Source organism: Oncorhynchus nerka, linkage group LG28, assembly GCF_034236695.1.
Source record: "Oncorhynchus nerka isolate Pitt River linkage group LG28, Oner_Uvic_2.0, whole genome shotgun sequence".
NCBI lineage: Eukaryota > Metazoa > Chordata > Actinopteri > Salmoniformes > Salmonidae > Oncorhynchus > Oncorhynchus nerka.
Genome location: NC_088423.1, coordinates 75,409,286 through 75,624,481, shown reverse-complemented (window position 1 = coordinate 75,624,481; position 215,196 = coordinate 75,409,286). Strand labels below are relative to the sequence as shown.

At 44.6% G+C, this 215,196-nt stretch overlaps 6 protein-coding genes and 1 long non-coding RNA gene across 9 annotated transcripts; 4 read left to right on the top strand and 3 right to left on the bottom strand.

The window, feature by feature from the left end:
* Positions 1 to 97,099: 97,099 nt before the first annotated feature.
* On the top strand, positions 97,100 to 144,298 carry LOC115113684 (chromodomain Y-like protein 2). The gene is made up of 7 exons (XM_029641613.2): positions 97,100 to 97,368; positions 107,963 to 108,632; positions 123,327 to 123,544; positions 134,714 to 134,886; positions 135,342 to 135,552; positions 135,706 to 135,849; positions 140,854 to 144,298. The coding sequence occupies exons 1-7, from the start codon at positions 97,345 to 97,347 to the stop codon at positions 141,010 to 141,012; spliced, it is 1,599 nt and encodes a 532-aa protein (XP_029497473.1). The 5' UTR covers positions 97,100 to 97,344; the 3' UTR covers positions 141,013 to 144,298.
* Positions 144,299 to 145,230: 932 nt separating this feature from the next.
* Positions 145,231 to 149,922, bottom strand: LOC115113683 (COX assembly mitochondrial protein 2 homolog). 2 transcript variants are annotated; one of them, XM_029641611.2, is made up of 4 exons: positions 149,583 to 149,922; positions 148,829 to 148,940; positions 145,796 to 145,867; positions 145,231 to 145,706 (listed from the first exon to the last, which is right to left on the bottom strand). In XM_029641611.2, exons 2-4 carry the CDS (start codon positions 148,907 to 148,909, stop codon positions 145,623 to 145,625), a joined length of 237 nt encoding a protein of 78 aa, XP_029497471.1. In that variant the 5' UTR covers positions 148,910 to 148,940; positions 149,583 to 149,922; the 3' UTR covers positions 145,231 to 145,622. The 2 variants fall into 2 exon arrangements, with proteins under 2 accessions (XP_029497471.1, XP_029497472.1); XM_029641612.2 differs by lacking the exon at positions 149,583 to 149,922 and adding an exon at positions 149,221 to 149,377.
* A 472-nt stretch (positions 149,923 to 150,394) lies between these two features.
* LOC115113682 (centromere protein N-like) lies at positions 150,395 to 153,805 on the top strand. The gene is made up of 10 exons (XM_029641610.2): positions 150,395 to 150,682; positions 150,869 to 150,914; positions 151,018 to 151,077; positions 151,241 to 151,314; positions 151,454 to 151,627; positions 151,744 to 151,845; positions 151,959 to 152,013; positions 152,153 to 152,262; positions 152,356 to 152,479; positions 153,506 to 153,805. The coding sequence occupies exons 1-10, from the start codon at positions 150,512 to 150,514 to the stop codon at positions 153,592 to 153,594; spliced, it is 1,005 nt and encodes a 334-aa protein (XP_029497470.1). The 5' UTR covers positions 150,395 to 150,511; the 3' UTR covers positions 153,595 to 153,805.
* Positions 153,806 to 154,097: 292 nt separating this feature from the next.
* On the top strand, positions 154,098 to 166,782 carry atmin (ATM interactor). Its single transcript, XM_029641609.2, has 4 exons — positions 154,098 to 154,424; positions 159,864 to 159,989; positions 160,363 to 160,562; positions 162,110 to 166,782. The coding sequence occupies exons 1-4, from the start codon at positions 154,194 to 154,196 to the stop codon at positions 163,899 to 163,901; spliced, it is 2,349 nt and encodes a 782-aa protein (XP_029497469.2). The 5' UTR covers positions 154,098 to 154,193; the 3' UTR covers positions 163,902 to 166,782.
* Positions 166,783 to 166,866: 84 nt separating this feature from the next.
* LOC115113679 (uncharacterized) lies at positions 166,867 to 170,719 on the bottom strand. Of its 2 annotated transcripts, XR_003861129.2 has the most exons (3): positions 169,672 to 170,719; positions 169,072 to 169,302; positions 166,867 to 168,802 (listed from the first exon to the last, which is right to left on the bottom strand). It is a non-coding gene; the product is annotated as an uncharacterized LOC115113679 (long non-coding RNA). The 2 variants fall into 2 exon arrangements; XR_003861128.2 differs by having other exon boundaries at positions 169,072 to 170,719.
* A 520-nt stretch (positions 170,720 to 171,239) lies between these two features.
* LOC115112759 (protein phosphatase 1 regulatory subunit 3E-like) lies at positions 171,240 to 176,867 on the top strand. Its single transcript, XM_065013124.1, has one exon. The coding sequence runs from the start codon at positions 171,336 to 171,338 to the stop codon at positions 172,257 to 172,259; it is 924 nt and encodes a 307-aa protein (XP_064869196.1). The 5' UTR covers positions 171,240 to 171,335; the 3' UTR covers positions 172,260 to 176,867.
* Positions 176,868 to 209,280: 32,413 nt separating this feature from the next.
* Positions 209,281 to 214,181, bottom strand: LOC115112758 (CBY1-interacting BAR domain-containing protein 2-like). Its single transcript, XM_065012585.1, is given in 10 exon segments — positions 209,281 to 209,927; positions 210,104 to 210,235; positions 211,105 to 211,218; positions 211,470 to 211,574; positions 211,777 to 211,782; positions 212,064 to 212,100; positions 212,102 to 212,163; positions 212,521 to 212,589; positions 213,369 to 213,603; positions 214,080 to 214,181. Coding segments are annotated over 10 exon segments (918 nt in total). The 5' UTR covers positions 214,100 to 214,181; the 3' UTR covers positions 209,281 to 209,789.
* Between the last annotated feature and the right edge of the window lie 1,015 nt (positions 214,182 to 215,196).

Genomic DNA, 215,196 nt, shown 5'->3' with positions numbered 1-215,196 from the left:
GAGGACAACAAACAGATCCAGAGAGGAGGACAACAAACAGATCCAGAGAGGAGGACAACAGATCCAGAGAGAGAGGACAACAAACAGATCCAGAGAGGGAGGGACAACAAACAGATCCAGAGAGAGGGACAACAAACAGATCCAGAGAGAGGACAACAAACAGATCCAGAGAGGACAACACAACAAACAGATCCAGAGAGGGAGAAGGGACAACAAACAGATCCAGAGAGAGGATCCAGAGGACAACAAACAGATCCAGAGAGAGAGAGGAGACAACAAACAGATCCAGAGAGAGAGGGACAACAAACAGATCCAGAGAGGGAGGGACAACAAACAGATCCAGAGAGGAGGACAACAAACAGATCCAGAGAGGAGGGACAACAAACAGATCCAGAGAGAGAGAGGACAACAAACAGATCCAGAGAGAGAGGACAACAAACAGATCCAGAGAGGGAGGACAACAAAGATCAGATCCAGATCCAGAGGAGGGACAACAAACAGATCCAGAGAGAGGAGACAACAAACAGATCCAGAGAGAGGACAGGACAACAAAAACAGATCCAGAGAGAGAAACAGAGGACAACAAACAGATCCAGAGAGAGAGGGACAACAAACAGATCCAGAGAGAGACAACAAACAGATCCAGAGAGGAGAGGGACAACAAACAGATCCAGAGAGAGGGGACAACAAACAGATCCAGAGAGAGGACAACAAACAGATCCAGAGAGAGAGAGGACAACAAACAGATCCAGAGAGAGAGAGACAACAAACAGATCCAGAGAGGGGACAACAAACAGATCCAGAGAGAGGACAACAAACAGATCCAGAGAGGAACAAACAGATCCAGAGAGAGGACAACAAACAGATCCAGAGAGAGAGAGGACAACAAACAGATCCAGAGAGGGAGAGGGACAACAAACAGATCCAGAGAGGGAGGGACAACAAACAGATCCAGAGAGAGAGGGACAACAAACAGATCCAGAGAGGAGGGACAACAAACAGATCCAGAGAGGACAACAAACAGATCCAGAGAGGGAGGGACAACAAACAGATCCAGAGAGGAGGACAACAAACAGATCCAGAGAGAGGAGGGACAACAAACAGATCCAGAGAGAGGGACAACAAACAGATCCAGAGAGAGAGGACAACAAACAGATCCAGAGAGGGGACAACAAACAGATCCAGAGAGAGGACAACAAACAGATCCAGAGAGAGACAACAAACAGATCCAGAGAGAGAGGACAACAAACAGATCCAGAGAGAGGGACAACAAACAGATCCAGAGAGAGACAACAAACAGATCCAGAGAGGGAGGGACAACAAACAGATCCAGAGAGAGAGGACAACAAACAGATCCAGAGAGGGACAACAAACAAACAGATCCAGAGAGAGAGAGGACAACAAACAGATCCAGAGAGGGAGGACAACAAACAGATCCAGAGAGGGGACAACAAACAGATCCAGAGAGAGAGGGACAACAAACAGATCCAGAGAGAGGGACAACAAACAGATCCAGAGAGAGAGGACAACAAACAGATCCAGAGAGAGAGGGACAACAAACAGATCCAGAGAGAGAGGGACAACAAACAGATCCAGAGAGAGAGGGACAACAAACAGATCCAGAGAGAGAGACAACAAACAGATCCAGAGAGAGAGGGACAACAAACAGATCCAGAGAGAGAGGACAACAAACAGATCCAGAGAGGAGGACAACAAACAGATCCAGAGAGAGAGGGACAACAAACAGATCCAGAGAGAGAGACAACAAACAGATCCAGAGAGAGACAACAAACAGATCCAGAGAGGAGAGGGACAACAAACAGATCCAGAGAGAGGGACAACAAACAGATCCAGAGAGGAGATCCAGAGAGACAACAAACAGATCCAGAGAGAGAGGACACACAAACAGATCCAGAGAGAGGGACAACAAACAGATCCAGAGAGGAGGGACAACAAACAGATCCAGAGAGGGACAACAAACAGATCCAGAGAGAGAGGGACAACAAACAGATCCAGAGAGAGAGGACAACAAACAGATCCAGAGAGAGAGGGACAACAAACAGATCCAGAGAGAGAGGACAACAAACAGATCCAGAGAGAGAGGACAAAAACAGATCCAGAGAGAGGGACAACAAACAGATCCAGAGAGGGACAACAAACAGATCCAGAGAGAGAGGACAACAAACAGATCCAGAGAGAGAGACAACAAACAGATCCAGAGAGGGAGGACAACAAACAGATCCAGAGAGAGGGACAACAAACAGATCCAGAGAGACAACAAACAGATCCAGAGAGAGACAACAAACAGATCCAGAGAGAGAGGACAACAAACAGATCCAGAGAGGAGACAACAAACAGATCCAGAGAGAGGACAACAAACAGATCCAGAGAGAGGGACAACAAACAGATCCAGAGAGGGACAACAAACAGATCCAGAGAGAGGGACAACAAACAGATCCAGAGAGAGGGACAACAAACAGATCCAGAGAGAGGGACAACAAACAGATCCAGAGAGAGAGGGACAACAAACAGATCCAGAGAGAGAGAGGGACAACAAACAGATCCAGAGAGAGGGACAACAAACAGATCCAGAGAGGACAACAAACAGATCCAGAGAGAGGGACAACAAACAGATCCAGAGAGGACAACAAACAGATCCAGAGAGAGAGGGACAACAAACAGATCCAGAGAGAGGGACAACAAACAGATCCAGAGAGAGAGAGAGGGACAACAAACAGATCCAGAGAGAGAGGGACAACAAACAGATCCAGAGAGAGAGGGACAACAAACAGATCCAGAGAGAGGGACAACAAACAGATCCAGAGAGGACAACAAACAGATCCAGAGAGGAGAGGACAACAAACAGATCCAGAGAGAGGACAACAAACAGATCCAGAGAGAGGGACAACAAACAGATCCAGAGAGAGAGGACAACAAACAGATCCAGAGAGAGAGGACAACAAACAGATCCAGATCAACAAACAGAGAGAGAGAGAGAGGACAACAAACAGATCCAGAGAGGACAACAAACAGAGGACAACAAAAACAGATCCAGAGAGGAGAGGACAACAAACAGATCCAGAGAGAGAGGACAACAAACAGATCCAGAGAGAGGGACAACAAACAGATCCAGAGAGAGAGGGACAACAAACAGATCCAGAGAGGAGGGACAACAAACAGATCCAGAGAGAGAGGACAACAAACAGATCCAGAGAGAGAGGGACAACAAACAGATCCAGAGAGGACAACAAACAGATCCAGAGAGAGAGGACAACAAACAGATCCAGAGAGGACAACAAACAGATCCAGAGAGAGGACAACAAACAGATCCAGAGAGGGAGGGACAACAAACAGATCCAGAGAGAGAGGGACAACAAACAGATCCAGAGAGAGGGACAACAAACAGATCCAGAGAGAGAGGGACAACAAACAGATCCAGAGGAGGGACAACAAACAGATCCAGAGAGAGAGACAACAAACAGATCCAGAGAGAGAGACAACAAACAGATCCAGAGAGGAGGGACAACAAACAGATCCAGAGAGGAGGGACAACAAACAGATCCAGAGAGACAACAAACAGATCCAGAGAGAGGGACAACAAACAGATCCAGAGAGAGGGACAACAAACAGATCCAGAGAGAGGACAACAAACAGATCCAGAGAGAGAGGGACAACAAACAGATCCAGAGAGAGAGGGACAACAAACAGATCCAGAGAGAAACAAACAGATCCAGAGAGAGGGGACAACAAACAGATCCAGAGAGAGGGACAACAAACAGATCCAGAGAGAGAGGGACAACAAACAGATCCAGAGAGGAGAGGGACAACAAACAGATCCAGAGAGAGAGGGACAACAAACAGATCCAGAGAGAGGGACAACAAACAGATCAGAGAGAGGGACAACAAACAGATCCAGAGAGAGGACAACAAACAGATCCAGAGAGAGAGGGACAACAAACAGATCCAGAGAGAGGGACAACAAACAGATCCAGAGAGAGGGACAACAAACAGATCCAGAGAGAGGACAACAAACAGATCCAGAGAGGACAACAAACAGATCCAGAGAGAGGGACAACAAACAGATCCAGAGAGAGGGACAACAAACAGATCCAGAGAGGGACAACAAACAGATCCAGAGAGAGAGAGGACAACAAACAGATCCAGAGAGGAGGGACAACAAACAGATCCAGAGAGGGGACAACAAACAGATCCAGAGAGAGGGACAACAAACAGATCCAGAGAGAGGAGGACAACAAACAGATCCAGAGAGGAGGGACAACAAACAGATCCAGAGAGAGAGGACAACAAACAGATCCAGAGAGAGGAGGACAACAAACAGATCCAGAGAGAGAGGACAACAAACAGATCCAGAGAGGACAACAAACAGATCCAGACAACAAACAGATCCAGAAGAGGGACAACAAACAGATCCAGAGAGAGAGGGACAACAAACAGATCCAGAGAGGAGGGACAACAAACAGATCCAGAGAGAGGGACAACAAACAGATCCAGAGAGAGGACAACAAACAGATCCAGAGAGACAACAAACAGATCCAGGGGGACAACAAACAGATCCAGAGAGAGGGACAACAAACAATCAGAGAGAGAGGGACAACAAACAGATCCAGAGAGGGACAACAAACAGATCCAGAGAGAGAGGGACAACAAACAGATCCAGAGAGACAACAAACAGGACAACAAACAGATCCAGAGAGAGGACAACAAACAACAAAAACAGATCCAGAGAGAGAGAGGACAACAAACAGATCCAGAGAGAGAGACAACAAACAGATCCAGAGAGAGGACAACAAACAGATCCAGAGAGAGGACAACAAACAGATCCAGAGAGAGGACAACAAACAGATCCAGAGAGAGGGACAACAAACAGATCCAGAGAGGAGGGACAACAAACAGATCCAGAGAGAGAGGGGACAACAAACAGATCCAGAGAGAGAGGACAACAAACAGATCCAGAGAGAGGGACAACAAACAGATCCAGAGAGGAGGGACAACAAACAGATCCAGAGAGAGAGGGACAACAAACAGATCCAGAGAGAGGGACAACAAACAGATCCAGAGATCCAGAGAGGGACAACAAACAGATCCAGAGAGGAGGACAACAAACAGATCCAGAGAGAGGGACAACAAACAGATCCAGAGACAACAAACAGATCCAGGGACAACAAACAGATCCAGAGAGAGGACAACAAACAGATCCAGAGAGAGAGGGACAACAAACAGATCCAGAGAGAGAGAGGACAACAAACAGATCCAGAGAGACAACAAACAGATCCAGAGGACAACAAACAGATCCAGAGAGGAGAGGACAACAAACAGATCCAGAGAGAGAGGGACAACAAACAGATCCAGAGAGAGGACAACAAACAGATCCAGAGAGAAACAGATCCAGAGGAGACAACAAACAGATCCAGAGAGAGAGGGACAACAAACAGATCCAGAGAGGAGGACAACAAACAGATCCAGAGAGAGAGGACAACAAACAGATCCAGAGAGAGGACAACAAACAGATCCAGAGAGGAGAGGGGACAACAAACAGATCCAGAGAGAGGGGGACAACAAACAGATCCAGAGACAACAAACAGATCCAGGGACAACAAACAGATCCAGAGAGAGGACAACAAACAGATCCAGAGAGGAGGGACAACAAACAGATCCAGAGAGGGACAACAAACAGATCCAGAGAGGAGGGACAACAAACAGATCCAGAGAGGAGGACAACAAACAGATCCAGAGAGAGAGGAGACAAACAAACAGATCCAGAGAGAGGGACAACAAACAGATCCAGAGAGGAGGGACAACAAACAGATCCAGAGAGGAGGACAACAAACAGATCCAGAGAGAGAGGACAACAAACAGATCCAGAGAGAGAGAGGACAACAAACAGATCCAGAGAGGAGGGACAACAAACAGATCCAGAGAGAGGACAACAAACAGATCCAGAGAGAGAGGACAACAAACAGATCCAGAGAGAGAGGACAACAAACAGATCCAGAGAGAGAGGGACAACAAACAGATCCAGAGAGAGGACAACAAACAGATCCAGAGAGAGGGACAACAAACAGATCCAGAGAGAGGGACAACAAACAGATCCAGAGAGGGGGACAACAAACAGATCCAGAGAGAGAGGACAACAAACAGATCCAGAGAGAGGGACAACAAACAGATCCAGAGAGAGGGGACAACAAACAGATCCAGAGAGGGGGACAACAAACAGATCCAGAGAGAGGGACAACAAACAGATCAGAGAGAGAGAGACAGACAACAAACAGATCCAGAGAGAGAGGGACAACAAACAGATCCAGAGAGATCCAGAGAGGGACAACAAACAGATCCAGAGAGAGAGAGGGACAACAAACAGATCCAGAGAGAGAGGGACAACAAACAGATCCAGAGAGAGAGGGACAACAAACAGATCCAGAGAGAGAGACAACAAACAGATCCAGAGAGAGAGAGAGAGGACAACAAACAGATCCAGAGAGAGGGACAACAAACAGATCCAGAGAGAGGGACAACAAACAGATCCAGAGAGGAGGGACAACAAACAGATCCAGAGAGGGACAACAAACAGATCAGAGAGAGGACAACAAACAGATCCAGAGAGGACAACAAACAGATCCAGAGAGAGAGGACAACAAACAGATCCAGAGAGGAGGGACAACAAACAGATCCAGAGAGAGGGACAACAAACAGATCCAGAGAGAGAGGAGAGGAGGGACAACAAACAGATCCAGAGAGGGGACAACAAACAGATCCAGAGAGAGGGACAACAAACAGATCCAGAGAGGACAACAAAAACAGATCCAGAGAGAGGGACAACAAACAGATCCAGAGAGAGGACAACAAACAGATCCAGAGAGAGGGAACAAACAAACAACAAACAGATCCAGAGAGAGAGGACAACAAACAGATCCAGAGAGAGGGACAACAAACAGATCAGAAGGACAACAAACAGATCCAGAGAGAGGACAACAAACAGATCCAGAGAGAGAGGGACAACAAACAGATCCAGAGAGAGAGGGACAACAAACAGATCCAGAGAGAGGACAACAAACAGATCCAGAGAGAGGACAACAAACAGATCCAGAGAGAGAGGACAACAAACAGATCCAGAGAGAGGGACAACAAACAGATCAGAGAGAGAGAGGACAACAAACAGATCCAGAGAGGAGGGACAACAAACAGATCCAGAGAGAGAGGGACAAAAACAGATCCAGAAGAGGGACAACAAACAGATCCAGAGAGGAGGGACAACAAACAGATCCAGAGAGAGGACAACAAACAGATCCAGAGAGAGGACAACAAACAGATCCAGAGAGAGGGACAACAAACAGATCCAGAGAGGGACAACAAACAGATCCAGAGAGAGAGGGACAACAAACAGATCCAGAGAGAGAGGGACAACAAACAGATCCAGAGAGGACAACAAACAAACAGATCCAGAGAGAGGGACAACAAACAGATCCAGAGAGAGAGGGACAACAAACAGATCCAGAGAGAGGGACAACAAACAGATCCAGAGAGAGGACAACAAACAGATCCAGAGAGAGAGGGACAACAAACAGATCCAGAGAGAGGACAACAAACAGATCCAGAGAGGAGGGACAACAAACAGATCCAGAGAGAGAGGGACAACAAACAGATCCAGAGAGAGAGGACAACAAACAGATCCAGAGAGGAGGGACAACAAACAGATCCAGAGAGAGAGGGACAACAAACAGATCCAGAGAGGGAGGACAACAAACAGATCCAGAGAGAGGGACAACAAACAGATCCAGAGAGAGGGACAACAAACAGATCCAGAGAGAGAGGGACAACAAACAGATCCAGAGAGAGGACAACAAACAGATCCAGAGAGAGACAACAAACAGATCCAGAGAGGACAACAAACAGATCCAGAGAGAGAGGACAACAAACAGATCCAGAGAGAGAGAGGACAACAAACAGATCCAGAGAGGAGGGACAACAAACAGATCCAGAGAGAGAGAACACAATCAAACAGATCCAGAGAGGAGGACAACAAACAGATCCAGAGAGAGAGAGGACAACAAACAGATCCAGAGAGAGAGGGACAACAAACAGATCCAGAGAGAGGGACAACAAACAGATCCAGAGAGGAGGGACAACAAACAGATCCAGAGAGAGGGACAACAAACAGATCCAGAGAGGAGGGACAACAAACAGATCCAGAGAGAGGGACAACAAACAGATCCAGAGAGAGGGACAACAAACAGATCCAGAGAGAGAGGACAACAAACAGATCCAGAGAGAAACAGATCCAGAGACACAACAAACAGATCCAGAGAGGAGGGACAACAAACAGATCCAGAGAGAGAGGACAACAAACAGATCCAGAGAGAGGGACAACAAACAGATCCAGAGAGAGAGGGACAACAAACAGATCCAGAGAGAGAGAGAGGACAACAAACAGATCCAGAGAGAGAGGGACAACAAACAGATCCAGAGAGAGAGGGGACAACAAACAGATCCAGAGAGAGAGGGACAACAAACAGATCCAGAGAGAGAGGACAACAAACAGATCCAGAGAGAGGGGGACAACAAACAGATCCAGAGAGGAGGGACAACAAACAGATCCAGAGAGGAGGGACAACAAACAGATCCAGAGAGAGGACAACAAACAGATCCAGAGAGAGAGGGACAACAAACAGATCCAGAGAGAGAGGACAACAAACAGATCCAGAGAGAGAGGGACAACAAACAGATCCAGAGAGAGAGGACAACAAACAGATCCAGAGAGAGAGGACAACAAACAGATCCAGAGAGAGAGACAACAAACAGATCCAGAGAGGAGGACAACAAACAGATCCAGAGAGAGAGGGACAACAAACAGATCCAGAGAGGGAGGACAACAAACAGATCCAGAGAGAGAGGACAACAAACAGATCCAGAGAGGAGGGACAACAAACAGATCCAGAGAGGGAGGGACAACAAACAGATCCAGAGAGGAGGGACAACAAACAGATCCAGAGAGAGAGGGACAACAAACAGATCCAGAGAGGAGGGACAACAAACAGATCCAGAGAGGAGGACAACAAACAGATCCAGAGAGAGGACAACAAACAGATCCAGAGAGGACAACAAACAGATCCAGAGAGAGGACAACAAACAGATCCAGAGAGAGAGGGACAACAAACAGATCCAGAGAGAGAGGGACAACAAACAGATCCAGAGAGAGGAGACAACAAACAGATCCAGAGAGAGAGGGACAACAAACAGATCCAGAGAGGGACAACAAACAGATCCAGAGAGGGACAACAAACAGATCCAGAGAGAGGGACAACAAACAGATCCAGAGAGGGGGACAACAAACAGATCCAGAGAGAAACAGATCCAGAGAGGGACAACAAACAGATCCAGAGAGAGGACAACAAACAGATCCAGAGAGAGAGGACAACAAACAGATCCAGAGAGAGGGACAACAAACAGATCCAGAGAGAGAGGACAACAAAAACAGATCCAGAGAGAGAGGGACAACAAACAGATCCAGAGAGAGAGACAACAAACAGATCCAGAGAGAGGACAACAAACAGATCCAGAGAAACAGATCCAGAGAAGGGACAACAAACAGATCCAGAGAGAGAGGGACAACAAACAGATCCAGAGAGAGACAACAAACAGATCCAGAGAGAGGGACAACAAACAGATCCAGAGAGACAACAAACAGATCCAGAGAGAGAGACAACAAACAGATCCAGAGAGAGACAACAAAAACAGATCCAGAGAGAGAGGGACAACAAACAGATCCAGAGAGGAGGGACAACAAACAGATCCAGAGAGAGAGGACAACAAACAGATCCAGAGAGGAGGGACAACAAACAGATCCAGAGAGAGGGGACAACAAACAGATCCAGAGAGAGAGGACAACAAACAGATCCAGAGAGAGGACAACAAACAGATCCAGAGAGGGAGAGGACAACAAACAGATCCAGAGAGGAGAGGACAACAAACAGATCCAGAGAGAGAGGACAACAAACAGATCCAGAGAGAGAGGGACAACAAACAGATCCAGAGAGAGAGGACAACAAACAGATCCAGAGAGAGGACAACAAACAGATCCAGAGAGAGAGGACAACAAACAGATCCAGAGAGAGGACAACAAACAGATCCAGAGAGAGAGAGAGGGACAACAAACAGATCCAGAGAGAGAGGGACAACAAACAGATCCAGAGAGAGACAACAAACAGATCCAGAGAGGGAGGGACAACAAACAGATCCAGAGAGAGAGGACAACAAACAGATCCAGAGAGAGAGGGACAACAAACAGATCCAGAGAGAGAGGACAACAAACAGATCCAGAGAGGGAGGGACAACAAACAGATCCAGAGAAGGACAACAAACAGATACAGAGAGAGGGACAACAAACAGATCCAGAGAGAGAGGGACAACAAACAGATCCAGAGACAGAGGGACAACAAACAGATCCAGAGAGAGAGACAACAAACAGATCCAGAGAGGGACAACAAACAGATCCAGAGAGAGAGACAACAAACAGATCCAGAGAGAGAGAGAGGGACAACAAACAGATCCAGAGAGAGAGGACAACAAACAGATCCAGAGAGAGACAACAAACAGATCCAGAGAGAGGGACAACAAACAGATCCAGAGAGAGGGAGGGACAACAAACAGATCCAGAGAGGGACAACAAACAGATCCAGAGAGAGAGAGACAACAAACAGATCCAGAGAGAGAGGGACAACAAACAGATCCAGAGAGGGACAACAAACAGATCCAGAGAGAGAGGACAACAAACAGATCCAGAGAGAGGGACAACAAACAGATCCAGAGAGACAACAAACAGATCCAGAGAGGGGACAACAAACAGATCCAGAGAGAGGGACAAACAAACAGATCAGAGAGGAGGGACAACAAACAGATCCAGAGAGAGAGGGACAACAAACAGATCCAGAGAGAGGACAACAAACAGATCCAGAGAGGGAGGGACAACAAACAGATCCAGAGAGAGAGGACAACAAACAGATCCAGAGAGAGAGGACAACAAACAAACATCCAGAGAGAGAGGGACAACAAACAGATCCAGAGAGAGGGACAACAAACAGATCCAGAGAGAGGGACAACAAACAGATCCAGAGGGACAACAAACAGATCCAGAGGACAACAAACAGATCCAGAGAGAGAGGACAACAAACAGATCCAGAGAGAGAGGACAACAAACAGATCCAGAGAGAGAGGACAACAAACAGATCCAGAGAGAGAGGACAACAAACAGATCCAGAGAGAGAGGGACAACAAACAGATCCAGAGAGAGAGGACAACAAACAGATCCAGAGAGAGAGATCCAGAGAGACAACAAACAGATCCAGAGAGAGGGACAACAAACAGATCCAGAGAGAGAGAGGACAACAAACAGATCCAGAGAGAGAGGACAACAAACAGATCCAGAGAGAAGGACAACAAACAGATCCAGAGAGAGAGGGACAACAAACAGATCCAGAGAGAGAGGACAACAAACAGATCCAGAGAGAGAGGACAACAAACAGATCCAGAGAGAGGGACAACAAACAGATCCAGAGAGAGAGGACAACAAACAGATCCAGAGAGAGGGGACAACAAACAGATCCAGAGAGAGGACAACAAACAGATCCAGAGAAGAGACAACAAACAGATCCAGAGAGGAGGGACAACAAACAGATCCAGAGAGGAGAGGGACAACAAACAGATCCAGAGAGAGAGAGACAACAAACAGATCCAGAGAGAGAGGGACAACAAACAGATCCAGAGAGACAACAAACAGATCCAGAGAGAGGACAACAAACAGATCCAGAGAGAGGGACAACAAACAGATCCAGAGAGGGGGACAACAAACAGATCCAGAGAGGAGGGACAACAAACAGATCCAGAGAGGAGGACAACAAACAGATCCAGAGAGAGACAACAAACAGATCCAGAGAGAGAGGGACAACAAACAGATCCAGAGAGAGAGACAACAAACAGATCCAGAGAGAGGACAACAAACAGATCCAGAGAGAGAGGGACAACAAACAGATCCAGAGAGAGGGACAACAAACAGATCCAGAGAGGAGGGACAACAAACAGATCCAGAGAGGAGGGACAACAAACAGATCCAGAGAGAGAGGACAACAAACAGATCCAGAGAGAGAGACAACAAACAGATCCAGAGAGAGAGAGGACAACAAACAGATCCAGAGAGAGAGGACAACAAACAGATCCAGAGAGAGGGGACAACAAACAGATCCAGAGAGAGGGACAACAAACAGATCCAGAGAGAGGACAACAAACAGATCCAGAGAGAGGACAACAAACAGATCCAGAGAGAGGGACAACAAACAGATCCAGAGAGGAGAGGACAACAAACAGATCCAGAGAGAGGGGACAACAAACAGATCCAGAGAGAGAGGGACAACAAACAGATCCAGAGAGAGGGGACAACAAACAGATCCAGAGAGAGAGACAACAAACAGATCCAGAGAGAGAGGGACAACAAACAGATCCAGAGAGAGAGAGGACAACAAACAGATCCAGAGAGAGAGGACAACAAACAGATCCAGAGAGAGAGAGACAACAAACAGATCCAGAGAGAGAGGAGGGACAACAAACAGATCCAGAGAGAGAGGGACAACAAACAGATCCAGAGAGAGGGACAACAAACAGATCCAGAGAGGAGGGACAACAAACAGATCCAGAGAGAGGACAACAAACAGATCCAGAGAGAGGGGACAACAAACAGATCCAGAGAGAGAGAGACAACAAACAGATCCAGAGAGAGGGACAACAAACAGATCCAGAGAGAGGGACAACAAACAGATCCAGAGAGAGAGGACAACAAACAGATCCAGAGAGAGAGGGACAACAAACAGATCCAGAGAGAGAGACAACAAACAGATCCAGAGAGGGACAACAAACAGATCCAGGAGGACAACAAACAGATCCAGAGAGAGGGGACAACAAACAGATCCAGAGAGAGAGGGACAACAAACAGATCCAGAGAGAGAGGGACAACAAACAGATCCAGAGAGAGAGGACAACAAACAGATCCAGAGAGAGAACAACAGACAGATCAAAGGACAACAAACAGATCCAGAGAGAGGGACAACAAACAGATCCAGAGAGAGAGGGACAACAAACAGATCCAGAGAGAGAGGACAACAAACAGATCCAGAGAGAGAGGGACAACAAACAGATCCAGAGAGAGAGAGGACAACAAACAGATCCAGAGAGAGGGACAACAAACAGATCCAGAGAGAGAGGGACAACAAACAGATCCAGAGAGAGAGGACAACAAACAGATCCAGAGAGAGGGACAACAAACAGATCCAGAGGGACAACAAACAGATCCAGAGAGAGGGACAAAACAGATCCAGAGAGAGAGACAACAAACAGATCCAGAGAGGAGGACAACAAACAGATCCAGAGAGAGAGGGACAACAAACAGATCCAGAGAGAGGACAACAAACAGATCCAGAGAGAGGACAACAAACAGATCCAGAGAGAGAGGGACAACAAACAGATCCAGAGAGAGAGGACAACAAACAGATCCAGAGAGAGAGGGACAACAAACAGATCCAGAGAGAGAGGACAACAAACAGATCCAGAGAGGGAGGGACAACAAACAGATCCAGAGAGAGAGGGACAACAAACAGATCCAGAGAGAGAGGGACAACAAACAGATCCAGAGAGAGGGGACAACAAACAGATCCAGAGAGAGGAGGACAACAAACAGATCCAGAGAGAGAGGACAACAAACAGATCCAGAGAGAGGGACAACAAACAGATCCAGAGAGAGGACAACAAACAGATCCAGAGAGAGGACAACAAACAGATCCAGAGAGAGAGAGACAACAAACAGATCCAGAGAGAGGGACAACAAACAGATCCAGAGAGAGAGAACAAAACAGATCCAGAGAGAGGACAACAAACAGATCCAGAGAGAGACAACAAACAGATCCAGAGAGAGAGGGACAACAAACAGATCCAGAGAGAGGGACAACAAACAGATCCAGAGAGAGAGGGACAACAAACAGATCCAGAGAGGAGAGACAACAAACAGATCCAGAGAGAGAGAGGACAACAAACAGATCCAGAGAGAGAGGACAACAAACAGATCCAGAGAGAGAGGGACAACAAACAGATCCAGAGAGAGAGAGACAACAAACAGATCCAGAGAGAGGGACAACAAACAGATCCAGAGAGAGGGACAACAAACAGATCCAGAGAGAGGGACAACAAACAGATCCAGAGAGAGGGACAACAAACAGATCCAGAGAGAGAGGGACAACAAACAGATCCAGAGAGAGAGAGACAACAAACAGATCCAGAGAGAGAGGGACAACAAACAGATCCAGAGAGAGAGGGACAACAAACAGATCCAGGGGGAGGGACAACAAACAGATCCAGAGAGAGAGGGACAACAAACAGATCCAGAGAGAGAGGGACAACAAACAGATCCAGAGAGAGAGGGACAACAAACAGATCCAGAGTAGAGGAGACAACAAACAGATCCAGAGAGAGAGGGACAACAAACAGATCCAGAGAGAGGGACAACAAACAGATCCAGAGAGAGGGACAACAAACAGATCCAGAGAGAGAGGACAACAAACAGATCCAGAGAGGAGGGACAACAAACAGATCCAGAGAGAGGACAACAAACAGATCCAGAGAGAGGGGACAACAAACAGATCCAGAGAGAGAGGACAACAAACAGATCCAGAGAGAGGGGACAACAAACAGATCCAGAGAGAGAGGGACAACAAACAGATCCAGAGAGGAGGGACAACAAACAGATCCAGAGAGAGGGACAACAAACAGATCCAGAGAGAGAGGGACAACAAACAGATCCAGAGAGAGGGACAACAAACAGATCCAGAGAGAGAGGGACAACAAACAGATCCAGAGAGAGGGACAACAAACAGATCCAGAGAGGAGACAACAAACAGATCCAGAGAGGAGGGACAACAAACAGATCCAGAGAGAGAGGGACAACAAACAGATCCAGAGAGAGGGACAACAAACAGATCCAGAGAGAGGGACAACAAACAGATCCAGAGAGAGGGGACAACAAACAGATCCAGAGAGAGGAGGGACAACAAACAGATCCAGAGAGAGAGAGACAACAAACAGATCCAGAGAGAGAGAGGGACAACAAACAGATCCAGAGAGAGAGGGACAACAAACAGATCCAGAGAGAGAGGGACAACAAACAGATCCAGAGAGAGAGGGACAACAAACAGATCCAGAGAGGGAGACAACAAACAAATCCAGAGAGAGGGACAACAAACAAATCCAGAGAGAGGGACAACAAACAGATCCAGAGAGGGACAGAGGGACAACAAACAGATCCAGAGAGAGAGAGACAACAAACAGATCCAGAGAGGGAGGGACAACAAACAGATCCAGAGACAACAAACAGATCCAGAGGGACAACAAACAGATCCAGAGAGGAGGGACAACAAACAGATCCAGAGAGAGAGGACAACAAACAGATCCAGAGAGAGAGGACAACAAACAGATCCAGAGAGAGAGGGACAACAAACAGATCCAGAGAGAGAGGGACAACAAACAGATCCAGAGAGAGAGGGACAACAAACAGATCCAGAGAGAGAGGGACAACAAACAGATCCAGAGAGAGAGAGGGACAACAAACAGATCCAGAGAGAGAGGGACAACAAACAGATCCAGAGAGGGGACAACAAACAGATCCAGAGAGAGAGACAACAAACAGATCCAGAGAGAGAGGACAACAAACAGATCCAGAGAGAGAGGGACAACAAACAGATCCAGAGAGAGAGGGACAACAAACAGATCCAGAGAGAGAGGGACAACAAACAGATCCAGAGAGAGGAGGGACAACAAACAGATCCAGAGAGAGGGACAACAAACAGATCCAGAGAGAGAGGGACAACAAACAGATCCAGAGAGAGAGGGACAACAAACAGATCCAGAGAGAGAGGGACAACAAACAGATCCAGAGAGAGAGGGACAACAAACAGATCCAGAGAGAGAGGGACAACAAACAGATCCAGAGAGAGAGGACAACAAACAGATCCAGAGAGAGGACAACAAACAGATCCAGAGACAACAAACAGATCCAGAGGACAACAAACAGATCCAGAGAGAGGGACAACAAACAGATCCAGAGAGAGGGACAACAAACAGATCCAGAGAGAGGGGACAACAAACAGATCCAGAGAGAGGGACAACAAACAGATCCAGAGAGAGAGGACAACAAACAGATCCAGAGATCCAGAGAGGACAACAAACAGATCCAGAGAGAGAGGACAACAAACAGATCCAGAGAGGGACAACAAACAGATCCAGAGAGAGAGGGACAACAAACAGATCCAGAGAGAGAGACAACAAACAGATCCAGAGAGAGAGGGACAACAAACAGATCCAGAGAGAGAGGGACAACAAACAGATCCAGAGAGAGAGAGAGAGACAACAAACAGATCCAGAGAGAAGAGACAACAAACAGATCCAGAGAGAGGGACAACAAACAGATCCAGAGAGAGGGACAACAAACAGATCCAGAGAGGGACAACAAACAGATCCAGAGAGGAGGGACAACAAACAGATCCAGAGAGGGAGGGACAACAAACAGATCCAGAGAGAGAGGGACAACAAACAGATCCAGAGAGAGAGAGAGAGACAACAAACAGATCCAGAGAGAGACAACAAACAGATCCAGAGAAGGACAACAAACAGATACAGAGAGAGGGACAACAAACAGATCCAGAGAGAGAGGGACAACAAACAGATCCAGAGACAGAGGGACAACAAACAGATCCAGAGAGAGAGACAACAAACAGATCCAGAGAGGGACAACAAACAGATCCAGAGAGAGAGAGAGACAACAAACAGATCCAGAGAGAGGGACAACAAACAGATCCAGAGAGAGGGACAACAAACAGATCCAGAGAGAGAGGACAACAAACAGATCCAGAGAGAGAGGACAACAAACAGATCCAGAGAGGGACAACAAACAGATCCAGAGAGAGAGGACAACAAACAGATCCAGAGAGAGAGGGACAACAAACAGATCCAGAGAGAGAGGACAACAAACAGATCCAGAGAGAGAGGACAACAAACAGATCCAGAGAGAGAGGGACAACAAACAGATCCAGAGAGAGAGGGACAACAAACAGATCCAGAGAGAGGACAACAAACAGATCCAGAGAGAGAGGACAACAAACAGATCCAGAGAGAGGGGACAACAAACAGATCCAGAGAGAGAGGGACAACAAACAGATCCAGAGAGAGAGGACAACAAACAGATCCAGAGAGAGGGACAACAAACAGATCCAGAGAGAGAGGACAACAAACAGATCCAGAGAGAGATCCAGAGACAACAAACAGATCCAGAGAGAGGGACAACAAACAGATCCAGAGAGAGAGGACAACAAACAGATCCAGAGAGGAGGGACAACAAACAGATCCAGAGAGAGGACAACAAACAGATCCAGAGAGAGAGACAACAAACAGATCCAGAGAGAGAGGGACAACAAACAGATCCAGAGAGAGGGACAACAAACAGATCCAGAGAGAGACAACAAACAGATCCAGAGAGGAGGGACAACAAACAGATCCAGAGAGGGACAACAAACAGATCCAGAGAGGAGGGACAACAAACAGATCCAGAGAGAGGGACAACAAACAGATCCAGAGAGGGACAACAAACAGATCCAGAGAGAGAGAGGGACAACAAACAGATCCAGAGAGAGACAACAAACAGATCCAGAGAGAGAGAGGGACAACAAACAGATCCAGAGAGAGAGGGACAACAAACAGATCCAGAGAGAGGACAACAAACAGATCCAGAGAGAGGGACAACAAACAGATCCAGAGAGAGAGGGACAACAAACAGATCCAGAGAGAGAGGGACAACAAACAGATCCAGAGAGAGAGGGACAACAAACAGATCCAGAGAGAGAGGGACAACAAACAGATCCAGAGAGATCCAGAGGGACAACAAACAGATCCAGAGAGAGAGGACAACAAACAGATCCAGAGAGAGAAACAGATCCAGAGACAACAAACAGATCCAGAGAGAGAGGGACAACAAACAGATCCAGAGAGAGAGGACAACAAACAGATCCAGAGAGGAGAGGGACAACAAACAGATCCAGAGAGAGGGGACAACAAACAGATCCAGAGAGAGGGGGAACAAACAGATCCAGAGAGGAGGGACAACAAACAGATCCAGAGAGAGGGACAACAAACAGATCCAGAGAGAGAGGGACAACAAACAGATCCAGAGAGAGAGGGACAGAGAGAGAGGACAACAAACAGATCCAGAGAGAGAGGGACAACAAACAGATCCAGAGAGAGGGACAACAAACAGATCCAGAGAGAGGGACAACAAACAGATCCAGAGAGAGGGACAACAAACAGATCCAGAGAGAGAGACACAACAAACAGATCCAGAGAGAGGACAACAAACAGATCCAGAGAGAGGGACAACAAACAGATCCAGAGAGAGAGGACAACAAACAGATCCAGAGAGAGACAACAAACAGATCCAGAGAGAGGGACAACAAACAGATCCAGAGAGAGGGACAACAAACAGATCCAGAGAGGAGGGACAACAAACAGATCCAGAGAGAGAGGGACAACAAACAGATCCAGAGAGAGGGACAACAAAAACAGATCCAGAGAGGGACAACAAACAGATCCAGAGAGAGAGGGACAACAAACAGATCCAGAGAGAGAGGGACAACAAACAGATCCAGAGAGAGAGGACAACAAACAGATCCAGAGAGAGGGACAACAAACAGATCCAGAGAGAGAGGGACAACAAACAGATCCAGAGAGAGAGGGACAACAAACAGATCCAGAGAGGAGGACAACAAACAGATCCAGAGAGAACAACAAACAGATCCAGAGAGGAGAGGATCCACAACAAAAACAGATCCAGAGAGAGGGGACAACAAACAGATCCAGAGAGAGAGGGACAACAAACAGATCCAGAGAGAGAGGGACAACAAACAGATCCAGAGAGAGAGACAACAACAAACAGATCCAGAGAGAGGGACAACAAACAGATCCAGAGAGAGGACAACAAACAGATCCAGAGAGAGAGGGACAACAAACAGATCCAGAGAGAGGGACAACAAACAGATCCAGAGAGAGAGGACAACAAACAGATCCAGAGAGAGAGGACAACAAACAGATCCAGAGAGAGAGACAACAAACAGATCCAGAGAGACAACAAACAGATCCAGAGAGACAACAAACAGATCCAGAGAGAGAGGACAACAAACAGATCCAGAGAGAGGGACAACAAACAGATCCAGAGAGAGAGGACAACAAACAGATCCAGAGAGAGGGACAACAAACAGATCCAGAGAGGAGACAACAAACAGATCCAGAGAGGAGAGACAACAAACAGATCCAGAGAGGACAACAAACAGATCCAGAGAGAGAGGGACAACAAACAGATCCAGAGAGAGGACAACAAACAGATCCAGAGAGGAGGGACAACAAACAGATCCAGAGAGAGAGACAACAAACAGATCCAGAGAGAGGACAACAAACAGATCCAGAGAGAGAGGACAACAAACAGATCCAGAGAGAGAGGGACAACAAACAGATCCAGAGAGGAGGGACAACAAACAGATCCAGAGAGAGACAACAAACAGATCCAGAGAGAGAGGGGACAACAAACAGATCCAGAGAGAGAGGACAACAAACAGATCCAGAGAGAGAGGGACAACAAACAGATCCAGAGAGAGGACAACAAACAGATCCAGAGAGAGGACAACAAACAGATCCAGAGAGAGAGGACAACAAACAGATCCAGAGAGAGAGGACAACAAACAGATCCAGAGAGAGACAACAAACAGATCCAGAGAGGGACAACAAACAGATCCAGAGAGAGGGACAACAAACAGATCCAGAGAGAGGACAACAAACAGATCCAGAGAGAGAGGACAACAAACAGATCCAGAGAGAGAGGACAACAAACAGATCCAGAGAGAGACAACAAACAGATCCAGAGAGAGAGGACAACAAACAGATCCAGAGAGAGGACAACAAACAGATCCAGAGAGAGGGACAACAAACAGATCCAGAGAGAGACAACAAACAGATCCAGAGAGAGAGGGACAACAAACAGATCCAGAGAGAGAGGGGACAACAAACAGATCCAGAGAGGAGGGACAACAAACAGATCCAGAGAGAGGGACAACAAACAGATCCAGAGAGAGAGAGAGGACAACAAACAGATCCAGAGAGAGACAACAAACAGATCCAGAGAGGGAGGGACAACAAACAGATCCAGAGAAGGACAACAAACAGATACAGAGAGAGGGACAACAAACAGATCCAGAGAGAGAGGGACAACAAACAGATCCAGAGAGGAGAGGACAACAAACAGATCCAGAGAGAGGGACAACAAACAGATCCAGAGAGAGGGACAACAAACAGATCCAGAGAGAGGGACAACAAACAGATCCAGAGAGAGGACAACAAACAGATCCAGAGAGAGAGGACAACAAACAGATCCAGAGAGGAGGGACAACAAACAGATCCAGAGAGAGGACAACAAACAGATCCAGAGAGAGAGGACAACAAACAGATCCAGAGAGAGAGGGACAACAAACAGATCCAGAGAGAGAACAAACAGATCAGAGGACAACAAACAGATCCAGAGAGAGAGGGACAACAAACAGATCCAGAGAGAGGACAACAAACAGATCCAGAGAGAGAGGACAACAAACAGATCCAGAGAGAGAGGACAACAAACAGATCCAGAGAGAGAGGGACAAAACAAATCAGATCCAGAGAGAGAGGGACAACAAACAGATCCAGAGAGAGGGACAACAAACAGATCCAGAGAGGGACAACAAACAGATCCAGAGAGAGAGGACAACAAACAGATCCAGAGAGGAGAGGACAACAAACAGATCCAGAGAGGGACAACAAACAGATCCAGAGAGAGGAGGGACAACAAACAGATCCAGAGAGGACAACAAACAGATCAGAGAAGAAACAAACAGATCCAGAGAGAGGGACAACAAACAGATCCAGAGAGAGAGGGACAACAAACAGATCCAGAGAGAGAGGAGGACAACAAACAGATCCAGAGAGGGACAACAAACAGATCCAGAGAGAGGGACAACAAACAGATCCAGAGAGAGAGGGACAACAAACAGATCCAGAGAGGAGGGACAACAAACAGATCCAGAGAGAGAGGGACAACAAACAGATCCAGAGAGAGAGGACAACAAACAGATCCAGAGAGAGACAACAAACAGAACAGATCCAGAAACAGATCCAGAGAGGATCCAGAGAGGACAACAAACAGATCCAGAGAGAGGGGACAACAAACAGATCCAGAGAGAGAGGGACAACAAACAGATCCAGAGAAGGACAACAAACAGATACAGAGAGAGGGACAACAAACAGATCCAGAGAGAGAGGGACAACAAACAGATCCAGAGACAGAGGGACAACAAACAGATCCAGAGAGAGAGACAACAAACAGATCCAGAGAGAGAGGGACAACAAACAGATCCAGAGAGAGAGGGACAACAAACAGATCCAGAGAGAGACAACAAAAACAGATCCAGAGAGAGGACAACAAACAAATCAGATCCAGAGAGGGACAACAAACAGATCCAGAGAGAGGGACAACAAACAGATCCAGAGAGAGAGGGGACAACAAACAGATCCAGAGAGAGAGGGACAACAAACAGATCCAGAGAGAGAGGGACAACAAACAGATCCAGAGAGAGAGGACAACAAACAGATCCAGAGAGAGAGGACAACAAACAGATCCAGAGAGAGAGGACAACAAACAGATCCAGAGAGAGAGGGACAACAAACAGATCCAGAGAGAGAGGACAACAAACAGATCCAGAGAGAGAGGGACAACAAACAGATCCAGAGAGAGAGAGAGGACAACAAACAGATCCAGAGAGAGGACAACAAACAGATCCAGAGAGAGAGGACAACAAACAGATCCAGAGAGAGAGGACAACAAACAGATCCAGAGAGAGAGGACAACAAACAGATCCAGAGAGAGGGACAACAAACAGATCCAGAGAGATCCAGAGGGACAACAAACAGATCCAGAGAGAGGAGGGACAACAAACAGATCCAGAGAGAGAGGGACAACAAACAGATCCAGAGAGAGAGACAACAAACAGATCCAGAGAGAACAACAAACAGATCCAGAGAGAGGGACAACAAACAGATCCAGAGAGAGGACAACAAACAGATCCAGAGAGAGGGACAACAAACAGATCCAGAGAGAGAGACAACAAACAGATCCAGAGAGAGAGGACAACAAACAGATCCAGAGAGAGAGGGACAACAAACAGATCCAGAGAGAGAGAGGGACAACAAACAGATCCAGAGAGAGAGACAACAAACAGATCCAGAGAGAGAGGGACAACAAACAGATCCAGAGAGAGAGGGACAACAAACAGATCCAGAGAGAGAGGACAACAAACAGATCCAGAGAGAGAGGACAACAAACAGATCCAGAGAGAGAGGACAACAAACAGATCCAGAGAGAGAGGACAACAAACAGATCCAGAGAGAGAGGGACAACAAACAGATCAGATCCAGAGAGGAGGGACAACAAACAGATCCAGAGAGAGGGACAACAAACAGATCCAGAGAGAGGGACAACAAACAGATCCAGAGAGGAGGGACAACAAACAGATCCAGAGAGAGGGACAACAAACAGATCCAGAGAGAGGGACAACAAACAGATCCAGAGAGAGAGGACAACAAACAGATCCAGAGAGGAGAGGGACAACAAACAGATCCAGAGAGAGACAACAAACAGATCAGAGAGAGGGACAACAAACAGATCCAGAGAGAGAGGGACAACAAACAGATCCAGAGAGAGAGGGACAACAAACAGATCCAGAGAGAGGAGACAACAAAACAGATCCAGAGAGAGAGGGACAACAAACAGATCCAGAGAGAGAGGGACAACAAACAGATCCAGAGAGAACAACAAACAGATCCAGAGAGAGGACAACAAACAGATCAGAACAACAAACAGATCCAGAGAGGAGACAACAAACAGATCCAGAGAGAGAGAGGACAACAAACAGATCCAGAGAGAGAGGACAACAAACAGATCCAGAGAGAGAGAGGACAACAAACAGATCCAGAGAGAGAGGGACAACAAACAGATCCAGAGAGAGAGACAACAAACAGATCCAGAGAGAGAGGGACAACAAACAGATCCAGAGAGAGGGAGGGACAACAAACAGATCCAGAGAGGGACAACAAACAGATCCAGAGAGAGAGGGACAACAAACAGATCCAGAGAGAGGGACAACAAACAGATCCAGAGAGAGAGGGACAACAAACAGATCCAGAGAGAGACAACAAACAGATCCAGAGAGAGGGACAACAAACAGATCCAGAGAGAGGAGACAACAAACAGATCCAGAGAGAGAGGGACAACAAACAGATCCAGAGAGGGACAACAAACAGATCCAGAGAGAGAGGGACAACAAACAGATCCAGAGAGAGGGACAACAAACAGATCCAGAGAGAGAGGGACAACAAACAGATCCAGAGAGAGACAACAAACAGATCCAGAGAGAGAGAGGGACAACAAACAGATCAAGAGAGGGACAACAAACAGATCCAGAGAGAGAGAACAAACAGATCCAGAGAGAGAGGGACAACAAACAGATCCAGAGAGAGAGGGACAACAAACAGATCCAGAGAGAGGGACAACAAACAGATCCAGAGAGAGAGGGACAACAAACAGATCCAGAGAGAGGGACAACAAACAGATCCAGAGAGGAGGACAACAACAATCAAACAGATCAAACAGAGAGAGAGGGACAACAAACAGATCCAGAGAGAGAGGGACAACAAACAGATCCAGAGAGAGAGGACAACAAACAGATCCAGAGAGAGGACAACAAACAGATCCAGAGAGAGAGGGACAACAAACAGATCCAGAGAGAGAGAGGGACAACAAACAGATCCAGAGAGAGAGGACAACAAACAGATCCAGAGAGAGAGAGGACAACAAACAGATCCAGAGAGAGAGGGACAACAAACAGATCCAGAGAGACAACAAACAGATCCAGAGAGAGGGACAACAAACAGATCCAGAGAGGAGACAACAAACAGATCCAGAGAGAGAGGGACAACAAACAGATCCAGAGAGAGGGACAACAAACAGATCCAGAGAGAGAGGACAACAAACAGATCCAGAGAGAGAGGACAACAAACAGATCCAGAGAGAGGGGGACAACAAACAGATCCAGAGAGGAGGGACAACAAACAGATCCAGAGAGAGAGGGACAACAAACAGATCCAGAGAGAGAGGACAACAAACAGATCCAGAGAGAGAGGGACACAACAAACAGATCCAGAGAGAGAGGAGGGACAACAAACAGATCCAGAGAGAGACAACAAACAGATCCAGAGAGAGAGGACAACAAACAGATCCAGAGAGAGAGGGACAACAAACAGATCCAGAGAGAGAGGGACAACAAACAGATCCAGAGAGAGAGGGGACAACAAACAGATCCAGAGAGAGGGACAACAAACAGATCCAGAGAGAGGGACAACAAACAGATCCAGAGAGAGAGGGACAACAAACAGATCCAGAGAGAGAGGGACAACAAACAGATCCAGAGAGAGAGGGACAACAAACAGATCCAGAGAGAGAGGGACAACAAACAGATCCAGAGAGAGGACAACAAACAGATCCAGAGAGAGAGGACAACAAACAGATCCAGAGAGAGGACAACAAACAGATCCAGAGAGAGAGAGGACAACAAACAGATCCAGAGAGAGAGGGACAACAAACAGATCCAGAGAGAGAGGGACAACAAACAGATCCAGAGAGAGAGGACAACAAACAGATCCAGAGAGAGAGGGACAACAAACAGATCCAGAGAGAGGGACAACAAACAGATCCAGAGAGAGAGGACAACAAACAGATCCAGAGAGAGAGGGACAACAAACAGATCCAGAGAGAGGGGAACAAACAGATCCAGAGAGAGAGGACAACAAACAGATCCAGAGAGAGAGGGACAACAAACAGATCCAGAGAGAGGGACAACAAACAGATCCAGAGAGAGACAACAAACAGATCCAGAGAGAGAGACAACAAACAGATCCAGAGAGAGAGGACAACAAACAGATCCAGAGAGAGGAGGACAACAAACAGATCCAGAGAGAGGACAACAAACAGATCCAGAGAGGGACAACAAACAGATCCAGAGAGAGAGGACAACAAACAGATCCAGAGAGAGGGACAACAAACAGATCCAGAGAGAGGGACAACAAACAGATCCAGAGAGAGGGACAACAAACAGATCCAGAGAGAGAGGGACAACAAACAGATCCAGAGAGGACAACAAACAGATCCAGAGAGAGAGGGACAACAAACAGATCCAGAGACAGAGGGACAACAAACAGATCCAGAGAGAGAGACAACAAACAGATCCAGAGAGAGAGGGACAACAAACAGATCCAGAGAGAGAGACAACAAACAGATCCAGAGAGGACAACAAACAGATCCAGAGAGAGAGGGACAACAAACAGATCCAGAGAGAGAGGACAACAAACAGATCCAGAGAGAGGGACAACAAACAGATCCAGAGACAACAAACAGATCCAGAGAGAGGACAACAAACAGATCCAGAGAGAGAGGACAACAAACAGATCCAGAGAGAGAGGGACAACAAACAGATCCAGAGAGAGAGGGACAACAAACAGATCCAGAGAGAGGGACAACAAACAGATCAGAGAGAGAGACAACAAACAGATCCAGAGAGAGGACAACAAACAGATCCAGAGAGAGAGAGGGACAACAAACAGATCCAGAGAGAGAGAGGGACAACAAACAGATCCAGAGAGAGGGACAACAAACAGATCCAGAGAGAGAGGACAACAAACAGATCCAGAGAGAGGACAACAAACAGATCCAGAGAGAGGACAACAAACAGATCCAGAGAGACAACAAACAGATCCAGAGAGAGAGGGACAACAAACAGATCCAGAGAGAGGAGACAACAAACAGATCCAGAGAGAGACAACAAACAGATCCAGAGAGAGAGGACAACAAACAGATCCAGAGAGAGAGGGACAACAAACAGATCCAGAGAGAGGGACAACAAACAGATCCAGAGAGAGAGACAACAAACAGATCCATAGAGAGAGGGACAACAAACAGATCCAGAGAGAGAGGGACAACAAACAGATCCAGAGAGAGACAACAAACAGATCCAGAGAAGGACAACAAACAGAAACAGAGAGAGGGACAACAAACAGATCCAGAGAGAGGGACAACAAACAGATCCAGAGAGGGAGGGACAACAAACAGATCCAGAGAGAGAGGGACAACAAACAGATCCAGAGAGAGGGACAACAAACAGATCCAGAGAGAGAGGGACAACAAACAGATCCAGAGAGGACAACAAACAGATCCAGAGAGAGGACAACAAACAGATCCAGAGAGAGGACAACAAACAGATCCAGAGAGAGGGACAACAAACAGATCCAGAGAGAGGGACAACAAACAGATCCAGAGAGAGAGGGACAACAAACAGATCCAGAGAGAGAGGGACAACAAACAGATCCAGAGAGAGGACAACAAACAGATCCAGAGAGAGAGACAACAAACAGATCCAGAGAGAGAGGACAACAAACAGATCCAGAGAGAGGACAACAAACAGATCCAGACAGACAGATCAGAGACAACAAACAGATCCAGAGAGAGGACAACAAACAGATCCAGAGAGAGAGGACAACAAACAGATCCAGAGAGAGAGGGACAACAAACAGATCCAGAGAGAGAGGGACAACAAACAGATCCAGAGAGAGAGGGACAACAAACAGATCCAGAGAGAGAGGGACAACAAACAGATCCAGAGAGAGAGGACAACAAACAGATCCAGAGAGAGAGGACAACAAACAGATCCAGAGAGAGAGGACAACAAACAGATCCAGAGAGAGGACAACAAAAACAGATCCAGAGAGAGAGGACAACAAACAGATCCAGAGAGAGAGACAACAAACAGATCCAGACAACAAACAGATCCAGAGAGGGACAACAAACAGATCCAGAGAGAGAGGACAACAACAAACAGATCCAGAGAGAGGGACAACAAACAGATCCAGAGAGAGAGGGACAACAAACAGATCCAGAGAGAGAGGGACAACAAACAGATCCAGAGAGAGGGGACAACAAACAGATCCAGAGAGAGGGGACAACAAACAGATCCAGAGAGAGGGACAACAAACAGATCCAGAGAGAGAGGGACAACAAACAGATCCAGAGAGAGGACAACAAACAGATCCAGAGAGAGAGGGACAACAAACAGATCCAGAGAGAGAGGACAACAAACAGATCCAGAGAGAGGGACAACAAACAGATCCAGAGAGAGAGAGAGGACAACAAACAGATCCAGAGAGAGAGGGGACAACAAACAGATCCAGAGAGAGAGGGACAACAAACAGATCCAGAGAGAGAGGGGGACAACAAACAGATCCAGAGAGAGAGAGGGAACAAACAGATCCAGAGAGAGGGACAACAAACAGATCCAGAGAGGGGGACAACAAACAGATCCAGAGAGAGAGGGACAACAAACAGATCCAGAGAGAGAGGACAACAAACAGATCCAGAGAGAGAGGGACAACAAACAGATCCAGAGAGAGAGGACAACAAACAGATCCAGAGAGAGGACAACAAACAGATCCAGAGAGAGAGGGACAACAAACAGATCCAGAGAGAGGAAACAGACAACAAACAGATCCAGAGAGAGAGGGGGACAACAAACAGATCCAGAGAGAGAGGACAACAAACAGATCCAGAGAGAGAGACAACAAACAGACAACAAACAGATCCAGAGAGAGAGGACAACAAACAGATCCAGAGAGAGAGGACAACAAACAGATCCAGAGAGAGGAGGGACAACAAACAGATCCAGAGAGAGAGGGACAACAAACAGATCCAGAGAGAGGAGAGGACAACAAACAGATCCAGAGAGAGAGGGACAACAAACAGATCCAGAGAGAGAGGACAACAAACAGATCCAGAGAGAGAGGGGACAACAAACAGATCCAGAGAGAGAGGACAACAAACAGATCCAGAGAGAGGGGACAACAAACAGATCCAGAGAGAGAGGGACAACAAACAGATCCAGAGAGAGAGGACAACAAACAGATCCAGAGAGAGAGGACAACAAACAGATCCAGAGAGAGAGGGACAACAAACAGATCCAGAGAGGGAGAGAGGACAACAAACAGATCCAGAGAGAGAGGGACAACAAACAGATCCAGAGAGAGAGACAACAAACAGATCCAGAGAGAGAGACAACAAACAGATCCAGAGAGGGAGGGACAACAAACAGATCCAGAGAAGGACAACAAACAGATCCAGAGAGAGAGACAACAAACAGATCCAGAGAGAGGGACAACAAACAGATCCAGAGAGAGAGACAACAAACAGATCCAGAGAGAGAGGACAACAAACAGATCCAGAGAGAGGGACAACAAACAGATCCAGAGAGAGAGGACAACAAACAGATCCAGAGAGAGAGAGGACAACAAACAGATCCAGAGAGGGGGGACAACAAACAGATCCAGAGAGAGGGACAACAAACAGATCCAGAGAGAGGGGGACAACAAACAGATCCAGAGAGAGAGGGACAACAAACAGATCCAGAGAGAGAGGGACAACAAACAGATCCAGAGAGAGAGGGACAACAAACAGATCCAGAGAGAGAGGACAACAAACAGATCCAGAGAGAGAGGACAACAAACAGATCCAGAGAGAGAGGGACAACAAACAGATCCAGAGAGAGGGACAACAAACAGATCCAGAGAGAGAGGGACAACAAACAGATCCAGAGAGAGAGGGACAACAAACAGATCCAGAGAGAGAGGGACAACAAACAGATCCAGAGAGAGAGACAACAAACAGATCCAGAGAGAGAGGGACAACAAACAGATCCAGAGAGAGAGGGACAACAAACAGATCCAGAGAGAGGGACAACAAACAGATCCAGAGAGAGAGGGACAACAAACAGATCCAGAGAGGGAGACAACAAACAAATCCAGAGAGAGGGACAACAAACAAATCCAGAGAGAGGGACAACAAACAGATCCAGAGAGAGAGGGACAACAAACAGATCCAGAGAGGGAGGGACAACAAACAGATCCAGAGAAGGACAACAAACAGATACAGAGAGAGGGACAACAAACAGATCCAGAGAGAGAGGGACAACAAACAGATCCAGAGACAGAGGGACAACAAACAGATCCAGAGAGAGACAACAAACAGATCCAGAGAGAGAGGACAACAAACAGATCCAGAGAGAGAGAGAGGGACAACAAACAGATCCAGAGAGAGAGGGACAACAAACAGATCCAGAGAGAGGGACAACAAACAGATCCAGAGAGGGAGGGACAACAAACAGATCCAGAGAGAGAGACAACAAACAGATCCAGAGAGAGAGGGACAACAAACAGATCCAGAGAGAGAGGGACAACAAACAGATCCAGAGAGAGAGGGACAACAAACAGATCCAGAGAGAGAGGGACAACAAACAGATCCAGAGAGAGAGGGACAACAAACAGATCCAGAGAGAGACAACAAAAACAGATCCAGAGAGAGACAACAAACAGATCCAGAGAGAGAGGGACAACAAACAGATCCAGAGAGAGGGACAACAAACAGATCCAGAGAGAGAGAGGACAACAAACAGATCCAGAGAGGAGGGACAACAAACAGATCCAGAGAGAGAGGGACAACAAACAGATCCAGAGAGAGAGGGACAACAAACAGATCCAGAGAGAGAGGGACAACAAACAGATCCAGAGAGGAGAAGGGACAACAAACAGATCCAGAGAGAGGACAACAAACAGATCCAGATCAACAGAGATCCAGAGACAACAAACAGATCCAGAGAGAGAGAGGACAACAAACAGATCCAGAGAGAGAGGGACAACAAACAGATCCAGAGAGGGACAACAAACAGATCCAGAGAGAGAGACAACAAACAGATCCAGAGAGAGGGACAACAAACAGATCCAGAGAGAGGACAACAAACAGATCCAGAGAGAGAGGGACAACAAACAGATCCAGAGAGAGAGGGACAACAAACAGATCCAGAGAGAGGACAACAAACAGATCCAGAGAGAGAGAGAGGACAACAAACAGATCCAGAGAGAGAGGACAACAAACAGATCCAGAGAGAGAGGGACAACAAACAGATCCAGAGAGAGAGGGACAACAAACAGATCCAGAGAGAGAGACAACAAACAGATCCAGAGAGAGAGGGAACAAACAGATCCAGAGAGAGGACAACAAACAGATCCAGAGAGAGAGGAGACAACAAACAGATCCAGAGAGAGAGGACAACAAACAGATCCAGAGAGAGGGACAACAAACAGATCCAGAGAGAGAGGGACAACAAACAGATCCAGAGAGAGAGAGGACAACAAACAGATCCAGAGAGAGAGAGGGACAACAAACAGATCCAGAGAGAGGACAACAAACAGATCCAGAGAGAGGGACAACAAACAGATCCAGAGAGAGAGGGACAACAAACAGATCCAGAGAGAGAGACAACAAACAGATCCAGAGAGAGAGGACAACAAACAGATCCAGAGAGAGACAACAAACAGATCCAGAGAGAGACAACAAAAACAGATCCAGAGAGAGAGGGACAACAAACAGATCCAGAGAGAGAGGGACAACAAACAGATCCAGAGAGAGGGACAACAAACAGATCCAGAGAGAGAGGACAACAAACAGATCCAGAGAGAGGACAACAAACAGATCCAGAGAGAGAGGGACAACAAACAGATCCAGAGAGAGGACAACAAACAGATCCAGAGAGAGGGACAACAAACAGATCCAGAGAGAGGGACAACAAACAGATCCAGAGAGAGGGACAACAAACAGATCCAGAGAGAGAGGACAACAAACAGATCCAGAGAGAGGGGACAACAAACAGATCCAGAGAGAGAGGGACAACAAACAGATCCAGAGAGAGAGGGGACAACAAACAGATCCAGAGAGAGAGGACAACAAACAGATCCAGAGAGAGGGACAACAAACAGATCCAGAGAGAGAGGGACAACAAACAGATCCAGAGAGAGGACAACAAACAGATCCAGAGAGAGGGGACAACAAACAGATCCAGAGAGAGAGACAACAAACAGATCCAGAGAGAGAGGGACAACAAACAGATCCAGAGAGAGAGGACAACAAACAGATCCAGAGAGAGACAACAAACAGATCCAGAGAGAGAGGACAACAAACAGATCCAGAGAGAGAGGACAACAAACAGATCCAGAGAGAGAGACAACAAACAGATCCAGAGAGAGAGGACAACAAACAGATCCAGAGAGAGAGGGACAACAAACAGATCCAGAGAGAGGACAACAAACAGATCCAGAGAGAGAGAGACAACAAACAGATCCAGAGAGAGAGGGGACAACAAACAGATCCAGAGAGAGGGACAACAAACAGATCCAGAGAGAGAGAGGACAACAAACAGATCCAGAGAGAGAGAGGGACAACAAACAGATCCAGAGAGAGACAACAAACAGATCCAGAGAGACAACAAACAGATCCAGAGAGACAACAAACAGATCCAGAGAGAGGGACAACAAACAGATCCAGAGAGAGAGACAACAAACAGATCCAGAGAGAGGGACAACAAACAGATCCAGAGAGGAGGGACAACAAACAGATCCAGAGAGAGGGACAACAAACAGATCCAGAGAGAGAGGGGACAACAAACAGATCCAGAGAGAGGGACAAACAGATCAGATCCAAACAGATCCAGAGAGAGGGACAACAAACAGATCCAGAGAGAGAGAGACAACAAACAGATCCAGAGAGAGGGACAACAAACAGATCCAGAGAGAGAGGACAACAAAAACAGATCCAGAGAGAGACAACAAACAGATCCAGAGAGAGAGGGACAACAAACAGATCCAGAGAGAGAGAGGACAACAAACAGATCCAGAGAGAGAGGACAACAAACAGATCCAGAGAGAGAGGGACAACAAACAGATCCAGAGAGAGAGACAACAAACAGATCCAGAGAGAGAGGGACAACAAACAGATCCAGAGAGAGAGGGACAACAAACAGATCCAGAGAGAGGGGACAACAAACAGATCCAGAGAGAGGACAACAAACAGATCCAGAGAGAGGGACAACAAACAGATCCAGAGAGAGAGGGACAACAAACAGATCCAGAGAGAGGGACACAACAAACAGATCCAGAGAGAGGGACAACAAACAGATCCAGAGAGAGAGGACAACAAACAGATCCAGAGAGAGAGGGACAACAAACAGATCCAGAGAGAGGGACAACAAACAGATCCAGAGAGAGCAACAAACAGATCCAGAGAGAGGGACAACAAACAGATCCAGAGAGAGGGACAACAAACAGATCCAGAGAGGGAGGACAACAAACAGATCCAGAGAGAGAGGGACAACAAACAGATCCAGAGAGGACAACAAACAGATCCAGAGAGAGAGGGGACAACAAACAGATCCAGAGAGAGGGACAACAAACAGATCCAGAGAGAGAGGGACAACAAACAGATCCAGAGAGAGACAACAAACAAACAGATCCAGAGAGAGGGACAACAAACAGATCCAGAGAGAGAGACAACAAACAGATCCAGAGAGAGAGGGACAACAAACAGATCCAGAGAGAGAGGGACAACAAACAGATCCAGAGAGAGAGGACAACAAACAGATCCAGAGAGAGGGACAACAAACAGATCCAGAGAGAGAGGACAACAAACAGATCCAGAGAGAGGACACAACAAACAGATCCAGAGAGAGAGGGACAACAAACAGATCCAGAGAGGAGGGACAACAAACAGATCCAGAGAGGGAGGGACAACAAACAGATCCAGAGAGAGGGACAACAAACAGATCCAGAGAGAGAGGGACAACAAACAGATCCAGAGAGAGGGACAACAAACAGATCCAGAGAGAGAGGACAACAAACAGATCCAGAGAGGGAGACAACAAACAGATCCAGAGAGAGGACAACAAACAGATCCAGAGAGAGAGGGACAACAAACAGATCCAGAGAGAGAGGACAACAAACAGATCCAGAGAGAGATCCAGACAACAAACAGATCCAGAGAGAGAGGGACAACAAACAGATCCAGAGAGAGGGGGACAACAAACAGATCCAGAGAGAGGAGGGACAACAAACAGATCCAGAGAGAGAGGGACAACAAACAGATCCAGAGAGAGGGACAACAAACAGATCCAGAGAGAGAGGACAACAAACAGATCCAGAGAGAGAGGGACAACAAACAGATCCAGAGAGAGAGGACAACAAACAGATCCAGAGAGAGGGACAACAAACAGATCCAGAGAGAGGACAACAAACAGATCCAGAGAGAGGGGGACAACAAACAGATCCAGAGAGAGAGGGACAACAAACAGATCCAGAGAGAGAGGGACAACAAACAGATCCAGAGAGAGGGACAACAAACAGATCCAGAGAGAGAGGGACAACAAACAGATCCAGAGAGAGAGACAACAAACAGATCCAGAGAGAGAGGGACAACAAACAGATCCAGAGAGGAGGGACAACAAACAGATCCAGAGAGAGAGGGACAACAAACAGATCCAGAGAGAGAGGGACAACAAACAGATCCAGAGAGAGGACAACAAACAGATCCAGAGAGAGGACAACAAAAACAGATCCAGAGAGAGAGGGACAACAAACAGATCCAGAGAGAGAGGGACAACAAACAGATCCAGAGAGGGAGGGACAACAAACAGATCCAGAGAGAGAGGGACAACAAACAGATCCAGAGAGAGGGACAACAAACAGATCCAGAGAGAGGACAACAAACAGATCCAGAGAGAGAGGATCCAGACAACAAACAGATCCAGAGAGAGAGGACAACAAACAGATCCAGAGAGAGGACAACAAACAGATCCAGAGAGGGACAACAAACAGATCCAGAGAGGGAGGGACAACAAACAGATCCAGAGAGAGAGGACAACAAACAGATCCAGAGAGAGAGACAACAAACAGATCCAGAGAGAGAGGGACAACAAACAGATCCAGAGAGAGGGACAACAAACAGATCCAGAGAGAGGGACAACAAACAGATCCAGAGAGAGAGAGGGACAACAAACAGATCCAGAGAGAGAGACAACAAACAGATCCAGAGAGAGAGGGACAACAAACAGATCCAGAGAGAGAGGGACAACAAACAGATCCAGAGAGAGAGAGGGACAACAAACAGATCCAGAGAGAGAGGACAACAAACAGATCCAGAGAGAGAGGGACAACAAACAGATCCAGAGAGAGAGACAACAAACAGATCCAGAGAGAGAGGACAACAAACAGATCCAGAGAGAGAGGACAACAAACAGATCCAGAGAGAGAGGGACAACAAACAGATCCAGAGAGAGAGGACAACAAACAGATCCAGAGAGAGAGGGACAACAAACAGATCCAGAGAGAGACAACAAACAGATCCAGAGAGAGACAACAAACAGATCCAGAGAGAGAGGGACAACAAACAGATCCAGAGAGAGAGAGGACAACAAACAGATCCAGAGAGAGGGACAACAAACAGATCCAGAGAGAGGGACAACAAACAGATCCAGAGAGAGAGACAACAAACAGATCCAGAGAGAGGGACAACAAACAGATCCAGAGAGAGAGGGACAACAAACAGATCCAGAGAGAGGGACAACAAACAGATCCAGAGAGAGGGGACAACAAACAGATCCAGAGAGAGAGGGGACAACAAACAGATCCAGAGAGAGAGAGACAACAAACAGATCCAGAGAGAGAGGGACAACAAACAGATCCAGAGAGAGAGGGACAACAAACAGATCCAGAGAGAGGACAACAAACAGATCCAGAGAGACAACAAACAGATCCAGAGAGAGAGGGACAACAAACAGATCCAGAGAGAGAGGGGACAACAAACAGATCCAGAGAGAGAGACAACAAACAGATCCAGAGAGAGAGGGACAACAAACAGATCCAGAGAGAGAGGACAACAAACAGATCCAGAGAGAGGACAACAAACAGATCCAGAGAGAGGAGACAACAAACAGATCCAGAGAGAGAGGACAACAAACAGATCCAGAGAGAGAGATCCAGAGACAACAAACAGATCCAGAGAGAGAGGGACAACAAACAGATCCAGAGAGAGAGGGACAACAAACAGATCCAGAGAGGAGGGACAACAAACAGATCCAGAGAGAGAGGGACAACAAACAGATCCAGAGAGAGAGGGACAACAAACAGATCCAGAGAGAGAGGACAACAAACAGATCCAGAGAGAGAGGGAGATCAACAAACAGATCCAGATCAGAGAGAGGGACAACAAACAGATCCAGAGAGAGAGGACAACAAACAGATCCAGAGAGAGGGACAACAAACAGATCCAGAGAGAGAAAACAAACAGATCCAGAGAGAGAGAGAGAGGGACAACAAACAGATCCAGAGAGAGAGAGGACAACAAACAGATCCAGAGAGAGGGACAACAAACAGATCCAGAGAGGGAGGGACAACAAACAGATCCAGAGAGAGAGGGACAACAAACAGATCCAGAGAGAGAGGACAACAAACAGATCCAGAGAGAGAGGGACAACAAACAGATCCAGAGAGAGGGACAACAAACAGATCCAGAGAGAGGACAACAAACAGATCCAGAGAGAGAGGACAACAAACAGATCCAGAGAGAGAGGGACAACAAACAGATCCAGAGAGAGAGGACAACAAACAGATCCAGAGAGAGAGGACAACAAACAGATCCAGAGAGGAGACAACAAACAGATCCAGAGAGAGGACAACAAACAGATCCAGAGAGAGGGACAACAAACAGATCCAGAGAGAGAGGACAACAAACAGATCCAGAGAGAGAGGGACAACAAACAGATCCAGAGAGAGGGACAACAAACAGATCCAGAGAGAGAGGACAACAAACAGATCCAGAGAGAGGGACAACAAACAGATCCAGAGAAGGGGACAACAAACAGATCCAGAGAGAGAGACAACAAACAGATCCAGAGAGGGGGACAACAAACAGATCCAGAGAGAGGGAGGGACAGTAAACAGATCCAGAGAGAGAGAGGGACAACAAACAGATCCAGAGAGAGAGAGGGACAACAAACAGATCCAGAGAGAGAGAGACAACAAACAAATCCAGATCCAGAGAGGAGAGGAGGGACAACAAACAGATCCAGAGAGGGACAACAAACAGATCCAGAGAGAGAGGGACAACAAACAGATCCAGAGAGAGAGGGACAACAAACAGATCCAGAGAGAGAGGACAACAAACAGATCCAGAGAGAGAGAGACAACAAACAGATCCAGAGAGGGACAACAAACAGATCCAGAGAGAGGAGGGACAAAAACAGATCCAGAGAGAGGAGACAACAAACAGATCCAGAGAGAGAGGGACAACAAACAGATCCAGAGAGAGAGGGACAACAAACAGATCCAGAGAGAGGGACAACAAACAGATCCAGAGAGAGAGGACAACAAACAGATCCAGAGAGAGGGGGGACAACAAACAGATCCAGAGAGAGACAACAAACAGATCCAGAGAGAGAGGGACAACAAACAGATCCAGAGAGAGAGGGACAACAAACAGATCCAGAGAGAGAGGACAACAAACAGATCCAGAGAGGGAGGGACAACAAACAGATCCAGAGAGAGGAGACAACAAACAGATCCAGAGAGAGAGACAACAAACAGATCCAGAGAGAGAGAGACAACAAACAGATCCAGAGAGAGAGGACAACAAACAGATCCAGAGAGAGAGGGACAACAAACAGATCCAGAGAGAGAGGACAACAAACAGATCCAGAGAGAGAGGACAACAAACAGATCCAGAGAGAGAGAGGACAACAAACAGATCCAGAGAGAGAGGACAACAAACAGATCCAGAGAGAGAGGGACAACAAACAGATCCAGAGAGAGGGACAACAAACAGATCCAGAGAGAGAGGGACAACAAACAGATCCAGAGAGAGAGGGACAACAAACAGATCCAGAGAGAGAGGGACAACAAACAGATCCAGAGAGAGAGAGGGACAACAAACAGATCCAGAGAGAGAGGACACAACAAACAGATCCAGAGAGAGAGGACAACAAACAGATCCAGAGAGAGAGGACAACAAACAGATCCAGAGAGAGAGGGACAACAAACAGATCCAGAGAGAGGGGACAACAAACAGATCCAGAGAGAGGGACAACAAACAGATCCAGAGAGAGGGGGACAACAAACAGATCCAGAGAGAGAGAGAGGACAACAAACAGATCCAGAGAGAGGAGGGACAACAAACAGATCCAGAGAGAGAGGGACAACAAACAGATCCAGAGAGAGAGAGGACAACAAACAGATCCAGAGAGGGGGACAACAAACAGATCCAGAGAGAGGGACAACAAACAGATCCAGAGAGAGAGGGACAACAAACAAACAGATCCAGAGAGAGAGGACAACAAACAGATCCAGAGAGAGGGACAACAAACAGATCCAGAGAGAGACAACAAACAGATCCAGACAACAAACAGATCCAGAGAGAGAGGGGACAACAAACAGATCCAGAGAGAGAGAGGGACAACAAACAGATCCAGAGAGAGGGACAACAAACAGATCCAGAGAGAGGGACAACAAACAGATCCAGAGAGAGAGGGACAACAAACAGATCCAGAGAGAGGGACAACAAACAGATCCAGAGAGGGAGGGACAACAAACAGATCCAGAGAGGAGGACAACAAACAGATCCAGAGAGAGGGACAACAAACAGATCCAGAGAGGAGGGACAACAAACAGATCCAGAGAGGAGGGACAACAAACAGATCCAGAGAGAGAGAGGGACAACAAACAGATCCAGAGAGAGAGGGGACAACAAACAGATCCAGAGAGAGGGACAACAAACAGATCCAGAGAGGAGGGACAACAAACAGATCCAGAGAGAGAGGGACAACAAACAGATCCAGAGAGAGACAACAAACAGATCCAGAGAGAGACAACAAACAGATCCAGAGAGGGAGGGACAACAAACAGATCCAGAGAGGGGACAACAAACAGATCCAGAGAGAGAGGGACAACAAACAGATCCAGAGAGAGGGACAACAAACAGATCCAGAGAGGAGAGGGGACAACAAACAGATCCAGAGAGAGAGGGACAACAAACAGATCCAGAGAGGGAGAGGACAACAAACAGATCCAGAGAGAGAGGGACAACAAACAGATCCAGAGAGAGAGACAACAAACAGATCCAGAGAGAGAGAGGACAACAAACAGATCCAGAGAGGGAGGGACAACAAACAGATCCAGAGAGAGAGGGACAACAAACAGATCCAGAGAGAGGGACAACAAACAGATCCAGAGAGAGAGGACAACAAACAGATCCAGAGAGAGAGGGACAACAAACAGATCCAGAGAGAGAGGGACAACAAACAGATCCAGAGAGAGAGAGGGACAACAAACAGATCCAGAGAGAGAGAGGGACAACAAACAGATCCAGAGAGAGAGGGACAACAAACAGATCCAGAGAGGGAGGGACAACAAACAGATCCAGAGAGAGAGAGACAACAAACAGATCCAGAGAGGGAGGGACAACAAACAGATCCAGAGAGAGAGGGACAACAAACAGATCCAGAGAGAGAGACAACAAACAGATCCAGAGAGAGAGGGACAACAAACAGATCCAGAGAGGGAGGGACAACAAACAGATCCAGAGAGAGAGAGGGACAACAAACAGATCCAGAGAGAGAGAGGGACAACAAACAGATCAAGAGAGGGACAACAAACAGATCCAGAGAGAGAAAACAAACAGATCCAGAGAGAGAGAGAGAGAGGGACAACAAACAGATCCAGAGAGAGGGAGGGACAACAAACAGATCCAGAGAGGGACAACAAACAGATCCAGAGAGAGAGGGACAACAAACAGATCCAGAGAGAGGGACAACAAACAGATCCAGAGAGAGAGGGACAACAAACAGATCCAGAGAGGGACAACAAACAGATCCAGAGAGAGAGGGACAACAAACAGATCCAGAGAGAGAGGGACAACAAACAGATCCAGAGAGGGGGGGACAACAAACAGATCCAGAGAGGGACAACAAACAGATCCAGAGAGAGGACAACAAACAGATCCAGAGAGGAGGGACAACAAACAGATCCAGAGAGAGGGACAACAAACAGATCCAGAGAGAGAAGACAACAAACAGATCCAGAGAGAGAGAGAGAGGGACAACAAACAGATCCAGAGAGGGAGGGACAACAAACAGATCCAGAGAGAGAGGGACAACAAACAGATCCAGAGAGAGACAACAAACAGATCCAGAGAGGGAGGGACAACAAACAGATCCAGAGAGAGAGAGGGACAACAAACAGATCCAGAGAGGGAGGGACAACAAACAGATCCAGAGAGAGAGAGGGACAACAAACAGATCCAGAGAGGGAGGGACAACAAACAGATCCAGAGAGAGAGGGACAACAAACAGATCCAGAGAGAGAGGGACAACAAACAGATCCAGAGAGAGACAACAAACAGATCCAGAGAGGACAACAAACAGAACCAGAGAGGGAGGGACAACAAACAGATCCAGAGAGAGGGAGGACAACAAACAGATCCAGAGAGGGACAACAAACAGATCCAGAGAGAGAGGGACAACAAACAGATCCAGAGAGAGAGACAACAAACAGATCCAGAGAGGAGAGGGACAACAAACAGATCCAGAGAGGGAGGGGACAACAAACAGATCCAGAGAGGGACAACAAACAGATCCAGAGAGAGACAACAAACAGATCCAGAGAGAGAGACAACAAACAGATCCAGAGAGAGAGGACAACAAACAGATCCAGAGAGAGGGACAACAAACAGATCCAGACAACAAAAACAGATCCAGAGAGAGAGGACAACAAACAGATCCAGAGAGAGGACAACAAACAGATCCAGAGAGAGGGACAACAAACAGATCCAGAGAGAGAGACAACAAACAGATCCAGAGAGGGAGGGACAACAAACAGATCCAGAGAGGAGACAACAAACAGATCCAGAGAGGGAGGGACAACAAACAGATCCAGAGAGAGGGAACAACAAACAGATCCAGAGAGAGGGACAACAAACAGATCCAGAGAGAGGGACAACAAACAGATCCAGAGAGAGGGACAACAAACAGATCCAGAGAGAGACAACAAACAGATCCAGAGAGAGAGAGACAACAAACAGATCCAGAGAGAGGGACAACAAACAGATCCAGAGAGAGACAACAAACAGATCCAGAGAGAGAGAGACAACAAACAGATCCAGAGAGAGAGGGACAACAAACAGATCCAGAGAGAGAGGGACAACAAACAGATCCAGAGAGGGGACAACAAACAGATCCAGAGAGAGAGGGACAACAAACAGATCCAGAGAGAGAGGGACAACAAACAGATCCAGAGAGAGAGACAACAAACAGATCCAGAGAGAGGGACAACAAACAGATCCAGAGAGAGGGAGGGACAGCAAACAGATCCAGAGAGAGAGAGGGACAACAAACAGATCCAGAGAGGGAGAGGGACAACAAACAGATCCAGAGAGGGAGAGGGACAACAAACAGATCCAGAGAGAGAGGACAACAAACAGATCCAGAGAGAGAGGGGACAACAAACAGATCCAGAGAGAGAGGACAACAAACAGATCCAGAGAGGAGGGACAACAAACAGATCCAGAGAGAGAGGGACAACAAACAGATCCAGAGAGAGAGGACAACAAACAGATCCAGAGAGAGAGGACAACAAACAGATCCAGAGAGAGAGGGACAACAAACAGATCCAGAGAGAGGGACAACAAACAGATCCAGAGAGAGGAGGACAACAAACAGATCCAGAGAGGGAGGGACAACAAACAGATCCAGAGAGAGACAACAAACAGATCCAGAGAGAGGGACAACAAACAGATCCAGAGAGAGAGGGACAACAAACAGATCCAGAGAGAGAGAGGGACAACAAACAGATCCAGAGAGGAGACAACAAACAGATCCAGAGAGACAACAAACAGATCCAGAGAGAGAGGGACAACAAACAGATCCAGAGAGGGAGGGACAACAAACAGATCCAGAGAGAGAGAGGGACAACAAACAGATCCAGAGAGAGAGGGACAACAAACAGATCCAGAGAGAGAGGGACAACAAACAGATCCAGAGAGAGAGACAACAAACAGATCCAGAGAGAGAGGGACAACAAACAGATCCAGAGAGAGGACAACAAACAGATCCAGAGAGAGGACAACAAACAGATCCAGAGAGAGAGACAACAAACAGATCCAGAGAGAGACAACAAACAGATCCAGAGAGAGGGACAACAAACAGATCCAGAGAGAGAGGGACAACAAACAGATCCAGAGAGAGAGGACAACAAACAGATCCAGAGAGAGGACAACAAACAGATCCAGAGAGGAGAGGGACAACAAACAGATCCAGAGAGAGAGGGACAACAAACAGATCCAGAGAGAGAGGGACAACAAACAGATCCAGAGAGAGAGGGACAACAAACAGATCCAGAGAGAGGGGACAACAAACAGATCCAGAGAGAGGAGGGACAACAAACAGATCCAGAGAGGAGGGACAACAAACAGATCCAGAGAGAGGGGACAACAAACAGATCCAGAGAGAGAGGGGGACAACAAACAGATCCAGAGAGAGAGGACAACAAACAGATCCAGAGAGAGAGGGACAACAAACAGATCCAGAGAGGGAGGGACAACAAACAGATCCAGAGAGGGAGGGACAACAAACAGATCCAGAGAGGAGGACAACAAACAGATCCAGAGGGAGGGGACAACAAACAGATCCAGAGAGAGAGGACAACAAACAGATCCAGAGAGGGAGGGACAACAAACAGATCCAGAGAGAGAGGGACAACAAACAGATCCAGAGAGAGAGGACAACAAACAGATCCAGAGAGAGAGACAACAAACAGATCCAGAGAGAGGACAACAAACAGATCCAGAGAGAGGAGGGACAACAAACAGATCCAGAGAGAGGGACAACAAACAGATCCAGAGAGGGACAACAAACAGATCCAGAGAGGGAGGGACAACAAACAGATCCAGAGAGAGGAGGACAACAAACAGATCCAGAGAGAGGAGGACAACAAACAGATCCAGATCCAGAGAGAGGGACAACAAACAGATCCAGAGAGAGGGAACAACAAACAGATCCAGAGAGAGGAGGGACAACAAACAGATCCAGAGAGAGAGGGACAACAAACAGATCCAGAGAGAGAGACAACAAACAGATCCAGAGAGGAGGGACAACAAACAGATCCAGAGAGAGAGGGACAACAAACAGATCCAGAGAGAGGGACAACAAACAGATCCAGAGAGAGAGGGACAACAAACAGATCCAGAGAGAGGGACAACAAACAGATCCAGAGAGGAGAGGACAACAAACAGATCCAGAGAGGGAGGGACAACAAACAGATCCAGAGAGAGGGACAACAAACAGATCCAGAGAGAGAGGGACAACAAACAGATCCAGAGAGGAGGACAACAAACAGATCCAGAGAGAGAGAGGGACAACAAACAGATCCAGAGAGGAGGGACAACAAACAGATCCAGAGAGAGAGGGGACAACAAACAGATCCAGAGAGAGAGGGACAACAAACAGATCCAGAGAGAGGAGGGACAACAAACAGATCCAGAGAGAGGGACAACAAACAGATCCAGAGAGGACAACAAACAGATCCAGAGAGAGAGGGACAACAAACAGATCCAGAAACAGATCCAGAGAGGGACAACAAACAGATCCAGAGAGAGAGGACAACAAACAGATCCAGAGAGAGAGGGACAACAAACAGATCCAGAGGGAGGGACAACAAACAGATCCAGAGAGGGAGGGACAACAAACAGATCCAGAGAGAGGAGACAACAAACAGATCCAGAGAGAGAGGGACAACAAACAGATCCAGAGAGAGGGGACAACAAACAGATCCAGAGAGAGGGGACAACAAACAGATCCAGAGAGGAGGACAACAAACAGATCCAGAGAGAGAGGGACAACAAACAGATCCAGAGAGAGAGGGACAACAAACAGATCCAGAGAGGAGGAGGGACAACAAACAGATCCAGAGAGAGGAGGGACAACAAACAGATCCAGAGAGAGGGGACAACAAACAGATCCAGAGAGAGAGGACAACAAACAGATCCAGAGAGAGAGGGACAACAAACAGATCCAGAGAGAGAGGACAACAAACAGATCCAGAGAGGAGGGACAACAAACAGATCCAGAGAGAGGACAACAAACAGATCCAGAGAGAGAGGGACAACAAACAGATCCAGAGAGGGAGGGACAACAAACAGATCCAGAGAGAGGACAACAAACAGATCCAGAGAGGGAGGGACAACAAACAGATCCAGAGAGAGACAACAAACAGATCCAGAGAGAGGACAACAAACAGATCCAGAGAGAGAGGACAACAAACAGATCCAGAGAGAGAGGGACAACAAACAGATCCAGAGAGAGAGGACAACAAACAGATCCAGAGAGAGAAACAGAGAGGACAACAAACAGATCCAGAGAGGAGGGACAACAAACAGATCCAGAGAGAGGGGACAACAAACAGATCCAGAGAGGGAGGGACAACAAACAGATCCAGAGAGACAACAAACAGATCCAGAGAGAGAGGACAACAAACAGATCCAGAGAGAGAGGGACAACAAACAGATCCAGAGAGGAGGGACAACAAACAGATCCAGAGAGAGAGAGACAACAAACAGATCCAGAGAGAGAGGGACAACAAACAGATCCAGAGAGAGGAGGGACAACAAACAGATCCAGAGAGAGAGGGACAACAAACAGATCCAGAGAGGAGACAACAAACAGATCCAGAGAGAGGGACAACAAACAGATCCAGAGAGAGACAACAAACAGATCCAGAGAGGAGGGACAACAAACAGATCCAGAGAGGAGGGACAACAAACAGATCCAGAGAGAGGGACAACAAACAGATCCAGAGAGAGAGAGGGGACAACAAACAGATCCAGAGAGAGACAGATCCAGAGACAACAAACAGATCCAGAGAGAGAGGGACAACAAACAGATCCAGAGAGGAGAGGGACAACAAACAGATCCAGAGAGAGGAGGGACAACAAACAGATCCAGAGAGGAGGGACAACAAACAGATCCAGAGAGAGAGGGACAACAAACAGATCCAGAGAGAGAGGGACAACAAACAGATCCAGAGAGAGGAGGGACAACAAACAGATCCAGACAGAGAGGGACAACAAACAGATCCAGAGAGAGAGGGACAACAAACAGATCCAGAGAGAGAGGACAACAAACAGATCCAGAGAGGAGGACAACAAACAGATCCAGAGAGAGAGGGACAACAAACAGATCCAGAGAGAGAGGACAACAAACAGATCCAGAGAGAGGGACAACAAACAGATCCAGAGAGAGGGACAACAAACAGATCCAGAGAGAGAGGGACAACAAACAGATCCAGAGAGAGAGGACAACAAACAGATCCAGAGAGGGAGGACAACAAACAGATCCAGAGAGAGGGACAACAAACAGATCCAGAGAGGGACAACAAACAGATCCAGAGAGGGAGGGACAACAAACAGATCCAGAGAGAGGGACAACAAACAGATCCAGAGAGAGAGACAACAAACAGATCCAGAGAGAGAGGGACAACAAACAGATCCAGAGAGACAACAAACAGATCCAGAGAGGGAGGGACAACAAACAGATCCAGAGAGAGGGACAACAAACAGATCCAGAGAGGGACAACAAACAGATCCAGAGAGAGAGAGGACAACAAACAGATCCAGAGAGGAGGGACAACAAACAGATCCAGAGAGGGAGGGACAACAAACAGATCCAGAGAGAGAGAGAGGGACAACAAACAGATCCAGAGAGGAGGGACAACAAACAGATCCAGAGAGAGAGGGACAACAAACAGATCCAGAGAGAGAGGGACAACAAACAGATCCAGAGAGGAGACAACAAACAGATCCAGAGAGGAGGGACAACAAACAGATCCAGAGAGAGAGGGACAACAAACAGATCCAGAGAGAGATCCAGAGAGACAACAACAAACAGATCCAGAGAGAGAGAGGGACAACAAACAGATCCAGAGAGAGAGGACAACAAACAGATCCAGAGAGAGAGGGACAACAAACAGATCCAGACAGGGAGGGACAACAAACAGATCCAGAGAGGGACAAACAAACAGATCCAGAGAGGAGGGACAACAAACAGATCCAGAGAGGGACAACAAACAGATCCAGAGAGAGAGGGACAACAAACAGATCCAGAGAGGGAGGGACAACAAACAGATCCAGAGAGAGAGGACAACAAACAGATCCAGAGAGGAGGGACAACAAACAGATCCAGAGAGAGGGAGGGACAACAAACAGATCCAGAGAGAGAGGGACAACAAACAGATCCAGAGAGGGGGACAACAAACAGATCCAGAGAGGAGAGGGACAACAAACAGATCCAGAGAGAGGGGACAACAAACAGATCCAGAGAGAGAGAGGGACAACAAACAGATCCAGAGAGGGAGAGGACAACAAACAGATCCAGATCAGAGAGGGACAACAAACAGATCCAGAGGGAGGGACAACAAACAGATCCAGAGAGAGACAACAAACAGATCCAGAGAGAGAGGGACAACAAACAGATCCAGAGAGAGAGGGACAACAAACAGATCCAGAGAGAGGGAGAGGGACAACAAACAGATCCAGATCAGGGAGAGGACAACAAACAGATCCAGAGAGGGAGGGACAACAAACAGATCCAGAGAGAGAGAGGGGACAACAAACAGATCCAGAGAGAGAGGACAACAAACAGATCCAGAGAGGGAGGGACAACAAACAGATCCAGAGAGAAACAGAGAGAGGACAACAAACAGATCCAGAGAGAGAGGGACAACAAACAGATCCAGAGAGGGAGGGACAACAAACAGATCCAGAGAGAGACAACAAACAGATCCAGAGAGGGAGGGACAACAAACAGATCCAGAGAGGGAGGGACAACAAACAGCAACAAACAGATCCAGAGAGGGAGGGACAACAAACAGATCCAGAGAGAGACAACAAACAGATCCAGAGAGGAGGGACAACAAACAGATCCAGAGAGGGAGGGACAACAAACAGATCCAGAGAGAGAGGGACAACAAACAGATCCAGAGAGAGGAGGGACAACAAACAGATCCAGAGAGGGAGAGGACAACAAACAGATCCAGAGAGAGAGACAACAAACAGATCCAGAGAGGAGACAACAAACAGATCCAGAGAGGGAGGGACAACAAACAGATCCAGAGAGAGAGGGACAACAAACAGATCCAGAGAGGAGGGACAACAAACAGATCCAGAGAGGGGACAACAAACAGAGAGGACAACAAACAGATCCAGAGAGGGAGGGACAACAAACAGATCCAGAGAGAGGACAACAAACAGATCCAGAGAGGGAGGGACAACAAACAGATCCAGACAGGGAGGGACAACAAACAGATCCAGAGAGAGAGGGACAACAAACAGATCCAGAGAGAGAGGAGACAACAAACAGATCCAGAGAGAGGACAACAAACAGATCCAGAGAGGGAGGGACAACAAACAGATCCAGAGAGGGAGGGACAACAAACAGATCCAGAGAGAGAGGGACAACAAACAGATCCAGAGAGAGAGGGACAACAAACAGATCCAGAGAGAGAGACAACAAACAAACAGATCCAGAGAGGAGGGACAACAAACAGATCCAGAGAGATCCAGGACAACAAAAACAGATCCAGAGAGGGAGGACAACAAACAGATCCAGACAGGGAGGGACAACAAACAGATCCAGAGAGGGAGGGACAACAAACAGATCCAGAGAGGGAGGGACAACAAACAGATCCAGAGAGGGAGGGACAACAAACAGATCCAGAGAAGGACAACAAACAGATACAGAGAGAGGGACAACAAACAGATCCAGAGAGAGAGGGACAACAAACAGATCCAGAGAGAGAGGGACAACAAACAGATCCAGAGAGAGAGGGACAACAAACAGATCCAGAGAGAGAGGGGACAACAAACAGATCCAGAGAGAGACAACAAACAGATCCAGAGAGAGAGGGACAACAAACAGATCCAGAGAGGGAGGACAACAAACAGATCCAGAGAGGGACAACAAACAGATCCAGACAGGGAGGGACAACAAACAGATCCAGAGAGGGAGACAACAAACAGATCCAGAGAGAGAGGGACAACAAACAGATCCAGAGAGGGAGGGACAACAAACAGATCCAGAGAGGAGGGACAACAAACAGATCCAGAGAGGGAGGGACAACAAACAGATCCAGACAGGAGGGACAACAAACAGATCCAGAGAGAGAGAGGGACAACAAACAGATCCAGAGAGGGAGGGACAACAAACAGATCCAGAGAGAGAGGGACAACAAACAGATCCAGAGAGAGAGACAACAAACAGATCCAGAGAGGAGGGACAACAAACAGATCCAGAGAGGAGGGACAACAAACAGATCCAGAGAGAGAGGGACAACAAACAGATCCAGAGAGGAGGACAACAAACAGATCCAGAGGGAGGGACAACAAATCAGATCAAACAGATCCAGAGGGAGGGACAACAAACAGATCCAGAGAGGGAGGGACAACAAACAGATCCAGAGAGAGGGACAACAAACAGATCCAGAGAGGAGGGACAACAAACAGATCCAGAGAGGGAGGGACAACAAACAGATCCAGAGAGAGAGGGACAACAAACAGATCCAGAGAGGGAGGGACAACAAACAGATCCAGAGAGGGAGGGACAACAAACAGATCCAGAGAGAGGGACAACAAACAGATCCAGAGAGGAGGGACAACAAACAGATCCAGAGAGGGAGGGACAACAAACAGATCCAGAGAGAGAGAGACAACAAACAGATCCAGACAGGGAGGGACAACAAACAGATCCAGAGAGAGAGGACAACAAACAGATCCAGAGAGGAGGGACAACAAACAGATCCAGAGAGAGAGGGACAACAAACAGATCCAGAGAGAGAGGACAACAAACAGATCCAGAGAGAGAGGGACAACAAACAGATCCAGAGAGAGACAACAAACAGATCCAGAGAGGGAGGGGACAACAAACAGATCCAGAGAGGGAGGGACAACAAACAGATCCAGAGAGGGAGGACAACAAACAGATCCAGAGAGGAGGGACAACAAACAGATCCAGACAGGAGGAACAACAAACAGATCCAGAGAGAGAGGAACAACAAACAGATCCAGAGAGAGAGGACAACAAACAGATCCAGAGAGAGAGGACAACAAACAGATCCAGAGAGGGAGGGACAACAAACAGATCCAGAGAGAGAGACAACAAACAGATCCAGAGAGAGAGGGACAACAAACAGATCCAGAGAGAGGGAGGGACAACAAACAGATCCAGAGAGAGGGACAACAAACAGATCCAGAGAGAGAGGGACAACAAACAGATCCAGAGAGAGAGGGACAACAAACAGATCCAGAGAGAGACAACAAACAGATCCAGAGAGAGAGGGACAACAAACAGATCAAGAGAGGGACAACAAACAGATCCAGAGAGAGGGACAACAAACAGATCCAGACAGGGAGGGACAACAAACAGATCCAGACAGGGAGGGACAACAAACAGATCCAGACAGAGGAGGGACAACAAACAGATCCAGAGAGAGAGGGACAGGAGAGAGAGGGACAACAAACAGATCCAGAGAGAGAGGGACAACAAACAGATCCAGAGAGGGAGGGACAACAAACAGATCCAGAGAGGGAGGGACAACAAACAGATCCAGAGAGGGACAACAAACAGATCCAGAGAGGGACAACAAACAGATCCAGAGAGGGAGGGACAACAAACAGATCCAGAGAGAGGGACAACAAACAGATCCAGAGAGGGAGGAGGGACAACAAACAGATCCAGAGAGGGAAGGACAACAAACAGATCCAGAGAGGGGAGGGACAACAAACAGATCCAGAGAGAGGGACAACAAACAGATCCAGAGAGGAGGGACAACAAACAGATCCAGAGAGGAGGGACAACAAACAGATCCAGAGAGGGAGGGACAACAAACAGATCCAGAGAGAGAGGACAACAAACAGATCCAGAGAGGGAGGGACAACAAACAGATCCAGAGAGGGAGGGACAACAAACAGATCCAGAGAGAGAGGGACAACAAACAGATCCAGAGAGAGAGGGACAACAAACAGATCCAGAGAGAGGGGACAACAAACAGATCCAGAGAGGGAGGACAACAAACAGATCCAGAGACAACAAACAGAGAGGACAACAAACAGATCCAGAGAGAGGAGGGACAACAAACAGATCCAGAGAGAGAGAGACAACAAACAGATCAAGGGAGGGACAACAAACAGATCAAGAGAGGGACAACAAACAGATCCAGAGAGAGAGAGACAACAAACAGATCCAGAGAGGGACAACAAACAGATCAAGAGAGGGACAACAAACAGATCCAGAGAGAGAGAGACAACAAACAGATCCAGAGAGAGAGACAACAAACAGATCCAGAGAGGGAGGGACAACAAACAGATCCCGAGAGAGAGGGACAACAAACAGATCAAGAGAGGGACAACAAACAGATCCAGAGAGGGAGAGGGACAACAAACAGATCCAGAGAGGGAGGGACAACAAACAGATCAAGAGAGGGACAACAAACAGATCCAGACAGGGAGGGACAACAAACAGATCCAGAGAGAGAGGGACAACAAACAGATCCAGAGAGGGAGGGACAACAAACAGATCCAGAGAGGGAGAGACAACAAACAGATCCAGAGAGAGACAACAAACAGATCCAGAGAGGGACAACAAACAGATCCAGAGAGGGAGGGACAACAAACAGATCCAGAGAGAGAGAGACAACAAACAGATCCAGACAGGGAGGAACAACAAACAGATCCAGAGAGGGAGGACAACAAACAGATCCAGAGAGAGAGGGACAACAAACAGATCCAGACAGAGAGGGACAACAAACAGATCCAGAGAGAGACAACAAACAGATCCAGAGAGGGAGGGACAACAAAGATCAGATCCAGATCAGGGAGGGACAACAAACAGATCCAGAGAGGGGGACAACAAACAGATCCAGAGAGGAGGGACAACAAACAGATCCAGAGAGGGAGGGACAACAAACAGATCCAGAGAGAGAGGGACAACAAACAGATCCAGAGAGAGAGGGACAACAAACAGATCCAGACAGGGAGGGACAACAAACAGATCCAGACAGGGAGGGACAACAAACAGATCCAGACAGGGAGGGACAACAAACAGATCCAGACAGGGAGGGACAACAAACAGATCCAGAGAGGGAGGGACAACAAACATATCCAGAGAGAGACAACAAACAGATCCAGAGAGGGAGGGACAACAAACAGATCCAGACAGGAGGGACAACAAACAGATCCAGAGAGGGACAACAAACAGATCCAGAGAGGGATAAGAAACAGATCCAGAGAGAGACAACAAACAGATCCAGAGAGGAGGGACAACAAACAGATCCAGAGAGGGAGGGACAACAAACAGATCCAGAGAGAGAGGGACAACAAACAGATCCAGAGAGAGAGGGACAACAAACAGATCCAGAGAGGGACAACAAACAGATCCAGAGAGGGAGGGACAACAAACAGATCCAGAGAGGAGGGACAACAAACAGATCCAGAGAGGGACAACAAACAGATCCAGACAGGGAGGGACAACAAACAGATCCAGACAGGGAGGGACAACAAACAGATCCAGAGAGAGAGGACAACAAACAGATCCAGACAGGGAGGGGACAACAAACAGATCCAGAGAGGGACAACAAACAGATCCAGAGAGGGGACAACAAACAGATCCAGAGAGAGAGGGACAACAAACAGATCCAGAGAGGAGGGACAACAAACAGATCCAGACAGGGAGGGACAACAAACAGATCCAGAGAGAGACAACAAACAGATCCAGACAGGGAGGGACAACAAACAGATCCAGAGAGAGAGGGACAACAAACAGATCCAGAGAGAGAGACAACAAACAGATCCAGACAGGGAGGGACAACAAACAGATCCAGACAGGGAGGGATAACAAACAGATCCAGAGAGGGACAACAAACAGATCCAGACAGGGAGGGACAACAAACAGATCCAGACAGGGAGGGACAACAAACAGATCCAGACAGGAGGGACAACAAACAGATCCAGACAGGGAGGGACAACAAACAGATCCAGAGAGAGAGGGACAACAAACAGATCCAGAGAGGGAGGGACAACAAACAGATCCAGAGAGGGAGGGACAACAAACAGATCCAGAGAGGGACAACAAACAGATCCAGAGAGAGGACAACAAACAGATCCAGAGAGGGAGGGACAACAAACAGATCCAGAGAGAGACAACAAACAGATCCAGACAGGGAGGAACAACAAACAGATCCAGAGAGGGAAGGACAACAAACAGATCCAGACAGGGAGGGACAACAAACAGATCCAGACAGGGAGGGACAACAAACAGATCCAGAGAGGAGGGACAACAAACAGATCCAGACAGGGAGGGACAACAAACAGATCCAGACAGGGAGGGACAACAAACAGATCCAGAGAGGGGGACAACAAACAGATCCAGACAGGAGGGACAACAAACAGATCCAGACAGGGAGGGACAACAAACAGATCCAGAGAGAGAGGACAACAAACAGATCCAGAGAGAGAGGGACAACAAACAGATCCAGACAGGGAGGGACAACAAACAGATCCAGACAGGGAGGGACAACAAACAGATCCAGACAGGGAGGGACAACAAACAGATCCAGACAGGGAGGGACAACAAACAGATCCAGGAGGGGAGAGGGACAACAAACAGATCCAGAGAGAGACAACAAACAGATCCAGAGAGGGAGGGACAACAAACAGATCCAGACAGGGAGGGACAACAAACAGATCCAGAGAGGGACAACAAACAGATCCAGAGAGGGATAAACAAACAGATCCAGAGAGAGAGGGACAACAAACAGATCCAGACAGGTAGGGACAACAAACAGATCCAGAGAGGGAGGGACAACAAACAGATCCAGAGAGAGAGGGACAACAAACAGATCCAGAGAGAGAGGACAACAAACAGATCCAGAGAGGGACAACAAACAGATCCAGAGAGGGAACAACAAACAGATCCAGAGAGGGACAACAAACAGATCCAGACAGGGAGGGACAACAAACAGATCCAGACAGAGAGGGACAACAAACAGATCCAGACAGGGAGGGACAACAAACAGATCCAGAGAGGGGACAACAAACAGATCCAGAGAGGGACAACAAACAGATCCAGAGAGAGACAACAAACAGATCCAGACAGGGAGGGACAACAAACAGATCCAGAGAGGGAGGGACAACAAACAGATCCAGAGAGGGAGGGACAACAAACAGATCCAGAGAGGGACAACAAACAGATCCAGAGAGGGACAACAAACAGATCCAGAGAGGGAGGGACAACAAACAGATCCAGAGAGAGACAACAAACAGATCCAGACAGGGAGGGACAACAAACAGATCAAGAGAGAGAGGGACAACAAACAGATCCAGAGAGAGACAACAAACAGATCCAGACAGGGAGGGACAACAAACAGATCCAGACAGGGAGGGATAACAAACAGATCCAGAGAGGGACAACAAACAGATCCAGACAGGGAGGGACAACAAACAGATCCAGACAGGGAGGGACAACAAACAGATCCAGACATGGAGGGACAACAAACAGATCCAGACAGGGAGGGACAACAAACAGATCCAGAGAGAGAGGGACAACAAACAGATCCAGAGAGGGAGGGACAACAAACAGATCCAGAGAGGAGGGACAACAAACAGATCCAGAGAGGGACAACAAACAGATCCAGAGAGGGACAACAAACAGATCCAGAGAGGGAGGGACAACAAACAGATCCAGAGAGAGACAACAAACAGATCCAGACAGGGAGGAACAACAAACAGATCCAGAGAGGAAGGACAACAAACAGATCCAGACAGGGAGGGACAACAAACAGATCCAGACAGGGAGGGACAACAAACAGATCCAGAGAGAGACAACAATCAGATCCAGACAGGGAGGGACAACAATCAGATCCAGACAGGGAGGGACAACAAACAGATCCAGAGAGAGAGGGACAACAATCAGATCCAGACAGGGAGGGACAACAAACAGATCCAGACAGGGAGGGACAACAAACAGATCCAGAGAGAGAGGGACAACAAACAGATCCAGAGAGAGAGGACAACAAACAGATCCAGACAGGGAGGGACAACAAACAGATCCAGACAGGGAGAGGACAACAAACAGATCCAGACAGGGAGGGACAACAAACAGATCCAGAGAGGGAGGGACAACAAACAGATCCAGGGAGGAGGGACAACAAACAGATCCAGAGAGAGACAACAAACAGATCCAGAGAGGGAGGGACAACAAACAGATCCAGACAGGGAGGGACAACAAACAGATCCAGAGAGAGACAACAAACAGATCCAGAGAGGGAGAAACAAACAGATCCAGAGAGAGACAACAAACACATCCAGACAGGTAGGGACAACAAACAGATCCAGACAGGGAGGGACAACAAAGAGATCCAGAGAGAGAGACAACAAACAGATCCAGAGAGAGAGGAACAACAAACAGATCCAGAGAGGGACAACAAACAGATCCAGAGAGGAACAACAAACAGATCCAGAGAGGGACAACAAACAGATCCAGAGAGGGACAACAAACAGATCCAGACAGGGAGGGACAACAAACAGATCCAGACAGGGAGGGACAACAAACAGATCCAGACAGAGAGGGACAACAAACAGATCCAGACAGGGAGAGGACAACAAACAGATCCAGAGAGGGACAACAAACAGATCCAGAGAGGGACAAGAAACAGATCCAGAAGAGACAACAAACACATCCAGACAGGGAGGGACAACAAACAGATCCAGACAGGGAGGGACAACAAAGAGATCCAGAGAGAGAGGGACAACAAACAGATCCAGAGAGAGAGGAACAACAAACAGATCCAGAGAGGGACAACAAACAGATCCAGAGAGGAACAACAAACAGATCCAGAGAGGGACAACAAACAGATCCAGACAGGGAGGGACAACAAACAGATCCAGGAGGGACAACAAACAGATACAGAGAGGGAAGGACAACAAACAGATCCAGACAGGGAGGGACAACAAACAGATCCAGAGAGGGAGGGACAACAAACAGATCCAGACAGGGAAGGACAACACACAGATCCAGACAGGGATGGACAACAAAGAGATCCAGAGAGGGAGGGACAACAAACAGATCCAGACAGGGAGGGACAACAAACAGATCCAGAGAGAGAGGAACAACAAACAGATCCAGAGAGAGAGGAACAACAAACAGATCCAGAGAGGGAGGGACAACAAACAGATCCAGACAGGGTGGGACAACAAACAGATCCAGAGAGAGAGGAACAACAAACAGATCCAGAGAGAGAGGAACAACAAACAGATCCAGACAGGGAGGGACAACAAACAGATCCAGACAGGGAGGGACAACAAACAGATCCAGAGAGAGAGGGACAACAAACAGATCCAGAGAGGGAGGGACAACAAACAGATCCAGACAGGGAGGGACAACAAACAGATCCAGAGAGAGAGGAACAACAAACAGATCCAAAGAGAGAGGAACAACAAACAGATCCAGAGAGGGAGGGACAACAAACAGATCCAGAGAGGGACAACAAACAGATCCAGAGAGGGACAACAAACAGATCCAGAGAGGGACAACAAACAGATCCAGACAGGGAGGGACAACAAACAGATCCAGACAGGGAGGGACAACAAACAGATCCAGAGAGGGACAACAAACAGATCCAGACAGGGAGGGACAACAAACAGATCCAGACAGGGAGGGACAACAAACAGATCCAGAGAGGGACAACAAACAGATCCAGAGAGAGACAACACAGATCCAGACAGGGAGGGACAACAAACAGATCCAGACAGGGAGGGACAACAAACAGATCCAGACAGGGAGGGACAAGAAACAGATCCAGAGAGGGACAACAAACAGATCCAGAGAGAGACAACAAACAGATCCAGAGAGGGAGGGACAACAAACAGATCCAGAGAGAGAGGAACAACAAACAGATCCAGAGAGGGACAACAAACAGATCCAGAAAGAGACAACAAACAGATCCAGAGAGAGACAACAAACAGATCCAGAGAGGGACAACAAACAGATCCAGAGAGAGACAACAAACAGATCCAGAGAGAGACAACACACAGATCCAGACAGGGAGGGACAACAAACAGATCCAGACAGGGAGGGACAACAAACAGATCCAGACAGGGAGGGACAACAAACAGATCCAGAGAGAGAGGGACAACAAACAGATCCAGAGAGGGAGGGACAACAAACAGATCCAGAGAGAGAGGGACAACAAACAGATCCAGAGAGGGAGGGACAACAAAGAGATCCAGACAGGGAGGGACAACAAACAGATCCAGAGAGAGAGGAACAACAAACAGATCCAGAGAGAGAGGAACAACAAACAGATCCAGACAGGGAGGGACAACAAACAGATCCAGACAGGGAGGGACAACAAACAGATCCAGAGAGAGGGACAACAAACAGATCCAGAGAGAGAGAACAACAAACAGATCCAGAGAGGGACAACAAACAGATCCAGAGAGGAACAACAAACAGATCCAGAGAGGGACAACAAACAGATCCAGAGAGGGACAACAAACAGATCCAGACAGGGAGGGACAACAAACAGATCCAGACAGGGAGGGACAACAAACAGATCCAGACAGAGAGGGACAACAAACAGATCCAGACAGGGAGGGACAACAAACAGATCCAGAGAGGGACAACAAACAGATCCAGAGAGGGACAAGAAACAGATCCAGAGAGAGACAACAAACAGATCCAGACAGGGAGGGACAACAAACAGATCCAGACAGGGAGGGACAACAAACAGATCCAGAGAGAGAGGGACAACAAACAGATCCAGAGAGAGAGGGACAACAAACAGATCCAGAGAGGGACAACAAACAGATCCAGAGAGGAACAACAAACAGATCCAGAGAGGGACAACAAACAGATCCAGACAGGGAGGGACAACAAACAGATCCAGAGAGGGACAACAAACAGATCCAGAGAGGGAAGGACAACAAACAGATCCAGACAGGGAGGGACAACAAACAGATCCAGAGAGGGAGGGACAACAAACAGATCCAGACAGGAAGGACAACAAACAGATCCAGACAGGGATGGACAACAAACAGATCCAGAGAGGGAGGGACAACAAACAGATCCAGACAGGGAGGGACAACAAACAGATCCAGAGAGAGAGGAACAACAAACAGATCCAGAGAGAGAGGAACAACAAACAGATCCAGAGAGGGAGGGACAACAAACAGATCCAGACAGGGTGGGACAACAAACAGATCCAGAGAGAGGAACAACAAACAGATCCAGAGAGAGAGGGACAACAAACAGATCCAGACATGGAGGGACAACAAACAGATCCAGACAGGGAGGGACAACAAACAGATCCAGAGAGAGAGGGACAACAAACAGATCCAGAGAGGGAGGGACAACAAACAGATCCAGACAGGGAGGGACAACAAACAGATCCAGAGAGAGAGAACAACAAACAGATCCAGAGAGAGAGGAACAACAAACAGATCCAGAGAGGGAGGGACAACAAACAGATCCAGAGAGGGACAACAAACAGATCCAGAGAGGGACAACAAACAGATCCAGAGAGGGACAACAAACAGATCCAGACAGGGAGGGACAACAAACAGATCCAGACAGGGAGGGACAACAAACAGATCCAGAGAGAGAGGGACAACAAACAGATCCAGAGAGGGAGGGACAACAAAGAGATCCAGACAGGGAGGGACAACAAACAGATCCAGAGAGAGAGGAACAACAAACAGATCCAGAGAGAGAGGAACAACAAACAGATCCAGACAGGGAGGGACAACAAACAGATCCAGACAGGGAGGGACAACAAAGAGATCCAGAGAGAGAGGGACAACAAACAGATCCAGAGAGAGAGGAACAACAAACAGATCCAGAGAGGGACAACAAACAGATCCAGAGAGGAACAACAAACAGATCCAGAGAGGGACAACAAACAGATCCAGAGAGGGACAACAAACAGATCCAGACAGGGAGGGACAACAAACAGATCCAGACAGGGAGGGACAACAAACAGATCCAGACAGAGAGGGACAACAAACAGATCCAGACAGGGAGGGACAACAAACAGATCCAGAGAGGGACAACAAACAGATCCAGAGAGGGACAAGAAACAGATCCAGAGAGAGACAACAAACACATCCAGACAGGGAGGGACAACAAACAGATCCAGACAGGGAGGGACAACAAAGAGATCCAGAGAGAGAGGGACAACAAACAGATCCAGAGAGAGAGAACAACAAACAGATCCAGAGAGGGACAACAAACAGATCCAGAGAGGAACAACAAACAGATCCAGAGAGGGACAACAAACAGATCCAGACAGGGAGGGACAACAAACAGATCCAGAGAGGGACAACAAACAGATACAGAGAGGGAAGGACAACAAACAGATCCAGACAGGGAGGGACAACAAACAGATCCAGAGAGGGAGGGACAACAAACAGATCCAGACAGGGAAGGACAACACACAGATCCAGACAGGGATGGACAACAAATAGATCCAGAGAGGGAGGGACAACAAACAGATCCAGACAGGGAGGGACAACAAACAGATCCAGAGAGAGAGGAACAACAAACAGATCCAGAGAGAGAGGAACAACAAACAGATCCAGAGAGGGAGGGACAACAAACAGATCCAGACAGGGTGGGACAACAAACAGATCCAGAGAGAGAGGAACAACAAACAGATCCAGAGAGAGAGGAACAACAAACAGATCCAGACATGGAGGGACAACAAACAGATCCAGACAGGGAGGGACAACAAACAGATCCAGAGAGAGAGGGACAACAAACAGATCCAGAGAGGGAGGGACAACAAACAGATCCAGACAGGGAGGGACAACAAACAGATCCAGAGAGAGAGGAACAACAAACAGATCCAAAGAGAGAGGAACAACAAACAGATCCAGAGAGGGAGGGACAACAAACAGATCCAGAGAGGGACAACAAACAGATCCAGAGAGGGACAACAAACAGATCCAGAGAGGGACAACAAACAGATCCAGACAGGGAGGGACAACAAACAGATCCAGACAGGGAGGGACAACAAACAGATCCAGAGAGGGACAACAAACAGATCCAGACAGGGAGGGACAACAAACAGATCCAGACAGGGAGGGACAACAAACAGATCCAGAGAGGGAGGGACAACAAACAGATCCAGACAGGGAGGGACAACAAACAGATCCAGAGAGAGAGGAACAACAAACAGATCCAGAGAGAGAGGAACAACAAACAGATCCAGACAGGGAGGGACAACAAACAGATCCAGACAGGGAGGGACAACAAACAGATCCAGACAGGGAGGGACAAGTCTGGATCTGTTTGTTGTTCCTCCCTGTCTGGATCTGTTTGTTGTTCCTCCCTGACTCTGAATCTTAGGAGTTGATTCCGTTAATCTTGACACTCAGAAATGGGAGTCGACACAGGGAGTCGATGGGCAAGGAGTAGAGGAATCAATTATTTTGGAGTCGACTCTCCACCATCACCATCATCGTCAGAGATAGGCAAGCGACATCAGTGAAGTCCTGTATGGCAGTACTTTGAGAAGATAAATGAGAAGGAAATGCAAACATTGTGAGGTGGAATTGAGGTACAACGTTGGTAGTGAATGTGCAATGCTTAACCATCTGAAAGGGACGCTCTGTGAGACCCAAACCGTTGCTGGCAGCAGCACAGCTGCATTGTGAATTCACATGGAATTTTAGGAATTATTTTTATCGTTTTAATAGAAAACTGATTCAAATCAATTCTGTCTAAACATTGAGAAAAATGTTCGATTTCCCACATCCCTACCACACACACACACACACACACACACACACACACACACACACACACACACACACACACACACACACACACACACACACACACACACACACCTGAGCACCGTGGCCTGGTGTGCTGTCCAAGTGTCCAAAGCTCCAGAGTGCAGCTGTGTAAACAGAGGTCTGACTCCCTCTCCTCTACTCGCCATGCCCTGGGCCTGTACTGAACTATACTGTACCTGTGGGCTACGGCTATGCCAGAAACACAGCCAGACCTGCCAAAACCTGTCAGTCTGCAGCCCACCCTCTCCTGTACCTCTCACTATACTGGTCAAGTAATCCAGATGAGTGTGTGTGTGTGTGTGTGTGTGTGTGTGTGTGTGTGTGTGTGTGTGTGTGTGTGTGTGTGTGTGTGTGTGTGTGTGTGTGTGTGTGTGTGTGTGTGTGTGTGTGTGTGTGTGTGTGTTTGTGGTTCATGCTGTACTTCCTGATGCCCTGGGTACTCTCCCCTGAGACCAGTGGTCGTTTCCTGAGGAAGTCCAGCTGACAAACACCTGACCCTAAGCAACAGTCAAACACAGGGGTCCAGGTGGGCTACATCAAAGACTCTGCTGTCTAAACAACTGTACACTCTACATGTTCTCTACATGTCCTCTCAGCAGAGAGATGCTTTATTGAATGTGAATGTGAATACACTTAAGTGTATGTTTGGATTGTGTATTACAGTTTTTTTTGGTTGCTTAAGCACGATTTTCAAAACAGGGCCCATGTTTTCAAAACACTACACACAATTAGCACAACCACACACCCAATTAGCAAAACACTACATATCCTTTGCAAAATTAAACACTCTTGTAAAAACGATACACTTCTTTTTAAAAACCACACTTTGTTACCACATGAAACACACACGTTTCACATTACTATACTCTGTTTGCACGAGTTACACTCTGCTGTGATAAACCTAAAACACTTTTAGCACTTCTACTTCCCTATGATTAGAGTAGGCTACGATCAACCAAGTGCAAATATAATGTAAATTCACCAAACACTACACAAGACCAATGTTGAAGACTGAAGAAACTCATTTATTTCTCAACACGCCCAAAATGTTGACATGGAGATTCATAATACTGTAACCAAACGTCACTTTACGTATTGTAAGTTCAATTATTTTATTTTTTTAAATAACTAGACATTGTCTCTTCGCCTAGCTGGATCTGGCCAGAGAATTTCATCAACATCACAGGCAATGTTGTCATTACCAAGACACCTTGGAAAGAAACGTCTTGAATGACGAATCCATCCTTGCATTGCTGCTACCTCCATCTGGTCACAGGCCTCCTCCATGGCTTGGATGAGGGGTACCTCAGCCTGGAGACGGAGATCATATACCTTCCACCGCCATGCTGAGAAAAACTCTTCTATAGGGTTGAGGAATGGAGAGTATGGTGGAAGATATAGGATGGTGAAATGTGGATGTTGCTGAAACCAGTTCTGAACCAGAGCAGAGCGGTGGAAAGACACATTGTCCCAGACAACAATGTATTGCATATGATCGATTTGATTTGCTGCTGTTATGTTGTGCAATTGGTCCAAGAATGTAAGTATGAGTGCTGTGTTGTAAGGGCCCATATGGGCATGGCGGTGGAGGACCCCATTCTGTGTAATGGCTGCACAGAGTGTTATATTACCCCCACGTTGCCCTGGGACATTGACTATAGCCCTGTGGCCAATGATGTTTCTTCCCCTCCTTCGTGTTCTCGTCAGGTTGAACCCAGCCTCATCTACGTAAATGATCTCATGCTGGATCTCCTCAGGCAAAATAGTGTAGTTCAGTGTAGATCTAGTATACATATTACAGTACAGTAAAAGATTATGAGACAGTTTGCAAGATCACACTGCTAAAGTGAATACATACCTCTGCATAATCATGCCGCAGTCGTTTCACCCTTTCGGAATTGCAATCGAAAGGCACTCGATAAATTTGCTTCATTTGAATATGTTTTTTTTTTAGGATGCGTGGCAGTGTTGATGTTGAGACCTGATGGATATCGTTGAAAATGGCGTGGTTATTGACAATGTTAGCTTGGAGCTGCTTGAGTGTTATAGCATTGTTGGCCAAAACCATGTTTACTATCTCCCTCTGTTGCTGTTCTGTGAACATAGGAGGCCTTCCCCCTTGTTGTTTCTGACCCTCAATCCTATGTAGAAAAAAAAACTTCACAGGAAAAGGTAACAGAAGTGCTGATAGTGCATAGAATACAGTACTGTAAGCAGTTACTGAAACCGTGCAGATGTTTTTGATATGATGATATTTTTACAATACCTATTTTCCAGTCGAAATGTTCTCATCACACTTGCCACTGTATATCGGCTTAGATTTGGCTGTACTCGCAGTCCAGCCTCCCTCAGCGTCAGGCCGTGGTTGACAACGTGGTCAACCAGTGTTGCGCGGATCTCATTTGTCAGATTCGGTCCTCTTTGAGCACCTTCTTGTCTTCTTGTCTTTCCTCCCCTTCCTCGTTCTCCTCGTCCTCCTCCTCGTCCTCCTTGTTCTCCTCCTCGTTCTCCTCGTCCTCCTCGTTCTCCTCGTCCTCCTCGTTCTCCTCGTTCTCCTCGTCCTCCTCGTCCTCCTAGTTCTCCTCGTCCTCCTCGTTCTCCTCGTCGTCCTCGTCCTCGTCCTCCTCCTCGTCTTACTCTTTCTCTGACTCTTTCCATTGTGCTTGAAGACCGATGAACTCACCTGCTGCTTTTTATAGTGCTCATACACCTGATTGGTGTGTCTACATTTACAATCGCTTTGGTGCATTTCTTAGATCAAAAGTGCAATTCTTGAAACTACTTGTACAAATTCCAAATCATCTAGTCACTTGTGCACATCAATAAAGCAATTTCTTATTCCTTTTGAGCAAATTGCAATTGATAATGTACAAGTGTCAGCTTTCTTCCACATTATCAATTGCTCATGTCATGTTGATCAAAATGTAGTAGATGGTTCTCTGTTGAATAGTCTTACCCCTCAAAACATCTAGGCATTAGTTCCTTGCATAAGCCATTACATGCAAAATTGTTGAACTATTTGTCATAAACTGTCAAGCATAGTTTTACACATTTCTATTAGACCTTTTGTACAAAAACGTGAACTGATGAATCGTGCAGGTGAAATTGACCCTCACTCATGAAGGAATGTAAAGTGTTAGTTCAACCAACAATCAACCAGTTGTCTAAATTTCTCAAAAGTGCATCTCATAAAGAATCAATTGGCAAGCATACATAGACAGACCAAAAACACAGAGTTGCAATTTTCCAATAATGGATGGACCAGGAAATTAACAGGGTCAACAGCCAAGAGGAGGAGGAAGAAGAGGAGCAAGGATGCATGGTGGAAGGCAAAACAGAGGAAGAGGCAGAAGAGGACATAGGCTCCACCCGGGACAGCCAGAAGAGGACTGGCCACCCCTCACAGCCTGGTTCCTCTCTAGGTTTATAATCTCCACCTGGCACAGCCAGAAGAGGACTGGCCACCCCACATAGCCTGGTTCCTCTCTAGGTTTATAATCTCCACCTGGCACAGCCAGAAGAGGACTGGCCACCCCTCATAGCCTGGTTCCTCTCTAGGTTTATACAGTAATCTCCACCTGGCACAGCCAGAAGAGGTCTGGCCACCCCACATAGCCTGGTTCCTCTCTAGGTTTATAATCTCCACCTGGCACAGCCAGAAGAGGACTGGCCACCCCTCATAGCCTGGTTCCTCTCTAGGTTTCTTCCTAGGTTTTGGCCTTTCTAGGGAGTTTTTCCTAGCCACCGTACTTCTACACCTGCATTGCTTGCTGTTTGGGGTTTTAGGCTGGGTTTCTGTACAGCACTTTGAGATATCAGCTGATGTACGAAGGGCTATATAAATACATTTGATTTGATTTGATTTAGGCACATATCTGATGACATAAGGGCCACTATTGTAGACCATGTTGTCAATCATGGCCTTACAATGGCTGAGGCGGGTCGAAGGGTGCAGTCGAATATTGGGAGATCAACCGTGTCTTCAATAGTTCAAAGGTTTTGAAGAGAGAACAGGTATGTCCACCAATGTACAGTGTACTGTTACTGTATATAAGCAGTATACTGTATACTTCCTACAATGCTTCATATTACAGTAGTCCACTTATATTTCACATCATACAGAAATATACTCTATACAGATACATACTGCACCTTACATGCACCCACCTGTATGTTTTACAGTAAAATGTATGTTCGCATAGTTTTTGTGAAAGTGTGCGATGCATCACTGTATTTTTCCCCACATAGGACTGCAAGATTACCTCAAACCGGTGGCAGAGGACGCCGTTTCACACCTCAACAGGAGGAGGCTATTTGCACCATGGTCCGAGCAAACAATGCCATGAGACATACAAAGGACCATTATAGAAGACAACGATGTCTTTGAAAACATCCATACGGTTAGCATCTCAACCATCAACAGGGTGCTGCATAGAAACCAGATGAGTATGAAACAGCTGTACCGTGTACCATTCCAAAGGAATGAGGACAGAGTTAAGGAGCTACGGTACCAGTATGTACAGGTAAAACATATATCTATGTAACTACTTTACAGCAACATTTTATAGAGATACATAGTACAGTAAGCATAAACTGCACACATTTCCATTGCTGTGGAACGAACATACAATATATGTACATGTTATGTCACTCTTCCTTACCAAAACAAATTCAACTGTGTGTTCTGGGATATAGCGTATAATGGAGTTGGAATCAAGTTTACCCTCCCACATGCAGGAGGCGGGGTCGGAATATCATCGGTCACAGAGCTACTGTGGATTTGCCAGGCCAACTGGGAGGAAATATCACCATGTGTGCTGCTATTTCGGAGCATGGTGTCCTAACCCATATCCCCCTTATAGGGCTATACAACACCCAGCATCTACTCAACTTTTTAGAGACTCTCTACAGGGCTCTCATCCCTGATCCCTGATGATGAGAGGGGTCTGTTTAGAGAGGATATGCGGTCATTTGTGATAATGTGAGTTTCCATCGATCAAACATAAGGCAATGGTTTGTGACCCACCCGAGGATGCTCATAAAATTCCTCCCACCTTATTCACCATTCCTTAAGCAAATTGAGGAGTTATTTTCAGCATGGAGATGGAAGGTGTACGATCGTCAGCCACACACACAGATGACCCTGCTGGCTGCAATGGATGCAGCATGTGAGGACATCACAGTAGACGCCTGCAGAGGATGGATAATGCATTCCAAAAGATTCTTTCCACGTTGCATTGGAAGGGAAAATATCCGGTGTGATGTGGATGAGAATATGTGGGTCGGCAGACAGGAACGTCTGGATGTGTAGAGACAGCACAACAGTGCTGCGGGCAAAGTTGTGCCTTAGGGGTGGTTTCCGGTGTTTCTTTCTAATTTAGTTTTTTTCCTTTGTGCCTCTTGGGTTGTCCAGTCTCTTTCAATCAATAACCCACATACAGTAATAAGTAAATAGCACTGTTAAAATTGATATATGCCATAGAAGTGCAGCCTTGTGCATTTTCAATACAGTAGCTGTCATCCAAACTGTAGCCTAAGTTTACATCAGGTAATACTGTCAAAGTACACAGTTACATTGACAACATGCCTAAACATTTTGACGACCTTGTTCGTGAACAATGACTCAATGACTCATCATTCTGATGACACTGACATGATCATTGGCATGAATATTTACTTTTGAGAGATGTACTAAGGATTTTTAGTGACTGACTAGCTTTAGAAACATATCTATTGTATATTGCAGTTTGAACAAATTGTTCTGAGAAATGCACTTATTATTTTGCATATGTTAGGGATGATGTGAAAAATGCACCAAAGCGACTGAGAAAAACTGTAAGCAAACGAGTGTTTGCACACCTGATGACTGTGTTGAACCAATAGGTTGGAGGGTGTGGTAATCTGACAGTCAGTGCTTTGGTATTACAAGGATGTGACTTCATGATAGATGTTTGTGTGTAATATATGTTAAGTGTGTTTAGTGTTTTGCAAATCACTGTGTGTAGAGTTTTGCAACAAGTGTGAGGTTGACAATGTGCTTATAGTCGTGCAAATATGGGCTGATGTTTTGCTTCTTGAGTGTAAGGTTTTGCTAATAGTGTACTACTTTTAATTTTAGTGTATAAGCAATCCAAAACAACTGTAATGATATTTGTTTTAATGTTTACTGAAATGTAAACACATTCTCCAAATGTTATTATGCACCATTATGCATTCTGTTTTACAGCTAACAAAGGATGAATGCACTTTTGACCTGCCAATATAGATGATTGTACAGTAGTATCAGGTGTGAAGGTAAGACCCAGATGCAGACAACATCGAATTAACAATGGTTTAATAATCCAACAGGGACAGGTGAAGGCAGGCAGGGGTCATTAAACTGGAGGTGGGGCAACGGTACTGGACGGCAGGCAGGCTCGGGGTCAAGGCAGGCAGGGGTCATTAAACTAGAGGTGGGGCAACGGTACTGGACGGCAGGCAGGCTCGGGGTCAAGGCAGGCAGGGGTCATTAAACTAGAGGTGGGGCAACGGTACTGGACGGCAGGCAGGCTCAGGGTCAAGGCAGGCAGGGGTCATTAAACTAGAGGTGGGGCAACGGTACTGGACGGCAGGCAGCCTCGGGGTCAAGGCAGGCAGGGGTCATTAAACTAGTGGTGGGGCAACGGTACTGGACGGCAGGCAGGCTCAGGGTCAAGGCAGGCAGGGGTCATTAAACTAGAGGTGGGGCAACGGTACTGGACGGCAGGCAGCCTCGGGGTCAAGGCAGGCAGGGGTCATTAAACTAGTGGTGGGGCAACGGTACTGGACGGCAGGCAGGCTCAGGGTCAAGGCAGGCAGGGGTCATTAAACTAGAGGTGGGGCAACGGTACTGGATGGCAGTCAGGCTCGGGGTCAGGGTAGGCAGAGGTCAATAATACAGAGGTGGGGCAACGGTACTGGACGGCAGTCAGGCTCGGGGTCAGGGTAGGCAGAGGTCAATAATACAGAGGTGGGGCAACGGTACTGGACGGCAGGCAGGCTCAGGGTCAGGGTAGGCAGAGGTCAAGGGGTGGGGCAACGGTACTGGATGGCAGTCAGGCTCGGGGTCAGGGTAGGCAGAGGTCAATAATACAGAGGTGGGGCAACGGTACTGGATGGCAGTCAGGCTCGGGGTCAGGGTAGGCAGAGGTCAATAATACAGAGGTGGGGCAACGGTACTGGATGGCAGTCAGGCTCGGGGTCAGGGTAGGCAGAGGTCAATAATACAGGGGTGGGGCAACTGTACTGGACGGCAGGCAGGCTCAGGGTCAGGGTAGGCAGAGGTCAATAATACAGGGGTGGGGCAATGGTACTGGACGGCAGTCAGGCTCGGGGTCAGGGTAGGCAGAGGTCAATAATACAGAGGTGGGACAACGGTACTGGATGGCAGGCAGGCTCGGGGTCAGGGTAGGCAGAGGTCAATAATACAGGGGTGGGACAACGGTACTGGACGGCAGTCAGGCTCAGGGTAGGAGGTCAATAATACAGAGGTGGGACAACGGTACTGGAGGTCAGGCTCGGGGTCAGGGTAGGCAGAGGTCAATAATACAGGGGTGGGACAACGGTACTGGACGGCAGTCAGGCTCAGGGTCAGGGTAGGCAGAGGTCAATAATACAGAGGTGGGGCAACGGTACTGGACGGCAGTCAGGCTCGGGGTCAAGGTAGGCAGAGGTCAATAATACAGGGGTGGGACAATGGTACTGGACGGCAGTCAGGCTCAGGGTCAGGGTAGGCAGAGGTCAATAATACAGAGGTGGGGCAACGGTACTGGACGGCAGTCAGGCTCGGGGTCAGGGTAGGCAGAGGTCAATAATACAGGGGTGGGACAACGGTACTGGACGGCAGGCAGGCTCAGGGTCAGGGTAGGCAGAGGTCAATAATACAGGGGTGGGACAACGGTACTGGACGGCAGTCAGGCAGGGTCAGGGTCAATAATACAGAGGTCAACGGTACCGGGCGGCAGGCAGGCTCAGGGTCAGGGTAGGCAGAGGTCAATAATACAGAGGTGGGGCAAAGGTACAGGTTGGCAGGCAGGCTCAGGGTCAGGGGCAGGCAGAGTGGTCAGGCAAGGGCAGAGGGCAGACGTGGGTCAAAACCTGGAGGGCGAGAAAAAGAGAGACTGGGAAAAGCAAGAGCTGAGACACAAAGATGCTGGTTGACTTGACAAACAAGACGAACTGGCAACAGACAAACAGAGAACACAGGTATAAATACACAGGGGATAATGGGGAAGATGGATGACACCTGAAGGAGGGTGGAGACAATCACAAAGACAGGTGAAACAGATCAGGGTGTGACACGGTACCACTTTCACAGCAAAATAGCATACACATTTTAAACAGTTTTTGTAGTAGTTTGTTTTGTTGATTTAATTCACTTCTTGGCAACTTTCCCCCACCATGAATTCGTCATCAAATAAATCTGAGTTCGTATGTAGTTTTTCAAAGACCTTGTGGTAATAAAGTAAAAAGCTCTTGCCAAGCAAATTTGAAAGTTAGCCATTTCATGAGACTGAAACATATATGATTAACTCATATTTGTTTTAGAAAAACTCAAGTCATATCCAAATAAAAACAGGCACAGTGAAATGATTTTGTTTGTCAAGGAAGGAAGTTTCTCTACCAAAGCCAACAGTACCGCTCCCTAGGCTAAAGACTAATATTTGTAAATGTGTGGGGAACATTCTAGAATAACGACATTACTGTATAGTACACATAGAAAGTAATCTGACTTGCAAAAGGTCAAAGCTCCCCCTCCCCCTCCTCCCTCCCTCTCTCCCTCCCCCCTCCTCCCTCCCTCCCCCTCCTCCATCCCTCTCCCCCTCCCCCTTCCCTCGCTCCCCCTCCTCCCTCCCTCCCTCCCCCTCCCCTCCCCCTCCCCCCCCCCTCCCCCTCCCCCTCCCCCCCCCTCCTCCCTCCTCCCCTCCCCCTCCCCTCCCTCTCTCCCTCCCCCTCCTCAGGTAGATAATGTCACAGACTCAAACTGTAACCAATCACTTCATAGGCAGATATTGCCATAGTATCATTCTGTGACCAAGTACATTTTGAAGGTAGATAATGGCACGGCCGTACTCCTATAACAAAGCAAATTGAGTAAAATACATTGTACAGGACAATTGTTCTAGTCAAGACTTTGCCTGAGAACTGTGGCACAATATATTTCACTGCTGGGTAAACACAGACCTGTGTTACAAACATGCTGTTAAAACATCTCAACTCTCAACATGCTCTTGTACAAGCAATCGAAGCAAAAGGGAGTCTTCACAGGCCAACAGAATAGAAACTCCTATTCAACATCTTCCTCCCCTCATTCATCCATTGAAATGAATGTTACAGCGGCCAATTTCATGTATGTCAAAGTATTCCTGAATCCCTCCACTTCCCTGGAGTGAGGAGAGACTTCCAGGCCTTCATAACTCATATTCTCTAGCCAACAGGCAACATTTCAACACCATCATTCACATTTGCTATTACAGGGATAGCGTGAGCTGTTCTCTATGTCTCCCTGTTGGGTGAAATATGAGCAAATATCTATTCGTCATGCTGGTTATGGATGCGTGTGTGCTCAAATGTACGCTAAGAACCGGTCATTTATAACCACACTGCTACACACAAATCATGCGTATATAAAACACGTATGACTAATATTATTATTGACAACAACCTCCCTTTCAAATAAGACCTGTAAGAGGTGTAGCAGACAGAGACAATGATTATTTCACTAATAAATAGTCCTCTTCTTCTCTAGACTCAACCTTTGACCCTTGAACTGGTTCTCTGTTTCTTTGAAACATTTCCCAATCTGATGCAGAGATTGTGGCTAAGGGATCTGGGCATGTGTTGATTCCAGAGGAAACTGATTCAGTGTTGCCTTATCAATGACCCTCTCTCTTTCTCTAAGTCCTAACTGGCTGTGATTGAAGGGATCAGAGGTCAGCTGTTAAGCTGCTCATGACACATCCCACATCCCTCATGACACATCCCTTAATTATTCGTGTGCGTGTATGCCCACAGGCATTGGCCAGAGTAGTGTGCAGTCGTAAAACTTACTTTCCTTAATAAAAATAAACCTTACCTCAAAGAGATATATTGTGGTCGTCTTGGTTTTACTATTATGGAATTGATTCCCATTCATAATCTATTTATTTCTAATAGCTGTTATGACATTTTATGGTAAGCCTGTCAGTGACAATACTAACATAAAGTGAATGGGGTCAGTAGTTCAACAGAGGTCAAGCAAGGTCAAGAGAATCTTACTCTGTTGTATAGAGTGCAAGGCCTATATTTACTTGTTGGACATCCTGAAAAGGGAAAACAGCTAGTTCCAGGTTTTTACTGACAATGTGAGTTGACCGGAAATAACTCTGGGCCTTAGTCATATGACCAGGACCAACTCCTGTCCCTACACACAGTACACTAACCCAGGCCTGAGTGCCATGGCTGCTGTTAGCCTGCCTGTCTTCGTGTCTCCGTGTTAGTCATTCTATTTGAGCCACATTAACACTGCATGATGAGGTGTTAATGTTTGCCTGATCTCAGAGGGGGAGATATTAGGGCCTTCAGCTATGGCTGACATCTGGTTCCCATTAACTCTCCAGTCACACAGGCTGCCCCTCTCATCCACTGGATGATCCCCTCATTTACCTACTTGACTTAACCCACCTTGGCTTCTGTATGGAGGACAGGCCATTGACCATTGTTGTCCATCCCACTTGGTTTAGAGTCATGTTGCACCAGTGAGGACACTCCTAACGTAACCCTGTTGTACACTTAAGACTGAGAGGGAATGGTCCTGGATAGAGGGCCACAGTCTGAGACTTCTGTGAGTAGTTGACAAGAGTGAGGCCTGTAATCTTCAACGGTGAAATGACAAACAGCCATGCTCACTTTGTGGACTCAACATGTGACTATAAGCAAGATGAATTGACAGTCATGCCTAAGCATCAAATTGTATCCTGACTTTAACTGACACAACAGTGTTTTTCCACCATGCACATCTGCTTACTGTTAATGCCCACAGTGCCCACATTATGCTCATTGGCTACTCTGTGGCGGTTCCCTTAGATAAGCAAGACATGCCAAAGTCATGACGGGACGACCCTAGGCTGTCCCTCTTCTCCCATGTTCATCAGTACGGTCATTGAACCAAACAGGATTTCTCACCACTGGCATAGAAATCTGGCGCCTGGCGATCAGGGCTTACGCCTTGTGAAATGTGATATTATATCATGCTCTGGATGTATCTCTGACTCTGACCATTAGGTATTAACACCAGACTGAAATGTTGTCCTCAGTACAGTTTAAAGAAAAGGTGTGGTCCTCAGAGCATCATGATAACACACAGATGGGAAGTCCTACCAGCTCATGTACGTAGAGGGGAGCACATGAGATTTCAGCGTTACCACTGTAATGAGGAGTTGTGAACCCAGCAAGAGATCTCTTCAAGACAGAGCAAGCAGCCAGACTGTGTGTGTGTGTGTGTGTGTGTGTGTGTGTGTGTGTGTGTGTGTGTGTGTGTGTGTGTGTGTGTGTGTGTGTGTGTGTGTGTGTGTGTGTGTGTGTGTGTGTGTGTGGCCCCTGCCCCTTCCAGTGGGAAGGAGGGAGAGAGAGAGAGAGAGAGAGAGAGAGAGAGAGAGAGAGAGAGAGAGAGAGAGAGGAGGCGCCAAGCCAAACTCCAGGAGCTGGGCTGAGGTGCGGGTCCTACCCTTCTCTCTCTACTCTCTCTCATCTTCTTTGTTTTTAAACCACTCTGTTCCTCTTCTCCATTATTCCTGGTCCATTCCACCCCTCTCTCCTCTTCCCTTTTATCTTCTACCCAGCTAACTATCTTCTCTTCACTTATGTAACACTCATATCTTCTACTCTTCCCTCTTCCCACTCATACCTGCTCTTTTCTTTCCTCCTTTCATCTGAACATGAACGTACACATCCTTTCTGCACAATGTGTTTGGGTTTAGGTTTTCCTCATGGAGCTTTTTCTGTCTGTTTCAGAAGAACACTTCATTTCTGAGTATCCCTTCTGTTCGGTCTCCTCCTATCCCCTTCTCTGCCCTCTGCTAATGCCCCTCTCCCCCTGTTGTTGCTCCTCTCTGTGTCTCTCAGTGGAAAAGACGTCTGTCCATTGAGAGGAGAGCTGGGTTCTCTAGAACAGCCTTTGATTGAAGTTGATTTCCAAGGATAACTTATCTGATTATGAACTCCCAGAAGAGGAGTGAGTGCAAAATATGATGAGTGTGTATTAAGGGTGTAATGGTACAGGCATTCATATCGAACCGTTCATACGGAGACCTCAGTTCAGTCCGCACTGTGAACCTGAATGAATCCATCAAATAAATATAGAACAATTAAAAACAAGCTGCTTTCGATGCTTTTTTGTATGTCTGTTGAGTAAAACATTTCAGGCATTTCCATTAAAACAACGAGAGCACACACACGTTGTAATCAGAATTCAAATCTTTAATACGTGCATTTCAAACTGTCCTTTTGTGAAGCGCAGCCAGGAACTAGAACTGTACACAGCGATTGGTGGGGTGGACAAACCAGGAGGATTCTCCATCATTGTTTAACATTTTGGCTTCCCAGTAGGTGAACGGCGATGGACAGAGAGGGTATATTGCCACTGTTTAACGAGAATAGCCTACGCAGCAGCCAACACCTCAAACATTTTGAAACATTTACGCAGACATCACCCCAGTATTCCCCAGACATCATCCCAGTATTCCCCAGACATCATCCCAGTATTCCCCAGACATCATCCCAGTATTCCCCAGACATCATCCCAGTATTCCCCAGACATCATCCCAGTATTCCCCAGACATCATCCCAGTATTCCCCAGACATCATCCCAGTATTCCCCAGACATCACCCAGACATCATCCCAGTATTCCCCAGACATCATCCCAGTATTCCCCAGACATCACCCCAGTATTCCCCAGACATCACCCCAGTATTCCCCAGACATCATCCCAGTATTCCCCAGACATCATCCCAGTATTCCCCAGACATCACCCCAGTATTCCCCAGACATCACCCCAGTATTCCTGCCACCGGAACAAGATGGTAAAGCATAAAAACAACATGACCTCTTCTCCCTTCTGCAGTCAAGCAGTCCTTTGCAGCCGATTGTGACTGGGCCAAAGAAATTACAAGAGTGATAGGTATGCTTATAGCCGCGGATATGCGCCCATTCTCAGTGGTTGAGAAGAATAGTGGGTGACAGCACCTTGTGAAAGTGCTCGGGCCACGTTACGAACGCCACCCTCGAACACCCATTACAGCTAACACGTAGTACCCGCTCTAAGCAAGCTAAAGCCGAAGATGTCAATGAATTGGCCAACGCACCCTGAGTTGCGCTTACTGCAGATGGATGGACCAGCAGGGCTACAGAGAGCTACTTATCAGTGACAGTCCATCACATTACCCTGGAGGGGGAAACTAGAGGTACAGTGTTACAGACACGCCCCCTTTATGAGAATCACACAAGTGTGCATATTCTCTTTGTAAGAAAGCAGGATAGGTCTATACAGGTCTGAGCCATGTTCCATACTTATGGCACACGCATATTGCACTTTATCTTAGTGTTGTTAATGAGTGTTCAATGTGTTTTCATTGAAGAAAATACAAAGTGTTGTTATTCCTGGTTGGACTCTCATCAGGGATTATATGACTCATGGTCTTATGGAATCAGGAATACCAACACCTTCTATTTTCTTCAATAATCCAAAACTAACTACAGTAAATGTTGGCATTTCATTTTCCCACTGTACTGAAACCGAACCATGACCCCAAAACCGCAATAAGTACCGAACTGTGGGTTTGGTGAACCGTTACACCGCTAATGATTATTAGTCTCGTTAGTTCACATTTAAAATGTGATAATGCGTTATGTCCACCTCAAACTCTCAACCTTTAAAACTATTTGTCTTGTATTCACTATGAAATAAAGATCATTATATAAGGTTACATGAGCCGGATATGTTAAGGCCAAACCCTCTTCCATGAAGCCATATTGGACAAGTGGATCATGTTCTTATATAATATGACTTTAAAAATGACGTCTCTCCAGTGCCAGGGTCTTGACACTCTTGGATCTCAGGGAGGAAATGGAACTTTACAAAAAAAACACTGAATGGCTGCAGAGGAACAGGTCCACAGTCAGATTCTCCACAACACAATGAGCTGAAACCCAACCTATCACACCACAGGATGGAGAGGAGGAGTGATGGAGAGATGGAGAAGATGAAGAGAAGGAGCTATTGAGAGTTCCACTATATGTATGGGAAACATGAGTACATCGTGGTACGTTTTTATTTGGCCTCAACATTTTGTTCTCTACGTGATATATTTTGAGGGAGACAACATTAACCCATGGGAGCTTTATATTCCATCCCATGACACTGAAGTTACCCCAGCTGAATTAAAGTTCATGGTGCTGTCGAGAGAAATTGAGACATACGGTTTGTAATCAGTCTACAAAGGCCCTGTCCCCTTCAGAGGTGACCTCTAGCCCCTCCCCTCCTCCTCCTGTTCTCTCCAACATCCTCTCCTCCTTAGGCTTCACAACCTCCACCCTTTATCCACCACGTCCTCTCTGTCTCTCACTCACACACACCTGCCATCCCATGTAGTTTTTCACCCCACTGCTCTGATTACTGGTAACACTGTCTAGCCTATTTCCACTTACAGCACCTTGTCTTCTCTCTCTTTATGATATTATTACATATCTTTATCACCACCATCAATACTCCTCCACCACCCAGTGTGTGTGTGTGTGTGTGTGTGTGTGTGTGTGTGTGTGTGTGTGTGTGTGTGTGTGTGTGTGTGTGTGTGTGTGTGTGTGTGTGTGTGTGTGTGTGTGTGTGTGTGTGTGTGTGTGCTACGCCGTATGATAATGCTATTTGGACAAAGCCCTAAAGCATTACTTAGAATTGTGTAAATACAGCATTTTTTACAATCCAGCTTGTAGTTTATGTATTCTCTATCCCACATCGTCACCACTTCAGTTATATGGAGAAGATAATCAGTATTGATCACTGGGCTTGGATGTAATTTTCTTGCATGTTAATACTGGTTGGCTGCTCGGTGTTGTCCTCTGAGGAACGCAGAGGTTCGATAATTTGACTAACCAAGCATGTGGAGGTTTTGTTACAGGCCTGATAAACAAATTAATCAAAAAGAGATTAAATAGACATCATCGAGAAATCCAACTCCATTTCTCTAACTATTAACTTACACAGACAAGACAGGGACAGGAATAATGACAGGGAATCACAAGAAGAAGAGATGAGAGAAGAAACCACAAAGAAAGAAAATGTGTTCCATAATTTCCATACCGCTCCTCTCATACAGTGTGTGTGTAAATCACATGTTTCACACACATGTAAAAGCGAACACTTTATAAACACACATCTCTCCTCTTGTCATTTAATAACTTCACCTCAAATCCATCTGCCATTTCCTTCCTCATAGTCCAAGGTTAGTCTTTCCAAGTCCAGCCCCAGAGTTTTCAACCTAATACAAAACCCATATTGAATGCAGATCATGTTTTTGGAGTGTGGGACATCTTCATGTGTCAGCCAAAGGGGAGTGGGTCAATGTGGGATGGAGGAGGGGTACGAGGGGATGGGCCGATGAGGGATGGAGGAGGGGTAAGAGGGGATGGGCCAATGTGGGATGGAGGAGGGGTACGAGGGGATGAGGGGTGTCCTGAAAAAAATCTAATTAAATCTTAAATAAATCAAACCAGCACACCACCTAGCAAATCACTCAGAGTAACAGAGATGTTCACAGGCAATATTGTATGCTGGGTCTATGAACATTGTTTCAAAATGGTTTACAAAGATGTTCAATATCAATTTATATGGTGAATCTATATTGTCAAAGTAAACCTTTTATTATTGATATTTTAATGGATATCTATTTCAAACACTTCTAAAACATGTGATCGAAATGGGAAAAAAATGTTTTCACTATAATGTTGTTGATGGTTATCTGCCAGGAGCGTGGAGGCACCAGTATGTTGCCTGCTGAGGCATCAAACCACAGGAGATGAGGCTGTTGTTCATGACAGAGGGACAAAGTACAATAAATGAGCCCCTATTCTGGACTACCTTAACAGACAGAGATCGATTGAGGTGAGGAGATAAATAGAGCTGGTTTATAAATACACAGAGGCCTACCATGAAATAGAATAGTCACATGTAAATACACACAGGCCTACCATGAAATAGAATAGTCACATGTAAATACGCAGAGGTCATCATACATCATACTGTTGGCTGTGTTGCACACACAGAGGCACATTCAGTGGAAACTCTAACACAACTGTGCATGTGTCAGTCTAAAGTCTGTGTACAAAAGGCATAATTCAAGTACATAGTTCCATAGTCTTATCAAACCAATGTCTCTCAGTAGCAGACACTGCGCCCATCCTTATCATTCAGAACATTATGAGGAAAACCACAGAGCAGGCCCAGGCTTCCAGCTCAGTAAATAACAGTTAGGCCAATGGAAGGGAATTATGGACGAAGGGACGACAGAGGCAGGTAAGTAACAGTCACTTAGGCCAATGTAAAGGAATTAGGGGTGAGGAGAAGACACAGGATCACTAATGGGGATGAATGGTAGACATCAGCCAGAGAGCGCGAGAAAGGGGGGGGGGAGAGAGAGAGAGAGGGCTGGATCTGCCAGTAAACTGCAGAAGAAGTGGGTAGGGGTGGAACTGCCAGTAAACTGCAGAAGAAGTGGGTAGGGGTGGAACTGCCAGTAAACTGCAGAAGAAGTGGGTATGGGGTGGAACTGCCGGTAAACTGCAGAAGAAGGGGTAGGGGTGGATCTGCCAGTAAACTGCAGAAGAAGTGGGTAGGGGGGATCTGCCAGTAAACTGCAGAAGAAGTGGCTAGGGGTGGATCTGCCAGTAAACAGCAGAAGAAGTGGGTAGGGGGGATCTGCCAGTAAACTGCAGAAGAAGTGGGTAGGGGGGATCTGCCAGTAAACTGCAGAAGAAGTGGCTAGGGGTGGAACTGCCAGTAAACAGCAGAAGAAGTGGGTAGGGGGGATCTGCCAGTAAACTGCAGAAGAAGTGGCTAGGGGTGGATCTGCCAGTAAACTGCAGAAGAAGTGGGTAGGGGTGGAACTGACAGTAAACTGCAGAAGAAGTGGGTAGGGGTGGATCTGTCAGTAAACTGCAGAAGAAGTGGGTAGGGGTGGAACTGTCAGTAAACTGCAGAAGAAGTGGGTAGGGGTGGAACTGACAGTAAACTGCAGAAGAAGTGGGTAGGGGTGGATCTGCCGGTAAACTACAGAAAACGTGGGTAGGGGTGGAACAGCCAGTAAACTGCAGAAGAAGTGGGTAGGGGTGGATCTGCCGGTAAACTACAGAAAACGTGGGTAGGGGTGGAACAGCCAGTAAACTGCAGAAGAAGTGGGTAGGGGTGGAACTGCCAGTAAATACCACAGAAGAAGTGGGTAGGGGTGGATCTGTCAGTAAACTGCAGAAGAAGTGGGTAGGGGTGGAACTGACAGTAAACTGCAGAAGAAGTGGGTAGGGGTGGAACTGCCAGTAAATACCACAGAAGAAGTGGGTAGGGGTGGATCTGTCAGTAAACTGCAGAAGAAGTGGGTAGGGGTGGAACTGACAGTAAACTGCAGAAGAAATGGGTAGGGGTGGATCTGCCGGTAAACTACAGAAAACGTGGGTAGGGGTGGAACAGCCAGTAAACTGCAGAAGAAGTGGGTAGGGGTGGAACTGCCAGTAAATACCACAGAAGAAGTGGGTAGGGGTGGATCTGCCAGTAAACTGCAGAAGAAGTGGGTAGGGGTGGAACTGCCAGTAAACTGCAGAAGAAGTGGGTAGGGGTGGAACTGCCAGTAAATACCACAGAAGAAGTGGGTAGGAGTGGAACTGCCAGTAAATACCACAGAAGAAGTGGGTAGGGGTGGAACTGCCAGTAAACTACAGAATAAGTGGGTAGGGGTGGATCTGCCAGTAAATACCACAGAAGAAATAATGAAGCAGGAAATGCTTCCTTGGATTATTTCCCTGTTAGATAATGTTACATTTGTTCTATCTTTCATCTAATTCTGTAGATCTTGTTCTCTCATAAATGCAGTGTGGGCGGGCATGCGTTGTGTGTCTGTGTGTCTCTGTGTCTCTGTGTGTCTCTGTGTGTGTGTGTGTGTGTCTGTGTGTGTGTGTGTGTGTGTGTGTGTGTGTGTGTGTGTGTGTGTGTGTGTGTGTGTGTGTGTGTGTGTGTGTGTGTGTGTGTGTGTGTGTGTGTGTGTGTGTGTGTGTGTGCAGATCCCCAAAAGTCCCCACAAGGATTGTAAAACAATGAAAATTCTCCCTCGTGGGGACATTTCCCACGTCACAAGTTTAGGGGTTGGGTTAGGTTTAGGGGTTAAGGTAAGGGTAAGGGTTAGGAGTGAGGGAAAATAGGATTTTGTATGGAAATCAATGTTAGGTCCCCTAACATTGATAGAAAAACAAGTTTGTGTGAGCGCTTGCACGTGCATACAAGTTTCTTTGTGTCTGTGTACTCAGTAGCTTGCCTTGATTAAAACCGGGTGAGATTAGCATGTGCGAGGCATAAACACGGGTTCACAATTATGCTGTTTGAATGTCAGAGGAGCAGTGCACTGGTGGCAATTACTATTGACATCTTGCTAATTGTAGCTGAATAATTAATATTTAGTGTTGTGGAGAGGAGGGGCCGGGAAAGGTGAGGTGGCTACCAGCAGCCCTGAACCCTGGTGCAACAGCAGTGACGCCAGTCGCTAATTGGAAATAGAATCATAATATTGTTTTATTTTATTATTTTACTGTTCCCCATCTCAGTTCAGGTCGTAGTTCATGGTTAAGGAGGTGAGACATTATCCAAATTTAAATCAGGAGGCTGTTGCTGCTGAATACAGATGACCAACAAATACAGAATGTGCTCAAATTATTTAAATATTCCCGTGCTCTAAAGTGCTGGTAAACAAATTCACCAGTCACATTCCTTAGATGGAAACAGTGTGTGTACAGTATGCTAGCACGGATATAGATAGAGTGAATAATTTGGCTCCATAAATTCTTTGTGAAGGATTTGTCTGCCCTCTGCAGGGTGAGAAGAGAAACAGTCATCTCATTCACCAAACTCCTATGATGATGGGACCACCAAACACCTCACTACGTTATGAATTAGAAAATCATTTGTTATATTCTAATATCTAGATGTCATTGCATTACAAGTTTAGCTACAAGTTTAATTACAAACTGAAAAGGGAGTTTCATGTTCATAACAGATTAGAGTGGTTTGTGAGAGGAGTGGAAAAACACATCACTCTTTAGGTCTAATTTATCCTATCTACAAGCTAATTCACCCAACTGCAAATAAGATGTCATGTGATTTCCAATTAGGACATGACACCGGCAATCATCCAATCAGATGTGGAGGAGGGGATGCATCTGTCTCAAATCAAATGCACCAAATGAAACAGGTTTAGACCTTACCGTGAAATGCTGACAAACAAGCCCTTAACCAACAATGCAGTTCAAGAAACAGAGTTAAGAATATATTTAATAAATAAACTAAAGTGAAAAAATAATAGTCTAAAAGTAACACAAGAAAATGACGAAACAATAACGAGGCTGTATACAGGGGATACCGGTACCAAGTCAATGTGCGGGGGTACAGGTTAGTCTAAAGACCATTAGATGAGAAGCATGTGATGATGCTATCTGTTCTGATTAATAATGATGTCACCTGATTCAGCTGGACTAATGTTCCTGCTGCTGGGTAGAATGTTGAGTGTCCATCATAGAAATGCTGGTCTGTTAGAGAAATGATTGAAAGCGTATCGTAGTGGGATGAAGTTGTACTTCTTCACTGATCTAAGGTCAGATTTACATTTCTACCTCCTATAGTTATGGTTACGATTGGGGGATGGTTAACTGATACTAAATCTGTGCATGAAGACAGGGAAACATCTACCAACAGTTTAATGTGGTGGTCTGTAGGAGAGGTTGCAGTGTAGCAACGTTTTTTCTATAATACAACAACGCCATCTAGTGAGTGACCAACTGAACAGTGCCGTGATGTACCATTTCAGTCAACTTGTCCTTAAGTAAAGGAGGGTCCTTGATGTCCTCCTCTCATTCACCTCAAGTCTCAAGTCCTGTTGTGGGATGGGTATGTTTGCATTGTCATGCTGAAACAGGAAAGGGACTTCCCCAAACTGTTGCCACAAAGTTGGAAGAACAGAATCATCTAGAATGTCATTGTACGCTGTAGCGTTAAGATTTCCCTTCACTGGAACTAAGGGGCAGCAAATCAGCCCCAGACCATTATTCCTCCTCCATCAAACTTTACAGTTGGCACTATGCATTGGTGCAGGTAGCGTATCCGCCAAACCCAGATTCGGCAGTCAGACTGGCAGATGGTGACCATGATTTATCAGCCCAGAGAACGCATTTCCACTGTTCCAGTGTACAATATCGGCAAGCTTTATGCCACTTTACACCAGCTTTACACCGCATGTTTGACACCAGACACCAAGTGTTTGAGGTGATGTGTTGATGGGGGTTCATTTTCTCAGCCTCAGCACTGGAGATGAATAAGATATGGACCCGGCTGGCAGGACCTCCGCACTACAGAATATATGAAAAGCATTAATGCCCTTCAATTAATTACCCGCCCAGCCAACTTTTACTGACCTGCAGCTTTCGGCAGACGTCCGGAGACGTTTACATACAAAATGTATTTTGGCAGAAACGTGCGGCCTGGATCAGCAGGTGATTCAAGTTTGATTGGGAATATACGGTTCGGTTCTGATTGAAATAGATGCTCAATCCATTTGTTGCCTTCTATTATTTGAGTGCTGGCTGATTTAGTACCTGAACAAAAACCCTGCAGGCCTATGGACACCTCTCAGACCATCAGATTACACGACCGGGATTACCGTTTTATAAGCTTCTTGGGCAAAACCTTTTTATATGAAAAGTACAGACCATTTAACAGTGGATTCACTATTAAAATATGCATTATTATCATAATGATATAATCTTAATTCATTCATTGGGTTATGTGCATCACAACACCGGGGTCTTGTAAGATCTCTCCTACAATGACATGCTTGTGAAAAGTTAGGTGAGTACTGGTACAGTGTGGTGTCGTGTCTTTAGCTATGCCGGATTAAGTGGTATGACATGCTATTCTATAAAATAATTTCTCCGTAATTAATATCACCTGATTGAGCTAATCATGTAAATGTAATTAACTAGAGTCGGGCACCACAAAATAATATTTATAGAGCTGTTATCTTCCGAATAAACTCTTAAAGGCCTAGTAATATTTTACATCAATAGCAGTCAATATTAAACCTCATCTTAATTCAGTCTCATCTGACATTTGCAAATTCTTGGTTATCTGCACGAACCCTGGCTAACAATTTGAATCAGCAATACAAAATTGGGTTTAATCATTTATTTACTAACTAATCACACAGAATTACACATACACATAATTAAATCATAACTTGAATAAAAATTACATCATAAAGGAAAACGTCCCTAGCGGGCGGAACAGATATGACAGCTTGTTACACAAAGGAAAAGGGCTGGGTTTGAGTGAAAGAGCGGGAAGACTGAGGGACACAGGGAGAAGCTGTGCTATTGTAAATACAGTATCTGATGCATTCTAAATTACCGCCCATTTGGAAAAGGAAAATGCAATACATATTTACTCTGAGCTGTGCTTCGGTAGGTTGGTGGTAGATGGAAGGCCGTGTTGCCAAACCGAGTCCTTTGAAGAATGTCTCTGGTTGTCAATTGGATACGTTGTAGTAATGTCGTTGGGTGATAGACGGGATACTCTGTCTGTTCCTTCCTAACCCTCGTTGCATCTGCTGTTGCTAACTCAACGGCTAGGAGGTATCACTTCTGTAGTGAATAAGAGTTCAAAGTTCATACCATTCGCAACCAAGCTCCCGCTGATGTTGGCTTCGTTCTGTAGTTATTATATGAAACATTCTGACATCGGACCGTCGTCCTCACATCATCGGAACAGGAAGTTATATTGTCGTCAAGGGCATATATAGGAAGGTAGAGGAGGGCGTGTTTGAATTTTTTTATAGCCCATGTCCCTTCACAGGGGCGGGCCACTGATTGAGCAGAGCCATATCTTATGAAGACCCAAATCTCACATTTTAGAAGCTAAAATCACATTTCATCCCATCACGAATCATTTCATATTCAAACATTTAAATTGAACAACAATTCCATGTGAATCCGATAACTCTGATGTGTAGACTTTCCACTGTAGAGTTTATGTCATTTAATCATTGATGAGAATGTCTCAGATGACAACCGAACTGACATCATATTCATTAAGTACCACCGCATATGTTCAATTCTTCGGATTACCAGAATATAGTTAATTTCCCCCCACCTTCTGATGTTCCAATGTTAACCAAGGGTTTTGCAAATGTAAACTCAGTAGGGTAGAGAGAGGAAAAAGGGGGGAAGAGGTATTTATGACTGTCATAAACCTAACCCCCAGGCCATCGTCATGACTGGCATATCTGTTTTATTTACTGGTCAATGGAGTCTGTATAGTCCTTTTATTTGAAGAGCTAGATGAGGACTCAGAGTGAATTCATGCATTATGAACTGGCCATTAATTGCCTTCGAGATGAACTAGAGATGAAGACAAACAGCCGTAAAAGCCTGAATGTTTCATGACTTCTAAGGTTTCCTCCCCTCCTCTCCTCCTCTTCTGTGTCCTCTCGTCCTCCCTACTTCCCTATCCTCTCTCTCTTCTCTCAAACTATCCTCTTCCCTAGTGTTGTCAGGCTTCTCTAGCCTTCATCCAACCTATCTATGCTCTAGGATCCTCTCATCTCGTCTAGGTGTCCTCCCCTCTCCTCTCCATCTGTATGTCCATATCTATCCTCTCATCTCATCTATTGCCACAAGCCCTCTTTAAATACCTCCAATATAAGGAGGTCTTAACCCCCCCGAAGAAAACACCCAGTGAAATTTCCCAGGGCATAGAAAAGTGATGTGTGATATTTTGCAGGACATGAACAGCAAAATTAGATTAGGAGTTTAATCAGCCATGCAAATGTTTACAGAATTAAATGCATATCAGGCACATATTTGAGCTGAAGGACATTGTCTGCCTAAAGTCACATTCTATTCAGCAAGTAGCATCCTTGGGGTAAGATGAATGTTCACTATTATCAGTATTGCTTAAATATTTTAGATTGTCTAAAGAAAGAATGGGTGGGGGAGGGGGACTTTGATTGCAGCATGTCTAAAAATGATATGGCCTGCATTTGACCAAGACTGCAGGACAAGCCCTGTCTTACAATTGCCTCTGCTAACATTAGCCCTAACTATAGGCCTTCTCATGAGTCATTCCAAATCCCTTAGCTGAGGTGATTTGGTCAACTGTGAAACGCATATCTAGAAACAATTGTTCTTTGATTGCGATTGGAAACCTTGAACACTCAACTTAATTTTTATCCAAAAATAAATGCACAAATACAAAATATACACTTATTTTTGACAGTTTTTTCCTTCGTTTTTATTTGTAACAGCTTTGAGACAACGTATGTTTTACAATGTAAAACACCTCGGTGGGAATCTGTGTTAAAACAGCGCACAATAAGCACATCTTTTGTAATTATACAATTATTTGGGGGTGATATGAAAGTTGAGTTTCTGGGGTTTCGAAAACAATATTATATGCAGTGATCAGGGCCGGCCCTAGCCTTTTGTGGGCCCTGAGCAACATTTTGTTGGGGGGGCCCCCCACCTCCCAGTCAAAGGTTTAGTGGCCAGAACTTAATGGTGGAGAATAATTTTTCCTGCAATTCTACATATTTTGCCATTGGGCGTAGATTTTCTTTTGCAGTTTTAAAGCAAGGTTGCTGCAATTCTACACATTTTGTCATGACTTATTCCATGTTAATATGATGTGAGTGAGCCCTCTATGTGGGCCCTTGGAAGTCAGGAACCCTGGGCAAGTGCTCTGCGTGTCCGGATGGTAATTTGACCATGATAACTACAAGTTTAGATAGCTGGCTAGACTAACTTACCAATCAAAAATATATATACAGTGGGGAGAACAAGTATTTGATACACTGACGATTTTGCAGGTTTTCCTACTTACAAAGCATGTAGAGGTCTGTAATTTTTATCATAGGTACACTTCAACTGTGAGAGATGGAATCTAAAACAAAAATCCAGAAAATCACATTGTATGATTTTTAAGTAATTAATTAGCATTTTATTGCATGACATACGTATTTGATCACCTACCAACCAGTAAGAATTCCGGCTCTCACAGACCTGTTAGTTTTTCATTAAGAACCCCTCCTGTTCTCCACTCATTACCTGTATTAACTGCACCTGTTTGAACTTGTTACCTGTATAAAAGACACCTGTCCACACACTCAATCAAACAGACTCCAACCTCTCCACAATGGCCAAGACCAGAGAGCTGTGTAAGGACATCAGGGGTAAAATTGTAGACCTGCTCAAGGCTGGGATGGGTTACAGTTTTTGTTTTAGATTCCGTCTCTCACAGTTGAAGTGTACCTATGATAAAAAATTACAGACCTCTACATGCTTTGTAAGTAGGAAAACCTGCAAAATCGGCAGTGTATCAAATACTTGTTCTCCCCACTGTATATGTAACATGTTTACATAACATAACAAGAGAAAACGTTCTGATGCACAACCACGTTTAAATAGCACCTTGTGTATTCTAGTATTCTAACTCTCAACAGTAAGTTAAGACAAACATGTTTGTTTTTTAAATTGGGTTTGGGGGCCTGTTAGCGACCATGGGACCCTAAGCAGTCGCTTAGTGGCTAGATAGAGGATTTAAAAGCCTGTTTTATCATGGGCAGTGCCATTGGGGACTTTCACAATTGTGAAGTAGTAAACTGGGTGGGACTTCCAATGGGTTAAGGAAGGCTCAAATAATTAAATCTGGGTCATGAGGAGGGATCAGCCAATGAACTATGCTCGTGAGCAAACATTCAATAACTGCAGGTGGCATTAAATCACCAACCTTGGCTTTATACCTGTTCAGAAACACACTCCTGGTGGCAGTATGCCTCCTTTCAGTTTGTTTACCAATCATAGAAGTAGTAGATGGCCTTATTGACGCTGCCTGTGCACTCACTGATGCCATAATGGGACATATACTAAGAAGAGTCCTTTATCATTCTCATGTAAGAGTCTAATATTCCATATTGACTATGGATGACGTCACGCGATGAAACATCAGTCGCCATTCATTTCAATGGAGGGAAAGAGATGAGACGCTGAGTGGGTAGGGGAGCGTTAGGCTATGCGAGTAAGGTTAAGAGAGAGTGAACAGGGTGGGACTGAAGTTGGGGAAAGCTGAGCTTTATGCAAATGCTCAGCTATATCGCGGCACAATTGACTAATCGAAGCTCACCATAGCTTCCAGACCCTACTGGATTGGCTGTTGATACCTAGCACTTCGTACAATGCTGTCGGCTTGCTAGCACCCACATGATGGGTGAAACTAGCGGGACCAGGCAAAGTATTGCTGTGTAGTTAATCATGGCTGTAGGGTCGGCCCTGGCGATGATTATTTACAGTTGGACTGAGGGTCGGGACAGCTGTACACATTGACCCCACTGTGGTCAATTGTACAAATGAGAACATGTGGTTGTATGGCTTTGGGTTCTCCAGAGATACCTTAACTACAGCAGAGCAACCATACAGATGTCATGATGCCAGTCCGCTTACAAGTCAAGGTGCAGACACAAGCAATAAAATACATCAATAGAGATGAATTATTGATTTCATATTTATTCAGTTAAAGGGAGAATATAAGTTATATTTTGTATTCAGCAAACCACTGTGTTTGTTCAAGGGCAGACATGTCAAGTCTCTATCTGTGTCTCATTGTGGCCAAACCACTGTGTTTGTTAAAGGGCAGACATGTCAAGTTTCTATCTGTGTCTCATTGCCAAACCATTGAACAGCTAGCTGCCGATGACAGTATGTAGGCCGATGTCAGAAAACTCTAAATACAAAAACAATATTTTCTAAGTTTGTACTCTCACGTAGTCATTCAATTGGTTTTGGCGCCAAGCATTTGTTTGTTGCTCCGCTAGGTTAATTTGTCTTATCATGCCTTTTGTTAATTTAAATGTAATCACTAACAAGTGCACATGTTTTGGGGTAATGAGATCGCGAGAGATTGTGTTTAGAACTTAGGTTTAGAACTCTTTCCAGCTGAAGAGGTGACATTTTGGGAATGTATTTCTGTCTTGCTTGCGGGTTAGTGAATCAAACAGAGCTGCGTTCAGAATTGTTCCAAAGCGCCAATTATCACATGGTTTGCGTGATGCTAGGCCTTGTCTCTAACGCTAGGGGATGGTGTATTGTGTCACAGGCAGATGGAAAGATAGGGCTCTACCTGTGCAGAGCACATGCCCCTTTGCCCTTTGCCCTTCCAGTCTCCAAAGTGTCCTTTTGTGTGGCTTTTGGGTGATGGTATAATTAGTATAATAAATAATAAATACAAATTGGGGTCATTTTTGTTCGGAACCGACTGCCTGCATGTCATCATCAAGTTTGCCAGACCCCACCCCGTCCATTGGTTCCACCTGTTGATCTGCCCTGGAGCCTACAGAGCTCTGTGCGCCCATTTGCGCCTTTTTCCCAGTCTGGAAAACATGCGCCTGGTATTCAAACGAATATGGCTTGAGAGATGCGGTTACCAATCGAGTGTGTGTAGCTATCTAGCTAACTAGTTTAAATATCAACAATACTGCCACAGCAGCATTACACTTCATTAACACTTTATAACACTTGATTTAGCCTACACCATCATCAATATTCAGTCTGGTTGGCTGATACACAGCAGCATTACACTTCATTAACACTTTATAACACTTGATTTAGCCTACACCATCATCAGTATTCAGTCTGGTTGGCTGATACACAGCAGCATTACACTTCATTAACACTTTATAACACTTGATTTAGCCTACACCATCATCAATATTCAGTCTGGTTGGCTGATACACAGCAGCATTACACTTCATTAACACTTTATAACACTTGATTTAGCCTACACCATCATCAGTATTCAGTCTGGTTGGCTGATACACAGCAGCATTACACTTCATTAACACTTTATAACACTTGATTTAGCCTACACCATCATCAATATTCAGTCTGGTTGGCTGATACACAGCAGCATTACACTTCATTAACACTTTATAACACTTGATTTAGCCTACACCATCATCAGTATTCAGTCTGGTTGGCTGATACACAGCAGCATTACACTTCATTAACACTTTATAACACTTGATTTAGCCTACACCATCATCAGTATTCAGTCTGGTTGGCTGATACACAGCAGCATTACACTTCATTAACACTTTATAACACTTGATTTAGCCTACACCATCATCAGTATTCAGTCTAGTTGGCTGATACACAGCAGCATTACACTTCATTAACACTTTATAACACTTGATTTAGCCTACACCATCATCAATATTCAGTTTGGTTGGCTGATACACAGCAGCATTACACTTCATTAACACTTTATAACACTTGATTTAGCCTACACCATCATCAGTATTCAGTCTGGTTGGCTGATACACAGCAGCATTACACTTCATTAACACTTTATAACACTTGATTTAGCCTACACCATCATCAGTATTCAGTCTGGTTGGCTGATACACAGCAGAGAGAGGCAGAAAGACATAGAGAGGTAGGCCTCAAACACAATCAGTCAAATAAACTGAGCTAGCTAACTAGCAGATTTACATCAATTATCATCATCCATAATCAGCTGATAGCCCACCCTCTTTTCCTGATGTCTTTAGGTGCCACTCTAACTAGCTGGCAATGATGAAGAGTGAGTGTGTTGTTGCAGAAATAAATAGGCCTATGCAACAACAACCAAAATGTATTATGTTATGAATTTCCAGATATGATTTATGAAAGTATTTCACTTGTATTTTGAGCACATGCACCCTGAAAGGTCTACACGGCCCTGTACCCCGCTATATGTCATGTTTTAAGCATGATTTAAACACTGTAGTTGAGAAGTGTGTATTCGTGGTAATTGTGTAACTAACTTCATTACCAATAAATGCAATGTGCATTAATGCCAATATTGATGACCATTTAATTGATGAGTGCAAAATGGTATCTTCCAAGTTAAGGCCTGTATAGCCTTAACTCGGCCAGTCAGGGGACAGGTTGCTACATTGTTGCTGTCAGGCGTTATTAAAGTATGGGTATAAATCTTGGCTCAGACTTCATTTACTTATTATTTGATGATTAGCATATTTTATGTTTCTGTCGTTTCATTGTCCTGTTTATTGTTTTGTAAAAGTCTTTGTTCATGTTAACATAAGTTTGCTGCTGCTTATGTTCCTGCCTGACGACTTACATACAATTATTCCGTTGTTCTGTCATTCGCTATATACAGTGCCTTCAGAAAGTATTCAGACCCCTTGACTTTTTCCACATTTTGTTAGGTTATAGCCTTATTCTAAAATGTATTAAAAAGTTTTTTTCCACATCAATTTACACACAATACCCCCATTCAGAGACTTGTCCCGAAGCCACTCCTGCATTGTCTTGGCTGTGTACTTAGCGTCGTTGTTCAGTTGGAAGGTGAACCTTTGTCCCAGTCTGAGGTCCTGAGCGCTCTGGTGCAGGTTTTCATAAAGGGTCTCTCTGTACTTTGCTCTGTTCATCTTTCCCCCGATTCTGACTAGTCTCCCAGTCCCTGCTACTGAAACACATCCCCACATCATGATGCTGCTACCACCATGCTTCACCGTAGGGATGGTGCCAGGTTTCCTCCAGATGTGGCATTCAGGCATTCAATCTTGGTTTTATCAGACCAGAGAATCTTGTTTTTTATGGTCTGAGAGTCTTTTGGTGCCTTTTGACAAACTCCAAGTGGCTGTCATGGGCCTTTTACTGAGGAGTGGCTTCTGTCTGGCCACTCTACCATAAAGACCTAATTGGTGGAGTGCTGCAGAGATGGTTGTCCTTCTGGAAGGTTCTCACATCTCCACAGAGGAACTCTAGAGCTCTATCAGAGTGACCATCAGGGTTTTTTTCACATCCCTGACCAAAGCGCTTCTCCTCCAACAATTACTTCGACCTCATGGCTTGGTTTTGCTCTGACATTCACTATCAACTTTGGGACCTTATATAGACAGGTGTGTGCCTTTCCAAATCATATCCAATCAATTGAATTTACCACAGGTGGACTCCAATCAAGTTGTAGAAACCTCTCATGGATGATCAATGGAAACAGGATGCACCTGAGCTCAATTTCAAGTCATAGCAAAGAGTCTGAATACTTTTGTAAATAAATGTCAAAAAATCTGTTTTTGCTTTGTCGTTATGGGGTATTGTGTGTAACTTGATGAGAAAAATAAATAATTGAAACCATTTTAGAATCAGGCTGTAACATAACAAAATGTTTAAAAAGTCAAGGGGTCTGAATACTTTCTGAATGCACTGTACGTTAGTCTGAGTCTACCGTCATTAAAGTCGTTTGTGGTGACGAGGGGAGTTGTATAAAACAAAGTAATCAGTGATTAGATCGTCTCTAACCAATCAGCATATCAAAGCCAATGCCGCTTTACTCATGTGTGTTCTGGCTCTGGCCCAACCCACCGATTTCTGGACAAATCAGACTGTCCCAAATGTGTTCGCATTCAGTGAGGGTCAGGGAGGTACTCAGATCCAGACTCAATGTGGAGAAGAAACTAACGTCTGTAGGTGTGGCGTAGAGTTTTGTGGGAGAAAGGAGTCTGGGTAGCCAGGCAATATTTCCCATCCCCACTGTTATAAAAGTTCTCATACTGGATAGTGCAGCGTGACCACGCTTTGAAAAAAAATCTAGTGGTTTCAACTTAATAAATCAAATCAATTTTGATTTGTCACACACGCCGAATAGAATGCTTACTTACAAGCCCTTAACCAACAATGCACTTTTAAGAAAAAATACCTACAAAAATAAGAAATAAAAGGAACAAATAATTAAAGAGCAGCAGTAAAATAACAATAGCAAGGCTCTATACAGGGGGTACTGGAACAGAGTCAATGTGCGGGGGCACCGGTTAGTCGAGGTAATCAATTAACTGATTCCACAGCCTTTTCTTTCTTTACTCAACTCTTTAGTCAAAGTGTCACCTGAACGTGACATTTTTAGTTGGTCCAAACTTAGCTCCAACATAGAGAAAAACTTAGGCCAAAATTCTGTCCATTTAAAATGATGTGTTTGCTCAATTTGTCTCATATGTTAATTCAACTAGAAATTATTCTTTTTGCACCTTACCTAAAAAAGGCTGTGGAACTACTTACACACACAGTGCTTTTAACATACATGTTTAAAACGTACATATTTGACATGCATTGACATACGTACATGATTACATTGTGCATGTTCCTTTATACAGTAATTAGTATTCAACATCTCTTCACTTGGGATTTGAACTCGCATAGTAAAATGAATATAGTCAAATATGTACATATGTACACTCCTGTATTATGTCCAGGCATGTGTTCTCAGGACCTATCCAGTGTACAAGTAGGTACACATTTCCTACCAAACATCTATACAAACTTCAAATAGACTCTGGAGTTGCTCTGAACTGATATCATTTTTTTCCTAATTGTCCATTTTCTTCTGATCCAGCTAGATGCTCTTGTGGTCTCTTTCTGTTCCTGCACATTATCCTCCCCTGGCTAAAGATCACAACATCAGCTCCAGTGTGCAGTCCTGAGTGTGTTGTGCTCTGGGCTGTGACAAAGATTGTATTTCTGCACCAAGGGGACCAAAGGGGTTGTATTTCTGTGTTGCACAATAGGATCAATACGCTAGCCATCTAACTTTTATAAACTTTGAATAGAGACTCCACAAAGGCTGATTTTTTGGGGGGCCAGCGTTGGGTTCATCAGGGTCCATGAAACTGGATTTTAATTCCCAGATTAATGTTGAATAAAAGGTTGGATAATAATATTTGAATATGGGACATTTAGAGAATCTAGATAATCAGAAATATAAAGTGGTTAAAGCTGGCTAATTCATTGATGCTGTTTTGTGACATAGCCCCAATACTGTTCAGAGACGGTGTGTACACAGCACACACTCCTGCACTCAATGAGGAAGTTGGCATTTCCTGGTAGTGTTTACATAACTCCAACTAGATGTTGCCCTTAGGAACTGATGTAGGATCTAGGTCAGCTTACACTCTTTGAATCGTAACCTTTGAGGAAAGGGGAAAATACAAACACTGGCCTAAGATCAGTGTTAGGTGCTAGTTTATCCAACTGTGTTTACATGGTGCTGTAGGGCTGCTGTCAAACACACAGAGCATATTTGGTGATGCTAACAAAAATGTATGTGAACAATCAGGTTTGAAACTATGTTGTATATTTGCCATATGACTGTGTTAGCATGTTAGCTAAAGTCTGGGCATTTGCTAATGCAAATCTGCAGGTCTCAAACAAGGGTGATCATTATGCGAGCGTTGCTCACCCAATCCAGTTTCCTTTTTCTCCTAATGCATTGAAATGGGACAGCTCTATGTTTGTATTTTGCCCCTGCTTTAGAAAGAAACCTAATTCTGCTCTTCTGCAATGAGAACATCCCTACCCCAGACATTGGCAATGATGAATAAAAGTAATTCCCCAGCATAGGCTGTTCCAGAACGACTCAGCATCAGGATGTTGTTTAACCCCGATTCTGGAACACTACTCATGGCAGCCATTTTTCATTTGTCCTTTAATAATTTGTCTCACTCTCACTTTCTGTCTATCTCTTGCTATTTCTCCCTATCTGTCATTGTCTCTATTGCTTACTCTCTCTGTCTCTCTTTCTCTTCCCTCACTATCTCTCTTGTTTCTCTACCCTCACTAACTCACACTCTTCCCCTCTCTCTCTAGAAGGCTTTATTTATTCATATGCAGTGCTCCCTGCTCCTCTCTCCTGGCTACCTGCCACATCACTATGCTTTAACCCTGTTAGAGCTGAAACACATTACCCCGTGTCAGGGCCGTCCCTAGACATTAGCAACTGCTTAGGGCCCTGTGGCCGCTAGGCAAGCCCCCAACCCCAAAATATACATCCTTTTTGAGGAACTCAGTCTGGGTCTCAACTTACCGTTGAGAATGAGAATAGTAGAAAACACAAGGTGCAATTTCTAAATGTGGGTGTGCATCAGAAGTTTTTCTCTTATTATGTCAGTCACTGACAGTCACTCAATTAGTCTACCCAGCTGTCTAAACTTGTAGTAATCAGGGTCAGGGGCCCTGACCTCCAGTGGGCCCCCTTTGATTTTGTTAGTCACTCTCACTCAGATATGGCATACGTCTTGGAAAAATCTAAAATTAGCTATAAAACTGCTAAATCTTCTCTCCGCCCCATGGAAAAATGAGTAGAATTGCAGCAAACTTGATTTGAACTTGTTTTTAATGCTTAAGCATGGTAGCAATTGAAAGAGAACAGTTTGGAGATTATGGGAATATTATTAGACCAGTTGAGGACACAACAGTTCACCTGACACAAGACTGACTCCAAACATTACACTGTTGATTACACTGTGCATTTTACATTTACTGTACACATTTGTCACATTTGTATGATAACGAAATGTGAAAATACTCTGAATACATTCAGTAACATGATAAGAATATGAAAAATGAAAAATGTGGGGTAGGTGCAACATAAGACAACAAAAGTGATAAGGGTTTGAGTAAGAGGAAACTGGTGTCTCCAAGCAGCCACACATCTCCCCAAAGTGTTAACAGTTCCTAAGTCATTTCAATGCACTTTATGATTCAAAGAAGAGTCTCCAACTATAAGGTTCTTTTTTGAGCTCTCCTAGCTGTGCCGTTGAGGAACTAGAGCAAGCACACTTGTAGTTGTTTTGTTTGGAACACAGCCCTGCATCCCCGCCAACACACAATTACTGTTGTTTACGCAATCCAAAAACGGTCCATTATAAATCACAATCTGGGTCAGGTGGGCATCATTTGAAAGCGTCTTCTATTGTCAACATGACTAGCTAAGTTATAAAATATGATCTTGCAATGTTAGGTTTTCACAAGGAACTTTAGAGAAAGATTGTAATGTTGGTGTGTATAGAAAGGAGTTATGCGTGCTTTGCTTGTGTTTTCTTCACAATAGGCTCATTCTGTTCGGAACACCCAGGGTATGACGCTACGTCATCTTGTAATTGTACATCAAACGTAGTGATTATAAACGTTTGACATGAGTCTTATGACTGTATATGACAGAATGTGGAGTGCACATTTGGCTTGCTTGTATGACATTAAAGTGGTATTTACTTTAATCGTCAATGTCTGATCTTTCAAAATACGGTACTCTTAATTTACAGCATTTCCCTCACTCAGATAATTACCGGGAGGGATGGGGGAAACTTCTTGTCACAAATGTGTGCATGTTCAGAACAGCTGTCAGTCAAAACCCATACAGCGCTGTGAACCACAGAGTCTGAGCTCTGACTTAATTTATAGCATATTACTGTGCAGACCAATGCGTTTCAATTTAGGCGCTTATCAGTGCCCAAATCTGCCATGTTCAACCTGTCTATGGGTGTGAGTGTAAAGGGTTAAACTGCATCATTATCTCTACGCCCCATGGAGAAAAAAAAAATTGAAGGAAACAAATTGTAAAATGTTTGTTTTCTCTCTGCCGTCAAGAGGGGGTCCAATAAAATATGTTGTACTCGAGGTGATGGGCCCCCAAAAGGCTAGGGCCAGCCCTGTCCCCTGCATCAGAACTGAGGTATCAGGGATGGTATGGTGCATACCCCCTGCCTCTCTGCCTTGGTTGAAGAGTCTGGAACAGGATGTAATAAAAGTAGAGGGGACATTACATTCTCCTCGTCCGTGTGATTGGAGATCAATTTTGGGATTCTGCCCAATCATCTTCTGGCCTATAGGGTTGATAGGATATCATACACTGTTCATTGTTGATGCACACACAATCTCAATAAGCCTTCCAAACCCTCTCAAGGTTCTATGCTGTGTACCTTTCTCAAACACCTCAGGTACTGTGTCACAGGATAACAGGTGTGCCATTACACAGTTGAGTCTCTGAGTGACTTCAGATTATTCTGAGATATGTACAGTTGAAGTCGGAAGTTTACATACACCTTAGCCAAATACATTTAAACTCAGTTTTTCACAATTCCTGACATTTAACCCTAGTAAAAATTCCCTGTCTTAGGTCAGTTAGGATCAACACTTTATTTTACGAACGTGAAATGTCAGAATGTGTCACATTTCATCACATTCCCAGTGGATCAGAAGTTTACATACACTCAAATAGTACTTGGTAGCATTGCTTTTAAAATGTTTAACTTGGGTCAAACATTTCGGGTAGCCTTCCACAAGTTTCCCACAATAAATTGAGTGAATTTGGGCCCATTCCTCCTGACAGAGCTGGTGTAACTGAGTCAGGTTTGTAGGCCTCCTTGCTCACACATGCTTTTTCACTTCTGCCCACAAGTTTTCTATAGGATGATGTCAATAGTTTGTGATGGCCACTCCAATACCTTGACTTCGTTGTCCTTAAGTCCTTTTCCACAACTTTAGAAGTATGCTTGGGGTCATTGTCCATTTGGAAGACCCATTTGCGACCAAGCTTTAACTTCCTGACTGATGTCTTGAGATGTTGCTTCAATATTCATATATTCACATCCTTTTCCTGCCTCATGATGCCATCTATTCTGTGAAGTGCACCAACCCCTCCTGCAGCAAAGCACCTACACAACATGATGCTGCCACCCCCAATGACATCATTTTCTGGAATTTTCCAAGCTGTTTAAAGGCACAGTCAATTTAGTGTATGTATACTTCTGACCCACTGGAATTGTGATACAGTGAATTGTTGGAAAAATCACTTGTGTCATGCACAAAGTAGATGTCTTAACCGACTTGGCAAAACTATAGTTTGTTAACAATACATTTGTGGAGTTGTTGAAAAATGAGTTTTAATGACTCCAACCTAAGTGTATGTAAACATCTGAATTCAACTGTATCATGTGCCATATGTTCACTGCTCTGGGCAAGTGTTCTGCACACATCAGTTGTTTATGAAAGGCATCCACAAGAATATATGATAGTTCTGATAAATGTGTTGCGTAGAGTTGACACCATCTTTCTGATGCAATGGAACAACAGTGGACTTAAGAAACTGCCTGACATTGTTGATAAAAGACACAAATCAAACAATTACCTGAGTGAAGTCTGTTGGGAGGACAGATAGTTTGAGGAAGACAATGTCTTAAACATCGCCAAATAATGAGTAATCACTCCCAACTGATACAAGGTCAAATATGTCTGTGAGGACTCTGTGGCTCAAACACAAAATACTATTGGTTTATAATGGCTTCAAGGGCTGGAAAAGACAGGCTGAACCTTGATGTGTAAACTACAGGGGGATTCATTGAGATAGATAGAGCCTTTTTTAGCTGATTTGTTGATAGTATGAACACTTCAGAGGCAAAAGGCATAGTTAAAACCTCTGTCTAAGAAGCAAGCCACATAAGCACCCTGACTTGAAAGGCTCGATGGCAAAACATACAAGTACATCCTTTCTAGAATAGATGAAGTCCAAAATGGGGTTTTAAAATCTAAATAGACTATGGAAAATGCCCATTGCTGTGGGATTCACACGGGTTGTTTTTTGTATTAGACAAACACTGGCATATATGACATTTAGAAGTGATCACAAACCACACACACACCCACTACTTTCCTGCTGGCTTCGTCTGGTGACATATAGAAGGTAGGACACTGAGGCTTACATTCACTGCTGTATATCCAAAGTAGAGTAGAGTCCTTGCAGTTCTGTCCCTTCCTCTTTTTTGCTCTCTGTGACAAATGATTTGGGAGTAAGGTATGAGGTGAAAGTGCAAACAGAGAGCTGACATCATGTGTTCAAAAGGGCACACCTCCCGTTGTGCCTGATAATTGTGTTGTCATTCTAACAGTGAAGGGCATAAACCCTTTGTCATGGTCTGTAAATAGCCATGGCTAAACATGGGCGTTTGCCAAAGCAGCAGGAACATGTTACTTCAGGTCAACAGGTACGATGGGTTATTATGCAGACATACGGCATTGTAGCACTTACCAGGAGCACTTATACGTTATAACCCCACTATATCTTAGTAGTACTGTACATGAGAGGTCTACAGCAGTTTTGTAGACGGGAGACGTTTGTGTCCATCATACCAATAACGTATAGTGGTTTCACAACTAGAAATACAGAGAATTCAACTTTTCAAGGGACATAATTTCTTATTCTTCTCTCACCCTCTCTCAGTTTTGGCCTTGCATTACACATAACACTCTGCCTAGTCATGCCAAATACAATGAAATGCAGAGCCTCTGGAAGCATATGATAGACTTGGTGTTGGTGCACCTCCGGCTAAACAGTCCAAACAGTTTCCAGCAAATGGAAAAGGGATCTCATACAGCAAACTGGAATCTACTCAGACTACACCTCCTCCTCTGTCATTTCCTCATTCCCTTACTGCCAGAGATGTCCCTGATTTTAAAGGCAAAACGTGTCTGAGGTCAATGTTTTAATGTACCAGTAACATCCCTACAAATCATTCTCACAAATGTTCAGCACTTGTTTCATACTCCAAGAGAGGGTTTGTTATACCGTTAGAAATGGTGTCAACCTCTGACAACATTGAGGAATCTCCAGGGTTTATATTGCCTGTCATTAAATGGCCAGGGAAAACCCATGATTCAGAACGAGGCTGTATGAACTGCAGTAGGAGAGAGAGACGCAGACAGGGGACAGTAAGTGGGGTCACAGGAAGATCCACAAGCCCTAATTTCACGTCAACCGTGCTGCTGTGTTGGCTTAGAGGCCATTTGTTGGGGGTGGAGTTGAAGGGTGTGGTTTGTGGTTAGTCACACACACACACACACATACACACACTGCCTTACTTAGAGAGAAACCAAGTATCTCTAAATATCTGGTGAGTAGGGGCTAAATGTGTGTTGAGCGTTTAGTAAGAGTTTAATGTGAAAGCAAACCACAGCCAAGTAAATGGGTATCACAGGACACCAAGTATGTAAGGAGTATCTAAAGGGCCCTCGGATTACAATCAATATAGAGCAATAATATCAAAATGATCTATCTATTTCCGTCATCCACTTTCCACTAAACTGTAAACTGTCAATAATTGTCCGATGTGACATACACAACTGTTGAAAGTACCATACTGTTGCTTATCATTGTCTTCAGTCGTCTTTGCATTGCATTGTGGCTATTGCCCATTTATCAAGTCAAGGCTGGGCAAGCCTGGATGTGGAATGCACTAGGTTCTGCAGGATTATGTTTAAAGTCCACACTATGTCAGTATTGAAAAAGCAGTGATAATCGTATTCTTAATTAAATGAATAACCAGTTGAGTTTAGGCACCAACTAAAACAGGAAGGTATTCAGAGGAGCAGGCCGATGTTATTCTGCATTTCATTTACACCTGGTGAGTAAATGTAACCCATTCCCTATTGGAAAAGTAGGCCTGTCTCATTTAGGGTAAATACATGTTAACAACTATGTTATTACATGGAGAACATTCATTACAGTGAGTGTCAGGGTCATCGTGTCATTTTAACATTGAATGTGAAAAATTGCAGTAAAATGGAAGAGGGCAATATGTCTACTATAATGAGCAATGACAGTTCTCTAAGCAAATGTACTACATCGCATTACTCACAATAATATATGTGCTAGGTGAAATTGATTATAAAACCAATTAGTTCTTCAAATGATCGTCTCAATTCAACTGGACAGACAGGAAAGGAAAGCAAATTGGACTCATCATTTGGTGTCCCTCAACAGTAGACGTCTATTCATCAGCCATTTGGTTCATGGAGATTGGGCTACCTCTACAGCGCAGACAGCGCTGGGGGCTGGAGCGCATTTCGCACATGATTACGTTCATACGTTGACTAATTTCAGTCATCCACTCGGCACTGAATAAACAGCACCGCCCCAATCTCCCCTTGGTTGTTTGTTTTAAGTGAAGAGCGATCCATCGCAGAGCGCCGGGCTCGATTGACACTGTCTGATGATCTGCTACTGCGGCTGGCTCAGAATAACAAGGCTGCTCGCTAATACCCGTCTATCGGGGCTTTCGCCAAAACACCGAGCGAATAGGATCCAAAAAAGCCAACAAGGCAAGCAAGAACGCCGCGCCGCCGAAGTCCGCACCACAGGATGGCTTCGGGAGACCTTTACGAGGTACTGTGAAACCATGTCTAAAAGAAATACTCAGTAATATTGACGAATACTGGAATTAGGAAGTAAGGGGAGGTCCTCGTTAATGGAGAAAAAACGAAGTCCTAAACCATTTGACAGGCGAAACTAACCAACCCTCTCGAGAAGATGAGGCTCGTCTTTTTTTCGACGTGCCTCGGCGACTTTTGTATGGGGTGAATTGTATAGAGTTGTGAGTGTTCGAGTTCGCGATAAGATCATAAAATATAAACTCCCTATCGGTCGCGCTAGTTGAAAGTCACGATAAAGTGACAGGAGCACTAAACGGACACGTTAAATTGCTCCAGGCGGGTGATGGTTAGGAAGGTGCGCATGCCAGAGGATAGGCAATGTACTATTAGCCTAGCAAACATTTAGTGGAGTTGACAACAATGTAGTGGAGAAGCTTCGATGGAGTTATTGTGGTTTAGATGATGCATTTGTCGTGCCAAAATGTGCGCCTCAACAATTCCGGGGCGCAAAGTTTGCCAAATGTTGAGTGATGGATGGATGGATGGATGGAATAGCCTAGAAGGTCTCGATGATTACGCGCACATCCCACTGGGCACACACGTCAGTTCAACGTCTAGTTTTGATTTAGGCCTACATTTGGTTGAGTTTTCAACTAAAGTGAAATCAATGACATGGTGCCTTTTTTTGTTGGATTTAGGTTAAAAGTTGTGCTAAAAAAAGATGCCCTCGAGTTGATGACTTTTTGCAAATCCAATCCGTTTTCCACGTTGATTCAACGTCATCACATTGCTTTTTGGGGAGTTGAAATGATGTGGAAACATCGTTGATTCAACCAGTTTTGGCCCAATGGGATGGCATGACTTTGATGGGGGTGGATTGGATTTATTGCTGCCAACAACTTGGTCAGTCTTCCATGCTAGTCTTGTGCTTATTGTAGGCCTATTGTTGACAATGTTGCTGACTCCAACTCTTCTTTATTGGAGTGATGTCATGCGACCATGTTTCACTTTCTTTTCACGGTGGCCTATACCAGTTGCACTACAAGGTCATAAACTAGTTGGATTGCCTGGTCATCACCAGATAGGTAAATAAATTGCCTTGTACTTGACCTATTGTGTGGCATGTCACCATCAACTGTTGCCCAGGTTGACATTAGTGCTTGTTCTCAGCTGTGAGCTATTTCCTGCTGTTTGTTGTCATAACTAAAATGTGTGCTTTCCTCTGATTTATTGGCTAGGAATTCTCTGGTACATTGTTTCACTATTGCTTTGAGAAATGGTCAGTTAAATGTCTTCTGAAATGATCCCCATCTGACTGTGTTTGTTAGGCTGTAGTGATTGATTAGAATTCTTATTCATTACATTTGAGTCATTTAGCAGACGCTCTTATCCAGAGGGACTTACAGGAGTGAGTGAATACATTTTCATACTGACCCCCCTTGGGAATTGAACCCACAACCCTGGTGTAGCAACCGCCATGCTCTACCACCTGAGCCATTAGTAATAACATGTTATTTTTAGTCATTAGGCATAACATTGTCATAAGGCCTACATTTCCTGTGTTTGCTGACATAGTTGAAAATGTGCATATCCACTTTCCACCAAATACTCCTCTTCAGGCGTTTGAATCCATATTCAGTCATTTTAATCGTTGCACCGTGAAAGGTTGACCTTAAAAAATATATTTAGTCATGACAAATGCATTTAATTGATGGGAGGTCTGTTGCTCTATATAACCTAACAAGCCCAGGTCACATTTCATATGGCAAATGAATTGGCTACAACATAAATGCACTTTCTGACGGTCAAAACGATCACTTATTGAAATTGACAGTTAGCACATGTTCTTTCTGGACATGCCTTCTTTGCACATAGATCTGTGTATTCCAGTAAGCGAGGTGAACTGAGGTGAGGTGAACTGGTTCAATCACATGTGGTAATACAAGTATGAGAGGAAGACTTCACTATCAATAGTGTCCCTCTGTATGACTCATGAATTGTATTCAGGAAATGTAGGCCTGTACGTGTGTTACACGTGAAGGTGTGTTTAGGCTACCTAACAAACTGTAGGACTATGATACACTTAGTTTAGAAGAATTAAGAAGCTATGATTTGCAGAAGAGGAATTTGAACTATAGTTTTTACTTTCCAATTAGGAACTTCAACATCTAGGCCTATACACCCAGTTAAATGCCATGTAAGTTGAATCAAAATGATCTGAATCAAATTTGAAACATTGAAGAGCTCAGAATTATTGATATTTCAAGATCATGTCTCAACTTAATTTCATAAAGTTTTCAGAGGAATATCTTTGAAATATGATAGGCCTATGACTGTACAATTATGCTACTTTCTTATGCACCATCACTCAAACATTAATCTCTCTTTGCATCTCTCTTTCTTCCCCCCCCCTCCCCCACACACACACACTTTCTTCCTCTCTCACTCACTCACTCACTCACTCACACTCATTTGATGTTCTCCCTCTCCTTATCTCATATTGATTGAGATGGTCTGGGCTATTCAAGTGGCCACCTACACTAGATGCTCCAATGTCTCAGAACACCTGCAGTTCTGCTAAATCCTCTGTTGTGTGACTGAGCAGCAGTAATCCTATGGATTAGCAATGGATAGGCTATATTTAGGAATTTGTGTTATGTTTTCAAGAAATGCATGATATGATGTAGTGAAATATGAATATTCTGTTATAGAAATAAATCACATTTGTACGCCTCCAGAAAATGTCATGAAAGTGGTCATGGAGTGAGCTAAATTAGAACCTTTTGATTAGTCAACAAGTGATTTAAGTATTGCTCAAGTTCAAATCAAATTTTATTGGTCACATATACATGGTTAGCAGATGTTAATGCGAATGTAGCGAAATGCTTGTGCTTCTAGTTCCGACAGTGCAGTAATATCTAATATCTAAGTATTCTAACAATTCCCTAATACACACACATCTAACAAGTAATAAAAATTGCCATCAATTACCTAACACACACAAATCTAAAGGGGTGAATGAGAATATGTACATATAAGTATATGGATGAGCGATGGCCGAGCGGCATAGGCAAGGTGCAATAGATGATATAAAATACAGTATATCCATGTGATGTAAGATATGTAAACATGATTAAAGTGGCATTATTTAAAGTGACTAGTGATCCATTTATTAAAGTGTCCAGTGATTGGGTCTCAGTCTAGGCAGTAGCCTCTCCAAGTTGGTGACTGCTGTTTAGCAGTCTAATGGCCTTGAGATAGAAGCTGTTTCTCAATCTCTCGGTCCCATCTTTGATACACCTGTACTGACCTCCGCTTCTGGATGGTAGCGGGGTGAACAGGCAGTGTCTCTGGTTTTTGTTGTCCTTGATGATCTTTTTGGCCTTCCTGTGACATGGGGTGCTGTAGGTGTCATGGAGGGCAGGTAGTTTGCCCCCAGTGATACGTTGTGCAGACCGCACCACCCTCCACCCTTTATCAGCACAACACACGACCACAAGTTCTTGTTCAAAACAAAAGTAGTTGTAACTGGCTATTGGGAGCGGTGGAGAGAGACTGGAGGAAACGGGTTGACCTCGCAGGGGGAAACGCGGGCCATGAGGGCAATAAACTATGCATTGCATGGGCGATACACAGCACTTAATGGGTCGCCACATACACTGAAGCTGTCTCGGAGACAGTATACTCACAATGTGTTCTTTGACCATTGCTTAAATTGAGATTTGGCGTCTTTCATGAATTCTGTGTTCACTACCAACAAACAGAAATGTCCATTTTAATTTAGAAGGACTAAATGAACCCTTTGACACTGTTTAAACTGCAGTACTCAGCCCTGGCTGACCTCTGTGTGTTCCTGCTATACCCAGGCTCTGGGTACTGTGAACTGGAGACTGAGGCTTTTGGCAGCTCAGGATAGGCATCTCCACCTCCACTGATTCCCTGCCAGCTCATAGTCATGTAATGTGTGTGTTGTTGAACCCCTCCAACCCACTCCCCCTGTCTGTTTTACTAACCTGAGGAAGGAGAGTGTTTTCCCCCTCCTCTCTCTCTCTCTCTCTCTCTGAAGTCGGCTTTGATCTGGTTAGTGTGACAGTGCGCGGGGCGGTAAGCATCATAATCGTCTCTTCATGACACCCCTGCTGCTCGTCCATCTTAGGTTGTTAAGTCATACTAATGTGCACAGCACCTCGGGTGGCAGGAGCATTCGTCACTGCTGGAGCTCAACAGCTCCACATCCACACCTAAAGCCTTTAACATTAAACATTCTCCTGATAGCCTAGTTGGAATGCAGAGGGAATTGAAGTTGTGTATGTTTCTTTTTTGTTTCTAGTGTTTATGTCCACTTGTCTGCAAATGTGCACGTAATCAGTGTTTCTTGGCTTGTGACTCCTATTGAATAGTTGGTGAACAGGCATACAGAAATAATCAATTTGGGAGTAAGAACCCAGCAGGGTGACATGTCAGGTCCGGCCACTAACAATGGCCGTTATGTCAGAGTGAGAAAGAGGATGTTACGGTCTCATTACACCAGCCCAACTGTGTGTGTGTCTGTGTATATGCATGCACGGGTGTGTGTGTGTGTGTGTGTGTGTGTGCTACTGAGATTGAACGTCTGCCCCCTGCTGATTGTCCCCCTTGGGGGTGGTCATTGTCAGAAGGAGCAGACTGGCCAGGGCCACCATGGCGCTGAAAGAAGCAGCTGGCTCCAAGACTCTCCACAGCACAAGTCTCTTTAGTATATCTCCTCTGTCTGGTAATGAGCAAGCTGGACACACACCATTCAGGCTCAATATGATACAGTGGGAAGTGTTCAGATCCCTTGACTTTTTCCACATTTTGTTACGTTACAGCCTTATTCTAAAATGAATAAATAGAAAAAAATCCTCATCAATCGATACACAAATTCCCAAAATGACAAAGCGAAACATAGACATTTTTGCAAATGTATTAAACATTTTAAAAAGCATACCTTATTTACATAAGCATTCAGACCCTTTGCTATAAGACTTGAAATTGAGCTCAGGTACATCCTTTTTCCATTGATCATCCTTGCGATGTTTCTACAACTTGGAGTCCATCTGTGGTAAATTCAATTGATTGGACATGATTTGGAAAGGCACACACCTGTCTATATAAAGGTCCCACAGTTGACAGTGCCTGTCAGAGCAAAAACTCAGCCATGAGGTCGAAGGAATTGTCCGTAGAGCTCCGAGACAGAATTGTGTCCAGAGCTCCTGGAGATGGGAGAACCTTCCAGAAGGAAAACCATCTGTGCAGCTCTCCACCACTCCTCAGTAAAAGGCACATGACAGTCTGCTTGGAGTTTGCCAAAAGCCACCTAAAGGACTTTATGACCTTGAGAAACAAGATTCTCTGGTCTGATGAAACCAAGATTGAACTCTTTGGCCTGAATGCCAAGCGTCACATCTGGAGGAAACCAGGCACCACTCATCACCTAGCCAATACCATCCCTACGGTGAAGCATTGTGATGGCAGCATCATGCTGTGGGGATGTTTTTCAGTGGCAGGGACTGGGAGACTAGTCAGGATCGGGGGAAAGATGAACTGAGCAAAATACAGAGATCCTTGATGAAAACCTGCTCCAGAGCGTTCAGGACCTCAGACTGGGTCGAAGGTTCACCTTCCAACAGGACAACAACCCAAAGCACACAGCCAAGACAATGCAGGAGTGGCAAATCTCTGAATGTCCTTCAGTGACCCAGCCAGATCCCAGACTTGAACCCGATCAAACATCTCTGGGGAGACCTGAAAATAGCTCTGCAGAGCTTGAGAAGATATGCATAGAAGAATGGGAGAAACTTCCCAAATACAGGTGTGCCAAGCTTGTAGTGTCATACCCAATAATCGAGGCTGTAATCACTACCAAAGCTGCTTCAACAAAGTACTGAGTAAAGGGTCTGAATACTTATGTCAATGTCATATTTCAGTTTTCTATTTTTAATACATTTGCAAACATTTCTAAAAAACCTTTCTTCGTCATTATGGGGTATTGTGTGTAAATTGAGGGGGGAAGGGGTGTTATAATACATTTTAGAATACGGCTGTAAGGTAACAAATTGTGTAAAAAGTGAAGGGGTCTGAATACTTTCTATACACATGTACATATTTTTATACACAGGCCAGCATAGTATCAATGTGGAGCGGCTCTGTATTTATGTCCCTGTTGCTCACCCCATCACTGTCTGGTAATGGGCGGATGGTAATTTGGGCTCAGTGTCCTACTATGTGTTAATGGGCTTGCTGGGAGGCAGACGGCCATTCCGGCTTGCTGTGTGTGTGTTACACAGATGTGTATGTCATGTGGAGCTCTGTGCTGCTTGCTCTCTCCTGTGTGGGAGTAAATCACTACTTTTTGTTACTCCTTTTTTCTTTTAAAAAGGCATTTCATTAAACTCTCCTCTGTACACATACAGGCACACATCAACACACACATGCTGCCCCTCCCACCTTCGATGCTAGGGTTAAGTCAAGCTACATTGAAGTCATGTGGGTGGGAGGATGTTTTCTAAAGGAAAGGAGAAAAGCATTTGAACTGGAGGCAGGCCGCTACATAACTAGTGGGGAGGGTAAAGTATAGTAGCCAGACTGATGTCTGCATGCTCCTTAGTGTGGGAGTCTGCTTGTCTTCCCACAGCATGTCATCCGCAGCATTGTGTATGAGACAACTAAACACCAAGGAAAGGCTGGGGCTAAATGTCAGGGCACTTCCATCTGGTACAAGGTTAACTGCTGAGGAAAAACAACGCTTGGCAAGATGTGAGGTTGTGTGATGAATGGAGGACTGGATCAAGAAATGGATTGCAGTATAAAACAGACTCTGTTCTCTATGAAACCACCCCCTTTCCAATACTAATTTGGTTTCTATCTTTGTTGTATTGTCAGAGAACAACCTAGGTCAACAGTTCAGGTTAATAGCTGACAATCAGTGTACTGTATATTCATTTGCAAACAAAGAGGCCATCACAGATTATTGAAGAGGACACCATAGATAGAGTTATGTCTATTAACACACTTGAATTCTACAGTGTTTGGCTTCCTTAATGTGATAATAAAGATTGCTTTTCTGCAGCATGTAATGATGGTTATTGGAATAAAACATGAATGGCTACAGAGAACCTCAGTGAGGTCCCTGAAGCATCAAGGTCTGCTGCTAGTTTCTCCAGTGCCATTGTCAACTGCCTCCATGAGAACAGGAGATCTAGGGGGAAGGTCCCTCCTGAGATGATGTGGTGGAGGGCGTGAGAGAGTTGCTGCCAACCAATTAGGCTTGTTTCTGTTTGCTTGGTCTCCGGGGGTGGACATGCAACAGGCAAACAGAAGAACACCTGTACCACACGCACATCTACACACACACACATGAACATACTCCGAAAACAGAATGTTATACAGAATAATATAGACCACTGAAAGGGTCATAACCCTTGACCCAGAGAACATAACCTTTAATATGCATCCGGGTGTATGTGTGTAGAATGGAGAAAGCTCCCCCATGACTTTGTATTCTGTGGTCATTCATAATGGCTCTGTCAAATGTCATGCTCAGTGTGTGTGTGTGTGTGTGTGTGCGTGACCATGAATATCCACAGTCATGTTTAAGGGTTCTCCATGATAACAGCCTACATGTCAGCCTATGGGTTCTTATCTTCTTCCCACAGTGGGTCCTACTGTATCTCCCACCAGCAAGACGTTACAAATGTACTTTTAAGAATCAATTCTCCCCGGAAGCCGAGAAACATACACTACATGACCAAAAGTATGTGGACACCTGCTCATTGAACATCTCATTCCAGAATCATGGGCATTAATATGGAGTTGGTCCCTCCTTTTGCAGCTATAACAACTCTTCTGGGAAGGCTTTCCACTAGATGTTGGAACATTGCTGTGGGGACTTGCTTCCATTCAGCCACTAGAGCATTAGTGAGGTCGGGCACTGATGTTAGGCGATAAGGCTGACTCGCAGTCAGATTTCAATTTTTCCCAAAGGTGTTTGATGGGGTTGAGGTCAGGGCTCTGTGCAGGCCAGTCCAGTTCTTCCACACTGATCTCAAGTAACCATTTCTGTATGGACCTCGCTTTGTGCATGTGGGCATTGTCATGCTGAAACAGGAAAAGGCCTTCTCCAAACTATTGCCACAAAGTTGGAGGCAAAAAATAATCTAGAATGCCATTGTATGCTGTAGCGTTAAGATTTCCCTTCACTGGAACTAAGGGGCCTAGACCATGAAAAACATCCCTAGTCCATTATTCCTCTTCCACCAAACTTTACAGTTGGCACTATGCATTGGGGCAGGTAGCGTTCTCCTGGCATCAGCAAACCCAGATTTGTCCATCGGACTGCCAGATGGTGAAGTGTGATTTATCACTCCAGAGAACCCGTTTCCACTGCCCCAGAGTCCAATGGCGGCGAGCTTTACACCACTCCAGCCGTCACTTGGCATTGCGCGACCCATTTCATGAGATCCCAATGAACAGTTATTGTGCTGACATTGGTTCCAGAGGCAGTTTGGAACTCGGTAGTGAGTGTTGCAACTGAGGACAGACGATTTTTGCGAGCTGTGCGCTCCTGCACTCGCCAGTCCTATTCTGTGAGCTTGTGTGGCCTACCACTTTACGTCTGAGCCATTGTTGCTCTAAAACGTTTTCCCTTCACAATAACAGCACTTACAGTTGACCGGGGCAGCTCTAGAGGGAAGAAATTTGACGAACTGACTTGTTGGGAAAGGTGGTATCCTATGACAGTGCCACATTGAAAGTCACTGAGCTCTACAGCAAGGCCATCCTTCTGCCAATGTTAGTCTATGGATTGCATGGCTGCGCAATGTTTGTCTATGGAGATTGCATGGCTGTGTGCTAGGTTTGATACACCTGTCAGGAACAGGTGTGGCTGAAATAGCCAAATCCACTCATTTGAAGAGGTGTCCACAACATTTGCATATAAATGTCTAAGTAGTTCATGAAGTTTGAATATACAGTGTGTCTTTATCTGTGCTAGAATAGTCTGAGATGTTAAGTTTTACTCTATTTTGGAATGGAGATGGGGTATGCTGCCCTGTCGTTCCCAGCTCTCTGTTATAGTTGGTACTATTGGTCTGCCTGAGTAGTGTTAATATAGAGCTGAGGAAGAAGGAAGTGCTTTGTGGATCTCTTTGTAGCTTATACAGTAAGTGTCTATATGGCAAAACCAAATGATTTGGTCAGCTTTGAAACAGATTCTTCCCCTTCAGAGATCCTTCTGTTTAGTCAGGGAAGTGTGTGTGTGTGTGTGTGTGCGTGTGCTATTCCACTGACATCTACTCTTTATCAGTACATTTGCGTTCCTGTACCAGTCCTTCTGTGTCGGACCCAGGATGGAATTACTTATATTGTTGGTCTTTCTGTTTGTGTGTGTGCTGTTCTTATTGAGTCTGTCTGTATCAGTCTATACTTTTAAGGTTTGTGCTTTGTATTATTTGTGTATTCCAGATATAGTCGCTGAACATTGAACACTTCCTCGTTGGTAATGGACTTGTTCAGTGCTGCCAAACATTGTCTCCATCATTACCAGCTCTCCTGAGTCTAATTATTGTGCATTTGAGAATATGTCAAAAGCACCCTGTCTGTTACACAATGAACAAACTAGACTGTAGTGGAGGCATTATAATCACCAATTTTTTTTCCATGTTTCTAAAACAATGACATCTCTCGAGTGAATGAGAAAGTGCCCATTTCTTTCAGACAGCAGTTTGGAGTCACGCTTCTCACTTGTTTATAGGCACGACATGGCTTTCACCTCTATAAGTGATTATTAAAGAGTTTGACAACCCTGTTTGTAAGCTTTCAAATGACATCAAACCCAGCTGTTTATCTTTTTTCAGTGATGAAACATGGATGTCTCATGGTAGGGTGGGTATACAAAAGGGGTCAACTTTGAGCACATTTATCTCCTGAATGTTTTGGCATTTATGTCAAGCAAGTCACTTTCTGACCACTTCTACCATGGGCAAACATGCATGGAATGTTTCGTTCAAATCAAAAGTGGGGCAGTCAGAAAGTTATAGAATTCATATAGAACTACCCTTATGCCAAAATGCTCAGTCTGTCAGCTCCACGTTTTACATTATTGAAGTTAGAAAACTTGGAAATGTACCACTCTGACTTGCTGATCAATCCTCTCTCATCATCCACAGAACAGATATCTGGTTCATCTGTAATGCTGTGATCACAGTGCTGCTCCCATTGTTCCTCTCCTACATCTCCCATGACCGCTCTCTCTAACACATGATGAGAGCTTGCCTATCAGCACAGCCATTCCAGAACAGAATCACTGATAGACTGGTAATGCTAACATTAAAGAGGAGAGATTCAAAGTGGAGCTCTAACCTGGTCAGACTTTATTTACATCCCTATTACACATACTTACTAGAGAATGTCATGGTGACAGGTGGTACTTTTTGAATCTGATTTGAAATCATTACAAATGGTATCATGTGCACATTTTTGAATGAATCACCAAGGAACTGATAGGTATTTATTAGGCAAGGATAATGTCATTGAATTGTGATGATGTCGTTTGAAATACTGACTCTTTCTTGATTTTCTCCCTCTAGGTGGAGCGGATCATGGACAAGCGGCGCAACAAGAAGGGCAAGTGGGAGTACCTGATCCGGTGGAAGGGTTACGGCAGCAAGGAGGACACCTGGGAGCCCGAGCACCACCTGCTGCACTGTGAGGAGTTCATCGACGGCCTGCATCTGCACACCCAACACAAACAACCCAAACCTCCCAAGCTGCCCGCCGGGACGGCTGGGGGACCAGGGAGGCCGGGAGGGCCACCAGGGGGAGTTGGACCACACCTCCTATCCGCCCGTCCTCCCGCCCCAGACACCCCGAGAGCACGAGCAGAGGCACGTAAGAAGAAAAGGACTGGTGTTAGTCCAGGGGCCGGGGTTAATCCTGGTGCAGGAGTAAGGGAGGGCATAGGTTTGGGGGTTGGTACTGGAGCTTCTCAGAAGCAGAAGAAGGTGAGCGGAGGAGGAGGAGGGGGGGGGAAGCATGTTTCTCCACACAGGATGACCAAAGCTATGCCGTACAAGGCTCCTCCGGGGGGACTGCAGTTTGTGCCCCCGGTAAGGGCCCCTCATAACGGACTACAGAACGGAGAGATGGACCCTGTCCTGTACAGGGCAGCAGCCAGGACACACAGACTGACCCATGACACGGTAGAGAGGGTGATGGGGGGTGTGGAGACCACCGGGACACCACTGGTCAATGAACTAGGTAAGTGCCGCGCTCTGAATGGTAGATATACACCTTATTATAGATAGCAGGGTCATGAGTTTGTCCTGGACAATGACCTGGCCAGAAAACATTTGTGCCACTAGCTATTGATTGAATGAACATGTGCAGGGATCTCTAGGATTTCTAGTAGGATTGATAGACAGAGGGATAGACGGAACATTTACATCACAGCTTGAGGTGATGCTGGTTTGTTCAGTCAGCTTGCTATCTTGCCAATATGCCAGCCAGTAGGCTTACATAATAGCCCAGTGGAAATTACATTGTTATATTGTTGTTGTCATTTTTCGTTTTCACTCAATTCCGATTCAATGTAGTTTTGTTCTCTATTGAATTACAGTGATTCCAGCGGGATGGGAACATTTGAGATGGAAACGCGTTGTATCCTGGACAGTTAGCTACATGCCATAGTGGATTTGGTAAACCAGGTTGTATCTCTGCATTGTACCAGATGTAGATGAGACAGCCAGAGGATGCCTCTGTAACCTATAGTTGAATTCATGCTCTGAGGTCCTTATGGTTCAGTATTGTACTACTGAGAGTGGTGATAAGGACAGTGAATTTCACTCCCGGGTCACAGTCCAAGACTAGCCTCATTGAGTTAATGATTATATTTATAAAGTCTTTTCCACCTCTGCCAGGGTCAAATCACAATGTGTGGCGGCTGTTTGTCATCACATTGATAGTTAGATTCTTCGACATTTGTCTTGATAGACTGGGTGTTTGTCAGTGGTAGTATTTTATGATTTTGTTTTAGTCCAATACCCAAGCAAATCAGTGCCAGGTGGCAAATTTAACACATTACAGCATACTGATGATATACTGAAAGCAGTTAATGGCCACATTACCACAGTGTGTTACACTTTACAACACAGTACTATTGTACACCTCATATTTATGTTAGGTGTGAATCATGTTCTGTAAAGCATTTTATTGTTGCTGTTAGTTCTCTATTAGCACTCAGGATAAGCTGGAGCACTTCGCCACGGTAGAGCTGTGAAGAGGTTGAATAATGTTCGCTTATCTGACTAGAACAAGACATGGAAAGTCACTCCATTGATCAAATCAAATGTATTTATATAGCCCTTCGTACATCAGCTGATATCTCAAAGTGCTGTACAGAAACCCAGCCTGAAATCCCAAACAGGAAGCAATGCAGGTGTAGAAGCGCAGTGGCTAGGAAAAACTCCCTAGAAAGGCCAAAACCTAGGAAGAAACCTAGAGAGGAATCAGGCTATGAGGGGTGGACCAGTCCTCTTCTGGCTGTGCCGGGTGGAGATTATAACAGAACATGGCCAAGATGTTCAAATGTTCATAGATGACCAGCATGGTCAAATAATAATAATCACAGTAGTTGTCGAGGGTGCAGCAAGTCAGCACCTCAGGAGTAAATGTCAGTTGGCTTTTCATAGCCGATCATTAAGAGTATCTCTACCACTCCTGCTGTCTCTAGAGAGTTGAAAACAGCATGTCTGGGACAGGTAACACGTCCGGTGAACAGGTCAGGATTCCATAGCCGCAGGCAGAACAGTTGAAACTGGAGCAGCAGCACGGCGAGGTGGACTGGGGACAGCAAGGAGTCATCATGCCAGGTAGTCCTGAGGCATGGTCCTAGGGCTCAGGTCCTCCGAGAGAAAGAGAGAATTCGAGAGAGCATACTTAAATTCACACAGGACACCGGATAAGACAGAAGTACTCCAGATATAACAAACTGACCCTAGCCCCCCGACACATAAACTACTGCAGCATAAATACTGGAGGCTGAGACAGGAGGGGTCAGGAGACACTGTGGCCCCATCCGATCATACCCCCAGACAGGGCCAAACAGGAAGGATATAACCCCACCCACTTTGCCAAAGCACAGCCCCCACACCACTTTTTTATATATTTTTTAATTTTACCTTTATTTAACCAGGCAAGTCAGTTAAGAACAAATTCTTATTTTCAGTGACGGCCTAGGAACAGTGGGTTAACTGCCTGTTCAGGGGCAGAACGACAGATTTTGTACCTTGTCAGCTCAGGGGTTTTTGAACTTGCAACCTTCCGGTTACAAGTCCAATGCTCTAACCACTAGGCTACTCTGCCGCCCCACTAGTGGGATATCTTCAACCACCAACTTACCATCCTGAAACAAGGCCGAGTATAGCCCACAAAGATCTCCGCCACGGCACAACCCAAGGGGGGCGACAACCCAGACAGGAAGATCACATCAGTGACTCAACCCACTCAAGTGACTCACCCCCCCCTAGGGACAGCATGAAAGAGCACCAGTAAGCCAGTGACTCAGCCCCTGTAATAGGGTTAGAGGCAGAGAATCCCAGTGGAGAGAGGGGAACCGGCCAGGCAGAGACGGCAAGGGTGGTTCGTTGCTCCAGTGCCTTTCCGTTCACCTTCACACTCCTTGGCCAGACTACACTCAATCATATGACCCACTGAAGAGATGAGTCTTCAGTAAAGACTTAAAGGTTGAGACTGAGTCTGCGTCTCTCACATGGTTAGGCTGACCATTCCATAAAAATGGAGCTCTATAGAAGAAAACCCTGCCTCCATCTGTTTGCTTAGAAATTCTAGGGACAATTAGGAGGCCTGCGTCTTGTGACCGTAGCGTACGTGTAGGTATGTACGGCAGGACCAAATCAGAAAGATAGGTAGGAGCAAGCCCATGTAATGCTTTGTAGGTTAGCAGTAAAACCTTGAAATCAGCCCTTGCCTTAACAGGAGGAAGCCAGTGTAGGGAGGCTAGCACTGGAGTAATATGATCACATTTTTGGGGTTCTAGTCAGGATTCTAGCAGCCGTATTTAGCACTTCCTTATGTCTGAAACACATGCTTCTATCGAGGGCGATTTTGGGGCTTCACCATGTTTCATTGAAATGTACAGCTGTGTGTCATCCGCATACCAGTGAAAGTTAACATTATGTTTTCGAATGACATCCCCAAGAGGTAAAATATATAGTGAAAACAATAGTGGTCCTAAAACGGAACCTTGAGGAACACCGAAATGTACAGTTGATTTGTCAGAGGACAAACCATTCACCGAGACAAACTGATATCTTTCCGACAGATAAGATCTAAACCAGGCCAGAACTTGTCTGTGTAGACCAATTTGGTTTCCAATCTCTCCAAAAGAATGTGGTGATCGATGGTATCAAAAGCAGCACTTAAAGTCTAGGAGCACGAGGACAGATGCAGAGCCTTGGTCTGATGCCATTAAATTGTCATTTACCACCTTCACAAGTGCAGTCTCAGTGCTATGATGGGGTCTAAAACCAGACTGAAGCATTTCGTATACATTGTTTGTCTTCAGGAATGCAGTGTTGCTGCTCAACAGCTTTTTAAAAAAAAATTGCGTCAAACATACGAAGAAAAGCCAAAAGCAGGCATGCTTGTATTACACTTGAACAGTGATTTTTGCAGGGCACATATTTGTCTGAAACCCTTGTAAAAAGCATAAAAAATCTGTGTTTCCACAGATGATTATTGTTTTCCAATCCAGAGTCACTTAGACCCCAGCTGAAAGACACAGCAATGGGCTCATAAATGTGACCTGTTTCAGGAAGCTAGGCTTATGTCGTACGTCACTACTTCGCAGGAGAGGCATTTGAATGTAATTGTTTTATTTTTATAAAATTCATTTTTTGACACAAATGCCTTCTGGATTATGTGATCTTTCATGTGTCTTAATAACAAACTTGTAAGCCATGCGTAAATAGAAATACAATAGTTAAATTACGAGCCTAGTTGGTTTAGCCACAGAAAAAGGCAGGAACCTGCCCGCTAGCCATGATTGGCTGAAATAATGGCTGGGCTTGACATGCAGAGAGATGAGTTTGGATTGGTCTGCCATGTAGCGTGCTTCTGTCTATAACATGAGCTGCTAAGTATGTGAAGATAATCCTTGGAGAACTGAAAAAGTGTTGCTACTAGAGGTCGACCTATTAATTAGGGCCGATTTTTAATTAGGGCTGATTTCAAGTTTTCATAACAATCGGTAATCTGCATTTTTCGACGCCGATTATGGCCGATTACATTGCAATCCACGAGGAGACTGTGTGGCAGGCACCTGTTACGCGAGTGCAGCAAGAAGCCACGGTAAGTTGTTAGCTAGCATTAAACTTATCTTATGAAAAACAATCAATCTTAGCATAATCACTAGTTAACTACACATGGTTGATGATATTACTAGTTTATCTAGCTTGTCCTGCGTTGCATATAATCAATGCGGTGCCTGTTAATTTATCATCGAATCACAGCCTACTTCAACTTCACCAAAAGGGTGACAATTTAACAAAAGAGTATTCGTGAAAAAAAGCACAATCGTTGAACAAATGTACCTAACCATAAACATCAATTAATTTCTTAAAATCAATTCACAAGTATATATTTTTTAAACCTGCATATTTAGTTAAAATAAATTAATGTTAGCCAGTTAATATTAACTGCAGAGTCAGGGTATATGCAGCAGTTTGGGCCGCCTGGCTACATAATTATGACATAACATTGAAGGTTCTGCAATGCAACAGCAATATTTAGATGGTTCCGTATTTCACTGAAAGAATAAACATTTTGTCTTCAAAATGATAGTTTCTGGATTTGACCATATTAATGACCTAAGGCTCGTATTTCTGTGTGTTTATTTTATTATAATTAAGTCTATGATTTGATATTTGATAGAGCAGTCTGACTGACCGTTGGTAGGCAGCAGCACGCTCATGAGCATTCATTCAAACTAGAGGTCAACCGATTAATCGGAATGGCCGATTAGTTAGGGCCGATTTCAAGTTTTCATAACAGTCGGTAATCATTCTTGGACACCGATTGTGGCCGATTACATTGCACTCCACGAGGAGACTGCGTGGCAGGCTGACTACCTGTTATGCGAGTGCAGCAAGGAGCCAAGGTAAGGTGCTAGCTAGCATTAAACTTATCTTATAAAAACAATCAATCTTCACATAATCACTAGTTAACTACACATGGTTGATGATATTACTAGTTTATCTAGCTTGTCTTGGGTTGCATATAATCGATGCAGTGCCTTTTATTTATCAATTTATCATTGAATCACAGCCTACTTCGCCGAACGGGTGATTTAACCTCTCTGGGATATGTGGGACGCTAGCGCCAAAAGCCAGTGAAAATGCAGTGCGCCAAATTCAAATAAATTACTATAAATATCAAACATTCATGAAATCACACATGTAAGATACCAAATTAAAGCTACACGTGAATCCAGCCAACGTGTCAGATTTCAAAAAGGCTTTCTGGCGAAAGCAAACAATTCTATTATCTGAGGGTAGCACCTCCGTAAACAAAGACAGAAAACATATTTCAACCCTGCAGGCGCGACACAAAACTCAAACAGTTTTAGAAACTTCAGTGTTTTCTATCCAAATATACTAATAATATGCATATCTAATCTTCTGGGGACGAGTAGCAGGCAGTTGAATTTGGGCATGCATTTCATCCGGACGTGAAAATACTGCCCCCTGTCAACAAGAAGTTAACAAGCGCATTCGCGAAAAAAGCATTGTCGATGCACCAATGTGTACCTAACCATAAACATCAATGCCTTTCTTAAAATCAATACACTAGCATATATTTTTAAACCTGCATATTTAGTTAATATTGCCTGCTATCATGAATTTATTTTAACTAGGGTAATTGTGTCACTTCTCTTGCGTTCTGTGCAAGCAGAGTCAGGGTATATGCAGCAGCTTGGGCCGCCTGGCTCATTGCAAACTGTGTGAAGACCATTTCTTCCTAACAAACACCGGAATTAATTTGCCAGAATTGTACATAATTATGACATAACATTGAAGGTTGTGCAATGTAACAGCAATATTTAGACTGATGGATTCCACCCATTACATAAAATATGGAACGGTTCCGTATTTCACTGAAAGAATAAACGTTTTGTTTTCGTAATGATAGTTTCCGGATTTTACCATATTAATGACCTAAGGTTCGTATTTCTGTGTGTTATTATAATTAGTCTATGATTCGATAAAGCAGTCTGACTGAGTGGTGGTAGGCAGCAGCAGGCTCATAAGCATTCATTCAAACAGCACTTTCCTGCATTTGCCAGCAGCTCTTTGCTGAGCTTCAGGCATTGCGCTGTTTATGACTTCAAGCCTATAAATTCCCGAGATTAGGCTGGCAATACTAAAGTACCTATTAGAACATCCAATAGTCAAAGGTATATGAAATACAAATGGTATAGAGAGAAATAGTCCTATAATAACTACAACCTAAAACTTCTTACCTGGGAATATTGACGACTCATGTTAAAAGGAACCACCAGCTTTCATATGTTCTCATGTTCTGAGCAAGGAACTTAAACGTTAGCTTTTTCATATGGCACATATTGCACTTTTACTTTCTTCAACACTGTTTTTGTATTATTTAACCAAATTGAACATGTTTCATTATTTATTTGAGACTAAATTTATGTTATTTATGTATTATATTAAGTTAAAATAAAAGTGTTAATTCAGTATTGTTGTAATTGTCATTATTATTACAAATAGATATATATAAAAATCGGTTTCAGCTTTTTTTGGTCCTCTAATTATCGGTATCGGCGTTGAAAAATCATAATCGGTCGACCTCTAGTTGCTACTGCTCAAAACAACATTTCTGCGCTGAATTTATCAGGTGCTATCGACAAAGATCAGTGGGAAAAAGTTGTGATGGACTACTTTCTGCACACGGTCAGTGTGAACTGGAGTGACTTGACACAACGCAGACCAAATGAGTTGTACAAACAAAACAGAAACACAGGACAACTTATTTAGTCAGCTGAAGGGATTCCCAGAATGCTTTGAAGAATTCATCCATGTTTACGGGTAAGAGTCTAGCTACATTTTCAGATATTATACTTTTCTAATTTTGTCAAAAAAGTTATTTTCATTGCAAGTGAACTGTTAGCTAGCGAACATTAGCTTGCTGGCTCGCTGGCTAATGTTGCGTGTATGATCTGTGTAGTAATATTATTTGTATCTCAGAAAGCCTTTTGCATTGCTAGTTATAGCCTAATGTTAGCTAAATAGCTAACAATGAACCTAACGTGAACTAACTCACTTTTGTACATTGCGCTGGTCCGTACAATTTACCTTATTTTAACGCCCCAAAAACGTAATACTTCCAGATCAACTGTAATACCAATACCATTGTAAAGAACAACTTCTCCTCTTTCCAACAAAATCAATGACGAGACCTTCATGATGCCCATCTTTGCATGATTCAAGAGGGCAATGAGCTCCGTCTGTTTAAAAAAAAAGGGTCGGGTGGGGAAGCGAAACCTGCTGCGTGATAGTGAGAAGGTGAGATGTCGTGTGGGGAAGCGAAACCTGCTGCGTGATAGTGAGAAGGAGAGATGTCGTGTGGGGAAGCGAAACCTGCTGCGTGATAGTGAGAAGGTGAGATGTCGTGTGGGGAAGCGAAACCTGCTGCGTGATAGTGAGAAGGTGAGATGTCGTGTGGGGAAGCGAAACCTGCTGCGTGATAGTGAGAAGGTGAGATGTCGTGTGGGGAAGCGAAACCTGCTGCGTGATAGAAGGTGAGATGACGTGTGGGGAAGCGAAACCTGCTGCGTGATAGTGAGAAGGTGAGATGACGTGTGGGGAAGCGAAACCTGCTGCGTGATAGTGAGAAGGTGAGATGTCGTGTGGGGAAGCGAAACCTGCTGCGTGATAGTGAGAAGGTGAGATGTCGTGTGGGGAAGCGAAACCTGCTGCGTGATAGTGAGAAGGAGAGATGTCGTGTGGGGAAGCGAAACCTGCTGCGTGATAGTGAGAAGGTGAGATATCGTGTGGGGAAGCGAAACCTGCTGCGTGATAGTGAGAAGGTGAGATGTCGTGTGGGGAATCGAAACCTGCTGCGTGATAGTGAGAAGGTGAGATGTCGTGTGGGGAAGCGAAACCTGCTGCGTGATAGTGAGAAGGAGAGATGTCGTGTGGGGAAGCGAAACCTGCTGCGTGATAGTGAGAAGGTGAGATGTCGTGTGGGGAAGCGAAACCTGCTGCGTGATAGTGAGAAGGAGAGATGTCGTGTGGGGAAGCGAAACCTGCTGCGTGATAGTGAGAAGGTGAGATGTCGTGTGGGGAAGCGAAACCTGCTGCGTGATAGTGAGAAGGTGAGATGTCGTGTGGGGAAGCGAAACCTGCTGCGTGATAGAAGGTGAGATGACGTGTGGGGAAGCGAAACCTGCTGCGTGATAGTGAGAAGGTGAGATGACGTGTGGGGAAGCGAAACCTGCTGCGTGATAGTGAGAAGGTGAGATGTCGTGTGGGAAGCGAAACCTGCTGCGTGATAGTGAGAAGGTGAGATGTCGTGTGGGGAAGCGAAACCTGCTGCGTGATAGTGAGAAGGAGAGATGTCGTGTGGGGAAGCGAAACCTGCTGCGTGATAGTGAGAAGGTGAGATATCGTGTGGGGAAGCGAAACCTGCTGTGTGATAGTGAGAAGGTGAGATGTCGTGTGGGGAATCGAAATCTGCTGCGTGATAGTGAGAAGGTGAGATGTCGTGTGGGGAAGCGAAACCTGCTGCGTGATAGTGAGAAGGAGAGATGTCGTGTGGGGAAGCGAAACCTGCTGCGTGATAGTGAGAAGGTGAGATGTCGTGTGGGGAAGCGAAACCTGCTGCGTGATAGTGAGAAGGTGAGATGTCGTGTGGGGAAGTGAAACCTGCTGCGTGATAGTGAGAAGGAGAGATGTCGTGTGGGGAAGCGAAACCTGCTGCGTGATAGTGAGAAGGTGAGATGTCGTGTGGGGAAGCGAAACCTGCTGCGTGATAGTGAGAAGGTGAGATGTCGTGTGGGGAAACTGCTTTTTTTACTTGATCTGTCCAACTTATCCCCTTATCACCTCTAAAATGTAAATAAAACACTATGAAGAGTTTATATAATGTGTCATTACATACCTATTTGAAGGTTTGGGGCGATTTTGAATTGGGTTTTTAGGGCGGTGCTAAATTGATCTTCAGAAGTAAACAGCAGCTTTTGAGAGTCATGATAGCTTGCAGTGATGATGCAAAAATTGACTAGGTATTCCCCTTACCCTGTCCCTTTCTTGTTCTAAAATGGTGAGGGAAGTGCTACACCTGGTGGAGAGAGGGTGTAAGACAGAATTAGTTGCTTTATGTGTGCTGTACGTTATGTCATGACACAATTTAACGTACAGCGTCGGAGGGGTCAGTTTTTTTAAACTTTTCTCTATAGAGCCATTACCATGTCAATCGACGCTTGAATAGAAATGTAGTTCACACCCCAGATTTTGATGTCAACACAGTTGCTACAGTCCCATTAGTAGTCATTGCAGCCTTGTTTGAATGTCGCGGTTGCGCAAATTTGTACCGAATTGGGTTAGTCACCGTTAGTTGGTTAGCTTTAGCTACCTGCAGAAACATACTACAGCATTTCATGCATGGTGGCTAGCTATGACAATCAGTTTGTATTGCTAGTAGTATGGTTGGGATTATGATTCATTGTTTACCTAGCTAGCTACATGTCTAAACAAAAGACTTCGCCAGATTACATGACCCATCAAGTTAGCCAGGTGTGTCTGGGGGTGAATACGGCCATCTATTGCATTTCATAAACATGTATACATGTCTAGACAATAGTGACCAATCACAGCTAGATGTGACTGGTGGGAGGTTAAAGCATTTCTTTCACATGACCCATCAATTTAGGTGTGTCTCAGTAAGCATAATCTAATAATTATAACATATTTATACAACATTTTTATCTAAACACTTTCTGTTTTGATATTGCTACTATGCAAATATACAAGTAACCATTTCACTGTACTGTTCACACCTTTGTGTTTGATATTGTGTGTGTTTACCAAAGACGGTAATGTGAACAACAACATTACCTGCACCAAAGTCAGATTAGTATATAGGCAAAGGACTACATAGTGTATTGTTACCTGGAGTTTTTCCATATTGTAGGCTACTACATTCACCACTTTTAGTCTTGAAATCTTTGGGTCTCTACTACAATACCTTACTCACTCTGTTTAGCACATGGCCTCGCATGAGAATCTCTAAAGAGATGGGCGGGGCTAAAGGTTAAGAGGGTGTGAACGATGATGAATAGGTGTAGACAAAGAAGAGCTCTACAGTAGGTGTACCAAAACATTCAAGGGACATTTCCTCAAAAGTGAGGTTACAAGTTTAACTTTCAAAGCAGAATGACTTTCCCGTTGTTCCTCATCTGCAGTGTATGATATACCATTTTGTAGCTGTGAATCACTACTTTTGTCCAACGTAAAAAACACCATTTCAAATTTTGCCACATAAGACCGAATCGAGGTGGTCGGTCACATTTACATTTACATTTAAGTCATTTAGCAGACGCTCTTATCCAGAACGACTTACATAGCTACAGTCCCTTATGCTTTGCATTATCGTCTCTACCTCTGTCTATCGTGAAAGCAGGACAGGGTTGACGTTTTAATGTCATCAATCTATATACTTCCACTATACGGATTCATTAGTGTCACTTTGCCTTCATAAAAACATTTGCCTCAATATGGTCCCATCGCAACGAGTGTAATAGTTTATTGGTCGAGTGATCACCTATGATGTCTAAGATAACCGAGGAGAAATGTCTGTCACGCTTACAGCTAGCCTTGGAGTCTAACATCTGGCTGGGGTCTGGGGACTCTGAAAGGCCTACCTACCCCTGAGGGATCAAGGCAAGGTTTGAACACGGTTTGCCAGCATTTACACAGGCTGTCACGACTTCCGCCGAAGTTGGTCCCTCTCCTTGTTCGGGCGGCGTTCGGCGGTCGACGTCACCGATCCATTGCCGATCCACTTTTGATTTTCCATTGGTTTTGTCTGGTCTTCCATCACACCTGGTTCCAATTCCATCAATTCCATGTTGTGTATTTAACCCTCTGTTCCCCCCATGTCCTTGTCCGTGATTGTTTCTTGTAGTGCTTGTGCAACAGTATGCTGTTGATTACCGGGTTTTGTTTGACCCATTTCATGTATTGTTCTGTTGACGGTGGTTTATGTTGATTAAACGACACCGTTGTAATCAGTTTTCTCTCTCCTGCGCCTGACTTCTCTGCCGCCAGTACGCAGCTCATTACACTAGCTCTTTTTCCCATGGTCAAATCAGATCATAGAATAGTTGTGCTGAAACATTTGTTGTGATAAAATATATTTGTAGGAATAGAATAAATGATCATTGTAGTTGCTAATCTCTCAATGGGTCAAGTTATGTTTGCCTTGGTCAGTAACCAACTAAATGTTGGTCCCTGTTTGGTCTTCTGTCATCAGCAGTGCTCAGTAATTGTTCAATGTAGACCTGTAAACAAAATGAGTCACATTGTCTCTCTCTGAGGATCATGGTCTTCCATGTTCAATTTGGTTTAAATAATGCAAAAACAAAGTGTTGAGAAGAACGTAAAAGTGCAATATGTGCCATGTAAAAAAGCTAACGTTTAAGTTCCTTGCTCAGAACATGAGAACATATGAAAGCTGGTGGTTCCTTTTAACATGAGTCTTCAATATTCCCAGGTAAGAAGTTTAGTTTTTAACCTTTGACTATTGGATGTTCTTACAGGCACTTTAGTATTGCCAGTGTAACAGTATAGCTTCCGTTCCTCTCCTCGCTCCTCCCTTGGCTCGAACCAGCAACACAACGACAACAGCCACCACATCGAAGCAGCGTTACCCATGCAGAGCAAGGGAAACAACCACCCAAAGGCTCAGAGCGAGTGAAGTTTAGCGCGCGCTAACTAGCCAGCCATTTCACTTCGGTCACACCAGCCTCATCTCGGGAGTTGATAGGTTTGAAGACATAAACAGCGCAATGCTTGACGCACAACAAAGAGCTGTTGGCAAAATGCACGAAAGTGCTGTTTAAATGAATGTTTACGAGCCTGCTTCTGCCTACCACCGCTCAGTCAGATACTTAGATACCTGTATGCTCAGTCAGATTATATGCAACACAGGACACGCTAGATAATATCTAGAAATATCACCAACCATGTGTAGTTAAATAGTGATTATGATTGATTGTTTTTTATAAGATAAGTTTAATGCTAGCTAGCAACTTACCTTGGCTTACTGCATTTGCGTAACAGGCAGTCTCCTTGTGGAGTGCAACGAGAGAGAGGCAGGTCGTTATTGCATTGGACTAGTTAACTGTAAGGTTGCAAGATTGGATCCTCCGAGCTGACAAGGTGAAAATCTGTCTTTCTGCCCCTGAACGAGGCAGTTAACCCACCGTTCCTAGGCAGTCATTGAAAATAAGAATGTGTTCTTAACTGACTTGCCTAGTTAAATAAAGATGAAATAAAGTTGTAAAAAAAAGAATAATAAACGGCAAATCGGCGCTCAAAAATACAGATTTCCGATTGTTATGAAAACTTGAAATCGTCCCTAATTAATCGGCCATTCCGATTAATCGGTCGACCTCTAATAGATGACCAAGTTTTTTTGCTTCGATATCAGTAAATGCACATCCCAGCTCAACAGAAGTTAAATATTAAAATATGATTTGCATGTCTATTGTGTCACTAGCTGAGCTGGCACTTTCAGTACTACTGTGTGCACAAAAGCTGTCTCTGAATAAGTCTTCCAGTGAAGAGGCTCAAGTACACCCCTTGAGATTAGAGGTCGGAATGGCCGATTTAATTAGGGACAATTTCAAGTTTTCACCAAACGGGTGATTTAACAAGCGCATTCGTGAAAAACGCACTGTCGTTGCACCAATGTGTACCTAACCATAAACATCAACACCTTTCTTAAAATCAATACACAGAAGTATATATTTTTAAACCTGCATATTTAGTTAATATTGCCTGCTAACATGAATTTCTTTTAACTAGGGAAATTGTGTCACTTCTCTTGCGTTCTGTGCAACAGAGTCAGGGTATATGCAGCAGTTTGGGCCGCCTGGCTCATTGCGAACTGTGTGAAGAGTATTTCTTCCTAACAAAGACAGCCAACTTTGCCAACGGGGGATGATTTAACAAAAGCGCATTTGCGAAAAATGCACAATTGTTGCACGACTGTACCTAACCATAAAAATCGATGCCTTTCTTAAAATCAATACACAGAAGTATATTTTTTTAAACCTGCATATTTAGTTAAAAGAAATTCAGGATAGCAGGCAATATTAAACTAGGGAAATTGTGTCACTTCTCTGCATTCATTGCATGCAGAGTCAGGGTATATGCAGCAGTTTGGGCCGCCTGGCTCTTTGCGAACTAATTTGCCAGGATTTACTTAATTATGACATAGATTGCACAACCTTCAATGTTAACAGCAATATTTAGACTTATGGATGCCACCCTTTAGATTAAATACAGAACGGTTCCGTATTTCACTGAAAGAATAAACATTTTGTTTTCAAAATGATTGTTTCCGGATTTGACAATATTAATGACCTAAGGCTCGTATTTCTGTGTTATTATATTATAATTAAGTCTATGATTTGATAGAGCAGTCTGACTGAGCGATGGTAGGCAGCAACAGGCTCGTAAGCATTCATTCAAACAGCACTTTTGTGCGTTTTGCCAGCAGCTCTTCACAATGCTTCAAGCATTGCGCTGTTTATGACTTCAAGCCTATCAACTCCCGAGATAGGCTGGCAATACTAAAGTACATATTAGAACATCCAATACTCAAAGGTATATGAAATACAAATGGTAGAGAGAGAAATAGTCCTATAATAACTACAACCTAAAACTTCTCACCTTGGAATATTGACGACTCATGTTAAAAGGAACCACCAGCTTTCATATGTTCTGAGCAAGGAACTTAAACGTTAGCTTTCTTGCATGGCACATATTGCACTTTACTTTCTTCTCCAACACTTCCAACTGCATTATTTAAACCAAATTGAACATGTTTCATTATTTATTTGAGACTAAATAGATTTTATTGATGTATTATATTAAGCTAAAATAAGTGTTCATTGTTCATTCAGTATTGTTGTAATTGTCATTATTACAAATATATATATATATATATATAAAATAATTGTCCGATTAATCGGTATCGGCTTCTTTTGGTCCTCTAATTAATGGTATCGGCGTTGAAAAATCAGTCGGTCGACCTCTACTTGAGATGCACCATGTTGTTTTCCAGGAAAGTCTCTAAATTAGGGTGCACTGCTCTGACTCCTGATGGATCCTCAGCTCATCACGCACTCTGCCCATCACACACTCTGCCCATCACACACTCTGCCCATCACGCACTCAGCTCATCATGCACTCTGCCCATCACACACTCTGCCCATCACGCACTCAGCTCATCACACACTCAGCTCATCACGCACTCAGCTCATCACGCACTCTGCCCATCACGCACTCAGCTCATCACACACTCAGCTCATCACGCACTCAGCTCATCACGCACTCAGCTCATCACGCACTCTGCCCATCACGCACTCAGCTCATCACGCACTCTGCCCATCACGCACTCAGCTCATCACGCACTCTGCCCATCACGCACTCTGCCCATCACACACTCTGTCCATCACACACTCTGCCCATCACACACTCTGCCCATCACACACTCTGCCCATCACACACTCTGCCCATCACACACTCTGCCCATCACACACTCTGCCCATTACACACTCTGCCCATTACACACTCTGCCCATCACTCACTCTGCCCATCACTCACTCTGCTCCATGTGTTCCAACAGGCTCCACACTCTCCAACGGTGAGGTGAATCTGCACAGCTCTGTGAAGAGGAAGCTTGGAGAGGACAAAGGCTACGTGTTCGACAAGCGGCTGAGGTACAACGTGCGGCAGAACGAGACCAACTGTCGATTCCGTGACATTGTCGTCAGGAAGGAGGAGGGCTTCACGCATGTGCTGCTCTCCAGCCAGACGTCTGACAACAACGCACTAACACCAGAGGTAGATTCTTTGACACACAGAAATAGGACTCATAAGCTATGCATTGCCTTTTTGAATAATTCAGTACCTAGTATTTTCTTCCCTTGTATGTACCGTAATTTCCGGACTATAAGCCGCTACTTTATTCCCACACTTTGAACCTCGCGGTTTATAAAATGACGCGGCTAATTTATGGATTTTTCCCGCTTTCGCAAGATTCATGCCGCCGCCAAAAAACTGAGCACCGTCACACGTAAATCGAGCGCGCTCAAACTTCCCATCATTCTGATTACGGTAGTAATTTTGTCACCCTCATCATGGCAAAGACACTGAGAAATGCATATGATGCAGCTTTCAAGTTGAAGGCGATAAATCTGTCTGTTGGAAAAAGAAATAGAGCTGCTGCATGGGAGCTTGGCCTTAATGAGTCGATGATAAGACGTTGGAAACAGCAGCGTGAGGAACTGACTCAGTGCAAAAAGACAACAAAGGCTTTCAGAGGGAAGAAAAGCAGATGGCCCAAAGTATTTGCAGCCACTCGACATCAGTGTAAATCGTGCATTTAAGGTGGCACTCCGTGTTCAGTGGGAGGCTTGGATGACAAGTGGGGAGAAATCCTTCACTAAAACGGGCCGCAGGCGAAGAGCATCTTATGGTCAAGTCTGCCAGTGGGTCCTGACAGCGTGGAGCATTGTCAAAAAATCCACTATCATCAACGGGTTTCGAAAGGCTGGACTGCTGCGTGTTGAAGGGGCAGCATGAGCTCAGCGGGGTATTTGCCTCCGGATGAAAGTGACGAGAGCGACAATGAAAACGATCCAACATCGGATGAAGCAATTCTGAGGCTATTCAACTCTGACACCGAAGGAGATGACTTCAGTGGTTTCAGTGCACAGGAGGAGGAAGATAGTGACCAATGACTTTCTTGGTAGGCTACTGTTTTAATTTTTGTTACAAGCCGTGTTTCGTTAAAGCCTATTTATTTTTGTTACAAGCCGTGTTTCGTTTAAAGGCTGTGTAAAGTTCATTTGTTTCAATGTACCGGTAGGCACCTGCGGCTTATAGACATGTGCGGCTTATTTATGTACAAAATACATATTTTTGAATAATTCAGTGGGTGCGGTTTATATTCAGGTGCGCTTAATAGTCCAGCAATTACGGTACTATTGTACCGGAGCACTACATAATGTATACGTCACTATGCATTGCCTCACATTGTAAATGAGTAACAATGTGACTCGACTGAATTACGGCCCATCGCAGACTATTGTGTTATGTGATTTCTAAGGATATCTCAATAGGAAGATTCTGACAGAGAAATGAATACCTCTCCGATGGTGTTACATTTTGCTGCCAAAAAGCCTTTTATTGCCTTGACATAAAACTCAGCGTAGAAGAGGTTTTTTTTCTATTTGTATTACACACTGAGAATGGGAATGGCTTGTGTTTGTGTAAAAGTATGCCTTCACAGTGGTTCTCCGCAGTACTTTCTTCACTTCAAACAACTGTACTGGGTGGCTCAAACGCCGATCCATTACGTAGCGTTAGTGGCGGTGAAAGAATGTTGGGAGTCGATATGGGAGAAGCCCCACTGCCTCTCAAATGACACTGTTGCCCAGTTATCAGCGGGTCCTTAACTGATCATTACCACTGCTGAAAAGCTGCTATTAATTGACCAATTAGTTCCTCTACTGCTCTGACTGTCCACGGTACTGGAGGCTTTGTCCTGGCTAACTCACAACATGGCTGCAACAACTAGGGCCAATGTTCGTTCAATTGACATTTTCACACCCTCAAAAGAGCTTATGTCATTGGCGACTTTTACTGTAGAAAACTGCCATGAGCTACCAGAGGAGCTCTTGTGATATGCAAGATTCCCTTGCACAAAATCCTTCTGCTTAAGTGTGGAATAAGTCTTACCCATCCACTCTCAAGTGCTGTATTTTCATACTGCTCTTCTATGATATAATTCCATACATTTCCGAGCTGTGGTCCTCCTTTAGACATCTCCCAAGAGAAGATTTTCTCTCTGTCTTTGTGTGCGTTTGACTGACAGCTGATTTGCTTATTTCCCCAGGCATCAAGCTATTAACGGCAAGCAGTTGTATGCTGTCATGTATGAGTCTGACATATCCCTGTGCATCCCAGTAGGCCATGACATAATTATATGTTTGTATTGTAAATCAAAGCAAATTTGATTGATCACATGCAGATGTTATTGCAAGCAGATGTTACTTAGCGACAGCTGTCTCACTCTTAGCACCTCTCGTCTTCTCCATGTTAATGTGCTCGCTCCCTCAATCACTCTCTTACCCTCTCCCCACCTCTTGGGCACTTTCTTTCCTTTTACCAAGCCTGTAGATGACCAGTACTCTGTATATGGAAATGCATATTTAACTGGCTCTGGAGTGTGCTTGACGTAGTCTTATACAAGGTCATATGCAACCCAGTATTTTTCATGAAACATTTGCCCTCTGCCGTATGTTCCTCCAGTTGTGCCAGATAAATTAGGGATCATTGGGGGTGAAAACCTTCAGTCTGGGGAATCACTCATGCTTTGTCTTTTTTTCTTCTTCATATGTCTATTTCGGATTAGCTACCCCAGGAAAGGGCAGAAAATAGCCCATATTAATATATTTAGCCTTAGAAATAAGGTTTATGAAATCAATCATTTGCTAAAGTCAGTTAACATTCAAACAGTGCCTTCAGAAAGTATTCACTCCCTTGGACTTTTTTCACATTTTGTTGTTACAGCCTGAATTTAAAATGGATTATACAGAGATTTTTGGGGTCACTGGCCTACACACAATACTCCATAATCTACACACAATACTCCATAATCTACACACAATACTCCATAATCTACACACAATACTCCATAATCTACACACAATACTCCATAATATACACACAATACTCCATAATCTACACGCAATACTCCATAATCTACACACAATACTCCATAATCTACACACAATACTCCATAATCTACACACAATACTCCATAATCTACACACAATACTCCATAATCTACATTTTGGAATGATGTTGAATAAATCTGGCAGGACATCTGATTTGGGAAACTTATTGTAAATTGAGAAATTGTGTGAATCAACTGAACAAAAATAAGAATAAATTGTATAATGAAACCAAAATAAATTACAAAGTATGATTTTTAATTGAAATTATGGGCAGAAAGACTGATTCAACTCAATCTTTCATTGAGTCAGATGCCTCGTTTTTCACAAAACCGTTTGATGTTGCCAATTACTTTTAAGGTGGAGTGGCCAGACGGAAGCCACTCCTCAGTAAAAGACACGACAGCCTGCATGGAGTTTGCCAAGAGGCACCTAAAGGAAACAAGATTCTCTGGTCTGATGTTACCAAGATTTAACACTTTGGCCTGAATGCCAAGCATCACGTCTGGAGGAAACCTGGCACCATCCATACCGTGAAGCATGGTGGTGGCATCATCATGCTGTGGGGATGTTTTTCAGCGGCAGTGACTGGGAGAATAGTCAGGATCGATGGAAAGATGAACGGAGCAAATTTCAGAGAGATCCTTGATGAAAACCTGCTCCAGAGCGCTTAGGACCTCTGACTGGGGCGAAGGTTCACCTTCCAACAGGACAACGATCCTGAGTACACAACCAAGACAACACAGGAGTGGCTTCGGGACAAGCCAAAGCCCAGACTTGAACCCGATCGAACATCTCTGGCAAGACCTGAAAATAGCTGTGCAGCGACGCTACACATCCTACCTGACAGAGCTTGAGGAGCTGCAGAGTAGAATGGGAGAAACTCCCCAAATACAGGTGTGCCAAGGTTGTAGCGTCATACCCAAGAAGACTCGGCTGTAATCGCTGCCAAAGTAGCTTCAACAATGTACTGAGTAAAGGGTCTGAATACTTATGTAATTGTTTTATTTCAGTTTATTTGTAATAATTTGTAAAAATGTCTAAAAACATTTTTTTTGTATTGTGTGTAGATTGATGAGAAAAAAATGTATTTATCAATTTTAGAATAAGGCTGTAACCTAACAAAATGTGTAAAAAGTCAAGGGGTCTGAATACATACCGAATGCACTGTATATCATGCATGTATGTATTGATGTCATAGAGCACTAGTCAATCATTGCTTTTATTTGAGTCTCGGTCTATGCAGTATTTATGTGGAACCCCCACTGGGGGAGACCATTATTCCATGAACCCCGAGGTCGTCTGGAGCCTCCATAACCCTGCCATCACCCCACTCGCTGACCTTAACCCATGTAATCTGATTACTAGGGCAGGGACAATACCGGTATCTCAATATGGCAAAAATGAAAACACGAAGCAGATCAAAGTCTTTGGTCCTTTAAAAACCTGCTGTATGTAAAATAGTGTGCTATAGTTGAATAAATAGATCTGGCTCTAGATGACAACACAATAATGTTTATTTCCAATATTAGGGCTGTTTTCCTAAACAGCTAACAAATGTCGCGATACTGGTATAGTCCAATCCTACTGATTACCCCCTGACCCAAATGAACCAGTCTCCCAGTCAACTCAAATTAACATCTCCTACACACTGCGTAAACCCTCCTGAACTTCAGCCGGATGTGGTGTGTGTGTGTGTGCCTGCTCCTGTGTGTGTGTGCCGATGTCAGATTAATTTATCCGGCTCAATTAAACCTGCGGACAGACGGACAGGGCAGGAGAGTGATACTGACACAACTGGAAGGGGGTGGGGCTGGCATGGTAGGCTGTCTGTAGCGGTGGTGAAGACACTGCAGCCAAACAGTGTCATTCAGAAGCCAGCCCTGTACACAGGCCCTGCCTGGGAGCCATTTCCAGGAAGCAGCGAGGGGCATCCACAACAAATTGGACTAGAACCATGTTACATGTCAGCTCCCTGAGAAGGAAAACTACACCGCATCAGGGACAGACTGTGTGTGTATAGTGTAGAATGAATAAAGGTGAACCATGCATATATATTGTAAAAGCAAAATGCATGTGTATGCAATACGTGTGTGTTAACTTGTCAGCGTGTGCTTGTGCGTCCTTTGCGTGTGGGTGTGCATATATGCATGTCTGTGTGTGTGCTGTGTGCATGTGTGTTCGCACTGTGCTTGCGTTCATGTGTGTGCGTGTGTGTGTGTGTGTGCTGCCATAGGCTTGGCTTCTGGGCCCTGTGTCTTTCCCCTCCATGCAGCATCTATGTGGATTGAGGTCAGCGGGCTAAGCACCCCTCTACAGAGAGCTGTCCACCAGGGGACACGGTGTTAGCATGCTAAAGGCAGGTAACCCTCCTGCTAGTACAACTTAACTCCCTCAGAGGGATATAGGAGTTATGAAAGAAATAATACTGGAAATGGGAACTCACTATAGCTGCTACAAAGGAATCCCCTTTGACATCTAATAAAGCAGTGTTTTTCATGATTTCTGTTTGTGACAACTCCCTTTCAGCCCTTCCTCAAGTCTTCATACAAGCTAACCACTTCTTTGGTATTTGAATTGGTATTTTATTAGGATCCCCATTAGCTGTTGCGAATGCAGCAGCTACTCTTCCTGGGGTCCACACAAAACATGTCATAATAAAGACATTAATAGACAGAACAGCTCAAGGACAGAACTACATACATTTAAAACATCACACACAGCCTACATCAGTACATACACACACAATATCTAGGTCAAATAGGAGAGAGGCGTTGTGCCATGAAGTGCTACCTTTTATTACCAGGTTTGCTGTTCACTTGAGCAATCTGAGATGAAAGGGAGTTCCATGCAATCATGGCTCTATATAATACTGTATGTTTTCTTGCATTTGTTCTGGATTTGGGGACTGTGATAAGACCCCTAGTGGCATGTCTGGTGGGGTAAGTGTGTGTGTCAGAGCAGTGTGTATGTTGACCATGGAAACAATTTGGATTTTTAAGCACAGTGTTTCTTATAAAAAGAAGTGTTGCAGTCAGTCTCTCCCCTACTTTTAGCCAAGAGAGACTGGCATGCATAGTATTGATATTAGTCCTCTGATTACAGTGAAGAACAGGACATGCTGCTCTGTTCTGGGCAGCTTCAGTTTTTCTAGGTCATTCTTTGCAGCACCTGACCATATGGTTGAGCAATAATGAAGATAAGATAAAACTAGAGCCGGCAGGGCGAGCTTTGTGGAGTGGGGATCCAAAAAAGCAGAGCATTGCATTATCACTGACAGACCTCTCCCCATCTTTACAACCATTGAACCAAAATGTTTTGACCATGACAGTGTACAATCCAAGGTAAAAACCAAGTCATTTAGTCTTGCTCAGCAGACCCATTATTCTTTATCAGATTCAGCTGAGGTCTAGAACTTAGGGAATGATTTATACCAAATACAATGCTCTTAGTTTTAGAGATGTTCAGGAATAGTTTATTACTGGCCACTCATTCTAAAGCGGACTGCAACTCTTTATTTAGGGTTGCAGTGATTAGCGTATAGGGTTGAATCATCAGGATAAATACAGTGCATTCACAAAGTATTCAGACCGCTTGACTTATTCCATATTTTGTTACATTACAGCCTTATTCTAAAATGGATTATATCGTTTTTTTCCCCCCATAAATCTACACACAATACCCCATAATGACATTTATTTTAGACATTTCTGCAAATGTATTAAAAACAAATGGAAATATCACATTTACATAGGTATTCAGACCCTTTACTCTGTTGAAGCACCTTTGGCAGCGATTACAGCCTCGAGTCTTTTTGGGTATGACGCTACAAGATTGGCACACCTGTATTTGGGGAGATTCTCCCATTCTTATCTGCAGATCCTCTCCAGCTCTATCAGGTTGGATGCGTCGCTGCACAGCTATTTTCAGGTCTCTCCAGAGATGTTCGATCGGGTTTAAGTCTGGCTCTGGCGAGGCCACTCAAGGACATTCAGAGACTTGTCCCGAAGCCACTCATGAGTGGTTTTGGCTGTGTGCTTAGGGTCATTGTCTTGTTGAAGGGTGAACCTTTGCCCCAGTCTGAGGTCCTGAGTGCTCTGGAGCAGGTGTTCATCAAGGATCTCTCTGTACTCCATTCAGCTTTCCCTCAATCCTGACTAGTCTCCCAGTCCATGCCGCTAAAAAACATCCCCACAACATGATGCTGCCACCACGATTCACCATAGGGATGGTGCCAGGTTTCCTCCAGAAGTGATGCTTGGCATTCAGGCCAAATAGTTCAATCTTAGTTTCTTCAGATCAGAGAATCTTGTTTCTCATGGTCTGAGAGTCCTTCATGTGCCTTTTGGCAAACTCCAAGCGGGCGGTCATGTGCCTTTTACTGAGGAATGGCTTTCATCTGACCACTCTACCATGGACTTTACAGTGTCCCAGAACTTTTTGGAGTTTGTGCTACAGGATGCAAATTTCTGTTTGAAAAAGCTAGCCTTTGCTTTCCTAACTGCCTGTGTATATTGGTTCCTAACTTCCCTGAAAAGTTGCATATCGCGGGGGCTATTCGATGCTAAAGCAGTATGCCACAGGATGTTTTTGTGCTGGTCAAGGGCAGTTAGGTCTGGAGTGAACCAAGGGCATTTTGAATGGGGCATGCTTATTTAAGATGGTGAGGAAAGCACTTTTAAAGAATAACCAGGCATCCTCTACTGACGGAATGAGGTCAATATCCTTCCAGGATACCCGAGCCAGGTCAATTAGAAAGACCTGCTCACTGAAGTGTTTTGGGGAGCGTTTGACAGTGATGAGGGTTGGTCGTTTGACCGCAGACCCATTATGGACGCATTCAATGAGGCAGTGACTGCTGAGATACTGGTTGAAGACAGCAGAGGTGTATTTAGAGGGCAGGTTGGTCAGGATGATATCTATGAGGGTGCCCGTGTTTATAGATTTGGGGTTGTACCTGGTAGGTTCATTGATAATTTGTGTGAGATTGAGGGCATCTAGTTTAGATTGTAGGACTGCCAGGGAGTTAAGCATGTTCCAGTTTAGGTCACCTAACAGTACGAGCTCTGAAGATAGATGGGGTGCAATCAATTCACATATGGTGTCCAAGGCACAGCTGGGGGCTGAAGGTGGTCTTTAGCAAGCGACAACGGTGAGAGACTTGTTTCTGGAAAGGTGGATTTTTAGAAGTAGAAGCTCAAATAGTTTGGGCACAGACCTGGATAGTATGACAGAACTCTGCAGGCTATCTCTGCAGTAGATTGCAACTCCGCCCCCTTTGGCAGTTCTATCTTGTCGGAAAATGTTATAGTTAGGGATGGAAATGTCAGGATTTTTTGTGGCCTTCCTAAGCCAGGATTCAGACACGGCTAGGACATCCGGGTTGGCAGAGTGTGCTAAAGCAGTGAATAAAACAAACTTAGGGAGGAGGCTTCTAATGTTAACATTCATGAAACCAATGCACAAAATGCTTATTTCTCTCAAATGTTGTGCACACATTTGTTTACATTGATTTTAATGAGCATTTCTCCTTTGCCAAGATAATCAATACACCTGACAGGTGTTGCATATCAAGAAGCTGATTAAACAGCATGATCATTACACAGGTGCACCTTGTGCTGGGGACAATAAAATGCCACTCTAAAATGTGTAGTCACACAACACAATACCACAGATGTCAAGTTTTGAGGGTGTGTGCAATTGGCATGCTGACTGCAGGAATGTCCACCAAAGCTGTTGCCAGAGAATGTAATGTTCATTTATCTACCATAAGCCACCTCCAACATCATTTTAGAGAAACTGGCCTCAACTGCAGACCACGGCGACTTGTGGGCAAGCGGTTTTCTGATGTGACGTTGTGAACAGTGTCCAATTGTGGGGTTATGGTATGGGCAGGCATAAGCTACGGACAACAAACACCATTACATTTTATCGATGGCAATTTGAATGTACTGAGTTAACGTGATGAGAACTTGAGACCCATTGTCGTGCCATTCATCCGCCACCATTACCTCATGTTACAGCATGATAATGCATGGCCCCATGTCGCATGGATCTGTACACAATTCCTGGGGATGCTCTGGATTGACGTGCACGACAACATGTTTCAGTTCCCACCAATATCCAGCAACATTATAAAGCAATTGAAGAGGAGTGGGACAACTTTCCACGGGCCACAATCAACAGCCTGATAAACTCTGTTACATGATGCAAATGGTGGTCACACCAGATAAATCAAATCAAAATCAAATCAAATTTATTTATATAGCCCTTCGTACATCAGCTGATATCTCAAAGTGCTGTACAGAAACCCAGCCTAAAACCCCAAACAGCAAGCAATGCAGGTGTAGAAGCACGGTGGCTAGGAAAAACTCCATAGAAAGGCCAAAACCTAGGAAGAAACCTAGAGAGGAACCAGGCTATGTGGGGTGGCCAGTCCTCTTCTGGCTGTGCCGGGTGGATTTTATAACAGAACATGGCCAAGATGTTCAAATGTTCATAAATGACCAGCATGGTCGAATAATAATAAGGCAGAACAGTTGAAACTGGAGCAGCAGCACGGCCTGGTGGACTGGGGACAGCAAGGAGTCATCATGTCAGGTAGTCCTGGGGCATGGTCCTAGGGCTCAGGTCCTCCGAGAGAGAGAAAGAAAGAGAGAAAGAGAGAATTAGAGAGAGCACATGTGGGGTGGCCAGTCCTCTTCTGGCTGTGCCGGGTGGAGATTATAACAGAACATGGCCAAGATGTTCATAAATGACCAGCATGGTCGAATAATAATAAGGCAGAACAGTTGAAACTGGAGCAGCAGCACGGCCAGGTAGACTGGGGACAGCAAGGAGTCATGTCAGGTAGTCCTGGGGCATGGTCCTAGGTCTCAGGTCCTCCGAGAGAGAGAAAGAAAGAGAGAAGGAGAGAATTAGAGAACGCACACTTAGATTCACACGGGACACCGAATAGGACAGGAGAAGTACTCCAGATATAACAAACTGACCCTAGCCCCCCGACACAAACTACTGCAGCATAAATACTGGAGGCTCAGACAGGAGGGGTCAGGAAACACTGTGGCCCCATCCGAGATACTGACTGGTTTTCTGATCAACGGCCCCTACTTTTATTTTAAGGTGTGTCGTGTCTTTGGCTATGCTGGATTAAGTGATATGACATGCTATTCTATAAAATACTCTGTTCTTTCCTAGCCCACGTTTGCAGCTGCTGTTGCTAACTCAACGGCTAGGATGCATCACTTCTGTAGTGAATAAGAGTTCAAAGTTCATACCATTCGCAACCAAAGCTCACGCTGAGGTTGGCTTAGTTCTGTAGTTGACATGTTAGTCCTTTTAACGCAGAGTCTGCAGACCAGACGTACCTAGAACAGGAGTTTACATTTTTGTCAAGGCTTTATATAGTGGAACGAGAAGGGTGTGTTTGAAAAGTTTTATAACCCATGTCTCTTCACAGGGACGGGCCACTGATTGAGCAGAGCCCTAACCTTATGAAAACCCAAATCTCACATTTGGAAGCTAAAATTACATTTAATCTTTTCACCAATAATTTTATATTCAAACATTTAAATTGAACAACAATTCCATGTGAATCCGATAACTATAATGTGCAGACTTTCCACTGTAGAGTTTATGTCATCTTATCATTGATGAGAATGTCTCAGATGACAACCGAACTGATATCATATTCATTTAGTACCACCGCATATGTTCAATTGGTCGGATTACCAGAATATAGTTAATTTCCCCCCACCTTCTGACGTTCCCAGAATCTCTATGTTAACCAAAGGATTTTCAAATGTCACATCAGTAGGGTAGAGCGAGGAAAAAGGGGGGAGAGGTATTTATGACTGTCATAAACCTACCCACCAGGCCAACGTCAGGTGTCTGTGACCCAGTCATGTAAAATCCATAGATTAGGGCCTAATGAATTCATTTCAAATGACTGATTTCCTTATATGAACTGTAACTCAGTAAAATCTTTGAAATTATTGCATGTTGCGTTTATTTTTGTTCATTATATATTGATCTGATTGCTCAGTTAGATGTAACCGGTTTTACCTAGCTGTAGATGAGAGATGAAGAAGGTATCCTACAGCTACTCTTGCGTGGCCTGTTGCGTGTACACACTCTTAACTTGTCTGTAGATCATGGGGGTAATGTACAGCAGGGCTCTGGTCTGATAGAAGATTGAACTCTCTCTTCCTCCCCCTCTATCTCTCTCTCCCAACCCTCTCTCACTTTCTCTTCTCCCTCTCTGTCTGTGTAGATAATGAAGGAGGTGTGTCGGGCTCTGGGGAACGCAGCAGCTGATGACAGTAAGCTGTTGCTGCTCAGTGCTGTGGGGAGTATCTTCTGCAGTGGCCTGGACCCGTCCTACCTGATAGGACGCCTCTCCACAGACCGCAGGAAAGAGAGCAGCCGCATTGCTGACGCTGTACGGTAAGAGAGGAACATAAGCTATAGCCACACATACACAGAAATAACACACAATTGCAATTATCCACCTAAAGAAGGCTACAGCAGGAACAGAGAACACAGCACACACTTACACACACCTACACACTTACCTAGACATCTCTTACCGTTAGAGTGCATTGACTTGATGTCTTACCAAGGTCAATTATCTTAGCGCACTGGAATATTTTTTTGTGCTTATTTTAACCTATAAAAAGGCTTGATACAAGTGGGGTAAGAAATGATCTTATTTCAAGATATTTGATCCTAATAAGATGTCTTACCAAGACAAATGATCTTAGTGCACTGGCAGATCATTTTTCATACTTTAAACTAAGAAAAGCTGCTTGCCCTGATTTGCCTAAAGCAGGATAAGCACAAAGACACAATCATATTGTACTGTATAGTTTATACTCACTGTTTTGTGTCTCCTCTCCCAGGGACTTTGTGCTGGCGTTTATCCACTTTAAGAAGCCCATCGTGGTGGCCATCAACGGGCCTGCCCTGGGCCTGGGGGCCGCTATCCTGCCCCTATGTGACGTGGTGTGGGCCAGCGAGCGGGCCTGGTTCCAAACGCCCTGTGCCGCCCTCCGCCTCACCCCCTCCGGCTGCTCCTCCTACACCTTCCCCCAGATCCTGGGAGTGGCTCTGGTGAGTCTGGTTGCCTGGTCCACTGTGCAGGTTTTTGTTCAAGCCCTGCAGTAAAACACGATTCAACTAATTATTCAATGTTTTACATCTACATTACATTGTTGTACACTTTAAATATATATATCTCCCTGTCCCCGCCTCTCACCCTGACAGACCAATGAGATGCTGTTCTGCGGGAGGAAGCTCACGGCACAGGAAGCCTGCAGCCGGGGCCTGGTGTCCCAGGTCTTCTGGCCAACCACGTTCAACCAGGAAGTGATGCTGCGTGTGAAAGAGATGTCCACCTGCAGTGCTATGGTAAGCTTTTCTGACAGAGATAGTCATGTAGAGCTGAATTTATATATCCCAGAACTTGCGCTAGGAGCCTGCCAGGAGCATTGGTCTGTAAATTTAATAAAACTCTTAGATAATATTATCTAACCACAAATAAGTGAAGCGTGCAATGTACAGTTGAAGTCAGAAGTTTACATACACTTAGGTTGGAGTCATTAAAACTTATTTTTTAACCACTCCACACATTTCTTGTTAACAAACTAGTTTTGGCAAGTCGGTTAGGACATCTACTTTGTGCATGACACAAGTAATTTTTCCAGCAATTGTTTACAGACAGATTATTTAACTTATAATTCACTGTATCACAATTCCAGTGGGTCAGAACTTTACATACACTAAGTTGACTGTGCCTTTAAACAGCTTGGAAAATTCCAGAATATTATGTCATGGCTTTAGAAGCTTCTGATAGGCTAATTGACATAATTTGAGTCAGTTGGAGGTGTACCTGTGGATGTATTTCAAGGCCTACCTTCAAACTCAGTTCCTCTTTGCTTGACATCATGGGAAAATCAAAAGAAATCAGCCAATCAGCCAAGGTCTACAAAAACATTATAGACCTCCACAAGTCTGGGTCATCCTTGGGTGCAATTTCCAAACATCTGAAGGTACCACGTTCATCTGTACAAACAATAGTACTCAAGGACACATCTTGGGACCACGCAGCCATCATACCGCTCAGGAAGGAGACGTGTTCTGTCTCCTAGAGATTAACGTACTTTAGTGCAAAAAGTGCAAACCATTCCCAGAACAACAGCAAAGGACCTTGTGAAGATGCTGGAGCAAACAGGTACAAAAGTATCAATATCCACAGTAAAACGAGTCCTATATCGACATAACCTGAAAGGCCGCTCAGCAAGGAAGAAGCCACTGCTCCAAAACCACCATAAAAAAAGCCAGACTACGGTTTGCAACTGCACATGGGGCCAAAGATCATACTTTTTAGAGAAATGTCCTCTGGTCTGATGAAACAAAAATATAACTGTTTGGCCATAATGACCATAGTTATGTTTGGAGGAACAAGGGGGAGGCTTGCAAGCCGAAGAACACCATCCCAACCGTGAAGCACAGGGGTGGCAGCATCATGTTGTGGGGGTGCTTTGCTACAAAAGGGACTGGTGCACTTCACAAAATAGATGGCATCATGGGCAGGGAAAATTATGTGGATGTATTGAAGCAACACCTCAAGACATCAGTCAGGAAGTTAAGGCTTGGTCGCAAATGGGTCTTCCAAATGGACAATGACCCCAAGCATACTTCCAAAGTTGTGGCAAAATGGCTTAAGGACAACAAAGTCAAGGTATTGAAGTAGCCATCACAAAGCCCTGACCTCAATCCCATAGAAAATTTGTGGGCAGAACTGAAAAAGCGTGTGCGAGCAAGGAGGCCTACAAACCTGACTCAGTTACACCAGCTCTGTCAGGAGAAATGGGCCAAAATTCACCCAACTTATTGTGGGAAGCTTGTGGAAGGCTACCTGAAACGTTTGACCCAAATTAAACAATTTAAAGGCAATGCTACCAAATACGAATTTACTGTATCTTGCCTATGCTGCTCTGTACCATCACTCATTCATATATCCTTATGTACATATTCTTTATCCCCTTACACTGTGTATAAGACAGTAGTTTTGGAATTGTTAGTTAGATTACTTGTTGGTTATTACTGCATTGTCGGAACTAGAAGCACAAGCATTTCGCTACACTCGCATTAACATCTGCTAACCATGTGTATGTGACAAAATAAAATTTGATTTGTATGTAAACTTCTGATCCACTGGGTATGTGATGAAAGAAAGAAAAGCTGAAATAAATAATTCCCTCCACTATTATTCTGACATTTCACATTCTTAAAATAAGGTGGTAATACTAACTGACCTAAGACAGGGAATTCTTACTGGGATTAAATGTCAGGAAATGTGAATATACACCGTTCAAAAGTTTGGGGTCATAACATCAAATTGATCAGAAATACAGTGTTGATCAGAAATTGTTCATGTTGTAAATTACTATTGTAAATTACTAAATTACTATTGTAGCTTTGTTAAGGAGTACCCGCAATACACCAGTCTCAACGTCAACAGTGAAGAGGTGACTCCGGGATGCTGGCCTTCTAGGCAGAGTGCCTCTGTCCAGTGTCTGTTTTCTTTTGCCCAGCTTAATCTTTTATTTTTATTGGCCAGTTTGAGATATGGCTTTTTCTTTGCAACTCTGTCTAGAAGGCCAGCATCCCGGAGTCGTCTCTTCACTGTTGACCTAGAAGGCCAGCATCCTGGAGTCGTCTCTTCACTGTTGACCTAGAAGGCCAGCATCCTGGAGTCACCACTTCACTGTTGACGTTGAGACAACTGGTGTTTTGCGAGTACTATTTAATGAAGCTGCCAGTTGAGGACTTGTGAGGCATCTGTTTCTCAAACTAGACACTCTAATGTACTTGTCCTCTTGCTCAGTTGCGCACCGGGGCCTCCCACTCCTCTTTCTATTCTGGTTAGAGGCAGGTTTGTGCTGTTCTGTGAAGGGAGTAGTACACAGTGTTCTACGAGATCTTCAGTTTCTTGGAAATTTCTCACGTGGAATAGCCTTCATTTCTCAGAACAAGAATAGACTGACGAGTTTCAGAAGAAAGATCTTTGTTTCTGGCCATTTTGAGCCTGTAATCGAACCCGCAAATGCTGATGCTCCAGATACTCAACTAGTCTAAAGAAGGCCAGTTTTATTGCTTCTTTGATCAGGACAACAGTTTTCAGCTGTACTAACATAATTGAAAAGCGTTTTCTAATGATCAATTAGCCTTTTAAAACGATAAACTTGGATTAGCTAACACAACGTGCCATTGGAACACAGGAGTGATGGTTGCTGATATTCCATAAAAAAATCAGCCGTTTCCAGCTACAATAGTCATTTACAACATTAACAATGTCTACACTGTATTTCGGATCAATTTGATGTTATTTTAACGGACAAAAAATGTGCTTTTCTTTCAAAAACAAGGACATTTCTAAGTGATCCCAAACTTTTGAACTGTTATGTATCATATATATATACACTGCTCAAAGAAATAAAGGGAACACTAAAATAACACATCCTAGATCTGAATGAATGAAATATACTTATTAAATACTTTTTTCTTTACATAGTTGAATGTGCTGACAACAAAATCACACAAAAATTATCAATGGAAATCAAATTTATCAACCCATGGAGGTCTGGATTTGGAGTCACACTCAAAAATTAAAGTGGAAAACCACACTACAGGCTGATCCAACTGATGTAATGTCCTTAAAACAAGTCAAAATGAGGCTCAGTAGTGTGTGTGGCCTCCACGTGCCTGTATTACCTCCCTACAATGCCTGGGCATGCTCCTGATGAGGTGGCGGATGGTCTCCTGAGGGATCTCCTCCCAGACCTGGACTAAAGCATCCGCCAACTCCTGGACAGTCTGTGGTGCAACGTGGCGTTGGTGGATGGGGCGAGACATGATGTCCCAGATGTGCTCAATTGGATTCAGGTCTGGGGAACGGGCGGCCCAGTCCATCGCATCAATGCCTTCCTCTTGCAGGAACTACTGACACACTCCAGCCACATGAGGTCTAGCATTGTCTTGCATTAGGAGGAACCCAGGGCCAAACGCACCAGCATATGGTCTCACAAGGGGTCTGAGGATCTCATCTCGGTACCTAATGGCAGTCAGGCGAGCACATGGAGGGCTGTGCGGCCCCCCAAAGAAATGCCACCCCACACCATGACTGACCCACCGCCAAACCGGTCATGCTGGAGGATGTTGCAGGCAGCAGAACGTTCTCCACGGCGTCTCCAGACTCTGTCACGTCTGTCATATGTGCTCAGTGTGAACCTGCTTTCATCTGTGAAGAGCACAGGGCGCCAGTGGCGAATTTGCCAATATTGGTGTTCTCTGGCAAATGCCAAACATCCTGCACGGTGTTGGGCTGTAAGCACAACCCCCACCTGTGGATGTCGGGCCCTCATACCACCCTCATGGAGTCTGTTTCTGACCGTTTGAGCAGACACATGCACATTTGTGGCCTGCTGGAGGTCATTTTGCAGGGCTCTGGCAGTGCTCCTTGCACAAAGGTGGAGGTAGCGGTCCTGCTGCTGGGTTGTTGCCCTCCTACGGCCTCCTCCACGTCTCCTGATGTACTGGCCTGTCTCCTGGTAGCGCCTCCATGCTCTGGACACTACGCTGACAGACACAGCAAACCTTCTTGCCACATCTCGCATTGATGTGCCATCCTGGATGAGCTGCACTGCCTGAGCCACTTGTGTGGGTTGTAGACTCCGTCTCATGCTACCACTAGAGTGAAAGCACCGCCAGCATTCAAAAGTGACCAAAACATCAGCCAGGAAGCAAAGGAACTGAGAAGTGGTCTGTGGTCACCACCTGCAGAACCACTCCTTTATTGCTAATTGCCTATAATTTCCACCTGTTGTCTATTCCATTTGCACAACAGCATGTGAAATTTATTGTCAATCAGTGTTGCTTCCTAAGTGGACAGTTTGATTTCACAGAAGTGTGATTGACTTGGAGTTAAATTGTGTTGTTTAAGTGTTCCCTTTATTTTTTTGAGCAGTGTATATACAGTGGGGCAAAAAAATATTTTGTCAGCCACCAATTGTGCAAGTTCTCCCACTTAAAAAGATGAGAGAGGCCTGTAATTTATCATAGGTGTACACTTAAACTATGACAAGACAAAATGAGAAAGAAAATCCAGAAAATCACATTGTAGGATTTTTTATGAATTTGTTTGCAAATTATGGTGGAAAATAAGTATTTGGTCACCTACAAACAAGCAACTACTTTAAAAGTCTCCTCTTTTTTGCCCCACTGTATGTATGTGCTTGGGTTCTGTAACTAATACAGTACAATGCTGCTAGATCAAGGGTGTGAAAATAAAGGGCCTCTATCTATGAAGCAGGCTGCCTCTTACTCTCTGTTTGTCCCTGTGTGTGAAAGGTTCTAGAAGAGTCTAAATGCCTGGTGCGGAGCATTCTGAAGTCGGTCCTGGAGGAGGTGAATGAGAAAGAGTGTCAAATGCTCAAACAGCTGTGGTGCTCCACCAAGGGACTGGAGGCGCTCTTCAGCTACCTGCAGAGCAAGGTGTATGATAACTGACCTCTCACCTCCACACACCTGCAGAACTATCTATGGGCCACGAGATCTGGTCTTCAGTTACCTACTGAGCAACATCCCTGAAGATATAGGGCTTTGATCTTCAATTACCAACAGTCTTCTTTAACAACCAGCAGAACGCAGTTTGCCAGTCTCCGAGGCCTTATCTCCTCTCGTCAACATCTGGGCCTGCAGAGCACCACCATCAATGTTTGTTTTACTTTGGTCATCCCTCAACGTCCCTGCCTGTAAGATGAGCAAAGCATCAACTTCTGGAGAGGATTCATCTGTAGGATTCATTCTGCATTCATACTGGCCTGCTTGGAGTTCAGTTAACCCCTTCCAGAGGAAGCATTGACCTGGAACAGGAAGTCATGACAGTGAACAAGGCTCTTCAGGAAAATGGAGGCACAGCGGTGGTGTGAGTGCATGGAGGCAAAAGAGCTCATCTGATGGCTAATGTCATTGTTCAGTTATTTATTTGAAAATGTATTTAGATTTGATCCTAAATACAAAAAAAAGCATACCATGTGTATATATTTTCTATTAGTCTGCTATTTGTTTGTTTTTGTATCTTGCTTTAGTCTTTCTGTTTTGAGGTGAAGTGTCCTCCTGGGCTCTGAGGTGTAGTGAAAATCAAAGCTATGCTTGAGGTCAGAGTGGAACATATATCTTCTCACTTTACAATGCAGTAACCCTGGCCAAAGAAGTAAATAATAATTGAAGTGAAACCTGTCCATTGAATTAGGTGTGGTGTAATAGGAGGGCCACAGGGGAAGAGTTAGAGGTAGGTATGCCCAATGATACACACCCATAATTGGGAAGTCACTGTGAATGGGCAGTGTTGACAGTGAACTCTTTCTGGATTTATATAGACCGTTTTGCGATGCTCTTTTGGAAGTGTTTATTCAATTGCATGTATTTGGTTTGTCAGTAAGGGTGTTTGACCTCTGATTGAATGTGAATGTGAAGGAGGGCCCTCTTTGACCACGACCAACACTCCCATAGAGAACCAGAGCTGTCTGATTGAATGTGAATATATAGAAGGGCCCTCTTTGACCACGACCAACACTCCCATAGAGAACCAGAGCTGTCTGATTGCATCTTTTCATTAGAATGTGGAGACTGTCGATAGATCAACAGGAGACCTCTCCCTGGGAAAGGGAGGAAAGAGAGAGAGAATGAGAGTAAGAGGGTGAGACATGTGTGTCATCATTATTATATCAGCAGCAACATGTGCAGCGTCATCATTATCTTCAAGGTACATATATGACATGTGTTACAGTGCAAAGGTATAGCGGGAGTGGTTTGCTTATCTACTCTTCTGTGTTGACTAACCTTGCCTGAGACCTCAAGACTTCTTTTGGCTCCCAGAGCTAATGCCCGGCCTTTAGCTCAGAGGGCTACTGCAGTCTTAAATCGTGAAGACGACCAGGGTTTGATACCCCGTTGATTATAAAGGCATGTATATTACAGTGTGAAACGTGTAGCTATGATATTTGGACAGATAATTATTTTGATATTACCTTGCAATTGGTTATTAGTGAGACATTGTGTATTTTTGTAAAGCACAGAAAGATGATGTTCTGTTCCAAATTAATCACTGCACTTTTCGTCTGTTGGCTGTCTGTGTTGTGAAGATGCAGTAGTAGTGCAGCTGAAGCAGATAATACCTGCATGTGATGATGGCTTCAGGAAATGGGAAATGTATATCTACATATATTGTATGTATGGATAACTATTTTTGGTTTACCCAATAATGAAATGTAGTTTTGTGGAAATTGTTTTGTATCATTCAGGAAGTGGTGGATATTTGCAGTTGTACACATATATGAACCATGTAGGTGTTATATGGTGTAACTATATGCATGTACAATATTGCAGATACTTGTGTTGCCTGTCAAAATGCTTTACATTTCAGGGTATGTTTTGTATTGCCATAGTAAGCAATGTTATAAATCTTGCACAATCATTATTTGTATTTATTTAAAGTTAGTGCTCAAGTTCCCCTTGGGGTGGCAGTGTCATAATGTTTCCCTTTCCCCAGAGGCATCTCTTTCTCTCTTATCTTCTGTTCCAGATATTCTCAGTAAATTGCTTTTTTTCCCTAGATCTGCCCTGTGTGATAGTGGTGACACAACAGACACACAAAAACATGGTTACATGTAGCATCATTATTTTTAAAGGCTGTTGATACCCACTTTATGCCAAACCCTGAAACAGTAATATTGCTATTGACAGCACTGACAAATCAAAGCTCTATCAATTTCTAATCAACCATTCCCAATTATATTTGAATAACAATTTCCCTAATTAATGTATTATTTGCGTGTTGATCAGTGTATTGCTAAAGTATAGTGTAAGATTAAATGTATATTAATATATTCAAGATTTGAGTTTTGCCTGTACCTCTCCCCAACCTGGTCTCAGAGCATTTTGTATTATGCTGTACGTAAATTCATACGCTCCCCATTTAGTATGATTTGTTACTTCCGTATGGTATGTATTCATTTGTGGATGTCCATCAAACGTTTCTTATGATATGTTACAAATTTGCAAAATGTACAATATATTACGATTTGCTAAACGTATGATATTTTACCAATTCTAGCTAGGTGGGTAACATTAGCTATCTGGCTAATGTTAGCTGGGGTTAGGGGTTAGTATTAAGGTATGGGTTATGTTTAGGAGTTAGGTTAAAGGGTTAAGGATAGGGAAGGGTTAGCTAATGTGCTAAGTAGTTGCAAACTAGCTAAACATTTGCAAGTATAGTTACTAATTAGCTAAAATGCTAAACTTGGTCATGATGAGATTCGAACTCGCAACCTTTAGGTTGCTAGACGTTCACGTTATACACCAACCCATCCACCCCAAACCAACAAATTTTTGCCTTAAGTAACCATCTGTCTATTCTAACCATAAAAAAACGTAAAATATCATACTACTTTGTATCTTGGTTTACATTTACTTTGTTACGTATAGTCTGAGACCAGGCTGCTCTCCCAGAACCCAAATAGAGAAACATTGTGTTTGAATGATGCATTTGAATAATTTGAAGTAAAACATGTATAATTCATTTGTTGAGGACTTACCCTTGAATATTATGACCGGCCCTGTAAGCCATGTGTTTAGGTTTGGTTTGTAAACTCCTATCATCTCTTTCTCTAGTCTAAAATCACACCTCGGGGTGCCTTAGAAGTTGTATCTTTTGTCTGTAGGATGCTGTATCCATACGTTGTGAGAGTTTGGGGGTCAAGCTGCTTTGAATAAACTATGACATTAATTTAAACATGGTGTTTTTGTTGTGTGTTTAAAAACTGTTTTGTTCCTACTTAGTTATCACACCTACAAACTATATTTTTGTTTGCTGCATTTGTATAGTATCAATGTCCTTGTTTGGATAAAAGCACACATCATTTGGATCAGATAAATATATTGTAGGCCAAACTAAAAGAGCATCCATCTGTCCTTGGGCTCCTCTCCATTGAAACACACCACATAAAATAAACATGAATGGGCTGCTCCTCCTCCTCTGCACTCTCACTATAACCCTCTTCACCATTTCACTCTGCTTTCCAGAAATGACTGGGGGCCTAATGCTAAACCGCTGTGAGTCATCCAGACAGGAAAATGAGGGGGGATGTTTGCTCTGAATGAAATATTACAATGTTCCACACAATTACCTAGTGGCATTCATTCAGGATTTAGGCAATACCAACCATGGCTGTGTCTCTGTAGTGTTTCATTCTGCATAATTAAGATCTAATGATCACTTAACATTTACAAAGTGCATGTTATTCCTAGTGCGAACTGCTGTATAGATGGTCATTGTATTGTGTTTCTCTGGAAGATCCACTGACCTTATGTATGTCCAGATGCTTCCCCTCTGTGTTCTGACACACACACACACACTGGGTGGGAGCCAGACTATTCATTTGACTGAAGTGCCAGACCAATAACAATCAACCACAGCTGAGAATAGCCCTCAGGTGAGTCAAAACGGCCTGCTCTACTGTGATAACAAATGCAGTGGATTGTTCAGGGTGAATGGGAGCTGGATATGAACAACCCTCTTATGCATCTGTTGAGGACTTGGGTGAATAAGGCTGTGAATATGACACTGACACATTCGTAAATGAATGAAAGGTCATGTGAGCTTGGAGCTTTCACATATAAGTAAAGTATTGGTTAACTACCCAAATGAAAATAACATCAAGGCAATTCTGTGTTTTGGTAAACTTTATTCAATAGAAATCCAGTGTTCATTCATCATTGTCATTCTCCAGTCAGAAACTCAGACAATGTAAAACAATTATTTTGTTAAGTCCTTTAAATATGTAATCAACCATGATAGCAGTCCTCAAAACAGACACCCCCCCCCCCCCACCCCACATGAGCTCTGATCACTGAGTAGCGAAATTATCATCCACCACTGTCTATGACAATCCACCCCACCCAACACACATACTGAAACCAACATTATGAGAGACCTCTTGTGGCCAGATGTCCAGGCAGTAAAGTAGGCTTCTCATGGTAGGCCCCAGTAAATCCCAAGTCCTCCAATACCCAGTTCCTGTGTCCCTTCCCAGAGCATCGGCTCAGTCTACTGCCATTCAGAAGTCTTCCTTAGGGCCGTCTTTCAGCCTCTGTCTCATCTCTTTAGCATGTTGTTTGCTTTTCTCCCTCTTTGCAATTCGCTGTTGATCAGAAAGAGAAACATTGGTGAAAATACCAATAGTAGGCATCTATCCCTTAGAATTAAAAACAAATTGCTGGTAGTCCTCACCTCGTCCTTCAAACAAGCTCTCATGGCACGGTCCATATCATTGCAATGGCCAAAGAACTTCTTGACATTGTGCTGAGGATGAGACATTAATTCCATATTTTTTGACAGGTAAGAGTGTAGCTATACTTGACTGCTCCTACACATTAGTTTAGAACAGCTACATTGTAGAGCAATACAGTAGATCTTTCAGTTGGAGGTCTATGTGGGACATGTTCTTAAGATGCTGTTGAGTCGTTCCACCACAAAAAGCATAAAAAATAGGATTTTGACACCATCTCAGATTGTTCTGAAATTGTTTCTGTAGTTAAACATATTAGATTAACACTCCTGAAACATTATTTTGTTGAAATATAATTTGATCTCTGAGATATTAAGCCAATTGATTGCACCCTAATTGGCCATTTTAATTTATAGGATTCATATAATCTTCAATAAATATATACTGAACAAAAATATAAACGCAGCATGTTGGTTTCATGAGGTGAAATAAAAGATCGCAGACATTTTCCATACGCACAAAAAGAGTATTTGTTTACATTCCTGTTAGTGAGGATTTCTCCGTAGGCAAGATAATCCATTTCACCTGACAGATGTTGCATATCAAGAAGCTGATTAAATAGAATGATCATTACACAGGTGTACCTTGTGTGGGGACAATAAAAGGCCACTCTAAAATGTGATGTTTTGTCACACAACAATGCCACAGATGTCAAGTTGAGGGTGTGTGCAATTGGCATGCTAAGTCCAGGAATGTCCACCAAAGCTGTTGCCAGAGAATTCAATGTTAATTTCTCTACCATAAGCCGCCTCCAATGTCATTTTAGAGAATTTGGTAGTACGTCCAACTGGCCTCACAACCTCAGACCACGTTTAACCACGCCAGCCCAGGACCTCCACATCCGGCTTCTTCACCTGCGGCATCGTCTGATACCAGCCACCCAGACAGCTGATGAAACTGAGGAGTATTTCTGTCTGTAATAAAGCCCTTTTGTGGTGAAAAACTAATTCTGATTGGCTGGGCCTGGCTCCCAAGTGGGAGGGCCTATGGCTGTGCAATGTTGTGTTTATATTTTTTTTCAGTATAGTACCTAACTTATGATTTGGACCATAATTCATGAGAAATCCACCCAGACCTCCACACCAATCCCCCCCCCCCCCCCCCCCCCAACAACCAGTATACAGTATCAGTTCTCTATGTCTGACAAGTAGTATGGAGCTGCTGCTTGGAGTATTGCTTCTTCATCCTTTGAAATGTATTCCCTGTGATGTTCTTTTTTCCCCGTTCAGAGAAATTAGCCATTGAAGTTGCTTGAATTATTTACCATAAATTATTGTGAAAGTACCAGGTTTTGCCTACTAGGTGCCGCAGTTCCTGATAATGCCACCACAACCTTTTGTCCATTTTGCTGGTCTCTTGTGTTTATTAAATAGATCACAATATTTTCTTTGTAACTTGGGGTAGAAAACCAATATCTTTTGCTCATGATGAAAATAAATTGTATGGTCATCCTCACAATTAAAGCCAGTCCTCCATGAAAGCAATTCCGTTTGGCCTTCTTTTAGGCTTAATTTGTGTCTGTGTGTGTGATTTATTCCCTTCAAAAAAGGTCTGGGTTAGTTAGACCACACCTGGCGAACAAGCAAACCATTAAGCTACAGCAGTTCTAATTATTTAAATATTATGGTCTCATGGTCTTCAATGGTAAAAGTCCCAAACACACACTGTATAGCATTTTTTGCATTGATAATGGTATTGGGTTGGGTTTAATGGTAAATGTCACTAATCACACTACATTCAGAGATGTTTTCTACTAATTGTATTGAAAAACATGACTGCCATGCAAAGGTTAATAATTGTATTATTTTATTAGGGTTCTCATAACATTTTACTCACTAACCCAAGTTTTGGGCTTGTAGGAAAAGTGTTCATATGAAAATTGCTACATACGGATAGCCCTCGCAGAAAGCTGCCATTTGTTGGACTATTCATGGAGAGTTGGGTTGAAGCATTAGGTTGTTAAAAGAAGGACAAACTGACTGGCTGTACCACACTATTTATTTTCACCATGAGCAAACGCTATTGGTTTTCAACCCTAAGTTTCAAAGAAAATGCTGTGATCCATTTAAAGGTCCAATGCAGAAGCTTTTATATCAATATCAAATCACTTCTGGGTACCAATTAAGCAACTTACTATGGTTGTTTTCCATAAAAATTGTCAAAATGAAACAAAAATAGCTTCTTAGCAAAGAGCAATCTCTCAAGCAAGAATTTAGCTAGGACTGTCTGGAAGTGGTCTAAGTGGGGAGGGGAAAACGTAGACAATTTCACAGTATTATTCCAACCCTTAGTGTGTAAATATATATAAAACACAGGAAAATCACGTATTTGACTGCACTGGGCCTTTGATAAGAACCACAAGAGACCAGCAAAATGGATAAAAGTGTGGTAGCAGTAGCAAGAACAGAGGCATCTAGTGTGCAAAACCTTGTACTTTCGCACTCATTTATGGTAAATAATGCAAGAGACTTCAATGGATAACTTCTCTAAACGGGGAAAAACCATCACCAGATTCCCAGGGAATACAATACAAAGGGTGAAGAAGCAATACTCCAGAGCCACAGCTCCATACTACTTCTGAAACACAGAAAACTGATACTGTTGGTTGTTGGGGTGGGATTGGCCTGGGGTGTGGTGGGTCGGTGGGGTGGGTGGCTTTGACCATTTTCTTGAATTCCTTATGCCTTTACGCAATGGTAGGAAGAAGTTTGATCCAAATTGAATGTTGGGTACTATATTTGTTGAATATTATGTGAATCCTATAAATTAAAAGGTCCTATTTAGGAGCAATCAATTAGCTTAATTTCTCAGAGATCAAATACATTTCAACAAATAATGTTTCAGGAATGCTAATCTTATCTGGTTCTACTACAGAAACGATTTCAGAACAATCTGAGATGGTGGGTGTAAAGGCTTGCTGAAATGACATGTAATGACCCAGTCGATGGTTCTCAGGCAAGTATACAATATCTTACCTCCGTGTGACACTGCTTCAACAGGTTTATCAGTATGTTGCAGTCATCCGTGTGCAGGTGAGGCGACAGATCAGAGTGCATTCTGAGTTAAGGGCTTACCACTCCAACAATACTGGAAAGACATACAATACCAACCATGTTTGTGACTACAATGTATACTGAAAATTACTATTTAACTATTTGGGTTTGTGTAATGACGGTCTACTCTAAATTATACTCCATCCACCCAGTCCCTCTCCATCCTGCGAACTCATGGGGATGATCCGTTTTCTGTTTACACTTACCTGCAATGAGAGAGAAAGCAGGTGTAAAACACAGGTAGGCAGGTTAAAACTAATACAGGTAAAGACATGGATAGCATTGCCTGTGTGGGTTAATGAAGGACAGCATACCAGACACAATGATAAGAGCCCATTCTTTCATCCTGATTCATCTCAAAGCTGTGATTCAGCCTCTACTGTAACAAGTAGGCTAGCAGTGGCAGCGTCGTTATTAAGTCATAAAGTTGTGGTTGTATGGAGATGGACTTTGCTACATATTCAGAGACCGGTTGAAATAGACTCAAAAGTGTATGCAGCAAAGGGGCCAAGGAAACAAAAATTGTTCAATTGAATGATACTAACTAGCTAGTTAGACTGTTCCAGCTATAGTCCTACTAGTACTGTAAGTAACTTAGCTAACAAAATATACTGGAATATGGAATTACCTTAAAGCTGTGAATATAATAAGGTAGCTAATTGAATAAAGATATTACCAGTTCAGTTGGGATATCATTGAGATATCTATCTTCCGGGAATATAATATATCGTTGATCGCAAGTTGACCAAATGTCGCTAGCTGCAAGTGGCTAGTAGTAGCGAGAAATACCACTAAAGGGCAAATGCAACGTTCTTTCAACCCCTTGTTTTAACTCCTATTACTGCCAGGTTACTGTCGATGTATTTACATCTAGCTAGCTACTGTACACATTTTGAAAAATGTGTTTAACAATTCAGACATAGCATTCGATTGTAAACCTAGTTATTTATTTGATAAAAGGAAGACATGATGGTAGCTATATACATTTATCTCAATATTTTGTAAAGGCAAAGGACTACACTCTGATTGACATTACAGTAGCAAATCAACACCCGCTCCCGTTGGATGGTGGTCCAATCACATTAATCGTCGATCACATGTGGGTGGGCATTCCCTCAATTGCACACAGCAAATAACTCCAGTCATTGCAAGACTGTAACATAAAACACATTATATTACATATTTATGTACGATTGTAGTATATATGCATTATAGCTATATCATCATATGTAATTCATTCTAAACACTGTGCATCTATGCCTCTCCAGCAGACGGCGCCATCGCATATTGCAGTGGAAAGACGAATACATTTTTACGAAACAAAATCCCAGATGTCAGTTTTCTATTTATTTAGTTTTTACACGTTTTTGGTTTAATTTAGGACAATCTTAAATCACATTTACTATCATCTAAACACGTTTAAAGCATGTGAATATGTGGAAAACATTATCTGAAGAGGAAATGACGAAACAGGAAGTTTGACCCACCAAATGAATCCGATTGGTTGACTCGTTCGGCGGTTTGTTTTTGAGTTTGCGTGTCTGCTGTTAGCTTGCTTTCTAATGCGTTTTAAGAGTTTAATTGGTTACAACATCGATTTTAAGCATGGATGACTCTACAAAGCGTATATTACAACGTCTGATGCGACGAATCCCTTATCAAATGCTCCAGACAATGCTTGGCAAGTGGGCTCATCTATCAAGGGAGGACCTGCATTCGCTGGACTTCACACAACCAAAATGGGTGTTGACGGAACATCTACTGGCTCTCTGTGAGGTAAATGTAGCTGCTTGACTATATAGTTAACGTTACCTATCTAACTAGCTTTCTAGTGATGTTCTCTTTAGCTAACTTGTTAACTTAATCTAACTCACTTTAACAGTTCATCATGGGCTAAGTGTAATCCACATTTTTGTTATACAATCAACCCTTTCTGATATATTCTACTTGTATCTTTCCCAGGAGAATGGCTTGAGAGTGAAACACATCACAGAACTCGAAATGATCTGTAAGTGTTATTTGACCGTGTGAATGAACTAATTCCCCCCTCAGTAGCTAATGGTCTACTTAGTTGTCAGTAATAGATAATACATTTCACCAATGCTTTCCAGATATCATTGAGAATCCGAACCAGGGAATGTGGCATGGCTTCGAGCTCCTTGATGCAGAGGGTAAATGAAAGTCTCTAATACCTTGCTGTACATTTATAAGTGCTTTCACTGACACTCACAAAGTTCCTTTTGAAAGTGGACCCTAATCAATATTAGAGTTCCAAGGTATTAGAGGTAGCCTAATCAGCATTACTGTTAATTTCAAGTATATTTTTCTTCACAGAGGATGCACCATCTATTGAGCTGACACAGTTCAAGGAACAGTTCAAGGCCAACCTCACAGAGCTCATCAGCCATGTATGTATGACTTCCATCTTTTATATGCTTGGTAGAAAAGACAGAAAGAACATTCATTAAAATAGCTTGTAATGTCCCCCAATTGCTGTGCTTGCATGTGCCATCTCAGTCAATGCCTGTGTTTGTCTTTCCTTCCAAGGTGTCTATTAAAATAAAGAAACACACAGATGAGGCCATATGGATACGTGTTGCCTGGGGGGACAACTTCACAAAGCCTTACCACCTTAAACCCACATATGTTGTCCACCATCTTCAGACCCCTTATGTCTTTGTGACCGGCTTGACTTCAAAGTATAAGCCTCTTTTAAACCAGGCAAGGATGCTTTCCTAATTGCCCCTGAGGGGATTCATAACGTCATGTTGCAATGCTTAGAATTCTGTTTCTAGGGTCTGTATCTCCTGTTTCACAGACTGAGTTCTGTCATACAGGCCTTGGTTCTGGCCACAAGATATGGCTCTATGAAGGACGCTCACCTCAGTGGACGGAACCTCACCGCCATCAGAGACCTACTGATGAGGCAGTACCAACAGGTAGGCCTGTAAAAGCCTTTATCATGACCATCCCACTGCTTACTGCTAACAAAGAAAGCCTATAGAACTAACTATAGAGATTCTGTGTTCTGCACCTTTTCCTTCATTCATAGGTGTTCCCCACCAAAAATCCAAAACCTCTTCAGGAAAAGAATCCTGTCCCTAGAAGTATGTTTTGTTGTCTGCTTATAAAATACAATTGTAATGTATACATGAACCGAATCATGGTGACAACCACAACTAATTAGATATCAATAGAATATTGATTTAGAATGTCAGTGAAACACAAACTATTTTCTCATTTTAGACCCCAATATAGAGAAAGAACATGCTGAGAATACAGAGAACCGACTTCAGATGGCCTGTGAGGCCTTTGGTGATGGGACACTACCTCAACTGCAAAAAGCTGTCTACAAGGTGCAAGAAGTTGAACTATAGTTGTTTACGAAAAGCTTTCTCCCCGTGTGCCTACTGTGCTGTGTGTGACTATGTATTCTGCTCTCTTCTCAGCTGGAGACCAAGTTCCGAGATAACTCTAACAAAACGTTGACAGGCAGAGAAGAGCCCTTCAGAGGAGTGGTGGAGTTTGCCAGCACCAACCTCCTAGAGTCACTCAGGCACTGTGTGTCCTCAGGTACAGTATCTATATGTCTGGGGCTGGGCTTTGTTTAATATCCCCTTTAATCTCTGTCAATGGGAAGAGCCACATCTTCTAGTTTTTTGTTTTACCTTTATTTAACTAAGTCTTATTTACAATGGCGGCCTACCCCGGTCAAACACTAACGACGCTGGGCCAATTGTGTGCCTCCCTATGGGACTCCCAATCATGGCCGGTTGTGATACAGCCTGGAATCGAACCAGGGTCTGTCGTGACTCCTCTAGCACTGAGATGCAGTGCCTTAGACCATAAAAAAAAATTTAAGCCACTCAGGAGCCCTTTGCTCTCTCTCTCTCTGCACTCTGTTCCATACCCTCAGGTTGAGAAGTTAAGCCTTCCAGGTGTATGCTCAGCATTATAACGTTTTATTTGATGTGGTTTTAGTTAGTTAACTGCTCATATATGGCTCCACTTCTTTATTAAATTCTGTCCATCGCCACAAGGGGGCAGAGGAACCATGACAGACTTTCACTGTGTCCATCTCATTCTCCAGACATGTGCTGAGTTGTTTGGTGCTTTTCGGAGGGTCTGCTATTGAGTGAGTGGATTCGATTAGACTCAACCGGGGTGAACCAGGCTATTGCCAGTCACATGACCGGCTAAAACCGGTGAGGGCAGAGTACCCTGCCCAAATTTAACAGTAATGTGTGCACCCTGGTCATATTGTCAACATGGCAGCATGATGGATCATTCGGAAACGTACATGTTTTTTTTCATAAAAATGTATGTTCAAATTTTCAAACTAGCTTTCTTTGGGACGTTCGATAGTGATTTATCAATAGTAAACACTTGTTCAGGTGAACATGAAATCCTAACTCATTACTCCATGTGTTACGTCACTTGTGTTTCGTGGGGGCACCTGCTTACCATGCCAGATAAGCTGCCCAGTTTTAAACCCCCCCCCCCGAATCCAATCACTTTTAACGCTGTGTAAACTCGGCCTACCCACAGGGTGGGCAAAAACGAATCCCCTCAGTAATTGCTTGTGATTGTGTTTTACAGGTATGGCGTCAACTCCAGTCACTCCTCTTCTCTCATCTATCACACAAAAAGGGAGAAACTATTTTGTTATCACAGACAAAGGAGTTTAAATCAAGTTTAACTATAAGATCTACAAGAACAAGTAGTGTATATTTGTATTGAATGTTGACATTTTATGGGGTTCAACATGTATTTTTTAGAACACATTGTTTACCCATTCACTCTGTTTCAGAATAAATCAATTGACATATGTCATCTGTTTTGTTTTATGTAATTTGTTTCACTTATTTTATATGAACAAATAAAACATTTCTGCAATTATGTTGATGAATTTAGTGCATTTTTCAGAGTCCTTCACCCAAGTGTTGATAAGAATAATCTTTGTTATTGTTTCTCAGTTAATATACTACAATCTGTACTCTAATAAATGTTATTGGACGGATTTTTTTTTATTTCATTTTTTACTTTGTGTTACTTGAGTAGTGTACAGCAAATATGTAATATATCACAGAAGTAGCTACAATATTGCCACTTGCCAGCCCTCTGCTGTTGCCAGGACGCTTGTGTGGGAGTGGCTGTCAGTTGCTAAGAAAGGTCTCCCGGAAGTGGCCGCGTCCTTGTATTTTCCGGACCATATTTTCCTGGCTTGTTTGCAGCAGCTTTTCTGCTGCCTGAGGAGCAGTTGGTTTGGTGACTTGTCAACAGAAACATGGCTGCCTCTGCGTCCGGGAAAGCATACCGAAACGATAACGCTTCCACGGGCAGTCAGAAATGCACCGAAGAGCCCCCTACACCGACGCGGGAGATTATCAAACCGTCTATCATGGAGCTCACCAAAGAAGTGCGGACCAATATCCTATGCACCGTAGAAGGATGTGGCAAGATTCTACCGAACACGCCAGCCCTGAACATGCATCTCGTGAAGTCCCACAGAGTAAAGGTAGCTAGCTTGTTAGCCTATTTGCAAGCTAACCAAAGAGGCTACTGACATATTCCAAAACGTCTATTTTTCAATTCATGAAGCTTGTATCGCTAATTAGTTACGTTAGGTAGTTCGAGGCATGCTTATTGGGAAAACGGCAAGTCATCGTGCACTGTTTGAGGCCAGTTCTTTGAAGTTGGCTAGCTACAACTGTATATTGCTGATAACGTTATTTGGTTACTATTGTGAAAGATTGCTTAAAGCATTTGAACTATCAACCTAGGCTAGGATCATGGCTGTATGACACTGATTATCCGCGCTAATGTTAAGTTAATTAGCTTTCTTGTACTGCCTTTACATGTCAGCCATACAAATGTATTATATGTTCAAACCCACACGATTAGATGCGCACAATAACACGAACATTGTGGATATTCGGATTAATATAAATTCGTTTAAAACGTTTACATGCTTTGCAAGAACAACGATTTCAGTAATAATCCGGTTTACATGAACACATCTGAAGTTATATGCTAATGATGGGACTTTTGATAAATGCAAAAAATCGGCAATAAAAATAAACGTTCTACCACAGTGGCCATGTTAATTTGAGAATACGATTTGATATTGAATTAGGACATATAGTGTTTGTATGTGAAAAGATGCACACTTTCAGTTTTTCCGAACTCACGCATGAGGGAGGCTTGCGCTACGGGTGCTGGCACATGCGCAGATCAAATACACCGCTGGAACGCCGATTAAACTGTTTACGTGCCTTAATTCGAAGGTTGCTCGGAAAACCAGGTGTTTTAATCGGTTTACTTCGATTTTGACCTTACTCTGCTTATCTTAAATCGGCGTACGGTGTTTAAATGACTAATGTCATACTCAGTTTAATATCGAATTATTAGTGTGCATGTAAATATACTTGTCTCCATGCCCACATAGCCTAACGTTGTAAAATTATTGAGAGTCATTTGGTTTTCTAGAAGATTATGGAAATTCGAGCAATTAAAATAACCCTCAGTGAATTAATGTTTATATGGCTGAAGAAGATGGGCTAAGCCCAAGATGTGCAATCAAATCAGTCTGACTAATGTCACACTGTCTTTAGCCTAAATATGAATACTGGCTACAGTAAAGGTCTTGGAGACAATGATCCTCCTCTTTAACTGAAATGTATGCACTGTCCTCGCCTAGTCTTGCTGCCCTGTGGGAGTCCTAGTGATTCCAGTTTCCCCCAAATGAATGCTGTTCTCTGCTGGGATCTAGCTGTCTTTTGTCTTGCTACAGACTGAGCTCTTTGGGAAAAAAAGAAAAGGTGAATGTTTGAATTTGAATTAGGTCTGAAAAGCACTTCATGCTCCTCAAGTGCTAACTGTTCTCAATATTGAACTAATTCAACTGGGCCTAATGCAGGAGAATGAGAGATGGAGAAAATACATTATGCAGCAGTTCATGAAGGAAACAATGTCAATCTGAACAAAATGGTGTCAAGTGAGCGCAGTCTTAGATGTCTATGACTGTGACAGGGCTGCCAGTAGAGGCAACTATACCCTTGCTTTTGAGAACCCAAAGCATTCTGCCTTATCACAAAGGTTCCCCGCTATAAGTACCGGTGGGAGCATGTGACTACAATCCCAACGCTCTCTTTTAATATTTAGAAATGTCAGTTATCGCTTGCGATACGGTTTTCAAAACATATGGAACTTATCTTTCATTTCAATTAGAAATAATCTTTCAATAAAATACATTTACTGTAGCAGGTTTGCACAGATCCATACGCCCTCAAACTACACTTCCTCCTCAGTTACCTTACACACAGATGTTTGAGCAGGCTAGATAGCTAGTTAGCACAGGTGGTCGCATCAGTCTTCCGTATACAAGGGCTGTAACATGGAGCTATGGCCGCGTGGGAACACTAACCATTTAAAGGTGTGTAGTAATTTAACCTTTTAGTTTTTTTAAACGATCTCTCACTGATATTAAATATTTGTTACTTATGTTTCCAAAATCGTATCGTAAGCCATGCGTATTAAGATTCAGAACTCGCGTCGGGGCTCTTAACAGAACTCCCCCGGCCAGAAGATACCTTCATAAATAGACAAATAAAGGTAGTTAATGGGCTAACGCTACTCAACCAGAGTCAGGAAAGTACAGTCTGCTTACTGTGCCTCCGCTGTTACGCACTGGCCAGGCTTGTTCTGTTGTATTCATTGATGCAGAAAGAGAGATGATTTGGGTTATAACTAGAGGTCGACCGATGATGATTTTTCAATGCTGATACCGATTATTGGAGGACCAAAAAAAAAGCCGATACCGATTAATCAGCCGATTTTCAAATAAATGTAGATTTTTTTTAAATTACATTTATTTATTTGTAATAATGACAATTACAACAATACTGAATGAACACTTATTTTAACTTAATATAATACATCAATAAAATCAATTTAGCCTCAAATAAATAATGAAACATGTTCAATTTGGTTTAAATAATGCAAAAACAAAATGTTGGAGAAGAAAGTAAAAGTGCAATATGTGTCATGTAAAAAAGCTAACGTTTAAGTTCCTTGCTCAGAACATGAGAACATATGAAAGCTGGTGGTTCCTTTTAACATGAGTCTTCAATATTCCCAGGTAAGACGTTTTAGGTTGAGGTTATTATAGGAATAATAGGACTATTTCTCTCTATACGATTTGTATTTCATATACCTTTGACTATTGGATGTTCTTATAGGCACTTTAGTACTGCCAGTGTAACAGTATAGCTTCCATCCCTCTCCTCACTCCTACCTGGGCTCGAACCAGGAACGCATCGACAACAGCCACCCTCGAAGCAGCGTTACCCATGCAGAGCAATGGGAACAACTACTCCAAGTCTCAGAGCGAGTGACGTTTGAAACGCTATTAGCGCGCACCCCGCTAACTAGCTAGCCATTTCACATCGGTTACACCAGCCTAATCTCTGGAGTTGATAGGCTTGAAGTCATAAACAGCTAAATGCTTGAAGCATTGTGAAGAGCTGCTGGCAAAATGCACGAAAGTGCTTTTTGAATGAATGCTTATGAGCCTGCTGGGGCCTACCATCGCTCAGTCATACTGCTCTATCAAATCATAGACTTAGTTATAACATGATAACACACAGAAATACGAGCCTTCGGTCATTAATATGGTAAAATCCGTAAACTATCATCTCGAAAATAAAACGTTTATTCTTTCAGTGAAATACGGAACCGTTCCGTATTTTATCTAACGGGTGGCATTCCAAGTCTAAATATTCCTGTTACATTGCGCAACCTTCAATGTTATGTCATAATTACGTAAAATTCTGGCAAATTAGTTCGCAATGAGCCAGGCAGCCGAAACTGCTGCATATACCCTGACTCTGTGTGCAATGAACGCAGAGAAGTGACACAATTTCACCTGGTTAATATTGCCTGCTAACCTGGATTTCTTTTAGCTAAATATGCAGGTTTAAAAAAAATATACTTCTGTGTATTGATTTTAAGGAAGGCATTGATGTTTATGGTTAGGTATAGTCGTGCAATGGTTGTGCTTATTTCGCAACTGCGCTTTTGTTAAATCATTCCCCGTTTGGCGAAGTTGGCTGTCTTTGTTAGGAAGAAGTATTCTTCACACAGTTCGCAATGAGCCAGGCGGCCCAAACTGCTGCATATACCCTGACTCTGTTGCAAGAGAAGTGACACAATTTCCCTAGTTAAAAGAAATTCATGTTAGCAGGCAATATTAACTAAATATGCAGGTTTAAAAAATATATACTTGTGTATTGATTTTAAGAAAAGCATTGATGTTTATGTTTAGGTACATGTTGGAGCAACGACAGTCCTTTTTCGCGAATGCGCACCGCATAGTAATATCATCAACCATGTGTAGTTAACTAGTGATTATGATTGATTGATTTTTTTTTATAAGATAAGTTTAATGCTAGCAGGCAACTTACCATGGCTTCTTACTGCATTCGCGTAACAGGCAGGCTCCTCGTGGAGTGCAATGTAAGGCAGGTGGTTAGAGCGTTGGACTAGTTAACTGTAAGGTTGCAAGATTGAATCCCCGAGCTGATAAGGTAAAAATCTGTCGTTCTGCCCCTGAACAAGGCAGTTAACCCACCATTCCTAGGCCGTAATTGAAAATAAGAATGTGTTCTTAACTGACTTGCCTATACTTTTTTTTTTATATCGGCCCTTATTAATCGGCCATTCCGATTAATCGGTCGACCTCTAGTTATAACACGGTTGTCACTGGACACTCACTGTGCCTTAACTCTGCTGAACTGCCGTATCACATTTGCTGGCCAACTGCTGGATGTGTGTGTAACACGGCAATCAATTTAATTTCACACACTTCCGAACATTACAAATCGTACTCAAATAATAGCCGTCTGTACTAGGCAGGCTGTAGTGTTAGACTAGTCACACTTCTTGTGTAATGGCTGTATGCAAGGTGTCAGTGAGTCACTTAACATGTTTAACTCGCATGTTTTCAGTTTGTATTTCCTAGCAGCGATGCTGCTCAGCAGACCCTACCCAGGCTGTCTTGTAGCAGACAGAAACAAAGCTATCTCTGTCCTGCCTGCCTGTATCACCGTCTGGCAATGCACTGTGCCTGGTCTGTCTGCTGGGAAGGGACATAATAGTGTCATGGAGAGCAGCTCAGGGACTGTGCTCTGGCCTAGAACAGACCGTCTGAATGTTAACCTGCTCATCTGCTGCTTCAAGTAGCCTATACAGAACTGTATGCCTCTGACGTAACCTTTACAATAATATAAGCTGCACTGTGTTTCCTGTGAAGACAGATCATTGTAGCACTATGCTGGATGTTTATGTATATTAGCCTAACTTCCATCAAACCGTCTCTTTTACTGTAACAATGACACAGTCGATGTAGCCTGCTAGGTGACCTTGGCCAGTGAAATACTGCAGTGCTAGTAATGATGGTTAGGCTGTACACACGGGTCGATGCTGAGGTCTATCTGTGGCCTGTGAGTCATACCAAGCTCTGTGTCTGCTGTACTCTTACATAAGCATCATGCTGTTGTTCATTGAGTTAATACAATGTGCTGCTGACAGCTGTCTGGAGACTGCCAGGAGTGTGGAGTGATGTAGCACACTGGAAAGCACAAACTCGATGTGCTGTTAAACTAATATCTTTCATCTGAACCTCTTTAAAGTCATAGATGTGGACCCTCCATCTGGACCACCTTCGTCTCTATTTGACATTCATATGGTTTTCTACAAAGGATAATTGGCGTGTCCATCGGCTGGATGTTTTCCAGAGAGAGGATTTTAGTCTAATGCCTAGCCTTTAGCTCAGCGGTCTGATGGCCTACCTTTCTAAATGTGGTTGGTTAGCCTTCATTATTTCACTGCTGACAGATGACACTAAATCTTAAGCCTTTAATATCACAGTCTAATCATTCATCCTCTCTCTCCACAGGACGGTCTTGTCAACCCCACCATCAGGAAGGACATGAAGGGCTCCCAGAAGCTCTACTGTTGTCCCATAGAGGGCTGTCCACGAGGCCCCAACAGACCCTTCTCCCAGTTTTCCCTGGTTAAACAGGTACCACATCCCTACAGTCAGTCTAAGATCTGTATAATGACAGAGATTGCCTGGCTGAAACCACCTGAGTCAGACTCATGCGGATTGTCTAATGAATGAAAAGACTGAGACAGACATTTCCTCCTGGGTTTTCCCCTAATCACTTTCGGGTCCTGCTTTGGATCTCCCCTGAGATCCTGATGGTGGATGGGAATTGTAAATGATTGGAAAGTGTGTCTAATAATTATGTCTCAATAGAGAGGCTTTTGAAGTATAACTAGGAAATTGGAATTGGTGAACAAGAAGGGAATAATACATTCATTTATTGTATTTTTCCAGTTCATGTAACAAGTAACCTCTTCTCATAGCCCGATGTATATTCTGCTCTATCCAGCACTTTATGAAGATGCATGCAGAGAAGAAGCACAAGTGTTCCAAGTGCAACAACGGCTACAGCACAGAGTGGGACCTGAGGCGCCACATAGAGGACTGTGGGAGGACCTACCGCTGCACGTGTGGCTGCCCCTACGCCAGCAGAGCAGCGCTACTGTCACATATCTACAGGACCGGCCACGAGGTCCCCACAGAACACAGGTAGAGGGTACAAAACATTAGGAACATGTACTCTTTCCATGAAAGAAAGCTTTCACCCGGTCAGTCTATGATTATTGACGTCAGCTTTTAAATTCACTTCAATCAATGTAGATGAAGGGGGGGAGACGGGTTAACAAATATATTTTTAAGCCTTGAGACAATTGAGACATGGATTGTGTTTGTGTGCCATTCAGAGGGTGACTGGGCAAGACAAAATACTGAAGTGGTTTTGAACAGGGTCTGGTAGTAGGTTTCAGGTACACCGGTTTGTGTTAAGAACTGCAATGTTGCTGGGATTTTCACACTCAACAGTTTCCTGTGTGTATCAAGAATGGTTCCCCACCCAAAGGACATTCAGCCAACTTGACACAACTGTGGGAAGCATTGTAGTGAACATGGGCCAACATCCCTGTGTAATGCTTTCGACACCTTGTCCTGCGAAATAAGGCTGTTCTGAGGGCAAAGGTGTAAGGTGTTCTTAATGTTTTGTTCACTGTGTGTACTGGATATCATACTAGAGGGCAGTGTTTCCATTAACAGGTTATTGACGGGTTTTGGCCAATTTAAAATCCAAAATACACAAAAGCCGACATATAAGCATTGTCCAAGACAGTGTCCAGCCATAGACATCCTCCATAAATCACATTAGCTACGCATGGAGGTTGGTTCACGTCGTCTTTCAATGATCTCTCTACTTCACCTGTTTCTCTTCCTGCCTGGCTATCTTGAGCTCATGCTCTCACTAGCAAATTAGCATTGTATCAACTGGAACAGGCCACAAAATGTTCACATGCCAGTCTGTGACACATCGCTGCATGCACATGACTCACATGAGTGGAGAATGATGATTTTATGCTACATGAATCTCCCTAAAATAGAATGTACGGTAATGTCCACTAAGGAGGAATTCAAGAGATGAAATAATTGTGCTTCCCTACTCTTCCTCTAGTCTACTGCCTGTTTCAGTAGTTGGCTCTAAAATGCTTGACTAACTAGCTACTGTACCAAGGATGGAGGTACAGACAAGTGAACAAACAATTAGACACTGAAACAGAGGATTTTGACAAGCCAGATGGACAGATTGAGACATGCGTTGTGCAAGGCGCCAACGTTCACTTGGTAGGCTATTGCATATTGCAGTCACTTCCATGTGGTGTCATTGAATCGGCAGTGGATGCTCCTAAAGGCATTAGTCTACACATGACATTCAAATGGGTTTCTATTAAAAAAGACTTGTGTTTGGTTGGACATGCTGTTAGAGGGGATTTAAAGATGGTGAGGACACGTTGAGCCTCTCTGCCACCACGTCTTCAAGTGTCATGCAGTTTATCCAGTAAACCATGTAATTATTCAATAACAGATCATGTTGGGACAAACGCCTGCATGCACAACGTGGCTTGAGAACAGACCTTGAATTTGACTGCACAACGATTAAATGAGAATGCTTCCACTGCACCTTGCTTTTATTAGTGTTTGTCAAAGCTTTAGAACTACCTACTGCTGTTTTGTCTGCTTGACGTATTCTCTCCTCCGCCCGGTGTTTGCAGGTATCCACCAGTGAAAAAGAGGAAGATGGAGAGACAGATCAGTGGAGAGGAAAAAGTCAAGCCCAGTGAATTCATGTGTAAGATCATAAAAACAGACAGAGAACTCTCAGAGGACTCCCTCCCTTCAGACAGGGTCTGCCACAACAACCCCCCTAAACACCTCCAGAAACTCCTCCTACCCAAGCCCGAAGTGGCTCTGGTGAATTTCCCTGTGATGCAGCTGGCCCATCTCCCCGTCCTCCTCCCCTCCACAGAGAGCGGGGTTCTGAGGTCTGTGGTGCTGGCTGTGGACAGCCAGGGCTCATTCAGCACCCTCCACCTCATGCCCCAGTCCATGGGGGCCATGGTGCCTCACCTGGACCCTAAGACCCTGTGCTTCAGGGGCAGCATGCCTGCCTCCCGCTCCAGTCTGGGGCCTGTCAGCATGGGGGTGCAGGTAAGTCTGGAGTCAGTGGGCTCTGGCAATGACTCAGGAGGAACCAGGGGGAGCAATACCTCCACCAACATCCAGACAGACATCTCATACTTGTCCAGAATGCCTATGGGGGTCGGGGTGGGGACGGAGATGTGCCCCTTTGGTGAGTCGTCGGTCTCCTCGTGTTCTCAGACAGATATTAGTGTGAGTGCTCAGGTCCTGCTGCCGGTCAGTGTAGAGACCCAGACGTTCCCCTCTAAGGCCAAAGCCACCACCACCATCGGGGCGCAGACAGATACCCTCAGCCAGCTGCCCTGCCCCTATTCCTCCCCATCCCAGTCCCCCTACATTACCAAGCAGACCCAGACCAGACTCGCCCTGGCTGGGTCAGAAGAGAGTGCTCAGATGGACCAGGCCATCATGTGCTCAGACCTCTTCGACAGTTACTCCCTCAGTGTCTCAACACAGACTGCACTGACAGACGGACACTTCAGAACCCACGGTGTAGACGACCCCCTTTCCGGTAACAGTCTCTATGACCACGACAAGTCAGCAGGAGGCATGTGCTTTGGCGTGCAGACAGATGATCTCCAGTCGGGCAGCGTGGCGGACAACCAAACCCAGACCACCTTGGCTCTGTTCAACGATCTGGAAAATATCTTGTCAGGTCACTCTCTGTCCGGTCACCAGGCGCAGATGGATTCTTCAACAGGCTGTGGGTCAGCTCTGTGCTCTGTTCAGGAACAGCACACGGGCATCGATTTTGACTTTGAGGAATTCCTGAACGCGGCCCACATCCAGACCCAGACGGAGGAGAGCGATCTGAGCGGGCTGGGGGCCGACACGCCCCTGGAGGTCCTGGATATCCAAACCCAGACAGACTTCCTTCTCCTGGAGGGCCTGGGAAACAGTGAGGGGCCGGGCCGGAGCCAGGCCAGTGACCTGGAACTGGAGATGTTTGACACCCAGACCCAGACGGACCTCAACTTCCTGCTGAAAGCCGGAGGCCACATGCCCCTGGGCAACATTCTGCGCCAGTCCAGCTTCTCCATGAGCACAGAGTCCTCTGACACTGAGACGCAGACCGACCTCCACCGACCGCTTACACCAACACTAAACTCCAACACCCTTCCCTCTGTGTCCCAGGGTGACCAGGCCAGGCTCTTAAGCAGCACGGAGACTCAGACGGTGACCGACGCATCATCTGAGGGCCTCGGAAACCTCTTCCTGACCAGCAACGAGACCCAGACAGTCATGGACGACTTCCTGTCAGCTGACATGGCCTGGAACATGGAGTCCCACTTCAGCTCGGTGGAGACGCAGACATGTGAGGAGCTGTTTGCTCTCTTTCAGCACTCTGAGAAACCCAACAGCTGAATTACCACCCCCCCCAGACACACCTCCTCAGTCCACGCAATGGGGTTCTGCTTTCAGTCCAGGAGGTCCTGGGATCCTACTCATCATCCTCTACAGTCTTTGTCCCTCTACTACTGGAGGTTTAGGTGTAGAAGTGAGCCTTCTTGAAGTCTTAGGACATTCTACAGAGGGGTAGCATGTCTAGGATAACATGTCCAGACATCTCCCTCATGCTAGCTCGAAAGCACTTTATTATAGTTCATGGATATGATTTCCCATCCTTGTTTACATGTTTATTTGCGCGTCTTACTACTTAAATATATATATATTTTGTCTGAAAAGCCAGTTTAGTCCGTTTACAATATTTTAAAATTTGAGCACTAATGTTTGCTGTAAGAGAGTATGTAATGCCTGTTGAGCCTTTCCTTAATCATTCTGCTATTGAATGGCTTCTGGCAGATTTGATGTGGCACAAATATACTCATGAAACTCTAAAATAGTTGCCGCACTACCATTGTTGACATGTGATTGTGAAGTGCAGTCTTGTAGAATTGCCCCATTGTTACAGGGCCACCCACCTATAAGCTGGGTCACCGCGTTAGGAGACTAGCCTGTCATGGTCTTTGACTTATTCATTAGCTGGCTGTAAGTGTATAGCAGCACAGTGTGCTGAAGTGATACAACACTGTAGAGAAACACTATGAGGATCTAGCTACTCTCTAGTCACTGTGATTACGTTGTGATTGTGTATGTCCACCATGTACAGTGCCTTCAGAAAGTATTCATACCCCTTGACTTTTTCCACATGTTGTTGTTACAAAGTGGGACTAAGTGGAACAAAAAAAAATAGCATTTATGGAAAATCAAATGAATATTTCTTCATTAAATAAGTATTCAACCCCCTGAGTAAATACATGTTAGAATCACCTTTCAATTACAACTCTTTCTGGGTCAGTCTTTTGAGATTTCCATACCTGGATTGTGCATCATTTGCCCATTTATTATTTTCAGAATTTTTCAAACTCTGTCAAATTGGTTATTGATCATTGCTAGACAACCTTTTTTTAGGTCTTGCCCTAGCTTTTCAAGTAGATTTAAGTCAAAACTGTAACTCGGATATTCGGGAACATTCACTGTCTTCTTGGTAAGCAACTCCAGTGTAGATTTGGCCTCGTGTTGTAGGTTATTGTCCTGCTGAAAGGTGAATTAATCTCCCAGTATCTGGTAGATGGCAGACTGAATCGGGTTTTCCTCTAGGATTTTGCCTGTGCTTAGCTCCATTACGCTTCTTTTTTTATCCTCAAAAACTCCCCAGTCCTTAATGATTACAAGCATACGCATGACATGATGCAGCCACCACTATGCTTGAAAATATGTGGAGTGGTACCCCAAACATAACACTTTGTATTCAGAATAAAAAGTGAATTGCTTTGCCACATGTTTTGTATTGTGGAGTAACTACAATGTTGTTGAGCCATCCTCCATTTTCTCCTATCACAGCCATTAAACTCTTAACTGTTTTAAAGTCATTGGCCTCATGTTGAAGTACCTGTGCGGTTTCCTTCCTCTCCTGCAACTGTGTTAGGAATACACCATCCAAAGTGTAATTAATACCTTCACCATGCACAAAGGGATATTCAATGTCTGCAATGAGTGTGAATACTTTCTGAAGGTACTGTATAACAACCCCACTAAACGTTACTGAACATAAACTGACAATATTACAATTTCTATGAACATTTTCTTGAACTATACTCTAAAGCCTACCTTATTGGTCAAAGCTAGCTGTTGGTATCATTACAATATTTGACCTCATTTGCACATGCACCCCATTCAAATTTCAAGAAACACATTTGTTGAGACATTGTTATTGAATGTGAACTTTACAAGAGCTCTTCAAGTTTTGAGTATTTGTCCATGTTGGATTTTGTTATGTTGGTGCCTTAAACCAATTATTTTTAATTGTATTTTGTTATGTTTCCATTGGTCAGTGATGCACTAAGCAGCTTTAAGAGGTAGGAAGAAGTTAAGGATCTAAATGTATTTAACATTTACATTATATGTATTTGTGGAGGGTGTCTTGGAAGAATACTTCGAAAACTCAAGTGTCTTTTAATTTGCATGTTGAGTATGTTTGTTTCCTGTACCTCTACTTTCAAAAATATTTTGTTGCAAGATATGTTAGAAGTCCTGTTTTGTGTTACACATCCAGGTTCTAAGAATGCAATGCAGTATTTGTTTCCAAGGCAGCATTTGCCCTACTGTGGTACACTATCAATATGTGGAGAAGTGGACCCAGAAACGGCAGAATGTAGCCTACATGACACTGTGCCCATACTACACAACATGGCTTAGTTTTTGCACTGCATCTTAACGTAATCGAAACAGGACTGTCTCATTCCAGTTTATATAACAGACTTTCATACTCAACCACATTTCATAACAATGTATTGTGCTGTACTGAAAACACTACTTCTGTTTAATTTATCCTTCTTGAACTTGGTTATAATAGCGCTGAGGGGAGAAACTGCCTTGCTTTAAAAGTCAAAAAATAAACATGTACAGTAGACTACATGGCAGGGTTGAAGTCAATTTCATTTTCATTCCAGGCAATTGAGAAAGTAAACCAAATTCCAATGTTCCTCATTTTGAAAGGAAATTGGAATTGATCCTAACCATGCTACATGGGGGTGTTGACTTCAGCGCTTTGGTTTTTCTCAGTAGGGAGTGCATGCAGTCTTTGGTGCCAATGTAAGTTATTTCAGTTGCATTTCTGTTTGCGGTCTTATCTGTTGTATTTCAGTTGCCTGAATGTGTAGAGGGTCGATAAAGGTTGCCTCTCGTTATTTGTGTTGTTGATGCTATTCAGCAGACGCTCATAATAAAGTCTTCATAAAGGGTTGATTGTTTGAGTTGATGTATTAGCTGGTTGTTTGTACTAGCTTAGTTCCAGTACACTTCAAATCAAAGGACAGTAATGCAGTGCTGTATAAAGCCACGTCAAATATTTTATTACTGGTTAAAGCACATACTACTTTTGACTTACAACACAATAATCAATATTGTACACACTCAATGTGCTATTTTTCGGTAAATGTCAGGTAGTTTTCACCTGGGTTGTGTGGCAGTACAAGTTAATGTACTATGTACATGTATTATGCTCAGACCATTTGAATACAATATTGTAATTGTGTAAGACATTTGGAATATGATACTAATCCCGCCGCCCACACACCTATGCTGTCACAGCCCCTCAGAGTCACAGTGTGGTTCACATCTAGCATGTAATTCAATAGGCTACCAATGACATCTTCACATGGGTTGGAACACTACAATCACTGACTGCTCATTCCATTAGAGTGCACTAGCATGCTTTGGCAATGGCTCAGATCATGTTTTGTCATACTGAGGAGAATAATGTCTGCAGTTTAACATTCAGGAATCCAAGAAACTGACCTAGAGCTCAGCATCATAGAGTAGTAGGCACAGTTGCTGGGTAAGTGTGAGCACCACAATAAAAGCACATGCAAAATCTAGAACTGAAATCACACACAAATGAATGTATCACTCCATTTTAAAATGAGTCACTCCATATGTCCAGGTACGTGGAGGGTTTGTAATTAAGGAAGGCTCATGTAACAGTTAAATGATTTCACGCTGAATAATCAGTGGTAACAAATGACCATAACATGTCTGCACAATGAATTCTAGCAATCTGGACTACTTTGCATTGCTGATGTTAAGAGTGATGGCATGTGTGATGATGGACCAAATGCTACCTTTTGAAACGCATGTAACGCATGAATAAACTGGTTATACAATGAGGCTGAGGTGGTATAGCCTATAAATCAAATAGAACTAACAGCAATCTGTAAACTCATGTCAATTCCATGTAGTTTAAAACGACCAAGTTGAATTCGTCATCAGTGTCATGTAAAAGATATGAAGATATTTCACAGAAAGCTTATTTTTAATCACAAACCCACAAAGACTGAGTTTTGGGTTGGGAGAGAGTATGGAGTGCAAAGTAACAGTCTCTGTTCAGAGTAGTCTCTGTGCAGAGGCTGGGATGGCCACCCTGTCCCCAAACAGAATGGGCAGTTGGGGCTCTGCACGCTTCAGAATCTTGGTCTTCAGTCCAAAGTAGAGTCTGTGAGCACTGCTGGTCCGGGGATCCTATCTGAGGTGTCTGTCCAGGGGGTAGGTGGCGCGGGGTAGAGGATCTGACAGTGCTGAGGGTATGGCACATCTCTTGGGGATGGGGATGCTGAAAGCAGACAACAGGTGGCGACTGCTGGCTCTCCACACCACCTCCGCTCTCCCAGGCAGGCGTGACACCGTCTGACCCAGCCGCTGCGGTCTCCCCGTCTGAGGCACTGCGGCCCGGGCCGGCCTCCTCCCTCCGGAGCTGGCTGGTGACCCTAGGGTGTCTGAACTGGGAGGCCTTCACGGGTGGTAGGATGGTGAAGCTGTTGATGATCAGCGTCATGGGACACTCTGAGGCTGAGTGGTCGTGACCCTGGGAGGGGGCAGAGCCCAGCAGTGAGTCACTGATCTCACACACCCAGCTTTGTCCTCCACCATCTTGTCTTGGAGTGTCAATTGCTGTGTGGCTTTCTGAAGGTACCTGAAGGACTCTGGTGGGGATTCCTCTGAAGAGATGTTAGAGGTTTGACTGTAGAGTCTGTTCAAGAAGTCTCCCAGGGTTGTGGACGGGGGTTCTCCCATGGGTCCAGGGTGGAGTCCCAGAAGGACTCAGGGGAGTGGGTTACGCTGGACTCAGAGTCAAGGGGAACCGAGAACTTCACAAGGTCCACACACAGGTGGCAGTGGTGGTCTGTCTCTCCAGTCTTGACCCTCTTTCCTCTCCTCTGGGTCTGAACCAGGCAGCCAAGTGGAGTAGTTCTGCCCCAGCCCCGGATCTGTCTCAACAACGAACACAACAGCATTAAGGGAAACGTAATTACATTTTAATCAGTGTATTACAACTTAGAGAAAATTAGGTTTTACCTTTTAAGATGATTTCTGAGATTGAATGTAGTTATAAACAGTGAATAAACATACTGACACTTTCACTTTGTCTTAACTCACATGTAATTGGAGTGTGTATCTGGTGCCTAACGTGATATATGGCTGGATATCATTCACAATCTAGCCAAAAAATAAAAGAGTAACCACAGTGATTACTTACAGCTTCCGCCCATCTGGAGAGACAGAGAAACTCAAATGGCTCCTGCTCTTTGGATGAGGTATCATCGCTGATATCCAAAAGGGCATCGACATGGCCCCTGTTGGGTAGTTGGCAGCTCTGGTCCCATCCTGTGTACTCGACTGCCACACTTCTGTCTTCAGCCACTTCTACAGGCGCCTGATCCCATTCCTTGAATTTGTCCATTCTAAGATGAGCCTTTCAGGGTGAAATCTGTTGAGTGAAAAAGCATCCCTAATTCGGCACTCATCTTGCAGGCTCGTTGGTAAAAGTGGAGATACACAAACAGCAAGCAACCTATAATTAATTGTGAGCAAAACTATTTGTAAGATATCTGAAGAAATGTAGCCTTTAACGTCAACTTTGTGACATGTTAACTCAGTGTTAACAAACGTGTTGACCCTGTTTACAAAACCTGTCCATTAAATGGATTCATAAACATTCTAGCTAGCTAGCAAGAGAACCTCACATTTCTGCCTAGCTACTAACGTTAACGTTAGGTAAACTAACGTTAGCAACTGAAGTAGGAAGCGTGTTCTGTTACCTGAAGCCAGAAGCAAGGCTGTAAAAGAGACAACTTACCATTAAAGGGGATCGAGTTCGACATTTTCCTCAGCAATACCATCCAAGCATTTGCTCCTTGAGGTTTTTACATTCAACTTAATAGGCAGTAACATAGAATAGTCATCAAATATTTATTACAGTTTTACAGGAGACGCCCTCAAACAAAATCAAAGATGTGCTTGGCCCACGAAGTGTTTGGAGAAGAGATAGAACGTCGTTGCCGTGACAACTCCGCTACAACAGGGCGCTCAGAAGTGACGCAGGGGAAACGAAGAGGAAATGGGAGGGGGCGTGAGAAAACAATTTGCAGTTGACAGGTTATTGCTAATTTCCATGTTATCTAAGAAAATGTAACAATTTCTAGACCTGGATTTGCTGCTTGTTACAATTCTTGATTTACAGCATGGTGTCTGTCCACTATGTTGCTGACTATTTCATTCAATATCTATAATTAAGACTAAACCTAAAATGTATGTAATCTATAGTAAGATGTCCTATACAATATGATCCAAAATAGCCCATTATAACAGTATTATAATATATATTGTATAACGTAAGGCTATAAAATAGTGGGCATGGGCCTAAGTGAATTCGATTCAGATCAGTGCTTGACTTTGATTGAAATAGGTTCCGGTATTCATTTTAGGTGGCAGTACTGTTTATATTTAGGGGCACGAGCTCCACAACACTTTTGAGCTAATATTCTTTAAGATGAACAGGAGCTCGGGCAGTAGAACATTTGAGGTGCTGGTACTGAGCTCCGGTGAGCTCCTACCCAAGTCTAGCACTGATTCAGATTGGCCAATGCTTCATAGTGTGGCTACAGTAGCTGTAGCACATGGGGATGTGGGAAACTCCTCAACCTGAACTGTCCCCACTTGCGCCAGCGAATAGTTATCTTTTCGCGTGACACCGACTGTTGACGCTTCTTGACGGCCGTGGTACTCGCAAGCAGTGTGACGTCCTTTACATAGGCCTACTCATTTACATTATGTCAATTATTTACAGGTATCTAGAATATACTCTCAAAGCTAGAGTCCTTGATTGAAACAATAACAAAGTGGGTACTCACCTCTGTTTCGGTATAAAAAAAAACGGAGAAATGAAGTTATGCGTTTTTGGCTCATGGCCGAAATGAGATTGCCTAGCTGCCCATCCACATCGCTCCGGCCAAACGCCACGCCCACTCACGTTTCTTCTCCATGAAGCAATCGACATAGCAGGATGAGTCGTCAGGCAAGAAATGGGACGTGCTATTTGGAACATCGTGGTCCAGCCAGGCACAAACCTGATGACTGTAATGTCATGTCTCTCACTCGGTCCCCTAGTTTTATGTGCACTGTAAGCTCAGCCACACACACATTGACTGAGCCATGCTGCTGGAAATGTCCACAGTGATACGGGAATCCCATATTTCATATTCTTTCATAATGAACGAATTTGTATGCCTGTGAATGAAATCTAAAGTGACGTTAGGAAGGCATGTCTGGTTTTTGTGGTGCGTTGTTCTAGCTGCACTTGTAGAAGCTTGGTTTATTGGTTCAGAAATGCGCAGTGTCACAGTCTGACGTGGTACTACGGCGCCTATCCGTGTGTTTATCTCTTACACCTGACGGTGTGTTCCTTTCTCAGTGCCTCTGATCACGACGACTTCGAGTAAAGACCAGCAACTCTCCCGCTTTATGGAAACCGAGGCTGTGCGCTCTGTCGTGGTCATGCTGCCTCCCAAGAACTGCCTCACGAGGAACTACAGCTGCATAGCTGGGTTGTTCGGGAGCTTGGCAGCAGACCCGAGACTAGAAGACGTGGAGGGGATGGAGCTGAACGGAACCAGCGAGCCCATCGAGATGCACCATGTGGTGGATGAGAGACCAAGAGGCCGGGAATCCTTCCTCAAACCCCCGCAGAGTCCGAACCTGCGCCGGAGGTGCAAGTCTCTGCCGACCCCCATAGAGAGAGCGAAGCTTGAGATCTCCCGCAGCCGGAGTCCCTGCAGCCAGAAAAAGGTCCGTTTCGCCGACTCTCTGGGTCTGGAGCTCACCTCTGTGAAGCACTTCAATGACACAGACATGCCCGATGTGCCGGAGCGCATAATGGCCACATTCGACAGGGGTCCCCTCCACCTGAACCCCTTTGACAAGTTCCCCAGGGCACCGACCACCCAGTCAATTTTTATGGAGCTGCAATTCAAGAACCCCGGGACGTTACCAGGCTTTACTGAGAAAGTGAAAGAAGTGAAAGTGTTGTTGGAGTGTGCTGAAGCCGACGAGTTCAGTCTGTCGGGCGTCGTGCGGGTTTTGAACATGGCTTTCGAGAAAAGTGTCTATTTGAGGTTCTCAATCAACAACTGGATAACCTTCATGGACAGTCTGGCATCATATGTCCCAGAATCAAGCAACGGCGTGACAGACAAATTCTATTTTAAGATAATCACCCCAACAACGTTTCTGGAGAGCGGAGGCACATTCCAGTTTGCCATTAGATACTGCGTTGGCGGAGATGAGTATTGGGACAATAATAACGGGGTCAACTACAAAGTGCGACGCCACAGGTTTAAGATTTCTCCACCCCGTGAGTGGGAGGATGGCTGGATTCACTTCATCTAACCTGCATGCGCCCTTGGCGTTCTCACCGGCGCACTGTGTGTGTAAAGCACGCAATCTCTCAACGGGCACTGCTTCACCATAATGAAGAATAGGGCTACCATCGACTTTAGCCTCTACACATTGTGTTAAAGATCCAACCGCCGTGTCCAGCTGTAAACTCAAGTAATTTTTTACATTGTCCCCCCCCCCCCCCACCACGGTCACAATGGTTTTGTTTCATGTCATTATGTTTGACAGATTTGACTGGATTGAAAAACAAGCCCGTGTCCGGCGCGGGAGGTAAATCTGCTGTATGATAATTAGCCTTGGTGTTGGGAGCTTTGTAGTCCTGTGCCCTTTGGTGTGGCACAACTATACTCTTATGTAATGACACGTGCCATTGAAAACGTGCCAGGAATATACCCCATTTAAGCATCACTATCCCTCTAAAACGCAGCGATGCTCGATTCAATCCCCACCTTTGACTATTTTATTAAACATCTTGTGCGATGTCTTAACTGTCAACGACTGCTTATAAAAAAATCGGAAGAAAATGGTTATGAAAAATTCTAAGACAGCTTCCCGCACGTCTTATCTTTGTTTATTTCCGATAGCATGGGACTGTGCTCACGTGCATCCCCCTGTGTACCCGTCATGCCGGATTTCAATCCGATTCTCTCTCATCTGAAAACTCCAGCGGATGGGGCAGGCCGAGGCCCAGTCACAACAATATTCGTACTGGACCAACAAAGGAAATATCAAATTGTAATTTGTCTTACCAATTCCTCATCTTTTCATCTTCTTGGATATGCCTTATAACGCTGCTGTGCTTTTATCCTGATCAATATTGGGTGTATTCAGTTTTATAACTATTTGAACATGAATATTTCAATGTTGTGGAAATTATTAACCCTCTCTATAACACTGCTCAACGAGATGATGTTAGAAAAAGGAAATCATCCCAGGAGCCTTGTTCGCTGGTTATAAATGCACCATCATTTTTCTCCAGAGGATGGTAACCAATAGCAGGAGAGTAGCCTATTAGGATGCTTTGGTATAACCCCCAAACATTTAACATAATAACATGTGGATCTTTACCACTCTCAAATGCCAAATAATGCATATGCTATATGCATTATTTTAAACTAGAGGACATGTATATTTGACCCAAAAAACTATTGTACAGAACATTTTGTTCATTATCTTATACTATATTTTTCTCTGCAGTGCAGTCTGCATGTGTCTAATTGATTTCCAGCACCACTAATCACAGATCTGCCTAAATGTAATGGCATTACAGGTGATATTTTACAACATTCCCGTTGTGACACTCTTGATCTCAACCAGTCACAATAATTCACCAGGTGTCTTGTAAACAATAGTTGAGGATAGCTCTAACCCTAAGGTCCACTGCAGAGTCAGTCACCACTGCCTCACTCATACAGTATCCACATGGATATTACTCCATTTTATAACTGTTATTACACAATGATAAATTACAGAGACAGATACTGTTGGACTTTTGTTTCTGTTCCTTGTTGGACCTGAAATGCAACTGTTGTTGTGGAAAATGATACATTTACCTCAGATCGTTTCTAGAGTGCGGACCTGACGATCTTCCAAAAAATCCAGGTTTTTCTCCTTTTATTCAGGTTGAACAAAACAAAACATTATTTTTTTATGAAATACAGTAGAACCAAAATAGTCAAACTCATGCCATTTTTTAAAACACACCCAGTCCAGTAAAACAGTAGCATTTCATTGTCAGTATTTTGTAAATAACTTCCACTGTGCAATGTTGTATTTTACAGTAGAACTATGGTGATGACAGCATCTGAACTACTTTTACTGATTTCAAAGTGGTAATGTTAGACTTGGCTGATGATATAGAAAAGAGCCGTGTTTGGTAGGAGCACATATCGTACAGTTGATGCTATTGCACTGGTGCTTCATGCTGAACTCATTTTGTTGGCACATTGGCATCACATAATGCATGTGTCAAACTCCTTCCACTGAGGGCAGAGTGTCGGCTGGTTTTCACTCCACCCTTGTACTTGATTGATGAATTAAGGTCAATAACTAATAAGGAACTCCTCTCACCTGGTTGTCTTTGACACCCCTGACATGAGGTGAGAGACCTCATTATGGATGGATGGCAAACTAAACTTAGGTTATGTAACTCAACCGCCCACATTACACAAATGGTTTGTCTATTTGTGTACTGGATGTACAGCATGTTTACATTCGAGTTTGTATTTATTTGGGTTATAATTTTTGAGAGTTTTCTATGCCATGAATGCTTGGAATGAATCAATATTTCGTTTTTATTAGGACGCCTCTGAGAGATCAGCAACTTGGAGATGTATCTGTTTAGAAAATGGAATGCATCTCTGAGACTAACAGATGTAGTTATTTAATGTAGTTAGTTACTGTCTGGCTATGGTGGTCAGTAAGAAAAGCCTGTGTTTACATGAACCAGGACTTGGCAGGAGCTTGGCCAGACTATTCAACCCTTGAGATTGAAAATGGAAAATAGACTACTAATGTGACCACTGTCCAAATGACTCATACAATTTAGCAGAGTGGTTTGGTTTCCAGAGTCCAGCGGTTGGCTCTTTCTAATATCTCCATGGGAAATCCGTAGAGCCTGATTGGACCAAAATAACCACATTTATAGTCTCACGTCCACCATGACATTAACCGACCTCTAGGGCTGCACGATATTGGCAAAAACATCTAACAGCGATTTTTATTTTTAACAAATATGGCTATTGCGATTTGAAGTGTGATGAAGATCAAAATATTTGGGTGAACTGTTGGAATTGTAGAAATATATTGAATTATATTAAGAAGCAAGTGGAAAGCAGCATCGTTCTTGTTTTGGAACAATTTGTTGACTGCACTGACCAAACGGAACAACATGCAAATGTATAGTCAATCATCTAACAGCGAGGGGGAGGAACGGCGCTGTTTGAGTGACAGGGGGCGAGGCTTAGTGTGTGTGCGAAGCAGCCGCAAGAGGAGGAAAAAACGTTAACTCTAAAACCTGAAGTTACTCAAGGCTGAGATGCGTTTAAAAATACGATATGGTTCTTTTGCAATATGGATATTGCACATGTCAATATGTGATTTTGATGTGAATTCAATTAATTGTGCAGCCCTCTCTTGAGTTGAGACATGACCATTGGTTGACAACTGGTTGGCCTCACTGTGTTCAGAAACATGCTAGTCTGTGCAGTCAGTGAGTTCCACACACGGCAGCTGTATCTCCACAAAGACTACTGTGGTTAACAAGATGTCACACCTTGTCAGAGATGGTTTTATCTTCTTAAGTCTGATGAAATATAATGGTTATTTTTCCTCATGTACCTTTTGCTTATGATTTCTGTTAACTGTAAATATTATCTCAATAAGTGTACATGTAGTACAGTATGATTTCACTCATGAATTGTTTCAATCATTTAATCAAACATTTAACTTTGTGAATATGTCATGGAGGTAAAGATGTTTTATAGGGGAAGGATGAAAGGCTTCCAGAAACAGACAGTATGCGGTTTGTCAACACAATGTAACCACATTTTATTGATCACTAGCTGATGTTTATCTGTTTTTATGTGTCGCATATTGAATGTCTTTCTGCTATCATATTATGGAGTGTAATAGCATTTCAAAAACAGGATTGCAAGCGGTGGATGGATACCCAACTCAGAACTACAAAGTAACTCCAAATATACATGTACAATAGCAATCCAATCTAAAAACGATCTGAACAAAATAGAATTTCAGGAAATGTCCTTTAAAACTCCGATATGCCATTGAACCTTATGCCAAAATGCGGGTGTGGTCCCAGGAATGATAGGGTTATTGTATAAGGTGTGACTAAAGATGGTTCCGTTGCCTTATGTTTAAAGTTCATACTGAAATGAACACATAAGAGGTCTAAGCTGTGAAGTGATGTTATGGTAGGTCGATCAACATGTGATAATAGGTCGAGCAGTCAAATCATACTGGACAGTATGTACTGGGACTAAGCTGAGGGGGTCTTTAGGCTACAGAGTTGCATTCATGCCACTGAAGACAACATACACTTTGGAGTATCTGAAACATCTGAAAGGAGTGACTAATGATTGTAATATTGAGCTACTCAAAGTTCATAGTGCACTTTGAGTAGGAAAGTAGAAAAGCTAGGAAAAGAGGCATGATTTGGTTTGGTATGCCTCTTCCGACTTTACACGTATTCCTGTGAAATGCTACTAACCAAGATGTTCTCCATGTTTCATACACAACTTTCTCTCTCACTGTGAAATATTATACATCTGAAATAGTTCAAATCAAGTTCACCTTACTCATATGTGGAGTGGAGGAAGTGAATTTCCCTTGGTTTGACCTATAAGGTTATCAGTATTCTTCCTTTGAACCTATGCAAACCTTAGTACTGCAATCCATCATCTGTCTGTGTTGATGTGTCTTGGTGTCTGGCGTGTTGTTTGGCGCTAATGTTTATCACTGTATTCTGGCTGTTTGCATGCACGGCAGAAGTACCCCTGTTATTTTTATGGTGAGTTTGTAATGTAGCCTATATTTTATTAAAACAACGGCAATAAAGGCCTTTGTGATGGGAAATGAAAACGTGTTGTAGTTTTCTATATGATAACTATATGGTATAGTTAAGGGATAAGACACGGGGGGGTGTGGTATATGGCCAATATACCACGGCTAGGGGCTGTTCTTAAGCACGACGCATCGCGGAGTGCCTGGACACAGCCCTTAGCCATCGTATACTGACCATATACCACAAACCCCCAAGGTGCCTTCTTGCTATTATAAACTAGTTACTGACGTAATTAGAGCTGTAAAAATACATGTGTTGTCATACCGGTGGTATACAGTCTGATATACCATGGCTGTCAGGCAATCAGCATTCAGTGCTCTAACCAACCAGTGTATAATAACCATTTACCTTAACGTTTCATTACAATAGCTTTATTAACTCAACTAGAATCAATGTCACTGTATCCTCTGAGATGACACAGGTTAAATACAAAGCTCTACAGATTCATTTCCCTGCAGGGTGTGATTTTGATTGTATTATTAGAGATCTCATTTTCTCCTCTGAATGCTCCACTGCTGTCTGGCTGCTCTGAGCCCACTGGCTCATTTATCAGACGACCGTCTAATCCACACTGGGCCTTAGTCCTGTAGGCCATAACATGTCTTGCTGCGCTGCGGTGGTCAGCCACCCAGCCCCTCGCCGCAGTCATGACGAGACACATGTCCTTGTGAATTGATCAGCTCTGTTGGCATGCCCCTCAGTGTTCTCGGTGGGAGTGGGATTCGATGGGTGTTTTTGGGGGGCAGGAGGACAGGTTGAGGGATCTCTTGTGATCAGGAGGGTTGGCTTCAGGCACAATTTTGTCTCTAACATGTAGGCTGTATAACAGAGAACAAGTACTCTTGGTGTCCTTGACTTTTTCAATTTTGATGGATGGGCATATTCTTATAATGTCTTCATGGTATAGGGTATCTATTTTATATGCAAGGGCACACAGAGTTCCAGTTACAGCCATATGATATTACCATGACATTTCATTAGCTAGTCATTGATCTGTTCAATAGATTGCATTTAGCTCTCCATCGACTAGTTTCCTCTCAGAAAAAGGATTGCTCTGGAGCACCATTCTATAGGACAGAATCTTAATGATGAAAGACTCTATAGGATGGAATCTTAATGATGAAAGACTCTATAGGGCGGAATCTTAATAGTAAAATACTCTATAGGATGGAATCTTAGTAGTGAAAGACTATAGGATGGAATCTTAATAGTGAAAGACTATAGGACAGGATCTTAATACTGAAAGACTAAGTCCAATCTTTACTGTAGTTAATACAGTAGTAATTATGCCATAAAATAAGGTACCATATCCATCCTTGATTCCCTTGACTCTGACCCAGTTAGATAGGAATGAGGACACATTGAACTGAGGCCTCAGCCCCTGTCATTTTTGCTAATCACAAACTAATGATGAGGGTAGAGGGAGGACGCGAGAGAAGAGAGGGAGAATGGTGGTAGAAGGGGTATACACTGAGGAAACAGTCAAGCTGTCTTGCTTCTTGCCAGACAAGAACTATACCTGTGTGTGTGTGTGCGTGCGCGTGCGCGTGTGTGTGTGTGTGCGTGCGTGCGTGCAGTCTCCTCTCTCCTAAATGTAAAGGGGCAGTTAGAAAAGCTCAGTTCTGATTCTAGATGGCATCCAAGAGTGTGTGGAATGGGTGTAGAGGTCAGTTTGGGTACACAGTCCTTTTTTGAAATAGCTTAAAATACACATGAGTTTATTTTGTCACAGGTAACCTCCAGCTCACCCCTTTGAGTTGATGTGAATAAACTGAGTTTAGAATGTTGTTTTATGGCAATCGTCCACCAAGCCAAACATTCATCACTATCACTATATGATTGATAATGTTATTATACTCCAACCTAGCCTGCTCTGACTCAGTGTGTATCAGTCAGCAGTGTCTGGTGGACAGCATCAGAACACAAGTAGTCAGAGAACCAGACAAACAAAGCAGCCAATCAGTTGGGGCTACATTGACAACCTAGATTAAAGCGATGGTAGCAGACTACTGTATGTTGCCACTTCTATAATCTGAGTCTGGAGAGTGTTTTTCCACAGACGTGGAGGGAAGCAAAAGTCATTCTGCTACCCAAAAATGGTAAAGCTTCCTTTGCTGGTTCTAACAGCCGACCAATCAGCTTGCTGCCAGTTCTTAGCAAACTTATGGATTTTTTTGGTTGACCAGATACAATGCTGTTTCTCTGAACAATTTAACTGACTTTCAGCACACTTATAGGGAAGAACACTCAACATGTTCTGCACTGACACAAATGACTAATGATTGGCTGAAAGAAATTGATAATAACAAGATTGTGGGAGCTGTACAATTAGATTTCAGTGCAGCCTTTGATATTGACCATCATGTTATTGAAAAAGCTATATCTGCCATATCATGGATAGACAGTTCTTTAATGGAAGCTTCTGATGTTAAACATGTCGAGGTGTATTCCAGAGGGGAGCTGGCTCAGGGTGGGTGACAGGGACTGCATCAGTGCTGCTCTTTGTAAGAAGTATTGATGTGCTGAAAGTAATGAAATGATCTGTTCAGCCTGTTAAATCAGCTCAAAAACCCATATATACCCACAAGAAAAGCAATCAGGCGTCTCTGCATAGTCCATGTCCAAAACAGAGGCTGGGAGACAATACCGTATAGAGCAATGACTATGTTATTCTCTTCTACCTCAGGCTAGAAGTACAATCTATTTTTTTTTAAATACAATAAAACACATCAAGGAACAACGAGGACTGAAGAGACAAACATTATTCTTCAGCTGCAACAGCCTAAAAGTGTCTACATGGCAAAGCACTTGAATGTTTAAGATTAATAATGTATTTATCCTTTTTTTAAATTAGTTACATTAGTTAGTCGTAGTGTTCTTAGTTTAAATGTGTGTTGCTGTTCTTGTCCATTAGTGTTCGGTATTTTGTCATGGCCTGTAATGATGGGGTCATGAGTCGGAAGCAGGTGAAATGTTTTAATAAAACCTAGAACACGACACTAACATAAGGCAGAACGCTGATACACAAGAACAAGCGGAGGGGATGAAGGTAATGGAGTCCGGGTGTGAATCAATGATGAACAAGTGCGTGTAATGAGTGCCAGGTGTGCGTAATGATGAATCCCAGGACCGGTGGTTAGTACTGTGGCGATGTCATACACTGGAGGGGAGGAGCAGACGTGACAGCCCCCCCACCCCCCCAATGTGCGGCTCCAGCCACAGGATGACACCGACAAGGGGGATGACCCTGAGGAGCGGGTCTGTGGGTGAAGGTGGAAATCACAGATGTTGGGGTCCAGAATGTCCTCCACTGGAACCCAATACAGCTCCTCTGGGCCATACCCCCTCCCAGTCCACCAGATACTGGAGCTGACCCCCCACGACATCAGGAGTCCAGTAGGGTTCTGACAGCGTACGCCTCGATGTCCATGGGGGTGGAGGTGTGTCGTGGGGTACGGCTTCAGCTAGGGTACCAGGAACCACCGGCCTGAGAAGGAAGACATGAAACCATGGGTGAGACACGGTAGTGACTGGGTAATTGTATCCTGCATGTCACCTCATTGACCCCCCCGGAGAACCTTGAACACCTCACAAACTGGGGACTCAGTTTCTCCAGACAGGTGGAGTGGGAGGTTCATGGTAGAGAGTCGGTCGCGATACCCAGGATGGAACACAGGGGTCTCACCGTGGTGAGTGTCTGCCTGTTCCTTCTGACGATGGACGGCCATCTACCGCAGGAGCCGCTGTCTGGCCTGGGGTCCATGGGGCCAGGGCTGGCTGCCAACCCAAAACACACTGGAAGGGGGGTCAACCCAGTGGAGGAGTGACATAGAGAGTTCTGAGCGTACTCTGCCCAAGGAAGGAAATGTGCCCACTCATCCTGCCGGTCCTGACAGTGACTCCTCAGGGACCTCCCTAGCTCCTGATTCATCCTCTCCACCTGCCCGTTAGATTGAGGCCGATACCCGGATGAGGCTAATCATGACCCCGAGCTTCTCCAAGAAGGCCTTCCTTACTCGGGATGTGAATTGGGGGCCACGGTCCGAGACGATGTCCTCCGGAAGGCCATAATGCCGGAAGATCTGCTGGAAGAGTGCCTCAGCGATCTGGAGAGCAGTGGGAATACCAGGAAGAGGGATGAATCAACATGATTTGGCACATTACATTTACATTACATTTACATTTAAGTCATTTAGCAGACGCTCTTATCCAGAGCGACTTACAAATTGGTGCGTTCACCTTAAGACATCCAGTGGAACAGCCACTTTACAATAGTGCATCTAAATATTTTAAAGGGGGGGGGGGTGAGAAGGATTACTTTATCCTATCCTAGGTATTCCTGAAAGAGGTGGGGTTTCAGGTGTCTCCGGAAGGTGGTGATTGACTCCGCTGTCCTGGCGTCGTGAGGGAGTTTGTTCCACCATTGGGGGGCCAGAGCAGCGAACAGTTTTGACTGGGCTGCGCAGGAACTGTACTTCCTCAGTGGTAGGGAGGCGAGCAGGCCAGAGGTGGATGAACGCAGTGCCCTTGTTTGGGTGTAGGGCCTGATCAGAGCCTGGAGGTACTGAGGTGCCGTTCCCCTCACAGCTCCGTAGGCAAGCACCATGGTCTTGTAGCGGATGCGAGCTTCAACTGGAAGCCAGTGGAGAGAGCGGAGGAGCGGGGTGACGTGAGAGAACTTGGGAAGGTTGAACACCAGACGGGCTGCGGCGTTCTGGATGAGTTGTAGGGGTTTAATGGCACAGGCAGGGAGCCCAGCCAACAGCGAGTTGCAGTAATCCAGACGGGAGATGACAAGTGCCTGGATTAGGACCTGCGCTGCTTCCTGTGTGAGGCAGGGTCGTACTCTGCGGATGTTGTAGAGCATGAACCTACAAGAACGGGCCACCGCCTTGATGTTAGTTGAGAACGACAGGGTGTTGTCCAGGATCACGCCAAGGTTCTTAGCGCTCTGGGAGGAGGACACAATGGAGTTGTCAACCGTGATGGCGAGATCATGGAATGGGCAGTCCTTCCCCGGGAGGAAGAGCAGCTCCGTCTTGCCGAGGTTCAGCTTGAGGTGGTGATCCGTCATCCACACTGATATGTCTGCCAGACATGCAGAGATGCGATTCGCCACCTGGTCATCAGAAGGGGAAAAGGAGAAGATTAATTGTGTGTCGTCTGCATAGCAATGATAGGAGAGACCATGTGAGGTTATGACAGAGCCAAGTGACTTGGTGTATAGCGAGAATAGGAGAGGGCCTAGAACAGAGCCCTGGGGGACGCCAGTGGCACATCTATCCACTACCACCAGAATGGTGGTGAAACATTCAGAAGGGAGAAGGTAACAAAGTCAATGGATAGATGGCACCAAGGTCGCTGAGGCACGGGAAGCGGCAGGAGCTTCCCTGCTGGAGCATTCCGGGAAGACTTGGTTTGAGCACACACGGAACAGGAGTTGACATACCGCGTAACATCCTACACCAAGGTGGGCCACCAGTATTTCTCAGTGAGGGAATGGATGGTGCGAGAAATACCTGGATGTCCAGCGATGACAGCTGTGTGCCCAGGTCAGCAGCCAATCCCTTATCCCTGTGGGAACGTAGATGTGTGTGCCCAGGTCAGCAGCCGATCCCTTATCCCTGTGGGAACGTAGATGTGTGTGCCCAGGTCAGCAGCAGATCCCTTATCCCTGTGGGAACGTAGATGTGTGTGCCCAGGTCAGCAGCCGATCCCTTATCCCTGTGGGAACGTAGCTGTGTGTGCCCAGGTCAACAGCCGATCCCTTAACCCTGTGGGAAAATAGATGCGCGTGGGAGGACAATTCCTGGCGAATGTCCACATCTACATCTCAAAACACTGGACCCACGACTCAGGAGCATGGGTGCCCTCTGGACAGAACCCTCTCCCGAATTGTAGATGCTGGACAGTGCATCAGCCTTATTGTTCATAGAACCTGGGCAGTAGGTCAGCGTGAAGTCGAACCTGATGAAGAAGAGGGCCCATCTGGCTTTGCTCGGATTCAGTCTCATCGCTGTCCGTATGTAGTCAAGGTTCCGATGGTCGGTGAGGATGACGAATGGTTCCTTGGCGCCCTCCAGCCAGTGTCTCCAGTCCTCTAATGCCAACTTCACCGCCAAGAGCTCCCGATCACCAAAGTCGTAATTCCTCTGCGTTGACAGTTTCGTGGAGAAGAAAGCAAAAGGATACAATTTTAATGGGTCCCCCTGTCTTTGTGACAAACCTGCTCCACACCCACCTCTGATGCCTCTACCTCAACCTTAAAAGGTAGCATGGAATCTGGGTGTTTTAGCAAGGGGGCGGAGGTGAAACGTCCCTTGAGGAGACGAAAGGCCTCGTCAGCTGCTGGAGACCAAACCAACCTACAAGGCCCACCCTTGAGGAGGGAGGTGAGAGGGGCGGCGACAGCGCTGAAGCTCCTGATGAAGCGGTGGTAAAAGTTGGGGAACCCTTAAACCGTTAAGCCAAAAGGCATAACCAAGTACTCGTAGTGACCAGACATCATGCTGAACGTTGTCTTCCACTCATCCCCTCTTGGTTGCGAATTAGATTGTAGGCACTCCGCAGGTCCAGTTTGGTGAAGAACCGGGCCCAGCGGAACTGCTCGATGGCTGACAGCACCAGCGGGAGAGGGTACCGACACTTCGTGGTGATGTCATTGAGTCCACGGTAATCGATTCAAGAGCGTAATCCTCCCTCTTTCTTGACTTCGAAGAAGAAACCAGCTGACGCAGGGGACGTGGACCTGCGGATTAAACCCTGTTGGAGCGCCTCTTGAATGTAGTCCTCCATGGCCTGGGTCTCAGCCACTGACAGAGAGTAGATGAGTCTGCACAGAGATGTAGCACCAGAACAACAAGTCAATGGCACAGTCCCAGGGGCGATGAGGAGGGAGACAGGTAGCGCGGGTCTTGGAGAATACCTCCTTTAGATCCTGATATTTCTCCCGGATGTTGGGCAGGAGGGCAACCACAGGACTCTCAACTGACGTGGTACCACAGGGGACAGGGAAGCAGGTCCTCCGGCATTCAGGTGACCTGTTGGTGATTCTCATCCTCGACCATGAGATGGTAGGGTTATGGCGCTGAAGCCAAGGTAGGCCAAGAATGATCTTGTGACCTGGTGATGAAGGGGATGTTTTCCAAGGTGAGGAGGATGTGTGTGATGATTCCGGATCCTAGACGCCGACAGTCAAGACCTTGAACCGGAAAAGAAGAGGAGAGCAGGTAGGTAGAGCCAGAATCCACTAAAGCTGTAGACACAGGGCATGAGGGCCAGTCAGCCAGAGTGATGGGTACTACAAAGAGTCTAACAGGAAGAGCAGTAGATGGAATACTCACTCCTGGTCCAGGGGATGTAACATCCCGTGACCGTCCTTCTGCTCTAGTGGAGCCCAGATTCTGAAGTAACGGACACCGCTGGTGCTTGTGCCCTCCCTGGCCACAGTACAGACAGAGCCCCAGCTGCGGTAAGGCGTGTGACCCCTACCTCCATGGGTTCAGGCTCTGATCCCAAACACTCGCTAAACAAGGGAGAGAAGCGATGAAGATACAGACACTCCAGGAGGAGGATATCCAGACAGATGTCCATCGCAATGAGTGTGTCCAGGGTGAGGTTGTCATCTCCATCTGGACCTTCTCGCGCAGACCTCTTCTAAATAACGGGCTGAGCGCCAGCTCATTCCATCCACTGGAAGCTGCTACTGTCCAGAAGGTAAGCGCATACTCATCAGCTGTTCCCCTGCTGGAGCTGAAGCAGAAGCTCATGATCGAAAATTTATTTAATCAAAAATACATTTAAAACAGAGCCATGAACCCCTCATAAGACTCAAGCTCCTCCTCACAACCCTCCCAGATGGCCGTAGCCCATTCCAATGCCTGCCCAGTCAGCAGAGAAATAACCATGGCAACCTTAGACCTCTAGGTGGTGGGGGCTCCCATCTGATGTGCGAAATAGAGGGAGCATTGACGGAGGAAGCCACGGCATTTGGATGGTGTCCCGTCATATTTCTCGGGCATCGCTGACCTGAGCGGGTTGCTGGATGGGCTGGTGTGCTGACTTGTTGGGTAGACTGGTTCTAGAATATCCTCCGCTGTTGAGACATTGTAGACTACGGAGAACATCTTCCGTGGCCTTCTCCAGTTGAGCCAGCTGATCATGGTGTTGATGAAGAAAGTAACCTTGTTCATGGTTTATCTGGGAGATGTCCAGTTGTCGTGCTGCTTCCATATTTTGAGTTGGTATTCTGTAATGATGGGGCGGTGAGTCGGAAGCAGGTGATACGTTTTAATAACCAAGAACATGACACTAACATAAGGCAGAACACTGATACACAACAACAATACCAACTGGTGGGTGAACATGGGAGAGTGACATATAAAGGGGAAGCATGATGAAGATAATGGAGTCCAGGTGTGAATCATAATGATTAACAGGTGTGTGTAATGATGAGTGCCAGGTGTGCGTAATGATGAATCCCAGGACCAATGGTTAGTACCCTGGTGACGTCGTATGCCGGAGGGGAGGAGCAGGAGCAGATGGGACATGGTCTATGTTTTGTGTGGACCTCAGGAAGAATAGCTGCTGCTTATTCAACATCTAATGGGAATCCGAATAGAAATCACAAAAAAAACACATTGAGTCAGCAGCAGGGAGTATATTAAAACTTCTTGACGCTACCAATCCCTGTAGCAGGAGAATTTTCGTCTGCAACCGCTGAATAGCATAGCGCAACAGTCAAATAATATCACTAGAAAATATTCATATTCATGAAATCACAAGTGCAATATTTTGAAACATAGCTTAGCCTTTTGTTAATCACCCTGTTGTCTCAGATTTTGAAATTATGCTTTACAGCGAAAGCAATCCAAGCGTTTGTGTAAGTTTATCGATATCCTAGCATAGCATTATGTACACTTAGCATCAGGAAGCTTGGTAACGAAAATCAGAAAAGCAATCAAATTAACCGTTTACCTTTGATGATCTTCGGATGTTTTCACTCACGAGACTCCCAGTTACACAGCAAATGTTCCTTTTGTTCCATAAAGATTATTTTTATACCCAAAATACCGACGTTTGTTTGTCGCGTTATGTTCAGAAATCCACAGGAAAGAGAGGTCACGACAACGCAGACGGAAATTCCAAATAGTCTTCATAATGTCCACAGAAACATGTCAAACGTTTTTTATAATCATTCCTCAGGTAGTTTTTTAAATATATATTTGATAATACAGTGCCTTGCGAAAGTATTCGGCCCCCTTGAACTTTGCGACCTTTTGCCACAGGCTTCAAACATAAAGATATAAAACTGTATTTTTTTGTGAAGAATCAACAACAAGTGGGACACAATCATGAAGTGGAACGACATTTATTGGATATTTCAAACTTTTTTAACAAATCAAAAACTGAAAAATTGGGCGTGCAAAATTATTCAGCCCCCTTAAGTTAATACTTTGTAGCGCCACCTTTTGCTGCGATTACAGCTGTAAGTCGCTTGGGGTATGTCTCTATCAGTTTTGCACATCGAGAGACTGACATTTTTTCCCATTCCTCCTTGCAAAACAGCTCGAGCTCAGTGAGGTTGGATGGAGAGCATTTGTGAATCTGATTATAGCTGCACAACAGGCCCAGCAGGTCACTTTGTATACCTTATTTCCAAACCTGGTTCTGGTGTGTGACATGAATTTACGTTTATTTGTCATACATTTTAAAAGGCTCTGGAAATGATATAGCTTAATTTATAAAACATTACACATCGCCCTAAACCAAGATAGAACGCTCTGCGTTTTTTTATATGAGGAATGCTCAAATGTAGTACTATATCAGTCTGTGTGTGTGTGTGTGTCTGTGTGTCTGTGTGTGTGTGTGTGTGTGTGTGTGTGTGTGTGTGTGTGTGGGTGCGTGCGTGTGTGGGTGGGTGGGTGTATGGGTGTGTGACACATATGTGTGTGTGTGGTTGTGTGACGCATGTGTGTGTGACTTGTGTGTGTGACCGTGTGTGTATGTCCATGCTTGCATGCGTGTGCCCTCATTTATCACTCTCTCATCATGGGGCGGTAATCAGACGTAAAGTAATGTGCTGCGTGACATAACCACTGTCTTAATGTGCCCATCTGATGATTGTGCCTCCCTGCAGTGTGACGTTATCGCACCACCACAGCCTCAGTGCTATATTTAGATGCTAGGCAGTTGAATAGACAGATATGTGAAAAGATATGATCGTCAAGCTCATACATTTCATGCAACTCATAATTACGAAGGTTTTCTCAGTGTTTGTCTTGAAAGATGGTTATGCAAATGTTACTCGCAGGCCTTTACTGCTAAAACATGCAGAGCACATGCATGTAGAGTGGGGTCTGAAATGATTGTTACTCGCAGGCCTTTACTGCTAAAACATGCAGAGCACAGATGCATGTAGAGTGGGGTCTGAAATGATTGTTACTCGCAGGCCTTTACTGCTAAAACATGCAGAGCACAGATGCATGTAGAGTGGGGTCTGAAATGATTGTTACTCGCAGGCCTTTACTGCTAAAACATGCAGAGCACAGATGCATGTAGAGTGGGGTCTGAAATGATTGTTACTCGCAGGCCTTTACTGCTAAAACATGCAGAGCACAGATGCATGTACAGTGGGGTCTGAAATGATTGTTACTCGCAGGCCTTTACTGCTAAAACATGTAGAGCACAGATGCATGTACAGTGGGGTCTGAAATGATTGTTACTCGCAGGCCTTTACTGCTAAAACATGCAGAGCACAGATGCATGTAGAGTGGGGTCTGAAATGATTGTTACTCGCAGGCCTTTACTGCTAAAACATGCAGAGCACAGATGCATGTACAGTGGGGTCTGAAATGATTGTTACTCGCAGGCCTTTACTGCTAAAACATGCAGAGCACAGATGCATGTACAGTGGGGTCTGAAATGATTGACACACTTGATAAAGATGAGCAAAAAAACAGTATAAATTATTCAAATACTATACTAATACTAATACTAATACTAAATGCTAATGTCTATTGTGTGCAACAACAAAAAAAGGAAATTATATGAATTTATATTAATACAATTACTAATACAAATGTTTTTCTCAAAAAAGGTAGAGATCAAAATGATTGACACCCCTGTTTTCAGTATCTTTCAATATCTCACCTTGCAAGGATAATGGCACTGAGCCTATTTCTAAAATGTTTTATTAGTCGGAGAACACATTGGGAGGGATCTTAGACCATTCCTCCATACAGAATCCTTCCCGATCCTTGATATCCTTTGTCTGCTGGACTGTCCTCTGCAATTCAAACCACAGGTTTTCAATGGATTTCAAGTCTGGAGACGAAGATGGCCATTGCAAAATGTGGATTTTGTAGCCAATTAACTGACTCTTTATGGATTTTGATGTGGGCTTGGGGTTATTGTCTTGCTGGAAGATCCACTTGGGGCTAAGTTTCAGCCTCCTGGCAGAGGCAACTAGGTTTTTGGCAAAAATGTCCTCGTACTGGGTAAAGTTCATGATGCCGTTGATCTTAACAAGGGCCCCAGCAACAGTGGAACCAAATAGCCCCATAGCATCAAAGATCCACCACCATATTTTACAGTAGGTACAGGGTTATTTTCTGCTCATGCATTCTCACCCACCACTGGTGTGCGTGGCCAAAGAGCTCTAATTTTCATGTCATTGAACAAATGTAAACGCCTGGAGTTTGCTAAACGGCATTGGCACTTGGATTGGATGTGGTGCTTTGCACGCACACCAGTGCTGGGTTTGGCGTCGATTGGTAAAAAAAAATATTTCTCTGAGGAATAGTATTAGTATAAAATAATGTCGTTTTCCCCTTTTTTATAAGCATACAATATAGCTCAGTATTTATATGATGTATTTTATACGGTCATTTTTGCTCATCTTTAACCAGGATGTGAATACACTGTAATATGCATAGACCCGACACCCCAGCCACCTGAATAGGAGCGATTACTGCAGGAAGAGGTGTTTTTTCATCCATGTGAATGTTTAATGATCCTGCCAAGCCAGGCCCATGGCAACACATGACTCCTGGTTGAATTATTCATGCTTAGTATATATTGAGATCCCATGTTATTATGGCTGACTCAGCGCTAGCTTCAGTACCTCTGTTGCCTACAGCACACTGGGCCAACCCTCTACAGCTAGATCTAGAGTGTACCTCTATCCCTATGCAGTCCTGGTCCTGGGGACCCAAATGGGTGCACATTTTAGTTTTTGTCCTAACACTACACACCTGATTCAAATAATCAACTGATCATCAAGCCTTAGCAACTGCATCACAAGAGACATTTGCTACCCAGTCAAGATTCACTACTGAGTCAAGATTCCTCCCACACACCAGAGGTATGTGCATGTTAGGTTGTCATGGTACACTACATGACCAAAAGTTGGAGTTGGTCCTCCCTTTGCTGCTATAACAGCCTCCACTCTTCTGGGAAGGCTTTCCAATAGGTGTTGGAACATTGCTGCGGGACTGCCGGGTGGAGATTATAACAGAACATGATGTTCAAATGTTCATAAATGACCAGCATGGTCGAATAATAATAAGGCAGAACAGTTGAAACTGGAGCAGCAGCACAGCCAGGTGGACTGGGGACAGCAAGGAGTCATCATGTCAGGTAGTCCTTGGGCATGGTCCTCTGAGAGAGAGAAAGAAAGAGAGAAGGAGAGAATTAGAGAACGCACACTTAGATTCACACAGGACACCGAATAGGACAGGAGAAGTACTCCAGATATAACAAACTAACCCTAGCCCCCCGACACATAAACTACTGCAGCATAAATACTGGAGGCTAAGACAGGAGGCACACACACACACAAGTGTGGGTATAAGGATTGACGGCAGTCAAACTGAATCATTCTCACACCCCCTCTCCGTCTGGTCTCGTCATCCCTCCTTCTCTGCATTGCTCCCCTCTAGGTTCACAGCTTGGTAATTGTGATTGGTTGTGCTATTGCTCAGCCTCTGACATCTCATTTAAGTATTTTCCTTCATTGGTAAATGTAGTATTTGTTTTAATACCCCAAAGTGTTTACAGTAAACCAATTTACCACAGTCAGTTTACCACAGTCATTCAAGGTGCAAAAGGTGACTCACTATATTTAGTGTCATAGCTGCCAGATGTGAACAAGCACACTCTTTATTTATGAATGTCAGCTAAGCAATATGTAAAATAGTGCTGAAAGTAATTGTATATACCTATAATTATACTGTAAAGGCAAGTGTATCACGAGGAGTGAGTCAGGGTGTTTATTTGGGGAGTGGGAGTGTCTGCCTGCCCTCTGTGTAGAGCTCCACACACACACACACGCACTTATTCAGTGAGGAGGGGAGCACACGTACTTCCTGTTCCCATTGTACTCTAAGCCTTTAGTGATTCCAGTCATCCTCCCCTCATCAGGATTCAATTCCAGTGCTCTATTTATGGAAAAGCCCAGTTCTGAAGCCAGTGAACACTCCCCTGTAATGAGAACAACAAGATATGAGGAAGCAGGCTTGTCATTGCAATCATCAATAGTTTTTCATCTTGTGGCCATTTAGATGTTTTTCATCTGAAGTAACAGTGGCCCATGTGGAAATCAAACTCACAGCTTTGGTGTTGTCAACACCACATTCAGAGGTAAAAATTACAGAATGTCCTTTAGTGTGAAATCCAGGGTCAGTGTTGTGAGATGAAAAGGATATGGTTTCATACCAGAGGAAAGGAAATGGTTTCATACCAGAGGAAATGCCTTCGATAACTGTCCTTGTGTGATTTGTGTGAGTCAGTAATACTCTCTCATTCAAGCAATAACAACGAGACACAATTCTACTAACATAAAACAAACACTTGCAAAGTCAGGACACGTAACAGGTCCAATCATATTAGGTCTGTGGTGTGGCTATGAATCCTCTGTCAATTGCTAATGTCAAAGTTTGCTTGGCTCTGTGTGTAGACGGTTAACTATGTAGACTGTAGAACTGGATTAGAGCAGTAGACATTGTGGTACCATGACTTTACCACTACCTGGTATTCCTCCTGTCTTGACCAACATGCGTACACACACACACACACACACACACACACACACACACACACACACACACACACACACACACACACACACACACACACACACACACACACGTACACACGTACACACACACACACACACACGTACACACACGTACACACACACACATACACACACGCACACACACACACACACGCACACACACACACGTACACACACACACACACACACACACACACACACACACACACACACACACACACACACACGTACACACACACACACACACACACAGTTCACTGCGACAGTCTGGGACCTGTTTAGCCTCAAGTAATTATGCTGTCTTCACCTCTAACCCCAGCAGCCTGGCTGTAAATATTGCACCAGGATATATTGCGCTGACTATCTCCCCCTCACTCTCCCTCTCCCTTGTCAGTAAATTATGGCACGAGTCATGACACAGTGTGGGAGGGAGTGGTCAGCTATTTTCATTCTAGGCAGTTAGTTCTTCCCCTTGAGCATCTTATAATTTTATTTGTTTTTCTCCTGTTTCTTTGTAATCGGCTGCATGTTTGTTTTCTCTCTCTTTTTCACTATTCGTGACTCCCAACCTCGCCCCCCTCTCTCTCTCTCTCTCTCTCTCTCTCTCTCTCTCTATCAATTCATTTTAATTCAAGGGGCTTTATTGGCATGGGAAAAATATGTTTACATTGCCAAAGCAAGTGACATGGACAAACAAGTGAAATAAACAATAAAAAGTGAATAGTAAATATTACACTCACACAAGTTCCAAAATAATAAAGACATTTCAAACGTCATCTGTCTCACCCTGATCTGTTTCACCTGTCTTGTGCTTGTCTCCACCCCGCTACAGGTGTCGCCCATTTTCCCCATTATCCCCTGTGCATCTATACCTGTGTTTTCTGTTTGTCTGTTGCCAGTTTGTCTTGTCTCGTAAATTCTACCAATGTGTTTTCCCCAATACTCCTGTTCGCGCTTGTCCCTGTTTTCTAGTTCTTCCGGTTTTGACCATTCTGCCTGTCCTGACCCTGCCTGCCGTTCTGTACCTTACTGACTCTGCCCTGGATTACTGACCTCTGCCTGCCCTGACCCTGAGCCTGCCTGCCGTTCTGTACCTTACTGACTCTGCCCTGGATTACTGACCTCTACCTGCCCTGACCCTGAGCCTGCCTGCCGTTCTGTACTTTACTGACTCTGCCCTGGATTACTGACCTCTGCCTGCCCTGACCCTGAGCCTGCCTGCCGTTCTGTACTTTACTGACTCTGCCCTGGATTACTGACCTCTGCCTGCCCTGACCCTGAGCCTGCCTGCCGTTCTGTACTTTACTGACTCTGCCCTGGATTACTGACCTCTGCCTGCCCTGACCCTGAGCCTGCCTGCCGTTCTGTACTTTACTGACTCTGCCCTGGATTACTGACCTCTGCCTGCCCTGACCCTGAGCCTGCCTGCCGTTCTGTACTTTACTGACTCTGCCCTGGATTACTGACCTCTGCCTGCCCTGACCCTGAGCCTGCCTGCCTGCCGTTCTGTACTTTACTGACTCTGCCCTGGATTACTGACCTCTGCCTGCCCTGACCCTGAGCCTGCCTGCCTGCCGTTCTGTACCTTACTGACTCTACCCTGGATTACTGACCCTGAGCCTGCCTGCCGTTCTGTACCTTACTGACTCTACCCTGGATTACTGACCTCTGCCTGCCTGCCGTTCTGTACTTTACTGACTCTGCCCTGGATTACTGACCCTGAGCCTGCCTGCCGTTCTGTACCTTACTGACTCTGCCCTGGATTACTGACCTCTGCCTGCCCTGACCCTGAGCCTGCCTGCCGTTCTGTACCTTACTGACTCTGCCCTGGATTACTGACCTCTGCCTGCCCTGACCCTGAGCCTGCCTGCCGTTCTGTACCTTACTGACTCTGCCCTGGATTACTGACCTCTGCCTGCCCTGACCCTGAGCCTGCCTGCCTGCCGTTCTGTACTTTACTGACTCTGCCCTGGATTACTGACCTCTGCCTGCCCTGACCCTGACCCTGAGCCTGCCTGCCGTTCTGTACTTTACTGACTCTGCCCTGGATTACTGACCTCTGCCTCTCCTGACCCTGAGCCTGCCTGCCGTTCTGTACTTTACTGACTCTGCCCTGGATTACTGACCTCTGCCTCTCCTGACCCTGAGCCTGCCTGCCTGCCGTTCTGTACCTTACTGACTCTGCCCTGGATTACTGACCTCTGCCTGCCCTGACCCTGAGCCTGCCTGCCGTTCTGTACCTTACTGACTCTGCCCTGGATTACTGACCTCTACCTGCCCTGACCCTGAGCCTGCCTGCCTGTCGTTCTGTACCTTACTGACTCTGCCCTGGATTACTGACCTCTGCCCTGGAACACTGACCTCTGCTTGCCCTTGACCTTTTGTTTGCCTGCCCCCTGTTTTGAAAATAAACATCTGTGAATCGAACTGTCTGCATCTGGGTCTTATACTGAGTGTTGTCTATCTACAGTGTTGTAAACAGTGTTGTAAACAGTGTTCTTTACAGTGTTGTAAAGATGTGCAATAGTTAAAGTACTAAAGGGAAAATAAATAGACCAATATGGGCTGTATTTTTAATGACGTTTGTTCTTCATTTGGTTGCCCTTTTCTTTTGGCAACAGGACACAAATATTGCTGCTGTGATGGCACACTGTGGGATTTCACCCAATAAATATGGGAGTTTATCAAAATTGGATTTGTTTTCAAATTCTTTGTGGGTCTGTGTAATCTGAGGGAAATATGTGTCTCTAATATGGTCATACATTTAGCAGGAGGTTAGGAAGTGCAGCTCAGTTTCCACCTCATTTTGTTGGAAGTGTGCACATAGCCTGTCTTCTCTTGAGAGCCAGGACTGCCTACTGCGGCCTTTCTCAATAGCAAGGCCATGTTCTCTGTACATAGTCAAAGCTTTCCTTAAGTTTGGGTCAGTCACAGTGGTCAGGTATTCTGCCACTGTGTACTCTCTGTTTAGGGCCAAATAGCATTCTAGTTTGTGCTGTTTTTTTATTGATTCTTTCCAATGTGTCAAGTAATTATCTTTTTTTTTCTCATGATTTGGTTGGGGCTAATTGTGCTGCTGTCCTCGGGCTCTGTGGGGTCTGTTTGTGTATGTGAACAAAGCCCCAGGACCAGCTTGCTTAGGGGACTCTTCTCCAGGTTCATCTCTCTGTAGCTGATGGCTTTGTTATGGAAGGTTTGGGAATTTCTTCCTTTTAGGTGATTGTAGAATTGAATGGCTCTTTTCTGGATTTAATTAGTGGATATCGGCCTAATTCTGCTCTGCATGCATTATTTGGTGTTTTATGTTGTACACAGAGGATATCTTTGCAGAATTCTGCATGCAGAGTCTTAATTTGGTGTTTTTCCCATTTTGTGAATTATTGTTTGGTGAGCAGATCCCAGACCTCACAACCATAAAGGGCAATGGGTAGTATTTTTAGCCAGATCCTAATTGATATGTCAAATTTGATGATCCTTTTGATGACATAGAAGGCCCTTCTTGCCTTGGCTCTAAGATCGTTCACAGCTTTGTGGAAGTTACCTGTGGCTCTGATGTTTACACCGAGATATGTATCATTTTTTTGTGTGGAATTTGTATTTGTGGTCTGGCAACTGGACCTATTATTTTCTTACTGAGATTAACTGTCGGGGCCCAGGTCTGACAGAATCTGTGCAGAAGATCTAGGTGTTGCTGTAGGCCCTCCTTGGTAGAAGCAAATAGTAGACATTTGACTTCAGATTCTAGTAGGGATTCTAGTAGGGTGAGGCCAGGTGCTGCAGACTGTTCTAGTGCCCTCGCCAATATAGGTTGAAGAGGGTGGGGCTTAAGCTGCGTCCCTGTCTCACCCGACGGCTCTGTGGAAAGAAATGTGTGTCTTTTGCCAATTTTAACTACACACTTGTTGTTTGTGTACATGGATTTTATAATGTCGTATGTTTTACCCCCAACACCACTTTCCATCAATTTACACCAGACCCTCATGCCAAATTGATTCAAAGGCTTTTTTGAAATCAATAAAGCATGAGAAGACTTTGCCTTTGTTTTGGTGTGTTTGTTTGTCAATTAGGGTGTGAAGAGCAAATATGTGGTCTGTCTTATGGTAATTTAGTAAAAAGCCAATTTGGCATTTTCTCAGTACATTATTTTCACTGAGGAAATGTACGTGTCTGCTGTTAATGATAATGCAGAGGATTTTCCCAAGGTTGCTGTTGACGCATATCCCACGGCAGCTATTGGGGTCAAATTTGTCTCCACTTTTGTGGATTGGGGTGATCAGTCCTTAGTTACAAATATCGAGGAAGATGCCAGGACTGAGGATGATGTTAAAGAGTTTAAATATAGCCAATTGGAATTTGTGATCTGTATATTACATAACTTCATGTAGGATACCATCAACACCACAGGCCTTTTTGGGTTGGAGGGTTTGTATTTTGTCCTGTAGTTCATTCAAGATAATTGGAGAATCCACTGGGTTCTGGTAGTCTTTAATAGCTGATTCTAAGATTTGTAATTGGTCATGTATATATTTTTACTTTGATCTTTGTTTACAGCTCTCTATCTCTTTATCTCTCTCTCTTTCTCTCTCTGTCCCTCAGGGTTGGTTGAACTCTCCAGTGCGGCTGTGTACCCAGACATCAGCAGATGTTGTAAATAACTGGGCCTGGCACACTGCACTGGAGGAACAGTGCTGGAGTCACACTCATAAATAATGAATTGATCCAGACTATTCTCACATCCTACTGGTCCTTCCAGACACACGTACGCCTGCACATAGGTACGTAGTTGAGTGGACGTATACACGGGTGCATGATGCATGCACGTACACACGCACACACGTACATGCACATATGACTGTACACACACACACAAACATGCACTTCTATCCAGAGCGAGACCATGAGGAGTTAATCAGAGGATAAGTTAATCAGAGGAGAGATCAGTGACGTCATCATCCCTCACCCAGGCTGGCAAAGGTTATCTGTATACCTAGAATTATCCTTCAGCCACAGGCACCCCAATGGAATACCCCAAGGAGTATATTCTATTACTTATTCGGATAGGATGTGAAGACCAGCGCTTTCTTAGACTGCCACAAAGATTACAGAATGGTGCCGAAGGGGATGGCTGCTGTTTTACGGGCTCCTAACCAACTGTGCTATTTTGTGTGTTTTTTCGCATTGTTTGTAACTTATTTTGTACATAATGTTGTTGCTACCGTCTCTTATGACCAAAATTAGCTTATGGCTATCAGAACAGCGATTACTCACCTCGAACTGGAAGAAGAATGTTTCTTTAATGAGTCCGACGCGAAGGATATACTGCTTCTCCGAGACCAGGCCCAAATCCACGTCATTCGCGTGAAGAAAAGATGGAAATACGTGGGCCGGAGATAGAATTGGTCGGCGAGTGGGTAACCCGCCTCTACCATCCATTCTATTGGCCAACGTGCAATCACTGGAGAATAAACTGGATGATATCTGTTCAAGACTCTCCTACCAACAGGACATTAAAAACTGTAGTATCTTATGTTTCACAGAGTCGTGGCTGAACGACAATATGGATAATACACATTTGGCTGGGTTTTCTGTGCATCGGCAGGACAGAACAGCTACGTCTGGTAAGACGTCTATTTGTGTCTATTTGTCAATGGCAGCTGGTGTGAGATGTCTAATATTAAGGAAGTCTTAAGGTATTGCTGAGGTAGAATACCTTATGATAAGCTGTACACCACACTATCTACCAAGAGAGTTTTAATCTATATTTTTCATTGCCGTCTATTTACCACCGCAAACCGATGCTGACACTAAGACCGCACTCAACGAGCTGTTTAAGACCACACTCAACGAGCTGTTTAAGACCCCACTCAACGAGCTGTTTAAGACCCCACTCAACGAGCTGTTTAAGACACCACTCAACGAGCTGTTTAAGACCATAAGCAAACAAGAAAATGTTCATCCAGACGCGGACCTCCTGGCAGCCGGGGACCGCAAACATATATTTTCCCTCATTTCTACCAGCATGTCACATGTGCAATCAGAGGGAAAAAAACTCTGGACCACCTTTAATCCACACACAGAGACGCATACAAAGCTCTCCCTCGCCCTCCATTTGGCAAATCTGAACACAATTCTATCCTCCTGGTTCCTGCTTACAAGCAAAAACTAAAGCAGAAAGTACTAGTGACTCGCTCAATACGGAAGTGGTCAGTACGTGTATACGTCCACTCAACTACGTACCTATGTGCAGGCGTACGTGTGTCTGGATGGACCAGGAGGATGTGAGAATTGTCTGGATCAATTCATTATTTATGAGTGTGACTCCAGCACTGTTCCTCCAGTGCAGTGTGCCAGGCCCAGTTATTTACAACGTCTGCTGATGTCTGGGTACACAGGAGAGTTCAACCAACCCTGAGGGACAGAGAGAGAAAGAGAGAGAGAGAGAGTAAGAGAGAGAGAGAGAGAGAGAGAGAGAGAGAGAGAATGCCAAGAGTGTGCAAAGCTGTCATCAAGGCAAAGGGTGGCTACTTTGAAGAATCTCAAATATAAAATATATTTGGATTTGTTTAACACTTTTTTGGTAACTACATGATTCCATATGTGTTATTTCAAAGTTTTGATTTTTCCACTATTATTCTACAATGTAGAAAATAGTAAAAATAAAGAAAAACCCTTGAATAAGTAGGTGTGTCCAAACTTTTGACTGGTACTGTATGTGAGAATGCTGTTCATTGACTACAGTTAAGCGTTCAACACCATAGTTCCCACAAAGCTTATCACTAAGCTAAGGACCCTGGGACTAAATACCTCCCTCTGCAACTGGATCCTGGACTTCCTGACGGGCCGTCCCCAGGTGGTAAGGGTAGGCAACAACACATCCGCCACGCTGATCCTTAACACGGAGGCCCCTCAGGGTGTGTAATTATTCCCCTTCTGTACTCCCTGTTCACCCACGACTGAGTGGCCAAGCACGACTCCAACACCATCATTAAGTTTGCTGACGACACAACAGTGGTAGGCCTGATCACCGACAATGATGAGAGAGCCTATAGGGAGGAGGTCAGAGACCTGGCAGTGTGGTACCAGGGCAACGTGAGCAAGACAAAGGAGCTGATCGTGGACTACAGGAAAAGGAGGGCCGAACACGTCCCCATTCACATCGACGGGGCTGTAGTGAAGCGGGTCGAGAGTTTCAACTTCCTTGGTGTCCACAACACCAACAAACTATCATGGTCCAAACACATTAAGACAGTCTTGAAGATGGCACAACAACACCTTTTCCCCCTCTGGAGATTGAAAAGAGTTGGCATGGGTCCCTAGATCTTCAAAAAGTTCTACAGCTGCACCATCGAGAGCATCCTGACCAGTTGCATCATCGCCTGGTATGGTTACTTAACAGCTTCTTAACAAGCCATAAGACTCCTGAACAATTAATCAAATGGCCACCCGGACTATTTACACCCCCCCCCCCCCTTTGTTTTTACACTGCTGTTACTTGCTGTTTATTATCTATGCATTGTCACTTTACTCCTACCTACATGTACAAATGACCTCTACTAACCTGTATCACTGCACATTGACTCAGTACCGGTAGCCTTGTTATTGTTATTTAATTTTTTACTTAGTTACTTAATTTATTTAGTAAATATTTTCTTAACTCTATTTCTTGAACTGCATTGTTGGTTAAGGGCTTGTAAGAAATCCTTTCACGATCTACACCTGTTGTATTCGGCGCAAGTGACAAATACAATTTGATTTGGTTGATTTGATTTGATTTGAAAGTGTACAACAACAACAGCTTATCATCATGTGTTTCGGTGTGTTACTCTGACTCCTCAGTTGCTGTGCAGTGATGAAATGTCACTAAGGTCAAGGTATAGGTGTGTGTTGGTGTGAAGGTGAGACAGTGTGACCATGTTTGTCTGAGTGTGTGAGTATAACAGATCACACAGATAACCTTGCTCTCCCTCTCTGTGCTGATGTTGCAGACTAGGCATTGGGCTCTGCTGTGTTCCAGTTCTCTGCAGTTATCTGCTTGCTGTGTTGGCGTTGCCTGCTGTATTCTGCATACTGTAACAGAGCACACCATCTGGTGTGACGCTATACGTCTCCTGTGGTGTTTGTGTGTGCGCACGTGTGTGTATGCACGTGTGTGTGAGTGTGGGTGCGCACGTGTGAGTGTGCGTGTGAATCTGAGATGTCTGCTTTAGTCTGGATCTTGTTGATGACATAATCTCCAGTGCACTCCTCCATCTGATGTCTGGGGCATGAGGCGTGAGTGACTCATCAAAACATGACTGCTGTCACCACGGACACTCATCTTTATTCACTCCTCCATCTGATGTCTGGGGCATGAGGCGTGAGTGACTCAGCAAAACATGACTGCTGTCACCACGGACACTCATATCTTTATTTCCCTCCCCCATCTGATGTCTGGGGCATGAGGCGTGAGTGACTCAGCAAAACATGACTGCTGTCACCACGGACACTCATCTTTATTCACTCCCCCATCTGATGTCTGGGGCATGAGGCGTGAGTGACTCAGCAAAACATGACTGCTGTCACCACGGACACTCATATCTTTATTTCCCTCCCCATCTGATGTCTGGGGCATGAGGCGTGAGTGACTCAGCAAAACATGACTGCTGTCACCACGGACACTCATCTTTATTCACTCCCCCATCTGATGTCTGGGGCATGAGGCGTGAGTGACTCAGCAAAACGTGACTGCTGTCACCACGGACACTCATCTTTATTCACTCCTCCATCTGATGTCTGGGGCATGAGGCGTGAGTGACTCAGCAAAACATGACTGCTGTCACCACGGACACTCATATCTTTATTTCCCTCCCCCATCTGATGTCTGGGGCATGAGGCGTGAGTGACTCAGCAAAACATGACTGCTGTCACCACGGACACTCATCTTTATTCACTCCCCCATCTGATGTCTGGGGCATGAGGCGTGAGTGACTCAGCAAAACATGACTGCTGTCACCACGGACACTCATCTTTATTCACTCCCCCATCTGATGTCTGGGGCATGAGGCGTGAGTGACTCAGCAAAACATGACTGCTGTCACCACGGACACTCATCTTTATTCACTCCCCCATCTGATGTCTGGGGCATGAGGCGTGAGTGACTCAGCAAAACATGACTGCTGTCACCACGGACACTCATCTTTATTCACTCCCCCATCTGATGTCTGGGGCATGAGGCGTGAGTGACTCAGCAAAACATGACTGCTGTCACCACGGACACTCATCTTTATTCACTCCCCATCTGATGTCTGGGGCATGAGGCGTGAGTGACTCAGCAAAACATGACTGCTGTCACCACGGACACTCATCTTTATTCACTCCCCCATCTGATGTCTGGGGCATGAGGCGTGAGTGACTCAGCAAAACATGACTGCTGTCACCACGGACACTCATATCTTTATTCCCTCCCCCATCTGATGTCTGGGGCATGAGGCGTGAGTGACTCAGCAAAACATGACTGCTGTCACCACGGACACTCATATCTTTATTCCCTCCCCCATCTGATGTCTGGGGCATGAGGCTTGAGTGACTCAGCAAAACGTGACTGCTGTCACCACGGACACTCATATCTTTATTCCCTCCCCCATCTGATGTCTGGGGCATGAGGCGTGAGTGACTCAGCAAAACGTGACTGCTGTCACCACGGACACTCATCTTTATTCACTCCTCCATCTGATGTCTGGGGCATGAGGCATGAGTGACTCAGCAAAACATGACTGCTGTCACCACGGACACTCATATCTTTATTTCCCTCCCCCATCTGATGTCTGGGGCATGAGGCGTGAGTGACTCAGCAAAACATGACTGCTGTCACCACGGACACTCATCTTTATTCACTCCCCCATCTGATGTCTGGGGCATGAGGCGTGAGTGACTCAGCAAAACATGACTGCTGTCACCACGGACACTCATATCTTTATTCCCTCCCCCATCTGATGTCTGGGGCATGAGGCGTGAGTGACTCAGCAAAACATGACTGCTGTCACCACGGACACTCATCTTTATTCACTCCCCCATCTGATGTCTGGGGCATGAGGCGTGAGTGACTCAGCAAAACATGACTGCTGTCACCAAGGACACTCATATCTTTATTCCCTACTCCATCTTGATGCTCATGAAATTATTCATCATGCGCTGATCACTAACAGTGCGTGAAGAACATGGAAATTACTGTGACTTAGCGTGTGAGAATGTTTGAACGGTGCGCGCGTGTGTGTGCGTGTGTATGCATGCATTTCATTGCATTGTGTGTGTGTGTGTTTGTGTGTTTGCATGTGTTATTGGTATCACTCCTATGATGGAAGGCAGTGATATGTGAGACCCATGTTGCCTTGAGATCCAGAGCACTCAGAACAGTTTGTATTTGTATTTATTATGGGTCCAGCAAAATTAAGGCAGTTTATACAATTTTTAAAACATTACAATACATTGACAGATTTCACAACACACTGTGTGCCCTCAGGCCCCTACTCCACCACTACCACATATCTACAGTACTAAATCCATGTGTACGTACGTATGTGTGTGTGTGTGTGTGTGTTTGTGTGTGTGTTACGATCAACTAGGAGTGGTGGGTGGAATCAGGCGCAGAGAGCAGGGTTCAGTCTTTCTTTCAAATGTATTCCCCAGCGCAACAGAACAGTCACGCCAACACACAGGGCATATGTAAGTTGCCAGTCCAAACAACAGGACAAAATAGTCCGGAGAATAAATACACGAATAACTCACACCATCAAACACAGAGTAACAAGAACAAGCCCGCACAAATACCCAGCGGGCCTAGTGCCCTTAAATACCCTACAAACAAACCCTAATACAAAACAGGTGTACCCAATTACCCAATAACCCAAAACAAACGGAAAGGGAATCGATGGCAGCTAGTAGGCCGGCGACGACGACCGCCGAGCACCGCCCGAACAGGAAGAGGCACCATCTTCGGCAAGGTTTGTGACAGTGTGTGTGTGTGTGTGTGTGTGTGTGTGTGTGTGTGTGTGTGTGTGTGTGTGTGTGTGTGTGTGTGTGTGTGTGTGTGTGTATGCATGTGTCTGTGCCAATGTTTGTGTTGCTTTACAGTCCCCGCTGTTCCATAAGGTGTTATTTTATCTGTTTTTTAAATCTAATTTTACTGCTTGCGTCAGTTACTTGATGTGGAATAAAGTTCCATGTAGTCATGGCTCTTTGTAGTACTGTGCCTCCCATAGTCTGTTATGGACTTGGGGACTGTGATGAGACCTCTTGTGGCATGTCTTGTGGGGTATGCATGGGTGTCCGAGCTGTGTGCCAGTAGTTTAGACAGACAGTTCGGTGCCAGCCTGTCATTCAACATGTCAATACTTATAAATAAAAGTAGTCATGAAGTCAATCTCTCCTCCACTTTCAGCGAGGAGAGATTGACATGCATATTATTAATATTAGCTCTCTGTGTACATCCAAAGGCTAGCCGTGCTGCCCTGTTCTGAGCCAATTGCAATTTTCCTAAGTCCTTTTTTGTTGCACCTGACCACGCGACTGAACAGTTGTCAAGGTGCGACAAAACTAGGGCCTGTAGGACCTGCCTTGTTGATATTGTTGTTAAGAAGGCAGAGCATCGCTTTATTATAGACAGACTTCTCCCCATCTTAGCTACTACTGCATCAATATGTTTTGACCATGACAGTTTACAATCTAGGGTTACTCCAAGCAGTTTAGTCATCTCAACTTGCTCAGTTTACACATGATTTATTACAAGATTTAGTTAAGGTTTAGGGTTTTGTTCCAAATACAATGCTTTTAGTTTTAGAAATATTTAGGGCTAACTTATTCCTTGCCACCCACTCTGAAACTAACTGCAGCTCTTTGTTGAATGTTGCAGTCATTTCAGTCACTGTAGTAGCTGACGTGTATAGTGTTGAGTCATCCGCTTACATAGACACTCTGGCTTTACTCAAAGTCAGTGGCATGTCGTTAGTAAAAATTGAAAAAAGCAAGGGACCTAAACAGCTACCCTGGAGAATTCCTGATTCTAACTGGATTATATTTGAGAGACGTCCATTAAAGAACACCCTCTGTATTCTGTTAGACAAGTAACTCTTTATCCACATTATAGCAGGGTGTGTAAAGCCATAACACATACGTTTTCCCAGCAGCAGACTATGATCGATAATGTTAAAAGCTGCACTGAAGTCTACCAAGACAGCCCCCACAATCAATTTATCATCAATTTCTCTCAGCCAATCATCAGTCATTTGTATAAATGCTGTGCTTGTTGAGTGTCCTTTCCTATAAGCATGCTGAAATTCTGTTGTCAATTTGTTTACTGTGAAATAGCATTGTATCTGGTCAAACACAATTTTTTACAAAAGTTTACTGGGTTGGTAACAGGCTGATTGGTCGACTATTTGAGCCAGTAAAGGGGGCTTTACTATTCTTGGGTAGCGGAATGACTTTAGCTTCCCTCCAAGCCTTGAGGGCACACACTCTCCAGTAGGCTTAAATCGGAGATGTGGCAAATAGGAGTGGCAATATTGTCTGCTATTATTCTCAGTAATTTTCCATCCAGATTGTCAGACCGCGGTGGCTTGTCATTGTCGATAGACAGCAATCATTTGTTCACCTCTTCCACACTGACAGTTCTCATGAAATAGTAATGAAACAGCTACCAGCTCTCACAGTCTCACGTCAGAGTTAGACGTCCATCCTTGTTTCACAAATCTAACATTTTGAAGTTATTCCAAACGTCAACTTTCTATCGCTACATTCAAACTTGCAACCTTTGGAATCAGCGGCAGATGCTTTCCACCATCCCTCTCCACAACAGCCCAGCAAAACCAAAACCTACTTGAAGGTAACAGTACTCACTGTTGCCCCTAGTGACCGGTTTCAACATCACCTCCCAACGTCCTCCGACATGGATGGTGAATACTGACTTGTATCACGGCCTAGCTGCAGATATACAGTACACTTCTCCATCTCTTCTCTCGTCACCCCCTCCCTCCTCCCTCCCCTGTTCTGCCCCCCCCCCGTTTGTCACCCACATTTCTCTCATTCTCTGTCTCCCTCCCTCTCTCCCCTCTCCTATCACACAGATTGGGTCACGTGCAGTGTGAGTGTGACCAGTGGTGTTCTGGCCTGTGGCCCACACACAGCACTGCTGCACATATCACAGCCAGTCTGCATGATTCATTCATAAGACTTAAAAAGAGGGGATCTTAACACATACCTCACAACTGGCACACACTCCCTGTGTGTGTGTCCATTAACTCTGATGTGACCGAGGGTACTGCTGCCTATTCAGATGGTTAACCTGATGCCATCTGTTCAGGTAAAGCATGTGATCTATTAAAAGGGGCAGAGCGACTCATTGGTCTGAGTCTCTCTGTTGTTTTAGGTGTGTGTGAGTGCAAGTTCCTGCATGTGTGTCACAATATTGTCCAGGGTTAGCATGCTGATGTTCACTCACTGCTGCCCTCTCCTGGTAAAAATCAGTTTATTCACAATCCACTCCTTTCACTGGGGTTCAAGTTGAATGGTTAGTAGATGTTGTGGACCTGATTCAAAGACAAAACAAATATACAGTATAAGAATGGCAAACAACTTAAACTTCTTTGTTTTTAATGTGTCAAATATCATTCGGATGTAGATCCTTTCCTTCAAAGGTTCCTGTGATGACTCCAGGGGAGGATGGCTCATAATAACGTCTGTAATGGAGCAAATGGAATGGCATCAAACATATAGAAACCTTGTGTCTGATACCGTTGAACTGATTCCGCTCCAGCCATTACCACGAGCCCGTTCACCCCAATTAAAGTGCCAGCAACCTCCTGTGGATGACTCTTGTTAGCCTGAGAATGCTAGCATATTTCACCCGTGTCCATATAATGCCTTCAGAAAGTATTTATACCCCTTGACTTATTCCACATTTTGTTGTGTTGAAGCCTGAATTCAAGACAGATGAATACATGTTTTTGTCACCCATCTACAGCCCATAATGACAGATGAATACATGTTTTTGTCACCCATCTACAGCCCATAATGACAGATGAATACATGTTTTTGTCACCCATCTACAGCCCATAATGACAGATGAATACATGTTTTTGTCAATCATTGCTAGACATTTCTAAGTCTGGACTGAACCCGGTTTTCCCGTAAGACATAGCCTTTGCTTAGTGCCATTCCGTTTAATTTCTATCCTGAAAAAACAGTTATTAACGATTACAAGATTACAGCCACCACTATGATTGAAAATATGGAGAGTGGTACTCAGTAATGTGTTGTATTAGATTTGCTCCAAACATAACACTTGTATTCAGCACAAAAAGCTTTGCCACGTTTTTTTGCAGTTACTTTAGTGTCTTTTTTGCAAACTGGATGCATGTTTTGGAATATTTTTTCTTCTGTACAGCTGTCCTTCTTTTCACTCTGTCAGAGATGAGGTAGTCATTCAAAATCATGTTAAACACTATTATTGCACACAGAGTGAGTCCATGCAACTTATTATGTGACTTGTTAAGCACATTTGACTCCTGAACATATTTAGGCTTACCATAATAAAGGGGTTGAATACACTAACTATATATTAACTCAAGTCATTTCAACTTACATTTTTTTATTAATTTGTAAAAATTGCAAAAAACATAATTCCACTTTGACAATGAGGTATTGTGTGCAGATCAGTGACCCCAAAAATCTCAATTTAATCCATTTTAAATTCAGAATGTAACAAAATGTGGAAAAAGTGAAGGGGTGTGAATACTTTCTGAAGGCACTGTATGTCACACCAGTGTGGCAATGTATGTTGGGTCTCAGATGCTTAAGCAGTCAGTGGATTGGAGAACATTATAGCCAGGAATGTGTGCCTGAGAGTGGGAGAGAGGAGCAGGCGAGAGCCCCGGTCTCTTGGGCTTAGTCATCAGACACAGCATCACTGCCTCTAAATGTCTTCTCTGAACCTCTCTTTTTCCCCACCACAAATAAAGAAAGGTGGGAAAACAAGACGGGGTGAGAGAGAGAGAGAGAGAGAGAGAGAGAGAGAGAGAGGGGGGGAGAGAGAGAGAGAGAGAGAGAGAGAGAGGGCGGAAAGAGAGAGAGAGAGGGGAGGGAGAGAGAGAGAGAGAGAGAGGGGGAGGGAGAGAGAGAGAGAGAGAGATACAGAGAGAGAGAGAGAGAGAGAGAGAGAGGGCGGAAAGAGAGAGAGAGAGGGGAGGGAGAGAGAGAGAGAGAGAGAGAGAGAGAGGGCGGAAAGAGAGAGAGAGAGGGGAGGGAGAGAGAGAGAGAGATACAGAGAGAGAGAGAGAGAGAGTAGAGGGAGAAGGGGAGGGTGGTGGAAGACAACCAATAAAAGCCTCTGTAGGTGTTCCCCTGCTGGGCCATCAGACAGCAGAGCGGTGCCTGGGGAGCTGGAGCTCTGCAACACCTGTTCACCACAGCAGATGTTGTACAGAAGAGGAGAGACACAGAACAGAAACACCGCTCTCTCTCTCTCCTCTCCTCTCTCTCTCTCCCCCCCCGCTCTCTCTCTCCCTCCGCCTCTCTCTCTCCTTCCCCCTCTCTCTCTCTCTCCCTCCCCCTCTCTCTCTCTCCCTCCCCTCTCTCTCTCTCTCTCTCTCTCTCAATTCAATTCAATTCAAGGGCTTTATTGGCATGGGAAACATGTGTTAACATTGCCAAAGCAAGTGAGGTAGACAACATACAAAGTGAATATATAAAGTGAAAAACAACAAAAATTAACAGTAAACATTACACATACAGAAGTTTCAAAACAGTAAAGACATTACAAATGTCATATTATATATATATATACAATGTACTCTCTTTCCGCCCTCTCTCTCTCTCTCCTCTCTCTCTTTCTGCCCCCCTCTCTCTCTCCTCTCTCTCTTTCTGCCCCTCTCTCTCTCTCCTCTTTCTCCCTGCCTACTGTGGCTCCATCTGCTCTCTGCTCTCTCCAAATTTAACAAGGCATGTGGGGAAGGCTGTGAACGTTGGTGACATCACCATAGATGGGTCTATGTCCCTGACCACATCACACATCCAACTTCACACTTACTGTACAACACCTGAGCCACCAGATCACTGTAGTTTCCCTGGTCAGTTTCCCTGGTATATGAGCACTTACCAAGCATACTATAAAACCCATTTATGTATTTATTTTTGGTAAACAGTTCACTGCTCATTTGTCCTTGATTGGCAGGTAGCCTAGTGGTTAGAGCGTTGGCCTAGTAACCAAAAGGTTGCAAGATCAAATCCCTGAGCTGACAAGGTGAAATTCTGTTGTTCTGCCCCTGAACAAGGCAGTTAACCCACTGTTCCTAGGCTGTCATTGAAAATAAGAATTTGTTCTTCACTGACTTGCCTAGTTAAATAAAAAACTATATTTAAAAAATTGAGAGGCAATGAACAGTAGGCCATGATGGCCATAATAGCAATGCTGCAGAGACACCTTACCTGCTAAAGATGATGGTTAGTCCTCCGATATTCACACTACATGGAGAGATCACATAGACGTCCACAGGCAGGTGTCTTTTACAATGAGAGCACTGTGATTGCACTCTCTCCCTCTCACTGTGGTGACTGAACCCCAGAGGTCCCCAGGTGCATCTCTAATGGCCACAGGGGTGTCACATCTTTGATACCAAGACACATACACACTCAGGTCATACATGAACGGCCACGCACACGCGAACACACACAGATAATCTCCCTCTCTCGCTAAATGAATGGTACCGTTGCTACGGTAACCTCCTCCATATCTATGAATCTATATTCAGTAAGAGGGTCAATGGAGGGTCATGCTGGCAGCTTAGCTCTCATACTATCTGGTTATGTAATGTGTGTATGTGCCTCTCCATCATAAGGAACAGATGGGATACAGCCTCTGCACATTTTAAATAGCACATGTAATGCTACACTTCCAGCCAGTGAGAGTATTATGTGCATGGTATTACTTATATGCATAGCCTGGTCAAATTCACAAAATACAATATTTAGTCCCTAGAAACTCATATGTGAGCTAGAAGTACTTGGGAATGGTCTTTGGCTAGAGATGAATGCTGAGCTTCTGGTTTTGGCCCCGGTGTCTTTATGGGGATTCAGGATGGCTATAGCGTAGTCTGTGTGCAGTGTTATTTCAGCTGGCCTGCCCGAGGGAGGGAACAGACAGATCAGCCAGGAGGATATCTCTGTAATCACACCCAGCACCTGAGCCCAGAGGCTAAGACGGGCTAACAGACTGGCAGACGGGGGCTCCAGATATATCATGGTGCAGAGAGTGACAGAACACCACAGCCTTGGTCTAGCTCTTTGCCGAGTACCACTGATCTTAGAACAGTGAGTGTTAATGGTGGTAACTGCAGATCTTTGATCTTTACGAATTTTACATCTGATAACTGTTCTGAGGTATAGCAGAGTACTGTCAGTGGCAGTAATAATTGAAGTTGCTGTGACAGCATGACTGTGTACTTGATAAGTGGCGAGTATATGCTGTGTCCAGACGCAGATGCTTACAGTGGCATCAATGTGCTTCGTGATGACAATTTCCTTCAAAGAATATGATAGAGTGTGTGCATCTCAGAGTGATGCCCAAGATGCACAAAGCTCACGAGGAGGTGCAGGTGATGCCTCTGTCCTCATGTGTGTTTGAGTGTTTCTGTGTGAGTATTGCATCAGATATTTCTGGGGGGGATAAGGGGAGGTTTCACCCTGAGCTTATTGCCCTGGCATGCTGCTCTATCACACTGTTGTGAAACAGAGACTCTGAGTTACTGTACTGAACATCTGCAAATGGAAAAACCATGTCTTCTCCTCCACTTCCTGTTTGACCCTTTAGCTTACAGTGAATAACCTCAACATCACCAAACAGCTGCTCTTTCACAACTGCAAATTCCACAGGCAAACTACCCAGGTGACATTGATATCTCAATCATGAATGTCTGTCATCCAACCCAGCCCAATGATTGGTTGCTTCCAACTGTATCCCCCCCCCAACAGTTTGTCAAGCGTATAACTCCTGTGAGAGAGTCAATCTCAGTCAGCACAGAGGTAAATGAACCTGGGCCATGCTTTATGACAAACTCAACAGCCGGAACAGAACAGAATGCCTGAGTGTGATAAAGAAACCCATTGGTGAAAGCCAAACAGTGTTATCCTATCTAGCATGTCAGTGGTTTAGCTGCAGTGTGCACAGCAGTAATCCTTCATTGGGCTTGCAGAGTGTGATCCCACTGCCAAGCTGTTATTGCAGTCATCTGAGGAAGCAATATTGTTTCACAGTCAATGGAAGTCAGTAGGCTATTACCAATGAGTTCATTTCCATGGAAACAAGATGATGATGAGAGTTCTCGTTCAGGTTTAATTCAAATGAGTCAATTTATTTGATATGTTTACATTTATATCTTGGAATATAATGTATTTTTCATCTTCCCATTCCAACACAACGGAAATAACAACCATTACTGAACATTGATTTGTTTTTCATTATAAAATGTGAACACATTATCACTCCTCAGCTTTACCTCAGATATGACTGATTACAAATGATTGCAGTCTGTCTTAAGTGCCAAATGCCTCCATTGACAAAGCATTATTTGCAGAACAATCTACTGCAAACCCTGTACAGGAACACGTCTGCACAGTCATCAACAGATCTATTGCAGTACGGTACATACCCTGAGTATTGACTTTACCTGACAACAGACACTGACTACATATTCTCATCTGTCAGCAGATCTATACGGATATCTGAATGTGTGTGTACATGTGTGTGAAGAGACGCAGTGTCTTTCTCTCTCTGTGTGTGTGTGTGTGTCTTTGTGGGTGCATTTTTGTGTGCACCCCCAATCTATCAGTTCTTCTATCTGAGTATTTGGGTGTATTGAGAGGCGTAGGATTGCCTGCTCTGCTGAGCTTCTATCTCTGACTCATCCTCCTCCTCTTCATCCTCCTCCTCCTCCTCTACACCCCTCTGGCGCTGTAGGATGCTGCTACGGGTCTGTGAACAAGAGATGGGTTAAAGACTTGGGACAGTCTTGTAAAGGAAACTAAATATACCGGTCTGTACAGGACAGTAATGACTGTTAACCTTATCAGTGTATGTTTCTCTGTTTCATTCATTATTGTGGAGGTCTATGTTTTTGTCTGTAATGCTAGCAGCAGATGCAATCTTACCTTCTTGGCTGATTCAGCAGTGTGTTTGAGGCTGGAGCCCAGGGTGGGACTAGGCTGGTGGGCCATAGAGGAGGGCAGCAGGGTCTGGTTGTCCAGAGGGCCGTCAGACACCCTGATCCTCCCAGTGAACAGCTGTTGAGACAGGGAAGATGATCAGCCCTGTAGCCCCATACCTGGAACTCTCACCTCTCAGTCATGCTGTCCAGGTTCTGGAAGGTGTGTGTGTGTCTAACCTCCAGGTCTTTGTCTATGTCCATGCTGTCCAGGTTCTGGAAGGTGTGTGTGTCTAACCTCCATGTCTTTGTCTATGTCCATGCTGTCCAGGTTCTGGAAGGTGTGTGTGTGTCTAACCTCCAGGTCTTTGTCTATGTCCATGCTGTCCAGGTTCTGGAAGGTGTGTGTGTGTCTAACCCTCAGGTCTTTGTCTATGTCCATGCTGTCCAGGTTCTGGAAGGTGTGTGTGTCTAACCTCCAGGTCTTTGTCTATGTCCATGCTGTCCAGGTTCTGGAAGGTGTGTGTGTCTAACCTCCAGGTCTTTGTCTATGTCCATGCTGTCCAGGTTCTGGAAGGTGTGTGTGTCTAACCTCCAGGTCTTTGTCTATGTCCATGCTGTCCAGGTTCTGGAAGGTGTGTGTGTGTCTAACCTCCAGGTCTTTGTCTATGTCCATGCTGTCCAGGTTCTGGAAGGTGTGTGTGTCTAACCTCCAGGTCTTTGTCTATGTCCATGCTGTCCAGGTTCTGGAAGGTGTGTGTGTCTAACCTCCAGGTCTTTGTCTATGTCCATGCTGTCCAGGTTCTGGAAGGTGTGTGTGTGTCTAACCTCCAGGTCTTTGTCTATGTCCATGCTGTCCAGGTTCTGGAAGGTGTGTGTGTGTCTAACCTCCATGTCTTTGTCTATGTCCATGCTGTCCAGGTTCTGGAAGGTGTGTGTGTGTCTAACCTCCAGGTCTTTGTCTATGTCCATGCTGTCCAGGTTCTGGAAGGTGTGTGTGTGTCTAACCTCCAGGTCTTTGTCTATGTCCATGCTGTCCAGGTTCTGGAAGGTGTGTGTGTAGACCTCAAGAGCCTTGGCATGGAACACCATCTCCACTGTGATGAAGTCTGTGAAGATCCTCTGGAAGAAGACCTAGTATTATTGTCACTGTAAGAGGATGGACGTGCCTGAGTATGACTGGAACACGTACGAGTGAGAGAGTGTGTGTGTGTTCGTGTGTTTTCGTGTGTGTGTTTGTGTATGTTCTGGTTGATTTGTGTGTATTTGTGTGTGTGTTCGTGTGTTCATGTGTGTGCGTGTGTGTGTCTGTGTTTTTTATGTGTGCTCGTGTGTGTGTTGTGTTTATGTGTGTGTTGTGGTTGAAGACCAACCTTGATGTCCTCCAGTTTCTGTCTCTGGAAGTCACTGATGGTCTCCTCCAGTTGTCTAGTGCTGCGGTGAACGTTGTTGGTTGCCTTCTGAGCATTCACCTCTGCCTGAAAAGCAAACAGCAAAGGAATACAACAACTGTACTAGAAGCTTGAAAGAGATATATAAAAATTGTTTTAATGACAGCTACCAAAACCTCTGGTGGTCCACCACATAGCAAGATCTCATCAATGGTCAGATATCTGCATCGTTGCAGTGTTGAAGGTGTTGTTGATGTGACAGGGGGAGGTTCCAGAGAAATCATGTTACCTGTGACTGAAAACATTGGATAAGGTATTGAAGCATGACTAGAACAGAACATCTACATTTCTAAAACATCTCAGAGACCAGGTTAGCTTATCTGAACCTGTCACTCAAAGCACCACTCATAGAGTAAATATGGCTGACAAACAATCGTTTGTCAAAGGCAATACGTCATATTTTTCAATACTGTGTCTTGACATAAGGATTGTTGATGTAAATACTATAATCATGCTGGAATTCTGCCACTCTCGTAAAGTTATATGCAGATATGAATAGACTGGGAGAAAGGATACAATTCTTTGTCTATCAGAGGGATTCTTCTGTTGGAGTCTCCAGTTTCTGCAGCTCTTTCAGCGCTCTGTCCCGATCAGCATTGAACCTCTTCAGATCCGCCTGTATGTCAGAGATATGTCCAGTCAATGAAGCTTCAAACACACTGTCTCAGAAGAGACTGCCTATTCATTCACTGCCATTGTTCTGCCATGAGATGCTGTGAAGAGTGTGTGAAGTGACAATGAGACAGAGACAGAGAGTGGGAGAAAGAGAGAAAGATAGTGTGTGTGTGTGTGTGTGTGTGTGTGTGTGTGTGTGTGTGTGTGTGTGTGTGTGTGTGTGTGTGTGTGTGTGTGTGTGTGTGTGTGTGTGTGTGTGTGTGTGCGTGTGTGAGGGAGGGAGGGAGGGATCAGTATTTTGTCTGGTAATTACTGTATGAAATCTACAGTGTGTTCGTTTCCATGTATAAAGACTTACTCTCATGTTTTCAACAATATCACCGTAGGCTTTGAGGGGAGTGATGACTTTGGTCTCCAGCCTCTCTACCTGTCAGGGGTAGACACAGTAAACACACTTTCATCTTCAAAACAACAGTATTTCAAGGTGTGAGAAACAAATTGTTGTGTTTTTGCTGGGTAAAAATGGCTCGAAACCAACACTGTCTTTGCCCACTATATCCAGTACTGAGGAACTCCCATAATGCCTTTATTTACTGTTATGCTGTTTCATTAACCCTTACACTAACCTAGTAGATGCAACATGGCCACGTCCTCTACCACTAATACCAGCATCGGGGAAGCTACTCTACAAATATAGTTTACCAAGCTACCAATTACTTCACACTGGAGGAAGTTAAACTACACTAAAGCGACCCTTAAGAAAATCTAGTTGAATTACCTAATGTTTCTTTGAAAAAGTAGTTCACTACATCCAAACTACTTTGTTAGAAATGATCATATCTAAATCTGAAATGTCATAGATTACAAATTGCAATAAAAATCAAATCAATAACAGACCACTCTGGAGTCATATTAAGGGAATGTGTAATTAAGCCTATACACAAAAACTATTTTAAAAAAATAAAGGAAATTATTGCCTACTTTAGCCATATTTGATTTAATTTAGCAAAAAACGTAGTGTAATTCCAGTAGTTAGCTACACCACTAAATGGCAAAAAAACAGTTATGAACTACTGAAAACCCTACCAAGAATTGAATTTAGTTCAACTACCACAAAGCTACTGCAAAATGAAGTTATATTACTAGTTGAACTAGCCTATATGTAGTTCACTACTCCCCAACAGCCCCTGACCTCTCACCCCTCACCTCAGCCTGGCGGTAGTCCTGCACCATGGCCAGGTCTTCAGCCAGGTTCTTCAGACAGGTACGGAGCTCTGGGTCCTCAGTATTGGAGAAGTCATTGAGCTGTCTGACCAGCATGTCAGCCTGGTCCCTCAGCTTGCCTGTCTTCCTGGTGTAAGATGCCAGCAGGCTGCAGAACTGACCCAGGTACTTCTCAGCATGGCTCACTGTCAGCTCCATGCTCTTTATCTGTCTGTCTCTGGACAAAAGATGAAGAGTTATGAAGGGTTAAGGGTTTCAGCTAACTATAGTTTTAGGGTCGTGTTTGTGATAAACGCTAGATGAGCCAAATAGCAGTACACATCCCTTTAGCATTATTATATCTGTGAGACAGGTGTGTTTCCAAAGGCGCACATATGAGATAAAGTATTCCCAATGCGCAATCTTCTCCATACATAATCTGGGCCCATTTACCACTTTAGCCGTGGTTTCCACACATAATCGTGGAAAGGCAGTATATAGTGAAACATGACATGGTTAGCTATAGAACTAGTACAGCATCAAATGAAGAATCAACCGATTGGCTCGATGTTGACTATGTAGAGCCGTCTGGTCCATGCTAGCTTTTCCTGCTACAGTACTGGGGTTTATTAAAGCAGTATAGCTAACCAACACAGATGTTACCAAGTAATAGTGGTACATTAAACCATATATGCATGTAACGAGGGCAACTACCTTGAGAAGATGGTGTTCATGTTGGATTTGCTCAAGCGTCACTACACCTCACTGTTGAGCTGCGGTATTTGCCTTATTGCCAAGCTCTCGCCTGCCCCGGGTTACGAGCTAGTTGGTTGCTATAGAGACGAGAACACGGAAGAGTGGGGTTTTGGGGTGGAAGGGATGGTTATGGCCACATGGTGGCAGCAGCGTATCATTAGCAACATAAGCCCCGACAGGAGCCGAGACAGGCTTTACAAGGCAGCCTTACAGAAGAATAAAACGTAACCCCATCCCTCAGGTCTATTAAAGAGCGTGGTAAAACTGATGTTTTAAAAACTCACTCTCACCCTTTCTTTCTCTCTTTCTCTCTCTGCTCTCTCTCTGACTCACTCACTCATACGCTTCATCGCACGCACGCACGCACGCGCACGCACACATGGTGCTCTCAGAAGGGATTGTAAGGGGTCCAGCCTGTTAACGAGTGGCTGTAAGAGAAGTGTTGAAGAGAGGCCAGCTCTCAACTCTCTCTGGGAAGAATGTGTTGGCATATACAAGGGGCGCCACTCAAATGGAACTTTAATTCATTTACACAAAAACGCAAACAATTCAAAAAACAGACCTCACTGCTGGCAGCTCACAGCTGTAAAGTGTAACAGCCTCTTCCTACCTGAGAATAAACGTTTTTATTGTATGCTGCACTTAATATAGTGTGTGTGTGGGCGTATGTGTGTGTGTGTGGGCGTATGTGTCAGCCAGTGGAGGTGGGCTGTGAATAGGGCTTTGATGTAGCCTGCCAAGTTTCCCCTGTGGACAGCAGCTGTTATGATAAACACACTGTCTAGCAGCAACAGATCCTCCCAAGATGGTTCTACACCCCCTCCTCTCTCTCTCTCTCCCTCTCTCTGTCTCTCTTTGCCCCCCCCCCCTCCCCCTCTCTTTCTCTCAACCTCTCCCCTCAGGCTGTAGTTAATGAAGGGAAATGAAAACAATGCCCCTGCCAGTCCAGTAGCAGAGCCATGCCAACCTGAGAGAGACAGACAGAAAGAGAATAGGGGTGAAAGAGATATAGTGTGAATTAAACTCACAGACAGACAGACAGACAGACAGACAGACAGACAGACAGACAGACAGA

What these genes read in the sequence shown, in the direction of transcription:
- LOC115113684 (XM_029641613.2), top strand. Translation starts at nt 97,345, where the DNA reads ATGGCTTCGGGAGACCTTTACGAG. An exon ending in CGCATTGCTGACGCTGTACG is followed by an intron (nt 134,887 to 135,341) that starts GTAAGAGAGGAA and finishes CTCCTCTCCCAG; the next exon opens with GGACTTTGTGCTGGCGTTTA. An exon ending in TGTCCACCTGCAGTGCTATG is followed by an intron (nt 135,850 to 140,853) that starts GTAAGCTTTTCT and finishes TGTGTGTGAAAG; the next exon opens with GTTCTAGAAGAGTCTAAATG.
- LOC115113683 (XM_029641611.2), bottom strand. Translation starts at nt 148,909, where the DNA reads ATGCACTCTGATCTGTCGCCTCACCTGCACACGGATGACTGCAACATA. An exon ending in TGAAGCAGTGTCACACGGAG is followed by an intron (nt 145,868 to 148,828) that starts GTAAGATATTGT and finishes TCTCATCCTCAG; the next exon opens with CACAATGTCAAGAAGTTCTT. An exon ending in GAGCTTGTTTGAAGGACGAG is followed by an intron (nt 145,707 to 145,795) that starts GTGAGGACTACC and finishes TCTGATCAACAG; the next exon opens with CGAATTGCAAAGAGGGAGAA.
- LOC115112759 (XM_065013124.1), top strand. Translation starts at nt 171,336, where the DNA reads ATGGAAACCGAGGCTGTGCGCTCTGTCGTGGTCATGCTGCCTCCCAAG.
- atmin (XM_029641609.2), top strand. Translation starts at nt 154,194, where the DNA reads ATGGCTGCCTCTGCGTCCGGGAAAGCATACCGAAACGATAACGCTTCC. An exon ending in TGAAGTCCCACAGAGTAAAG is followed by an intron (nt 154,425 to 159,863) that starts GTAGCTAGCTTG and finishes CTCTCTCCACAG; the next exon opens with GACGGTCTTGTCAACCCCAC. An exon ending in AGTTTTCCCTGGTTAAACAG is followed by an intron (nt 159,990 to 160,362) that starts GTACCACATCCC and finishes TGCTCTATCCAG; the next exon opens with CACTTTATGAAGATGCATGC.
- LOC115113682 (XM_029641610.2), top strand. Translation starts at nt 150,512, where the DNA reads ATGGATGACTCTACAAAGCGTATATTACAACGTCTGATGCGACGAATC. An exon ending in ATCTACTGGCTCTCTGTGAG is followed by an intron (nt 150,683 to 150,868) that starts GTAAATGTAGCT and finishes TATCTTTCCCAG; the next exon opens with GAGAATGGCTTGAGAGTGAA. An exon ending in TGATGAGGCAGTACCAACAG is followed by an intron (nt 151,846 to 151,958) that starts GTAGGCCTGTAA and finishes CTTCATTCATAG; the next exon opens with GTGTTCCCCACCAAAAATCC.